The sequence below is a fragment of the Equus caballus genome, chromosome 25, assembly GCF_041296265.1.
Source record: "Equus caballus isolate H_3958 breed thoroughbred chromosome 25, TB-T2T, whole genome shotgun sequence".
NCBI lineage: Eukaryota > Metazoa > Chordata > Mammalia > Perissodactyla > Equidae > Equus > Equus caballus.
Genome location: NC_091708.1, coordinates 38152940 through 38441297, shown reverse-complemented (window position 1 = coordinate 38441297; position 288358 = coordinate 38152940). Strand labels below are relative to the sequence as shown.

At 48.9% G+C, this 288358-nt stretch overlaps 1 protein-coding gene, 1 long non-coding RNA gene and 1 other non-coding gene across 12 annotated transcripts; 1 reads left to right on the top strand and 2 right to left on the bottom strand.

The window, feature by feature from the left end:
* Positions 1 to 9630: 9630 nt before the first annotated feature.
* On the bottom strand, positions 9631 to 13564 carry LOC138920770 (uncharacterized). The gene is made up of 2 exons (XR_011432540.1): positions 13347 to 13564; positions 9631 to 10411 (listed from the first exon to the last, which is right to left on the bottom strand). It is a non-coding gene; the product is annotated as an uncharacterized lncRNA (long non-coding RNA).
* A 62843-nt stretch (positions 13565 to 76407) lies between these two features.
* On the bottom strand, positions 76408 to 265301 carry MVB12B (multivesicular body subunit 12B). 10 transcript variants are annotated; one of them, XM_023628891.2, is made up of 10 exons: positions 264940 to 265301; positions 247619 to 247741; positions 198975 to 199082; positions 193818 to 193914; positions 186581 to 186710; positions 182729 to 182851; positions 153157 to 153251; positions 100221 to 100276; positions 97527 to 97586; positions 76408 to 80322 (listed from the first exon to the last, which is right to left on the bottom strand). In XM_023628891.2, the coding sequence occupies exons 1-10, from the start codon at positions 265072 to 265074 to the stop codon at positions 80236 to 80238; spliced, it is 1014 nt and encodes a 337-aa protein (XP_023484659.1). In that variant the 5' UTR covers positions 265075 to 265301; the 3' UTR covers positions 76408 to 80235. The 10 variants fall into 10 exon arrangements, with proteins under 10 accessions (XP_023484659.1, XP_070107364.1, XP_070107358.1 ...); XM_070251263.1 differs by lacking the exon at positions 264940 to 265301 and adding an exon at positions 260813 to 261046; XM_070251257.1 differs by lacking the exon at positions 264940 to 265301 and adding an exon at positions 260249 to 260410.
* Positions 130790 to 130892, top strand: LOC111770737 (U6 spliceosomal RNA). The gene has a single exon (XR_002804143.1). It is a non-coding gene; the product is annotated as a U6 spliceosomal RNA (small nuclear RNA).
* Positions 265302 to 288358: the final 23057 nt, after the last annotated feature.

Here is a 288358-nt window from a genome sequence, read left to right as displayed (position 1 = left end):
AGAGCACCCTTGCATTTTCCTAATGAGAAGATACCTCCCAGATGTTTTTGGCCAATTCAAGTCTATAAACTCAAGGCGAGGAAACTGTCAAATGCCTACTTAAAATATTAAGTTTATGAGTCGGGTATTACCTGCAAAATTACAATCACAATTTTGATGGTAATTTTAGATGTTTATACCAGTAACGTGACAAATGGGTTAAAAGAGATAATAAATATGGCTATCAATTTTTCTTGCAGTTTCTGAGATGGTTTAATTTCAAACTCTTCACTTGCATTTCTTCCTTTTTTATTATTATGTTTAATTGTGATAAAATACACATAACATAAAATTTACCATCTTAACCACTTTTAAGTGTTCAGGTCAGTGGCATTAAGTATATTCACATTTGTTCTGCAACCATCACCATCATCTGTCTTTACAACTCTTTTCATCTTGCAAAAATGAAATTCTGTACCCCTAAACACTAACTCCCCATTCTCTCCTCGTCCCAGCTCCTGGCAACCACCATTCTACTTTCTGTCTCTAAGAATTGCACTACTCTGGGTACCTCATATAGATGGAGTCCTATATATTTGTCCATTTGTGACTGGCTTATTACTTACCATAATGTCCTCAAGGTTCATGTATGTTATAGTATGTGTCAGAAATTCCTTCTAACACTGAATAATATTCCATCGTACTTATATACCACATTTTCTTTATCCATTCATCTGTCGATAGACACTTGAGTTGCATCCACCCCTTGGTTATTGTAAATAATGCTGCTATGAGCATGAGTATAAAAATATCTCTTTAAATCCATGCTTTCTATTCTTTGGGGTATAAATCCAGGAGTGGAATTGCTGGGTCACACAGTAATTCTATTTTAATTCTTTGCAGAGCCGCCATACTGTTTTCCAAAGTGGCTGCACCATTTTACATTTCTACCAACAGTGCACAAGGGTTCCACTTTCTCCACCTCCTCTGTTTTTTTGATGGTAGCATCCTAATGGGTGTGAGATGGTATCTCACCGTGGTTTTGATTTGCATTTCCCTGGTGAATGGTGATGCTGAGCATCTTTTCACGTGCTCGTTGGCCACTTGTATATCTTCTCTGGAGAAATGTCTATTCAAGTCTTTTGCCCATGTTTGGTTTTGTTGTTAAGTTGGAGGGGTTCTTTATATATTCTTATCAGATATGTGATTGGCAAATATTTTCTCCCATACAGTAGGCTGCCTTTTCACTCTGTTGGGTGTATCCTTTGATGCACAGTTTTTAATTTTGAAGCCCAATTTGTCTATTTTTGCTTTTGTTGCCTATGCTTCACTCGCATTTTTGCATCTGTATCCTTCGTCATTACTAAGCCACTTTTTAAGGTGGCCGGCATCATTTTCCAGAGCACCCATCTCCACTTCTAAGTTGTTTGACATACAAATTCGTGCACAGGGCTATAATTAGCCCACACCACAAATACCTATTTGCCAAACATTACACCACTACATTACACTTATTCTTCCTGTAGGTATAAATTCATAATCTGCACAGCTTCTTTATTGCATTATAAAGTGGACTGTAAAAGGCTTGTTTGCAACAGTATCCAATGCCCGTGTGTGTGAGGCCACAGTCCCAGGAGAAATTCTAAAGCTACACAAAATTACTTTCTCTCTTTTAGCTCATTTGTCAGGTTACTGCGATTAACATCCAAAATGAGCATCAAATGAGGTCACTTCAGGCTAATGCATCTTCCCCAAACAGCATGCTTTTGGTTCAAATGTAATAATTGAAAAAGTGCCCTATAATACAACGTGCTCTGTAAAGAGGCAAAAATAAGAGATAATTTTGGGGAAAAAGCCCTACTTTATATTCTGGCTATATAATAATTAATATAAAATAGTGGTAATAATAATAACCACAGCAGAAATAACCACCGTTTGTTGGGTACCACTCCAGAATGGCACTGAGCTGAGTGCTTCAGGCACTTGCTTACACTGAATCCACACCACAGCCTCCCGAGGAAGTACATCTATTGTTCCCAATCTACAGATGAGGATATTGAGGCTCAGGCAGGTGAAGGCACGTGCTGGGAGAACTGGAATTTGAACCTATGTCTTCCAGAGCCCAGGCTTTTAATCACTACATGATTCTGCTTTCATCCACCTGGTTTATGCCAGGGTGTGAGCACCCAGCACTGCACAGGAGCCAGAGAGGAGCCTGCCCCGGGACAGGTGGGTTTATAATGCTCCTACCTCGCTCAGGCAAAGCGGGCTGCAGTGCTGGGTCCCAAACCCAGCTGGGTTCCCTCTGCCTGGTGGTTGGTGGTCCTTCCCAGGTGCAGGCTGACATGGGAAGGGGCATCGCCGGTGGCCCTGCCTCATCTCTGCTCAGGCAGGTTAGAACCAGCTCACCAACAGGCGCTCAAAAGAAAGGAGTATTGGGAAGAAAGTAGCCACAATTTACACCAAGAGGCGACAACCTAAAAACACCAGACGCACCAGAGATGCTGGGTGGCCTCTGCCTTTGTTAAAAGGAGCTTTTATTTTTATTTTTGGTAAGCGTTTTTTTTTGTTATGGAAAATTTCAAACATATATAAAAGTAGAGAGAATAATGGACGTGTCACTCAGCTTCAACGATTATAACTCATGTCCAATCTTGTTTCATCTACATCCCACCCCAACCCCCATCCCAACGGAGTATTTTGGGATAAATCTCCGACACTGTAACATTTCAACCGCAACTATTTTAGCGTATCTTTCTAAAAGATAAGGAAATAGTTAAAAAAAGATTATAGCCATAATGGCATTATCACACATGGGGAAATTATGATCATCGTGCGTATCTAGTCAATGTTAACATTTCCCCAACTGTCTCATAAACGTTTTTACACCTTATAAAAAAGTCCATATATGTCTCTTCTAATCTGTAGTCTCTTTCTCTCCCCTGCTCCTTCCCCACCTCTCCGCCTTTGCCATTTATTTGTTGAAGGAACCTGCTTGTTTGTCCTCTGGAGTTCCCCCCAGTCTGGAGTGTGCTGCTTGTATCCCTGTGGGTCCCTAACACGTTCCTCTGTCCTCTGTATTTCCCGTAATTAGATCTAGAGGCTTGATCACATTCAGGTTCGATTTTTGGCCACAGTACCTTGCAGGAGCTGTATCCTCCCGTCAGGAGGCCCGTTGTGTCTCGGGATCTCTCTTTTTGTGAAGTTAGCAGCCATTGATGTTCCTTGCCTAGATTCATTATTTCATTAGGGATTACAGAAATGATGACATTCGAGTTCTATCTTCCTTCTTCACTTATTAGCTGGAATACTTGTCAAGGGGAAACTTCATCAGCTCTTTAGTTACCCCACAGTACAGTACAGTGTCATTCAATATGTACAATACAGACCGTACAAAGTTGATTCTTTAACAGTTCTCCAATAATGAATTGGTTTCCTGGCATCTTTGGAGTTTTTTTTTATTGAGTTTTTTTTTTTTAGTATCACTATGAATATAGGGATTTAATGTTATTTGACGTGTTTCAATCCCTTGCAACTGTTATTCTTATTGATGCTCAAATGGTCCCGCTCAGCCTGAGAGGACCTCATCAGATTGGCGCCTGAGCTCTTTTGACCCCAGTAGACTTCGATAAGTTCTTTGCTTTCTGGAACAGCAAGACACTCCAGATTTGTCTTGGATGTTTTCTGCCCCAGACCTGGACTCAGCCACATCTCCAAGGAGCCCTGGTTTCTTTGAGTGGGGAGTGGTTTTTATTTATTTAATTAATTTTATTGAGGTCACATTGGTATATAACATTATATAAAGATTTTATTTATTTTTTTTTCCTTTTTCTCCCCAAAGCCCCCCAGTACAAAGTTGTATATTCTTCGTTGTGGGTCCTTCTAGTTGTGGCATGTGGGACGCTGCCTCAGCGTGTTTTGATGAGCAGTGCCATGTCTGCGCCCAGGATTCAAACCAGCAAAACACTGGGCCACCTGCAGCGGAATGCGTGAACTTAACCACTCGGCCACGGGGCCAGCCCCTATAACATTATATAAATTTCAGGTGTACATCATTATATTTTGACTTCTGTATAGACTGCATCGTGTTTACCACCAAAAGTCCAGTTGCAGGGCCTGGCCCGTGGCCGAGTGGTTCAGTTTGCGCACTTTGCTTCAGTGGCCTGGGGTTTCGCTGGTTCAGATCCTGGGCGCAGACCTAGCACTGCTCATCAAGCCATGTGAGGTGGCGACCCACATAGCACAACCAGAAGGACCTGCAACTAGAGTATACAACTGTGTACTCAGGGGCTTTGGGGGGAAGAAGAAGATGGGCAACAGATGTTAGCTCAGGTGCCAATCTTTAAAACACAAAAGAAAGAAAGAGAGAAAGAAAAAGTCTAGTTGCTATCTGTCACCAAACACATGAGCCCCTTTACCCCTTTTGCCCTCCCTTCACCCCCTCCCCCTCTGGTAACCACCAATCTGGTCTCTGTATCTATGTGTTTGTTTGTTTATCTTCCACGATGAGTAAGGTCATATGATAATTGTCTTTCTCTGTCTGATGTTTCACTCAGCATAATACCCTCAAAATCCATCCATGTTGTTGCAAATGGCCTGGTTTCATCTTTTTTACGGCTGCGTAGTATTCCATCATATATAAACCACATCTTCTTTATCCATTCATACATTGATGGGCACTTGGGTTGCTTCCAAGTCCTGGCCATTGTGCATAATGCTGCAGAGAACATAGGGGTGCACCAATCTTTTCAAATTAGTGTTTTCGTGTTCTTTGGATAAACACCCAGAAGTGGAATAGCTGGATCATATGGTATTTCTATTTTTTGTTTTTTGAGGACTCTCCATTCTGGTTTCCACAGTGGCTGCACCAGTTTATATTCCCAGGGAATGGCGTTTAGGGACCACAATTGAGGGTTAAGTGACACTCATTGCTATTGGTTGGTCATTGTTTCTGGGCATTTTTAGTGGACAGAGCAAGGAAATAGGTTTGTTTTTTTAAAGATGGAATACATTGTGAGTCATAATTACCAAAACTTGGAAGCAACCAAGATGTCCTTTAGTAGGTGAATGGGTAAACAAACTGTGGTACATCCACACAATGGGATGCTATTCATTGGTAAAAAGAAATGAACTGGAGCCAGCCCGGCGGTGCAGCAGTTAACTGCGCACATTCGGCTTCAGCGGCCCAGGGTTCGCCAGTTTGGATCCTGGGTGCGGACATGGCACCGCTTGGCATGCCATGCTGTGGCAGGCGTCCCACATATAAAGTAGAGGAAGATGGGCATGGATGTTAGCTCAGGGCCAGCCTTCCTCAGCAAAAAGAGGAGGATTGGCAGCAGATGTTAGCTCAGGGCTCATCTTCCTCAAAAAAAAAAAAAAACAGCTATCAAGCCATGAAAAGACATAGAGGAACCTTAGATTGCTATTTAAGGTTCACATATTGCTGGGTGAAGGAAGCCAATCTGAAAAGGCTGCATACTGTATGATTCCAACTTTATGACGTTCTGGAAAAGGCAGAACTGTGGAGGGAGTAAGATCAGTGGTTGCCAGAAGTGGGGGCGGTGGGAGGGAGGAATGAATAGTCATTTTTAGGGCAGTGAAGGTATTCTGCAATGGTGGATACATGTTATTACATGTTTGCCAAAACCCAGAAAATGCACACCAAGAGTGAACCTTCATAGGAACAAGGACTTTGGATAATAATAATGTATCAACATTGGCTCCTCAATTGTAACAAATATCCCAGGTAATACAAGATGTTGATAATGAGGGAAACTGGGGGAGGGGGCAGATGGAGAGGTATGTGGGAACTCTCTGCACTTTCTGCCCAATTTTCCTGTAAAGCTAAAACTGTTCAAAACAGAAAATCTATTAATTTATTTTAAAAATACAACGAGTTCCTATTAACATTTCTAACTTAAATTCTAGTCTACAGGGTTTTTTCTTTGCCTGATCCCTCTTATACCTGCATATCCTTTCTTCCAAGCTGTGTCCTTTTTCTCCACCTCCCAGTGAAAACAGACTCATCTGTGGAGTCCCACTTCCACAGGACACTCCCAGATAGGAATCCCAACACCACCACCAATATAATTACTGATCTTTTCCTTTTGCAGTTTATTGATTTATTTTTGCTTTCCCTTTAGGAGGCTCTAATTAGGGATGGACAGTCAAAATTACTGTGTTTGAGTCACTTGCAGTAATTTCTGTCCACGTGGTTATTTCCAACTTGCCACAAGTGAGTTTTTTGTTGGTTTTGCTTTGATATTTGGAATTTCTTTTTGAAACATTTAACATGTCTAACGTATGATTATGTAACATATTTGCCTGATTTCCACATCAGGTCTACACAACCTGGAATATTACACACAGTACAGCTTCTGTTTCTGCCCCTCAACCCCATTCCTCTCCACCCCTTTAGGGAATTTTTGCTGCTTTGGAATTTTGGTTTGTCCTTTGATTTTAAAATTTAGTGCCTCCCCTTTCCTTAGATAAACGGGAGGAGAGTCTACACACTCTTCTCCAAATTTTCAACCATATTTCTTTCTAGTCTAAATTCTTGCAGAGGCACGCCTGACCCCAGACTTTGTACAGCATCATAATCTACCTGATTTGAAATAAATTATTTCTATTCCTTGTCGAAGGCCGACTGCTATCTTCAGGCATGTTTCCACCTGCTACCTGAGCCTTCAAACAACCCCGTGAGGTAGGCATTGTCCCCCTGTTTTGCAGAAGTGGCAACTGAAACTCGATGCGTTGGATTTGAACTCATGTCTCCCTGATTTGGTCCATCTGTTCCTAAGTATTTCTGGAGCTCCTAACTCGGTTTCAGCCCCCATCCCAGATGCTGGGCTACAGAGATGAACCAGACAGAGCCTCTGTTCCCCTAAGGCTCACATCCAGCGGGGTCATCCATGTCTGAGCGTCTGTCCTTCTGTCCGTCCGCCCACTGCACAGGGAACTCCCCGAGGGAATCTGCGTCTGATCCACCCTGAGCAAGAGCCCAGCTCAGCAGAAATCTGTGGATATTTGTTGAATGAATAAATAAATAAATGAAGAAAGAAGCTTAAAAGAAAAACACAGCTTGAGGTTGTTGTGGAAGCCTTATGCCTCTTATCCTTGGAAACCTTTGTAAAAAATTTAATAACTTTTAAATTATGAATATAATACACTTCATTATAGAAAATTTGGAAAGTATAGAAAAGCACAAATGAGAAAATAAAAATAATCCATAATACTAGCTCCCAGAGTGAGTCTTTTTCTTTATTCCTTTGGTCTTTTTTTATGTATGGATATCTTCTTTTAAGAAACAAAATTTGGATCATGCTATATATACAGCTCTGTAGTTTGCGTCTTTTAAAAAAATCACTAACAATGTTTCATGAACATTTTCCTAATTGAACATCCTACGTGTCTAGTTAGAGGTTGGATTTACTTTTACCAGTGATGACATCTTTTGCCATATAAAATAACGTATAGATGCAAGATTAAGGCTGAGATCAAGGGGAATAATATTTAACAGGCTTCTAGGCTGCACACCGTGCCCCTGCCAGATTGCAGAGTCTTCCCCCGGGGAACGCCCTGAGAAATGCTGTGAGGATGTCGGTCGAGGCACTGGCCTTCCTTGGCTCCTTGACTACTTAGAGTTATGCCATCAGCACATTTGCTTTCTACGGCTCTGATCTCTGCAGGTACCACTAAAATTCTGTGTTGGCTGCAGAGGAACCTTGATACAGGCAGCAGAGCATGTGATTAAAGGCTGGCCGTGGAGTCAGACTCAGCCTAAACCTTGCTGCCTCTGAGATGGCTGTGTGATGTTGGCAAGGACCTTCACCTCTCTGAGCTTCAGTTCCTTCATCTGAAACACAAGGCAGCAACTGTTCCCACCTCCGCAGGCAGTTATGAGGAATCAATAGCACAATGCCTGGCACATGATAAACCACCAATAAATACCAGCCATTGTTATTACAACTTGTGTGTGTGTGGAGGTGCTTCTCTTTTTTCTGAGTGGCACTGGCCATTCACTGGTGTCAGGACTGCTCTTGGCAACTCGTCTTGATGGAAAAGATAAGAAGCAGCTGCATGGCCACATCTTGGAAGGAAGCCTTGGGCACAGGTGTCTCAGCCTTGCCCTGATGCCACACACCCTTTACGCAGCCAGGAACCCCAAACCCATTGATGGGGGCTTATGATTTTATTTTGTTTCTAAATTAATCAAAATACTATTCCGTAATCACAGGAGGCAGTGTCATGTAGTAAATAAGTTTATGGTCTTTGGGGTTAGACAACAGGGTTCCAATCCCAGCCCCCTTATTTAATATGTATATGACTGAACAAATTGTTTTCCATCTCTGCGCTCCAGCTTCTTCACCAGTAAGTTGGGGATGATCACTATGGAGGATGGCTTTTCTTTTTTTCCCACCCAGCATTCATTATCCTGCTTTTACTTTTGGAGAACCAGTTCTCCCCCCCTCTGAACTGTGATTTGACTCCCTGGCTCCGTGAGTGGGGCATATGACCCGAGCTTCAGCCAGTCGGTGCATCCATCACTGGACCACAGAGATTGGTTTGTGGTGGTCATGTGACTCAATCCGTCCAGGGGAGTGTCCCTTAAGGCTTTTGAGAACCACTTCTTTTCTATGGCCTTGCAGTTTTGAGGGTGCCCCAAAGCTACCTTGCTCCCAAATGGCACTGGTCATCGAGAATGGAGTTGCCCCAGAGACACCAGTGTGGTGGACAACTTCTGAGCCCCTGTGTGAGGCCGATCACGGTTTTCCATTGACACGAGCTAATGAATCCTCTTTCTTTGTTTAAGCCAGTTTGAGTTGGGTCTTCTGTCACTTTCAACTGAAATAACACTGCCTGATAAAGCAACAGTACCTGTCTCCCAGAAGCGTTACAAGGATTAGATAAAGAAACATATAGAAAGCCCTCGATACAATGCTTGGCACCCAGCAAGGGCTTACTAAATGGTAATTGTTTATGTTGTTATAAATTTATTGTAGAAAAGCAAGAAAAAGCAGATAAAACAAAAAGAAAACCTAGGAAAAAGGTGCATGCTATTTCTAATTTCACTTCTTAGGGATAATCAAGTAAATATTTTGGAATAATTTTCTCCTAGACATTTCCTGTATATGTGTTGTTCTTTTCTTTCTTTCTTTCTTTTCTTTTTTTTTTTTTTTTTTTGGTGAGGAAGATTCACCCTGAGCTAACATCTGTGCCAATCTTCCTCTATTTTTTGTATGTGGGATGCCTCCACAGCATGGCTGATGAGTGGAGTAGGTCCACACCAGATCTCAACCCACTAGCCCAGGCCACCAAAGTGGAGTGTGTGGAATTTTAACCACTCGGCCATGGGGCCGCCCCCTATATATATATATACATGTATTTATAAAAACCAAGATAGGATTGTGACCCATGGCACTCAGAAGTCAAACACATCATAAAGATATCTCTGCACAGCACACCATTTGCAATGGCTGCATAGCGTTCCATGTTTTTGGTGAATATTCACATTATCTCCAAGTTATTTTTGTATGAATGATGTGATGGCATTCTCTATTGTCTACCAATCAATTGATCTATATTTGTGCACTTCGTAATTTTCTAATCAGTTTCTAAGAGTAGGATTGCAGAGTCAACGAGTTTTACAGATTTAAAAACCTACATTGCAATTTTTATTGAAATGTTTAATTTTTGAATAGATGTCTTGGTCCATTCAGGCTGCTTTAACAGGATACCAGAGACTGAGTGGATCATAAACAAGAGAAATTTATTTCTTGCGGTTCTGGAGGCTTAGAAGTCCGAGATCAAGGTGACAGCAGCTTTGGTGTCTGGTGAAGACTCGCTTCCTGGTTCATAGATGGCTCTGTCCTCACATGGTGGAAGGGGCCATGGAACTCCCTGGGGTCTCTTTTACAAGAACACTAATCTCTTCATAGGGGCTCCATCCTCCTGACCTAGTCACCCCCCTCAAAGGCCCCGCCTCCAAATACCATCACATTATGGATTAGGATTCAACACATGAATTTGGGGGGTACACAAACATTCAGTCCACAGCCATACATTATCAAACATTTAAATGTCTTTTCCAGTGAACAGGTCTGTGACTCCAAATTCCGCTCTGTGTCAGACGCTGTTATAAATTCACATAGTCCCCCTGTAGGAGAGGGGCTGTGGTCTCCATAACTCTGACTTCATCAGTCTACAATGACAATAAGCTGGATCCTGCTAGCTCTCACATCAGCCTCTTCGCTCAGGAGAGCTAGTGCCTTGCAGAGCCCCATTCTTCCAGGTGTTTCCGGGAGACCCCACGTGGCGTGTAACATGCGCCTACAGGTAAGTTCTGGTTTTGTCATTTTATTTTGAAAGGAAAGAGTAGAATTGAATTTATTTGCAGATGACGTGATCATCTTTGTAGAAAATCCAATGTAATCTACAAAAAAGATGATAAAACTAGTGATTCTAGTAAATTTGCAAGATACAAGATCTAAAAACAAAAGTCAACGGTATTTCTATAAACTAGCAATGAATGATCATAAATTACATTTTTTAAACAGCATGATTGAGGTATAATTCACGTAAGTCTGGTTGTCATTTGTCAACTCCTCCATCGTCGCTCACCTCCTCTGCCATCGCACTCCTGAACCACGTTCACCACGGTGGCCACTGGCCACGCCGGAACTCTACCACAGCCCACTGTCTCCTTGGAGATGCTCCTCTGGTTTTTGCTTGGTCCACGCTGGTGTCAAGACTGCCACACTGCCACCCACAGCAGCCACATCCTGCCCATGCCCACCTCTGCTCCTCAGGCCCTGGGCTGAGTCTGGCTCTTTTTCTTTCTCAGGGGTCTCCTGCTTCCTCCCCGACACCCTGCTCCCATCATCCCAGCTCCCTTGTTACCCCAGGCTGTCACGTGGCTGAACCCACTGTGGGTGTGCCTCACGTCTGCCCCAGGATGCTGCCTGGTCCTCAGTGGACACAAATACTGCTGAGTGGAAGGGTGTCGCTGAGCTTGGATGTGGCTGTCCTTTGGCTGCAGTCAGATGGTCCATTCGTGGTGCAGATGCAGAGATGGAGGTTCAGAGAGGACCTGGCCTGCCCAAGGTCTCATGGCAAGTTATGATGGAGCCAGAATTTGCGCCATTTCTCTCTGACACCAAGTTCTGTGCTGGTTCTGCTGTGTCCTCCGGGACCAGCCATTTCTCGCCAGCACCTGAGACCCACGATCTGAGAGGCTCTGCAGACGGAGGCTGGTGGTTGAGGGGGTATGTGGGGGGGGGAACGGCACAGCACTCTGTGCAAGGATAACTGGGCAGCTTCCCCGCTCCATGTCCCTGGACTCTCAGGCCCCAGGGCCACCTGTGGGAATCTTCTCTTTCTCAGATCTACCACCAGACCCAGCTTTCTGCCCCTGGGGCTCCTGAGTTTGGAGGCCCTTCACCTGCCCCAGCCCCAGGTGGGGTTGGGATGGGGCTGGACGGGAGGGAGGCTAGGTTTTGATGGGCAGCTGGGCTCACCCGGCCGCAGGCCTGGCCCCCTCCCCCATCCCCATCCCAGCTGGCTCCAGAAGGGAAGCGGGGGTGGGGGCAACTTCACAGGGAAACTTTTGTTCTTGCCCAGAACAGACAGAGGCTGGGGACGGAGCTTCCCCTTGGCTGCCACGGAGACCGGGGCCACTTGAGTTCATGTTTATTTTCACAGCGTGGATTCCATGGAGATAATCGGTCCCGACAGGAGAGCCCTGGGAAGAGGGCTAGGGCCTCTGTGGAGTGCCTACTATGTGCTAAGCCCAAGATTGGCAGGAGCCAATGAAATCCATGGAAAAGCCCAGGGATTAGACACTGAACCACACTTGAGGAGGAGGCAGCCAAGGTGCAGAGAGGCAAAGCTACTTGCCCAAAGTCACACAGCAGGTTAGCGGAGAGCTGGAGGGGAGGCCACCTGCTCCCCTGGGCTCTTTCTACTTGGTGCCTGAGTTAGAGGCAGGGAACTTGGTCTCCGTGGGGCTTCCTGGAGGAGGCATCACCTAAGGTTCCACACAGGCCAGAGTACCTGGAGCAGAATGGACGAGAGTGTGGGCGTCTCTCCCAAGGGGCTCTAATCCAAGAAAGCAACATAATTCTCTGAGCCTCAATCTCCTCATCTGTGTACGGGGGCTAATAACAGTGTCCATGTCATCAGAGTGCTGTGCACATCTATGAGGAGTAAGAACTCAATAATAACCACGGCGAATGTTATTATTATTACCGCTGTTCTTCCATCTCACTCAGTCCTAAATCCTAGACCCGCAGAAGTCCACATGATGTGTCAGTGCTGTTCCCAAACGGAAGCTTTTTCTGCTGAGGTGAGAGGAAGGCTGACCTGTATCTGGGACCCTGCTGCTGGTCTTCCCTGAGGAACAGACCTGGGGTTTCATGAGGAATCGCCCCAGTCCCTCCCCGGCTGGCCCGCCACCCTCCACCCTGCTACATCCTCCTCAGGGGGCCGCCGGACCAGCCATCCCCCTGCCAGCGCTGGCCCAGGCCATCCTCCAAATCCGCCCTCCACGTTAGTTATTTGCTTTTCTATATTCACTTTCCCCATCAGTTTATTTCATTTCTGAAATGCATCTCGGAGCCCCAGATAGACCCGACTCACCAGGCCAGTTACAAGCACGCCAGTAAGACCAGCATCCGACACGTGAGGACCCGAGGAAACAGCCGAATCAAAAACCAAACATGGAACCAATAAAATCTTTAACCTGACACTACAAACTTCCCACAGACTTCAGAGAAATACCTCAAGAAGTGCACGACCTTTTAGTTTCTCCCCAAGGCCACCTCCTCCTCTGGCGGGGTCTTTCTAAAATACAGATTTGACCTTGTCACTTCCCGGCTTCAAAACCCTCCGATAGCTCCTCATTATTTATTATTCTTATTCGCTAACATTTATCGAGCTCCTCCGCACGCCGGGTCCTGGCCTGAGTGCCTTTCGTGCGTTTGCTCCCGTGGGGCCCGGGCTGCTGCTCCCCCAGTCCCAGGGCTGAGGGAACAGCGATGTGAGGGATGGCAGGGTCACGCAGCTGGTGAGTGGCGGGGCTGGGATGCCACCCCAGGTCAGGCTGCATCCACAGCCTGTGTCTGTCCACCTCTCTGCTGCACTGCTGGTTCCTCAGCCTGTCCTTGGAGAGCCCCACGGCCTGGCGCTGATGTCCTCCCGGCCTCATGTCACACTGTGGCTTCTCCCTCTGCCCTCTCCGGGTTGACCCTCCCGGCTCATCAGGGCTGTCCCGCAGTCTCAATGCAGAGGCCCCCTCCCGCCCCAACCATGGGCTCCAGATCTCAACCCTGGCACCCTCCATGGGAATCTCCCTGCCTCCAGTGACTCACCAGCTCCTGCGACTTGAACTTCTGAATCACCAGCAGCTCTTCCCGTTTTGAAATCAAACTCTCCCTTGACCTTGAGCCTCCTGCCAGCTACCATGTTGTCCAGTCCGTCTGTCAGGATTTTAGTTTTCATATTTTTCATCCTTAACATCTCTCTTCTCTGGTGCACCACCTACTCTCCGGCTGCTCCTTCTCCAGCTGCTACTTGGCATCTCTTCCTTTGCTCCACGTCCTAGGGATTGGTGTGGCCCAGCGCTCCACCCCAGGCCCACAGCTCTCCCTGCACTGCCCACCCTCGCTGGGGGCCTTCAGCCACCATGACCTCTGGGGAATGTCCAGAGCTGCATCCCAGCTCTGGCTTCTTTCCTGACCCACATAGCCAACTGCCTCCTGGTGTCTTCGCTGGGACATCCGGTAGGTCCCTCAGGCTCAGTGCATCCCCATCGAACTCCTCATCAGCTCCTCCTGGGCTGCCCATCTCACCAGGCGGCATCACCATCGGCTCCACCCAGGGGTGAAATGGGAGCATCCTGTAGACTTCTCCTGCTTCTCCTCCATCCTCCACTCCTGCTCCTCGTCGGGAGCCAAGTCCTGTCAATTCTACCTTGTGCACGTCCTGGCTGCCTCTCCTCCTCGGCGCCCCCTGGACCACTACCCTTGTTCAGGCCGCCATATTCTCTGCCTCTGCACTGGTCTCCCATCTCCAGCCTTCCGCCTCCAAACTCTTCTCCCCACTGTACACAGAGCGATCTTTCTCAAATGCAAATTCGATCTGGTTGGGTCCCTTCAACAGCTCCCTGTTGCTCTCACAATAGAACCACCACAATAAACCATCAAGACGTGGTCCCTGCCAGCTTCTCTGTCCTACTTTCTCCCTGGGGAATCTTGGATCTGTTTGCTACCCTTCTTGCCAATCTCCCATACTCGATATCGACACGAACTACGGGTGTATCCCCATCACTCGAGGCTCTCCTGCCCCCATGCTTTTATAAGAGCTGTTCCTTCTGTCTCGAACACCCTTCCTCTCTGGTCCTCCAGGCGAACTACTGTTCATTTTCAAGTCTTCACTCAATGCCACCTCCCTTTGATGGCCCTGGAAGACTCAGGTGGCCCTTCTCCTACGGTCCTCCTGGAGCTTATTCAGGCACCCATGAAAGTGAGTATTTATTATACTGTAATAGTCTTATTATATCTGTCCAACTCCCCTAACCCCCCCCCCCCCCACACACACACACCTACGCCCCGCTGGATCGGGAGTTCTTGAGGGTTGGACCCAGGCAGGATTTCACTCTGGGCATATGGTGCTCCCCAGGGTCTGGTACGGAGGAGCTCAGCAAATATTTGTTGGATTGCCTTCAATGCCGACAAGAAAAAATAACTGGATGGAAAGTTTGGAGGGTCACCTGGGTGGGGTTTGGAGGACCAGTAGCCAGGGGCCGGTCAATTGAGGCTTCAAGCTGGAGCCAAACTGGGGGCCCCTTGGGCAGTAGGACACAACGTCCCCAACACACATCCCAGGTGCAGAGGGTCCCGTGAACTCTGGGTCTAGAACTGGGCTTTCAGCTTCCTGGATGAGGCGGGCGTCATCCCTGCTGGGGCTCTTGGAGTCAGATAGACCTTGCTTTGAGTTTTAGCCCCTCTCCCCAGCTGTGTGACCTTGAGTGAGTCCCTTCATCTCTGCAAACCTGGTTCCCCTCTTGCAAGATGAGGATGATAATCTCCACAGGGCAGCATGGATTCAATAGGAGATTTCAATAGGGTTGTTAGTGGGGGACTACCTCATGGATGCTCAGGAAATATTTGTTCACACAGTCGTGCAGCCTGGGGGGCCTCCCCGGAGAGCCCACCCCCTGGCTTTCCCCCTGGCAGACCTGGCTGGGCAGAGCAATGATCAATAACAGTAGCTACTTTCATTTAGCCCTTGTGCCAGGCACGGTGCTGGGTGCCCACCTGAATTATCCCATGCCGTTTGCCAAGGAGGAAACTCAGGTTCAGAGTGGTCAGGCTGTTTGCCCAAGGTCACACAGCCAGTGAGTGATGCTAGGATTTGAAATCAGGCCCAGCTCTTCATGGTTGGTCTGTGTGTCCTTCCAGGCCAGGCTCGCCCAGATGGCCCCTGGTCCTGAAGAGGCCCAGCTCTCTCAGCCAGGCTTTTCCCACTTGCCCCGCCTCCCCTCTGCCCACCACTAGATCTGTTTAAACTAGCTGAGCAGGGTGAGGTGGGGAGGCCGCGGAGAAGGTACGGGGATGTTTGTTTTCCTTGGGGGTTTATATCAACATTGGTCTTGACATTTCGCCTGTTATTATGTGTGGTTCTTTAGAGGGTGAAATAATATTTTCTTTTGCTTGAGAAAAGGACAAAGTTCAGACAGAGCTCTTGGCCCCAAATGGATTTTCCTCCTTCTCTGCTTTCCATGTGCCAAAGCTCCTCCGAGTTCCTCGGAGCCGTGTCTCGGCAGACATCCACCCTGGCTGCGGACAGCCACAGCGCGCCCCGGATGCGCCCGGGCGCAGCAGATTCGCTCGGCGCTGCGAACACCGCCGGTTTCCCCCAGGTGCAGTCTGTGGGGCTCTCCGTGCACACGTGCGCTGCGAGCCCTGAGTCCTCCCAGCGTGCTCACCCCTCCGTAGACACACGCGGGGAGCTGTGTCAGTATACTTACCGCTCTGGGTGCTGTCGCCGCCCTGGACACACCCTGGGGGCGATGCACACAGGTAGCGCCCACGGGGTACGCCACGTACTGTCGGTAAATCCCGCAGGCTCTAGAGATCCTCCGTGAGATTCCCGGACTGCGTGCTCTAAATATAACTGGGTATGTGGAGATACAGACGTTCTCCCCGCCCCGTAGAGGAAACCCCGGAGCTCCAGACGCAGCCTGGGTATCCAGCTGCGAGCAGCACGCTGGAGAGTGAACATGTGCATATCCTCTCAGAGAACTCGGGGCCTCTGCGGGCTCTGGACGCGTCCCCTCAGTGTGCCACTGATAATTATAATAATAAGCACTGTATGGCCACAGCCTGGATTAGCTGGCTAGTAAAAAAGTACCACAAACTGGGTGGCTTAGAATGGCAGAAATTTATTCTCTCACAGTTTTGGAGGCCAGAAGCCCAAAATGAAGGTGTCAGCAGGGTTGGTTCCTTCTAAGGTCCTGGAGGAGAACTGGCCTCTCTCTTTGATTCTGGGGGTTGCTGGCAATTCTTGGGGTTCCTTGGCTTGTAGATGCCTCACTCCGGTCTCTACCTCTGTGGTTACCCGGCCTGCCCCCTGTGTGTCTCCTCTGTGTCCCTGCGTCTGAATGTCCCTCTCCTTTCTCTTATAAAGACATGGGTCATTGGGTTTATTTAGGACCCACCCTAAACCCGTATGACCTCATCTAAGCTTGACTAATTCTATCTGCAAAGATCTTATTTCCAGATAAAGTGGCAGGCTGAGATTCCATTTGGACGTGAATTTGGTGGGGACGCTATACAACCCAGAACAGCCCCACATCCCTCAAGCTCTCTTTGCAAAGAACTGAGTTAAACTCTTTTTATACATTGTCTCATTTAATCTTCCTGCAACCCAAAGGGGTGGGTGTTGCTTTCCCTATGATGTAGTCTAGGAAGCTGAAGCTCAGAGGGGGAGCTTCACTTGCCCCAGGACACACAGCCGCTCTAAGGGGGTCCAGGCTTCAAACCCAGGTCTGCTGGGGTCCCGCGGCCACACCGCCCTGTAGGGGCCTGAGGGTACGTTCCATATACACTCTGCATCCTCTAAATCTGGGTTTCTCAACCTCAGCTCTATAGACATTTGAGACTGATTAATTCTTTGTTGTGAGGGGCTGTCCTATGCATTGGAGGATTAAGAATCCCTGGCATCTCCCCACTAGATGCCAGACACACCCTCCCTCCAGTTGTGACCACCAAAAATGCCTCTGGATGTTGCCAAATGCACCCTGGGGTGTGACAGTGCCCTCGGTAGAGAACCAATGCTCTAGATCCACTCCTTTGGGGGCAGGTGTGGTCTGTGTGGGAGGACCGGGGCTTGCCTCCCAGGTTTGCAGGAAGGTTCAGGGTCAGAGGCGAGAATAATAAAGGTGATGGTGACGACACTGTATGCGTCAGGTGCTCCTGCCATGGGGTCGGTGAAGGAGATCATGAACCCCCAGCCCTGCAGTACCCGGGGAGGCCGCCGTTGCCACTTTGCAAAAGCAAGTCCCTGTCGGCAACTCCCCAGGCTGCTCTCCGGGGCCTGAGGAGACTTCCTAATATCCCAGCTGCCTTAGAAGCTCAAGGCCATCAAAGCCCCTGGGGAGGACTGTCCTGCCCAGAATTGCTCAGAATGCTCTCTGACTGGTCGATTTCAAGACTTGCTTCTTTGTTGAACTTTATCTCCTTCACCGGTAAGGTCCCTCTAGCTGGATCCAAAGGTAACATTCTATTTTTAAGAAGAGCACGGGGACCGGCTCCATGGCCGAGTGGTTAAGTTCGCGCGCTCCACTGCTGCGGCCCAGGGCTCCGCTGCGGCGGCCCAGGGTTCGGATCCTGGGTGCGGACATGGCACTGCTCGCCAGGCCACGTTGAGGCGGCGTCCCACATCCCACAACTAGAAGGATCTGCAACTAAGATATACAACTATGTACTGGGGGGTTTGGGGAGATAAAGCAGAAAAAAAAAAAAAAAGATTGGCAACAGTTGTTGGCTCAGGTGCCAATCTTAAAAAAAAAAAAAAAAAAAAGAAGAGCTCGTCTTCTCTTCCTGGAATAAAGACCCATCAGCTTACGAGATATTCTATCCCACACACTCCTGATCCCAGCTGATCAACGGAGAGGCGGGGTCTCTCAGCCTCATGTTCTGAAAGAGGGGTAGTCGAGCTGGCTCAGGGCCATTCTCTTCAGTCGACAAATATTTATTGAGCACCAATATGCGCCAGGCCCAGTTTCAGGTGTTGAGGATGGAACTCCCATGGAGCCCGCAGTCTTGTTGGGGAGAGAGGCAAATACGAGTCAACAAACAAATGAACATGATGGTCAGAAGCGTAAAAGGTGCTGCTGAGAGAGAAAGGGATGCGCAGTGATGGGGGGTCTTGGGGGCTGGGGCTGGGAGGGCCTCTGTCTTAGGCTGGGCTCCCCAGAACCAGGGCCTGAGACAAAGGCTTCAGTGCAAGTACTTTATGGGGAGCGTGGTCCCAGGGAGGAGTGAGGGACGCAGAGTGAACCAGGGAGCGGGGAGAGCCAGTGTGAGGATGTGTCATCAAGTCAGCCACTGTCATCTGGGCACAATGTCTGCTCAATCCCATAGGACAGGCGGCGATGTAGTGCGAAGCATATCTCAGGACGGTCCATCCGGGGCGAGATGGTGGAAGCGTTGTCCACCGCACCAGTTCCCCATTGGTCCAGGTGTTACCCGACTGGGAGTTAGCTCTTCCTGAATGTTTGGGTTGCAAATGCATGAGCCTGAGTGGGTTTCCACTGTGCAGTGTGCAGCGAGAAGCCCCGAGGCAGGAGGTGAGCAGAGTGTGGCCCGGCTTGAGTGAGGCACTGTCCTGTTGCCCCTGTGTGGAGATGGAAGGGGGACAGAGAGCCCGTTGGCATCCAGAGTGCTCAAGAGTATCCAAAACAGCATCTCTGAGGAGGTGACATTTGGGTTGGGACCCGAGATGAGAATGAGCCAGTCTCATGCCTGACCTTCTGAGCTGCCTGTAAGGAAATCTTCCAGAAGGAACATGTGGTTGTGGCTTTTATGGGTCATTCCTTGACCTCTGGGGAGGCCTTGCACCAACCCTCCTGAGCCTAGCTGGTTTCTGACACCCACGCAGAACCGACCCCGGGGTCTGCAGAGTTAGAGCCATAATATAACAGGCAGCGCCTCCTGGGAAGTCTGAAGAGGCGCCCAGTGACACCAACCAGGGGTGTGTTCCCATTGGATCTGACGACAGTTGTAGATACTTGGGTTACTCTGGAGCAGTGCTGTCCAATAGAAACATGGAAAATACATGTGATTTTAAATTTTCTAGGAGTTGTATTAAAAAAGAAACAGATGAAATTAATTTTAATGTAGTATATTATTTAATCCACTATATCTAAAATGTTATCATTTCAATATGCAGTCGATATATAAACTTATTGAGGGCTGGCCCAGTGGTGTAGCAGTTAAGCTCGTGCACTCCACTTCGGCGGCCTGGGGTTCTCAGGTTCAGATCCCGGGTACAGACCTACACACCACTCATCAAGCCACACTGTGGCAGCGTCCCACATACAAAATAGAGGAAGGTTGGCATAGATGTTAGCTCAGCAGTAATCCTCCTCACCAAAAAAAAGAAATAAAAATAAAATTAAAATAAGTAAATAAAGGGGCTGGCCCCGTGGCCGAGTGGTTAAGTTCGCGCGCTCCGCTGCAGGCGGCCCAGTGTTTCGTTGGTTCGAATCCTGGGCGCGGACATGGCACTGCTCATTAAACCACGCTGAGGCAGTGTCCCACATGCCACAACTAGAAGGACACACAACAAAGAATATACAACTATGTACTGGTGGGCTTTGGGGAGAAAAAGGAAAAAATAAAATCTTTAAAAAAAAAATAAGTAAATAAAAATTAAAAAAATAAAAAATTAGCGAGAGGGGCTGGCTCCGTGGTGTAGTGGTTAAGTTCAGCACCCTCTGCTTCAGCGGCCTGGGTTCATGGGTTTGGATCCTGGACACCATGCTGTGGTGGCGACCCACATGTAAAGTGGAGGAAGATTGGCACAGATATTAGCTCAGGGAAAAACAAAACAAAACAAAATTAGTGAGATAGTTTTCATTCTTTCATTCGAAATCTGGTGTGCATTTTACACTAGCAGAACATGTCAATTAGGACTGGCCATATTTCACGTGCTCAGTTGCTAGTGGTTACTGTTGGACAGCACTGCTCTAGACGTTAGAAATTTAGCTTATTTTGTGTATTCAGATAATGCATTTCTTTTTTTTTAAATTAAGATTATGGTAGTTTACAACCTTGTGAAATTTCAGTTGTACATTATTGTTAGTCATGTTGTAGGTGCACCACTTCACCCTTTGTGCTCTCAGTGCATGAAGTTAAAGGTCAAAACGGACTCCCCACCCGACCGTGGTCCTTACCCATCCCTGTAAAGGGAATTCCCTTCTGCCTCTTGCTCAGGCCAAAAACCTTGACTCCTCTTTCCCTTACCCTCACTCCAGTCCATTGGGAAACCTCAGCTCTGCCTTCTTGGACTCTGACCTCAGCTCCCACACCCTCATCACGTCACTTCTATGTGGTCCAAGGCACCATCACCTCCTCCTTGAGTGACAGCAGTGGCCTCCTCATTAGCCTCCTTGCTCTGCCCTTTGCTCACTACATGCTCTTGGCCACACATTCACTGGCGTGATCCTCCTAAAGCCCAAGTCAACTGTGTCCTGCCTCTGCCCACAACCGCCGGCATCTCCCAGCTGACTCAGGGCATCAGTCACAGCCCTGAGATGATCCCGTATGACCCTTGCTCCTGTTTGAACTTGCTCTGTTCCAGTCCCTCCTTCCTCAAATACGCCAGACTCTCCTCTCTCTTGCCTCAGGGCCTTTGCACTTGCTGTGCCTTCTGCCTGGAACTCTCTTCCCCAGATGTCCACATGGTTCCCTCCTCGCCTCCCTCAGGTATTTGCTTAAATGTCACCTCCATAGCCCTTCCTCTTGGCCGTCCTGTTTGTAACCTCTTTGTAACACCCACCCCAGCACTCCCCACCCTCCTTCCCTGCCCTATGTTTGTCTCGAGTTCTCAGAACCATCTAAACTATTGCATTCTTTGCTTATTCATTTTGTTGAGTGCCTGTCCCCGCTTACTAGAAAACGAGTGTGTGAGGACAGGGATATTGTTCTGTTGCTCTCTGCTGCTGCTTGGCAGGCCCGGCAAATGCTTGTGGAAGGGCTGGCCCCCAGCGGCACGCATGACCTAGGCTGCACTCACCGGGCGTGAGTGGTACTTGCTGCACAGACGAGACTCATGACCCACGCTGGACTCACTGGCCCAGAGTTAGGTCTTCCCCGGCCCCATGACTGGGCTCACTTCCTGCATCGTCGTCATGGTTACCAAAAGTCCAGAGGGGCCCCGGCTGTGGTCCCCCTTCAGCAGGTGCCCATTCACCCAGGGACTCAGCCCCCAATGGCTGCAAACTGGTTCCAGTGGGCAGTGGAGGCAGAATTGAGTTGGACACTTGTCCTTCAATCCAGGTCATGTGTCAGGGGCCACCCTGGGCTCCAACACCGCCCAATGCCCCTGGGCGGCACGGCACCCCCAGATCTTACCCTCTTTTGGGTCCTTCATACTCCGTTACTCCCAGTAGAGCCACGGAGATGGCAGAGTTGCGGAAAGGGCGTCATATGCTAACTCAGGGAGGCCCTACTCTGTGCTGTGCTCTCATTGGCTCCTAACGTCAACCCAGGGGATGCAGGCACCGCCATCCGCCCATCCACCCTTGAGCCACTGAGAGCCGAACAACTTGCCCAGGGGCCCCAGCAAGGATGAGGTGGAGCTGGGTGTTGACCCAGGCTGTGGGGCCCACCCCTATGGTGTGGAGGGGTGGGGTGGGGACGGGGACCTTGGGCCAATGTCTGCAGGTCAAGGGCTGCCCCAGGATCTGCATGCCCCCGTGTCCCCAGAGCCACCTGCAGGCCACCTAGGATGAGGTGTTAGCAGGAGGCTGGGGTCGGGGTGGAGGTACAGCGCCCTTCTAGCCTCTCCCTTTGGTTTCCATCTGCTGCTGAAATGTGGGGGTTGCAGGGGCTAGGGTAAGCCCCTACGCCCTGGCCCACTGAACCAGGTTGGGGCTTGGACTTCCCCTCTCATGGCACAGGGACCCTGATGCCCGGAGCGTGAGTGCCATCCCCGGGCAAGGGCAGAGCAGGCAGCGCTGTAAAGGGCGTGGGCCCTGCCACAGGGACACGGGTGGGGAGAGGGTGGGCTCACACAGCGGCTGGGGATGCTAGGCACACCCCTGAACAGTGGGCATGGGTCTCGACTGGACAGAATCATGGACCCTGTGCACTGTGGCCTGGAGGAGCAGGACAGGTCTTCAGATGCAGGGGACAGTCCTGGGGGACACAGCAGTGTGGACAGGGCTCTGGGGAACCTGGCCCGGAGCTGTCCCTAGTCTTCCTACCTCTCCCGTCCTCAGGACTCAGCCCCCTCACCCCCCGCCCCCCGAGTCCAGGTCCAGGCGCTGCTCCTTGTGCTCGCTGCTGCCACCGGCTGACGCGCCTTTGAAATCTTATCTCTCATCTTGTTCTCCGTTTCCTCCCTGTCCAGGCCTCATCTGTCTCCTGCCTCCCACCCACCCCCCACCTGCTTCCCATCTGTGGCCCCTCCTCCCCTTCCAACATGCCTGCTGGCCACTGCCTCCGTCCTGTCGTGTCCTGTCAGCCCGGCTTGGGCTCCAGCCCTTCCCTGCCCCCCAGGGGAGGTTTCAGAGACATGGCCTCCTGCCTCCTGCCTGCCCTGAGCCCCAGACCCCAGACCCATTCATCGGTCCTGCTTCCCTCCCCTGGAGATGCTGGCTAAGCCCTGGGTCAGCCCTGATCCAGCCCTCAGGACTCCCAGCTCCCTGGCGAACTGCTCCTGCTCCCCAGGGCTGGCTTCCAGGGCCCCTCCTCCAGGCAGCCTTCCAGACCCTCCCAGAAAAGGCCACCCATCCATCCTCTGAGCTCACCCAGCCCAGTCTTGGCCTGGATCACGTGGGTCACAGCTGCCTGGGGTTCAGCCTCCACTTACTTCAGTCTGTGACCTCCTCAAGGGCAGGGACAACTCCACCCTGCCTTCTTCACAGAGGGGGAAACTGAGGCTCGGTGAGCAGGAGCACGATCCCCAGCTCTTCACGAGTCTAGCTCCATTCCATCTTTCAGGACTCAGCTTCAGTGTCACCACTTCAGTGAGGCTGACATGACCACTCGACCTCCCCCCGCTGCTGCCCACCCAGCCTCCACGCCTGCACCCTGGTTTCATTTCCTTTGGGGCTTCACCTTCTTTACGGAGGAAACAGATGGGAGCGGCTTCATCTTCCCAGGGACCCAGGGCAGTTGACAGTGGGCCACACAGTGCCCAGGGTCCCCCACAGAGCTCTCCAGCCTCCCATCCCTCATCAAAGCCAGGAGCCCCTGGCTCTGCCCCTGTCCAGGGGTCCCAGCTGCCTCCAGGGGCCTCTGGCTTGTGGAATCAAACTTGGAGTGTAGACCCAGCCTGCCTGGATTCAAATCCCAGCCCTACCCCTCAGTAGCTGAGTGGTCACAGGCGTGTTCCCTCTCGCTGGGTCTCAGCTTCTACACCTGTGACTTGCCGAGGAGGATGACGACAGTGCCCATCTCAGGGTCGTTGGGAAATTTAAATGAGTTAATGTACATAAACACTTGCAGCAGGACCTGGCACTTAGTCAGTACTCAATAAATAGAACCCCCACCCCCAGGTGTTGTGGGCACAGTGGCAGCAAAAATAAAGGAGCAAATCCTGTACTCGAACGTGAAGGTCACCCTCATTGGATATCAATGACAACTCGTCAATCTCTTCCGTTGCCATGGTCCAGTACCTCCCAAGCGTTTTACAAACCGAATCTCTTTGAGTCCCCTCAACACACCCGGAGGTGTGGACTCTTACACCCATCTCACAGAGGAGCCGACCAAGATGCAGAGGCCAGAGACCCATCCAGGGCACACCAACGGCACGTGGGAGGTGGGATCCAGAGGCCAACAGTGGGGCTTTGGGCTGTTCCATCCCGGGTCTCATTCAGCTCAGGCACTTCCCACGGGGTGACCTGGGGCAAGTCATGCTCCCTCTTGGCCTTGGCTTATCTGTCTGTAAGATGGGGATGCTAACAGACCTTACCTCTCCGAGCCACAGGGAGAATTCAGTGCCTTCTAGGGCTTACCGCATGATCGCTCAAGGAACGGTGGCTGATGCCAGAAGCTCAGGGCTGGGGTCTGCCCTGGACCTGTCGACCCTGAGGCTGAGCCTTCCCACTCCACAGCCCGGCCTTCCAGAAACGCATGTGGCCCTTTCCTGCTCTGCCAGGGACCCTCAGGCATCTGAAACCATGTGCACATCAGCCACAGATCCTAGAGGGGTGAGATCCACTGCCCCATTCAGAAGCAATTGGGGCCTGAGTCTCTTGGGCCTCGAGCCCATGTTGAACTTATCTGACGCATTGGTGTCTTCAAAGTCAAAACCTAAACAAGGAAGGGAGGGTGACAGGGCATTTTGATGTTTATTCCAATTGTCCCCTGAAGTGTATCGCTGGTAGACATCTCAATGGCTATGTGGCACAGGCCTGCCTGGGTGGGCGGTGAGCTCCTGGGATCAGCCTTCCCTGCCCCAAACCTTCCATGGCTCCCACCGTCCACAGGGACCAGCCACACACCTTAGCCAGAGGACAGCTCTGGAGCCCACAGACCTGGGCCTCTTCCTGGCTGTGGGGCCTGGGGCAAGCGCCTTTCTACTCTGAGCCTCAGTTTCCTCACCTGAAGATGGAGAAAATGTTCTCTACCTTACAGGTTTGCCCAGAACTGAGGGATTTCTTGGGAGGCAGGACTTTCCTCCTTCTCCAGGGATGCCAAAACCCCGGAAGTTCCAGGCAAACCAGGGCGAGTTGGTCCCTTATAGGGTTGTTGTGAGGATGAAAAGAGAAAATTCATAAAAAGTGCTCAGTGTGGTGCTTGGTAAAGAGCAGCAATGGCTGGGCCCTGTGTGCACTGCACTTCACAGTTTACACAACCCTTTCACTCTGTTATTTCCCAGGCCTCCCAGTGACCCTGCTTAGTCTCCCTACTTTAAAGATGAGACCACTGAGGCCGGAGAGAAGAGGCGGCATATCCGGGTGGAGATTTAATGCCTTAAGTTCCGTGGTTAGAGGAGCCCGCCCCTGCGTCTGGAGGGGGAAGGGCCTGGGAGAGGGGCAGTCAACAGATAATGTCTTCCCCAGGGGTAGAGACCGAGCCCAGAATCTGCCGCCTGCCACGAGGGAAGCCCTTCCCCCTGCCGGTGCCATCTCACTTCAGAGTGGTGAAGCCTGGAGGGGCGGATGGAGGTGAGTGATGGGGGGCTGTGAGTCTGTCAGCCCTCCTGCTGACGTCCCCTCTGCTGCCACTGGACTGTGTGTCCTTGGGCAAGCCACTTTACTTCCTGGGCCTCGGTTTCCTCGTCTGTAAATAGGGAGCAATCACAGTACTTACCCAGCAAATGATAGCTGACAATAAGATTATAATGAATACAATCCACAAAATGTTTTCCCCTCCTGGATCCCATCGAATCCTCACATCAGCTCTAATTTGAGGCGTGGCTGTGATTCTCCCCATTTTCAAGATGATGAAACTGAGGCTTGGGTCAGGGGAGGAAGCTGCCGGAGGCTCCCCAGGAAGTGGGGGGCGGGGCTGGGAAGCCGGGCGATGGGAGCAGGCAGCAGCATCCTCCTCTGACAGCCTTTCGGCCTGTTGCCCTCCCGACCCTGCCTCGCAACAGACTTTGTCCTTCTGGACCAGCTCGATTCCCCACCCTCTGTGTTTTTTGTCTTTTTTCCTTTTCCTTGTAGTTACCACCAGTGGAAATCAGATCTTTGTTTTTCTTGCTTATTATCTATTTCTCCCACAAGAATGTCAGTTCCAAGAGGGCAGGGACTTTGTCTTTTACATTCCCCACAATGTCCCCAGTGCCTGGCACAAAGCAGGCCCTCAGTAAACAACTGGCAAAAAATTCGATTATCCTCTAATTATTTGAACAAATAAATGAAGCTTGGCGTCCCACGGCGCCAGCTGGGGTGCAGTGCCCTATTGCAGCCAGCAGATGGCAGCAGAGAACAAGCTACCTGATGGGTGGAGCCCAGGTGAAGTGCACAGGTTTGACCTTAGAGGGGAGCTTCTGGGTGTTGCGCGCGCGTGCGTGCGTGTGTGTGTGTGTGTGTGTGTGTGTGTGTGTGTGTGTGTGTTACCTCTAAACACTGTTCAAGCCTGCAGATCGAAACCCGACAGATGGAAGCCTTTTCCAATAATATATAATAATAGCTATCATTGATTAACTACAAAAGCAGTGTGTGACAAGAACCATATATGAATTATCTCATTGAATTCTCACAATAATCCTATTGTTAACCTCATTCTGAGACAAGGAAACAGGTGCAATAACGTGCTCCAGGTCCCACAGCCTGGGGGGCGGAGCCAGGACTAGTAGGGCAGGTTGAAACCATCCTTGGCCATCCCTTGACCGTCAAGAGATTAAATCCTCTGAGCTTCAGTGGCCCCTCAGTGGACTCAGTGAGATGCCCCATAAGGAAGTGAGTTCCTCATCGCTGGAGGTGTGCAAGCTGTGCCAGACAAGGACCCACCAGAGAGGGTGTTGGACACCAGATGCTCAAAGCCCCTCCTGGTCAGGCAGGACAGGCTACATAATTTTCAGGGCCCCGTGCAAAATGAAAATGTGGAGCCCTCTGCTCAAAAATTAAGAATTTCAAGACGGTGACAGCAGAGCATTAAGCCACACTTGGGGCCCTTGTAAATGCGAGGCTCTATGTGATTGCATAGGCTGCATGCTCAGGAAGCCACACGCTTAGGGTCTGGGAAAGGTGGGTCAAGGACAGGTCTCAGGAGCCCTGGGATGTCACCAGCCCAGCTCAGCAGGAGTCCAGGGAAAAAGTCCCCCTCAGCACATTTCTTCTCATAAGACGGCACCCTGCCTCCCTGCACCTTTTATCTTCCTTCCCTTGGCTGTGATTTATCGCCGTGTGAAGGGCTGGGGTGGCCTCGGAGGCACAAGTCCCGTTTGATGGTCCATGAATCTTTCCTTTGTGGATCCTCCGGCCACTCTCCTCGCGTCTGGGCGGACCCACCACTTCCTTTCTGCCAAGTGAGGATTAGGAAGCCATAAAACAAGGAACCCGAACCCCTGGCTGGGAGAGCACACACATGGACCTCAGATGCGCCAGCCGGCTGGAGGAGATGGATGGGGCTGCAGGACTCGAGCCCCAGAGGGGGGACCCCTTCTCTTGGGGGCCACCATTTCCAGTCCCCTGCCCCATGGGGAGGGGACTTCCTGGCTAAGCCTACCCCCAGGGGAAGAGAAGATCCTGGATGAAGCCAGAGCTAGAGGTCGTCCTGGCTGGGCAGGGAGCGAGGGAGCCCAGGCTGAGCTGAGTGTGAGGGCCCTGGGTGAGCTCAGATGGGAAGTGCTAAGCACCTGCTCTGCACCGGGGGCTTCATACGTGCTGTTCTCATGTCGCACAGGGTCGTTCCCAACCAAATAGTGTAGACGGAGAACCTGGGGCTCCAAGAGGTGAGGCCACTTGCTAGGGTCACACAGCCAGGAAGTGATGGGGTTAGGATTTGAACTCAGGTGAGTAGATAACGAACCTCTACCCGCAAAGGGAAATTCTAAAGCTGTAGCACTTGAAAAACATTTATTTCTTGGATGTTATCTATTTTTAAAAATCAGCTATAAAAGGCATGGAGAACAAAATTCAAAAGTGATATAAAATATGATGACATTGAAGATCATGCCTTCCTCTCCCCTTGCATGTTGTCCATGGCCCCCTGCTTTCAATTCTTTTGAGTATATACCCAGAGCGGAACTGCTGGATCCTGTCGTAATTCTATTTTTAATTTTTTGAGGAACCTCAATACTACTTTCCACCAGGGCTGTACCATTTCACATTCTCACCAATGGTGCACAAGGGTCCCAGCTTCTCCCTGTCCTCGCCAACACTCGTTTATTTGATAACAGCCATCTTAATGGTGTGAAGTGGCATCTCATTGCAGTTTTGATTTGTATTTCCCTAACGGTCACTGCTGTTGAGAGCGTCTTTTCATGTACTTGTTGGCCATTTTTATATCTTCTTTGGAGGAATTTCTCTTCGAGTCTTTTGCCTATTTTTGGATTGGGTTGTTTGTTTTTGTTGTTGTTGAGTTTTAAAAGTTCTCTCTCTATATTCTAGATGTTAATCCTTTATCAGATGTTTGATTTGCAAATATTTCCTCCCATTCTGTGGGTTGCATTTCCTCACCATCTCTTGATGGTGTCTTTTGATGCACAAAAAAGTTAATTTTGATGAAGTCCAATTTGTGTATTTTTTTCTTTTGTTGTCTGTGCCTTTGGTGTCATACCCAAAAAACCATTGTCAAATCCAATGTTGCGAAGCTTTTGTCCTATGTTTTCTTCTAAGAATTTTAACATTTTGAGGTTTTAGATTTAGGTTATGGATATTTTTGGGGCCAATTTTTATTTATTTATTTATTTTTAAAGATTGGCACCTGAGCTAACAACTCTTGCCAATCTTCTTTTTTCTTTCTTTCTTTTTTTTCCTTCTTCTTCTCCCCAAAGCCCCACAGTACATACTTGTATATTCTAGCTGTGAGTGCCTCTGGTTGTGGCATGTGGGATGTCACCTCATCATGCCCTGATGAGCGGTGCCATGTCTGTGCCCAGGATCTGAACCGGCGAAACCCTGGGCGGCTGAAGCAGAGCGCGCAAACTTAACCACTCGGCCACGGGGCTGGCCCCTGGGGTTAATTTTTGTATACAGTGGTAGGAAAGGGTCCAAATTCATTCTCTTGCATGTGGAGATCCAGTTTTCCTGGCACCATTTGTTGAAAAGACTGTCTTTCCCCCATTGACTAGTCTTGGCATTCTTGTTGAAAATCATTTGACCACGCATGTGAGGATTTATTTCTGGATTTTTTGTTCTATTCCATTGGTGTATGTGTCTGTCTTTATGCCAGTACCACACTGTTTTGATTAATGTAGCTTTGTAGTAAGTTTTGAAATCAGGAAGTGTGAATCCAAATTTGTTCTTTTTCAGGACCGTTTTGGCTATTTTGGGTCCCTTGAGAATCCATATGAATTTTAGGATTTTTTTTTTTATTTCTGTAAAAAAGTCATTGGGGTTTGGGTAGGGCTTGCATTAAGTATGTAGATTGTCTTGGGTAATATTGACATCTTAGAAATGTTAGTTCTTTCAATCCACGTTCTTGGGATGTCTTTCCATTTATTTGTCTTCTTAGTTTCTTTTTGGAAATGTTTTGTAGCTTTTTTGTACAAGTCTGTCACCTTCTTGGTTAAGTTAATTCCTAAGTATTTTATTCTTTTTGATGCTATTGTAAACGGAATTGTTTTCTTAATTTCCTTTTCAGATTGTTCATTGTTAGTGTATAACACAACTGATTGTTGTGTGTTGACTTTGTATCCTGCTACTTTGTTGAATTTGTTTATTAGTTCTAACCATGATATTTGTGGAATTTTAGGGTTTTCTATGTATAATATCATACTATCTGTGAGCAGATATCATTTTACTTCTTTTTTCCCATTAGATGTCTTTTTTTTCTTTTTCTTGCCTAATTGCTCTGGCTAGGAATTCCAGTAGTATGTTGAATAGAAGTGGCAAAAGCAGAATTCTTTGCCTTGTTCCTGATCTTGGAGGAAAAGCTTTCAATCTTTCACCACTGAGTATGATGTTTGCTGTGGGATTTTCATAGATGGCTTTTATTTTGTTGAGGGAGTACCTTCTATTCCTAGCTTATTGGGTGTTTTTTTTAATCATGAAAGGGTGTCGAATTTTGCCAAATGCTTTTTCTGCATCGATTGAGATGCTCATATGGTTTTTCCCCTTCATTCTGTTAATGTGGTGTATTACATCGATCAATTTTGCACTGCAGAAATAAATCACATGTGGTCATGGTGTATAGCCCTTAAACTATGTGGTGCGGCACATTTTACACTTGAGGTTCAGTAACATAGATCTGTTTGCCTATTTCATCTCCTCCCGTTATGTTAAGCTCACTGAGGGCAGGGACAGGTTGACGTTCACCACAGTTTCCCCAGCACCATGCACAACGCTTGGCACAGAGTAGGGGCTCACTAAATACTTACTCAGTGAGGGAATGAATGAATGAGCAAACAGGAAATGACAGAAAGAAATTGACCCAAATACCTAACAGTAGTGGATTACAGGCAATTTCAATCTTCTTTTTATACTCTTCTTTTATACATGTTTATCCTGACTTCATTTTATAATGAAGTAAAAATCAAATATACATTATTTTAATGATAGAATGGGAGACGGCTCTGGGTTCCCAGAGGAGAGAAGACTGAAAGGCATGAGATCAGGGTGGGAACCCTGAAAAGGAGGCTGCTGGGATGTCCAGGTGTGGGGTGATGCAAGAGCGGGTGTACAAGGCGTGGTGGGGGCCAGAGCCTCAGTTTCCTCATTTGGAAAACTGGGCTAAAGATCAAATAAAAACAGCCATCATTTATTGAGATGCATTCCATGCCCTTCACTGTCCTATTTAATGCTCCCCACTCCTAGTTGAGGGTCATTATGTTCATTTTTAAAGGAGGAGAAACTGAGGCTGTGGTTCATTCAAATCCTGGCTCAGCCGTAGTACAAGCTGTGTGACTCAAAGGTAAGTTGTTTCTGAGCCTCAGTTTCCCTATCTGTGTAATGGGGAGAATAACCGTCTCTACTTCTTGGGGGTGTTGTGTGAGGTCAACAGGGTTGCGCCCATAGATTACCCACTGGGATGGGCCAGCGTACCTGAGCTGCCCATCACCATCATGACGAAAAGAGGTGATGTGACCACCTGGGGTCACACAGCAAACAAGTGGCTGAGCCAGGATTCAGCCCCAGTTTCTCTGACCGGGGAGCCCGGCTCCTTCGGTTCCTGGTGTGAGGGGCTCCCGTGCTCAGCAGGAGTCTTGGGTGGCAGCGCCTGCCTGGAGCGTGGTCGGGCTGAGTGTGAGGGCGCCCTGTCCAGAGCTTCTCCCTGGTGGCACAGTGTGGACATGGGAGGGTCAGGGATTCTGACCCCATCGGGGATCTCACCCGGCCCATGTAGCCAGTGCAGGCAGCGGTTTCCCAGCAGCAGCAGTGCTGCTAATGGGCCTCCCTTCATAACAATACGCCGCGATAACAGACAGATTTAATTAAAAAGAACACACATCCTCCTCCGCAAGGCCGCCGCGGCCGGGATGTGGGGCCTGCAATTAAAACTTAGGTCTATAAAGTCTGCGCACAGGCATGGGTGCCCGGAGCTGCCGGGTTTTCTAAAAAGAACACCCACCCTCTCATGGCCATGTTATTTATCGAGTTAATTTTGTCCTCTGGCCGCAGCATGAACCAACTCTGAGCCCGTGAGCCCCGACCCTGACTTGCTTCCCACTCCCAGGCTGTGCCAGGCTCACACTTCCTCCTTTGGGGAGGAGCGAGGCCGTGGATGCCAGCTTCATACGGGGAAGACCCGGGCAAGACTCTACCCAGCTTTGTGGTTTCCAGCAAGTGAGCCACCCCTCCCAGATCTTCTGTCTGTGCATCAAGAAATAAGGCAGAAGAAGAACTGCCTCCTGAGCGTGGGCCAGAGCTGAATGGGGCACACAGTGAGCAGTCAGCAGACGTTGGCTATTATTATCGTCGGTGTCTGACCACTAGTGGTGGGAGCTTCTGGACGGAGCCCAGGAGGCCTTGGCGAGAGGGAGGCTGGGACAGGCCGGGAGGCCCAGGCTGGGCACTCAGAGTGGTAGATGTGGCGGTTCAGAGTGGAGACTTTGGAGTCAGATGGATCCAGGTTCAAATCCTGGTTCTGCCACTTCCTAGCTGTGTGGACCTGGGTCAGGGACTTCCCCCTCTGGGGCTCTGTTCCCTCATCTGTAAAATGGGAATGATAACAGAACTGTCCTTTTAGGGTTGAAGCCTGAGGAATCCTCAAGCCGGGCACCACAGCTGGCACCCAGTAAAAACTCAAAAGGCGTGGGCTTGGGCGCTGCGGCCCGTGAGGGTGGCTTTTGAGGCTGAGTCGGGGGTCGCAGACGCCTGGTTTTCTGGCCTGGCTCCGGGCAGTTTCCCTGGAGGACTTCAGGCCAGCACCCAGCAGGCGCCTCCCATGTGTTTACTCTCCAGGTGCCCGCCGCTGTCAGGCTGGGGACAGGGGCGGCCGCCTTGCGACCAGATAGATGGCCTGATAGCAGGGCCCGTGAGACAAAGCTATCGGGGACGTCTACGGGATGCTGAATGGGCTTCTCCGGGCGGGCGGGTGCAGAATTGCATTTGGCTCGGATTTAATTAAAAAGACTGAAATCTTTCTGATAATCCTCCCAGCAACGGCGGGAGCAGGGCCTGAAGCGGGCTCCCTGGCAACGGCGCATCCTGCCGATAAAGAACTTTGAGGGGAGGACACTGGGAGCCCCCTCGGTGGGCCCATCATCTCTGCTATCTGCCCTGCCTATCGCCCAGCCAGTGAGGGACGGTGAGGCCAGGGAGGCAGCTGCTGCCACCCTCGAGCCCCCACTCCCGCCGGCTCCCTGAAGAACCGCCCCTCCTAGCTCGGTGCCCCCCACCCTGCACCACGGCACACATTGGTGGGCTGCCCTCTGTGTGAGTCTGAGCCCTATGCCTGGCATTCACACCTGCTCCCCCAGTGCATCGACATTGAGCCTGGGGTGCCCAAATTTTGGTGTTCATGCAATGGGCAGGTCTCCAGCTCGGCTCAGAGGCGGAATCCCGAGGGGAAGGGTGAGGCGGGACACCTGCGTCCTCAGCAGTTCCGCTCCCTCCCACTTCCCAGCCTTTGCCTGTGCTGGGCCCTCTGCCCAGCCTCTGGTTCGTGGATTCTGACTTGTCCTTCAAGTTCCAGCCTGAGATGTCTCTCCCTGCCCTCCTCTGATTTACATACGGGTCCCCCACACCCAGTCTAGAGTTTGGCAGAGAGCAGGAGCTCAAGGGATATCTGATGCTTGAATGAATGAATGAATGAATGAATGAAGTAGATGAGCAAGTCTGAGCTTGGTACAGGGGCCCTATACCAGTTTTACTTCACTACCAGGCCAGGAAACTGGCAGGCAAAGGACTCCCCTTCTCTGTGCCTCAGTTTCCTCCTTGCACGTCAGGAACACCCATCAGGAAGGTGGGCTAATTTGCCTGGGGAAGGGGTGTGTCCCCTGCCTGTTTATCACCCCCTGCGCCCACCCCCCAGGTAGAGGCCTGAGGATGCTCCACGGTGCATCTGGCGCCAACAGCCCAGGGCTCCCCTAGGTCAGACAGCAGGGCTGAGCTGAGCCTTCCTCTCCGCCTCTTCTCCCTGGACCCTGCCTCCCCTGGAACTGGTTACAAAATAGTTTAGGTTTAATTGTTTGAAATATGTAACAATTCACATGGTTCAAAGTTATTTATAGAAGAACAGTAGAGTCCCCAGTCCTCACCTCCTCAGCCTCGGAGAACAACAGAACTACTGCTATCCGCTGGTCGGGGATGTTCCCCGAGCTTGTTTACGCTCATGTACATTTAGATACAATTATTAGGTGTGAACAAAACAAAAGAAAATGCTGGGCTGTGATCTCTATGTTGCTCTTTTCACTTGTCCCATCCTGAAGATCTGCCTATGTTGCTGTGGAAGGGTGCTCCCCTTTTTACAGCTGCATAGTATTCCACTGTGCAGACAGCCTTGATTTATTCAACCAGCCCTGTCTGATGGATGTTTGACTGGGGACCGTCTTCGTCTTTTGTTATGATTACAAAGCTGCATGGAAGAACCTTGTACACACATCATTGCGTTGTTTGTCTGTAGAACAATTCCCAGAATAGAGCTAGTTGGGTTGAAGGTGGAATCCATTTTAATGCAGTGACCTTATTTATCCATCCATCCTTCCACCCATCCATCCATCCATCCATCCATCCTTCCATCCATCCATCCATCCATCCTTCCTTCCATCCATCCATCCATCCTTCCATCCATCCATCCATCTATCCATCCATCCATCCATCCTTCCATCCATCCATCCATCCATCCTTCCTTCCATCCATCCATCCATCCGTCCTTCCATCCATCCATCCATCCGTCTATCCTTCCATCCATCCATCCTTCCATCCATCCGTCCGTCCATCCATCCATCCATCCATCCATCCATCCATCTATCCTTCTATCCATCCATCCTTCCATCCATCCATCCATCCATGCATGCATCCATCCATCCATCCATCCTTCCAATGTTTGCTAGGCGCTAAGTGAGGCACAGAGGGCTCAGTGGTGAATGAGCCCGGCCTGATCCTTGCCCTCTTAGTGTAAGCATCTGCCCCATGGACACGGTGCCTTCCACTCACCCTGCCCACTGCTGCCAGAGGGCCCGCCCCCCCCCCCCCCCCGACCTCAAGAACCTGCTCTGGCTCCCTGTGGCCATGGACTCTCATTCAGACTCCCAGCCTGAAGCGTGAGTTTTCCTGTCCTTTCTTGTCTAGACTGGTGTGTCCTTACTTTCCAGAAGATGCCTTCACCATCATAGGCTTCTTTACTGACTCTTGGAGCCTCCATATCTGGTCAGCCCTGGAGAGTAAGCCCCGTGCTGGGTGGGCACCCGGCACCCTTGCCACTGGAGCACCTGTGACCTGCCGGGCTGCTGTGCTGTGCTTGGGAGCACTGGCTCTGTGGTCAGGCTACTTGGGTTCAAATCCCATCCCCGTCGCTCTTGAGCCCTGTGGCCCTAGGTGAACCACCTAACCTCTCTGGCCTTGGCTTCTGCATCTGAAAAGCAAGGACAATAACCTGCCCTGCTTCCAGGCTTGTGGGGAGAGGAGACAAGCTAGGCCCCTAAAGTAAGCACCTGACAGGAGCGAGCCGGCGTCATATGCTTGCTTAATCCCCACAAACACCTTCCCAGGGGCTATCTGCTCCCCTCTGTAGATGAGGACGCAGAGGCCCAGGAGGCAGAGCAGAGTTGGAATCCAGTGTTGTCTGGCTCCACGGTGCTTACCGCCCTCAATCACCAGCCTCTCTGACCTTGTAGGGGTCCCTGTGTGCACAGTGATGCCCACTCCGCCCGCCGCGGTGGCCCTTCCTGCCCGCCCTGCCTTCTGGAGCTTCTCAGCCCCTTTCCCCTCTGCTGGCCTCTGGCTTCTCTCCATTCATTCATTCATTCACTCATTCAACTGTGCCGGGCAGCGTGCTAGGTGCCCAGGACTCAGCGAGGAACAGAATGGCTGTTGCCTGTGAAGATCAGAGAGCTGGGGGGCCCGGGGTGCAGAGGGAGAGGGAGGGCCGAGAGAGACGGAGCGACGCAAAGGAAGGCGGGAGGGAGGCGGGAGGGAGCCGCGCCTGGAGTCAGAGCTGGGACGGAGGGCTTTGCGGGAGAGGGGAGGTAGGCAGAGTGGGGGGTGCCGCAGGAGCAGGGGAGGCCAGGACCCTCCTGGGAAGTCTGTCTGTGCAGGGGAGGAGCGTGAGAGGGCACGGCTAGGAGGGAGGGAGGCAGACAACTCTCTTTTTAAATAGGGAGAGACCCGAGCAGATTTACAGGCCAAGGGAACATGGAGAGAGAGAAAGGGGGCCTCTGATGAAGGGGCTGTAGGTAGGCCCAGTGTAACAGGGCGGCCACAGGCTAGGTGGGCCCTGGGGACCCTAAGAATTCAAGAGGAGTTCCTGCCTGATGGCCCCGAACCCCTTGGGAAGGGGAGCTTGTAGGCTCAGGATGGAGGGGGCTGCGGGCAGGTGAGAGGACAAGGGGCTGGCAAGGGGCCTTGGGGGAGGACGCGAGGGCCCTGGTGAGGTCTCCTTGTCACCAGGTGAGTGGTCACTCAGAGCCGGCCCCAGGCTGAGCGTTTATGTGGACATTCTCATCAAATCCACATGACAACCCAGTAATGTAGACACGAGCATTGTGCCCATTTAACAGAGGAGGAAACTGAGGTTAGAGGGTATGAGTTTGCCTGAGGCCACACAGCTGAGGAGCCAGTCAGTGACACAGACAGGATTTGATGTCCAGAGGCCAGGCCTTGGGCGGGGCTCACTTCAGCCAGGACGGGATCAACAGCATCCCCTCCGGTAAGACCCCATACCCTCTGCGCTGGGCTCTGCGCCCATCATTCACCTGCCCTCTCCCTCAGTCTTCCATTCTCTCATAGTCAGTATTCGAGTCTCTGAGGGAATCAGGTGCCAACCCCTCCAGGGGCTCTCTGCACCCCTTGGGTGTGGGGGCGCATCAGAGGGGCAGCCAGCCGCACTCCCCTGCCTGCTCTCTGGTCCTGCCCGTTGCTGCCATCCAGCCTCTCTCACCATGAGGGCTCCAGAACCCTCCCAACTCTCACCAATGACCAGGCCGAGCCACTAGATTTGCCGAGACCCAAACCAGAGGGACAGACGGACAGCGAGAGGAGTTGGAGTCCTTGAGCCCCAGGCACGGGACCTGCCTCCCTCAGTTTACCTCACCCCGTCCTGTCCCGTGTGGGTGTGGGGAACCTGGTAAAGATGGGGAGGAGGGGGCAGATAGCAAGGCCGTGCTCCAGGGCCCTGTGGGAAACGGGGCATGCAAGGACGAGCCCACGCAGACCCCAGGGCCTTCAGGCTCCCCTCCCTGACAAATGTCACCCTTTCTTCCCGTCCTTCCTTCTCCAGGATGTCCAGGGCCTGGCCCTCACCTGCTGGGAGTGAGGTTCGATGAGGATGCTGGGAGGATACAAGGGGTCGAGAGAGATTATGAGACCCTGTGTGCAGGGGTGTCAGGTGCCGAGCCCAGCTGGAGAAGCTTGGGGTAGGGTTCGGGTCAGGTGAGGGGCGAGGGAGGGGGCCGGAGCCCCCGCAGGCCGGGACCAAGCTTGGACCCCGCTCCTGATTCCAAGATGGTTCCTGAGCCATTCGAGGTTCTGTGTGGATCGGGAAGCCGCCGCCCAGGCGCTTGTCAGAGCATTTTTCTAATGGACTGCTAGACTGTTGCTTATCAATGTGTACGAATCCTTCGTGAGCCAGCAGATGTGACGGGTAAGGGGCTGGTCAGGATAGTGCCGGCCTCCCTGGGCATCAGTGACCATATCTGTAAGAGGGGATGGTTCTAGAGCATTCCGCTTGAGCATCCTGTCTCCAGGATGGACACAGCACCCAGCAGCAGCTTCAGGGCTGCAGGCGATCTGCCCAGAATTGGGCTGGGAGGGGTGATCGGAGTCCAGGGCGGGTGGGGAGTTGTTCCCGAGACCCGGGGACTCTGGGTGCAGAGCAGCTGTGGGCTATTTCCTGACCACACTTGTTAATGGGGGTGTCTCTGAATGTACATTCAGGATTGGCTTCCACGGGCACGAGTGTGCCAGGAGGCAAAGGGGGGCATCCCAGATTGAGGGGCTGTACATGCAAAGGTGTGAAGGGGCCAGGCCTATTCCAGGAAGAGAGACAAGTTTGGTGGGGGGTGGAGGGGAATGCGGTTCAAGGGAGATGGGTTGCCGTGTGACCTTGGAGCAGTAACCTGAGGCCGGATCTTGAGAAGACTTGAACTCAGGGACATCGGTGGGGCAGTAGCGTCGCACCCTGATCTGTGGGCTGCCCCAGGCCCTGGCACCACACGGGGCTCCAGACCACAGCGCCCTTCGCCACCTTCAGCAAGCTGGCTGCTCTGAGCTGGGTCCGGGCAAAACCTGTTTTTAAGGATGCCTGGTCCCTCTGGTGCATCTTCTGCAATGTCGCCAGACCTCAACCACTTGGCCCATTTTGTAGAGAAATGATTAGCTTCTATTTTTTTAATTGAAAAAATTATGAGAGTAACAAACACAATACCTATTTATTGAAGAAACTTTAAGAAAAAATGACAGATAGAAGAAAATAAAAACCATTCATAATCCTATCACCTAGGGACGGACACCACTTAAGATATTAGCATCTATCTTCCAGAAATATGCATTTTGATTTCTCCAACAAATGTTTGTTAAGCCTTGACTTTGGCCCAGCAATGAGATGAAATGATGAATAAGCCGGATGCAGACAACACACCTCCCCCACCCCGTACACGTATATTTGGTTGTCTTTTAAAGATGGTATCATGTTATTTGTGCTATTTATAACCTGATAATTTTTGACAGCTCACCCATGTGAAAATACACACACACGTATTTAGTGTGACTTTCTTGTTTTATTTTTGTTAATAAAAAGCAAATCACAAGATGAAAAATTTTAAAGTATAAATAGCTATATACCCCTCACCATCCATTGTTAACAGTTTTTGTGCGCATCTTTTCAGGATTTTTAAAACAATTATTTTATCGAGGTCATATTGGCTTATAACATTGTGTAAATTTCAAGTGCACACTATTATATTTCAGTTTCTGTATAGACTGCGTCGTGTTCTGCAGCAATAGTCTGGTTTTTATCCATCACCGTGCATATGTGCCCCTTTCCCCCTTTTGCTCTCCCCTACCCCTTCTCCTCTGGTAACCACTAATCTGTTCTCTTTGTCCATGCGTTTATCTTCCACAGATGAGTGAAATCATACAGTGTTTCTCTTTCTCTGTCTGGCTTATTTCACTTAGCGTGATACCCTCAAGGTCCATCCATGTTGTCACACATGGCACCATTTAGTCTTTTTTATGGCTGAGTAGTATTCCATTGTATATATATACCGCATCTTCTTTGTCCATTCATCCGTTGATGGGCACTTGGGTTGCTTCCACGTCTTGGCTATTGTGAATAATGCTGCAGTGAACATAGGGGTGCATAGATCTTTTTGAATTATGGATTTCATATTCTTTGGATGAATACCCAGTAGTGGGATAGCTGGATTTTTATATGCATAAGTGTAAATATATATATTTTTTTCCACAACTGTGAACATACTATACACATCGCTTGGCCTTTGCTTTTCCTCCTTAACCAGAGTCTCGGAGATGGTTCTCTGTCAGCCCACAAAGATGTCCCTCCTTCTTTTGAATGCTGCTTAGGATGACGTGCAACAATTTATTTAGCCATTTCCCTAAACTTTTAGCTTGTATCCAATTTTTCACGTATTTATAAACAGCGCCTCATTGAGTACTCTTTTGTGTGGAACCTGTCTGACTACTTGAGTGCTGGGTAAAAGGCTAGGTGTATTTTGGCTGCTATTATTGTATGTTGCCCCCTCTAGAAGGTTGCCCCAGTTGACTCTCCCACCAGCAATGCACGGGAGTGCCATTTCCCCTGCATCTTCATCAGCACTGAGGATTATCATTTTCTTGAATCTTGCCCAATCTGATAAGCAAAACATGCTATCTCGATGTACTAAGCTGCCTTTTTTTGCAGTATTGTGTAAAGTTGGGCACCTTTTCTTATGCATATGGACCATTTTTATTTCTTCTTTTGTGAATTGTCTCTATCATATTTTTAGATTTGTAAGAGATACTATAAATAAATATATTCACTTTTTTCTGTCACCTGGCAAATACTCCTCCTCCCTCCAATTTAGAGTGTCTTTTATACTTTGCTCAATTGGAGTACTTTGACGTACCAAATATTTTATAATTTTATGTAGTTAAGTATAGCAGTTAAATTTTTTTTGGCTTTGGAGGCATATTAAGATCTTCCCCACATTCAATGTTATAAAAATACTCACCAATATTTTCTTCTGGTAATTAAAAAAAATAAATTCCCTTCTAAAAGCTTAAATCTTTGATCTATCTGGGATTTATTTTCACATAAGGTAGGAATCTAACTTTAGTTTTTTTCCATGGTTCCCCTAGTGTCTCCAGGTTGTTTATTAAAAGTTCCATTATTTCCTTATTGATTTGAATTCTACCTTTTGCTGTACTTAATTCTTATTGTCTCTGGACCTGTCTCATTGACATGCTTGTCCTTTCCTCTGCCAGTATCACTCTGATTTAATTACTATAGTTTTATAATATGTTTTGTTATCTTTTAAGCAAATCTTCCACATTAATTTTTCTTTTCAAAAATTTCTTGATAATTCTCATACATTTATATTTCCAGATGAACTTCAGAGTTATTTAATTAAAGAAGTAAAATTCCACTGACTTTTTGTTTGTACTTGTGTTAAGTTTGTCGATTACTTTGGAGATGTGGGCGTTTTTATAGATGTTCATGGTAATCATTCTTCCCATCCAGTGAAATGCTTTCTCCTCAATTATTTAAAAGTTCTTCTTGTCCCCTAGTACAGGATTTTAGTTTTATTTGCATAGGTCCTCTCCCTTTCTGGTTATGTTTGTTTCTAGGCATTTGGTACTTTTTTTTAATTTTTATTTTTTAAAGATTGGCACCTGAGCTAACATCTGTTGCCAATCTTTTTTTTTCTTCTTCTTCTCCCCAAAGCCCCCCAGAACATAGTTGTATATTCTAGGTCCCTCTGGTTGTGCCATGTGGGACGCCACCGCAGCATGGCCTGATGAGTGGTGCCGTGTCCGCACCTGGGATCCGAACCTGTGAAACCCAGGGCCACCAAAGTGGGATGTGAGAACTTAACCGCTCGGCCACAGGCCAGCCCCTATGGCTTTTATAAATGGGATTTTGTTCTATTTTATTTTCTAACTGCTTGCTACCAGAATATAGAAAAGTATTTCTTTCCTCTTATCTAACCACTGACTATTTTACCAAACTCTCTTTTTAGTTCTAGAAGTTTTTTATTTGATTGTCTTGGGTTTTATGGGCAAACGGCATCTTCATTGGAAAATGGTAATACTTTCTTTTCCAATGTTGATACTTCCTATTAGCTCACTGGTGTGTCGAGATCACTTGGAGCTGCTGGGTTACTGTCTGTGGTCTGGGGATCAAGAATAACCTCCGGCGTGGCGTAGTCAGGCTGAGCACCACTTTTAACACGTGGGGCCGGCCATGAAGGGAAGGGTATGTAAATGTGCATCCGTGTCATGAAGACACAAGGAAGAGGACTCCTGAGCCCGAAGAGCCAGCACAACTTTGCCCCAGAGCCACATCACAGGCATCCTTGTCAGCAGCCTGGGCTGGTTCATATGCCTACTGCTGGTGTGTCACTCTTACATGCAGTCTGCATAATATTTAAATTGAGAATGGGCATTGAATATAATGGACTATGTAAGTGGCTTTTCCTCATGTTGACCATGCATTCTTGGACCCGCATTCCTGGAATGGATGCTGTTTAATCATGGTGTATTATACTTCTAATGTTCCACTCGATTCTCTTTGGTAGTGTTTGATTTCATATTTCCCCATCAATATTTCAGATGTGATTGGCCTATTGGGCTTGTGGTGCTGTCTTTGTTGGGTTATGGCATTAGAATTGTATTAGCTTCATAAAATTATAAGGGAAATAGTCCATCTTTTCCTACTAAGTATTAATTGCTTGTGAATCATCTATTCTTTATGAGAGCTCATAAAACCATCTGGGTCTGGTGCCATTTCAGGGCGTCTTTCTAAAACTGAAATTAGGGGGCCGGCTCCGTGGCCAAGTGGTTAACTTCGCGCGCTCCACTGCGGCGGTCCAGGGTTCGGATCCTGGGCGCGGACATGTCACTGCTCGTCAGGCCACGTTGAGGCGGCGTCCCACATCCCACAACTAGACGGACCTGCAGCTAAGATATACAACTGTGTACGGGGGGGGGTTTGGGGAGATAAAGCAGAGGAAAAAAAGAAAAAAAAGGAAGATTGGCAACAGTTGTAAGCCCAGGTGCCAATCTTTAAAAAAATAAAATAAAACTGAAATTTGACTATGCCACATGCTTTCAACAGCTTCCCATCGATCACAGGGTAAAGTGCAAATTCATTAGCCTGACGTTCGAGGCACAGGATGATTTAACTCTGCTCCAGCTCTCCACGCCCCCCCCCCCCGACTCTCTGGCCACACCCAACTTCTGGAAGTTCCCGAAACCCTGGAGGGGCAGATGCAGGAGGGTAGGAACACGTTTGTTTTGTTGAGGGCAGCATCTCCGGCACCCTGTAGAAGCTTCCCTTTGACAGATGGCCTTCGCGTTCTTGCCAAATGGCATTCCCTCTGTTAATATCACCGTATCTTTTAGTTCATGTCAAGATGTGTTCACTAAGCATCTCCTTTGTGCCTGGTCACACGTTGGCCCTGGGGAGAAAGAATCGTGGCCCCTGTACTCAGGTAGCTGTTTGGCTGTTGGGGAAACAGGTGAGTGAGCAGACCTTGTGAACAGTGAGGGGGATATGAATGGGCATGGCGGGAGCGCCGGGAAGGGCCACCTGACTCAACCTGGGAAGAGAGATCAAAGAGGCTTCCTGGAGGAGGTGGCTGTGGATTTAGTCTTACATGATGAGAAGTGGGGACAGGTCATTCCAAGCTAAAGGGATACCATGAGCCAAAGTCCAGCGCAGCCTCCAGCATCTCTTCTCAGGATGATTGCAGTCGCCTCCTCACATGTCATATCACTCCTCTGCTGAAAATCCAATAATGGCTTCTTAGTTGACTCCAGATAAATTCCAAAGTCCTTGGCATGAACAAGGGCTGATGTGAGCTGGCTCCTGTATTTCTCTGAATTTACCTGATCACTCTGTTCCAATCACGGCTGTTCCTTGGATAGCCCAGAGTCCCAACCCAGGGCCTTTGCACTGGCTGTTCCCTTTGCCTGGAGACTCACACTGTCACTTTCTCCAGGTCTCTGTCCAAATGTCACCAATTGGTGAGGCTGCCTTCAACCCCTGTATAAAACAACATCCCCCTCAGTTACTCTCTGTCCTCTTCCTGCTTTATTTTCCTCCAAGCCAGTAAAGCCACCTGATGTTATACACACACACACGCATATATACACACACGCATATATACACACATACATATACATATGTATACATATACACACATATGTATATGTATATATGTATATTCCTAATATATGATAGAATTGGTACATATGATTTTTAACTTTCTTTTTGGCCTGCTAGTATGGGAGTTTCAGGAGAACAGGAACTTTGCCTTGGTCACTCTTGCAGCCCCTGTACCCAGAACACCATCTAGAAAACGTGCTCAGCCCATATAAGCAGTTCGGCGTTGCTGGAGCAGAGTGTACCCGAGGGAGCAGGTAGGAGGTGAGGTTGGGAACCAGTAGATAGCAGCAGCAGGCCAGGGCAGCCATAGATGGGGACAAGGAGCTTGGACCTTCTCTGGGAGGTGATCAGGAGCCAGGCAGGGGTAACAGCGTCAGATTTATGTTTGTGGATGGTCACACTGCCTGTTGGGAGGGGTGTGGACTTGAGGGAGCGAGACGGCAACCAGTGAGGGTGAGTCACCCAGTGCAGGCAAGAGATAGTGGTGAAGGGTTGGTTGTGGGGGTGGGGGACAGGGAGGAGGCGGGGCTGCTGGCCTAGCTGCTGGGGGGTGAATATTCCACTCACTGAGCTGGGGAGTCCTGGACGGGAGATTCTGTTCTGGACGTGTCAAGTCCAATGGGCTCTTGGGCATCCTAGTGGAAGTGGCCAGGAAGCTGGGGCCAGGTGGGTCTGGAGCTCAGGAGGGCAGGCCTGGGCTGGAGAGAGAGGTTTGGGGGTTGAAGCATGAGGAGCATGACATCATTGGCATTGTTGCCATCACCACCACTCATAGTCTTCATCAAAGCAATGTTTAATTGAGTGCTCAGAGCTCTAGGTAGATTTCTTCATCGACTCTTCTCTATAATCCCGCGGGGTGCTGGTACCAGTCTCACAACCAGCTCTCTGGAGAACAAACAACCAACCCTGATTCGTGGAGTTTGCCAATTTCCATGATGTAAATACTCCGACCGTGGGTGATTTCAAACTACCTTCCTGATGTCACCGAAGGTGGAGCTGGGAAGAGATGGGCAGTAGGTGGTGATGTGCAGGGGGTGGTGTCCACGCCATCCTATGGTGTTTCCCCCACACGGACACAATAGACGCAGACAACCTCGAGCGCCGATGATGGCAAAGTGAAGTGAATTGATAGGAATTGATGAGTTCGGAGTATTTGTTACTTTTAATTTTAAGGCCATTTATTGAATGGTAAGTTTGTATAACTTTATTTTTAACAGTGACTGCTTTTAACAAGCAGCTCACAAAATTAATTCCTGAAAATTTCACAAGCACCTCTTGAGAGCCAGTATGAACTGATTGCAGCACACCACTGCCCGAACCCCGTGATGTAGACGCTGTTGTCAGGGAGGTGAAGCGAGGCCACTCAGCTGGTCAATGGGACAGCTGGAGATTCTTGAGCAAGTAACTTCCTGTCTCTGAGCCTCAGTTTCCTCATCTGTAAAATGGGGACAATAAAACGGGGTGCTGCGGAGGTTTAATGAGCTAATGCTTGTAAAGCACCTGGCGTTCAGGACATGCTTGACAAGTGGGAACCAGTAGTGTGTTAAACTTCTTTTTATGATAATAATGAACATGGATCCTGCCCTCAAGGTCTTCATGGCCTAGTGGAGGGAGGGGGCCAATGATAAGACATATACACAGTCACAGGAATCTGATCCAGGCAGAAAAGGAAGGCTTCCTGGAGGAGGCTGCATTTGAACTGGGCCTGGCAGGTAAGGGAGAAGCGGGGTCCCTAGGGGTTAGGAGGAGGCATTCCTGGCTGACGGTCCACAACAAGCAGAGGAGGGACCCAGGAGGCGTGAAGATGAGAGTGAGAGATGAGGCTCGAGGCAACAGGAAGAACGTCGGAAGCCAAGACGGAGTCTGAACTCTCCTCTGAGGGCAGTGGGGAGCCACAGCAGTTGTTCAGCAGGGCCTGATGCCATCAGACTGGCCTCTTGGAACGTCAGTGACCGCAGTAGGGAGAAGGGCTGGGAGGGGGCAGGAGTGGAGGTGGCATTGGCCATGGAGCCGGGGGTATGGAAGCCCACCCATCTGGGCTCCTTCACTGTGCCTGGGTGTGGCTAGAGTGTCCAAAGACACAGGCCCCCTTGACCCCTCCTCTCCTGTAGCCACTGGGGGCGCGGCACAGTGGAGTCCCCGCCCCAGCCCTGCCCAAGCCCAGGTCCAGCTCCAGCCCCCGCAGCTAATCCTAGTGTCACTGGGTCCCGAGGCCGGGGCGGGGCAGCCTGGCAGCTGGCCTCAATTAGGTGGGGAGCCTGGTCTGGACAGTGTCATTAGGAGAAAACCAGAGCCCGGCCATAAACTCTAATGAATGCATTAATGGAAGGCTTGTGCGCCTCAAAGGGAAAAAAAAAAGCAGGTCTAAATAAAGTTATTAACACAGCCCACCTGTGTTCGGCTCTTGGCCTATATTGTTCAAATAGCCCATTAACTCCTGAAGCATCCAGTCTTGAAAGCGAGGCCTGCCTCTCTGAAGCCGACGTTTAACTGCGTTCATATAATTCAATTAGATTCCGCAGTCCTGGGCCAAAGGCATTCTCCCGGCTTTCATCTCGGTAATGGCCTGCAGGCCGGAGCGGGGAACAGGGGGTTAAAAAGAGGGGCTTGGAACCTGCCTTTTGGCCTGACTCACCCCATCACCTGGAGCGGCCTCCAAATGATTTCCTGGGGCAGAACGTGTTCATCACCCGCCCAGGCTCCCCGTGGTCTTCAGTGCCTGGAATTCGAACCCAGACCTTCCTCACGCATTCTCTGTCCAGCATCCAAGCCCCGCACCCCCTCCAGTCGGCTCCATTCCCCTTGTCCAGTGGTCCAGCCATCCAAGGACCCTGACTCCGCTCAGCCAACCCTATTAATAAAGAGTAAAGAAAATTCATTAGGAAGTGGGCCTTTTATAGATTCCGTTAAAGCGTTCTTCCTACCTCTGTCACTGAAAAAGGATAAAAATCCTTTTATCACTCTACAACTTGTTAATGTTCCACCCCGGGAGCACTTCATCTGTAATAAACATCTTCACGAAATATGCATCCCCAGGGAGGAGCCGTTAATTTCCTCAAGGCCTCACACATGTAAAGGGTTTTATTGCCTGCAGGTGCTTCACGATATTGCGTGGGCTTCTAATAAACGTCCAGTAAACCGCAGGTAGCGCCTCGGAGAGAGATGGGCCTGTGCACCTGTCCACAAAGGGCCTCCACATGCTGCAGCTCCGCCTTCCGTGGCCCAGCCCTGGCACGGTCGGCTCCGGAGACGATCCTGCCCCTCGGGACGCCTGCAGGTAAGTTCTCACAGCTCTCAACTCTAGGCGACCCACTTACAGAGAGCCAGGGGGGAGCCAGGGACTTTCTGCCATTGATGCCAGGAAAATTCCGACCCGTGAACCCACACACCTTGGCAGGAAAGGCAAGCACGCCATAGACGTCAAAGGCGTGTTCTCGGGTTTATTTCTCGGTTTCCTTTCCTTGTTCGCTGTGGGGGAGTCACCCCATTAGGATCTGCGGGCGGAAATGTGATTATCGGGAAATTTGACTTCCCATTTTCCTCCTAATGGAGATGAAGGGAAAAGAGAGCTCGCCTCTCTTAAGCGCCGTTCATGCGAAACGTGTTTTGCGTATCTTTGGGGCAATTTTTGGGATGTTACAACATATTCTTCTAGCAATTATTTTTAACTCGATCACTAGAAAAAAAAAGATTACTTAAGGAGCAGTTTTCATCGGCATTCCGCGAAGTAATTAGAAGTTTGCATTGAATAAATATCTCTTGAGTCTCGGGGATTCTTTCCCAGTTGTGACCATCAAGTTAACCGTGAGGCTTGTGCTGGGGGTCTGTCTGCAGATGCGATGACATGTGGTGGGGGGACCTGGGGATGCTGCCACTGGCTCTTTTGTAACCTCAACGTGAGCTGGAGAGCAAGCCTCAGGCGGGGGGCTTGCAGAGATCCAGGGGAGGCAGATGGGGGACCCCCACGGCTCTGCAGCCCCGTCTAGGACCAGGCCCCTCCGAGAACCAGAGGTCGGGATGGTGTGATCATGTTGAAATCAACGACAGCTTATGCAGCTTCTGGACACTAAGCACATGGCATTTCTGGGGACTTCCATGGTGGGGGGGGGGTCTCTGAGGGACGTGCCCTGACGGCTGTACTGAAGCTGGAAGCTTCTGTGAGCTTGGGTTTTGTTCCAATGTGTAAATGCTGAGCAGTGGAGTTCAGCTGCACTGGCCTTACCCACTCAGTGCCCGTGCCAGCCTGGGGCATGCACACCCCGCCCCAGGGAAGCCGCCCAGCCTAGGGAGAGAACCACTGGACTCAGCCCTCCTGTGACCCTGAGGCCTGCAGAGATGCCACACTGGGGCCACGGAGGCTTCTGGAAGGAGGAGATGCTCCAAATCTGTCTGGAAGACCCAAGGAGGAAAATCTAACCCAGCTATCTTTGCGGGCCCCCTCCTTCCCAGCCAGGGCAGCTGTGGCAGAATTCAGTAGGCCCAGGATCCAGGACCACGGGGGGAGGTGGAGCAGGGCCCATGCAGCTGGGCCTTTGGGATGTGCACGTTCCTGGTCTGGGATGATAAGTAATAACAATGGTGCTGCTACTGTGCAGGGCACCCTTGATAGTACCAGTCCTAACACTCCTGAGCTGTCGCTGTGGGTCAGGGCCGAGGACACTGAGGGGCTTGTGTCTGGAATCTCCCTACCTACCTTTCATAGGTGAGGAAAGTCAGGGTTAGGAGGTGAGGTTGCTGGCCCAAAGCCACCTCACGGAGAAAGGGGAGTTCGGGATAGCCTGGAACGGAAGCGGAGGCCTCTGCCCGTCTCACCTCCCAGCATCCCCCTACCAAATCCTCCAGGGAGGGCATCGAGTCCCCAGTTTCCAGAGGACAAGCTGAGGCTCCCCTGGCGGGGGGCGTAACCTGGCATGGCCCTGAAATCTACCGCCTTGCCCTGACACGGCGGCCCCCAGCCCTCACTTCTCTGGGCCGGGAGGAGAGAGGGGTCCTTCACCTCCTGCCCCCGCCCCCGCTGGTCAGCCTGGCCCTGCCCAGCAGAAGCCCCAGGGGGGCCAGGGAGCCTGGAGTGGCTTCAGAGGCCAGGATAGACATGATGAAAGCCCCGGAGCACGGGACCCAGCCGAAAGGTTAGAGGAAGCGGGATTATTCCGCCAGGGGAACGGAAGGCCCAGGGGGCAGGGGCCCTGGCTAATGGAGAGTGCCAGATGCTGGCCAGCTGTTCTCCATCTCCCTGGAGGCCCAGCAGGACTAGAAGCACTCCTACAGCAGGAGGGAGTTCGGGGGGATAGGAGAAGGGACTGGCTGAGAGAGTGGGGGAGCCGGCCTCTGAGGAGCTGTAATACGAATCAGGACGGCAGCTCCTAACTAGGGCCTGGGGCCAGAGAGAGAGCGAACTGGAAAGTTTGCACTGAGACACTGTCCCTCACCCACCCAGGCCCGCCTCCGGGACCAGAGGCCCCACCACCCCAGCAGGGCCGGCTGTCCGAGACCTCAAGCCTTGGACAGGAGCCTCTGAGGCCAATTCCCAAGGTGGCACCCTAGGGAGCCCCACATCTTGGAGTCCTGGGCCCACGCAGGCTGGGGACAGCCACACCCCGAAGTCAAGACCTTCAGCGCCTAAAGTCGCTGAATCGTCATGGTGCCCCTACCCGCCACAGCTCATCAAAATAAACGGTACAGAAAGTAAAGCATAAGGAAGGCCCGCAGAGTCCTACTTCCCCCACAACGAATACTGTGGCGCTTTAAGACAGGCCAGCTAAGAGGTCTAGGTGTCCACGTTCGGGGGGTGCCCTAGCCGCAGGCTCCGTCTGCTCGTTGGTCATCCAGCCTGGCGCTTCCTCCCTCAGATGGGGGTCAGGGTCACTGACCTGCGGGCCTCATGGACGGAGGACGGGGAGAGACCCTGGAAAGCCCCGCTCAGGGCTGGCACCCAGCTGGTTGGCTTCCTTCCTTCCTTCAGACCTCAGACCTCACCCCAACCCCCATCTCATGGACGGGGAAACTGGGGTTCAGATTGAGGATGGGATATAGGTCCGTGGGTCACACAGCAAGCCGATGGAGCCAAGCGTTGTTCCCAGCCCAACCCAAAGCCCTATTTTTCTTGAGGGATTCGATTCTGCTTCTGGATGGAAAAACTAGGATATCCCTGCTCAGCTTTCTCTACCCCATTTGCAACCCAGACCTAGGATTATTAGATAAAATATAGGATCCTCCATTCAATTGAAATTTCAGATAACAAGGAATAATTTTTTAGTATAAGTATGTCCAATGCAATATTTGGGACATACTTATACTAAAAAAAATTATTCCTTATTTATCTGAAATTCCAGTTGAATGGTACATCCTGTATTTTTATTTGCTAAATCTGGCCATTCCACCCAGGGTCTCTTCCACCGTTGGAGCTGTCTGTCCTCTTCAAGATAGAACCTTCCAGGGCCTTCTCTGGCTGCAGGAACCCAAGTGGAGGGATTTGCTTTCAGCATTGGGAGATGTTCGAGGCTGTAATCGCCTCCTTACTGTTGCAAAGGGCAGAAAATACATTTCTTAGTGATATTTTTCTTTCCATATGTGTTTTTGGAAGAGGCTTAGGGGCCCCCGCACGATGGGAATTATTTATCAAGGAAATGAGGCCCTTTGAGTTCCTTGTTTCTTGAGGATGCGGCAATGCCGGCGGCTGCCTCTGCGAGATCTCGTTTCTCTGGAAGAATATCGAAAACAGCCGACGTTATAAAGGAAACTTCTCCCTCAGACGCTTCTGGGAGCTCATCTCCTTGATTTAAAACTTGCTAGGACACAGGTGGATTTTTAAGGGGTGAAATGGAATGAAAGAAAAAAAAGTACCAGCAAAATTTCTTGCGTGGTATGATTGCTTGGATCAATGGCATTTCATTTTTCAAATTGTTGAGGGCTTTTTCAGAAAATTATTTCCAAAAAGGTCATTGAATTTGCATATGAAGAGGCTTAGAAAGGTCTGTATTTTTCTTTCTCCACTTCACTCTTTGTTAAGCTAAGACAAAGATGTTAAGACACAAATTATTTGAACTAAGCAATCAGGGAAAAATCGCAGGGTTGAGAAAGACTGACAGAACATGCAAAAAGGAAATAGATAAAAAAGTAAAACACATACGAGAAAAAGTCTTTATATTAGATTTCCTTTAAAATTTTTTAACATTTGACTTTATACCTTGGTGCGCTGTCCTAATCACATTTACTTTCAGAAGGACATAACTGAAACTCCAAATCTCGACAGCCTTTTCTCACTTTTTCCAAATATTTGATGGCTCACTCTTTTTTTTGACATCTTCCTGGATCAGGAGAAATATTCCAGTGTGGAAAAATAATGTATTCAGTGTATTTCCTTGGTAGAACGGTGTTCAAAAGCAGTCAGGCTCTGCTCTTAAGTTGGCAAAATTTTGCAAAGACAAAAACCCTGGTTGCAGTTCACACCAGACTGCCAGCAGAGGAGTTGACCAACGCTCGGCTGAGCCTGAGTGATGGGGAGAGTCCTGCATTGCTGAGCGAAGAACCCAGATGAAACTTAAGGACCCAAATCTCAGCCTGTACCCCTTTCCGTCTCCCAGCCATCGTCTTCCCTGCAGGAGCATAGACCCCAGATCTCAATCTTGGCCCCGAGGCTGGAGCCAGGAGGTGCAGCTCCATGTCAATTACGGCCCAGTTCCAGAGGTGCCATCAAAGAGTTAACTAGGATGTCCCAGTGTGCAAATGTGGGATAATTGGGAAACAAATTCTACAAACATCTTGAAAGGGGCAAAAGACCTTTGATCTTTCCATAGAAAGGCAGACATTACAGACGTTACTGCCTTTTGGGGCCTGCACACATCCCATACCAGGTCAGAGGATGCCATCTTTCGGAGAAATCAACCGACACCTAATTCCATCGTACCTTAATTATCCTAACTGGTTTCGTATGTCCAAAGGCATTTTCCCCAAAGATTAGAGGAGAAAGAGGGACTGACAAAATAATTAAATATGCAATTTGCCAAGCGTGGACAATATGGCTTTGAAATCACCTTTTCAGGAAGCTTTACCGCGTGCTCATGGACATGTATATTGCAGGCTTCAGACTTTTATTTAGGCTCTTTTGATTGCCTTAATGGATTAATACCTGAGTGCCATCAGTGAGGGGCTGAGACCCGAGGCTGTTTCTAATTTCGCAAATATTGCGCCTGCTTCCTCTGGTGTTATGACAAAAACAAGTATCTAGGATTTGCCTTCTCTTAAAGCAACATGCCGATCCCCTCCAATAATTGCCTCATGCCAGAATCTGCGTCTCACAAATGTTGTTGTCGGTTACAGGAAAATTCCATGGTGCCAGGGGCCTGGGCGGCGGGCGGCGGCGTTGGCAGGACTGGGCAGGCCCGTGTTGTGTGCGGGGCCTGGATCCTTTTTTGGGTGGCGTTCCCGATAGGAGTCTGCGTATCCGGACAGTGGGGCGCCTCTCAAACTCGGGCCCCGGCGGCGTCCAGGGGTGCGGAGGAATGCGTTACTGTCCCCGCTTATGACTCCTGCCGTGGGTAAGGAACATTCCACAGGGAAGGGGCGGGGGAGGCGCTCGTCGGGATTTGGGGAAGAATCTGGGCTTAGACTCCGCTGCATCCAAGGGAGGCATCCGGAAACCGGAGCCGGCAGTTTGCTCTGGGGGAATAGTTTGCATTCTGTACTTGTGACGGGAGAGCTGGAGTTCAGGAGAAGGAGCTGGCCGGAGTGACTGCACCGTTCCTGTCATTTGACCGAACTGGGTATCCAGGGGGACAGCATCTTGGGGCCTCTTCCATGGTCTTCTAGGGGAGGTTTTGCCTGGTCTGGGACAGCTGTGGGTATGCAGTGGGCAGAAGATGGATATTAGTGACATGTAGTCGCTTGGTGCCAAGGGCTGAAAGGGTAGGTGGGAAGAAGAGAACGAGAACAGAAAAAGAGCCAAAGAGAAAAAGAGGAATAAGAGACCCACCTAGTGGCTTTCACACACACGTGAGAACACGCACACACGCGCTCATGCACACGCACGCACAGACAGCGAGATTGCCTTTGAAGGCAGAGGGACGAGGCCTAATTGTCCCGGGGATGCGCACAGTGGCTGGGCTTTTTCATGGTTCCCACAACTCCCTAATGAGGCTGTGGCCTCTCCTGGCGGGAACCCTGCTCCCTGGAATTGACTTTGATAAAGTGGATGGACCGTCTGGGATGAGTTACCAGGTTTTCCTCTTTTCCTTTTGAACCCCGCGGTGGTTTGGCTCTTTCATGGCCAACAGCATGAGGCCAAAGTCTCTGGCCTCTGTCCTTGAGGGGCGCAACCTGGCTCACCTCCCAGGGGGGCAGGGAGATGGCAGGTCCTGGAAGGGGGACACCGGCCCAGGCCTCTGGCAATGGGTGAGGAGGGGCTTTGCTGGGATCAATGTTCAGACCGACTTGCCAGTCACACTGGGTCTGCCAGTGGAAGCATCACACAAAAACACATCTCAGGAAATCGCAGCAGCCACGGGGGTGACTGGCATCCTGCACACACAGGCCGATAATGACGATGACAATGCTGACTGCTCATCGAGTGCTCACTCAGTGCCAGGCACCAAGTGCAGTGTTGACAAGGAGGGTTTAGTGCAGTGGCACTATTGTGCCCCTTTTACACAAGAGCAAATGGAGGCCCACGGGTCAGAGGCAGGATGGGACCAGATCTGTCATCCCACAGCCCAGCTCTTGGCAACTGGCCTTCCTGAAGGGGCAGGAGTCTCAGCTGGTCCTCAAGCCCCCTTGACACACCAGTTTTCTAGCTGCACAGTCCCTGCCTCATTTCTCTTACCCGTGCCTGCACTTTCTGTAAGCCTGCAGCCTTAAAGTCAGCAAGAGCCCAGCTCTGGGGCCCCTGCCTCCCTGGGTGTCTAGGGGTCTCTCTGAGCCCTGGCTGCCCACAGCAGCAGCTCTGGAAGGCAGGGGCACCAAGCCATGCACCCGGGGGCAGTGGGAGAGGGAAGGGCCTGGTGCCTACAGCAGCCTGCTGGCCACCCGGGGCCCCAGGAGGACCCCAGCCCCGTGGGACTTGCCTTTGATCTCTGATGATGAAAACAATGCATGCTCAGGTGGCTCTTCCTCATCAGAGAGGGAGGGTCCCCCTTTCTGGCTGGTAGACGTCGAGCCGCCAGAGAGAGGCTGTTGCATCCCAGGGCCTCACATGGGAGGGGTCCTGGTTCCCAAGGCAGCTCCAGAGAGGCTCACCTGGACACCTGGTGCTGGCCGGGTCAGACCTGTCCCTGACCTAGGAGCCTACTCACCTCCTGCTCCCATCTTCTGGCCCCAGCTGCCTTCCTCCTGCCCAGGTCCCAGCTGCCTGCTCTCGGCTTTCCCACCTGGGGCTCCTCAGGCCCGCTGCCACCTACCCTCGGCTGCTGCTGCCCAGAAAGACTGGTGGCAGGTGTGCCCAATCCCCATCACCGCCGGCCATCCTCCCTGATCTCTGTGGTCAGCAGGGCTGTGAGGAAGGACCTTAACTGTATCCTAACCTGTGAAAAGAGAATCTCAATCGTAGGCTTTAATTCATTCCATCAAGCACCCACTTTGTGCCAGCCCCTGGCCTGGCGCCAGGGAGACAGCGATGCGGGAGGTGGATGTGGTTCCCGCCCTCATGGAGGGATTTCTGATTCTGATTAGCAACCGATTTGGCGCCACACACTTCACAGCTCATGGAGACACCCCAGAGTGTGGCCATGCCGTGAAGAGAGAGCTGGGGACAGATCCTCACACTGGGTGTCTGGTGACAGCCCTCCCCGTGGTCCTTCTGGGTCCTTGGGGACAGTGTGTGTGAGGGCAGTGGCACCCCTGCGACTTCACCCTCCCATCTGAACCGGCTCTTTGTGGGCAGACGCCTCCATTGGGAGATGCAAAGTTGAGTGTTCCTGCTCACGTACCTGGCAGACCGTTCTTTCCATGTCCCATCATTGACATGTCCCCTTGGACCTCTGGGAGCGGCATGAAGAGAACAAAGGATTTTTCCCAACTTTTTCTCACGAAAATATTCAAACACGTAGAAAAGCTGAAAGAGTACAACGAATGCCCACACACTGCCTTCTGGATTCCACACGTGAGCATTCCCCATACTTGCTGATCTGTGTGTACACATAGCTATAGCTACAATTTTTTTGCTATAAATTTGAAAGCCAGTTCCATATGTCATCCCTAAATATTTCAGCATGAGGGTTCTAAAAATAAAGATATTCTCCTCCACAACCATAACACCATTACCATTTGAAGAAAATTAACAGTAATTCGAGAGGGAGGGACTCTGATAAATCCCTCGAGAGGTGTTTGTTGTTTGAGTACAGCCCACGCCAGAGCCCACCCCTGGGTCCTGCCTCATGCTCCTGAGCACAGAGGGGCCTGTTTTCCAGTTCTGCCCCTCCCTGGGGGAGAGTGGCATGTGGGGGGAGAGGGGCTTGGCTGGCAGGCAGACTGGGGCTAGGTTAGAATTTTGGTGAGACCTGGGCCGATTGGGGTACACCCCCAAATCTCCACGCCTCTCGGGGCCATCGAAGCTGGGCTGGGATGAGACTGAGATGTGGGCGCCCCCCCGGGTGCTGTGCCAACCCTTCCTTTCCCCCTGCTGAGGGGGAGCATTTGGCTGTGTAGCCATGTATGCGACTGTGTACCTGTGTGATGTGACAGGTAGCATTTTGGTATGATGGAGCCATATTCAGCCTTAAAAAGGAAGGAAATCCTGACCTGTGCTGCAACACGGACGAACCTGGGGGACATCAGCTAAGCTGACATGAACCAGTCACAAAAAGACAACTACTGCCCGAGGTCACTTATGGGAGGTACCTAGAGAGATGAAGTTCAGACACAGGTAGAATTGCGGTTGCTGGCGGGCAGGGGGAGTGGGGAGGAAGTTGTCAATAGGTACAGAGGTTTAGTTTTGCAAGAGGAAAAGAGTTCTGGAGACAGATGGTTGTACAATGACGTGAATGGACTTAATGCCACTAACTTGCACATTTAAAATTTACCATCTTAATCATTTTTATGTGTATTTTACCACAATAAAAAATAGAGGGGCTTTGGTGCCTGTGACTGGCCGCATGGTACGGTTCCGTCTCGGAAGCACGGTGCGCGCTCCCCGGGGAACGTGCTGTTCACTCTTGCTCATTAGGAAAGCCGGCATATTGTCCATCAGAGAAAGTCTAACGGAACCAAAGACACTTGGGACTGTTGGGGGCTGATATCCCCGTTTCTGGAAATGCTGCGGCATCTGAAGCGAATCTCGCCAGCCAGGAATGAAACCGAGGCATTTTGTCAAAGGAAAGAACTTGATGAAAAATTGTTTTATGAAACCCGAATTTTGGCATGTTTTCGCATTTTAGTTTGTCAGAAGGCAGAGTCATAAATGTTAAACATGTTTATTATTATGCGCGGTTGATTTCTTTATGATGAGAATTTTATTTTAAAGTTTGTCATAGAGTCAAGGCAGGATGGGGTGGGGATTCTAGAAGAGGCGGACAGGAGAGATGGTTTACAGTGTATCCCAGCAGGACTCCTAGGACAGCAGTTTTTATTAAAACAACAACAAAGGAGGAGGCAGCTGAGGCCCAAAGCCCCCTGTCTCGGTCGGGTCAGGGTTAGTGTGGCGTGCCCCTGCCTGTTCCTGGGTCCCTGGGTCCCTGGGTAGTGAGCCCCGACGACTGGCTGCGGTGGAAGCTGTGAGCTCCTGCAGGCCCCGGCTTGCCCAGCTCCTCATCGCGGCTGCTGCTCTCGCAGTCTTTGTTCCCAGGCTGATATCTGGGTAGCTGGTGTGTGGTTGTAAATGGAGGGAGTCCAGAGCAAGAGCCCACGTGCCAGGCCTCCCTTTCTGTGGGGTATGGACGGCCCTGCAAACCCGCCATGAAAGCCGTCCGGGGGGAGAGAGCGACCAGTTGCACGAATCTCCCTTTTTCTCACCACATCCCCACTGTTGGGGGCTGGGGAAGGGGCTGGGCCCCAGCCTCTTGTGAGCTGAAGGCAATGGGACCCAGGAGGATGCCGTGAGCCCAGCTGGCCCTGCTGTGTCCAGGCTGGGCAGGGTGCCTTTTCTCCAAAGCCTATTTCCTCATCTGTAAAATAGGGTCTTCACGCCCACCCTTGGGGCTGTTGTGAGCCCCGACATCCTGAGCTCGCCCAGGGCTGGGTGCTTTGGAGGCAATATTCTGCCCAAACCCCAGGACAACCCTGTGTCCAGTTCTGGTCCCCATTTTCGGATGAGGATTCCAGGATCAGAGAGAGGGACCCCGTGACTCAAATTGCCCAGTAGCGAGGGTGGGGCGGGCCAGGGTCTTGGGTCTGTCTGCTCAGAACCCACTCAGGAAATAAGATGACTGCCCTGCCCTGGCCAGCTCAGGGTGGGCACTTAGGAACCATGAGTTGACCCGGCACCTGGCTGCAGGCTGAGGAAGGAGTAGAGGCCTCCATGGACCTGGGAGCCCGGCTCTGAGCAGCGCCCAAGGGTCCTGACCGAATGTGGACACCTTTAAGCCCCCGAGGGTCTCTCCCTCACTGGAGCTAGGAGCCCTGGGCTCCTGGGCCTCCGCTCTTGGCCCAAGTCTGGTCAGCTGGTGAAGGGGCTGCCTGGGCGCCCCCCGTGGATGTGCTGAGGGATGAAGGCCCACATCTCCTTGGGCGGTGGGGCCCTCTCTGGTGGGTTCTGGGCTGGGAAGCCAGCGTGGCGGCAGTGGGTCCAGGGAGCCCTTCCAGGAAGAGAAGCACAGGGCCGGCCGGTGTCCAGAGGAGTTTCCACGTGGGTCCTGAGACAAGGGCACAGAGACACTGCGGCCCTGATTTGGTGTCACACAGCATGCTGGCTGGAGGCCACCTCCCATCCCTTCCTAAGGCCATTGGTGGGGGCACTGAGTCTGCCACTGGGGGAAGGATCGCCCAACCCAGTTAATGCTCCCACCTTGGGCTGCCACCTCCTCTGCCTCCTTTGGCATGTTTGGCGGGGGTAGGGGGGCGGCTTGGAGAAAGGAAAGGTGCCCCCAACACCCCTCCCCGCCAAGGCCTTGTTTGTCACATTCTGCTTCAGCCCCCAGGTCTGGGCCAGTGAGTTTGAACACAGATACCGGTCAAGACAAGCCAAGGGGGGCTGGTCAGGGGCTAGTTGGGGTCCTATCCCTAAATTTGGCCTAGAAACACATGCAGCCAACCTGCCGGGGCCCTTGGTCGCTCCCCCTGCTGTAGAAAACACTTCTAAGAAAGTCGGGTGGGGTAATCGGAGGGCACTGGACGGGAGCAGAGTGTCGGGCCGGCCGCTGACTGTCGGCAGAGGGCAAGCGGCTCCTGCCCCTCTGACCCGAAGCTTCTCCAGCCTCGGGCGGGCCCTCCAGCACCGCAGCCTGATCGTCCATAAAAGGATAAGGATCACATTCTTCACGTTTTAAGTCTCACAAAAGCTGTATGCATAATTAATGAGCAATAAACGTGAGCAGCTAGAAATTAACTAAATGAAAAAAAAAAAAGGAACACACTTAATTGTAAAAATTTAATTTTGCTTTTATTCTTTTTCTTTCTTTCTCCTTCTCCCCGTTCCCCCCCCCCCCAACCTTTTACAACTTGTTATATTCTGGAAGCCCTTAGATCTTGCCGGAGATCATATTCTGACAGACTCGGCTCCTGACCTCTTGCCAGGGAGCCGTGGACAAGATTAGTTTTTAAGCCGCAGCCCAGTCGGTTACTTTCAACCGAGGGTCCGAGAGTGCCCACGAGCCGGGTGTCATTGTGTCGCACAAAGGGATGTTGTAATCTGCCCCCCAGACCGTCCTTGGGGGACCTCTGTGCCTGATTTTAACAGCTTTGGTAGATGCAATTTTGCAAGTTGCCTTTTGAAACTCGGAGAGAGAGCGAGCCCATCGTGGGATTTAAAATTCCTAAACATGAATCCGGTGGTTAAAAAGCCAAAGGAGTAAATACATTTACACATATTCAGACAAAGTATTTCAAGCAATACCATCGAAGGCTCCCTTTCCTCTAATTTTTTAAAGGACAAGACCTTTTCTAGATGATAAGATTGGGTGGCGAATTTCCTAGAGGAAAAATTTATTGACACATTCTTACTTATTGTCACCTCTCTTAATAAAACCCGAGGATTCAACTTCAAGAACAATCCATCCACTTGAAAGAGAATTTTTTTAAAAAGGAATTTGTTTTTAAGAATAAAACACTCTATTAACAGATACTTTAAAATATGATTTATTGCACACACATAACAACAACAATAACTTCAAATATCAAATCCCTGGAAATAAATCACTGCTGGTCCCATCTCCCTCACACGCCAGCTGTTTTCCTGTTTCTCCCGTCTTTCTCAGTCCTGGTCTGTATCAGCAGATCATTTTAAAAGAGGCGGAGGAATCAAGCAGCGGAACCCAGAGGCATCTAGGTTGTCTGTGCAAGAATCGTGTTTTCAGACCACCCTAGTTTGTCCCGGGCGGTTCATAGCTGACCCTTCTCCAGTCTTCTCAAATAGTAACCAGCTCAGGGTGTCTCTTTGATTAATTTGTAACATGGAAAGAGACTGTCAGTACGATCGCTCACACTCACTGCTACCTCTGCTCAGGTACCTGATCCTGTTTCTGGGGATCTGCCATCATCCCAGAGATGCCCAGTTGTCGGGGACTGTGGGCAAGCCGTAAATAACCAGGTCCGCGGCTGCAGATCACTCCTGGCCGGCCGGCCGGCAGCACCAGCTCCACCGCAGCCCGGCTGCCCAACGAGGCTGCCTTTGTGAACAGGTGGCCCTCGGGAAGCTGAGGCCAGGTGGTGGGCCGGGGCAGCGGGCTGACTCCCGCGGCAGCCTTTAAGAACCAGCCTGAGACACCCACCAGCACTCGGCAGGCCCCAGACTTTCGCATTAAACAGGTTCTGACACTAAAAATCAAGGTCTGTTGGTCGTTGTCATAGGAATGCAATATCCTCTGGAGGTCTCCTTATTAAAAAACCAAGCCTTGCTGCTGCAGCCCGCGATAGATTTCTATTCCGTTTGTATTGATCCTGGGGAAATGCCTCGTTCCCTGGCTGACGAATACAGCCAGGACGGAGGGAGTTTGTGTTTGGTGGAAAACATCTGTTTCCACAGGGATGTCGGGGACCCTGGGCTGGCACCGGGGCTATGCTCACAACGGGGGGTGGTGGGTAATCTCCATCTATGACACGGAATGGTAAATGTGGGGAATACGGCCTCGCAGGACAATAGAGCCTGTCAGCGGCTCCAGAAATTACCCAACGTAGCTGCTGCTTTTCCGAGACTGGGCCAAGGGAAGGGACTTGACTTACCCACATCACATGAGTGGCACTTCCAGGAGTCTGTCCTACAATGACAGCTGTCAGTGTGTGAGAGGACATTCCGCACAGCACTGTCTGTAGGTGAAAAAGAGGGGAAACCACCTACGTCCATCCCAGGAGATTGGGTAAAAAAAAAAAAGATTGTGCTATTAGGCAGAACCACGTGAAGTTGCCATTTTTGCTGGCCAAAACTGATTGAACCATATGAGATTGTCAATATTCAATCTACCACATCTATTGAGTGGAATGGCATATGGTCTTAAAAGGAACGAGACAGAGAACTCTCCACGATATATTATGAATTGGGAAAAGCTGCAGAACTGTGTACCTGTTATGCTCCGTGTCTGTTTTTACACAAGGAAATAGACACACATTTGCTGGTACCAGCCTTGACTCTGGAAAGACTCACCAGGAATTGTCCACGGAGGCTGCTTTGGGGAGGGGAACGGCGGCTGAGGGAGGGAGAGAGCAAAGCTGACTTTTCCCTTTACAGCCTCTGTACCTCCTGAATTTTATACTCCGTGTGTGTAGGGCAGATATAAAATAGATTCAAATTTAAAACAAAGATCGAAATGTCAGTGACGTCCTCATTACCAGGGGTTGAGAGCTCCGACTCTGTGGTCTGAGAATTCTGGGCTCCAAGTCACTTCATCTCATGGAGACTCAGTTTTCTCATCTGTCAAGTGTGGGTGACCGTGGTGTTTGCTTCATGGAGTGGAAGTGAAGATTTCCTTGACGTGAACGAGAAAGGCTCAGCACAGTGGCACAGAGAATTCAGTAAATGCGACATGTTATTATAAACGATATATAAACCATTACAAACACACACACATATAAATCCTTATCTTGACTTGCTTGGCATTTTCCTTTTCTTGGAAGAGAGATTAAAAATAGCTGTGTGTGTTCAGAGTCCAGAGTTGAGACTCTGACTCGTGTGGGGAACTCTGCGTGGGGGACCACGGTGTGGATGCAGGAATGGCCCCCACTGAATATACAGGGTGGGTTGGATGGTTTTTTTTCTGAACCAGTAAATGGTCTTCCGCATCTCTGTGTACACAGGCAGGTGAACTAATAGAATTAAGCTTATTGGTTTAATTCCTCTGGGCCCCCTTGGCGAGGCGAGAGCAGCTGGATGAATATTTTAATTAAGCTCTGACACCCAGAAGTCAAAGTCCCCAGTGGTCCCATTGGGCAAGGCCCCGAGGTTTGGGGTTTAATCAAGTTTGGTTTCAGAGTTCAAATTTCTTCCTGGACAGAAATATGTCATTAGGCGTCCAAGATTTCCACTGGAAAAAAAAAATACAACTTGACTGTATTTTCTCTGGAGAATGACACCATGATTCGATTAGCCCCTTTTCCTTGACATTTTGTTCACTTTATTAACTTCTGCTTTGCTTTTAAGCAGGCAACTACTGTTTCACTTCCCTGAAGAAGCTCATAATATTATAATTCAAGTGTCAGGACAGATTAGGTTAAACGAACTGTGTAATTCCCGAAGGAAAACAAACTTCAAAACGGACGCGGTTTGCCACGTAACATGTCATGGATTGCATTAGCGTCGCACGGGCAATTCCATCACCTAATGTGCTAAAGTTGGCTCAAATGTTCCCCACTCTGCAAGGTGAGAAATTACTTAGCTAACAAAACATTTCGTTTTCCTCTCTTTGCATTCTTTCTTTATGAGATCCTGAATGTGACATTTTCACCAAAAAATCTCTGCGCTTATTTGTGAAAAATGTATATTAAAACCAAAACCCATCAAATGGAAAGAAATCACAGATGGTTTTATTCACAAGCAGTAGAATTAATGGCCTCTCTTCTCTTTATAAATATTAGAAGCAGATGAGTTCATTACGATTTCACCCTAATAAAGAAAACCTGCTTGATTTTGACAAGACATCGACTTATCTAATCGTCTCCTAAATAACAAAGCTGCTTCCCGCCCGTAAAACACGCTCCCGAACACCGGCTTTACCTGGACTGCTTCTAAATTAATGAAAAACACTCGAATCCAAAGAGAGCAAAAGAAGAAGGGGGGGGGGGGCGGTGGAGAGATGGAATTCAAGGGATTTTTGAAAATGTGACTGATTTTGAAAAGAACGAGTTTTGAAATGTTTACTTTGTGGTGGTTTGAAATTTTTACATCTTTCAACAAAGCGCGCGGGGAAGTGAAACCATCTGAAAGGGCTTTTGAAAAGAGCGATTCAGCACCAGCCGGACGAGGCTGTGGTTCCTTTATCTCGGGCAATCTGTGCCCATCGTGCAGGAGGCAGGCCCAGCCCTTTCCCCCCTCCGCTCCGCCTGAGCTCTGAGGCTGCCTGGGCCTGGGCTTCAAAGCGCTCTTGGCCGAGTGTCCTGGGAGGGAATCAGACACCGCACTCCGGGGACGCGCTGCCGGCTCGCTCTTATCCTTGAGCACGACCGCCTGATGCGGTCATCTTGTTAGTCATGGAAAGCCCGGGGTCTTTCTGTGTGTACCGCTTTCAGCACTTATTAAGCAAAAAGTGGGAGGCTTTACGCAAAACTGCAAAAGATGTTTTTTCTCCCCAGGGCCACAGCAGTTGGGGCCACGGCTTATCCATCATTGCAAAGATCTCTCCGAGAGAAATGAAACAAGTCAGCTCTGCCCAGAGGGGGAGAAAGCTGAACGGCGCATGGGGCCGCCCGTCCCAGGACCTTCTTGGCTTGGCTCCTGTGGAAGGGCGTGGGCTCCTTCGTCTGAAAACTGCCAAGGGAATGCAGCCACACGGCTTAAGAGAAATGGCGCATCCCTGTGGTTTGGTGTCCAAGTGGACCATTCAGGACGCTCAACTCAGATTCCTTCCCAAACTTTGTCCAGCTCCAAGACCAACAGGGGGCTTCCACTGCAGAGGTCCAGACACCTGCACAGATGTGTCCCTGCTGGGGGGAGGGGGTGGTGGTGAAGGTGGAAACACCGTTTCTAAGCAGCTCCTTAGAAGTGAACAAATTCTGGTACCTCCGCGTTGTCTCGGGAACCTGCCTCTTTCCTGCCGTCTGTGCTCCCATCCTCCCAGTGGGGGGGCTGTGGATTCTCCAACAGGCCCAGGTAGAATTCTGAGGTCATCGGAGTCCCTCCTTCAAGCCTCAGTTCTATCAGTATCAAACTTCTGGGGAGACTTCAGGGGAAGCAGCAAGTTTGAGCCAAGAACGCAGAATTGGAATTCTCTGATAAATCCCTCCCAGCTGAGCCGGGAGGGTCTGTAGTTGGCTCAGCAAGCAGGGACGGCAGGAAGGGGCTGGTGCTGGGAAACTTCAAACAGACCTGGGGTGGCGGGGAGGCTGTGCTGAGGGAGGAGGCCACCGACAGAGGGCTCAGTTAATTAAAGAGATGCGTGGGCACACCTATAGGCTCAGCCCTCTTGGTGTTAAAGCGCCAGCAACTCAAGTTCTGTGCAGGGACTCCCTCCCCCAGGGGGAGGCCTGGAAGCGGGGGAAGCCTCGAGCCACATTTAGGATGGACATTTGCAGTCTTCTGGAAAGCCCCAGCCAGGGGTCCTTGGCCCTTCCACCAAGAGTTCCAAGGGAGCCGAGACTGTTTAAAAGCCTCCTTAAGCATCAAGGGGTCTCCTGTGTTGCAGGCACTGGGCTGCACATCACCTGGGAGAGGTAGGGGTCATCATATCTCCCATTTTACAGATGAGGGAAGTAAGGCTCAGAAGTCACCAGCTCAAGTGCCTATGGCTGGTGTGTGGGAGAGGCCCGGCTGGAGCTAGGATTCTCTGACTTATGCCACTGGCTGGAGCTGGGGACAGGACAGAGACCAGCAAAGGACAGGTGATGGCTGCTTCCATCCGGCCCTCACCTTGGCCCGCCCTTCACACTGTCCTTGACATTCAATCAGGTGCCTGTGATGTCTGGCCCAGAGGTTGGGGCTGGGCCTCCCCAGCTTCCCAGCGACAAATGGTTCTCATTTGAAAGGGAGGTTATAAAAACACATGCCCAGAGACACTGTCAGGGAACTGAGGATTAATCTCATTTCAGTCAAAGACCATTCCAAATATTTTGGGGGTGGAATGGGGCGGGCAGCAGCCTGGGTTGGGAAGGAAGTCAGGGATCCTGGTGTGGCCCTCGGGTCAGCCGGTTTAGAGGCACGTTGGGATGTGGGCTGGTGGGGGTCAGAGGTCACTCCGTACCTGGCCAGGCTGAGGCTGACCCTGGGCGCTGCTTTGCTCCGCAGGTCCCCGGGGCCGGCTTTGCGGGAGGCCGCGGCTCCAGGGTGGACGCGCAGGCGCTGTATCTTGGTTATGTTTCAGGGCGGTTTAAGTTGCCAGAAGGAAGGGAAGGATTAGCCGCCTGGGACGTTTTCATTTTCTGGATGGTGTCAAAAAGCTGAGTGGTTTTTGCCTGGTGACTCAACCAGAGAGGGCCCTGAAGACCAGCTGTGTAGGGGGAGGGGGGGCACTGCCTCCCAGACGCCTGTGGGCGGCACAGCGAGCCCCCCATCAGAGCCAGGGGCGAGAGGGAGCCCCAGCTGGGCTCCGAGCCAGCAGCTCCCACGCTGGGTGGCCGGGTCCCGGGTGGTGGGGATCTGGGACACAGGCGAGGGGCCGCGGACTCTGCGGAGCTTTCATTACCACCCTAACAGCCCCGCTTACGGAGAGCTCGCTGAGGGGGTGCTGGGCGGTGGCTGCGCGCTCATCTGCACAATGACCCTGTGAGGATCGTTACCCCCTTTTTTACGGCGAGGGAAACTGAGGCTCGGGGAGGTGCAGGGGCTTCCTCAGGCCTGGAGGCTGGACAACCGTGATACAGCTCCTTTAACCTCGGCAGCTTTTCAGAGTAGGGGCTACTGACCACCCCGCTGGACGGAGGTGAAAGTGGAGGTTCGCGGTTGAGGCTCCGTGATATGACCAAGGGAGGGCGGAGCTGGGGGCTTTCGGGCTGGAGCCGAGGCTCAGGCCCCTCCAGTTGATCGGGATTCCGGGACGGCGAGTGCGGCGGGGCCGGCTGGTCCCCCATCATTGGCGCGGTCCCTGCGAGCCAAGCCGGCGGGCACGGCAGGGGTGGGACCCCCGAGGGGCGAGGAGGGGGCTGGCGCTGCGGGCTGGCCTCCATCCAAACAAACGTCCACAGTGCGGGGCCGGTGGATTTATTTTCCGACGGTCGGAGGAGCTCGCGGAGCTCCGCTTTCTTCTCCGAAGGGTGGGAGACCGGCGCGGAGGGGTCCCCGCAGAGCCCAGCGAGGGTCGGCGCCAGGCGGGCGCAGCAGAGCGCCCCCGTGCGGCCAGCCGAGCGCACGGCCGCCCCGGCTGCGGGCAGAAGGGGGCCCTGGCCAGCAACCTCGAAAAGGGCCTGCTTGCACGGCCCCCAACTTACAGAGGAGAAAACAGGCAGGAGGAGAGTGCAAGAGACCTCCCGTGTTCCCCGCGCTGGGAAGTGGGACCCAAAGCAGGGGTTGCCTCCCTGCCAAGGTCTGCCTCCCTGGGAGCTGCAAGAGGCTGCCGGAGCCCCTGCAGTCAGTGGGGTGGGGTGCTGGGGGCCCAGCCCGGCAGCCAGGCCCACAGGGGCCTGTGTCCCCCAGCAGGAAGCTCTGATGGGTGCAGTGGGGCCGGTGCTTAGCCCAGAAGCAAATTCCAAGTACACAGGGCTTAGATCTAGCAAAATCCAGCCAGGGAACAGTGATGGAGCATCACCCTGTACTGGGCCAGGGGCTCCCAAACTGGGTGGACAGGTCTGGGGTGGGCCAGGGTTACCTTAGCCCCTCGGTCCTTTTCCTGCCTTCTGGGGCCTCCCTATGGTCAAATGCCTTCTGCTGGGTCCCCTGCAGCGCTGACCCACGCCCAGGGCCAAGCTTGTTATGGGTCTGACCTCACCTCCTCGTCCGGAAGGCCCTGGGTGTTATCCCAAAGCCCCGGGTCACGTTCAGAGGAGGTGGCAGAGCTGGGCCCCTCTGATCTCATGAGCGTTCCCACTGTAACCACCACACGACAGGACACTTCCTTCTGGGTGGACTGAGTCCAGGCTATAGTCGGGCACAGCACTGGAAGTGGGCATTCTTGGAATGGAAGCCCAGAGCTGCCTCTGATTGGCTCTGTGCTTCCAACCACTCTCTGGAGCCTCAGTTTCTCTGTCTGTAAATGGGGGACTCCCTGACTGCAGGACTGTGGTGATACACACATAGGGTGTACCGCTGTGTCCTCCATAAACATTCACTGGTGCTGTGTGAACAAGCGCAATACTCCCCCCGCCCCCGTTTGTTCACCCCTCACTCAGAGCATCCTCCCTCGCAGGCCAGGCCTTCCTCGAGCTCAGTGCACACCTGTCTCCTCCAGGAACCCTGCCTCTCCCTCCTTCCAGGACTCCTCTCCGAGGGAAGGGACTGGCGGGACATAAACGCCATTTTTAAAGGTTTGGGAGGATGGGCAAAGATTCCTAAAGCAGACACAGAAAGCACTGACCATACAGGAAAAGACTGATCATTGGACTATATCAATAACTTCTTTACAATTTTTAAAAATTATTTGAGGTATAATATATAACATTAGTTTCAAGTGTAAACATAATTCTATATTTGTATACGTTGTGAAATGATCCACTACAATGGGTCTAGTTAACACCCGTCACCACACGTAGTCACCATGTCGTACATTATATCCCCGTGACTTATTTATTTCATAACTGGAAGTGTGTACCTTCTGACCGCCTTCCCTCATTTCGTCCTCCACCCCCCACCTCTGGCAACCACCAATCTGTTCTCTGTATCTATGAGCTTGTTTTTTTTTAAAAAAAAATTCTATACATAAGTGAGACCATACAGTATTTGTCTTTCTCTGACTTATTTCACGTAGCATAATGCCCTCAAGGACCACCCATGTTGTTGAAAATGGCAAGATTTCATTCTTTTTTTATGGCTGAATAGTATTCCATTGAATATATACTCCACATTTTCTTTATCCATTCATTCATCGATGTCCACTTAGGCCGATTCCGTCTCTTGGCTATTGCACATAATGCTGCAGTGAACATGGGGATGCATATAACGTTTTTGAGCTACTGTTTTCATTTTCTTTGGATAAATACCCAGAAGTGGAATTACTGGATCCTAGGGTAATTCTATTTTTAATTTTTTGAGAAAAGTCCATCCTGTTTTCCATAGTGTCTGCACCAGTTGACATTCCCACCAACAGTACATGATGGTCCCTTTTCTCCACATGCCCACCATCCCTTCTTTCTCAACTTTTTGATAATAACCATTCTAACAGGAGTGAGGGGATATCTCACTGTGGTTTTGGTTTGCATTTCCCTGATGGCTAGTGATGCTGAGCACCTTTCCACGTACCTGTTGGCCATCTGGATAACTTCTTTGGAAAAATGTCTACTCAGATCTGCCCATTTTTTAGTTGGCTTGTTTTGTTTTTGAGTTGTATAACTTCTGTTCATCAAAAGGCACCATTAAGAGGGTGAAAAGGCAAGCCACCGAGTGCGAGAAGATATTCGCACATATGTATGCTAAAGGACTTACTCAGAGGATAAATAAAGAATGTAAAGAATAAAGGAAGGAGAAGACAGACAACTCAGTAGAAAAATGGGCAGGGGACTTCCCAGGTCTTCACCAAGAAGACATGCAGATGACCACTGAACATATGAACACGTGCTCAACCTCATTAGTCAACAGAGAAAGGCACATTTCCACCACAATCAGATACTGCTTCACACCTACTGAAATGACAAATTTTAGAAAGTTGGAGAATACCAAGTTTTGTAAATGACGTGGAGCAAATGGAACTTCCAAGTATTGCTAGTGTGCATGTGAACTGCTACGACCATTTTAGAAGACTACTTGGAAATATTTACGAATACTGAAGATACGCCTCCTCTTTGATGCGGCAATCCTACTCCCAACAGCGACGTAGACACGCGTCCACCAAAGACACGTGCTCGAATGTGCACAGCCGCACTCTTCACGGTCGCTCCAGACGAAGAAGAGCTCGAAAGTCCCCAGGCAGTAGGATGGATACATAAACTGCGGGATATTCGCACCAGCGAGTGCTACGTGGCGCTAAGAATAAATGGACGCGGCTGCAGGCACAACACGATGAACCTCAAGAACGTCATGCTGAGCGCCAGAGGCCAGGGACGAAAGAGTCCGTGCTCTGGGATTCCGTTAATGTCCAATTCACACCCAGAACTTGTCTCTGGAGTTGGCAGTCAGGAGCGGGTGGTCCTTTGAGGGAGTGCTGACTGGGCGGGCGCCGAGGGGGCGTCTAGGCCAGGTGAGGTTTGTTTCTTGGTCTGGGCTGGCACATGGGTGTGTTCAGTTTGTGAAAATTTATCAGGTCCTAGTCCACTTATCATTTGTGCACTGTGCTGTATGAATGTTACTTTTCAGTAAAAAAACATATTTAAAGGCAAATAAAAAGAAAGTGATAGGATGATGGTGACACAGCACCAGAGAACCCTCGGGGCTTAGTGAGTCATACGCCCCCTGGGGAGTGGAAACTGATGAAGGAAACCCTCGTGCAATCAATGTCCCGGACAGGTGGGGCTCCGTTTCTCCAGTGGCGAGGTGCTCACCGGCTCTTGAGGAGCCTGCTGCAGGCTGGACAGCTCTGGTTAAACGGGAAGTGTGCCTTCTTGCTGTGGCCACTGAAGCGTCCAACCCTGTACCCTGAGGTCACATCAAATGAGGCTTCTGCCTCTTCGTCAACATAGCCCACACCCGCACCAACTCTTGGAATTTATGCCATCAATGGGTGTACAGTGGTATCTCAATTTTTTCTAGATGCTCCTTTTTTTTTTGTTTGTTTTTTGAGGAAGACTAGCCCTGAGCTAACATCTGCTGCCAATCCCCCTCTTTTTGCTGAGGAAGACTGGTCCTGAGCTAACATCTGTGCCCATCTTCCCCTATTTTATATGTGGGATGCCTGCCACAGCATGGCTTGACAAGTGGTGGGTAGGTCTGCATCCGGGATCCGAACCAGCGAACCTTGGGCCGCTGAAGTGGAGTACACAAACTTAATCGCTGCGCCACTGGGCTGGCCCCAGATATTCTTATTTTAAAATTGACATATAATTGACATATTTTTCCAGATATTCTTAATTTTTGACATTTTATATATTTCCCAGATATTAATTTTTGACATTTTATATCTTTCCAGATATTTAATATATGGTTCCCAATAATAATCTTATTAGTTAATCTGTTGTATCTGTAGTTATTTCTTGTTTTCTTATTTTATTTGCATCGTCTCTCTCATTAGAAGTTTGTCTTTTCAAAGAACAGAATTTTGACTGTTCAAATTTCTATTTCTGTTTTCTCTGTTTTGTTGATTCTGCTTTTGCTATCATTGTTTCCTGTTTCTTTGCATTTACTTGTTGCTTTATTCCTACCTTCTTCACTTGAAAGCTTAGCGTGTATGTTTTCGATCTTTCTTGTTTTTGGATAAGTTTAGACTCGAAGTTTTATTGTATCTACTGCTTCAGCTGCGCCCTGAAAATTTTGATATGTGGTGATTTCGTTATTTTGTGCTATGATTTTAATAAGTTCTTTTATGGTTTCCTCTTATTTAGTTGTATGTTTTGTATTTTCCAATTGTATGTGATTTTAAGGAGCTAATATTTTGTTATAAATTTCTAATTTTACGGATGATGTTGACCCTTTGGGATTTATTGCGCCCTCTCCAGTGGCTTAGTGCACAGTGAATTTTGAAAGAATTTAAGATCTATGTTGGGTAGAAACTTCTGTGCTTGTTAATCAGGTTATTCAAATCTTTTCTCTCTCTGCTCGTCTTTTTAATCAGGTATAATTGACGTATTTCAAGTGCATAACTTAATGATTAGATATTTTTAGATGCTGCAAAATGATCACCACATAACTCTAGTTAACATAGGTTGCGGCACATAGTTACAAAGTTTTTTCGTTGTGATGAGGACTTCTAAGGTCTACTCTCTTAGCAACTTTCAAGCATGCAGTACGGTGTCATTAGCTATAGTCACCATGCGGTGCATGACAGCCCCATGATTTAATTATTTTATAACCGGAAGTTTCTACCTTTTGACCCCCTTCACACATTTCATCCTCTCCCCCCACCTCTGGCAACCACCAATCTGTTCTGTGATATCTATGAACTTGGTTTTTTGTTTTATGAACTTGGTTTTTTTTTTTGTTAATTCCACATATGAGGAGCTCATATAATATTTATCTTTCTTTGACTTATTTCACTTAGCACAGTGCCCTCAAGGTCCATCCGTGTTGTAAATGGCAAGATTTCATTCTTTTTTATGGCTGAATAGTATTCCATTGTATACATACACTACATCTTCTTTATCCATTCATCCATCAGTGGACATTTATTTTGTCAGAACATCTCGGCTGTTGTGAATAATGCTGTGATGAACATGGGCGTGCAGATGTCTTTTCAAATTAGTGTTTTCATTTTCTTTGGATAAATACCCAGAAGTGGAATTGCTGGATCATATGGTGTTTCTATTTTTAATTTTTTAGGACCCTCCATACTGTTTTCCACAGTAGCTGCATCAATTTACATTGCCACCAACAGTGCACAATGGTTCCCTTTTCTCCCCATCCTCACCAACATTTGTTATTTCTTATCTTTTTGATGGTAGCCATTCTTTTTCATAAGATCCATTCGAACAGGAGCGAGGTGATATCTCATGGTGGTTTTGATTTGCATTTCCCTGACGGTTACTGATATGGAGCATCTTTTCATGTACCTGTTGGCCATCCGTATGTCGTCTTTGGAAAAAAAAGTCTACTCAGATTCTCTGCCCATTTAAAAAATTGGATTGTTTGGGCTTTCTTGTTATTTATTGAGTTGTACGAGTTCTTTTTTTAGATATTAACCCCATAACAGATATATGATTTGCAAATATTTTCTCTCATTCAGTAGGTTACCTTTTCACTTTGTTGGTGGCTTCCTTTGCTGTGCAAAAGCTTTTTAGCTTGATGTCGTCCTACTTGTTTAGTTTTGCTTTTGGTCTCATTGCCTTTGGAGTCAGATCCAAAAACTTATTGCTAAGACCCATGTCAAGGAGCTCACTGCCCATGTTTTCTTGTAGGAGCTTTAGGGTTTCAGGTCTTACGTTCAAGTCTTTAATCCATTTTTTTCTTTCTTTCTTTTTTGCTGGGAAAGATTGGCCCTGAGCTAACATCTGTCACCAATCTTCCCCCGCCCGTCTTTTTCCTCCCCAAAGCCCCAGTACATAGTTGTGAGTCCTTTTAGTTCTTCCGTGTGAGCCGTCACCACAGCATGGCAACTGACAGATGAGAGGTGTGGTTCCGTACCTGGGAACTGAACCTGGCCCACCGAAGTGGTAAGAGCACCAAACTTTAACCACTAGGCTGTCAGGGCTGGCTCTCTTTAATCTACTTTGAGTTGATTTTTGTGTATGGTGTAAGATAATGGTCTACTTTCATTCTTTCGCGTGTGACTGTCCAGTTTTCCCAATACCACTTATTGAAGAGACTGTCCTTTCTCCATTCTCCACTCCTTTGTCATAAATTAATTGACCATATATGCATGGGTTTATTTCTGGGCTCTCTATTCTGTTCCATTGATCTATGTTTCTGTTCTTGTGCCAATACCGTATTGTTTTGATTACTGTAGCTTTGTAAAATAGTTTTAAATCAGCGAGTGTGACGTCTCCAGCTTTGTTCTTCTTTCTCAAGATTGCTTTGGTTATTCAGGGTCTTTTGTGGTTCCATACAAATTTCAGGATTGTTTTTTCTATTTCTGTGAAAAATGCCATTGGAATTTTGATAGGGATTGCATTGAATCTGTAGATTGCTTTGGGTAGTATGGAGTTTTTGACATATTAATTCTTCCAGTCCATGAACATGGAGTATCTTTCCATCTATTTGTGTCTTCTTCAATTTCTTTCATCAATGTCTTAGAGTTTTCAGTGTACAGGTCTTTCACCTTCTTGGTTAAATTTATTCCTAGGTATGATATATATATATATATATATATTTTTTTTTTTTTTTGCTTAGGAAGATTAGCCCTGAGCTAACATCTGTGCCAATCTTCCTCCACTTTATATGTGGGTTGCCACCACAGCATGGCTGATGAGTGGTGTGGGACTGCACCCAGGATCCAAACCTGCGAACCCTGGGCTGCCAAAGTAGAGTACACAGAACTTAACCACTATGCCATGGGGCTGGCCCTAGGTATTGTATTCTTTTCGATGCAATTTTAAATGGGATTGTTGTCTTAATTTCTCTTTCTGATAGTTTGTTATTAGTGTATAGAAATGCAACTGATTTTTGTATATTGATGATGTATCCTGCAACTTTACTGAATTCACTTATTCTAAAAGTGTTTTAGTGGAGTCTTTAGAGTGTTCTATTGGTTATATCATCTGGAAATAGTGGCAGTATTACTCCTCCCTTTCCAATTTGGATGCCTTTTATTTCCTATCTAATTTCTCTGGCTAGGACTTCCAATGCTATGTTGAATAAAAGTGGCGAATGTGGGCATCCCTTTCTTTTTCCTGATCTTAGAGGAAAAGATTTTGGCTTCTCACCATTGAGTATGACGTTGGCTGTGGGCTTGTCACATATGGCCTTTATTATGTTGAGGTACATTCCCTCTATACCCACTTTGTTGAGAGTTTTTATCATGAATGGATGTTCAATTTTGTCAAATGCTTGTTCTGCATCTATTGAGATGATCATGTGATTTTTATTCTTCACTTTGTTAACATGATGTATCACATTGATTGATTTGTGGATGTTGAACCATCCTTGCATTCCTGGAATAAATCCCACTTGATTATGGTTGTTGAAGTTGGTTTGCTAATGTTTTTTGTTGAGGATTTTTGCACCTATGTTCATCAGTGATACTGGCCTGTAATTTTCTTTTTTTTGTGGTGTCCTTGTCTAGTTTTGGTGTCAGGGTAATGCTGGCCTCATATATTTGCCCATGTTTTATCAATTTGGCTACAGTTTCTGGGAGGGGTGTATTAAAATTTTCCAGTCCAAATGCTGATTTATCTGTTTCTTTTCTCTTTGGTCTGTCAGTATTTCAAAACTGATAGGCTCTTATTCAAAGTAACTTGCTCTTGCCTAATGTTTCCAGTGCCCTCCCGTGTCTCTTGGGGGCTACTTTTTGTTTACAGTAAACTCAGGCTCTGGTCTATCAGGTCTTCTTCTGGTGTTGGTTGGTCAGCGTCTTGTCTTCCTTTTGGTGGACCAGCTCTTCTGGCATCTGTCTTTCCCGTGTGAACTCATTGTTCCTTGGGACTCTCAGCTCCACAGGCTGGTAACACACAACTGAGGAAAGTGGTGAGAGCCCAGAATTTAGCTTGGTGGTTCTTAACCTTGGCTGCATGTTGGCATCACCTGAGAAGCTTGACGCACGACTGGCCCCTGGGTACCGCCTCCAGAGATTCTGGTTTCAATGAGCCACGTGTGGTCTGGGCACAGGAAGTTTTAAAGACTCTCCAGGGGATTCTGACTTGCAGCCAAGGTTGCGAGCCCTTTGCCCCCTCACCTCAAGGTTGCGAGCCCTTTGCCCCCTCACCTCAAGGACAAGGAGGGTGGGGTGATAGATGTGCCTCGAGTGTTCCAACCCATGCCAACCTCACCCGTGTGACCTCCCCCATCAGGAGACCCAGCCCCTCAGGGAAGTGTCAAGACCTCTGTCCCAGCACCACCATTCCCAAGACCTGAGTGTCTGGCTGTATTTACCTGGTTTAAGGTGTGGAGAGAGGGGAGGAGGGAGCCCAGGGGCCAGCCCAGCTGCTGTTTTGATGGTGAAAGGATGAAAATGGTGAAGAGATAAAATGACCCACCTAGGGCAATGTGGGGGAGATGAATGAGCATAGCCAGAAAACCGCTCCCTATGCCATCTCTCACCTGTGGCATGGGCCATCTTTCCCTCTGGCCTACTGCTGTTCCCCACCCTTGAGACCCAAGGCCCTCCTAGCTTTCGTGTTGGGTCATGTGATCCAGCAGTCATCTTCTCTCTCTCTCTGGCACTCCACTGAGTTGGGCTCAAGGGAGAGGGGTAGTAGCCCATGGCAGTTCACCTTCCTGCCCTCCCCCCCACCATGGATCATGCTGGGCGATGTGGCTTCAGAGATGAGAAGGTGAAGGCCCAGCTCTCACCCTTGTCTCTGGTGTTTTTGGGGCCAGCATCAGGACTTGTCCAGGGAGGTCCGCCGCTGGCCATCACAGTCCCTGGGGTGGGCATAAGCCTCACAGTAAGTGCCACTGGGGCCCATTCTTCTTGGGCTCCTCAGCAATTGAGTCCGGTCCACCTGTCTCCCACCTGCTTTGAGGAATTCATTCAAAGAGTGTTTTCTCAGGCCTGTTATTTTTCTGGGTCTGTGCCGGGTGCTCAGTTTGAGTATACGTGTGGCTGGGGAGGAGAGTGTGATAAATGAGACATATGCCCCTTCCTCCAGGAGCAGACAATCTAATGAGAGGACCAATGGTTCTGATGTGCAAGGTATGCAGTGGCTCGAAGAGGAGGATCATTCCTTTTGCCTCCAAGGGGTCAAGAAGGACATCACGGAGGAGGTGTATGAGCAGGGTCTTGAAGGATGAACAGGAGTTTACCAGGCAGAAAGATGAGGGCAAAGCATTCTAAGCAGAGGAAATAGCATAGGCAAAGGCAAGCTAGCAGAGTTTAGGGTTTGAAGAACCACAAATAATTCAGGGAAATTAGCGGGAGGTGAGGCCGGGATGGAGGGTGAGGGGCAGACCTAGGAGGTGGTGTTCAGAAACCTGAGGGACTTGGACTTTATTCCTAGGGTGAGGGGTGAAGCTTTGTAAGTGGAGGAGTCCTATGAGATGGATCTTGGTTGTTGGAAGATGGATGCGAGGGGAGGACAGTGGAGGTGGGGGAAAGGTTTAAGGGGCTGATGCTGTAATGGAGGCGAAAAGTGTCGAGGCCAGAACTAAAAAAGGAACAGCAAGAAGAGAAAGTAGTGGCTGAGTCTAAAGACAAACTTAGATGAGAGAACTGTCACAGGTGGCTGCAGGTGGAGGCCTGGCTGACTCTGGCGGGAGTGATGGTGGAGCTGTTCCAGAGACGGGGACGTCAGGAGATGGGGAGCAATTTCGGGCTTGGAGGAAAATGGTACGTTTAGCTGGGGCTGTGCCGAGGTCTGAGTGTGACATCCAGGTGGCTGCTGGAGCTCAGGGACATTGGCCAGCGTCAGAGCTAAGGGCAGTTAAAGACACAGGTTGCACTCAGCTGCTGGGAGGATGCTGAAGCAGGGGAGAGAGGTGAGAGCAGGGCTCAGGGAGCCCAGAATTTTAGGGATGAGCCAGTGTGGCTGGGAAAAAACGGGCAGAAGGAGAAGTAGGAGTGACATGGCTGGGTGGTGTGCACGTGGGGTGGAGCGGGACCGGCAAGACCATCAGCTCTCTGAGAATAGGGGTGCCAGTGGTGTTGGTCACTGCTGAGTCCCCAGTGCTGGGCTCAGGAGGTGGACGTGGAAGGTGCTCACACAGCATGGTTTGAATGAATGGACAGATGGATGGATGGATGAGAGGACGAATGATGCTCCGCCCACCTCACCACCCTCTCCCCACCTCCCCGAGCTGCCGGTGGAGTGCTTTTCCATCTCCCCGGGATGGTCTCGCATCCCTCCGCCCTCCATCTCATCCTCCTCTGTAGCAAGTGCCTCGGGAGGGTCTAAACCGAGACCTGCTCCAGATGCTCTGTGATCACACAGAGCTGGGGGCAGATGGGGTCACCTGACCCAGGCCAGCCAATCAGAGTCTGTCCTGGGACTCTTGCCTCCGGGTCTTCTGAACTGAGAATGTGTAAACTTGGGTGGCCGTGTGTGTGCACACGAGTGTGCCATGTACACTGGTGCACAGAGCACATGAGAAGGAGGATGGAGTGTGAGAGAATGAGAAGCAAGCAGACACCCAGAGGCAGACAGGGGCAGTGTGGGCACGACAGAGGAGAAAGAGGTGCCGCCTGGCTCCGGCCCCTCTGAGGCTCGGCCACGTCTTGCTTTGGGCTCCGAGTGTCCTCTGGTTCTGGCCACTAACCCCGCCTTGGCCTTGGCTGCTGTGTGTGGACTTCAGTCTCTTGCCGCCCAAAGGCCTGTGTGTGAGGTGCCCCCCCGGGACCCCGGCATCCATCTGCCTGCCTTCCCGAGCAGCGCCCGAAGCCTCTCACAGCCAGCCTCCGTGTCCTGGATGTCAAAGGCCACCACTCATACTTTGTTGGTGACCCAGCACCGGGAGGGACTTGGCACATGCTGTGGATGGCAACACAGAACCCGGGCCCCAAAGAAAGATCCAGGGTGTCACTCAGTCTCTGCTGGTGCTAAATGCCCTGCGAACGTGGTTCCATTTTCCCAGGATAAGCCACTGAGGGAGGCGCTGTCCCCACTCTGACAGGTGTTGGGTAACGAGCTGAAGGCCACGTGGTCAGGATGTGGCAGGGCCGGAATGTGAGTCCAGATCTTCACAGGCCACGCAGAGTGTCCTGTGTGGGTTCTCATGGACTTCTCTGGGCTGCTTTTCCTCTCCTCCTCCCATGGGAAAAAGACCTGGGAGAGGCGAGAGGTGGGCTGGGCCGGAGGCGCTGACACGCTCTTGGGGACCCCGTGGTCCTAACGAGTGGGAGCTGAGCTAAGGGTGGCCCGTTCTCATCCTATTCTGGCGTGAGCAGGCTGGAGGCAGCAATGGCCCTAACTGAGGTTTAGCCCCAAATGCAAAGGTCACGTATAACGGAGGCAAAGAGCTTTGACAGTGAAACCTGCATGGACGTGTCCTCACCAGGAGCCAGGGTCGCACCCTGGGCCCTGCAGCCCCCTCCCTGCGCTTAGGGTGGCGTCTTACAGGCAGGTGAGCCATCGGGACGGGACTGGACCACTGGGGCCAAGGCCGTGTGTTGTGTGTGCCCCACCCGTGGCCAACTGGCTCTGAACCCACGAAGACAAGGCTCTGGGGTGAGCCGGAGGTATAAGGGCCCCCTGCAGTCCTCACTGGCAACCCCTTGAAATGCACACGTTCCCCACGCTTTTATGGCAACTGGGGTTTCCCCTTCCAGGAGCATTCCTGAGTGATGTTGCCAGAGAACGGCAGGGTTTTCTCCACCCCTCCTGAATTCTTCTGGCTTGTAACCAGGTTGCCTAAACTAAACAGGGGCAAACAAGCCCACCAGCTCTCTCTAGAAGGCTGGAAGGCCGGGATGGCGGCCACCCACCCCTTAAGCCTTTGGCTGGCCCGGCCAGCATCTGGGACAAGCTGGAGAGGAAGCTGGAGGCCAGAGCCTGGAGCATCCTCTGAGGGATGCTGACCTTGGGTGATTTCAGAGACAGCAGCAAGCTGGGAAAAGGTTAAAACAAACGTTTATTTAACAAATTATATTAAGAAGACAATCACACAGTGAAACTTTCCTTTGCCAAGTACAAGAGTCACCTCAAATAAATAGACGTAGCAAGGACTTTGTCCTAAGCGAGGCACGGCGGCCTGTCTGAGGCCCAGGCGGTCGCGCGGTGGCTCACCCGCCCTTGGCTGGGAGCACAGCAGTCCCGTCTCCTGGTGGTGACGGCCACAGGCGCTCTGGGCCGCCATCAGAACAGGCAAGGACAGTGGGGCTGGGGCGAGAGCAGAGTGCCTGGCCTCCTCTTCCAGGCCCCAGGGGTCCAGGAGACGGGAACCGAGTCCCAGGAGCTCAGCTGTGGCACATGGCTGCTTTGTCAGGGCCCTTCTCTGCCCTCGTCCTCAGGCTGCCCAGGTCTCCGGGGAGCTGCAGGCTGGGACCCCTTGTAAATGGGAAGGCGAGCAGCCCGGAACCTCAGGGGAGCCCTTGTTGGCTGGAGTGAGCAGGGTAGGCGGGCTCTTGCCTTGTGCTCAGCACCCATGGCGCGGTGGGGTGGTGACACCATCACGCCAGCACCAGCAGGACCAGTGGCAGCTGGGAAGTCCATTACTGGACTGGAAACAAAAAGATCAGTGTGGGGCATGTGCTTATGATGGGCCAGCTGGCAGAGGGGGCTCTGGGGCCCGACGAGACTCGGGTCCATATCCTGTCCCTGCCACTTACCAGCTTTGTGCCTGTGGGCAGGTCTCAGCGTCTTCATCTGTAATAAAGAGCAGGTAACACCCATCTCTGGGGATTTGTTTTGAGGGGGAACGACGGGAGAAAATGTGCTCCAAGTGCCAGCCTAGCGCAGGGCAAGGAGCAGGGGCTCCATCCGTTAGTCCTTCCTGCCCCTGCCGGCCCAGGGCAGATGGAAAAGCCAGTGTCAGCGGCTTCTCACCACCAAGTGCGTGTACTCAGGGATTTGCAGGAGGTGGCCCTCGCCCCCGGGAGGCTGGCCTCTGACCTGCCATCTCTCCCTGCTGCTGCCACGGCTCCCACCTTTCCGAGCAGAGGAGGGTGTGGGATGAGAGCTCTTGGACTTGGGGTGGGAAAGACGCCTCGTTACAAATCTGCAAGTGAACCTGGAGCAGACTGGCTCCTCATCACCGTTGTGCCATTTCCAGGGCCTCTGGAGAGAGACCGGAATGTTCTGGGGAAAAGGAAGGCAGCGCTGTGCTCTGCTTAGTCTTTTCGGGAGGGAGGTACGGGGGTGATGGGGGGCCAAGGGCGAGGCGGCCGCCCTGCATGTGTCCAAGGGGCCCCCACCCTCCCCTCCCCAGGTGGCCAGAGGGGTCGTGAAGAAAAGCACCTCCCAGGAAGAAAGGAAAGGTCATGACAGCTCACCACTGCCCAGCGCCCCGGTGGCTGCATGAGCCCACGAGGGCTGGGCATGAGCACACACACGCGCCCCCGGCCCCCCACACACTCGCTCACCCGCCTCTCAGAAGCCAAAGCAGGAGAGGGTTAGGAGCAGCTAACAGCAGCACTGTTTCACCGTCCCCGGCAGCCGTGTACCGCCATTCACAGTCAGCGCCAGCCGAGACCACATCTGTGATGCTGGGGTCCCTCTGGCGCACCCGGGTCCACGCAGGTCTGCCCTCTTGCTGGTGGCCCTGCAGCCCCACCTAGTTCCGTGCATCCCGGGACTGCAGGGTGGCCCCCGGGGGTGTGAATGGGGAGCTGGGTCCCCCCTCCCCCGACAGCCACTCTTACTGCCTGGCTCTGCCTTCTTGCTCCCTGACAAGGGACCCTCCAGCGTCCTCTCTGGACTTTCCAGGGCCCCTCAGAGCTGCTGAAATGCCTGGTTCTCGGTCAAGGGAGAAGGGCCCCCGTGTTAGCTGTCAGAGATGATCTCCCATCCAGGGTGTGAAGAAGAGATGGAAGGAAAAGTGCATGAACCACTGGGAACTGGACAGAAGCGAGCATGGCTCTGCCCCGAAGCCTGCCAGCTGTCACCCCTCTCTGTTGAGCTTTGACTCACATAAGTCACTTGGTTTGGGACCAGCCACCCCTCCAAAACAGCAGCAGACCCAGGTTCTCGGGACCCCGGGGGCTCCCCCGATTCCCCAGAAACACGAGCTTATTTTAGCGGGAACGTTTGAGGTCAGCTCCTCAGCTCTTTCCTGGTAAAGCACTGACCCCAGAAAGCGCTCGCAGGGACTGTGGGCTCCACGCCGCGGCCCCGGGTCCACCAGCCACCTGCCCTCTCCTGCCAGGTGGCAGGCATGGGGAGGCCAGCCCCACCAGGGACGTCCTCAGGTCTTGGGGGAGGTGGGGAGGGATGACCACTTCCCTGATGCGCAGAAATCAGGAGGTATCGAGATGAAGACCGAGGTGGGAGAGCCGAGGGCTCTGGAGCTGGGGGGGCTGACGGCAGGTGCATGAGGTATTTTGTGCCCCGCCCCACCTCCCTGCCAGCGGCCAGTCTCCTGTGTTGGTCAGTTCCTGCTGCACCTCCGCCACCAGCGAACCCTGCGCCCTCCCGGGAACGACAGTGGGGAGGGCTCTGTCCCGGGCCGGGCAGTGGCTCTCCTGTGCTGCCTTCCTGGTGGGGGGACCTCCCTGCTCTCCATGGCCCCCCACATGCCAGCCTCATGTCCAACCTCACACCCAAAGCCCCAGCCATCTGGCGACCCCCAACATGAGGTCTGTCCTAATTCCACAGAATGTTGGCATCTCCCAGACAGCCAGACAAGGTGGCCATGGGGTGAGGGCCGGAGCCTCCAGGGTCGGCTGCTGCCACCGTTCTCATGGCACATGTGTGGGGAGCTGGACTTGGCGGCTGGCAGGGTGAGGACCTCAGTGTATCCACTGGCCACCTGTGGCAGAAACATCAGTTCTGGCCCCCGTTTGGTGACTTGGGTCAGATGGGCTTTTCAAAACAACTGTCCCTGTTAGGAGAGGCCAACAGGACACCGCCTGGCTCTGAGCAGCTGGGTGGCCACGTGTCCACATCCCTGGGCACCGGCTCACAGCACCTCTTCACCTGCGGCCCCGGGAGGGCCTCGCTGTGGTCACCAGGTTGGGGCACCAGGCCGAGGCACGTGGGCGTTCCAGAGACGAGCCCTCTGGGGGAGAGGGTATGAGCACAGCGTCCTCGCATCGAGGCAAGCACCAGTCCCTCAGCTGTCTCCCCAGAAGGCAAGTCCCCTCTGTGCTGGCAGCCGGGGTGTGCAGCTCCCCGACCTCAGGACGTCCAGTGTGTGGATCGAGGGACAAGTTCCAGGGCTGTCCACAGTGCGGCAGGGAGTCAGGCTCGGGTCCGCTCGAGGACCCACCGGCTTCTTCCTCCCGTGCTCCCCCAGGGTCGCCGTGAAATGCTCAGGGCACTTGATGCTGTCGGCGTGAGGGACTTGTTCCACGGCAGCCCCGGGGCTGGGGTGACCAGGGAGCCGTGGAGGGGCCTGTGCACATCTGCCATCGCCCTCAGGGTCTTCCAGGAGGAAAGCAATGGCTTAGTGGTGAGTGACAAGAATGAAGGGAGCCGGTGGCATCACTGGGCGGCCAGAGCAACTGTCCAGGGCCCTCAGGGGTGACTCCTGCGGTGGGTAGGGTTGTTTGTAGGACGACTGGTCATCACACAGACACGTTAGGAGCCGCTGGTCACTACAGCACACACAGATTAGTGGAGATTAGGAACAACGTCCCCAGGGAGGTGGGGATGTCATGTCAGGCAAGCCGATGGCCGAGGATGCAAGCTCAGCTGCCCAGTCTGGTGAGCCCCGCGGGCGGACCGGGCGAGGGGGCACTCAGTAGTCTGGGCAAGGCTCTCCTCCCCGCAGGGCACCGGCCCCTCAGGACTGGGGGATCTGCTGACACCGGGTGGGGCTGGGCGGGAGCCTGGCGGCGGCACTCTGCTCCGTGCGGAAGCTGTACTCGTACTGCAGGGGGGGGGACAGGGGACAGAGAGCACAGTCAGTGTGTGAGGACACCACAGAAAACCACTCCACGGCCTCGGCCCAGCCCAGGCAGAGGCCAAGGTCACCCTGCTGAATATCCAGCCGCAGGAAGGGCTGCCTTCTGCGTCTGCGTGTGCACATGGACTGTGGGTGTGAGCTCTGTGTGTGCGTGTGTGTAGACATGCCTCTGGTGCTGTAGGGGCTGGCTGCTTTGTGACAACTGGTGCCTTTCACAGTCCTGGGCCTGTTCCCCACCGGGTGAGGCCTCAGCACCAGCGGTGACCGCGATGCCCGTGGCAGACATGCGTGAGCTGACCGATGGCCCTCCTGCCTCCAGGGCCCAGCAATGCTGCTCGTGCTCCTGCTGGAAGGGGAGTCACACGGCTGGGAAGGGCAGATCTGCGACTCCAGCCACAGCCACCAGGCTCAGGGGACCCCTGGACTAGCTGCTCTGCTCAGTGCTTCCTGAGCACCATGGTGACAGACACTCCAGGTGATGCGGGACATGGAATGGACACCACCCTATACCTGCTTTCCTCTCTGAGTTCCCAGACCCACTCCCTGAAGGGCGTGCGACTGTCCTCACGAACTGATGAGGACCCGAGGCTCTGTAAGGGCAGCACCCCACGGGCCACCCAGCCTGAGCCAGGACAGGGTACCAGCCGCACGCTGGAGGCCAGAGCTTCCCGGAAGCAACCTTGGGTCACAAAAATGAGGAAAGGTGGGTCCCAAGTCTGATAGAAATTCAGAGAAGGGGCAAGGATGTCTGCTGGGGAGGGGGCACCTGCGGTTCACCTTGGAGGCCAGGTAGGAATACAACGTCCCAGCGAGGGGCAGGTGTGCCAGGTGGAAGTGTGGGCACAGGTAAGGAGGGGCCAGCGGGCACCGTGGGCAGGAGCTTCTGGGGTTGTAGCATGGGGAATGGCCTGGAACACTATGCCGAGGCAGCATGTGGTCCTATGGGTTTTAGGAATGAGGAGCTTAGACTAGGTCAATGGCTGCTGTGTATTCTAGCAGTGGAATTGCCATAAAACAGGGTTCCCCTACATACAGCAGAGTGAAGTGGAGCTGCCTAGGTGAACTCAGCCACCACCCGAGGCTGTCTCCTCAGGGGACACTGGGTGGGGGGGCGGCTCTTAGGAAGATGGTATGGAACCATACCAGCAGGAGGGTGACTACGGGGTGCCCACCACAGGGAAGGCTGCAGACCCCAGCCTGGGACTCCAACTGCCCCTGCCCACCTCCTCCCGCCGGGCGCACTGGCAAAGCCTGGCTTGCCCAGCTCCCCCAACCTCCCCAAAATGAGCTGCCTGCAACAAGGCTGAGGGCTGCGCTGAGCGAGAACAGCTAAGAGGTGAAAGGTTGGAGGGAGAGTTCAAGAATGACGGGGCGGGGGGCTGAGCCAGCCAGCACTGTGTCTTCGGCCACCCCTGCCTTATGGTCCCCTAGGGCTGACCCAGGATGGACAGACACTCAGTGAACTCATCTCTATAGGGCAGGTCATGTCAAGAAGGAAGCACTGGCGAGGATGTGGAGAGAAGGGAACCCTGTGCACTGCTGGTGGAAATGCGAGCTGTGCAGCCACTATGGAAAACAGTAGGGAGGATCCCCCCCAAAATGAAACAGAACTACCATAGGATCTAGCTATTCCACTTCAGGGCTTTTACCTGAAGAAAAAGGAAAACGCTCGAAAAGACATCTGCTCCCCCATGTTCACTGCAGCATTATTTACAACAGCCCAGACGTGGAAGTGGTCTCAGTGCCATTGCTGGATGAATGGATAAAGAAGATGTGGCACGCGCACACACACACAATGAAATATTATTCAGCCATAAAAAAACGAAATCTTGCCATTTGTGACAACATGGATAGACCTTGGGGACATGCTAAGTGAAAAAAAGTCAGAGAAAGGCACATACTGTATGATCTCATATGTGGAATCTAAAAAACCAAAAAAACCCCGACCGAGCTCAGAGACACACAGAACAGACTGGCGGCTGCCAGAGGTGGGGGGGGGGGGGGGGGGGGGGGGGGGGGTGGGGTGGGGGGTGGTGGTGCGAAATGGGTGAAGGGGGTCAAAAGGTACAAACTTCCAGTTATAACATAGGTCCTGGGGCTACAATGTACAACACGGTGACTATAATAATACTGTATTGCATTTTTAAGACTTGCTAACGAAGTAAATCTTAAAAGTTCTCATAAGGAAAACAAATCTGTAACTATGTATAGTGAGCGATGTTAACTGGACTTAATGAGGGGATCCTTTCGCGATATATACAGATATAGAATCATTACATTGTATACCTGGAAGTAATACAATGATCTATGTCAATTACACCTCCATAAAAAAGGTGGAGTGGCCTCCTGTACTCCCAGGGCTGCTGTGAGGGTGGGACGAGCCTTGGCGGGTTAAGGGCCCGTCCCTGGCACCAGGAAAACAGTCACTGTGCATTTGTTGGCTATGCAGCCAACAAGACCTCGCCCTCATGCCCCCTAACGCCCAGGGCACAGCCCACCGCCAAGGGACGCCAGCTCTGGGGAGGCTGGTGGAACAGTGCAGCCCCGGAGACCTTCAGGCAAAGTTCAGGACAATATCGCCACCTGGTGGCTGCCTGGGTGCATGACAATAGGAAAGGTTCTCTCGTTGGCTCCATCAGCACCTGCCACACCCACCTGGTGCTGGGCACTGGGGCCAGGCAAGAGTCCCACAAGGGTGGCCGGGGAGGGACACTGGCAGAGCAAGGTCATCAACCCAAATTGGCAACACAGGAGGAAGAGCAGGTTAGGGGAGAGAACATGAGTGCCTTTCTGCCAGTGGCCGAGAGTGGTCCTCCGAGGAGCCCCTAGGGGAGCTGCCGGGCTGGGGAGACCTGGAGCCAGGGATGTGGGGCTGGGAACTGGAAGCACCTGAGGGGCAGGGCAGCTGCAGTTACAGGTGTGGAGATGTTGCAAGAAAAGCACCCAGCGTCAGAAGACGAGGACGGCCAGGGAGAGCAGCAGAGGCCAGGGGTGTGCTGGGGACCTCAGCAGGAGCAGCTCTGAGTGGGCGAAGGTTCGAGAGAGGGGTGCAGATGTGCACAGGTGAGTGCGGCCCCTCCTCAGGCACGCAGGGCAGGAGATGCGGGATAAAGCTATTAACGGCAGGCCGGTCAGCCTTTAACACACACCCTGGGGGGTCCTGTTGAAATGTAGATTCTGACTCAGCAGTCTCAGGTGGGGCCTGAGAGCCACGTTTTTATCCAACTACCAGGTGACTGGTGGTCTGGGGACCAACTTAGACAATTCTGTGACCCAATCAATGGGACCTGGGAGCAGATGTGATAGGAGCAGGCAGAGATGGAAGGGCCAGGGACATTAGAGCTAGGCAAGTGGGGGTGGGGGGGAGAGAAGTGGGAAACGGGTGAGGTCTAGGCAGAGGGCTTCCCTTTGGCTGCTCTGAGACCATGCCTGGCCTGGGAGACGCCTGCCTGAGGCAGGAGCAGAGGTGACGCAGCTCTCAGAGGAGGCAACCAGCCCAGTGCCAGGCCCCCAGCCGGGGCACCGTCAAGTGCTGGCGGAGACAGTCGTGGGCTGTCACTTCTTCAGGGGGTTCTGCTGTGCCCTGCTGTGTGCGGCTCTGTGCCAGCCTCCTGGGGGTGGCGGGGAGTGCCTGGGGCAGTCAGCCCTCCTTGATTTGTTGGGGCTGGTCTTCCACAGGGAGCACAGAGGGAGATGGAGGCACCAGCTCCCAGATGTCCACAGCCCCGGCCTCAGACCTGGCTGCTGACGGCGGAGGGCCCAGAAAAGGGCACTTCCAGTTTCTGGATGGCAGAGTGGGTGGGAGACGGAGGGACAGCAGGACATTTCCGAGTCCGAGGAAGTGGCTGACGAGGTGGAAGTGCCTTGGTGGGGAGTCATGCGCCAGTCTTTGTGGCCAGGAGGTGGGACATGGCCACTAGGAAGTGGCCATAGGCGGGCCTTCAAGGATGCGCTGCTAAGTTCCCTCACTGGGGCTGGGGGAAGGAGGGAGAAGTTGAAAATACACACACTGCCTTTTTCTGACTCACAGCCGCAACACAACCCTGCCCCCACCCCAGGGGCCAGGGACTCAGGCGCACAGACTGCTGTCCCCGGGCCCCCGCCCCCTGCCCTTGGGATTTTTCCCTTTTTAGGTTATCTTGGCTGGAGAAAAGCCTTACTCCCCTCATCTCTTGTTTTCTCTAACTCCCCGAATGAAATTTCAACATATGTCCCCCGCCATAATCCCCCTTAGGCTGCGGATCACCCGTCCCACAGCCGCTGTCCTCCCCGGGATGGCTGGCCCCAGAGTGTTTGCCCGAGAGACGGGGGCCGCTTCTGGAAGCCCTTTCACTCCCTTGGGCAAACAGCGAGTACCTTTGAAGGTGGATTTGGGCTCGGATCTGTTTACTCAAGACATTAGTCTCCTGCATAAGAAAAACCTGCCCTCGCGGACAAACAGCAAATCCTTTTTGAATTAAAAAAATTTCCAATTAAAAAGCATTTGGGTTCGCAGAGCCGAGCCCAGGGGAGCGGCGCCGGGCCGCGGCGCCCTCTGGTGGACACAGGCCGCCACCGCAGCACGGCAGCGGGCCCGGCGGCCTCTCCAGGAGAGACGTCGCTGTCGGGGGCTCCGACCCGTCCCGTTCCCCGGCGGCCACACCTGCCTCTGGCCGGCAGACACTGCCACTTGACGGGATCAGACCTCCTCCAGCCACGGCGTGCGAGGCCCAGCTTCCAAGAGCCTTTTGTCACGGCGAGACCAGCTGCCCCGAGGAGGCCGTCCCAGGAGCCCCAGCCTGGCTGGTACAAAGGGGGCCACCCAAGCCCCACCCCCAACTCACAGAGGTGCGGTGAGAATCGCCTAAGACGCTTCGGGAAAGCACCTTGAGAGTGGAGAAACGAGTCCTCACGTATCCAACCAGGGACTTCACCAAAGCCAGTGACGCCTGGTCTTGCCCCGGTGCGGTGGGCTGGTTCTGGTTTAACTGGCCCGGTGGGGCAGGCATCCACATTGTTTAAAAAAAAAAAAAGCACCCAGGTGATTTCAATGGTTAGGAAGGTGGCAAACCACTACCTGAAAACTTTGACCAGACACAGCAGAGGGAAAGAAGGCAAGCAGACCCCCTCCCTCCCTGGTCTAGGCACGATCAGATCAGTCCGAGGGCTCCGCACCAGGAAGGGCAGGGAGGGACTGTCCCAGCATCTGAGTCTTGCAGATGTGGACACTGAGGCCGGAGAAGGATCAGACTGCTCACAGCCCCCGAGGGAGCCCACGCACGGCTGGACTAGGCCCCCAGTGGCACCTGCACCGGGAACAGGAATAGTGCTGGCAGTTCCACTGGCGTCAGGCAAGCGCAACTCTGAATCACAAGTGGGTGCAATTCGGAGGTGGTGGGGGGGAGAGGGACAGATGTGAGCCAGCGACCCATGCAGGTTGGCACCGTGCTGGATCACGGAAGGGCCTGGCGGGGGCCCAGGCCAGGCCTCAGGGACCTGGCCAGGTGATGACAGGTGGAGGGAAGGAAAGGAGCCAGACTCAAGCCAACCATAAGTGTGGTTCAGGGCTGGGTGACACTGAAGGGTGGGCTCCGCAGTCACGGAGTGTCCCCAAGGCAGATGGATGGGCCTGGCCACGCACAGTCAGAGGCAGGTGGGTGAGGCTCTGAGCAGCAGCCCCGCGTTCCCCACAGCCCACCTCTCCCGAGCCTGCCCTGGCACCTGCTCCGGGGCCCCAGGGCCCAGGCCTGGACACCTGCTCTGCTCATCACCAGTGGTTCAACCCCCTGGGAACTTCAACTACGGAAGCTTCCTCTCCTCATGTGAGGGCTCTGAGTCCTTCCCACCTGTCTCCAGAAGCCTGGTGGCTAGAACTCAGCACCCTGTGGGAGGGAAGGAGGCAGGTGCCCCTGCGAGGAGCAGGCATGCAAGTGCCCACGTCCCAGGGTGCAGGCCTCCTCTGTGTGCTAGGCGAGGGCCCATCCAGCTGATCTTGAACCCGTCCACCCTCTCAGCTACTGAGGGCAGACGGAGGACCAGAGGGGAGCGACGAGCCCGAGGCACGTGACGCTCTGTGGTCTGAGTCCTCTCGTTTTGTCCCAGGGGAGCCTTTGTCTCATACTTGGATTGTGGTTCCACAGAGACATCCGAAAACTGGGTGATGGGGGAAGCCCGGGGTCAACATGCGTGCGGAACTGCTCTACCTGAGGAAGGCTGTCCACGTGCAGACTGGGGCACAGGGGCCGGTGGGGAAGCCAGGACTGCCCTCCCCAAACCTCCAAGAGGTTCTAGAACCCCCCGGAGCTGGGAGAATGCCTTGTTCAACCTCGTCATTTGGTGAGAACCCAGCTCAGGGCTCGTGGGTTACAGCCACGACCCCTGTGGCCACTAATAAGGCGAGAGGAGTGGCAGGAGCTGCTGGGTCCCAAGTCAGGGTGCCGGGACCGGATCCTCCTATCCTGTGAAGCTGGAACCACTGCCCTTCCCACGACAGGAGAGCAGACCGATGCCAGACCAAGGCCAGCAGGGGCAGCCGGGAGGCCCTTTAACTACCACGTCCCATATGGATGATCCGGTTGGTCCCATAACAACCCCACAGAGGGTCAGCGTGGCTCCTGCAGACCATCTGGGAAGCCGTTTCTGTGCTTCCATCCTTGCGCTCCCGCTGGGCTCATGAGCTCTAACCTGAGAGCAGCAACCGGAGTCAGGAGCCCCGAGCTCCACCCAGTCCCACTGCTGGTCTCCCCCTAAATGAGGGGCTGAAAAGGGCCCCTCCACGGCTCACCTGCTCCAGGAGCAGGAACCACGGCTGTCAGGCACTGGGCCAGGCACGGAGCTGGCCTGGGGAGGGGCTCTGTAAGCAGCGCTGAGTGACTGCATGGCCGGGCACGGACCCAGCCCCTGCATCTTTCCACTGAGGCATCGGGGTCATTTTCAGCAATCCTCATCGGACCCACCCTCCCTGCTTTCCTGTTCTAAGCCTGGGACTGCTAGAGGCTGTGGCCCAGAATAGATGAACGAATGAACGAAGGACGGATTGGTGGACAGGTGCGTGGATGGGTGACGGGATGGGTCAGGCTCTGGGCACAGCTCAGTGCACAGGAGAGAAGGCAGCTGGCGTGAGGACTCAGTCCTCGGGCAGGCAGGGGGTCACTCTGGTTTTCGGTCTTCTGTGGAAGCAGCAGTATCATTCCAGCCCTGGCCCTCTGAATTCTCACTGCCCTCTGAGGCTGATGGTGTGATGGCCCCCAGCCTGTGGTATTTAACTCATGCATGTAAGTACTGAGCCCAGGGCTGGTCCACATCACCCCTGCGGATGGCGGAATTCTGAGTCTAGGTGATTTCTGTTTGTATCTCTGTGCACAGACCCTGTGCAAGTGGGAGGTTCACACATTGTTGGCCTATGTGGTGTTTAGAAATAGAAACATGGGAAAAGTTGAGAGACTCTGCGTAAAATGCCAACATTTTCCAAGCTTTCATTAAAAAAAAAAAGGGGGATATGCCAATTCTGGACCTCCATTCTTTTTTTTTTTTTTTTTTTTAAGATTTTATTTTTTTCCTTTTTCTCCCCAAAGCCCCCCGGTACATAGTTGTATATTCTTCGTTGTGGGTCCTTCTAGTTGTGGCATGTGGGACGCTGCCTCAGCGTGGTTTGATGAGCAGTGCCATGTCCGCGCCCAGGATTCGAACCAACGAAACACTGGGTCGCTGGCAGCGGAGCGCGCGGACTAAACCACTCGGCCACGGGGCCAGCCCCTGGACCTCCATTCTTGCACAGCAACCACGAGCCTCACACAGGTGAGTGGAAGCTGTTTTCTTCAGAGAGGCATGCGCTTTCCAGTCTGCCACAGTCCTCACCACTCCCTAGAAATGGCCCAACCTGGCAGAGTGCCAAGTGCCATTTTATCACTGTGATTGTATTTTGTGTGTGAGCGTGTGGGGTGATGTGGACAAAGAAAGGAAGAAAGTAACATCTTTCTTGGACCCGTGACTATTAAAAGTAGGAAAATTAAAGACTGAGAAGGCACACATTTTAAGGAAAATGGGGAAAACACATTTTGTGGTGGAACTGAAGATTTCTGCATGACTGATAAGGACACCAAATGTGTCTTGCTCTCCTGGGCCCCTCCCTTGTCACGGGGCGGCTGGCGGGCACCTGCGTGTCCAGCCTGTGTGCCCTGCCTGTGGCTCTGGGCGGGGCTGGGGACTGACAGATGCCTTTACTGCTGAATAAATGCCATTTCTGTGTCTGCAAACAGCCATGAGGGCTTGCCCCTCATCAAGTCAACATTTCAGAGTTCACCTGAATATCACCTAAAAAATGGATATTTGTATTTTCCCTCTCCTAGGTTATTTGTAGAAAAAGATTTAAAACAATACCGCTTTCCAGCCCCGACTTCTGGGTGGAAGACGAGAAGCCATGGGGTCACTCTGGGAAGGAAGGTGCCCTCCTCATTCTTTATCTCCTCTTTATGCTCCTTTTTTACCTACATGCCAGGCAACCTTCTCAGAGTTCAATTTGGGGGGTATGACTTTAAAACTTGGGGGACGAAAGTTCCCAAAATGCTAAGAAAAGGGTAGAAAAATCTCTGAATGAAGGACTTGCAACAGACTGAATATTTATCCTGACTTCAGTTTTGCCCAAATAGGGACACAACTCACGACGGTACCCGGGCAGGAAATTCTGCCTGCCGAGCGTCACCTCTGCTTCTGCTTTATCCGCGGCTCAGCCTGGTTCTCTCATCCTTACGACGAACACCCTGGGCCACCTCAGAAGCAACCTGTGTGCTGGCTGCCGCCTGGCCAACACTGCGACCCACAGAACCAAGAAGGGTGCTGGGGGAGGGGGACCCTGAGGCTCTCCGAATTAGGAGCTCTTTTAATATAATCTACCATATTAATATGCCCGTGGAGAAAAAATATGATCATCTCAATAGATGATTAAAAGACATTTATCAAAAAGCCACCACCCATTTCTGATAAAAACATTTAGGAAAATAGAAATAGATGGCTAATTCTTTAACATGATAAAAAAAAAAAAAAAGATGTCTATATATAGCAAGCCAAAACACAGCATTATGGGTTAATATTGAAATTAGAAGCCTCCATGAAAAACACAGATAAGACAAGGGGATCTGGTGACCTGCAAGTGCCGGCCGTGGTGTCAGGGACAAGCTCCAGGAAGAGGAACGAATGCTGGAAGAAAGGAGGCTGGCACCGGTGTTTGCAGATGACACAACTCCCTGCCTGGGAAACTGAAGGAAAGCAACTGAGAAACCACCAGAAACAATAAAAGAAGCCAGTGAGAGAGCCAGCTCCAAAGGAAAATGCAAAAGTCAACAGCTTTTTGATATAGAAATGCCAGAAAATCTAATGCCAGAACAGAGCCCGTTTGCAAGAGCCACAAAAACATAAGGCACCCGGAATAACCTAGAAAGAACACCATCCACTCTGCCAAGTGACAAAAACAGACCCGGGTGGAGACTCTCCATCTAAAACGCCAGCCACTCCCCCCCCCGCCCCCCCCGGATCTGTATGCTCAGCGCAGTCACAATAAACATGGAGAAGGCAGTTACGGGAAACCCTCCTCCCAGAAAGAGTCTGAAGTTCAACTGGAAGAATAATCGTGTGAATATAAATAGGAAAATTGGGGGGGGGGGGGAACTAACCCTATCATACATTAAAGCTTATTATAAAGCTGTCAGATTCAAAACAGTGTGGTAATAACCGAAAAAGAACAGAGTAAAGAAAAATGTCCATTGATCCACTTATGTATGGAACTAGGAGAAAAAGGTAGCATTTAAACTTCATTAAGAAAACTGGCTAGCACTTTAGGGTAAAACGCAGCTGCTTCTACTTTATACCCTCTAATAAACTGCAGATGGATTAAGTTGTTGAAAAGTATTCAATATTTTAATACATTAAAATACAAAAGGGTAGGAGAAAATAGGGGTGAATATTTTTATAATCTTCTAAGTACGACATGAAACCAAAACCAAGATGAAACATTAAAACAAAGACAAAATTGTCCGTGAAAAATTTAAAAACTATTGTATAGTAGAGCACGTCCTTAAAAAGGTGAAAAGCCACTGCTTCGAGTGTGTTTGAACCGATGACAGAGAGAAGGTTGTTATAAAGAGCACAAAGAAAATTCTTAAAAATGAACAAATAGCTTAAATAAGCCAATAGAAAAAATTGGACAAAGGGTGCAAATGGAAGAGATTCACAAAAGAAAAACAAACGGCCAATGTGCATATGAGAAGCTGTGCACCTTTGAATAGCAGTGAGACTTAGCTGTAGTGAGGATGTGGGACACAGGGAGCCCCTCGTACGCCTCTGGGTCAGGGGAGTTTGAACGGGGACACCCTTTATGGAAGGCAAAATGGTAACAGATACTCTTCTAAAGACAGACCTGGGGGGGAGCAAAGACACGTACGAGGAAATATATTGCAGCAGTGTAAGAGTGAAAACCTGGAAACAACTCAGACTGCTGTCAGTCAATAGTGCTTAAATAATTGATACTGCTTAAATAAATGATAGCATAATCATAAAAGGGAACCACATGCAGTCATTAAAAAGAATGAGGGAGGTATGTGCGAAATGATACGGAAGGTTGTGCAAGATACACCGGTGACTGCGAAAGCAAGGTCCAGAATATTATGTACCGTGTGAGCCCGCGAGACGTTTGTTAGAATGCATGTGGGTGTGTGTCTCCAAGGAGTGGACTGTGGGGGATTTTCCCCTTTTACTTTGCATGTTTCTGTAATGTTTGCATTTTTAGAAACATGTACAACCTTTGAACTCAGGGGGAATACACTAAATATGAAGAAATCGATTCTGATTGGCAGGGTAGCTGCTTAAGGTGATAAACTGCCCAAGAGATCGTCCACAATTTCTGGGGAGAGAACTAAGCTTCTCTGTGGCATAAACACAGTGGTGTCCCAGCTGTGGTCAGGTCCCGAAGAGGCTATGAAGGAGTGGTCCCCCAGCGACTTCCTACATTTCAAAAGAGGCCGAACCCTTCTTTTGCGCCTTCAGAGCGGCCATCTATTTTCATTAGGTTTCTTTGTTTTTGGCTGGAATCATCTCAACTCAGCGTGAAAGCTAAGAATTTGGCGGCAGCTCTGTATCTTTGAGCAACATAAGAAAGGGGAGCAGGACAGGGTAACTTCTATTTATTTAACGGACTTTTATTTCCTAAATGAAGGAGGCAGATTTCCTTCGCAAAACATATCAGCTGCCTGACTGAAAAAGAAAGAAAAAGGATTCTGTGTGGTGAAAATGTTCAATCTCACAGGTAGAGAGAAGGTACTTCATTTCCTGTTGCAGTTTACGATCCGACCACTAGATGGTGCAAAGGGACCACAAATTTTGCCCCGTCTCCCTCCACGAAATTCTCCAGCTTAATAAGCACAATGAGAGCTTTCCAAAAGTGGGAAGAATGAACAATTGTGCTGGGATATGAACATTTTGCTTTTATAAAATTGGGACTCTGCCATTTCATTACTGATACAAAAATCTTCTGCTTCGCTTTCTTCCTGCATATGCAGGTCCCAAATCCATGCTAGTCTCATATATTTGAAGGGGCCTGCAGGAGGCGTGCTAAGTGGATGTTCAAAAGTTGAATTCAGAAATTCCTTTCACCTCGCTCTGCCAAATGTGTTTCCATTAATTTCACCTCAATGTCGTGACGTAAACGCCAGTGGAATCGGCCCCAAGCTAAATAAGCAATAAGCCCCATTTTTCAACACACAAACACATAAAGATGTCAGCTCAAACTGTTTACTAATTAACACTTAAAAAGACACAAATTAGATATGCGTGGCTAAGAGCAATTATAATCAAGACGAATTTCTCTAGTCATTTGGGAACTGAAAAAAATGCCTAATTGCTGGAACCAATGTTTTAAAAACTGAAATCACGCCAGTTAGCAAATATGTTCATTTAAAGAACATTCCACGTGACTACACTCTTGAGGATTGACTACAAACACGAGAGCAAGGAAAATATTTAGGTATAAAATTAAAATCTTAAGCTCCCTTAGATTTATAACTTCTTCATTAAATACGTCTGCGAACAGCGGCCCATAAAAACCTGCAGCAATTCAGTGGTTAAATGAACTGCCTCCCTTGTCAATTTTAAGGGAGTGATTAATATTAGGTCGTCCCTTTACTAATTAGACTCTCCCTTGTCTTTCAGCTTTAAAGTCGAGTGAAAATGGAGGCTGGCTGCTCCACCCTGAAGCGTGGGCTCAGGACGCCTCCCCGGCCGTGTTTTTGAGCGGGTTGCCCACCGAAAGGCGGGCGAGCACCGTGCCTGTCCGTGGAAGGTGGGCAGCAGGTGTGGAGATGGCTTTACGCGTGCAGCCTGAAATCTGCACTCAAGGCCACTGTCTCCTGGCCATCATTCCTTGAGACAAGGGACGGAGCGGTCAGTGAGGGAGGCGAGGCTGCGGAGGGTCGGGCCACAGGCCAGCGTGGGGCAGTGGGCAGATAAACGGCTTGATGAAAGGTAACGGGGACACGGGATGATCTCCAGAGCAGCTGCCTGGACGGCGGCGCTGGGGAGCTCCCATCGGCCACGCTGGGGAATCCGTCAGATGGAGAGATGGGGCGACTGCTTGCAAGGGAAATAAAGAGCGGCTGAGAGGGAGAATATTTACATGCCCATGTTCTCAGTCCGAGAGACGACGCTTCATCACAGGGGTCGGCTGCGAAATTACTCTCTTCCCGAGTCCCAAACAGAGAGAACCTTCGGTCTGGGCAGTGGGGAGGACAGCAAGGGCTTCACAGACAGAGCAGAGCCCCCCAGGGTCACTGGGCCACCACCCTCCTGCAGAGCCAAAGGGCTGTACCCAGCCCCATGGGGGAGGGGGCTCACCCGGGGCCAGAAAACCCTCCTGTTGCTGCTGACAGCTGCCACTGGCTGGCCCCCTGGTTGCCTCCATGGCTGAGGGGAGATAGGCAAAACCTCACGTGCGTTCACGGGCGGCAGGGGTATGGGTGCTGGCAGATCGGGCCAGGCAGAAAGGATGTGGCCGCCATCTTCCAGAGCCAGGAGAGTGACAGCATCTGAGTTGGAGTTTCTTTATTAGCCACAGCTTCATTCATTTTCAATAACCCACAGACGCCTGCTGAGTACTTCTGAGTTGTGAGAGGTTTTGCCTTTCCAATGATTTTTTTTCCTTCAACATCTGCTCGATCGCATGTACACTGATTTTAATCGTGATGTTAAAACATGGCCTTCCTCCGGTGTCTTTCCTGAAACGTAACCCAGGGGCTGCATATGCCTCAACCACGGGAAGGCCCTGTGAACAGCACAGCAGCGTGGGCTCAGCCTTGGGGGTGGTCGTCAGGCCTGCGCTCCAACTGGAGGAGGGGCTTGCCCCAGGGTCACACCCAGGTGGCAGGTCCGACATGCTACCCCAGGTATCTGGACTCGAAAACTGCATCCTTTCCCCTGCACCACGTTGCCTCCACCGTCTACACAGCCCACAAACATCCCTGCAAACACCTGATACCTATGCACCAAGGTGGCAGACACCTCTAGTCCACACTGCCAGCCACACTGCCAGCGAGCCTTGTCATCTTCCTGCTGTAGGGCCCAGAGTCACACACTCCCTTGAGCTCATCAGGATTCTGGGGGGCTCGGGGTGCCCACCCACGACTAGGGTGACACCTTGTCTCTCTCCATCTGTTACTCAGTGCCAGGCAATTCTTGGGCTGGCAGGCTGGGGTCCGCTGTGGGCCCCCACTCTGGTGGGGGGCTCCCAGGGACAGCTCTCCTGGGCTGGCTACTGGTGTGTTCCCTTTGGCCCCTGACCACCAAGCTCAAGGCTGACATGGTGATGGGGTTCAATCACGGAGTGACCTGACCCCGAGGCCAAATGGTAGCAATGGGGCACAGGGTTAAATTCAGAAGCATCCCCTGGGCGGGACAGGGTGAGTAGAGTTAAAGTTGGCAGGAAAGCACAGCTGCCCAGTTCTGGACGATGGAGCAACGTGCTGCCTCCTGGGGCACACATTGCAACTGCCTTTACAGCTGGGACCACCCGACCCAGGTTTCTACTGCAAACCGGGGTGATGCCCCCTCCCCCAAAAAGGTGCGGGGGAATAAAGGAGGAGGAAGGCTTGCCTAGCACAAAGCAGCTTCCACAGACCTCTGGAATCCCGGAGATCGGTGCGGGGGGTGGATCAGGATGGGCAAGGAAATGTGATATGGATCATGTGTCTGTGCCCCTGAACCCAAAGGCAGTCTCCTACCTTCTGTGGGGAGGGCGTTTGGCTTAACAGTGTAAAATACAACAAAATAATAGTTTACAGTGAGCAAAGCAAACTCCCCAGCCGGGATCTTCCCGCCCCCAGGCGCCCCCCCACCCCAAGGGCAGCCAGACTTGTTGGGAATGGAAAGCAGCAAAACCCTCCCCAACAAGGGGACACCCAGCGGCTCAGGGCCAACCCACAGGGCCAACCCACGGAGCGCGAGAGAAGGGCCAGGCGGGCGTGGCACGGCTTCTCCTCCACCTCCAACTCCACGAGCAATGCTGAGTTCAGCGGCGAAAAGGAGCAAGTTGAGGTTTATTTATGGAGAAAATCTGATGTTGTTGCAGAAGGAGTGCATTCACCTAAGTGTATGGATAGCAACATGCTTTTAAATGCACCGTTAAATGCACCGTTAAATGTATGCAGGTGGCTGGCGTAAATAACTTCTAAGTCCTCAGATTAAATGAAAAACTCCACGGCGTTCTTGACTGTGATGACATCTGTGGGTCTGTGGGTCTAACACACCCTCTGGTCCTAACCTCTCCTTGTTTCCCCACATTTTCTTTAACTCCACTTTCGTTTCCTTCAATGGAGAATATACCCGTGTTTCTAACCCATCACTGAAAACAGAAATAAAGCTAGGCTTGGTCAACCGGCATGTCACTCCCCAGCCATGAGCAACAGAGCAGCACGTGGTGCTGAAACGGGGACGATTTACACGGCCTCACACCCCTTCCTGTGGACAGGAGAAGTCATAACCATGATCGTGACTACGACAAGAGGAGCTGATGACTGCTGAGCAGTAACCACGGCAGGCACCGTTCTCGGCCATTGACGTGACCATCTCAGGTAAACCCCGTAAATGCTATGGGCTAAGTACTTTTATCACTGTCCTGATTTTACAGAACAGGAAACTGAGGCTCAGAAAGGTTAAGTGGGGGAGCTCAGATTCAAGCCCAGGGCGGCTGACTCCAGGACCCGTCTGCCTCGCCAGGCTGTGCTCAGAGTGCCTGACACCAAGACAAGACATTTTAATGAAGCACACGTTTTTCGACCAGATTTTAGTCCTCAGACTGGAGAAGAGAGTTAAGGTTTATGGTGGTTCTACCACATGCACTGGGCTCTACACGGGGGCCCTCACCTACGTCACCCCATCCTGGTACCTCAAAGGTCCAGCCGGGGTCAGAACCCAGGTCCACCAGCCTCCCACACCCTGTGGTCCCCACCAGCCCCTTACAGGGAGCCACAGACTTCAAGTCACAATGGAGAGGACTTGGAGTGTGACACACGGGGTCTCGATCTTGTCTTGGGTAGGTGACTTCACCTCTCGGAGTCTCAATTTCTGCCCCACAAAATGGGGAGGAATGATGCCCCCTCGGTCAGCTTGGGGTGGGACCCAGTGATGATGTCAGTCAAGCCCGGAGCCCTGAGCTGAGAACACAGCAGGTGCTTAACTAATGGGGCTATTGTTAGGGCCCAGGCAAGCCAGCTGGTGGGGGACCGGAGGGGAGAGAAGGCACGACATTTCGACGGCCACCCCATCTCCAGTAAATGCCACCCAACCCGCAGTGATGGGCACTGGTCTGCCTGGCTTTTCACATCTATTCATTTAGTATCCATGAAAACCTTATGACAGGGCCTATTGTTATTCCGGCCTTACACAGAGCGGGGCGTGACGTGTCCTGGTCAGTGTGGAGCGGGGTCAGACGTCTGTCTGTATGACCCTGTCCATCCTAAACAGGTCACAGGCCGTGCCCCTGCCTCACACCTGCAGCCAGAGCAGGCCACCCTCCAAGGCCTTCCACACACACTCACCGAGCGCCACCCTACGCGGAACCCCACGCACAGGCGGTTCGTGGGCAGGCAGACGGCGGAACCATCCGGCACCCTGCTTTGGAGAAGGGCTGACACGGAATTCTACGCACACATATATTTCTAAGGTGGGAGCCAGCCATTCTTTCTCCTAAGTTTACCCCCCAAAATTCTATAGATGACAATCAGATTGGTTTTTATGATTTACTGAAAATCAAAGGCAAAGGGGGACTTTTTTGTCTTGCTTTTGCTATGACAGGTTTAGAAATTTGTCGTACTACATTGATTCAATTTTCCTTGATTTCAGCCATCTTTCAATAATGCAACCTGCTTCTGCTAGCTGGGTATACAAGAGAAAACCCAAAGGAACTGAGAATATTGAAATGGTTCTACCATTTCCATCTTTGAGACAAATGTTCCTCTCCAAGGAGAGCTGGCTGCGAGCATGTGACTGCTTAACAACCTTCTACACAGAACAGAGGACGCGCACGCGCTAACGCCGTCTCGTGGAACAGGAAACGCGGGCGGACGAGACCTCCAGTTTGATTCCATTATCTCAACTCTCCTTCTTCCGAGTTGTCACATACACTCCCATCTTGGATTTCTTTCTTTTTTATTAGGAAAACATTCAAACTGTTTCAAACCAGGCTGCCAAGTGGGGTCTGGCTTTCAAGCACAATGGGATGTATGCTGATCCTCCCCCTAAGTTACGACAAGGCTCGGACATTTCCCCACACCCCTCCTGGGAGCAAACAATAAAACAGAAGGAGGACGACAAGTCCACTCTGTGCCTGCCCCCAACCTCCACCTTCTTCAAGCTGAGACCTTTTTAAAACAATGGAGCAGAACTGATTTTTCTGTCCGTCACTTAAAACCTTCTGACTAGGAGAAGACAGGGAGATGCTGGTCATGTTTGACTTGAAATAATGAACACGTTAAAAGTGAGTTCCTTTTTCTAAGAAATAAATTTGAGTGAAATGAAAGTGTTTTCCTCAGAGGTCCCCCCAACGTCGAGGTCCTTGCTGCTCCTGGAGCAGATCCCTAAGCGGGACGAGAAGCCCGGGGTGAGCAGTGACGGCCAGGCCCTGCCGCCCCCACCCTGGGCAGCCTGCTTACCTCTTTTTCAATTTCTGCCAGAGATTTGATGGTGATTCCCAAGAGATCGAAGGGCTGCATCTGAAAACACAGATCGAGTCATCCTTTTAATCAGCTCAAAATGCTTCTTCACATCTGCTTTTATGCACAACAACTGTGACACCTCGAACCACCCTGTGTGATCTCGAGTTTTCTCCACCCCTCTTCCAGAGAAACCCAGCGGTATGACCCTCTAGTGACTAGCGAGGGTGAATGGACCAGGAACAGGAGCGTGCTTCCAGGAAACCTCGCCGTCAGTGGGGAAGGACCCTTCTGGTGGGGTCCCTGCTTAGTCTTCTGTTTGTAGCACGGCCACGGCGCTCCTGAAAGACGCTGACTGTTACCAGTAACTCCCACCTCGCTTCTCTCCCCGCCCACCTAAAAAGCCAGTTTGCTCTTTCTGCAGCGGTGGGGATGGAGGTGCCCACGACTTCTGCAGAGGCTGTCCTGGCTGGTGTGTCTATAGTGTGGGACGGGTCTAAGGAGCTCCGGGAGGCGAGGAAGCCGATCTCCTGTCTGGGGCTCCTTGGCCGCCAGGGAAGGGGCTGGAGGGAATTCCAGGTCTTTGAAAACGCAAGGTGAATAAAACAACTGCCCATCAATTATCGTCTGAGAAATTAATGGTAGTGAAAGAGGATAACACTGCATTTTAATGGGGTTTCTAAGATTTTACAAAGATTGGGATCTTTCTCTGAAAATGCTGGCTTTTCAACAGACAGTGTGAAAAATCAAATACACAGGGGTCAGCTGGAGGTCCAGAGAAGGCTGGGCTGAGATGCACGGTGAGAGGGCAGAGGGAGCTCTGTCTCTGAGCCCCCTCTGGGCACATTAGCATTCTGGATTTCCAAGAGGGGCACCGGCCCAGCCTCCTGGAGCCCAGGCCAGCAGCTGGCAGCCAGGGATGAACAGGTGAAACGTGAGTCTCCGACAAAACCCTGGGGTCCTCATGGCTCTGAACTAGGGCCTGAGGGTGGGGGCAGAGTGAGAGCCCAGCCTGGCCAGCAGGGATTTCCTGCAAGGCATGTAGAAAGGGGAGGCTGGCTCCCGAGTCCAGGGACCCAGATTCAAAACTGGGCTCAGCGCCTCCTCGTGATGCAGCCACACGTTACATCGTTAAATCGCTTCATCATTTCCTCTCCTGTGAAAAAGCAGCGTGGGCAGCCCTCCTGGCCTGGCTGCTGGGAGGGTTAAACGAGAGAAGTGCAGGGAAGTGCTCGGCACTGGACTTGGCCCAAGTCCTCGCGCCTTGAGCGCTTGCTGAGTCGGCAGAGCGCCGGAGGTAGCACGCTTGTGAGGGCAATCTTGGGACAGGGCCACCAAACGAGGCTCTCAGCTCTCGGGCTGCTCTGCCAGGAGCCACAAACCAGTTCGGCTCTCTCCCGCTGCCAGCCCGAGTGGCAGGAGAACAGGGCCGCCTGCCCACACTGCCCGGGATCCAGCCGAGGTCCAGCTGTTGCATCATTAGGCTCTAACTGCCCCACTAAACTTTCCCAACTGGAGCCGGTGCACAGGACAGAGCAGCCTCTCGCAGGGAGCAGGCGGGAGAGGCGCCAGCGTCTCCATGGCAACGTGGCCAAGTGGAGTCGGCTGAAGTTACTCATGCTCCGCATGTCACGTCACGAGCATTTTTCAAGATTAAGCTGCTTACCAGAAGGGTTCAGAGGAGGCCTATTATATTTCATGAAAATGGAAACTACAGAGCAGGTCAAATCGCAAGCCGGGTGGTTTTAAGCTGGATCCAAGAAAAACACTGAAGGATTCGTTAGCTGGTGCCCAAACGGGGGCCTTCATGTCTATTAGCTACTCAAAGCAAAGTTCTGCAGAAAGGATAAAAAAAAAAACCCAGAAACAAGTCTATTGAGCAGGCATAGGCTAGCCCTGCACAGTTAAGGGAGGGCCACTGCCCTCCTGGGGGGCAGGCGCCATCCGAAAGAGGGCCCCAGAGTGCCAGGCGGGGTCTGCAGCCCCAGCCCACAGCCCCCCAACGCCGTGCATGTGTGTGGCAGGTGCCTCTATGGTCCAGCCTTCGGGCCCAGCCAGTCCCTCTGTCACTAAAGATAGCTCGGGGACCAGCCTGGGCCTCGGTTCGCTCACGTGTATCATGGGGTCAATGCTGGCCTGCTATTCGGGGGCCCCTGAGTTAGAACAGAGAAGGTGGTTATCACAGAATGCAGCAATTACAATGGGAAAATGGGGAGCCTTCTTTCTGCAGGACATTGTCATCATTAAAGGAAAAAGAACAAAAATTATCAAGCTGAACTTGGAAACCAAGAATATTCACAACTGGCAAATTTCAGTCCAATTTATCATCACATTTGAAATGAAAAGTCTCGGCTGCGTGTGAGTTTCTCTGCTAGTCTGTCTCGCTCCCTCCTCAACCCCTATCTGATCTTTTCTTTCACTTCTCAAGCACCTACTATGTGTACCTACTATGTGCAGCACCAGCTGAAGGGGCCCAGAGAGGAAGAGGACTCACTGCCAGCTCTCAGGCAGCCCTGTCTGTCGCTGCTGCAGGGCTGAGCTTCCAGGGTGGACAACAGGCGGGCAGAAATGATCCCAATGAGGCATGGGGCACGAGGCCGCCAGGATAGCCCGCGTGCTGTGCGGTGAAATCAAGGTGGAGGGAGCTCAGGCTGGGGGTGGAGGAAGGGAAGGGCAATCATGCATGAAACTTACACTTTCTGGAACACAAGAAAACTTCTCTGAAATCATAAAAGGCACACCATCCATTGCTGCAAAAGAAGAAAAAAAGACAGAATGGCATTTCAGACACCATGGATGTTCAGTAACTTGAGATGTCGACACGGACGGTACAAGTGAGTCAGAGGCTGGAGCCAGCTGACATGTGCAGAGGTGAGTGTCGGGGGGAGCAGGTACCACCCCTGCTCCCAGGACACACACCTGGTGATGGAGGCAGACGCCCCGCATGTCCCCTGAACACCAGGCAGATGTGCAGACAAGAGCTGTGGGAGCAGAGAAGGGTCTAGAGCCCACCCTAGGAGTCTGGTGTCCGACCTGTAAGTGATGGGAGCCACAGAGGGGCTGACGGCAGGGCAGAGGTGCACGAGGGCTGAGAGGGGACAGAGCTGTGCCCTGGGAGGAGGTGGGCAGTAAGCATGCCCGTCAGACATTCTCCCCCTGAGAGTGATATCAGGTCCCAGGCTGTCGGCCTCCTGGGAAAGGTCAAGGTTGGAGAACAGAGTAGTTTTGGAGTCAGACAGACTGGGTTGAATCCAAGCTTCTCAAGTTACGTTTAAAAAGAGGATGGCACGGCCTGCGTTAAAGGGGTGTGTGTGAGCTGGAGGTGTGTACAGTGCCCGCACACAGTAGGTCTCAGTGGGTGGGAGCTGCACGGCCACCATCGCTGACTCTTGGTCATTAGTCCCAGGCTCCGTGGGCTGACTCATGGTTTGTGTCTGCTTGGTTTTAACAGGACACACGAGAAGGGCGGAATGGGTCCCCAGCAATTGCACACATGACACGGGGTGGGGGTGAGTGGTACAGTTCCTTTTCCACACCCCTCCACCCACTGTGTCCCCAGGTCATTGGAACTGCCTCCACTAGCGCATTCTTTCCCAGGATAAGTGCTCTTGATGAATTATAACGTCAGAGGAGGACTCTGACGCCACGTCAGTGCTGGAAACCTTGGCACGCTGAGCAGGTCGCATGGACAGAGCGTCACGGGCCTCCCAGGGTAAAGGCTCGGCAGCTGAGCGGGAGAGAGGCATGGAGGCTTCTCCATCAGGTCTGAGCAGAGTCGGGAGGAGCAGAGGCCACATTTGGCCTTCCTGGTCCCGGCTGTTTGTGCCTGGACCTGTAGCCCAGCAGTCAGCATGGGGGCCTCACCCTGAGGGTCATGGTTTTCTGGTAAGTTGTGGTTGTAGGAAGGAATAGAGAGACAGAATAGAAGTTTGGTGAGTGGGTTGCCTGAGAAATGATGCTCTGTGCTTCCCCCTCGCTGTCTTCCAAAATGGGGACATCTCTGGCATACAAGCGGGAGGCAAATTTTTCAGCCCTAAGAAAGGAGAACCTCAGAAGCAGAAAGAAGTCAAGGAAATAAGAGCAAGAAATCTGGGACAAATCTTCTCTGATCAGCCAGACGAGCCAAATGGCTCATTTTAAGCTATGTTCCTAATTTATTTCAGGGGAGAACAAAATGAAGCTCCCTCTGCTAAGTCTGAAGAAAAAGAAAGAGCACAGCTGGCCGCAGCTGCCGCACGGGAGACCTGCTTTCATCACAAGGCTGCTGTCCGAAGCGGGGCCCCTGCAACCTGCCGTGGCTGCCCTGCCCGGGAGAGGGCCGGCCAGGGGTGGGGAACAGTGTGACGCTTTCCCAGAAAGGACGGAGGGGAAAAGCTGCAAATCGTCCTATACAATCCGTCACACACTCAAGCACACCAGTGAAATCTGAGTACCTATGCATGCATGCTCATTTATGGCTGGAAAAGACCCGTCCGTGACTAGAAGATCCTCCAAAGGCCACAACGCCTTCTAGAGAGGGGCAGGACCAGGTGCCCCCAAGATCTAAGAGGAGGCCACGCACCCGTCCCAGCTCCTGCGGCTGTCCACCTGACGTGGACGTACCCCGACATGGCACTCTGTCTTCCCACCCCCTACCCGATGCCACAGAGACAGGTGGGCACGTGGCACTCGCAGCATTTCCCATCATTTCACAGATCGGGGCTCAGAGGCTCAGAGAGGCTTGGGTCTGCCGAGGTCACGCGGGGAGCAAGCAGCGACTCCGACGTCTTTGGGTCTTCCGTTACGTATGGAATTTCTGAGAACAAATCTGCCTCTTCTTCCATACCATGGCCAGTCAAGGTTCTGATGACCATTATCTCGCCCTCCCTAAGTGTCCGGGTGGGCCTCTTACAAGCTCTTTGTGATCAGACCTATGAGCCAGGAAGTGGGTGTGTGCACGAGCCAACAGTCCCGGGTCAGACCCACTTCCGCCTTCTCCCCAAACCCGCTCCTTCCTTGGCCTTCCCTCTCACCGTTCCCCTGCAGCCCTCATCCGGGCCAGACCAAGCCAAGCACTAGAAGCCACAGCCTATTTCATGTCTCCTTTAAAGTCCCAAAGCCCACTGTTGTGCCTGCCAGGGCCATGTCACTCTCTCTCCTGGCTCCTCTCTGCCTGCTAGACAGACGGCAGGGTCCACAGCAGAGCGCCCCTTGCTCGCCCCTCAGGAAGCTTGCTGACTGAATGCCCGGTGGGCAGTGCTCAGCGAGCACGTCTTCAGCACACACGGCCAAGCTGAGAAGCCCCATCATCCATTCACTAGGCTTAGTGCCTTGGGTGGTTTAAAGACCTTATTAGTGCTTGGGGCTTCCCAATACAACAGGGTAGAGAACTGCCTCTCACTGGTGACAGCGGTTTCCATCTAAATGTCAAAGTTTGTTTAGAGAACTTGTGTTTTAGAAAGGTGGTGCGGAGACCTGCAGAGGCCTGACACCCCAGGAAATGAGAGGCCTGGGCAGCCCCGGGCGGGAGAGAGCGAGGGGCGGCCCCTTCCCAGTCGGAGGCTGGCAGTCAGGTCTGCGCCCCGAAAGGGAAGAGAACAGGAGGATTTCCAAGGTGGGGCCGTCACTGGCATTTAAGGCCCTGACCCCTCACTGTGCCTCTTTAGAGAACGCCCTTTCCCTTCACCCCTTATGTTTATACCCCGGCCAGCCCTCTGGGCTCTGCTCGGAGGCCCTGTCTCTCCTCCCTGGGTACCAGGGCCGTGTCTTCTCTCCTGACAGTGCATGTACAAGTCACCTCTGCATTCCCGTGTCCTGGGCACAGGGCAGGGCCCCGAGGGGCTCAGTGGCTGTGCTGGAGCAGGAAGGGAGCTTCCCTGTGGACGGGGGGTCTGGCCTGGGGCACGTCCCTAACCCCCGTGAAGGCCTGCTGTGCTGCTGCCTCCCCCCACCCTGCTGCTGCTGGGGTGAAAGCCATGGATTTCCGGAAAAAGCCTGGGCACCACTTCTAGGGCCTGGGAAGATCCAGGCAGGGAGGGGTGTCATTGTTGTTGTTTTAATTTTAGTAGTTTATTGAGATGAAATTCACATAATATAAGATGAACTGTTTTAGAGTGAACAACTCTGTAGCATCTGGTGCCTGCACCATATTGAGCAACCACGACTTCTGTCTATTTCCAGAACATTTTCCTCACTCCAGGTGACACCCCTACCACTCAGCAGTTCCCCCGCTCCCCCCAGGACTGTGTTTTTATCTCTCCTCCCAACTGACCATCATGTCTTTGAAAAGAAAGATCTGGAAACACACACTGGCTTTCTGGACCGCGGTGGCCCAGCCTCCTGGGATGCCGTGCTCCTGCCTTGTAGTTACAACAGGGGACGGGGAAGGGTGGGTTTGCCCAGGTTGGCTGACTGGACTTGGAGGGCTGCAAATAAAAATTGAGAAAGGGAGCAAGACCCAGAAAAAAGTAACTTGTAAAACTTGGGTACTAACAATAACAGCATTTTTTATGTACATATGTATATATTATATACAAAAATAAAATTTTACATAGATATATAAATGTATAATGTATCATATATAAACATCTATTTTATATCATGTATATTTATATAATATGTATTTGAATAATATATATTTTATATATGTGTATATGTATTATATGTGTATACATATATGTTTATGTACACGTGTATGCATATGTGTACACACACGTAACATTTTCAAAAGGCCCTCTCTTGGTTTCTAAGAGAGACTGAGGGAAGCAGTGGATAAGGAGGGTGCGCAGCCACTCGTCCCTTCCGGGGTTTCTGAGCGGCCCTACAGGAGACTTCCTTCGAGGACTCTGCTCACCCCCAGGCTCTTCCCCGCCCTCCCTTCCAGAGGTGAGGTCCTCCCTCCCAGACCTTCTGGAGAATGGCAGAGATTTGTTGGGGCCGAGGGCCAACCCCCCGGGTGAACAATCAAGGTGTTTGGTTAAGGCACACCTTCTGGTCCTCAGGGAGGCTCAGAGTTAATTTCTTCATAGAGAAACTTCTGGAGGAGGCTGAAGACAGAAGACCAGAAGCGACATCATTATGGGATCACGCCAAAGGCAGCCCGTTGAAAGAGAAGAAGGGGAGGAGGCATTCCCGAGACTGTTTGAGAAGCAGGAGGCAGCAGCGTGGTGGCCTTCACACCGTGGTGGCCCTGACGGGGCTTAGCGGCCGAGGAGACGGTGAGGAGAACCATGCAGCTCTAACCCGACCGTGAGGAGGAGCGGTATGGTGAAGGGAGAGAGGTGGGGACTTTGGGGTAAATTACCGCTTTATCTCAGAGTTCAAGACAGGAAGACAGGCACAGTCAGAGGCTCCTCATGTTCTCCTAGAAAAGACTTTAACAAACTCAGAGGAAAAGAAAGCCAGTCGGTAGGCTCCTATGGGCTGAAGCTCCCGAATGCAAGCTGGCTTAAGAGGAACAGGACGCTCTTGTCCAGGTGTGGAGTCCCCTTAAAAGGGGAGCCAGAGTCCCCGGAAGCCAGTGAGAGTTTGCTAAGCAGACGATCTGCTGGCCAAATTTCATTTATTCTAAAAATCTAGTATATCAAAGATTACGGTAGACTGAAAGAACGTGGATTTTAGCAAAGCATTTGACAAATCTCTCATGTTACCCATGTGGACAAGACGGATAAATACGGCTGGACAATGTTAAGGGTAGGAAAATCCATAACTGGTTGGACTAGATGCTCAAGAAGTTGATTAATAGATTGATGCTGACCTCGAGCGACCTCTCTGGAGGGTGCCCAGGGCGTTATCAATTACTTCAATGAAGACATGCATAAGTGGGCTTATCTAACACGTGGCTGATGGGGAGTCTGGGTGGACAGTCTATAAACTGGATAACGGAGAGAAATCCAATGAAGACCTCAAAAAGCTGGGATTTGGGGCTAAATTTAACAGATGGAATTTACTAAAGGTCAGTGTTAAGTCATGTACTTTAGGTCCAAGAAACCAGCTGTATTAGATGGAATGAAAGAGACGTGGGATAACAGAAGATACAAAAAAAGACTTCTTTGTAGTTGAGTAAGTCAACAATGTGATGTGACTATGCAGAGTGGGAGGGATGCTGAGTTAAGCTACAGTGCTGCGGACCTGGCGCCATCTTGGTCTGCTCTGAGCTTGAGTGTGGATCTCAGTGCTGGGACTGCATTCTCAGAGGGGCATTCCAGGTGGTCCACAAGGAGGCCCAGGATGGTGAGGGACCAGAAGCCATCAGGCCTGGTGCTCCAGGAAGGCAGGCTCCTGTCCATTTTTTGTTCATCATCGCCCCTGCCCAGCACCCCAGAGCCCAGTGCTGTGTCTAGCACATGGGAAATGCAGCAAGATGGGGCTCTGGTCCAGACACAAGGAGACTTGAAGGTAAATGTGATTGAATGTCTGCACACATTCTCAGAGCTGTCACAGGAAGAGGTATGAAAGAGATGGGGGAAACCCTGCCCTCCTCTGGGAAGACGCACTCTGCTCTGGTGTAAGGGTGGACCAGCAGAGCTGGGGGACGAGGGTCCAGGTAGATGGCCACTTGTTGGGGAGCTAGGGAGGGATTTGGTGTGTTGGGTAGAAAGCTGATCTATAGGACTGCTAAATCCTCTTTTTTTTTTTTTTGAGGAAGATTAGCCCTGAGCTAACATGTGCTGCCAATCCTCTTTTTGCTGAGGAAGACTGGCCCTGAGCTAACATCCATGCCCATCTTCCTCTGCTTTATATGTGGGATGCCTACCACAGCATGGCCTGCCAAGCAGTGCCATGTCTGCACCTGGGATCCGAACTGGCGAACCCCAGGCCACCAAAGCGGAATGTGCGCACTTAACCACTGCACCACCGGGCCAGCCCCTAAATCCCCTTCTAATTCCATACCGTCCATTTCTAGTCTCCTTATCTGGGCAGCCTTTCCATATTTTAAAATATCTAGAGGTTTGCCAAACATAATTCTTAAAATCAATGGCACACATTTTTCATGTCTTCCAGAAGAGTGCTCAGCAACCCTCTCCGTCCTGGCTTCTCGTCGGGGAGCACGTTGCCTGCCTTCCTTTTTCCCAGCTGAAGCCAGTATTTGGACTTCACTACTCTTAGTGCTGAGAGACCGCGATACTCGTTCTGGCATTCGGTCTATTGCCGAGTCCCACGCAGTGACACATGGTGGAGGAGCTGGAGAGGGAGCCAGGAGAGAGGTCCCAGCTCTCATGGAGCCACCATTCAGGGGGTAAATTTTCATCCCCCAAGATGCCTTCCCTGTCAGCCTGGAGTTCTCACATGGACACTGCCTCACCAAACCGTGGTCACAACCCAGCAGAAGGGACAGCACCTGTCCTTCCTCATTGGCGCCAAAGGTGGCATTTCCAAGGAACACGGCAGTCTCTCCTCTCCGGGCCCCTCGGCTCCCAGTGTGACATAACAAAGGTTCCCCCAAACCTCGGGGGTAACAGAGCTTCTCCCCTGGCCCAGTTCTACAAAAGAGGGAGAAGGGAAGGAAATCCACATTTTGGAACCACATTCTAGGTGGTGAACACGCACCAAATCACTTAACCCTCAAAGTGACCACTTGCAAGTTATAGTCAAGGAAACTGAGGCTGAAGGGAGTTACGCAGCTTGATCAAGGAGCGGGGATTCCAGCCCAGAGTCCAGCTGGAGGTGTCCAGCACTGCAGTGGGTGTGACAGGAGGATGGGTCTGAGAGGTCAAAGGACGGAGCACTGACCCCTGACTCTCAGCAGGTGGCAGACGTGTGGCTGCCTCACCTCTCTGAGCCTTGGTTTCCATGTCTGTAAACTGGGGATGCTGTGACAGCTCTCCCAGGAGGCTGCTGTGAGGGTGAAAGGGAAAGCAGCCAGATGAGAGAGCTGAGCGCCTGGCGGGTAGTGAGGGGCGCTCAGCAAACACCAGTTTCCGCTCTGACCAAAAGCTATGCGCTAGGCAGGTTTCCTTTCAGTGCCAGGACAGTGTTTTTTTCTTCTTCTGCCTTTTTTTTTTAAATTTTATTTTTGGTGGCAGTTTTAACAAAACGCTGATCCACGGCACGGCGCAACCCACAGCAGACGAAAGCAAGGATGAGCCACAGGCTCTGTAGCGCAATTAGCATTCTCCTAAACAAACGAGCTTCAACAGAGCTGTAATTAAGCAGGCCTGTAATTAAGTATATGCCCTTTATCATAACGATCATGCTTAAAAATGGCATGATGCATGGAACTCTGTTATTAATGCTGTAATCCCAAACTGAAGTGCGAGTACATAGAAATCAACGTGTCAGGCCTGTCACTGGAGTGTTTGTAAAATACATTAAAGAAAAAAACCAGGAAACAATGAGCTCATTCAACTGTTCTTTTTACAATCAGGCACTACAAGTCAAGAGGACTGTGAATGCTTACAGGATGTGCAAGGTTTAAACAAATAAAGCTCTGATCCGCTGCTGTATTCACACCACCCCCTATTTTAAAGAAGGAAAAAGGGGATGATTTTTTTTTCAACTGACCCGAATACCTGCCTTTGCTGTTCTTGGGGAAGTAGTCCAATTTGCATGCTGTATTTGTTTGGACATTAAACTGGATTCCTGCTTGCACAGACAGCTCTGCCATGAATCTAGGAACTCTGCCTGGCAACGGGACAGGGCTGCAGCTCCTGGGTCTCCCCTTCCTATGGCAACCATAATTTCCCTTGCTCTGGCAATCCCTCAGAGCCATCCCTTGGTTCTCCCCCTCAAACATACACCCTCAGACGTCTGCAGGCTCAACACGAACCCTCCACTGACCAACCCCCAAGGGCTCCGGACCTCGGGCCATTCCATTGCCTTGGAATACCCACAGTTGCTCGGGGCTGCCAAGCCCTTCCCTCGCGGACATCCCAACTGGGAAACACCCCAATCAACACATGTACTAATTTCAACATGCTTGATAAAGAGAGTCATAAAAGCGTGTGGTAAAAAATACAAAGACTCCATTACCAGCGTGTCAAGTGTTATCTGCTTATAGTTGTCAAGTAGTGTTAAGCGGATTCAAGTCCTAGTGCCTCAGAAGTACTCGCAGAGACGATGGTGAACGGCGCGGCTTATTGGCAGGTAGTCATTTTCAGAATGAAATTAAATGCAGTTGGAATGGTGGGAGGTCTTTAATTCTGTGTGCCTGCTTGGGGCTCGGAGCTGTAAATAATCAGTGGCTCGGCCCTCTCTTCTCCCCCTTCCCGTGGCGTTTCAGAAGTCCTCCGCCATTTGTGATGGGAAAAACGCCAGCCCCTCCAGATCTCAAGGCCATTGCTCAAACTCATTTGCAAACCGAAACGCCCAGCCCGGTCTGCTTTCTTGGCGATTTCACTTCGGGGATACTCCTCGGAAGATGTCTGCAGACGCCTCCAGAGCTGTCTGCTCGGTGACGTTCCAACTGAGTTTATGCAAGGCCAACAACTTCCTTCTGGATCCCCAAAGTGATTTGTTTTGCCACGTTATTCATAAGCCAAAAGGATTGATTCATCAGCCACGTTCAGAGCCTTGGGAGCCCCATGCGTGAGGGGCAGCTCTGCGGGGAGGGAGAGCGGACTCGGGTCAGCCCGCTGGCACCAGCCTGGCGCAGCCGCTCGCCGGCCGCGGGGCTTTGGGCAAGTCACTTAGCCGCCGAGTCAGACTGTCATCTGTCAAAGACGGATAATCACGTCCACTCGCAGCACTGCTGTTGGGATGAACGCAACTGAGAGGGAGCGAGCGCAGCCCGACCCGCAGCAGGCACTCGACACGCGGCGCCACGGCTGGGACGCACGACCAATGCAATGCGGCCTCAGAGGACTGAACGCAGGCCGGTGCCTCCGCCTGCCTCTGACTCGGGACGAGCGTTTAGTCTCTCTTTAGTCTCTGTGCATCTCTTCCCTCCACTGTAGAAGGAAGGAAATAATACGTGGACCACTGTGAAGTTCAGAGGAAATAAAAACATAACGTTCCAGGGACAAACTAACTGCTCAAAAACTGTCACCCTTGCCATCATCATCCTCACTGCCCTAGAGGAAGATGCCCTTCCGAGGGGGTAGATCTTTTTCTTTTTCTACCTACTGTTACATAAAAACAGAAATGCGGCCACAGGAAATTCTGCAACCCTGGGCTGTGAATCCCAATCCAAAGGCTTTGGAGGTGCGGAAGCAATGCCTGCCCAGGAAGACGCACGGGGTCCCCGGACCGCGGCTCTCCCCTCATCTGCTGTCTCTGGCGTTACAGGTCAAGCGCAACTGTAGGAGCAAGGCCAAGCCAGGCCCGGCTGCTCACGGCCCCTGGAAAAGGGCCCCAGAGGTAAAGTGAAGAAAAGTGCCCCTGGGTGTCAGGAGGTTAACTGGCCAGGTCACTTGGAAATGCCATACTTTCCACATGAAGGTGCCTTCACACCACAAACGAGTCTTCTCTGAGGTTCTATTTGGCGGAGGCAATGAGGAAGCCCTTCTGCCCCCACACTCATTTCTCTGCCCCCCATCTCTACCTGGAACACCTGCCAGCAGCTGTCACCTTGGTCGCGGGGCCCATTTCGCCTGTCCACATCCCAGTACCCTGGGAGGAATCTGGGGGCCTCCAGCTCGTGGGCCCCTCCTTTCAGAGCAGCCACCCACGGGGTCCAGCGTGGTTTTGTAGCAGGACGCTGCCTGCAGGTTCAGGGTGGGTGTCTGCCAGCTGTGGGAGCTGGGAGGGCAGAGGCTACGGGAGGCTGGGCCACGGGCGGCTGCCCTATGCTCTACACCCACGAGAAGCTCCAAACGCACGAACGAGAACATTCTTACCCCGCTACAGAAATGCTTTTTTAAACTTCATAAGTATTTAATGGCTTGGGGCAGAGACCAATGGCATTTTTCTCAAAGTAAAGATAAAATCCAACTAAGTGACACTTTTCCATGTGGGTAAAAAGGTACCTGGATTATTGAGGGGCTCCTAGGTAAGTCACATGTGTTCACACCTGCTGCCCACAGTGAACACACACAGAAACTCCTTGGTGAGCTCGAGACTAACAACAGGGGCTTTGTAAACGCAGAATCAAAAGCAGAGACGAGGGTCCGAGCGGCTGTGTTGCCACCAGGAGCGACGACATTCCTCTGGAAGGGAGGCATGGCCTAAGATATACGGAAGCAGTACAAGCCCAGCCACTGCTGTGTTACTGAGGGTGAAGACCCGGCACAGGGCAGGCCTGGCCGGCGACTGCCAAGCTGCCTGCTCCGGCGGCTGCTCGCAGGGCTTGGGGCCCCACGGGCACGAAGATGCACTTTCTGTTCGAGGGCTCCTTTCTACCTCCTCAGAACCAACTCCTATATATTTTTAAGTTGTAGTTTTCTTAACCCGTCAATAAATGAATACATTTTCTAAAGAAACAATTCCAACAGTACAGCTAAATTAAAGCGCCCCTTGAATCCAGAGCCCCCATCCCAGGGCCAGCCCTGGACACGGTCTGTGCACAGTCCTCGGGGTCCTCCCAGCCCGTTTCCCAGGCACTTACACGCATGTCTGCATGTATAGAAGAAATACAGAATTTTGTCTTGTACGTGTTTGTGTTTTTAATAAAAATGGTATCACGGCATAATTAGCTGTTCTGCAATGTGCTCTTTTTCACCTGTCAGAGAGTGTCCATGTCGGTAGCTGTAGATGTCTCTCACTCTTTTTAACAGTTGCACAGGAGCAAGGGTGTGGAGAGACAACCAGGGCCCAGTTCATAAGGAGCCTTGACTGCCAGTTTAAGAGGCCTGGATGGCACCGTGAGGTCCCTGGGGAGCCACTGAAAGGTTTTTGAGCTGGAGAGAGACATGGTCATGTTCATAGTCTAGGAATGTCTCCCCAGCCGTGGAGAGAAGAACGGGTTAGGGGCATGAGGCTGGAGGCAGGATCACGGGGAGGAGGCTCTGATGGGAAATCAGGTGAGGGATGCTGGTGGCCCAGACTAGGACTGTGACAGTAAGAACAGAGGACACGGGGCGGATCGAGGGATATTTAGGTGGCAGAATCAAGAGACCTGGCAACTGGCTGTGAAAGGGCGAGGGAGGAGGAGTTGGAGTCCAGGGTGACTCCGAGATTCTGGCTTCAACAGCTGGAGAATGGGGTGCCGCTGCTGACATGGGGGGTTGCGGGGTTAGCGGAGAAGCGCAGGCGTAAGGTGCTGGGTTCCATTTTGGATGTGTTGGGTTTGAGGGGCCTGTGAGACGTCCAAGGGAAGAGGTCAGTCAACACTGGTTGGCACATCATGATCGAGGAGGCAAGACTGGTTGGTGAGGACTACCCGGAGGGGAGCACAGAAGTGAGGCCTGGGGGCTAGTTTTGGAGTTACCAGCATGGTGATAATTGAGGCCAGGAGAGAAGGTGGGATATTCTGGGAAGAAAACACCGTGAGAAGACAGCCAGGTCCAGGACAGAACACTGAATGATGCTAACACGTAGTGTTCAGGTTGAGGAAGAGAAGTTGGCAAAACAATGGGAGGTATCAGTATAAACTTGGTTTTAGTAAGTAGATATAGATATATGTATGTGTATATACGCACGTACATTTATATGTACGCATATCTACTCAAACATACACACATATACATATATTTATCTGCTGTGGGCCTAGCAGCAATGAGCACACCCAGTGCCCAGATTTTGGTGTCTAGTGTTCTCTTTTAAAAGAAAAATGCTTTTTAGAAAACAGCTGATTTAGGGCTGGAAAGGGAAGGAACAAGCCCCGGACATCTTGTTGTCCGAGAAAGTAAAGACATTCTCAAAGATTCACGGTACTGTGGCAAAGGGACACAGGAGCCAGCTTGAAGGGGCTCCCACTGGCTAAATCTAGAACAATTTGAATATCAAAATAATTAATGACAATAATGAACAAGAATCCACTAGCCCACACCAATACACGTCAGTTGGGGATATAGGAAAGCTCTTCCTTCACAACAAAATGCCAACTAAAAAATACTGAAGGAATGATGGAATTATGAAAACCAACAGATGCTAACACTAGTAGGTGAAAATTTGATGAGTGAGCTATTTACCTAGTCCTAAAGTACCTCCCAAAAATTACATACTAATTACAAAAGGGAAAGTAGTAACTTTAGAGTGAAGGAACGTGGCAAAGATCACTTAACTGGGTGAGGCCAGCTAACTTCACCAACACTCGGTCATGCCAGCATCATGAGCCTCCTCCATGACGCACTGAGAAGGATACAACATCTGTTGAATAAATAACAGTGAAAAGAGAACTGGCCTTGGAGTCAGGAGGCCCACATGCAGCTCAATCAAGTCTCAGTGTCTTCACCTGTGGGTGAACGGGCTCGATCAGTGAGTCTGCTGGTGCTCATCCAGCGAGTTTAAAAAAATTACCACTGCCTGCTATTCCTCCCCAAGAGGTTCTGACTGACTCGCTCTGTGGCGTGGGCCCTGGGCATCAGCACATCTTCCAAGCTCCCAGGTGATGCTAATGTGCAAGTGGGTTTGGGCAGCCCTGGGCCAGATGGTGTCTAAAACTCCTTCCAGCTCCGACATTCTTCAGTCTCACAAATGATAAGAATCACCATAAGTATTAAATACAAATCGGTGATTCGAGCCCCTGGATTTAACCCCAGAGGATGCAGTTTACAAAATCCACCAGGGTTGGCCCATCGTAGGTAATAGCTGATTTCTCTAACCCTCATCCAGGTTCTACTTAAACAAAGGGTAATTGTAGCTTCTGGGCCAGAGGCCTCCCCTTCCTCTCCTGGAAGCAAAGGGCAAGGAGAGCCGGTGTCCCAGATGGATGGGTGTGGGAAGAATCCTGATCCACCACTCTGGAGAGCCCTGCCCAGGGCAAGAGCATGTCGGGCACTTACACACATTCCATTTAAACCTCCTGATGGCCCTGTGGGATGTCGCCATCCCCACGCTGCCAAAGGGACCTGAAGCCCAGAAGGGAAGGGACTTGTCAGGGCCACAAAACAGGAAAATGGCAGAGCTGGGGCAGAAAGGGAGAGCTTTGAAAGTCCACCGCCTTCCCACCACACGAAGGACGGGGTAGGAACGCCCTCCTAGGGGACATGAAGAGGTCACCCAAAGGTGGAAGCAGGAAAGTGCGATCAGGAAGAGAGAGTGGACGGAAGGTGTGTGGAGTCTGAAGAGGTCACGGAGTGTCCTCTGGGCACTCCCCCAGGGAACGCCGCTCACGCCCGAGACAAACACGCCACCTCAGAGACCTCCAGAGTCAGCTTCCAAATGCAGGTCTCCTCGTGCCTTTACTTAAAAACTTGAAGTGTTTCCTAAAGGTTACAGGGTGACGTCCAAATGCCTTAGTCCAGTACTCACAGGGTGACTCCAACCCAGCTCTGTGGCCTGGCTGCCCCTCCCAGCCTGCTCCCTACGCCCAGGATCCAGCTCCCCCAACCGACTCACCATTGCCTGGCTGGGTCATGCGTCTGTATGCGACGTGCTCTTCTTGCCGTTGGCTCAACCCGGAACACCCATTCCTGCCTGTGGACCCCCGAACCTGGATGAAATGTTACCCCTTTGGTGGGGGGGTGCTCCCGAGCTATGGCTCATTGGACTCAGCGGTCTGTTCTCCAGCCGCCAATGTGCTCTGATCACTGGTGCCAACACCCTTCCCCGGATTACGAGCTCCACGCCAGCCCAGGGCTGGTGAGAACGAGGTGATGGACAGGCAGATGAGCGCAGGCCCCTATCCAGCATGGGAATCCTGCAGGGCTCTGTGAAGAAGGGGCATTCCAACCCCTTTACTCTGAGTCCATGACCAACGAGGAAGCTGTGAACTGCTTGCTTCTTTGCCTGAGCACTTTAATAACAGGACAGTGGGCTGGCGGACCACACACACTGGGAAGGTAGAACCTTGATATAAATTCAGGATTTGAAAAGAGACTGCCCGCAGGTTAAAGAAGAATGGTACAAGATGTGACAATTTGGTACCACAGCACAGAGGTCTCCTGACCTTGGCTAGCGGGACCAAGTTCCCAGGATGTGGCCCCCCACGTGAACCAGACTCCAGGATGAGAGCTTTGGAGTGACGGCCCGAGCCCTGGGGTCGGGGTGAGCCCTGTGAGGACACTGCCTGAGTGGGCCCCAGCTCCATCCCCCCTAAGCTGCCAGGTGATTCCAAAGACCAGTCACAGGGATGGAGAGGTTGGGGCCAAAGAAAGTCCGACAGCAATCGACATCCAACCTATTGTGTTTGTGGAAGACACTGCTTGTGTGCATTCGAACCAGGTCACAACTGAACAATAAAACTTAATTTGAAAAGAAAAAAAGGCATTTCTTTTCTTCTTCTTTTTTATTTTTTTGAGGAAGATTGGCCCTGAGCTAACATCTGTGCCAGTCTTCCTCTGTTTTGTATGTGGGATGCCGCCACAGCATGGCTTGACAAGTGGTGTGTAGGTCTGTGCCCGGGTTCCAAACCCATGAAACATGGGCCACCAAAGTGGAGCGTGGGAACTTAACCACTACGCCACCGGGCCGGCCCCTAGAAAAAAAGGCATTTCTATGTCTCATATTTTTCTCACTTTAAAAAAGAATACTGGACTTCCCCGTTCAAAACCACAGGCCTGGCCATCCTCCCCCTCGTGAAGCTGGACTCTCAGCGTCTGGCTGGGGCGGGTTGGCTCTGACAGTCCCCACAGACGGGCGTGGAATGACAGGAGACTGTGAGATAACGCCCATGGTTGGGATGGGGCACAGGAGCACCCACACCACACACACAGAGGGGCATTTCCAATCTCAGCAGAATGTTCAAGAAACTGTCCCCTGAGAAATGGCGTCTTTTGAAAGCAGTACCTCACCTTCCCCACATTTGGCTCCAACAGACAAGCTCTCTGGACCATGGGGATTTGAGCGAAAAGGCGCAGCTTGAGACCGAACTGTCACCTGCATGGACGCCCGCTTCGATTCGGAAACACCAGGGCATGCGCTCCCTTCTACCCAGTTGCCGTGTCTATGAAGCACGATGCCACAAATTACCCAGATTTCAGATTTAATATTAACTTTTAAAGGGCATGTCACAAAAATGTATTCTCTAAATGTTGGTTGTTAGTTCACTTTGTAAGTCCATCATGGGAAACAGGAGTGAGGCTGCCACCCGTCTCTGGCTGCACCTGTCACGGACATCTCCCGCCACCTGAAAGTAATTCCGACGGAACTCAGCAGTCCCTCAGACGAACAATTTAACCATCCGCCGTCTCAGCTCAACCTTAAGATTTAATAATAGAGCCTGTGAATATAACTCTAATTTCTAGAGCTGATGAACTTTCAGAGGCAACATGAGTTGAAATAATGAGCGTAGGGATGACAAAGAATTCTAACCCAAGGTTCTTTGAACTATCGAGTATAATAAGCACTTGTTCCTTTCTACAATGGGCATATAAAAAGAGAAATCTAAATAATAATTGCTGTAATTATCTTGAAAAATATGCAGAGATTAATGGTGATTATGAAAATCTGTATAATTGTTCTCTGAAACCATCACTGATGAAGTGGTATCTCGAAATGGCCGCTGCCGGAGAACTTTGAACACCGAGCGCCATGTGGGCGCGGAGATGTGACCCTTTGGCTTTCTCCCTGTAAAATATTGCCCTGTGTTTACGAAATTGTTTTCCATCATTTCCAATACCCTGGCCTGCATTTTAACTCTTCATACCAGTGCCCTGAAAAGGTTCCAAGACGCCCTTAATGGGATGCGTATGTCATTGCGGTTCAAAGCCCCCAAGCTCAACTTGTTATTTATTCAAATAATTAATTACTCTTGTATCCATCGAGCAGTTTGTCATGACACATTAATGACTTGATAGACTTCTATGAACTGGTGAACACAGAACAGCAGAGCGTTTTTATCGTCATTTAATTTTAAAACGATCCTGTGTGAAATTATCTAGTCGTGAGTGATGGGAGCATAAAGAACAGACTCAGCAGAGCCCCTTTTGGATCATTGCTTTATTAATGGTAACGTCAGGGAAATGAAAAATGCTAACATTGTCATATTCCGCTGCTGGGTGGAGATGAATGGCTGGGGAGTGGGCGAGGGCTCCGCGCGCTCCCTTGCCAAGAGCGCGAAGCCCCTCCTGGCGCCAGGCCGGCCGGGGCTGCAAGCCTTGCACACCCACGGGCTCTGAGAAACCACCTGCACGCCCAGGCTCCCTTCTGAGTTTATGGTTCTCCACGTCTATTACTTTGTGTGTGTGGTCTTTCTTTTTAACTTGGATTTTCCACTGGTGATATAAAGCACCCTCACGAAAACATTTCGCTTTATTGCTTTGAACATTAAACGTTATTAATCCAATAGAAAAACGTTAAAGATACTGCTGTCACCTTTAAATGTGAAATGATATTAGGCCCTAAAAAAACGCTGGGTTGGTAGAAAAGATGTTCCCTTAGTTTCTTTCAAGTCTTGAGATGACTGTGCCGGGTTGATGATAAAATAATATTTCTACATGGCTCACAGCACACCATCTGCTTAAAACAGACTTCCTGTTCAGCTATTCTTTTCTTTTATATAGTGAAAATTGTTTCTCAGTTGTTTTAATTACAAACTTGGGAATCTATGCAAACTATTCCCCCTGCAGCGTGATGCAAAGACGACAGACGATGATCCTCGAAGAGCCACAGCGCCGGCCTGCGGGCGGGAATCGCGGGGGTGCTGACGGCCACACGCACCGGCGCACTGGGGACAACAATGGAAAAGGCAGCAAGGCATTGTTCCCACCCTCCTTGGCAAGAGAAGAAAGGGTGGATTTCTTTTCCCCTACAAGCTTCCTGTTTCTGTTTTCCTGATTCCAGTGAAAAGCTCTGCCACCCACTCGGATGTCCAATCCAGGGGCCTGGGGCAATATGGACCCGTCCCCTCCCCCTCACACCTCTCCTTTAAACCCCAAAGAGGGTGGCGGTGGTGGCAGCTCACACTTAATTAACTCCTCTCCTGCGCCAGGCCCTGGTCTAGGTGCTCTGTGTGCTGACTGATTTCTCATTACAATCCCATGAGGCATCTCTGTCTGTCTGTCTGTCTGTATGTGTTAGTATCATTGTTATCATCACCCCCATTTTATAGGGGACACTCAGGCAAAGAGCAGTTAAGCCACCTGCCTAGAAGCACACAGCTAACAAGAAGCTGAACTGAACCCAGGGGGCCTGAGTCTTCCCTCCGACACGACGGTGCCTCTTAATTCTATCCAGAGATCTCTCTGGAACCCGGCCCTCCTTCCCAACCTCCACCGCCCTGGGCCCCCGGGAAGGGGATACCCACTCCTCGAGCCCTGACATCAGCTGCTTGGCTACTCCTGGCTCCATATCGCTCTAACACCCTTCTCCTGCAGAAGGGGATTCGGAAAGAAATGGGCACAAGCAGAGCATTTGGGCATAACTGCAAATACATCTGATGTGAGTTGAAATGGGGGTGTTAGAATTCTGAGGATAAACACGGAAGGGCCCGGGAAGGTCCAAGAGGTGGCTTCTCTGTGGAATGGCTTCCTTTTCCAGATGGAGATGCTTGGGCCCATGTGCGCATGACTTTCACAGGGACCTCGCCAGCAAGGTGGCAGCAAGGCTGGAGCTCAAGGCCAGGGTGCCCCGTTACGCAGTGAGTGCCGGTCTCGGCACGCGAGCAGAGCCTCATTTTGCCCGTCAGGGAGGTCTGAGTAGAGCCGTGGCAGGTCAGCGTGGCTGGGTGGAATTCCGCCAAGGTTGGAGGCTGTGGGGTGTATCTCAGATTCATGTGGGCGAGAGCTAGCGGGCCCCTCAAAGAGACAAGCTGGCACCCTCCAGAGCAGCTGACACTCAGGTACAGGAGACTGTAGATGCCACAGGCAGGGAAAAAAACAGCGATTTCACATGGGAGCCCCAAATGGACAGTCCGGGCAGATAACCCAAATCACAGGGGACACTGCTTCTGAACCAGGGCAGCTCCACTCACGCAGCCAGCCCGCCCCAAATAAGCTCTGACCGCAGAAGCTCTCTCTCTGGAGAGCAGTCGCATCTCTCGAGATGACAGCCACACCGTGGGACAGGCGCTGGTCCAAGCGAGTGAGGGAGGGACGGAGGGGTGGGCACTGGCAAGCTCGGCTTTCGTTAGCGCTTTAAAGATGGCATCTTCAGAGGTGGCCTCCGGGAGGTACCTCCTTTCTCTCCAAACCACAGGTTCTCAAACTTCCAGGCGTGTGAGCATGGCCTGGGATGCTCGTTAAAAGTACAAACTCCAAGCACCCAACCTCTGGAGGCTTTGGCTCAGGAGCGCCGCGACGAGGGCACCATGGGAAACTCCGCTCCGTGCTTGGAGCCAGAGAGCGCGTGGGTGAGGGTCTCAGGGGTGCAGTCCCGCGGAGCTTTGCTGCACAAACAGGACTCTGTCACCCACAGGGACTAACCACGACAGGGCAGGCGGTGCTGTAGCACCCGCCACAGCGGTCACTTGGTGAGTGCCTGGGACTTCGCACCAGGCACTGCGCTCAACCCGTCCCCGTGTCACAGCCCCGTGAAGCAGATGGGATCACGTGTCTTATGGCCTCGAGAGGCACGGGGGCCGTGCGTCCAGTCCAAGGGAGGCCAGCACTGGTGACTATGTCTGTCTAGCTCAGGAGGCCAGGCTCTCGCCAATCCGACGTCACTTAAGACAAGATGTCAAGAAACGCTAGTGCTGAAGCACAATCAGGAAGTGCACTCAGCAAGTGATCGTTTATCACTGATTATGGAACCTCACCCTGGGCTTCTCTTTGGTCCAGACCTTTCGTGGACGGAGCCTCTAAAACTCACCAGATGGAAGGAACCCTTGTCTGTCTCCTGGTACCTGCAGTCAATCTGCTGAGAACTCAGGGTTTCCACGGCTTTTGCCCTCAGTAGTAGGAGAGCAAGAAAATAAATTCTGATAGCTTGTAACTGTCTCTTCTGGAATCCAGACAGAAGGCTCTTTTCTCTCTCTCTCTAACTCAAATTGAACTCTTCATATTTTGAAGCTAAGGAATGCATTTCCAACTTGTGCTGGAATCTTGAGTTTCCTTCTTAAACCTTCCTGTGCTTTCCTGAGTAATGACTTCCAGCCACTTGAAAATCTGCCCTGAATTTTTTAAAGGGACCCTTTGGTCAGAGTAAAGTGGAAGAACACATTTCAATGGAACCTAACAGCTTAAAAAGACACATATTCTCCACCACGAGGGTTTCGGTGCAGCTGCAGTAACTAGAGAGGACACGCTGCAGGCAAGAATTAGGGGGAACCATCGTGAAACGCAAGGCCCAATAGCTTCTTAAAAATACTTTAAAGCCCCTTGGAACAGTGCTATAGGCCAGTGTGGAGTGAGGGTGTCGGCCAGGGCAAGGAGCAGCTTAGAAATGAGAGAACTGAGACACCCAGAGTTCTAAGAACCACAGTGTGGACACCGGTGGGGCCTCATAACTCCTCCGGGGTTGCACACCCATTATCCTTTAGCCCAGTTTCCACCCTGTGCCCTGCGAGGCCTACCCTGTTCCAGTTTCACCATGACGACACTCGGGCTCAGAGAGGTTTACTGGCTTGCTCAATGCGACCCAGCAGGCCAGTAACAGAACTGGGTCTTGAATACAGGTCTCCTGACTGCTATGTCGTCATTTATTGGGTCAGTGGAAAAACCATTTGAGCAGAGGCCTTGGAAGGGACCCCAGAACCCAAAGTCAAAGGCTGCCGCTTGGCGAGAGACTATTCAGGGCTGCTGGTCTGGGGACTCCGGGGGCCCAGAGGACACAGGTCATCAACGCTCTGTCTTCATTGTGCAGCAGTTTCCAAATCGTCTTTTGACAGACACTTTCTGAGAGCACACTTTTTGGGCTCGTTGTTATTGTTCAGTTTTCCGTGGAGACGGGGCTGGGCTGCTGATCGGGGTTCTCAGCTTCACTCCCTCCGGGCTGCTGGACAAGCACCAAATCATGATTTCATTTTCGCCTAAGGTTGTGAAAGCACAGGGTGGTTTTAATGTTCTGCCTGTAAAACCCCAAATGGCCAGGCGCTAACGGCGCTGCTCCAGCACACGGCCCTTTTCCCTCCGGGTGTCCACGAAGCCGCGTCCTTCCACCTGAGACAGGCTCTCCTGCGGTACTTGAGAACGTAACATTCACGGTGTCTACCATGGGTGGAAATCCTGAAGGGCATGACATGAAACTATTTTTGCTAAAAAAGCACAAACTGGAATGCTGTGAGTGGGGTGCTTGGCTGGCGACTAAGCCCGCCAGACACTCAGCACCTGAATTTCAGCTCAGCTGGGACACTCCCCATTCTCCTCCTGCAAAAGCAGGACCTCTTCTGAAGTGACTGTTTGGTTCTTTATTTAAAAAAAATCGACCCCACCAACTGCTGGCGCTGGAAGGGAAGGGAAGAGGGAGTCAAAAAGGCCTGAGAGAAGGAGGGGGCGCAGGCGGGGCCGGGGCGCGGAGAGGAGTCTGGGATCCATGACCGAGCGGAATGTGGACTCAGGGCGCGCTGGACTTGGGTCCGCGAGGGAAGGAGCCCCCCGCACACGCTGGGCATGCAAATCAGAAAGGGGATGCGTGAGCGTGGTGTGGCCAGGGCTCTGACTGTGAAAACTGCTCTTCAACGAAGACAGAAAACTTGGGTGACAGCAAAGAGTCAGTCAACTTGTGGTGTGAGGATAGACGCAGAAAGTACAGGATCCTCGATGGTTCAGGAGAGAACAGGGAACCGGGAACACTTCCGAGAGTAAAGGTGGTTTGAGAATTTTAAGAGGGCTTTTTTTCCCTCTTTTAATTTTTTTTATTTTTTGGTTTTTTGAGGACAATTAGCCCTGAGCTAACATCTGCTGCCAATCCTCCTCTTTTTTTGCTGAGGGAGACTGGCCCTGAGCTAACATCCGTGCTCATCTTCCTCTACTTTATATGTGGGACGCCTACCACAGGATGGCATGCCAAGCAGTGCCATGTCCACACCTGGGATCTGAACCGGTGAACCCCGGGCCGCTGAAGTAGAACTATGCACTTAACCACTGCGCCACCGGGCCGGCCCCTCTTTTCTTTTTTATAAATGGAAGTTAGAGAGGGGCGCTGTTAGCAGACGCTGCTGCCGGTGAAGCCGTCTCTCACTCAGCTTCAAGAGCGGAGGAGAATGGTGACGGGACAGAACCAGTGTCCCGTGCAGATGAAGCTGGCCTCTGTTGAAGAGAATGCCTTCTCGAACCTAACCGCAGGGGAAAAGGAAGCTTCTGAGGCAACGTGGCCCGAGAATAGAGGCTCCTCTTCCTCCCAGCTCTGCAGCCGTCTTCATGACCCAGCCAGGCTCTGCCAACGTTCTCAACACCCTGGGCGGGGGGGGGAGCAGGAAGGGGCGAAAATGGGAGTTGCGGCCAAGGGCACCGACAGCCTGATTAGGAAAACCCGGGGTCTTGGCCCAATTCTTTTTTACATAAACAGAATGCACTGTTAAAATTATTATTAACAGTGATGTAATATAGGGAGGAATGTATTTTAGTGACAAAATCTATTTAAGTAACTTTATAAATGACGTCAGCTTGTATTTATAGAATCATTAGTTCTAAAGGTTCACCAAAATGTTTCACTTTTACATGACTACATTTTGTAGGAGAAATTATGTGCTAAAGAACTGTTTTTAAATTTGGGCATTTGGGGGATGTCTTGAGGAATTATCCTAGGAAAACATTTATCGTCTGATTACGGTATTAGGAAGAGATGTTCAAGATGACCTAGCAAAGCTGATCGTTCTAGAGTGACCCACAGCCGCAAAACCATCTCATGGACCATCACAGGCTCAAAAATTCACCACCCTCAATTATTCAGTCAGGTCTTCATGGGGCTAGACACACAGGGGTTCAAGTCAACCTGCCCCCGGCCTCCGCAAACTTATCCTTACTCTTAAATGGGAAATCTGTTTGCCTATGACCAGGGCCACGGCTCCATCTGTGCAGCCCCCAGCCACTGTGGCTATTCAGTTATGGAGTCGGGTTCACAGGAGCAGCTGAAGAGCTGTGAACAGTGCCCAAACAGGGAAGATTTCTGCCAGTAACAATAATAATAATAAAAAAATCTATTCTGCCCCACTAGGCTCTGGGGACAAAACTCAGCCTGGTGGATGGGTGGGGGGTGGTGAGGCTGGAGCAGCATGCCACGCGAGGTAAGCGAGCTGGTATAATATTTAAGAGAACAAAGTGGAGGCGGCCGCGGGACCTTTGTAGCTAAGGGGACTGAGGGGCAGAGCAAACACATTTTAACAGCCAAACTCCTCCTTTCACACATGTGTAAAACCTTTGGAATTTCATTGGAAAAAATTTTATTTCAAAAGTAATCTTTGAAGTTTGAAAATAAAAGCAGAAGGATATTTCCCAGTATAGAAATAAAGGGTTTAAATTGTTAAAGGAAGGTGCTAATGGGTGTAAGTCGCACCAGCTCCGAGCACGGACTCTGATGCTCATCTCTGGACGCACCCTGTGCTGCTGTGTCTGCTTCTCTCGCGGATGCTCCCCGACGGAGGTGGGACATTCGTTTCTCTCTCTCACTGCTCTTTGCCCTGTCAGGGCCGGGTGAACCCTCACCCTGGGCCTGGATGGTTACTGGGCTGGTGGTGATGATGATTCAGAGAGAAGGGGAGGCCAGGGGTGCCCGTGAGTGTGTGCGTCCGTGCATGCATGTGTGCATTTGAGAAGGTGGCACAGCAAGAAGAAAGAAACCGCCTGAGCCCTGTGGGTGAGCAGTGGCCAAGCCTGGGTGACCAACCACGTCTTCCATGTGGCACCAGGGACACAGCCAACACTGTGGGGAGCAAGGCTCCTGCACGGTCCGCGTGGGCAGAGGGGAAACCATCCCTGAAATTTCCAGCCTCACGGTGGAAAATAAAACTCCAGACTCGAGAATGCAGCAGGGGTGAATGGGGACTCGGCTTCTGGACCTGAGCACTCGCATACCCCTGCCCTCGCCAGGCCCCGGCCCCCTCCACTCAGCTGGCTCCTTCTGCCCTGCTTGTTCACCTTGTGGGCAGGGAAGCTGAGGACCAGCCATCCTTGGAGGGCACACGGGGAGGCAGCTCCTTTCCGGGGTTTGTGTACCTGACACCAGCACAGGCAAAAATAGACGCTCAATAAAAACCTGCCGTGTTGAAGAAGGCGGGATTGTACCAACCCCACGGATCTCACAGCTGACAAGGCACTTTTGTGTGTCTTTTCTTAATCAGTCTTTCCCACGTTCCCCACTTGACAGAAGCCTGACCTGAAGCTCAGAAAACGGGAGTGACTTGTCTCAGGGGTAGAGCTGAGACTCGAGTCCAGGGTTTTTCAAATGAGACCATATTGTCCTACAGCCATGCCCCTCATATTAGCAAGTCACTTGTCCCAGAGAACGAACTGGACCACAATTTGCAGAAATGGTTGGAAAACAAAGGTCCACCAAGTTGCTAAGCATTTCACAGTTGTTTTATTTTTGGCATCAGTTAGCAATCACCCTTGAATTTCCCTTCCTAAGATATTCCAATTACTATCCCAATTACTTCGGCCAGAACACTCTCCAGCGCCCCAATTCACCTCCCACACCCCACGCCCAAACACACAGGTCAGAGGGCAAAGACTGGAGGAAAGGGCTCTGACAACTCTTTCTGTCCCCCACGGGGTGAAACACCTTCCACTTACTAGCCCAGCAGAGAGAGGCTGAACAGCTGCCTTGTTATTTCCAGTAACATTCCAAATAGAACCAATTTCCAGTACAGCAAATAGCCTGCAGGCCCCGTGGAATCTGTTACGCTGGCCGCCCCCAAATCACAAACAGACTGTGCTCTGACGGGGAACACGCTTCCCGGCTCCCAGGCCAACTCTGAGGGTCCACTCGGCCTGCAGCACAGGAAGCTGAGTGCTGGCCGGGGCAGGTGCACTGGAGGGAGAGCGTCCCCAGGGCCGGGGGGCAACCCTGGCTTCTTTGCCTTTTACGGCTCAGAATCAAGCAGAGGGACCGGTGGGGAGGAGGGCCTTGGGGTTCAACAAATGACTGGCTGAAAGGGCGACACCCGAGGACCAGGAACTATGCGGGGTGCATTGTATACAATGCAAATTCTACTTAGGAGCCCTGGGTGTGCGTACATACACGAGCCTGCATGTTGTGTGTGTGGCCACGTGGGTGTGCATGCTCTGCATGTGTGTGCGCACACCTGCACGGGTGCACGCACGTGAAATGAAGATGCTCCAGGGCACTTGGTAAGATCCTTCCTTTTCCCATCTTCCAGAGGAGAAGAAAATACCTCTGCTGGTCACTGACACCTCAAGCATCTGAACGATACTTTGACAAGCTGACCCACCCCCCCCCCCCAACACACACGTACAGGAGGCTTCTGGGAATGGGGTTTTTGGTACAACTTTCGCATAACCAGTAAGAGGGGGCCGAGGGATGAAACAGTGTGACTTTCATAACTGCCAAGCCTGTGACACGCCAAGTTTCCTCAATCATCCAACCTGAGAGACACTGACACACAGGCTCAGCAAACAGCTCGGGTCCGTCAGACGGCTCATGTAATCTGCTCTTTATATTCCTCCCGGCTTGTCATTGCTTACCTGTGACCAGAGGCTGTGTGTTCTGGGGATTCTTTAAAGCTAAGTCAGAAAGATAAATAAATCCTCTCAAATGATGCGTGTTCTGGGCACCCAGCCCAGGCCCTCGAGCCTTCTCTCTTCCCACCGCTGGAAGTCAGGGGACAAGGGCAGGGCCACCTCGGAGCTCCCGGAGGGCCCCTCACTCCTCCTCCTGGCTTCTGCTCCCCTGCCCCCAGCCGTGTGTGAACCCCTGCCGCTTGCGGGCCTGGGGGCACAGGCTTGACTGAGCCCTATTCTCTTGGAGCCTTGCCATGCTCTAGTCTCCAGGGCTCTTCCTCACATCACCGAACGGCCCGAGCAGTTCTCAGCATCATTCCCTCAGCGAGTGCCTGCCGCGTGCCCCTGACCGCCGCCCAGCCCAGAGTGCACTACAGGGCCGGTCCCTTTGCACGAGCCTCTCCACGGCTCCCCCAGCCCGTTCTCCGCAGGTGTGAGCACCTGGCCACTTGCGAGCTTTACCTCACTGGATCTTCACTGGTCTCTCTGGGAAGGCTTTTCATACCTCCATTTCTGTTTCTACCACTGAGGACACCGAGGCCCAGAGGGTGAACAGCCTGGTTCCTGATCACAGATTTGGGTGAATGGCAGAGCTGGGGGGACTCGGCCTCCAGGCCTCCTGCTCCTCCTCTGGCCGCTGGCCTTCCAGTGATGCAAAGATGTCACCAGCGAGGAGCTGGCTGCACCCTGGGGGGAACGCACAGGCATTTCTGGCCAGCACTGCATCAGCCTGGCACCACGGGGCCTTGTCACTGGAAGGCCAGACAGTCCACACGCCCGTTTCCGGCTGAGGGGAGCAGCTACTCTATACCCACAGGGCCCGCAGGACGTCCCTGGGATCCCACAGCTTCCCTAGAGGCCTTAATCTCAGGTGCCACCTCTCCTGCATGGGTGCTGGCCCCGAGCAAGAGGCAAGTGCCTTTCAGCCTCTAGCACACACTGGACAGTAGAGGCTGGAGGTCAAGAATGGATGCCGGCCCAGCCTGCTCGAGCTGTGTGACTGTGGGTAAGTTAACTAGCTCTCTGTGCCTTTGTGTCTGCATCTGTAAGCTGAGACTAATGATATCTACACCTCTTAGGGTTGTTATGAGAGCAGCAGGGATGATTTGGGTAGAATATTGAGAACAAGAGCTGACACTCTATAAATGCTAGGTGGGTGTTTGTCATTGTTATTATTCCTCACTTCCCAAACAGAAAGAAAACGACCAACGTCTGTTCTGGAACCCCTCCGTCTCTGTGCCCTCCCCCCAATCCTAGGAAAAGCAGTTTCCTGTAAATAATCCTCACGCAGGGAGGGGGCAGGGCAGGGAGGGAGGGCGTCCCTGAGCCACGAGGCTGTGGCGACATGACAAATAAGCTGCAGGCTGACAATGTCTCCAAGACATATTGCCGTTTACCCTGTCGTTCCGGCTTGCCATCTGTGCCGCCCGGTGGGGCTGGCTTCCCGGGCTGCTCTGGGAGCCAGCGGGAGCGTCCACCGGTCCCGGGACAGATCTGCAGGCTCAGCCGGCCATCAGTTAGGCTCCTAACGAGAGGACACGGAATCTGCGCACTGCTCCCCGGGGTACCGGGCCTTCCTTCCCGGGGAGGCCCGGGGTCTCTGCTCTCACAACAGGGAACCAGCAGTGCTCATGACCCACTGAGCCTTCCTGCCCTGCTTCTCTGCAGCCACCACCACTGAGGCCCGGGCACAGGCTGTCAGCCAGAAGGGAGACCGGATGGTGACATGAACTTGACTGCAGAGCCCTCACAGTCAACTCTGATGCTGCATCTCAGGAGGTTGGGGGTACAAATATTGAGAAGGCCAAGCGCTTCCCTCATGGAGTGTACAGTCTAGGAAATGAGAAAGAAACTTAAAACCAAGAGCAGAAGAGTGTGAAAGGCTATGAGAGAACTCTGTAGAAGGCACCCAGGGGGCACTGTCGTGATTTACTGTGTGTCCTTGGGAAACTCACTTAACCTCTCTGAACCTCAGTTCCTCACTCATAGTACTCCATGTTTCCCAGGGTGGTCGTGAGGATTAAATAAGTTCATACATAAAGTGATTTCGCTCAATAAGCACTGACTATCATTCCTGAAACCAAAAAGACACGCGTGTCACTTGCTCCTCCACAGCAAGGCTGGTCAAGAGAGGACAGAAGCCAGTCCTTCTCATTGCAGGTAATGACACAACAGTCACCCCGGCCAGCACAGCTGCCCATGGGACTCAGGGCTTATTGGGCCCAGACCAGCCCTTCCAGGTTCAGAAATATCCCAGGTCTCTGGGCACGAAACATAGGAAGTGGCTAAATTTGCCCAAATTACAGGCTGTCCTTACTTTTAACCATGAAGAATGACTCTCTGCCTTCCTCTGGAAATGAGCCTTAGCAAGGAGGTGCTGTGGGCTTATTCACTCTCATCCAAAACCACAGTAACGACAGGAAACCAGGGAGGCTGTCGCTGTCCCCCAGACCCACAGCCTGAGAGGGAGAGGGCCCGTGGACCTCTGTGGCCCGGCCCCATCTGCCAGGATCGCCCTGTGGACGGCTGCGCTCTGTGCCCACGGCCACCGAGCCTTCTCCAGGGACCCACCTCAAGGGACTGAAGAGCACGCCTCATTTCCACAGTTGGCACCTGAGTGTTTATGGCGGCGGGTCACAGCAAACTGGTGTGTGCTCCAAGCAGCCCCCCGCTGTCCCCAGGCTCTCTGTGAGTTATCAACCAGAGTGGGCCCCTGGGCTGGGCACACAACAGTTTCTCGGGAACTGGGCACTGAACGGGTGAACAGCCTCGCTGACTTCTCACAGCCCCGGCCCCGTGTGGGATGGGTGTGGGGAGCCCTGCATAGACAGGAGGACACAGAGCCTGAAGGGCAGGGTCTGTGAGTTCCTGGACGGCGCCAGCCTGGGAGGCGGTGGTCTGCAGGGCCCCACTCCCTCTCTGCACCATGCTGCCCGTGTTCTCGTGCGCGTCCCTGGAGCATCACCGGGGAATGTGGGAAGGGTTTCAAACAGAACTTCCAACAATCACAGTTTTGGACTAAGGCTCTTGAAATAATTAAAAAAAAAATGAACTGGTTGGTGTTCCATGATGAACTCTAAGAACAGAATAGTCTAGTAGCAGCAACCAGCCCCTTTAATAACAAGGAAACTATGTGGCAAAGAAGACGGAGCAGGGCTGGACTTGGTCCCAAGTGCTGGGCTGTGGGCCTCTGAATGCAGAGCTCTGCCCACGAGGAGGAGGAAGCTGACCCAGGGCAGCTGACGTGCACGTGGAGGGGACCCGAGAGATGTGTGCTCACACTCGGGGCACAAAGGCGGCTGGAGGTGCCCATGGAAGGAACCAGGGGAGAAAGGGAGTCACTGGGCCTGGCTGCTGGGAAAAGCAGGGCTGGGGTGCAGGTGGGAGACTGGTCAGGATGTGGACGGGGAACAGGAAGGCTCCTGGGGCAGGAGGGAGACCAGAGTAAAGGCCCGAGGAGGAGGCTGACCTGCCGGAGCAGAGGGGGACACGAAGCCACTGCCCGGCCACGGCCACGGCCTTGGTAGAGGCCTGAGAGCAACGCAGGACAAGAACATTATAGAACTTAGGGCCAGAAACCCAAAACGGAACAAAAAGGGGGAATTTTATTTTAATGAAGAGTAAAATACACAGTCATAAACCTTCATGGCATGAATAACATTACATTGAAACGTACAAAATACCACCAATGCTCAAAAATGATAATGACAACAAAGAAATCTACGAAACACTAAAACACTACCGTTCTTTGATCAAGTAGGATGGATGGACGTACACATGGACGTGGACATGGATGTACCATCCATCCTATCTGATCAGAGAATGGCAGTGTGTGTGTGTGTGTGTGTGTCTATCTCAAACACAGTGCCTTATAGAAAGAAGACACATTTTCAAGTGTCATTTACTAAAACTAATCACGCAGAGGAGGACAAAGAAAGACTAAATATCTGTGAAAAAAAAAAATTAGACAGGCTACATTCTCTGACCACCTTGCAAAAAAAATTAGAAATTAATACGAAAAGGTTAAACAAAATCTGAATCACTCTGAAAAAAGTATTTTCTAACACTTGAGTCAGAGGCAATCAAAATTAAATTATATATTTATAAATATGAGTACTATACACCAGAATACCAGCAAATACACAAAAATATTACCATAGCTTTAAATACTTGTATTAAAAATCAAAAAGAAGTGAAAACAAATGAGGTGACCATTCAACCCAAGAAGCTACAAAAACCAAAATAAGCCAAAAGAAAGCAGAAAAAGGAGCTAAAGATAAAATTAAATAATGAAATATAAGGCAAAAGCCTAATGCCTTGAAAAATAAATTAAAAACTAGTTATTTAAAACAATAAATAAAACAAATAAGTCCTTAGCATGGATAACCAAGAAAAAGAGAGGAAAAAAAATAACATGAGGGATAAATATGACCACATGTATATTAATTTTAAAATCAAAATAAGCTCTTAGGCACAATTTTATACCACTAAACTTTAAAATTTATATGAAAGAGCTGATTTCTCTTTGAAAGAAAATATAAATAACAAAACTGACTCAAGAAAGAGCAGAAAGCCTGAAAAAAAAATTCACAATTGTGAAAGAAATTCAAATCATTGTCCTTGCCTCCCAAAACACCACTCACTCCCCAGATGCTTTCAGGTCCATTTATTTCTTAAGGGAACTTTCTTTCATTTTCCTTCTTCCCCCCAACAAAAAGATAGTACAGTATTTTAAAAATATTCTTATATTTGAAAGAAAAAACCTCTTGATTCTCAGATCACTCAAAAATATCTTGATAAGCATTAAGCCCAATCTCATTTATAGAAATACCAAAATCCTAACTTAAATAACAGCAGCTCAAATCTAGTACTATATGTAAAGAATAATGCCCCAAAATAAAGCAGGATTTATTTCAGAAACATAACTATAATTTTCTAAATGCTAAATCATCAAAATAAAAATTGATTAGTATCGATAAATTAAATGAGAAAAAATACGATATTGTGTTATTGATAGATTCTGAAGTTACTTTTATATGAAATTGAAATTAGTGCCCGAATTTTAAAAAAAAACAAAAAACACAACTCCCAGGAAAACAGCAATAGAAGAATGGCTCCTTTAACATGATCAAACTCTCTTCTCGATTACCAGCCTCTCTCAGACCTGAGTAGCAAGACTAGAAACAGCCCCATTGAAGTCAGGAACCAGAGAGAACTTTCGCAAGCTATTGCTACTGTCATTTGCTGCTTTGGATGTTCTGGCCAATGATACAAAGCAAGAAAAAGAAATGAGGTATAAATGTTATCAAAGAGCCAAGATCATATTTGCAAGATGATGTTGCTATCTATCGAGAAAACTCAAGGAAATCAGTTGGAAGCTACCAGGAATAAACAAGCAAGGTGGCCAGTTACAAAATGAATATTCAAAAACCAGCAGTATTCTTGTAAATATATATAAGCAATGCCCAGTTAAAACATAATGGGCAAAGCAACAACGAAAACATTTAAAACCTAGGAATTAGATAAACAGAAAGTAAACTATAATACTTTACTGAATGATATAAAGGAAGATTTCAATAAACGCAGTCATACTGCCTTTTTTCTAGAAGGAAAGATCAAGTACTTTAAAAACGACCACTCTCCCCAAATTAATTTATAACTTCAATATTTTCTCAATCAAAACTTTGAAAGGATTCTCCTTGGAACTTGAAGTGATACTAAATTTCAACTGGGTAAAAAAATTGAGCTCAGGCGCTCGTCTCGGCAGCACACATACTAAAATTGTAAAGATACAGAGGTTAGCATGACCCCGCACAAGGAGGGCACGAAAATTCATGGAGCATTCCATACTAAAAAAAAAAAATTGAGCTAGAATTACCAGGAATATTTTGAAAAACAACTACAAAGAATAATGAGACAGGATATCAAACATATACATTTACAATAATTAAAAATGTGATCCTCCCATGAGAAGACGCATTCAAATCAATGGAACAGGGCACAAGCCACAAAATATATCACAGTAGGTAATAGGAGGTTGATAGAAGATTTTTGTTATGAACTCATTTGAAAAGAAAGCTTATTTAATAAGTAATGCTGGGACAAAGATAAATAATTTGGGAAAACATAGATCCTTATGCCATACATGAAAATAAATTACAGATGAATTTTAGATTTAAATGTAAAAAAAAAAAAGGGAGATACCAGAATATACCATGAGATAGAGAAGGTCTTGCTAAAATGCAATAGCAAAGGCACAAAACTCAAAGGACAAACCACAAACTGGAAAAAAGCAGTAGTAACACAAGAGCAAGAAAGGGCCTTGTTCCGTAAGGAGCTGCTACGGCCCAATAAGCACAAGCCGAACTTGAACAGAAAAGCTGTAGTATAAACAGGAAAGCACTGGAGGGATCCAGATGGCCAGGCCACAGAGGGAAATGCGCCCCTCACTAGTAAACAGGGAAATGTAAACTAACAGTAAGATGCCGTCTCATCTTTCAAATGGATAAGGATTTCAGAAAATAGTAGCCAGTTAGTAAGGTTTCAGGGAAGAAAAATTCTTTCGCACACGTGGGAGTATAAATGGATTCAGCCGGCTTGGTGGGCAATTTGTCATCATGTATCAAAATGCTTAAAAATGCACACTTACCCTAAGGCACAAAGATATACCTAAACCAAAGCATCATTTTTAGAAGTGAAAACAGCGTAAGCACCCAGTCATAGGGACTGGGTAGAGAAAGTGCATTGTACCGAGAGGAAGGTGAAGCAGCCATTCAGTTTGCCCTGAGGAAGACTATGAACCAGGAGAAAGGAGCATGACCAGGTCTCAAAACAGGACGGGCATTCTCAGCAATAAAAAGGAGCGAGCTACTGCTATATGGAACAACGTGGACGGCTCTCAGAAACACTGTGCTGAGCGACACAGACAGCAGGTGCACGCTGTATGATTCCACGGATGATACACGAAACGCACGAGGGACTGGCAGGGACTGGGGGTGAGGGAGGAAAATGACTGGAAACAGGAACAAGAGAGCTTTTTAGGGTGATGGAAAAATTCCCTATCTCGCTTCTGGTGGTGGTTACATAACATTTAGCATGTAATTTGACATTTGTCAAAATTCATTGAAATGCACACATTAAGAGGGTGAATTTTACTGTATGTAAATAATACCTCAATAAATCTGATCAAAAAACCAGCACGGACAATTAGGTAGAAATATACTTTTATGTATAAATATGCATGGTATAGGAAAAAGTTGAAAGATATACCTTAAAATATTGTTTCTCTGGGTAATTTTATGTATTTCCCCACTTTTCTACAATGAACATGTTACTTTTATAAATTAGAAAACTTTGTGCCTGTTTTTGATAAAGAAAAACCTATCAATGAACTTTTCTGTCTAGCAACAAACTATTTTTTAGGTTCTCAGAGGAACTGCTGAGTCCCACCAGCCCTGCAAGGTGTCCGGTTCTCAACAGGTGCTCAGAAGGGGTGGTGGGAGGGCAGAGCAGCAAGAAGGACCACCTGGTCCAACGGCTTCATTTGCAGCTGGGAAAACGGAATCCTAGAGAAAGCCAACAACTTTCTCCAGTTTGGAAGTGGTCAAAATGAGCCTTAAACCTCAGAGAGCAGAGCTATTTCCACCACGCCGGAGCATCTGTGGAATCCTGAGCTCGTACCTAACCATCCCAGGAGAATTCAAGCTCCCGATGAGTTGAAGATAAGCTACAGACAATGTTTCCCAAATTTTAGGAAACAGTGTCTCGTGTCCCAGCTTCATCTATTTTTTTCCAGTATAATTACTGACTTCATATTTTTCTTTACATCTGAAAACTCACTTTTTAAAATTTTTAAAAATTAAAAAACCCTTTATTTTTTTATTATTTTTAAATTTAATTCTTTCTGAAACTCACTATTTAAAACTCACTATATCAAAACTACCATTCCTGGGTATGTGCTCCCACCTCCCACTGCCATGGGAAGGGCAGGGTCTCCTGGGGAAGAGGACGCACCCCTGCATGCTGATGTCGGCTGGGCTGAGTGCCTTCCCATGTTTGACCAGAAGCTCTAGGAGCCACTGAGTGTTTCTTCCAGGTCTTTTGCTCCTCTCCTCTACTCTAAGAACGGCATGTTGCAGATAGGGGCTGGTCCCAGAACGAGACGATGCATGGAGCGGGACCCCATCAATCTGCAGTCACCAACTCAGAACTTGAGTGCCGTACAAAATGGTGGTGGTGTTAGCCACCGTGGTTTGTCACTGCAGCATAACACAGCAAAGCCTGATTAATATACCCACTTTAATCTTATCCTAAACAATGCTATCCACTGATACACTATTATGGGTGAAATAAAAAATTAAGAAGGCCATCCACATCTCTCTTTCCCTCAGGGGTACACGCCCCACGTTTTGGGAAATGCTGCTACAGCCTGAAGGAGGGAGTGGATAGGTACCAGAGGAGAGGTAGTTTATAAAGGGGCAGCTCCGAAGAGATAGGGCCATACAGATAAAACTCAGAAAGCTCTGAATTTTCCCCCAAGAACTGTAAGCTGCACCACTGATTTCCTAATTCGCTGTGCTTGTGTGTGTATAACTGCTTGAACAGTAGACATCAATTGTAAGACATATCCAATATTCAGAAATGTTAAAACACGCAAGGAACGCCCAGCTAAGATTCAAGGGATGTTGGGAAGCATGGGGAAATCAAGGCGGTGACCCTGTGGCCAGCTATTTCCCCAGGCACTAGCTTCATTATTAACCTTCCAGCTACTAATTCTTCTTAAAACAAAAACCACTCTGACCACCCAAATAAAAACATCCTTATCTACTCTACCGCTTAATAATTTAGCTACTCGGCATAATGGATACCGTTCAGCTGTCTAGAACTTTCAGTTGGCTCTATCATGCTCGAATCATTAATGGTCCACTTGTTTCGTTCGGGTAAATTACATTTGCATATGCAAATTATGCCTAAATTCTCTGTACTATTAATGTTATTACTAATTACATAATAATAGTTACCAATTTCCACACAGATCAAACTTACAGTTTTGTAGCTATTAGGGAAATTGTGCTTTGTAATTAAGATAATCCTCATTTCCAGATGCTAATTAACTATATAATAATTAGTCTCATTCACTAATGCAAATTAAGGATTTTCATCTTTATTGATAAAGGAGTTGCTTCTTATCGGTTAAGGAAAGATAGCCCCAGAAATCTTGCAGAGAAACACTTTTCCTCCTCTAAAGGTTAAAAGGTAAATTCATTTTTATCAGTCTCATTTGAGGATGCAAATTAGGTCTTGATTAATCAAGTCAAAGATAAATGTGCTGGTCTTATTTCAGGACAGAACATATAGCTTATTGAGTTCATCTCTTTCCTCTTCCAAATAGTCAGATAAACGGAGTCCACAGAGCAGAAGTCTTCCTAGCGGGGGCAGTTCACCTGTGGTCAGAGGAAAGCACTGCCATCCACGTGTCTCTTACGCCACCTTTTGTTTCCCCTGGAAGCACTGTGGGAGCATCCCAAAATAGCTGTGTCCTCACGGTTCGGCCACAAATGGGAAGGAGCGAGAAAAGGTTTTTCGTGAGTAAACACAGAGAAAAAAGGGAAAGCCACATTTGCTTGGATTATTAAGTTTTCTGTGCTCCAAACAGAATACAAACTGGCACCTCCCATCGTGAGTAATGAGGGCTGCCTCGGCGAGAACAGAAGGGCTGACAGCCAGCGAGGCCTAGTTGGCAGCCCCGGCCCAGGCCGTGCCGCATTCATCATCCGATAAACCGATCCACCAATTCCGCACCACCATTTGTCATTAATTATGCTAATCAGCACGCCATTACTCTCTGATGACACTGTAGCTGTTATTAGCTAGTTATGGCTTTTCAAAAGCACAACTTATTGTGCATGCACGGGCTGTGCGTGCATTAGCCTACAGGGAAGAAATGTCCAATTATGAAAAGAAGAAATTTGCTATTATCTTTTTATAACAAACCAATTTAGTAATTAGAAAAGTCTCTGAACTCATACGTTCTTTTTTTTTTCTCTCCCTTAAAATAATTGAAACAAAAAAAAAATGTGCTTTTCAATATTTCTCTGAAAGCAAAGGAAATACCGACATGGAGATTTTTTGCGACATGTTTAAAAATGGGGCCTAGGGAAGGACCGTGTGATGCTCGGGGCGCACAGAGATTCCTGTTGGGCTGCACTTTTTCTTTCCCACTTTGAATGAGCAGGACCATGTTATTACGTATATCTCAGTCGCCACAAATGCCTGAAAGGTGAAAGCACACCCTTGTGACCTTTTACAGTTCACTCGTGGCAGAGCAAAGCTGTTCACGTAACGATGCCAGGCTGCGCACACCTTACCTGGCAGATGCTCGCACAAGCAGCACAGCGACAGCCTCCTTTAACCCTCTCGTGCCCCCGTGACACTGCCGAGAGCATCAGTGCCGCTCAAATGACCTTGGAGATGTACAATTTGGCCAAATTAGCACACGTGCATTGTTTCAGGGGAGAAAAAGGACTGTCTCCAGTCTTGCAGAAAAACGGAGCCTTCTGGGGTCAGCAGCCAGCCCAAGTCAGAGGAGACCCTGCTCTGAAACTCGGGGCTCGCCAGAGGGGCTCACACGAAGCCTGCAGTGTCCGCAGGGCCAGCCTGGGGGCTCTTGTGCAGACCAGGCACTGATTCCAAGCTGTTGTGCTCGGGTCGGAGTCTTTACCACTAGTTTTAGAAGCTTCGTCTGTATTAAGAGCTCATTAATATCATCAGAGTAAATGGGCCTATTAAAACATCTTTAAGCAATATCTGAACATAAATCTCCCTAAACTATATTTAATGACTATACTTAAGATACATTATATGCAAGTCTTAATGAGACATTAGATAGCATTTTGAAGATTAAAATTAGAGAATCCATATAAAGTCTGTCCACTTAATGTGGCCTTAAGCTACACTGATGAAAGCATTACCACCAAATTATTACTGCATTAGAACAAATATTTTTAATCATGTCTGATTTATGCATTCTCTTTTTCATATAATTTTAATTTTCACAAAAATACATTTTGAGTTTACAAAAGAGGGTACGTGAGAGGTTTCAAGTTTTTGAAGTCCTCTGGAGGTAAGGCGAACACAGGACGTGGTACCGCTTACTGAAAGTGCTCTGGGCTCTGAATCGCATTTCTTTATGTTTAGTTTAATTAGTCAATCTAGCACAATTGGTAACCAAATATAGTTAGCTTACTATTAAACTTCCTCCAAGACTGGGCCAGAAACAAAATAGAATTTCACCAAAAATATTCTGAAGACTAGTATATAGTAGAATGCACACAGTATAATCTCTCTAATACTGTGGGGGTAACATCCGGGCTCTAGCTGAGTCAGTCTGTCTGGGTCCTGTGGAGACCCCACACTCCGAGACAGCAGCCGCTGCCCTGCACCCTGTGCCCCACCCCCGCCCCTGAGCAGATGCAGACAGAGCCGTGCTTTGAGCTCCGAGGTCTGCGACCTTCTGTTGGTCTGTTTCCCCAGAGCCTGCCAGGGAGGTGTCGATGAAGTCCTGCTCCCACTCCAGGGCCCCCTCTGTGAAGAGCAATCAGTGCTGCCCGTCGAAGGATATTAAAAAAACGAGTTTGACTCCCCCAGGGCTAAGGGAGTTGAACCCTTTACACAGATCCAAATCTGCCTCAAGTCTGTTCAAACAAGGACGTGTTTTCGAGCCTGTGGGACGTGGACCCGGGTGGGAAGGTGCTGATGCCCAGGTCTGAACCACTTGAGTGAGTAGTCGGGACACAGAAAGATCGGTGGGAGTCTCTCTGTATACAGGATTCTACTCTGTTTAGAACAGAAACATATTATACCCTGAGTCTACAAAAACCCTGGTAAGACTTAATACACAGTGGTCCTTTTTTGAAAACCAGTCAAACTTCAGATTATATACATAGAAATATTTTTCTTTATATTTATCTGCTATATTTAAAATACTACACTCCCAGACAGGATTTTCGATGCAACAGAAAAATCTATTTTCTCCTACCTGGTCTCCCCCCAACCCCCCGCCACCTTGAAGACTGCACCTACCCCTGCATCGAGATAACAGCCCTGCAAGCCCAGTTTGGGATGAGTCTGCCGAGTCTTTCATATCCTACTACCAGCTGAACTGTGGGGAGAATGTTATCTGAGAACGTGGACAAGGATAAGCTGAGATTAATGTCAGCTGGTGGCACACACAGCCTGGACTTGGATCTGACACTAGCACAGGATGCTTTGCAAAAACCCACACTTTATCATTGAGGCTTTTTAAGACTTTTTTTTTTTTTGATACTTTACACCAAAGTGTAACTACCTTTTATAAATGCTATTCAACTATGAAAGACTTCCGGGATTACGTAAATCAAGACGAGTCGAACCCGTGACACCTCCCTTAATAGAATGAGATTATCTGGCTTTTTTTTTTTTTTTTCCCTTCAAAGAAGAAGAAAGTAGTACAATTTAAACACTCTGGTCATTAAAAGAAGACCCCTCCTTTAGCATGTAAAATCTGTAGCAACAAGCCTCTTTCCATTTGCTTCGCCCAGATATTCTCTCCCCAAAAAGAACTACATCCTAGTACAATTTTGCATTTTTAACCGTATGAATTAGGCATTCTTCATAAATAACAGCTATGTTCTATACACGGGAGCTCCTTTTTATTAGGGGCACTGTAATGAACAATGAGCAATGTGTTCTATTATTCTTTGTCAAATCACAAAATGCTACATTAGAATAACTGTGCTGGTCAATGTAATATAGTAGATTAAATTCAACTTCTGTGGAAAAACCACTGTAAAACAGCATGATAAGAAGGCTATAAAAAATTTAATTTTACTCCAAACTCCATCACAAAAAAAATGGTGTGAAAAGTAATTTTGCATAATCAGTACACGCCATCTGGAACAATTAACCGATTTCTATAGAACTATGAGGATCAGTCATATCTGCTTATTAAAGATCAGAAATTATACAAGTAATAAATCCTTGAAAAAACTAAGCGTACTCCCGCCTGTCAACGCTATTTTAACTTCAAATACTGAAGAACGCCTGATAAGGCTGAAAAGAAGAGATTAATATATGCAAATTACATCCAGCATTTAAAACCCCCACAACTGTCTCCGGTTTTCTGTCCCTTATTGCTGCCTTTATGTTTTATTCATACACCAACTCACCTGTCACTTCATAAGCTATAATATTATGGGGGTATTATTAAACAGCATAAAGCCGTGCTTTAATTGGAAAGCTTCATTGCATTTTCCAATTATTTGGAGTAAATTAAAAGCAGATGCACATAGTTTAATAAGGAGTCTAATATCAGTTCCGGGAAATCAAAATTCATTGTCATTACTATGCCGTGATAGTTTTGCAAACTGTACTCAATTTCAGAGGTTTTCAAAAGAAAATCTGTCTATGCAATCTGTTAATTGTCATTCGGTTAATAACTGTTTAAATATCCAAACTACACAGCAGCTTCCTATTAAAAAAAATTAAACTATGGGGTTTATGCAAGCAAACAAACACGGAGTGCCACTCCCGGGCTGGGCTGGACTTTTCTGACTTGCCTGTTCACCTTAAAACAATGGAGGCCGGGAGAAACTCACCCACGTGGCAGCTTAGCCCGGAGGGGAGGACAAAGAACGGCAGTTCTCCACTCCTATGAGCGCCAGAGGTTTGAGCACCGTCAGACAGCTCTCGGTGGAAAAGGGCAGAAGCCATGTTATAAATTGCGTTTTCAGAGGTCTGCGCTGCTCAGCAAAAAATTAGCTTCCGAAGTTTTAATTGGTCCACCTAAAATAAATCCTTTTAACGAGTGAATTAACCGATTCAGGACACAAACATGGAAAAATCAAAGAAAGCAAATGTCGTGAGCAGTTTGTTTTTAAAAAATTGACCCCTGAAGGGCCGTTCCCTTGTTGGTTCATGACCCGGGAGTGGAGTGTTCCCCAGCCTCTGCAGGGGCCGCCCACAGTGCCTACCAGTGGACGGAACTGCCAGACAAAGGACTGTATCCGAAGCCATTATGGATTTCAAGAACTAGATCGTAAAGGTTACTCTTCAGATGTAGTTACATCGTAGGTCTGCAGCTACAAGTTGCATACATACAAATACATGTAGCTCGAGCATTTACACATGGAAAGTCACAGGTACACTCAAACTAGTACACGTAACCTTTTCATTTTTATACTAAGTGACAGACTTTTTCAAATCCTAGGTGTGTAAATTATAATAGGACAAGCAGTAATTGACTTTTAAACTCCACCCACTGCGAGGGCTACAATTAATCTGTTTTCAGCCTAAGAACTGCTGCTCTGCAAAGTTCATAACTTGTAGGCTCTTTTCTCCAGTCCAATTAAGACCTAAGAGTCTCTCTAAAAGGGAACTGCACAGAATTTACTCCCCATCTCCCGTTTCACAGGGAGTAGTGGCCAACACCTGATCGTCCAAGGGCAAGCTGCTCCAGATCAGAGAGGACACCAAATGCTCGCACATGAGAGAGCCTTCTGGCAACACAACCAGAAACTATGCTCAGAGATGAAGATAAAAGCAATTCTTGTGCAGTGATCCAAAAAATAGCATCTCTCTTTTTTTTTTTCAAAATTACCTGTTTTAATAAAGTAGACACACTGTGCTAACTGAACCATTGAATTATCTGCAAAAATGATGAATCAAAACAATAGTTTGCAAAAATAAATGACTAACCTCTGATTAAAATGTCTGTCCTCATTAAATCCAAATAAAAGGTACAATATCTCTTTAAAAAAATGTAGCCTGAAGAAAGGAGCAATCCCTCAGCAGCGATAGAGAGCCTGGCGTCCTCCCATAAGATGGGGACATCTATGGAAGCTGTTTAATCTGCTCTCTCAGACCCTGGGAAAGGCCGCCTTCGATGGGCGGTGTGTCCCGTGGCCGCTGTGCAGGCCTTCAAGCCCGGGGGCCCTCGGCCTGGCAGCGAGCTCTGAAGCAGGGACTTCATGATGTGCTCCGTGGGTGGTATGACTTTCATGCTCCCTTAAACTAGCCCCGGCTCATAGCCATGTTAGGATTCTGGGGTAAGGAAAGGGGCCTTCTTTTTTTTTTTTTTTCCCCTTGCTAAAGGGTCCTTGGATGGGAGGGGTGGGAAGGAAAGAGCCACAAACCAAAAGGCAAAGAAGAAAGAAGTCACTTTGTTTAGACGATTGAGCACAGATATGATCCTTTCTTAATCAGAGCTGATTCGATGAGATGGGCAAAGGAAACGTGGAGGCTGATTTAAATGTTGAGAAGTTCTCTTTAAAACTGTTTTACTCAGTAGCAAACTACATCTCAAGCAATTACTTATTTCTGAACTAGGAAGGAGGTTTGCCTTGTATTATGCCAAGAGGTCCCCTGAACGGGGTAGGGGCCCTCCAGATGTGAGCTCCCTTCTGGCTCTGCCTTAGTGGACCAGCTGTCCCATCCCTGACTGCATTTTTAGGTGGGTTGGGGGGGTCAAACCATAGGGAGAATACGACGAGTGCTTCCTAGAATAATAGGAAGCACTTGGCTGGAACAGCAGTATTTGTGATAGCCATACCACCTACCATTTTGGGGGTGCCCACCCAACACTGGGCACTTCATGTACATTATCTCTAATCCTCAAAATTGCAGAAGAGAAAATGGACTGAAATGTTACATAAACTGTCCAAAGTCATGCAGCTGGAAAGGGTGGAAACAAAAGGGTGGATCTCAAGAATCTACTGAACAACAAACACCACTGAGCGCCTCCTGCGGGCCAGGTCCCGGGCCAGGTGCTAGGCACATACCTGTGAAGGAGACATCATTGTCCCAGCCTCCCAGAACGGACCCTGAACTCCAGCGGAGAACTGTGCACTGAACAAGATGTTATAACCAATCCAGACAGCCTTTCTTAGAATTGGGAAACCAATCAGATGGCCACAGTTTACAAGAAGCATAAACAGCTAAGAAGCTTACAGCCAAAGCATCTGCCCATTTGGACCTACAAAAGGCACGACCACCTCTGGCTGAACAAGGGTGAGTGAGGACTGTGTAATTCATGGACCAAAGGACCCTCTGACAGGAGTGACACTGGCGTTTTGTGAGCACAGGGCATATTTAAGGTAAACACATGAGGCAATGGAACATAAAGACGGGTGCCTTTACTGCCTGTAGGTAGCGAGCGATTAAATACTTCTAAGTGTGTCACCAGAAGCGATGCTCCAGGCCAACGAGGCAAGCTCTGCTCTCTCATTCAAAATTATGGATGTTGGCTCACCAGTGGATCATGAGATCGCTCATGCTATAAAACAAGTCAGGCGTGAGAAAGCGCTCTCTAACAAAGGATCTCAACCTTGGAGGAGAGCTCCGCATCACTCATTGTCTTAGAGACAATCGAAAGACAAATCTGAGGCATAAGGAGCCTCATTCTCTGGGACACGTGATAAATATATTCCATCCAAACTCTAAGCTGGAGCGCCGGAGGTGTTTGTTTTTTTTTGTTTCTTTTTTAACATAAACAAGTTAGGACCATCATTGGCCATTAATAAAAGGAGGTAAAAAGCACTGGGTATTCAGGACACAAGCACCAAATGCATGACAATGGATGGGTTCGGGTGTCTGTCACAAGAAAGGTGGCTTCATTGTTCTGAAACAGACCAGAGTTTCTTTTGTCCTAATGTTAGCAGTTAAGCGCATTCGTTCTGACGTTCTGACAAAAGGGAGGGTGCTCATGTTGTGTGATAGATAAAGGGTAACTTTCGATCTCCTCACCGAATCTATGTGGCTGTCCACCTGCTCCCCAGGTTCTGTCAACACCCACATCTCTACTCACTGAGCCATCAAGAGTTTCAACACGCTAACCTGGAGCCTGACCCCTGTGACTGTTGTGGTCAGGGAGCGAGGCTGGCGTCTGGGGCTCAGCCACAGGGGCAGCAGGAGGACTCGGGGAGCTGGAAGCAGGCAGGAGGGGAAGCTAAGGCGTGTGCTGATGGGAGCGCACGGGTCTGGACGGGCGCAGTAACCTCTGGCTTGGTTTCGGCAGAGGCTGGCATCTTAGGAGGCCCGATCTAGGGAAAGAAGCTACAAAGCAGGGTGACAATAAAGTGACTGTCAGTTCAAAGAGGAGCCTGGTCGTGGGCAGAGTCCAGCAGAGCTGGGGCACCGGGAGAGGAACACCTCGGGGACAGTTCCAATAAGTGAAATGGTGGGTTTGGGCCACCCACTGTCACCACAGGGCTAAGAGAAGACCATGGCAAGGGGACATCCAGGTGCCCAGAGCTGTCCCACACACGGTCTAAGCTAGACCAGTGGTGGGCCCACCTCCTGATGGGGAGGAGTGTCCTTGAGGTTCCTGGAATCATCTCTTTCCTGGCTGGAAAAGGATCTGAGAAGGGGCTGTGGAATAAGCACAATCAGAGCGAGACACCTGCAGCACTGTCTACGTACCAGGCACAACTCTAACCCTCACCACGAACACTGCCATCTCCACTTCACAGGTAAGGAAACCAAGGCACAGACAGGTTAAGCTTCTTGCCTAAGGTCACTCAGCTTTCTGCGAGGGGGCTGTGTACTCACCCCTTCACTGTTCTGCCCAACAACGGCCAACACCCACTACTGGAGACGCCCTGTGGATTAGGGGGGTTGTCATCAATCAAGCATCAAAAGCCTCACTCTGATGGGGTCCCAGAGATGACGGTCTGGGGAATTATCTGAGATTTAAAGGACGCTGAGACCTAACACACCAAGTTGGTCCTAGCAGGATTCACGCCAGGTGAGTGTGCCATGCTCAACCTCCACGTGCCCAAGGGAGGGAAATGGTCACACACAAGCCAAAGCAGCATCCTCCACACAGTGACTTGGAGCTTAGAGTCGGGACTCAGAGAGACCTGGGATCAAATCTCAGCCCTCCTGCTTACTGGAACTGTAACTTTGGGCAAGTCACAATCTCTCAAGACCTCAGTTTTTTCCACCTGCAAAATAAAAATATTTATAAAGACAGGATTTTTATAAGAGACATTTATTTTACAAGGCTTGAGCATGGGGGCTCAGAAACACTGGCAGCTGTGCTGTGTCTATAAAATAGAGATGATAATAGTCATGGCATAAACCCTAAAGGTTTTCTGTGAGGTTTTCTTGGTAAGGATTTGTTGGGATTAAATGACAAAACGCATGCAAAGTGCTTACTACAGAGTCTTATACTCAGTAAGCGCTGGAGGAAGGTTACGTATTACTAAAATAAATTAATATAATCCATTTTAATAAAAGCAAAAACAACTTCACCTCCCTGAATGTGTTTAAATTAAAGAAGTTCCCTTAATTATATCATTTTTCCCTCTCAGCTGATACTCTATTATTGCGAGAGAGATAGAGATACAGAAAGAAACAAAAGGCTAATTTGATAGAAGCTGCCCCCAGGCAGGAGTGTTTGGTAAACCAGGCTACTTTATTCACCCCAGAGAAAAACCTCTGAAGAAGTGCAAAGAGCAGACAAAGAGCTGGGATTAAGCGTGTTCCCTTTTTTGTCAGCATTTCTCCGGATAGGCCTGCAGAAAGGACCCTGCGGCTGGCCCACAATCACGCCGCCTACCAGGAAGGGAATTAGGATGGGCAAATGGGGGGCAGATTTCTGCTTACAAACTAGACAAAGAAGATGGACACACAGGGGGGAAAGGTGTCAGAAAGTTGGTTTTTCTCTAATTGTTCCTGCGTTCGGGAACTTTACAGTCAAGGCAGTGTTTGGAGGGAAAGTCTGTGAAAAGTCCAGGGGCAACAATTGTATAGTGGAGGGTAACAGGTCCCCAGTCTGCAAAGCACACAAGGCTCCCTCCCACAGAGCCTCAGGCCTGGAGGGGCATCATCACGGCTACCCTAGATGCTAGACAATGCCTGACACATAGGAAGCTTCCAATTAATATCAGCTGAATTACTGTTACGTTTAAATCACTGATGTTATTGCAATTACTGATATTGAGAGACGCGGGAATTTGCATCCAGAAAGGCTTCGTGCCTTGCCTGGGGTTACTGGGCTAGGGAGTGGGAGAACCAGGGCCTGAACCCAGCTTTTCTGGCTCCTGTGCTGGTGCCCCCACCGGCCCTCGCTCTCAGATTGTAGAGGGGGATGTGGGCCACCAAACCACGGCCGCCTCAACTCTGCCGTGCTTAAAAGCCAACGAGAGAAGGAGAGCACAGCGGGAGCGTGGCCACCCTTTTAAGAGTACTGAAGTATCTGTCACCTAATAATATTTTTATTATTCATGATGACGAAACTGGAAAAAGTCTTAACTTTCTCCTACCCGTGGAGCACAGGGAAAGCAGAAATGAATGCCTGGAGCAGAAAGCCGCACTTCTCCTCCAAAAAAACCAAAAGCACATTGGAAGATTTTATAGAAGGTGCTGGCTCGCTCTGCCAAGCGCCTCCCTCCTTCTTGCCCCCACACCATCACTCTGCCACCTTCCCGGGAAAGGGCTCGTGGGCTGCTTGCCACGGAAAGTCGCCCACTTCTGAGTGACGATGGGTGACAGCATATCCCGGCTTCCAGGGGGTGCCAAGCTGAGCCAGGCCAGAGAGCCTGGATCACAAGTTTCTTTGGACTGAGGAAGAAATTCTCGCTGAGCACTCAGAGCGCTCTGATTCTGGAGAAGTCACCTTATATATGAAATTATGTAAGGGGCACAGGGCTAAGGAGATGAAGACCATGCTGGGCACGAGCCAGTGTCCTGAGTGATAATTCTCAGCAAATCTTTGGGCTCCAACTCTGATCACAGTCCTGGAGGGGAGATGAACATGGAGAGAAGCTGACATTCCTTCACTGCTTCTTGTTTTACAGAATGTTCTTATAGACCCTGGATCCTCATGACAATCCTGGGAAGGGAGTGCATTATTTTACAGGTATGAATAACTAGCATTGAGTGACTTCCCCAAGGTAACATAATGCAGGGCCTTTGCACAGGTCTAGCAGGGGAGCTAGTCACACATTTTGTGCATTACACAACCTGTGCGGCCATTCACGGTGACTCTGTGTGATGGCCAGACTGCTTCTGACTCCAAATGCCATCAGTCACATGCTGAACCTTCTTCCACGGGCTTCCCATTGTCCTCGGGAGGGAATACGGGGCCCGGCACATGGCAGCTCTCTGTGCCTCCTGAATGAACAGAGGAGTAAACAATCCTTCTCTTCGCCTTCAATTACATCCTCCTTGATTCAAAATGATTGAAGGCAGCCTCCATCCTCTCTAAACATAGTCTCTTCTGGCTCAAGGTGCTCACAGGTGAAATCTCTCCCACACAGAGTGGTGTGGGAGTAAAGCAGGAAGGGAACAGCCCCACCTGGAAGGGAATCAGAAGAGCTTTGTGGAAGAAGCAGTTGGGGAACAGGCCTTCAAAGATGGCGAGAAGAGAGGAGGAGAAGGTGAGGCAGTTTGGGCCACTGGGCCGCAGGGACAAATGCAGAGAGAAACACAAAGGTGAGGACACAGGACTGACGCAAACTGGTGGGCACAGGTGAAGAGAAAAGACGAGAAGACACCGGACAGGTGGAGAGTGGCCACCGACAGCCTCAACGCTGGGCAGGTGAGGTATGAATTAATACAGCGGGCAGTGGGCAGCGGGCTGGGTCGGGCATGAAGGTTTGATCTGAGGAGCTGTGCTTTGGGGAGATGAGTCTGCCACCTGGGCAACTGGACGGAGGCTAGATAAGCCAGGTCCAGGAAGACAGCCAAGTAGGAGGGAAGCACCGACACCTGGTATCTGCCAGGCCGGGCCCAGCCAGCCTCATAAGAGGGGACGCAGGAGACTGAAGAGAGGACCACCCTTGACGCTCAGCTCCAGGTGACTCGCTGGGGAACTAGATGTGGCTATGGACTTAACCCGTAGTAAGATGATCCGGAGCCCAGCTGAGGGGTCTCGGGGTCTAGATCTCTCTGTGAAAGCCTAGAGGAGGCCCTCGCAGCGAGGAACACCTCCGGGAGGCGAGGCACACGTTCCCCAGGCGCCCGCCTGCACACGCTGTTCATTAACTTCGGTGACACGGCTAGCACGCGGATGTATAAAAGCACATCCAATTAGCCAGGCCTACATGAATATTTGCACTCTTAAATCTTTTGCATTTCGAAAGGGTTAAAGCTTATTATTAGCATATAATTTACAGTCCTTTCTCCCAGGAAAGGAATAATGCACAGTAAATGCCACATTCATTTTAATAATACATGTTACAGTCTGTGCCCAACATCTGCACAAAGGTAAAGGAGACAGATTTTTTTGACATGTCCCACTCTGCCATCTAAACACAGGCTTTTTGTTTCTTAAGTGACGGAAGGTTTAATCAAGAAAGCAGGCAATTCATCAATCGAAACAAGGCAGCGTGCGTGCGCCTGACAGCACACACATGGCTGTGTACAGAGCAAACCTGGCCACCTGTCAACGGTACCTTTTACATCAGGATATACAAATACACTACGCGATCAATTCCCCATCCGCTCCCATTCATTTCTTCTCTTTCTTATATTTTTCTTTGTACTCGATTTTGTTGTCAGTCAGGGCAAGAATAGATGGATAGACAAGGGGACGCAACGGCTGTTAGAGGTGATGATAAAAACGTATATGCCTTTAAAATGACTTATTTCCTCCTTGATTTGAGCACCATTATTATAAATATTTTTTCACTTCATTCAGGAATTCTCCCCATATGCTATTATCTGTGGCTGCACCAAACCGATCCTTGCTATCCTCCCACACACTCGTCCACCACCTCTCCAACCAGTCTTGGTGATTATGAAAATCCTCAGTGGAGGATAGAGGGATCCAGGAGTCTGAAATACAAGGCCGTGAACGCCACACGAACATGTCCACTGAAGACAAAGGCCACGGGGGTACCTGTGAACGAGAGGCTGACTAGCATCGTTGCTCAGAGGCTGCCACTGGAAGACAGCAGCTTTCCCTCATTCAGGGTTATCAGGAACATAATCAACCCACGCACGAGCTGACACCCCCCCCAAATATGGAGAACGGAGAACCTTGGGCACACACATGCAGAATGCGGATGCAAATTCTGCAGCATGACACCATGAACACACGAGGAGCAGCTGTTGGCTAGGACACCTGACACAGAAAAAGCACAGCATTTCTCGAGCACCCTATTGGGTGAGTCTTTTAGCCTTCGTTTTCCAACCCAATGTTTTAGGATCATTAAAGTATTAAGTTGATTTTCGCATTTTCCAGGTGAGGTTCTTTTCCTAATTAAAAGACAGAAATAACCCAATCCCTACGATTGAAAGGAAAATACGTTTATAATTGGTTGGTAGGCTGCAGATGAGTTTTTAAATGATCATACTGTAAAAATATACAGATTTTTTTTCATAATAAGACGAAGAGCTGGTGGCAGAAATTTTATCCAATTGGATGAAATAGATAAATCATGAATTTCATAATACTGATAATTAAATGTCCATCTTCCAATTTAAATGAGGACTAGATTAAAACTGCATGGAGAAGGCTGATACTCAGAAATCATTAATTATTTTTAATTGCTTTGTGCTTTCCTGGTCTGATGTCAGAGTTACACGGCTTGTACGTGGTTCTGTGTTTCAGATAAAATCGTCCTTTTCTCCATACGCGTGTCGTGCGCCAGAGTGATGAGCCGATGGACTCAGGCTTGTCCACGCTCACACATGCTTCCTGGTGTCAAACATCTTGAAAGGGAACTGGTTTTTAAGAGGGAACAGCTGTGGAGGCCAAAAAGATGGCTTTTCCAGCAATCAAAAAGAAAACTGAAAAAAAACAAAAAAGCTGAAGGCAGGGTGACCACACCCCGCAGTCTGCCGGGAGGGCTCCAGGGTACGGCTTTTGTCCTGGTACAACGGTGTGCCCCTTTCCTTCTCGAAAGTGACGGTGTGCACAGTCAATTACAGGGTCAGCCTAATGCTGATGGAGAAATGAAGATGTCAGCAAGGCAGTCCGCCTGTGTACTAAAAGGAGAAGAAACTGAGCCCTGGCTGCCTGCACCTGTGAGCTTCATGGTATTTCTGCACTGTGGCTCGTCCTGAGTTCATGGGCTGCTGGAGACTTTTGGTTTATTACATGCCGGTTTTAATATGCACCTGCTTAATTTTACTATCTTACACTACTGTGTCAATTTTTTCCAAAGGGAGAAAAATAAGTTATCTTTGGTAAAAATTCTTCACTTGGAGGTATAAATCAGTTCATAACAAGAAGAAAAACACAAGAATAGCGCAGGGTGGTTTCCCATGCCTCCTGTCACCTGTTCATTAAGTAAAACCTGCCAGAAGACGGACAAGAGCCATTCTGTGGTTAGAAACAGCAATCCTGGGCACCTCTGGGCTGAGCCGCTCCTGACAGGGAGCCTTGGGCCAGGTGAGAGCCTCAGGTTGGACCGGAGGTAGGGGAGCCACTCTTTCCTGACACCCCCCAAGCTCTCCAGCCCCTAAGGTACATGACGCCCAGCACAACATCTCATTCAACTTGCAAACATTTTAGGGATTCAGACATGAGTGAACCCCCCACCCCATACACGGGCATACAGGCTGTTCTTATCAAATTCACCGCAAAGAGGCTGTTCTGTGGTCCGCAGCATCTTATAGGGCCCTCTTTATGAGGACGAATTCAGGACCAGGAAGAGTTAGCTTCTTCCCAGGCATTCGCTTGTTTCCATCTCATCCAGAGACTGCCCCGACTCAGACGCAGACCTAGACGCCCCTTCCTGCGAGACCGCCCACAGCTGCCCTCTACGTTTCCAGCCTGGATTTCCCTTCACTCTTATTTTGTCATTTCCATTTTCATGTCATTACATGTATTTTTGGAATTACTTTAAATAGTTCTGGAATAGGTGGCGTAGAAAGGAATGAATGGTCAGACATCTAAACTTCTAAAAAAAATTCTAAGGAAAAAAATAAGGTAGGAGGCTATCATCAGGGACTAAAATAGAAGACTTTTCAAGGGGAAAGAAGATATTCTTAAAAAGAAAACTAACAGCCACGAAGATGCCTGATGAGGAAACATGGGAGCGGGGGTTGGGGGTAGACTCTAGGGAAATCAACATGGCCCTGAAGAGGCCCTCCCAGGAGGAAAGATCTGGAAGGCACACAACTAAGGGGTGGACACCAGCTAGACCATCACCAGAAAGCACGGAGCCCATAGCTGGCATTTATCAAAAGCAAGAATAACTTCAAAAGCGGTCTGCTAACCCTAGTGTGCACAGCTAACAGAGTGAGCCGAGCCGGGCACCCACCCTTTTATTTCCATCTCCTCTTTCGAGGAAAATCATCCTCAAACCCTAAAGAGTAGAATAACATGGTGATGGGGGATTTGAGGAGCAAAAATGGTGAGGAGAGGCCTCGAGCAGTCAGGGGCTTCCAGGCTCAGTCGGCGTCTGGAGGGCCCATGGACCATGAAAGGTGGGGTTGGAACTGCAGGTGGTGGTCACTAAGGAAGGTCAGTGGACAGGAGGTTCCAGGGAACCGGACAACAGAGAAAAATCATCTTCTCAAAAAGGCACACGGAGAAAATTATTGATCTGTGGCCTGGAACTGATTTCCAGTAGAATCCGAAAGCATATTATGAGTCAGGAGGCCTGTGAGCATTCAGACAAAACAAGGCGATCGCTGGGGCCAGCGAGGCTTACCAAGGACACGCCAGATTAACGTCAGGTCTACGTTTCTACTACAAAAGCGACACCCGCTATCATAGAAAACTGAGACACTGCAAAGAAGGAAGAAAGAAGAAAAGAGCAGTGGAAGCCACAGTAAAGACCTTGGCCTGGACCTTTTCAGACCTTTGGACATACTTTTTAAAATGAGATCACATTGCACATTCTGGTTGTCACTTAACAATATTCATGCACATCTTTTTTATCTAAATCGTCATTTTTGGATGCTTGAAAAATTAAGGCCATTGTATGGATGTTTCATAATTAAACCACTTGCCTTTGAGACTTTTAGGATAGCTCCCCCCCTCCTTTTTTTGTGTGAGGAAGATTGGCCCTGAGCTAACATCTGTGCCCATCTTCCTCTATTTTGTATGTGGGACACCAACACAGCATGGCTTGATGAATGGTGTGTAGGTCCAGGCCTGGGATTTGAACCTATGAACCCCAGGCCACCAAAGCAGAGCACGCAAACTTAACCACTACACCACGAGGCCACCCCCACCCCCCTTTCTGGAGCATTACTTTTAAAAAACAGCAGAGCTCATCCTTGTGGATAAATGTTTTTGCACATCTGTAAGTATTTTCTAGGAGAAATTCCTGGAGGAGGAAGGGTGAGGATCGAAGGTGTGCTTCCTGGCCGTTCTGACTCGGGTACAAGGTGACAGAGCAAGGGACACAGCTCTCAGGATGTCAGCACTGAGTCAGAAGTTCCTGACCCCACTTCTGTGTGCAAGACAGAACTCTTGGCTGGACTGTGGAGAACAGTGGGCACATTCTGACTGATGGAATAAGCACAGTATCCCAAATGGCTGGATGGGTATGAACGTACAGAGAGACAGACCCCAGGAGAACAAGGAACAGAATAGGCTGGTAGGAGGTGGTGGCCCCAGACACTGGGGGTATTCGAGCAGCAAATCAGGATGATCACCTGCCCCAGAGGTCACAGAGGGTGTTCCTGGGCAAGGTAGACACTGGGCTAAACGCTTCTCTTCCTCCCTCCCTCCCTTCCATAAACATTTCAGGAGCACCTCCGTGTGCGAGGACAGAGCTACACGCTGTCTCCACTGGGTTCTCCAGTGGCTCTGAGCAGCCTCTCTCCCCCTGCAGGCATGACAGAGACGAACTATCTGAGTGAAAGGTACCGGAGAAGGGATATATTAACAGGTATGCCCTCGGGAAAACATTTAAAAGTAAATATCACTTTAATAACCACACATACAAATTAAATGTGGGCTGCTTTTTAAATTTCTCATTCCATTGTTTGGAAATATACTCATCCTAGGAAGGGACTGCAGACTAGGGGAGCGGTAATCGAATGTTTTCAGGAACGAACCAGAGCACACCAGGAGACTGCCCCAAAAGCTTAGCCCCTGAAGCCTGCAGTGAGCGTGTGCCTGAGCCCATTCAGAAGGAGAAGAGTTTGATGATTCATTTCATTACCAGCAGAGCTCCAGCTAGCGTGGCATCCAGCACGGGGCAAGGGCTAGGGCCTGGGGCACACTCTGCCTTGACTGTTGTTGGAACGAACCATCAAAACCTTACCTTCGCAGTACCAAACTGAGATGTGCCACTCAGCGCCAAGTACTGATGGTACAGGGGAGGGGGCGGTCTCTGCGCCCTTCCAGCCAGAGCGGCTCACAGGCAGGCTGCCGGTGGGTGGGCGGGCAGGCTTCCCAGCTACACCCCGGCTGCCCAGTGCTGAGCTTGCAGGCTTCATGGAGCCGGTGGGTCCTGCGGGATATTTCTGGCAGCATCACAACAAAGCCGGCTTGGACCCTGGCAGAGCAATTTGGTGCCTGCAGCCTCGGAGGAGGCCTGAGCTGCCTGCTGCCATGGGCTGCAGCCTCAACTACCTCTGGAAGATAAAATCTAAGCAACGGGCCACTTACATAAACGTAACAGGAAGTTTCTGAATGGCCTCCCCTGTGTCTTGAGGCTGTTACCTCGGCGTTGCTAAACTAGCAGCTGAAATGAACCCAGACAACACCTCATCAAAGCTGTGGGGCAAGGAAGCAGCGGTCCAGAGGCAGACAGGAACATTCCTGCCAAACCAGAGGAGGTTTCACTCTGTGGGCCCTTTTCCGCAGAAACGCCAACAGCTGGGAAAGCCATCAGAGAACCCAGGTAAGGGGGAGGTGGACGAACCCCCGGGGCTGGAGAAAGATTTGCAAGCTGGAGGAAAGCAGTCATCTGCTCTGACTGAGCTCTCCTTACGTGCATTAGGGATGGGGTCGCCCTGCTGGGTTTCACAGGCCTGTTTTTGCACCACTCTGCCACTAAGCATCTGGGGAAATATTCAGCTTTTCTACAAAATAGGTCATCTTTCCACACTTGTTATGCTCCTTGTCGACTCTGCTGAAACAGCCGCAGCACAAAAGAAACTCTCCCAGGAGATGCTTTTCTCAGACAACGTGTTCCCTCTACCCTTCGGGAGCCTGGCTCCTGGAGTGTGGCCAAGGACGCGGGCTTTAAGAACATCCGTCTTCTGCCCTTCCCCCAACAGGAGTGCCACCCAGAAATGGAACAACTGGCTTTTGCTTATACTTCCAAACCTATTAGGGAGTGATCATAACAAGAGAAACTAATACTGACAAGAATTATACCATTGTTCTATTTCGTCTATTTAGTAACCTGAAGTTGCAATTTTTAGAAAAAAAAGATTACCTTTTAAATAACCGATTCATTATGGTACATGAATGAATGCCATGTTCCCGTGTTCAAAATGTCACTCACCATTAAGGGCGTGCACGGGTAAGTGGCACCGATTTGCCACTTCCCCCTTACGTACAAACACCCCCGACCGGAGGCCCGGTATAATCGGAGGCCAGTTTGTGGGTTTCCGTGCCTCTTAGCAAGTCACCTGCACGGCCAGGCACCTAATGAATCTCAGTTCTGTAATAAGGCTCATAAGTTCTCCCCTCCCTGGGCAAAGGTGAAAGGGAACTGGGACTGGCGAAGGTCCTGCCAAGGTAACACTGTCCATTTCCAGGCTGCGTTCAGAAATCACAGACTCACACGATGGGGGTGTGAGGGGAGAACGCCAGTGTAACTTCTGGCCACAAACCTGGCTTTGGGAAATGAGAGGTGAGGACAGACCTGGATACGGGAGGGCGAGGGGACGGGGCCTCAGTCCCCCTGGGAACCCAGCCCTGGATCTGGCAGGTGAACAACGCAGTGACTATTCTCTGGAAACCTCCCTTCAAGCTTGTGAAATCCACACATTGTTTTTCATCATTAGTTTCCAAACATGCTGAGTATTTGGCCCTTCTCTAAGCGTGGCGGTGACGCAAAGGAGAGGGAAGGCCTGGTGCCCGCAGGGAACAGGCCCCTTGCAGGGAAAGAAAGAGAGGTAAGACAGACAGGTGCCGTTAGAAGCCTGGAAGCAGGCAGAGGGAGGTGGTGCCCGGGTCGCAGACGCGGTGGCTGGTCCTTAGCAGCGGCCCCACCTACCTGAGATGGCATACAGGTTGGAGTGCTGGTACTCATAGTCGGCGCGCGTGCTGTTCCTGCCTCGGAAGGTAGCAGGCAGCGTTAGAGAGATGTGCCTGAGAAAGAGACAGGAGAAAAAGGAGGTTACAGTGTGCATGAGCGTTCCCCAAGGCGCAGAAAGCACCTGGCCCCTCGACAGCCCACGGGAGCACCGAGCAGGAGGAGTGCCCGCTAATCCTGGTGAGCAGGACTTCCCCAGCAGCTCGAGTCCCCTCAAGGAATTCAAAAGTTTCCAGAAATCAGCAGCCACCTTTTTCCATACCAGGAAGGACATCCAAGAGGAAGAAAGGGTTTCCCAAGCCTTATGGCACGTCCAAGGTGCTTTAAGGAGATGGGCAATTCAGTCCAGACTCTGCCCACTGGGCAAAATACACCAGTGGGACCAGAACACTCAAGCTCTGAAAATGAGCCTGGGTTTGTCCCACCATCTTGGTTCCATTATCCATCCAATGACTTCCATACCTGTCCCGGAGGGCCGCTGAGGACAGCAGCACAGAAAGCACTTTGTGAAGGAAGGTGTTGGGTATTATCATTGCCATGTGAGTCCAGGAAAGTGCTGACCACTGAGAATCAGAATGGCACATTCCTCTGAATTGCCATGTCTGTGTGTTCCCCTCGGGTGGGAAGCACATACTAGGTACTGAGGAAAGCGCCTCCGCTCAGTCCAGTGCTGTCTCTTACAGCGCAGGTGTCGGGCCTTAAAGTCCACAATGCACACAGCATTGAGTGAGCATTCCATCAAAAGCAAATCACCACTTGGTGTGGTCATCAGCTGCCCACAGCAAATGCAGAAAAGTAAGATTGAAATAACAGGAAAAGTATTTAAGACTCAACAGGTCTGGGAGGAAAAACAAAAATCCCTCTTCTTGGCATGACTGGGGGTGGTTTGAAACAACTCTGTAGCCTGAGCTTTGATTACACTCAGTCATTTCCAGAAGGGAAGAGACCGGGGGACGGAGCACTTATTACATAAAGAAAGCTTTAAGGTTTACACGTCACCTTTTTCACACAACAAAGGCACGACCTCCTTGAATGATTCTTGCACGTACAGACTCCTGGGAGGAAACGTTCTCCAGGCAGAGCCTCTTCCCACAGAGCCAGAGCGAGCAGGGGCCTCCGGGGATGACACGGGAGCCAAGGGCTGGGTTTGCCCTCGGTTTGCCGGCACAGAGCGAGCATGGACCGCAAACACCTGTGCACTGATGCAGTGGGCTTTCCTGAGCACCGATTGTGCGCTCAGGGCTGCGGGGGGACCAGCAGACACAGCGCATGGAGAAGTATCCATAGGGCCCTCTGACGTGCCGCAGTGACCTTGCATGGTCTGCTCATTGCTGATGCTACCTAAGGATGTGCAGGTGGGCTCCCTGAAGAAGCTCGCAGATTACAGGGAAGAAGGTGCAGGAACAAATCACTGGGCACCATGACATGTGCTCAGAGAACGAAATCAGGCGCTGAGTGAACATGAAAGGAAAGAACCACACTTTCTGATTAAGGGGACGGGGCTTCCAGTGACACTTTCTCAGAGGAGGACGTGAGTGTTAAAGGAGTAAGAGGGACTCACCAGGGAGTCAGGGCAAGCCAACGCTCTGGTGCAGGGTTAACGGTACACATGGGAAAAGATGCTGGAAAGGCAGGCGGCTGGCCTGCAAAGGACGCCAAATGCCACACCGAGAGGTCTGGGTTCTATCCCCTGGGATGAAGGTTCCCAACTCTGTTCCACACATCACAGCACAGACGGAAGAGGCAGAGCCACCCGGGAAATTGCTAACGATACAGATTCACGGCCCTGACCCTGGGGAGGCCGGTTCCATGGGCCTGGGGGCTAGCCCAGAAATCTATTTCTAATAAGCTCCAGCAGTGACTCTGAAGACTGGCCAGGGCTGGGAGGCCGGAGAGGGTGCAAGCAGCTGCAGAAGGCTTTACAGCCATTGATCAATGCTCTGACCACAGCACTCAGTCAATGGAGCCGAGCAAACAGAAGAATGAATTATCGACTGTGGTTGTGGTTGAGCAGAGCTACAATGATGACAGGTGACCCTGCAGAGAGTGCTCGCCGTGCACTGCGCCCTGGGGTATGCAGATCTCACGAATTCACTTTGGGCTCCTCACATGGCCCTGATGAGGCAGGTACAGGCCCTGGTGACACGGCACACAGGGCCCAGTGCAAAATGAAAACGTGGGGCCCTAGGTCAAATATGGTTAAGAATTTCAAGTCAATGACAGCAGAGCATTAAACCAAGCGTGGGGCCCTTCTGAGCACGGGGCTCTGTGGGACTGTACTGGTTGCACATCCAGGAAGCTGGCCGGGGCCAGGTGCCGTTACTGCACCCACCTGACCAAGGAGGGGACTGCCAGGAGCCAGGGGAAGAAGTGCGCTTCAGGCCCGCCACACCCTAAGATTTCTAAGCTTTGAAAGCCCTAAAAAGGTACAGCCAACCCAACCAAGGACACCAAACATCTGGGCTGGGTGGTAGCTCCTCTGGGGGCTGGAGGCATTCGGGAAGGTTCAGGAGGAGGCAGGGTGTTAGACGGGCAGGCACGGATGACAGCAAAGAGGCCAACCTGAGCCAGAGGAGAAAACGGGGCCAACCCAGCCATTCAGTGGTCAGAGGTCAGGCAGGGCCCCTGCTGTGGCAGAGCTCACCTTGCAGCAGGGGGACATGAAAATGTCCACAAGGTTACGGGAACCAAGAGTAGCTTACAAATGCAATCACGCACAGAAAGCAGGAAGCACTGGTGGGGGGAGTGATGCTCCTGGAGGCTTCCCTGAGGAAGTGCCGGGTGGGTGGAGAAGCGAGGATGGGCAGGCCACGGGGTGTGCCAGGGAGGAGCAGCAGTGCCTGAGGCTCTGCGGCCAGCCTCCTAGGCAGCAGGAATTCTGGGAGGGCAGGCCTGGAAGGAGGCCAGGGTGGCCAGAGCCTGAAGGCCAGAGAGAGGGCGAGGGACCAGGCTGAACAGGGGCCACAGCACTCAGCACCCTGCGTGAGTTCTGATTTTATCCTGAAGGACAGACTTCTTTTAAGAAGAGACGTGACAAGATGCAATTTGTAATTTTAAAAGAGTGCCTCCCCGTGGGAAAGTGAGATGCTATGGTAGATGGGAAGGGGGCAGCAAATGATGATGGAGATTATCATGAAACTGCAAACAGTTACTCAGCACCTACTGTGTGCAGACCCTTAACAATTCCTGTCGAATGACCTGCTGCAACCCTCGAAATGAGCAGTTTCGGGAAAATTCTATGGCACACAGGACTTAAAAAAGAAGTATATACAAACCAGAGAAATCAAGGTGCTGGCTCCCTAGCTGTCCCACACCCGCCATGGACATCCTGGGCTGAACTTTCTTGCCTCTCCCGGCGTCACAGTTTGCCTGGCCGACCACTCTGCAACTCTCCCTCCCCTGGCCTGTTCTCTTTCTTCCTCACAGATGTTCCTCTCTGGCTCCTCCTTCAACTTTTTAAAGGTTGCCGTTTGCAAGGGTTCTGGTTTAGCTCTCTCCTCACTTCACACACTTTCCCTGGACAACCTAATTCACATCCATCCGTACGGTTTTAGCCGTCCTCACACACCAGCGCACCTCTCCTGTCTCCCTCTCTTGTCACTGCTGACTTCTCCCTCCACCAGGAGGAGCGAAAGGCTTGTGAATCTCTGAACATGCCATGTTTTTTCATGCCTGATTCTTTATCCACGCTGCTCTCTCTTCCTAGAATCTCCATTTCTCCTTTACCTACTCTCCAAACTCCTATTCATCCTTCAAGACCCCACCTAAGAAATCTCTCTTTTGTTGAAACTTCCCTGGAATTGTCCCAGGCTAGACTCAGTGCCTGTATGTCCTATCTCACTCCAGTTATCACACTATGCTGTATTCATCCAAAAGAAGCCTGTCTCCCTAACATGACTGTGACCTCCTCGAGAGCTGGGTCAAATCTCATCCATTTTGTATCCCACTTTCTTGGACAATTTCCACCCTAGAACATACAATTTCCGAACACCGGCTGACCAAATCAAGTGTTGAACCTAGTCCATTATGTACGTGAACTGCGGTTGCCTCCATTGTTTCATTTCTGCATGTATTTTTTTTCCGTTACATCAAGGGGTCTCCGGGAAACTCCTTACACTATGCACCCTACTCCTCTCCGTGACAGGAAACAGGTATGACGTAAGAAATCAGTGGTGGCAGCAACCAGGAATTTACAAGGGGGGAAAAAAAGAAAGCTTCTGATCTCATGCAACAGACAATGTGTGGCTGATGCAATGAATATGAAATTAAAAGCGAATTTAAGTCACAGGCCTGCCTATGTCTTTCACAGAGTAATTGCTCAATAGGAATCTGTTGGATTGAAATCAAGTTACCAAACACGCCAGCTGATGCGAGAGCGAGTGTGCGGAGCATTCCGAGAACAGGAGTGGGAAAGACCCTGACCAGAGGGAGCCTCAGGGAGAAGAGCTCCCCACGCTGCAAACAGCCTCTTCTGCTGGACACAGGAAGGAGGGGACACGTGACAGGAGGAAGAAGAGGCACACCAAGGCCTCCTGTGAATTGAGAATGGGCAGTCTGGGCCGAGGGGAAAGATCACCTGTGGTTAAATCGAAAGATGCCACCTGCTGACGGAGAAGTGGCCCCGGGGCGCTGCCGCCTCAGATTAGGTGAAAGTGACGGGCAGGCAGGACCGCTCTGCAATCAGCTGAGTCTCAGAGCGAAATGAGATTCAGTTCCCGGCAGCTGGTGGAGACCCGCCTGCCAGGCACGGGGCTGGGTTCCTTCCCCTCCACTGCCCTGCCTAACCCTCCCGGCAGCCTTTCCAGATAGGAACCATCCATTATTTTCATTTAACAGAACAGAAAACGGAGGCCTTCAGAGATGAGGCAGCAGGACTTAACAGAAAGGTTAGTGCATGCATCCCCTGCAGGTTACCGTGACCACCTTAAGTTACCCTGACGTACCTTCTTGAGGCACACTGAATGAGACTGCTCAACCAGGAACACAGGGTCCATCCCGAAGACCCTTTCGAAACCGATGATGCCAGGGACTCAACACCTCTGCCACTTACTAGCTTGGTGACCCTGACAGGTCACGGTCCCTGTAATATGCTATAAAGGGAAAAGCAACGGACAACCGATGGCCCAACCACGTACCCAGGGAGGCAGAGCCGTTGTAGTGGTTAAGGGCACTGACCTCAGAGTCCACCCAAAATGGGTTCACATCCCAGTGCCACCTGGAGCCAGTGCCCTTCCCTGAGGGTGTGTTGCCTCGTAGTGCACAGCTCGCTACAACGCAGGCAGAGCAGACAACGCAGAACCAGGCGTGTGGTGAGCACGCACAAGGATAAAATTCCTATTACAGTTCCATGCGGAACTCCTATTCTGATTCTCCCTGTTCCTGCCATCCCTGGCATTATTTTAGAGTCCTGCTCACGAGGGCCTCCGTACAGAGCCATTACAAAACCCACTGGTGGGGCCGGCCCCGTGGCCGAGTGGTTAAGTTCCTGCACTCCGCTTCAGCGGCCCCAGGGTTTCGCCGGTTCAGATCCTGGGCGCAGACATGGCACCACTCATGAGGCCATGCTGAGGTGGGTCCCACAGAAGGATCCACAACTAAAAATACAATTATGTACTGGGGGTTTCAGGGAAAATAAGAAGGAAAAAAAAAGATTGCCAATAGATGTTAGCTCAGGTACCAATCTTTTTTTTTTTTTTTTGAGGAAGATTAGCCCTGAGCTAACATCTGCTGCCAATCCTCCTCTTTTTGCTGAGGAAGCCTGGCCCTGAGCTAACATCTGTGCCCATCTTCCTCCACTTTATATGTGGGACGCCTACCACAGCATGGCTTGCCAAGCGGTACCATGTCTGCACCTGGGATCCGAACCTGTGAAACCCGGGCCACCGAAGCAGAATGTGCACACTTAACTGCTGTGCCACCGGCCAGCCCCTCAGGTACCAATCTTAAAAAAAATTACAACAAAAAGAAATCAGACACTTAAAAAAACCCACTGGCACCCTCCCTCTGCATTAGAATGAAATCTAAACCGCCCCATGGTTGTGCAGTCCTGCCAATTCTGGCCCATCCCCCCTCTCTGACCTCATCTGGTTCATGACCTCTGCACTTACATCCTCCAACCTCACCAGCTGCTTTTTGTCCCTCCATCCCCTCACTCTCATTCCTGCCTCGGGGCCTTTGCACTTGCTGTTCTCTCTGCCTGAAACACTGTTCCCCAGCTCTCCAGAAGCTGGCTCCTCCTCCTCAGAAAGGCCACCCCTCAGATTCCTGCCCTGACCACCCACCAGAGGAAGCACCCCATCTCCAGCTGCTCTCACACGCCACACCCTCCTTTCTGCAGAGTCCTTCCCACACCACAGGACTATCTGATTAGTTTACGTGTCACAGAACACCATCTCCAGTTCACTCTCTCTTTCCACCATAGCCCCACACCCAGTGGGCACTTAAAAAACACTGGGGAGAACCACACAGGATTACCCAACACTTTCTGAGTGAATGAATGGATCTGTTTCTGACAGGTAATTAGAGATAATTCTGAGAAACTTACAGGAACGCTTCCTATTTGTCTCCTCCTCATGCCCAGGACGCGGCTGGTTAACGGTTTAGAAAATACAACTATTTCTGACTCATGGATGTTTTTACATAAGCAGTAAATACATTCATCATGGTGTTGCTTATAAAGCCAAAAACTGGAATCAAATTAAATATCAACTAATAGGGGACTGGTTAAAAAATTATGGTATAACTCTGATAAGAGACTTCACAGTCACTTAAAATATTTTAAAAGACTACAGTGGCCAGAGCCCATGTCGATTACCATAGCATCTAGTGAGAAAAGATATCAAATCCTTAGTTTTACACTTGGAATTGTGATCGGTTAACCCAAACTCTTTGGCTTCTTTCCCATAAGCTGATCATCTGATGAGATTAAAGAAACGCCCCAACGTGATCCCAGGCGTTACTAGAGGAGGAAGGAAGGAAGAAGCCAGGAGCTTCAGTAGACCGTGGACACTAGACGCTCAGCGCTTCTGGAGCACCCAAGCCAAGGGAGTTACAGAATGAGTAAGTGCTTGAAAGCATCCACCAAACTGAGACGTCCAAGAGCACGATGGCCACTGGTACCCCCGAGGACAGCAATTCCAAGTGGCGCCATTTCAATGGGCCCCAACTTGTTGATCACTCTGTGGGCAGAGAAGTGTGTTTTAGATTTTAAGAGAGTTCATGAAGCTCACCAGCAGATCAAGGAGAAGTAAACCCAAGGATTCAGGAAACCGGCTCCACCTAGGGCGGCCCTAGATGGAGACCTTCTGGTACCATCCCCCGTAGGCCTTGGGCCACTGGAATAAGGGACTGACAATCAGAAGCCAACAATTCCTGACACTTGATGCAAATGATGGATTATGATTCCAAAATCTGTTGGGTAACTGGGGAATTCCAACCAGAACAGCCCCTAAGTCCTAGGGGAACTTGACCAAACGTTTCCTCTCCGTCCCCCCTCCACAGAAGCAGAGAGAGGAGACAGGGCACATGCTGCCAAGCGATCACGTCGCGTCTCTTTGCAGGAGGGACTGGCTGTTCTGTAACAAATAGGTCAGCACCACACATGCTGCCGACATCAGCCCCGGCTGAACAGATGCTGAGGGAAATTTCATTTTTTTCCCCCAAGTCAGTTGCAGGCACCTTATTCAATTAACATGGCCACTAAGCTGCAGACAGCTCCATATAAAAGCCCTTCAGTTATAGAATACATTTTATTATGTGACAATAGTTGCCAGCACGATTTATTTCCTTTGATGGGATTCTGCTTTTTTCTTGTTAATTTAAATCTGTATTTTCTAGTGCTGATTCCAGGTCTGTGTGAATTTTTAAAATGTTACCATTAATCTTCCGGACCCAGTGGCCACATATAATGAAGACAGCTCTGCCCAGGCGGCGGCGATGCCTCTGTCCTCTCCAACTGTCAGAGAGCAGCATCGAGGGGACTGAGGCTGGGGTGGCAGAGGCAGACGCATGGTTAGAGACAGCTGTCACTTCATCTCCCACCCCCCAGACACACACACACAACACACATGTACAACACACATGCAACCAAGGCAAACTCTGGTGCGTGAAATTGCAACTCGCATTCTGTTTCTTGGACCTGACGGTTGTATTAAAACCACATTTCTGAGCCAGCCATTTTCAGTGTGCTCCAGGGACCTCTGGAGGTTCCCAAGTCTTCCAGGGACCCCATAAGGTCAAACTATTTTCACAATAACACTAAGACATCACTTGCCTTTTTCCTTTCATCCTCTCACAAGCAGACAGAAGAATTTTCCAGAAGCTCTGTGACTTATGATGATGTCACTGCTCTGATGTCTGCTTGCGTATTCTTGTGTCTTACATTTTTTTTCAGTTTTAATTTCTAATAAGGGAAATACAGATAAACATAACCCACATAAACAAAAGCTCTTTGGAATCCTCAATTTTTAAGAATAGAAAAGTCCTAGACCAAAACATTGGACAACCACTGTTCTAGGACAATGTGTAAAACGTAACTCTGCAAAGACTGAGTTGTAAAGTTCACGGGATTGGGCTAAGAGTAGTAAGAAAAGAGAATAAAAGGGTTGGTCTCAATTACATTCTTAATTAAAGAAAAAGGTGCCTTATTAAAAAAGTTAATAAACTTTTACAAGTGGAAGAAAGATGAAGCATGAGATTCACGTGCTGAGGCCAGGAAAGCAACTATTTTTAAAAATTTCGTTCGAGAATAAGGTGAGCTAAGACGTCAGAAGGTTTTGCTTTCACCTGCTGCTCATTTGCCCAGACCATCCCAGGGCGAAAGGCAGAGCTATGAAATGTCCGTCCATCCATAAAGGAAAAAAGACTGGGAAGGAATCAAAGTAGGAAACGACCCAAGAGATCGACAGGACTGTAGAGAAGAAAGGGAAGGGGTAAGTTAGGAAGTCCAGGAGGCCTAGGGTTCGATCCTTTTGGTTTAAATGCATCTTGATTTAACAGGCACAGCATGGCAGGCAGTGCCCACTGCCTAGAGAGCTTGCCAGTGAACAGGAGTCAGACACTGGGGTGCACCGACTCTGGATTGTGACGTTCCGCATACACAAGCCACCTAAAGGTCCCCGACGAGCCTGTGGGTCCCCTTTCTTAATGGCAGTGACGAAACCCTTAGAGAATATAGACTTGTTTGTGAGACAAAGTAAGCAAGAATGACAGATGACGCTAGATATTTAAACAAAATAATGAGGAATTACATTTGTTTATTCACCCTTTCACTGGTATAAAAAATCGACAGTTGAAAATATTCAAAAGACTCAAAAAAGTCAAGTTAGGAGAATGAAATGATACATGTCTTACAAAGAAACCGGGACTGTATGATTTGTACGGCCAGTGACAGCTCTAGCCAGCCTCCTGCCACCAAGATTCTACAAAAACTAACGAGAACAGAGAAAGGTAAGGAAGATTCAGAAGATCATCTACCAAATGATGAGCACCCGAGTGAGGACAGGGGACGGATGGGAAGGGTCATTCACAAATCCTGCCTTTTGGCCAACCCCCAGTCTAGAAATATATATCTTCATGAGGGCCTACAAAAAAATGTCACATGGCAAGATTAAAAAAACATTACCTTTGGGGAAAAAACTTACTGTAGGATGCAGAAAAAGTTATCTGAATTACAAATAACGCAGAAATAAAATTCTAAAAAACTGAATTAGTAATATCGTGGATAAGCCCCCCAAGACTTTCCAGAATGCAGAGAAGGAACACAGAGATGACAATCATGAGGAAAAATATAAATATGGAGAACAAAGACCAACCTAGATATTCTAGATGTTAGAAAGAAATCAGAACAATTAAAAGAGAAATAACAATCAAGAAAAGTTTAAAGCTTGCCTAACTAAAAAAAAAACCAACTAAATATAGAAGCCAACGGGGCTTCCAACATTCCAAGCAAAATCAATAAAGAGACTCACAGCTAAATAAAGCCTGATTGCAAGACAACCTAATTTCAAGACCACCTAATTTCAAGACTTAGTCTAAAGCTACAGTAATCAAGACAGTGTGTGGTATTGGCATAAAGATAGACATATAGATCAATGGAGTAGAATGGAGAGTCCAAAAACAGGCCTGCACATATATGATCAATTGATTTTCAACAAAGGTGCCAAGATAATTCAATGAGGAAAGGGCCATCTTTTCAACAAATGGTGCTGGAACAACTAGATAGCCACGTGAAGAAGAACGAACCTTAATGCTTACCTCTCACCATATCTGTATATAAAATGACCCAATAGTTTCATGGAACTATTCTAGAAAAGAGCAAAGGGAAGGGGTAAACTATTAAGTCTAGAAAGCCAAGGGTTTGAGACCTTTTAATTAAATGCATCTGGATTTAACAGGCATAGCATGGCCTCTTCCAGAAGAAAACACAGGAAGAAATCTTTATGACCTTAGGTTTAGCAAAGATATCTTAAACAGGACACAAAAAAGCACAAACTGTATAAGAAAAAAAATCAATAAATTAGACTTCACCAACATCGAAAACTCTTGATCTTCAAAAGATCCTGTTGCAAAAATGAAAAGGCCAGCCACAGACGTGAAGAAAATATCTGCAAAACACATATCCAACTTATAGCTACAACATACACGGAACTCTTATGACTTGAGAAGACAAATAACCCAATTTAAAAATGGCCAAAGGATTTGAATAGACGTTTCATTAAAGAAAATATACAAATGGCAAATCACACAGGAAAAGAGGTTTAACATCACCAGTCATTAGGGAAATGCAAATTAAATCCCCAATGAGATATTACTACACATCTTCCAGAATGGCGAAAATTAAATAGACCGACAATATCAACTGCTGGCGAGGATGAGGAGCAAGTGGGACTCTTACGCACTGTTGATATGAATGCAAAATCCTACCAGCACTTCAGAAAACAGTTTGCAGTTTCTCAAAAAGATAAATAGACCCTATCATACAAGCCAGCCATTATAGTTCTGGATTTTTACCCAAGAGAAGTGAAAGCATATATCTATACAAAGATTTGTATGGAAATGTATTGAGCAGCTTTATTTGTAATAGTAAAAAACTAAAAACAAGCCAAATGTCCAATAACAGGTGATTGGATAAAAATATTGTGGCTATATCTACACAATGGATACTACCCAGCAATAAAGGAGGAATTATTGATACCAGCTAGATGGTAAACCTCAAGATAATCATGCTAAGTAAAACAGGCAAGATGGAAAGAATACCTATGTTATGACTCCATTTATACAAAATTCTAGAAAATGCAAATTAATCTATAGGGATAGAAAGCAGATCCGTGGGTGCCAGAGAGAGGATATATTACAAAGGAGCACAGAGAAACTTTTGGGGGTTCTGGATATATTCATGATCTTGATTTTGGTGATGGTGTCACAGTATGTGAATATGTTAAAGCTCATCAAATTATACTTTAAATATGGACAATTTATATCATACATTCAGTATACTTTAGTAAAGCTGAAAAGACTTTTCCGATCTAAAAAAAAAAAAAGAGACCTAGATAAAGAAGCCAATAGGGTTCACAGTATTCCAGAAGAGGCCAGGAAAAGAGACCCATGGCTACATGAATCCTGGCAAATCCTGATGGTGACTTCAGACTTGTCCTCTGTCACACTAAATGCATGAAGACAGTGAAGCCACAGAGTCAGGAAAGGAAAGAAAGCTGGGATTCAGAAATGTCTTACTCATTCAAGCTGTCTTTTATATGTGAAGTCAACAGCAACAAAAAGATCATTCATGTCCCTTTCTCTGAAAGAAATACATGAAAACATCCTCCCGATGATTCAAAGTGAAGATTCAAGAACGGGGAAGTAATGGAACAAAAGGGTCAGCAGTTATTCTTTCCCTCTGGAAATCCAGCCTGAGGAAATAACCTGAAATGCGAGAAACGACTTATTTAAGATAAAAACAATAAAATAACATCAGCTGACTTTTCACAGGGCCCACCCTTCACGTGTATCCTGTGACCACGCCCCTCATCTGGATCCCACAACTCGGTGCTGAGACTGCCTCTGTTTCAGACGGTCTCAGAAAGGGTCAGCAGCTTGCTTGAGGGGGCACAGCTTGGATTTGAACCCTGATGGGGCAAATTACAAAATTCAGCTCTGAATCACAACGCTGTGCTCGAACACTGGAAATGACATTATAAAATGTCTGATTCGTAATGTGTTGCAGGCGTAAGATGGTTTTCAGGTTTTCTGGGTGGAAGTCGGGGGAGGGTGCTCACGAGGTGATGCTGACTGAGGAATGCAGGGTGAGACCGTGTGGGCAGCGTGATCCCGGCTGCAGAGGAGGCGGGACGGATCCTCCGGGAGGCGGTCATAAGAGTCACGAATTGGGACAATGTTCATCTAATACTAAACTTGGACAGAGCAAGAAGGAGGAATGAGGCAGACATTTCTATAATCGACATGGCCAAATCTCAAAGACACAGCTACTATGTCAAAACAAAACAGAAACCAAGTTGTGGAATGACATATATGTCAACAACCATGCAAGCAATATATTTCTATGGGTACACATATACACACATGTCACTGTACAAACGGGACCTGAGGGACATGCCAACTCACGGCAGTGACGGCCCTGTGCCGACGGCAGGACTGGGGTTAGGGACGGTGCTCATGGTGTGGACAACACAAGTCTGAGGTGAGGGTGTGGATTTTTTCTCCCCTGCTTTTTCATATATTTTTATGTGTTAATTTTTTTTTAATGAGAAATTATTTTTCTTTTTATCAGTAAGAAGAGGATGGCAAAAAGTAGGAGAAGAATAGTTTTCTGGATAACGTGTCCGCTGGTGGACAACTGACCAGAGGTGATATGCAGAGGAAAGTAACGGCCCTGGGGTGGGTGGAGGAGGGATATGCAAAAGCCGCAATGATTGAGTTAAGGTGGTCGGGGGAGAAAGAACACAGCAAATGGCTAAATGAAATTCCACTTTATTCTGCAAAACACCATTGGGAAGAAGTCATCTGTGACACACAGCTTCTGTGCCAGGTGTAAGGACGTGCTTAATGAATGCCATTTAATGAAGAAAAAGGCTCTTATAAAACACCTGGCACAGGCAGGGTGAGGGAGTCGCAGGAAAGGGGACCCTTGGTGCACCTGCTGGCATTTTAATAAGCACCTTCTAGAGCGTCCGCTCTCCAAGGCTGGTCAGCGGTGTCAGAACGAGGTCCCTGACCATTGCCCACACTCACTGACAGTCTGGGGAAGCTTCTTTCTTAAGGACCATATGCTCCGGTATTGGATTGGCCTGGAAGGTAATTAAAACGAATCATTTTCAGCTGGAAGGCCGGCCCCGCACTAGCACACTCCTCAAAGACTTCACAGCCAGGATTCCTGCTTCAGGCCCCCTGGGTTTCCAGACTGAGGCTCTGAGTTACGATTCAGATCTGTGAAGACCCAGAGACGCGAGATCATGTTGCAATTTTTTCTTGTTACTTGGTTCTACTAAAACAGAAAGTCCGTTATTTTAATGACTCAAGGCCCTAGAATATTTTTAGATGTGGCGATTTTTCTTGTCTCATTGATTTTGGAGCCAACCTCAGAGAGAAATCACCGTGTGTGGAGTTTACTACCATTGCTCACGGTCTGATGAGACAGTTTTGTTTTGTAATTGACACCGGCAAAGTCAAGTGAGGTTTTGTAAAACCCAAAACAGACCTGTTCCTTCTCAACGACAGTCACTATCTCACAAACTTTTTATGCCCAGACCTGAAACTTAATTCTAAATAGACCCAATGAATTGATGCCATCCAAGAGGAGACGCACGGTGGCATCCATGGCCATACAAAGCTGCTATAATCAGTGTGTTGTGACCAACACAGCCCACCAGTTCTTAACTGAGGTCCTACCACAGGCCAAGTACGTGTCTGGCACTGACATAATTTAAAAAAATCAAATGATAAATGCATATTACTAAGTGAAAGAAGCCCATCTGAAAAGGCTACATACTATATGATTCCAACTCTATGACACTCTGGAAAATGCAGAACTATGGAGACAGTAAAAGGTCAGTGGTTGCCAGAGGGGGTGAGGGGAGGATGGACAGGCAGAACACAGAGGATTTTTAGGGCAGTGAAGATCTCTGTGTGATACTATAACGATGGACGTACGTCGCTATGCATTTGTCCGAACCCACAGACTGGGCAGCACCAAGAGGGAACCCGGCTGAAGGGAAACAGTGGACTTTGGGTGACTATGATGGGTCAGCGTAGGTTCAGCCTTGGTAAACCCTCATGTCTTTTGCCCTTCAGGAACTGATCTACAAATAAACTGAAACACACATAAATCCCCTATATCAGAAAGTAAAAAGCTCTAAATATTATAAGATATGCAAATAGAAGACTGCAAGTTTATAGGCTTCAATTTCAAAAGTGGCATCAAACAAGGGAAAACAACAGACACCTGTGGCGTGCCGCCATGTGCAGACGCGCCATGAAGCACTGTGGAGTGTCCAGCAACATGGCGGCTGTGGCCCCACCTGCCACGAGCAAAGAAAGCGCTGGAGGTCGAGAAAAGGCCGGAGCAACAGAACAGTAATTCACAAGACAAGGACCTAAGAGATGTCACGAAGTAAGACACGGGCGATGAGGCTTCTGGAGTAGAGAAGTGGGAGATCGCTTCTGACTCAGACGGTCGGGGGTGGCTTTGTTCCTGTAACCATCTGTGCCTATGACGGTCACCACTTCCTGAGCACTTGCGCTCTTCTTCATGCTTCACACTCATCTCTAATCATCACAACCCAGCAAGGTAAGTATTATTCTATAGATGGGGGGAGAGGGAGTTCAGAGAGGTTAAGGAACTTGCCCAAGGTCACACAGCTGAAGAACCTGGCTGAGCTAGGATTTGAGTTTATGCTTTTTCTTCTACGCCATGTGGCTTTACTGAGACAATGCAAAGCAAAAAGTAAGTATAAATGCAGACTTGTTCATTTTCCATTCAAGCAACCCATTTGCCATGATCAATATAACTTCATCCTACCAACTGGACTATATAATGAGTTTTCCTCATGGGCAACACAGACACATACAGACAGACAGATACAGACGCGCACACGCCCCCAACCACATCACTCTGCATTGGATAAGGAAAAAAAGCTGCCGCTGGAAGACTAAGGAAATCACAATTCCAAACTCCCCAGGTTCCTGAGCGCAAAGCTTTAAAAGTATGTGCAGCTCGACAGCATATGGCAAATCAATTACTAGTTTAAATCTTAAAACAAAAACATGGCAAGTGTGGTGCAGAAATAATCAAGAACAACGGTTCGGTTTAGATTACAGCGGGCCACTGGAGTTTTGAATACAATTAATCCTCATTCCAGGCAATGGGAAGCCATATTGACACTTATTCCTAATTTGAATATTTAATTAGGGTGAAGTTCTTCATCAAATTATCGCAGAACTGGGAGAAAGCCTGGACGACTTACACAATTACTATCTTAACCCCTTACCAGCTGCTCACCTGTGCGCACAGCGAGTCTGGTCCCAGCTCTGCGGGGGGAGGATGCCTGCGCCCCCCAGGCTGGTTCCGGGAGAGCTCGGAGGGGAGTGGGGCTGACTGGAGCTACAGCCAGGGCGGAAAGGAGCCAAACCTTGGCAAGAGAAAGGCCTAAGGGAATGAACTGCTGGTGCTCAGCTAAATTCTGAAACGCACCCTGCACAGACACAGAAAGCCACACGCGCACAAGTGCCCGCTGTGTGCCTGGCGTGGCACGTCCACGTGTTCCCTGCTGTAGTGCTCACAACAGTTCTGCAAAGAAGGTATTCTCATGCCCATTTTACAGAACAGGAAACCGAGGGTCAGAGGAGTGCTAGGACTCATTCGAGCTAACACTGCTTGTGAGTGGTGTAAGGAGGTCAAATTACTACACACACACACACACACACACACACACACCTTCTACTCACCACAAATAATGACAAAGAGAACACTTAAAGGTCAAAAAAATGTATTCAAAGCTGTATTGTGGATTATTCCATATTATGCAAACAATTTGGGGGGTGGGGAGGGTGCAACCAAAACTCAGGCCTCCTCAACCAGCATTCTAAAATTTCGCTCCTGGATTCAAAATGCACCACTGAGCTCCCCAAATCGGGGAGTCACCACGCTGCTGTGGCCAGCTGCTTGGGACAACGGGGCAAGGGGAAGGGCCAGCAAAACTCCGGGAAATGGCCTTGTACGGCCCACCTGAGACACGGGGTGGCCATCCAGGCCTGGAGAGGGGAGCCTTGCCCGGGCAGGCCCTGCAGAGCACTGGCACTGCTGGTGTCCCAGGGGTGGGAAGGGTCAGTAACAGGAGGGGGAATGTGCATTTGGTTTTGTCCTTCAAAATGTCAACGGCTCTCAACAACAGCATTCATAAGTACGTATCAGTTTAGGTAAGAGAGAACACCTCCTTAAAATAAAAGACTTTTATTCGCACTTCACAGACGCCCGTGTGATCCTGCATGACCAAAAAGAACAAATTTTCCCATGAAATCTCCCCCACGGGCCCTGGGACAGGACCCACGGCCGGCTTCGCGCAATGCGCTTGGCCATGATGGATCTTTCTGGCTCCAGACTCCACTGAGGTGCTGAGCATGAGGGACATGCTGATACTTTCAGATTAGCGATTTTCTCTTAAAAGCTTGAGATGGGCTCAATTACCCTCTTGTGGAAATCGTCAAAGCTGCGCTCACAAGGGCCACTTTGAGCAGGAAGCTGATTACCGGTGGCTGGTGGGGAGAGCCACCCCCCTGCAGCCCCGGCTCGGCCCCGGCCGGGCAGCGGGAGACCCAGGATCCACTTGCCCTGCTCCGAGCTTGCTCGTTGTGGCAGCAAATGGCGTCGGGAACTTCGAAACTTTCCTTTGTATATTACATTAATCCATATAAGAAAATCTCTTTTAATGAGGAGTGATGTAGTTACAAACTCTCCAGAGCCATAATTAGAGCAAACTAATTGAAGTTGTGTTTTGACACACTTTCCAAATTCACGGGTGCTGCGTGACATATTCACAACACTGCCGCCGCACAGCCATGGCGACGGCAAAATCATTAGGCTAATAACACTTATTTGCATTCTTATCATGCCGGCAGCTCTCCCTTAAACACTGTTCTTACTATTGCTCGTGTACTGTAAGTTTCCACTGAAAGATATTAACAGTAATTATTAGTACTTCAGTGGAATTTTAATGTTAAAGAATAACAACGTGCATTAACAGACGTTGAATGCCAATTCCCTTTCTTAACCACCGTCGGAAGGTTTGGGGGTTCTTCCTGGGTCCCCATCCCACAACCCGAGAGTGACGAGTCACCGATTCAGCTTCATTTGACTGTGGGATCCGAGTTAGGGTTTCTGAACTATTCTGTTTCAAACGTTTGATGAGAAAAATCTTCCTTTTTTTTTAAGTACGTTAAAATGAAGTAGTTGAGAAATTTTTTCCAAGCAGTTAAAAAAAAAAAATCAACAATTTACAACAGGGCCTTTGGAAATAATACTAATGAATCCCAGGAGGACGTGCTTTCCCTGCTCTGTCGCCACCCTCCCGGTGATTAAAGACAGACCTGGAAGAACCAGAATGTGAGAAAGGCCAGTGGGGGTGGGGCGGGCCTGGTCTGTCAAGATGGGGGCCCTGTTTGCCACCAACGAGGCCAATTTTTTGGATGCTTAACTCAGACACTCACACACAGAGAGGAAGTCTCGACAGTTCTAAATAATGGTTATTAATGACTCCTTCCTCTGAAGTGACAAATTACTCCTGAAATTTAGAGTCGGAGAGGTATGAAGAGTGAATGGAACATGACAGGCAATGCCAGTGAACACAGAGCTCCTCTATGGTGGGAGACGGGCGGGGCCCCGGAAACCAGGTCAAGGGCCCTCCTCTCTGGGCATTCGGAGCCCTCTCTCCTCCAAGGGTCTCCCAGCAGCTCACGTCAGGGACCAAGGGCAGTAAAAACGATTCTTGTCCCACCTCCCGTGGAAAGTGGAAGATGCTAGGCACACTGTGACGGGAGGCAGACCAACTCCGGGCCCTCCCTCTCCCCAGGTATGTCACCAACGGGGCCCTACCAAGGGCTCCTCAGTGGAAACCTGGGGTTAGGCTAGACCGTCACTCAGATTCTGAGCTTCTATAAATATCTTGGGATCAAGAAAACAACGACCATATCATTTTCCATTCATAATCCTAGAGAAAAATGAGGGCAAAGGACGGCACTGCCTTCACTAAAGATGTGCGCTTGTGTTGAATTTCAAACTATTCAGACGTCCATTTCAGGATGGATGTCTGGTTTCAGCCCAGGAGGACTTAAGTGAGAGAAGAAAATGCTTCCTTAGAAAAACACCAAAGACTACACTCCTTTCAAGCTGGGGGGTTTTCGGGTTCTTAAGTCATCCTCCTTGTACTAATGTGCTATTTTTCAAGTCCCTGATTACTTAAGAAAAGAAAAAAACAGGAAACTAACTTTCATAGCTGCAGCAACACTCCAAATCGCAGTATTTATTCACTACATTTAAGTTTTATTACACTTGAACTCAGCGATGCCAAAACGCCTCACGCCCGTATAAAAGAAATGAAGAAAAAACCCAAGTCTGGGACCGAGGGCACCAGGCTTCCATTCCAGATGATCTAGTCTAATCTTATAAACTGAAATATTTAAAGAGTCTCTAAACCTCGCTGACCTTGCTTTTAAAAACAAGGAACATATGGGCACGGCTAGCTTTTCATCTTCTTCCAGCCTACTAAAATATCCGCTTCTCCAAAATTCAAGAGTCCTGAGGCTGCCAAACTCAGATTCATAAAAGGATCCGTGCGTGACACAGGCGGGCGGGGAAGGGTCTGGACCAGGAACAACCAACCCTGACAAAGAACCCAAGGCCACATTCTTCTCCTTCTTGCCCGACCAATCTCCAAGGCTGTGGAAAACAATTTGTTTAGCAAAATAAAGCCAGGACTAATAAGGAGGTGGAATGTCGGCTGGGATCTGGAATAGCTCACGGCTGTGTGGGGTCCCCTGAGAGGCCATGGCTACGTGGGCTGCAGGAGACACTGAGGTAGAGGGTCCTAGAATTCACGAAGCCCTGAGGCTCCTCGAAGGCAGCGAGGACTCGATGGCAGGAGCTAGCCTCCAATCCTGGCTCCTCTAAAGCCTGCCTTTAAGTCCATCGTCATCCCTCCAAGCTCAGTTTCCTCATTTCTTTTTTGTTTTTTTTTTTTTGAGGAAGATTAGCCCTGAGCTAACTGCTGCCATTCCTCCTCTTTTTTTTGCTGAGGAAGACTGGCCCTGAGCTAACATCCATGCCTGTCTTCCTCTACTTTATATGTGGGATGCCTGCCACAGCAGGGCTTGCCAAGCGGTGCCACGTCTGCACCCCAGATCTGGACCAGAGAACCCCGGGCCGCCGAAATGGAACGTGGGCACTTAACCACTGCGCCACCAGGCCGGCCCCAAGTTTCCTCATTTCTTAAATCGAGGACACTGTTATTCACCTCACCATATGGTTATAAAGATGAAAACAATAGAGAGTGTTTACACACTGCCTGGCACAGATGCTTAAAAAATTGTAGCTGAAATAATAATGATGATGATGAAAATTGTATTTATTCTAATAATTATTATTACTAATATTACTATTCAACTGGAAACAAAACATCTGCTGCTCAAGAAGGGTATTCGAGTTGAATGCTCCCCTACCTATGGGCAAAAACCCCATCCAAAGAATTCGAAAGGCCTTTTAAAAGTTACTGCAAGCAAAGGATTTCATTAAATATCCAAATTAATAATTGAAACCTTGCTTTGAAATAGAACAGGGTGGGGGTGGGGTGCAGTGAAATACCGGGAAATTTCGCTTGTTCAACACCCATTTTCACTTTGTTTGGCAGCTGGATTTACACCAAGAGACCCAGGTGAAATATTCTGTGGAGCTCCCTGCAAATAGACTGTCAGCCTCCACTCTGATAAAAGGTAAAATATCCTCCTCTAAATGGTCTGGTTCACAAAACCGACCCTAAAGTGAACTGATAAATCTGTTCTGACACACGGAAAACTATTTTCATAATCCTGAAAAAGGCCTTTCTCCAAACCCCGGAGCTTAAACCAGCCTCACAAAGAGGCTTGTACCCTTGAGAGCCTGGCGGAGGAGGAAATCACTTCACATTTATAACCCTGCTTTCCGGGACAACGGCATGAGGAGCGCACGGCACCATTGCAACCACCGAGAAAAATCAGACAGTCATGGAATCATGAAAATTACAGAGATAACACATTCACAAGCAGCAAATGCCTTGGCAAAACCTCACGCGGGAGAGGGAAAGCCAAGGAGGCCGGCTCAGAGGTGGACGCTCATTGACTAACCGTCAATTCTTCATTAAATGGAAGCTCTGACTTCCCAAGAAGCCGTATTAAAAATTAATACCAAAAAGTGTGTTGCCAGCCTACACTCATCATTCATGTATAACAACACCAAACTGCATTCCAGTGGAATTTTGCCTTCGAAGTTACTCTGACACCAAAACTAAGTTTGATGCTGTGACAGAAGCAGTCACAGCTCTGGGGCATGAGGATTTTAAAGACCCCTTACTCTGTAGGTCTCCATCACACCGCTCTCTTAATCACCAGAATAAATCAAGCTGCTGGTAACCCTACCTAATCGCAGGCTTTGAAGCCATTGAGGGGAGCTGTGACGCTGGGACCCTCTTGGGTATGGCCTCCACATGTTTCCCTCAGTCATTACCTACAACTCAAGTGGCCTGGACCCCAGCCAACATTCGCACGTCTCCCCAGAAGAGTGGGAATGCAGCCTGCTCCAGCGGCTTCCGACCGGAGGGGCCTGTGGACGACAATGAGCTCCCGACCCACACGTGCACGCTCTGCGAAGTCCTGATCTCCCAGCTGCTGGTCAGGAGCCTGGAGAAGCTGCATGTGAAGAGAGCTAGAACAGCTGGGGGGCTGCACCCCAACCAGCAACCCCTCGGGGCCCAGGCTCAGCACCCCAGTGAAATGCTGCACAACCAGTGATCCTGTGACCACAAGCATCAGGGCACAGGGATAGTGTGCACGCCAAAGGTGACTCACCTGCTTGGGGTCAAATCCTAGCTCTGACACTTAGGAGCTGTGTGAACTTGGGGAAGGAATTTAGCTTCCTTGATCTCAGTTTCCTCATCATAAGACGGAGGTGAAAACAGCACCCAACTCACAGAGCTGTTATCAGGATTAAAGGAGTTGTTATTTGTTAAGCACTTGGAACAGGGCCTGACACCTAGTAAATGCAATACGTGTCTCGGATAGATGGATGGAAGAAGAGATGGATAAATATATGCTACCTGGTTCGATGGATCTAAACCAGCTCATTTTACACATTCAAAAAATATTTTTTTAGTGCCTACCATATGCCCGGCCCCTGGAGTTCAAAGGTCCCTACCATTCCGAGGCCACATATTTTTCACTGAACACTTACTGTGAGTATCGAACGAGATGACATAGTTGAAAGTACTTGCTAAATTTCCATACATAGTGATGTGATATTATCATCCTTATTTCTGTGTGACTAGCCTTTTCTGAGGCTTTAAAGGAGAAAAAAAAGAAACATGAGCATCCCGGTCATCAATAAGTGGCAAATGTAGTCATAAGACCAAACATAAACACAGGCAGCAACGAGAGGGAAACGTGAAATGCCAAAGCGTACAGGGCAGGCACCTGGAGGTGAGGATCGGGGAAGACGACACGGGCCCGGCTTTCTAGAAGAGGCGAGGGCTACACCAGGTCTGGAGGGTGGACAGGACCAAGCCTCGGCGTTCTAGAGTCCAGTCTGCCTCTTTCAGGAGGGCAGCTGGCATGAGGTAAGGCACACAGCAATGGCCACAGCGGAGATGCTTCTGGAATGAGGACCATGTGCTCAGGAGCCAAGAGGAGACTCGTCTGATTAACGGGAGAGGATGGGGGAGACATGTCAGATAACAGGAAGCCAGTGAAAGTTCCAGACAGGAAGAAAGAACACGTGCCTGTCTGAAAACCCCAATGGGATGGCAGGCAGCCTAGGACTTGAAAGTTCCAGGCAAAGAATGTAAACGTGGGCTATTTAAACGAAATAATGAGCCCCCTGAAGCCCCACCTCTAATCTAACTTCGAATTGGTGTTCAGGTCCTACCCCTCCAGGGGGTTCTTCTCTGAGACACCCCTGGCTGTCGGTACTTTCGGCTGGAGTGGGTGGACGGTACCGCTAGCAGAGCGAGGCTAATTCAAATGCACAGTGCCAACGCTTGTGCTCCTTGGGCAAAACCCCCACAAATCTGCATTACAGTTTTCATCTTACAAGGAGTGTGTCACATCAAGGAAGGTTATGAAAACGTGTGTCCCATCTTCAGATGGATGCAGTTTTCGTGTGAAGGAAAAAGAAGTCTAATTATTCCTAATAAAGCCACAGTTACGCCCGGACACTCTGCAGAGGCATGGGATCTGAAGGCCCACTGGAACGGCAAGACCCAAGCCCTCCTCTAATGGGGCCAGGGCCGAGGGCTCCCCTGGGGTCGGGTACCCCAAAACGTCTCTTGCTGCTATGGAAGCGGAGCTCAAAATCCCAGTTATAAGCTGTTTACTATTAGGGGAAAGATATGATTGGACTCAGCCGTCGGCCCTGTCTGCTAGCCTTACCTTGGTGCAGGACACACATGACCCTTCTCACAAATGATGACCTTAGAGTAAACAACAGCTTTCAACTCAAATAAATCCCCTCCAATCCTCTGGGCTGAGCCTTCTCCAACTAACCCTGTAATCGAGGAGAAGCAGCCGGGCCTCCGCACATGCAGTCCCTCCACTCCAAGCCTTCCGCCGCTCAGACAAACACCTCGAAGGGAGAAGGAAGACTCGGCCTCCCCAGTCTGGGCCATTCTGGCCTCTCCTTCAAGTCCTGCAACAACAGGCAGGTGACAGCTGTCACCTGTGGTGCAGAGACCGTCTTACAATTGAACACGGACAGAAGGCAGCCGCCAGCTTAGTCAACAGGATCCAGCCGGCGAGCAAAGCTTCTGTTTCCGATGCTGGCTTCTTCTGCGGTTGATCAAGCAGCAGAGTTGATCCCACCCACGTCCACGGGAAGGCGGGGTCAGGGAGGCCAGGACGGAGCGCAGCGGCTCATGGGCTGTTGACAATGGATGTGATGGTGGATGAGCCCGGGCCGCGTGGCAGGAATTCTAGATCACCGCGGCGTGATTTTTTCTCTCCTTTGGGACGAGCCATTAACCTTTGAGATGACAGCCCTGGGATCGGAGCGACGGAACGATTTTTGAGGTCAACCACGATCTATGTTCTCAAAACCTGACATCGACATGCAAAAGTTGTGACTGAATCCTGGTGTCCCTAAGAGGAAGACTAAATGCGTGTGACAGATCTTCTGCAATCAAAATGCCCCATTTCCCAGAGTATCTGTCACAGATTGATAACATCCACGCAAAAAGTTAAGTACAATTATGTCTGTCACTAAGAAACATACTTCGGAACCTGTGACTGACAACTTGCTGGAAGCTGACAAATCCCCGGAAGATTCTAGAACAACTCAGGGCAGCACCACACACCTTATAAGGGAAGCTCGGCCACCTGACTCCAGGGAGAGGCTCGGCGGGGGGCTGCCCCTCGTGGGCAGAGGCTGTGGGGCAGGACTCGGCAGCTGGGAAAGGAGCCATGCGCTCTGTGGCTCTGGGAGGGAAGGTGACGCTCCCTCCCAGGGGAGGGGCAGTGTCGGTGACGGGCCACAGGACGCGCCCATGGCCGGAGGCCTGTGGGGAGCAGAGTTCAGGCAGCGGCGTCTCCTTCAGGACCACAGCACACTGGACTCAGCACCCCAGGCTGCCGGGAAGGGCAGCGTCGAGCTCCTGGAACCACAGGTTCTGCATTTTCTAGGACAGCCCTAGACCAACGTGCACAAAGACACAAAACGTCCTGGAAATTCCAGCACTCCGGACCACTTACTTCAGATGGGCTCTGAAAGGGAAACAAAACGCTTGCCACTCAGCTCTGGCATGCCAAGGCTGGGACGGAGTCACGGTGTCAGCACAGCCGAGCGCCCTCTGCGCCCTCCACCCCAGGGAGGGGGCCACAGCAGGCGCCCCGCAGTCATCCTCCTTCCCTCACACTGGCACTGCTGGGCCGTAATTCGGAGGACACTGAGGAAGCACTGAAAGCTGTGTGAGGCCCTCGGTGACAAACGTCACTGCTCTGCACCCTCCCCACCCACTGGCGCTTCCCAGAGGCGCCCTTGGCAAGATCTAATACGCAGGTCTGCTGACTCTGAATTTCTGAGGGCGGGCGCCAGGAACACGATGCATTTCTTCAGTCAGGACTGAGACGAAACGCTGAAGGTGTGAAGACTCCAAATGATGTTTGCTTTCCGCCAGCAGCTGGGGGCACACGACCTCTCCTGTCAGCTTCTTCAATGCAACAAGATTTTTACCTTCGAGAAGTTTCCTTTATTAACTTTTTAAGTGTGAAGCCCAAATCTACCCCTTGTCACTTCAGTCCACCTGACGCAATCGTGCCTTCTGGGGCTTCCAACAACCCATCCCAGCTGGAAACAATGCGATTCTCCCTTCTACATACTGACCGTCTAAACACCTGAAGCAGCTGCCGTGTCTCGACCCAGGTGAAAACGGGGCGATTCCTCATACTCAAATTCAATGCTTGATTTGGGTAACTTTTACAAGGTGGCACGAGGCAGTGGAGGTGAACTCTCGATGTACCTGACAGGTGTGGGACACCATCCCGTGGGATGTGCCCCGCTGTGCACGCCAGGCTGCATTCCACACAACCCAGGCTCCTTCGTGCCCAGCCGAGTCATTTCACACAAACCACTGCTAAGCCAGGGCCCCTCAATCTGGCTCTTGTGCAATTGATTTTTTGACTCTTGGCGGGCCCTGTCCATTTTCGCCCATCACCTTTCGTCTCCTGGTTCCAGCAGGGTGTTCTGGCTGTGGAGATGCAGAGTATTGATTCTGTCATTCAGCACATCAGCTCTCCCTAATGGCTCTGTGTCATCTGCAAATTTGATAAGCATGCCTCTGATGTCTTCATTAAGCCACTAGTTTTACTGCTCGGCAAGCCGGGGGGCAGCAGTCCGCCAAGGGCCCCTCCCCGGCCGACACAAGCATTCATTCATCCACACTCTGGGGCGACTGGTGCTGCATCAGCTGTGAACCCGCCTGCCTTCCAGAGCTTCTCTGAACCTTGGTCCAGGCAGCAGCAGAACCCCTTCTTCCAGTAGAGTCATATGTGAGACCCGGGCTGTGAGAGAGGAGTGGGGCTGCTCTGGTCCACGGGGGAAGTGCTTCCTCCACCTGCACCCTGCCCAGGCAGCAGCACGGAAGAGTCAGAAAAGCCTGGATCCATGGCCTCTGTCGTCTGCTTAGATGCACCGGGCTGACCCGCAGAGCCGAGGCCAGCCCAGAAGGGAGATGTGGAGCTGGAACCCGACCGCAACCCCATCCTGCTGATCAACCTGCGTGAAGTGGGTGGGCAGAGGAGGGAGCAGCACGAGCGCCCAGGCAAAACAGAGGCTCCCAGCCCCCGGCCGAAGCGGCCCTTTGCTCAGAAAATGTGGAGGACCGTGTCCAGAGCTGTACGTGTGGGAGGGAAAGACTCAGGGAACCAGGAGGAGGGGCTCTGCCAAGACGTCCTGCCTTTTGCCATGAACTTCACTGAACACTGTGTCCAGTTCACTGGATCCAGCCAAGGGGCATCCTTGTCTCTCTGGGACCCACCCATCCTGAAATGACAACCCCACATCTGGCCCCAAGAGGAGCACTATCTGAAACGACAGAAGGAAACAGGCAGGAAGTGTTGTGTCTGGGGCGGTCCCTGCCCCTGGAAAGAGAAAGCTGTTCAGCTGGGACCATGAGGTCCACGGGTGCTGACCCATCGTCTCTGAAAAGGTCCACCGGCCGCCCCTTTTGTCTGAGACATGCTGGGGATAACAGCTCTCCAAAGACGGCAGGGAATTCTTGGAAAGATGAGTGATGACATAAGAAAAGGAGGCAGAGCACCTGTTCTCAGCTTTTGAGACGAGAGCTCAAGAAGGCAACAAGGTCTGCTGCGGCCCCTGCCTCCTTCCCTTCCGGCGCCCCCAGGGCGGCGCTGGGAGCCCGGCCGCCGCCCACTCTCGGGAGCCGCCGCCGTCCTCCCGCCGCCGCCCAGAGCGGTCAGTAGAGGGCGCTGCGTCACCGCCCTGACTCCGGCCGGGCTCAGCGAGCGGTCCCCGCGTCCACACAAAGGCCGGCTGGGAGGAGGAATTCTTGCGCTTGCGGTTTAATATTACATGAGAAGGAGGCAGCCGAACACAAACTTGCTCTTACATGATATGATACCACCTATGTAAAAAGTACACGGAAAAATGACGTGAAGGAACTATAACCAGAGGTTCTGAGCCTTTGCTCACCGGAAATGGGATTTCTGCTTTTTCATTATTTTCTATACTGTCAATTTTCCACCACCTTGTATTACTCTCAGAGTCAGAAAAAGACCCGAGGAGCGCTCAGGGACTGAGGAGCTGTCTGAAGGAGGTGTGAGGGGGCTGCAGCACGGGGTCCTCGTCTGTTGGAGAAGCGTCTCTTGTAAAAGTCAATACCTGCCTGGGTCTGCGCTGAGCGCTGGGAGGCAACAGGCTCTGGACACGGCCCTGCCCTCAGGGAGTTCACGACATGACCACAACACAAAGTGAAGGCATGACTGCCGAGAAGCGCTCAGGCCCAGGCACAGGGCGGTCAGGGAAGGCTTCCTGGGAGAGGCGGCATCTAAGGCAGGGGATGCGAGACACACCCGGCGCACAGGTGCCAACACGAGCAAAGGCACAGAGGCACAAAACAGGAAGGGAAGAAGAGGCTACCACTTCAGCTTACAGTCTGAGGCTTGGGGACGGGAGAGAGAAGAGCAGAAGTCACGGGAGCGGAGCTGGAGGCCTCACCCTGCAGACCCCACAGCGGGCACTCCCAGGGCTCACCACCGGAGAGAAAGCTGTCAGCCTCCTCTGCTGGACAGAGTACAGAGCCTCGAGGGATAAAGTGACGTGCTCGTCATTTCATATGGCGAATTTGAATCCGCATTTCATTTTTTTTTTAAATCAAAGATATTGGATAGGAAAATAATACAAAAACCAAAGACACAATAAGCCCCTGATGAATTAGCAGGTTCCCACTGGGGGGCGTGCCACCTGTAAGTTACCGCACAGTGACAGAGGACTGGGGACAGACAGGTGGTTTTTACTCGGAAAAGTCTTCATGTAACATTCAATTATCCAACAGCATGGTGGCGGACTTAACTCAGCCAAATTAGAATACATTTTATATTGACTATTTTGACATTTGTTTTATTTGGCAAGTAAAACAAAACTGATCCAATTTCCTTGCAGCCATTGTAAACTATAAACTGTACAACAAGAGGCAATAAAATATATAAGCCTGATAAACACGCTGTTCTGATGACTACCTCCAGGGCTGCCTGGCTCCCCACAGCCTGTGCTTGGGTCCTCTCACTTCAGCTGCTAGTGACGCTGCTCTCATGCTGACCAGCAAGCTTCTGGGGAGACCACCCTTCCTATTTACCTAGGAGAATCAGTGCTCTTCCTTTATCCAACAGAAAGTTAAAACCTGCCCTGAGGTGGTGCCCATTTCTAGGTCCTTCCAGAGCGAATGATGCCAACAGGGAGCAGGTGTATGTACTGCAGAGGCGATGGGCCTGAAACGACCCCCAGTGCAGGGGATGGGCCTGAAACAACCCCCAGTGCAGGGGATGGGCCTGAGAGGACCCCCAGCTCAGGGGATGGGCCTGAGAGGACCCCCAGCCCAGGGGATGGGCCTGAGATGACCCCCAGCGCAGGGGATGGGCCTGAGATGACCCCCAGCTCAGGGGATGGGCCTGAGATGACCCCCAGCATAGGGGATGGGCCTGAGATGACCCCCAGCGCAGGGGATGGGCCTGAGATGACCCCCAGCGCAGGGGATGGGCCTGAGATGACCCCCAGCTCAGGGGATGGGCCTGAGATGACCCCTAGCACAGATGATGGGCCTGAGATAACCTCCAGCACAGGGAATGGACCTGAGACAACCCCCAGCACAGGGGATGTGCCTGAGAGGACCCCACACACAGGGGATGGACCTGAGATGACCCCTAGCACAGGGGATGGGCTTGAGATGACCCAAGCACAGTGACAGTGAGGGCAGCTGTGACAGGGCCCTGGGTAGTGAGAAAGGAATGAGAAGTGCTGCCTGGAGCCGTGCTCGCCTCGCGCTTCTAACCCCCTGACACTCACCCGCTGGCTCACCCTGCACCTCTGGGCAGCCATTAGCTCTTCCTATTTTTTCCTACCAAAGTGGAACTGAAAACTGCTCCTAAGGTTTCAGGCAACTCCAAGGATGGTTAAGTGACAGTTTCACAGGAGAAAGACCAGACTGTCTTTGGGGGGGATGTCCCGAAGGACAGAGTCCTCTGAGCTGCTGGCTCTCGACAGCTGCATTCTTCAGAAGGAGGCAGACGCTCAGCCCGATGAACAGAGCGAGAGCCACGGCTATATGGCCATCTCCTTGCCCCTCCCGAGGGCAGGGCGGGGCTGTGAGGTCAGCAGGACAAGCCCACCACTGACTGCTGGCCGCCTTGTCCTGCTCCTGACAGGTTTTGTTCACCTCTGTTCGCCCACATGGAAGCTTTTGCATCCGTTCTCATGTACATTACATCAATCCCCAAATGACGCTGCCTCACCAGTTCTCAGCTGTTTTATTTACTTTGGTAATCCTTTTCTCAAACTTCATCCATCATCGCTGTTTGTTCCTTGTCCTCCAATAATTTACTACTAGTGATGCAGAGGTTTCTTATCCGACAGAATTCTCTTACCATCTGCTTCTTGCAGAACATGCAGAAGACCACGGCCACCTCTATTAGGACTGAAACCGGCTGCTGAGTGGCCAGTTTGCTCTCCCAAGTTTCTTTGTGGAAACGATTATTAAAACTAACAGCCCCTGAAGAACACCTCGCTGTTCTCCCACCCAAACTACTCAATTCTTAGTGTGTAGCTCATCGGGAAGAGAAACAATATGAAAATGAGCATAATTAATTACCAGCCCTCCTGGGTTTCAAACGGGTGGCTGGCCAAGGCGGAGAAGGACTCCCACCTTCTTACGGCCCCTGTTCCCAACCACATGGCTGCAAAGCTTGTGTCTGTGTGCAGCTATCAGCTCTTTAGGAGAGCAAGCCCATTTAAAGTCGCATATTCTGCTATTTTAGGAGCCTGCAGAATATGTACAAAATAGAACAGAGAATGGCCTTTACATTCATGTAATGCACAGATTTCTAACTGGATTTTAAACATCTCCTCTAAAGGTATATTTCTTCTGCAATTTTTCAGCTATCTTCTGTGCTATTTCAGCAGAAACGAAGTGGAGGTGTTCTCAAACGTTCTGCAGGGGGACCCCAGACCACATGACTGTGACGTGCAGAGCGGCATGAGCCGCCACTGACAAGGCCTCACCTGGGAAGGTTGGGGGCCGGGGTGGATGCTGCTGATGACTGGGAAGGCGTCGTGGGTTGAGATGAGTCATGATTTCTTGGTACTCTGCCCATTCGATACCAGATCCCCATGCTGTTCAGTTCCCTTGGGGAGAAAAGAGAAATCTTCATGGCGCTGTTCGGCACAAAGCGTTTACCTGAGCAACAAAGCAACAGTTCATTCAAAAGAATCATGGCCTCCAGCGCCAGGGAGTCACGGCTCGCCCTCGAGGATGGCTTCCGTCGCCTCCCTGTGCGCTCTGGGTGTCACAGAGCAGAGCCTACCGTGAGGGCAGCTGTCCCCCCGAGGCAGGCCTTTACGACACGGCCATCGTCCTCACCACCCCAGAGCTCGCTCCCTTAGTTCTCAGTCTTCAAAATGCTTCTTAGTGGCCGCTTCATTGTAGGTGTTTACGTGACAACCCACTTCGAGTCCTATGTATGGTTAGGGTGAGACAGATGGAGCAATGGGCTGACACAGAGGCCTGGTTTTTTGGGTTTTTTTTAAAGATTGGCACCTAAACTAACATCTGTTGCCAATCTTCCTCTTTTTTTTTTTATTCTTCTCCCCAAAGCCTCCAGGTACACAGTTGTATATTCTAGTTGTGAGTGCCTCTGGTTGTGCTACGTGGGATGTCGCCTCAGAATGGCCTGATGAGCGGTGCCATGTCCGTGCCCAGGACCCAAACCGGCGAAACCCTGGGCTGCTGAAGTGCAGTGTGAGAACTTAACCACTTGGCCACAGGGCCGGCCCCCAAGCCTGGTTTGTAACGCCCACGAGAATCAGCCCCACCCAGCTCTATGACACGCCCCCACTTCTGGACAAAGCTCCTTACTGCCGGATGTCACCTGCAGTTGGCCTCATGCTCAGGGTCAGTTTGGGAGATATCTTCAAACGACAAGGCATGTGCCCCACAAACCACCGTGACTCAGAGGGATCACAGAAGGGCCTGACAGATGCCACATGGGGTTTCCTGTTACTGGATGTGCACGCCCATCGCAGCCCGGCCGCACCCCCACGGCCACGAGTGCTCATGAGACAGGTCTGTTCTCAGGAATTGTAAGGGCATGAGTTTAGCCATATCTCAACTGCCCTACAGAACTGCATCTTGGGATGCGGAGGAACATCATCTCTTCAAAAACGGAGACCAGATTTACTCAGTGGACACTTCTAGCAGCTTCCCAGTACATTCAGGAACTATTCTAACCCACAATCGCGTCTTCTTAGATGCCTGCTTCCAATCGGCCGCACTGATTTCCCCACATCTCAGTCACGGTCCCGCAGCCAGGCCTGGGCAGAGCTGTTCCCAATCAGGAGGCTTCTCTCCCCGGCTCACAACCCCGACCCTTGCAAAGTAACGTGTGGAATTGTGCCTGATTTTAAGAAAAAGTGACTTAGAGTTCTGAACACTGAATTTTCTTTCCTTCCTTAAAAATGACACGGAAATTGTCTTCCTCTAGAAAAGAACTGTTGCCCCAAGATGAAACAAAAGTGTACTTCAGCAATCTTTTAAAATGATACAAAAGAAAGAAGATTCTCGTTTTGATTATCAAAACATATACGGTAAGAATCTATGCTTTAGAACTGTTTAAATTGGTTAAAAATTAAATCTTTTAAAGTAGTATAGTTTGTAATTAAAAATACACATAGTAACTGAAATTAGACTTTAAAAGCTCATTATTAAATTGTTGGCTTCTACTATTTGTATGTAAATGGCTGTTTCTAAGGCACCTGAAGTATGGTTATTCTCTTAACTATCTCCTACTCCTATAATCCTGTTTATGCAATTAGTTTAAACCATGTTGCAAAACAGGATTTTTGAGCGTTTAGGAAGGGAATGATAACAGAGTCCTTCTTAAGGACCACAAAATCTTGAGACAGCTTTCAGATTCCACAGCTGAAGACTCCGCACAGACCATGTGCACCAAGAGGAGCATCACCTCTATTTTTGTGACACCTGCCCCATGCATGGTTGGAGCAAACACCGCAGCTCTTGTCTGTTGCCCAGACTGCGTCTAGTATACGGGGAAAGGCCCTGGATTTCAAAGTCAGGAGGAGGTCTGGGCGCAAATGAACGAGAACCATAACAGCACAACCCAGATCCAGGAGGAAGAACTCACCTGTGGGGACCCACGGGGACGGGCGAGATGCCTGCACAGCCGGCCAGAGAGAGGCACATAGCCAAGGGGGCCAAAAACCAGCGACCACATTGATTCACTGGAAAGACTCGAATTTCAGGAGACTGAGCACAACGAACATCTATTATCATTTGGACATCGGCATCTATTCACCCCTGCCTTCCAACTTTTTACCACCTCTTCATATTTGGGGGGCAGCTACCCCCTCATTCTTAGTCCCTGAGTTCCAATGGAGCTGACTCCACTTCCGGCTCAGGCCTGAGAGAGAGAATGACATTTTCCAGGTAGCAGTGATGGGTTCAGGGTGCATATGACCCCAGTGAGATCAGTCAAGACCAACGAGACTGAATTCTAGAACTTCTGTTTGAATTATCAAGAACGTGGAGTTGCTCTTCGCCTCAGGTCTTGAACCTGGAGGAAAAGGAGGCGAACCCACTGCACCACCACTCCTCCACTCTAGGGAAGAACACGTCTAAGAATGGGGTCCACCCCAAGGAATCAGAGCAAAGAGGAGAGAGGGAGAAACTAGACCCTAGTGACGTCCTCCGAACGCCTACTTCCAGCCACACCTGAAGCCAACCTGCCCCCTGAACTCTGCTGTTATGTCAGTCAACAAATTCCTCCTTTTGCTTAAACCAGTCTGGGTTGGGTTTTGCATCACTTACAATCAAAAGAATCTGGAGTGAAATCCTGAGATTCCTTGTACTTAGCGTTTACGAAACAGCTACAGAGCCAGACCCATGCCCTGTAGTGAGGCTACTGGGCGAACAGGACACAACAGGCCCAGCCCTCAGCTTCTCAGGGAAGACAACATCAGCCCAAAGAACTGGACACGGAATTATCACGTGGTCATGCAACATTCACATTTCTCCCCTACTCAGAACCCTCCAACAGCTTTCCAGAGCACCCGGATTAAAATCCAAACCACCACCATGTCCCACAAGGTCCTGCCAACCGCTGGCCTCATCCCCGACTCCTCGCTCGCCCGCTCTAGCCACCCGGGGCTGCTTTCTGCCCCAGCGTGCCTCGCCCATCCCCGCGTTACACCTGCTCTTCTGCCTAGAAGGTTCTGCCTTCGCATCTCTGCATGGCTGGCTTCTTCCAGACATTCAGGTCTCTGCTCACACGTCGCCTTCTGGACCCCCCAACTCATCATCGTGTGTCATTTCCGTCACCAGCTGAAATGGCCTCCCTCACTCGTTTGTTTGCTGCTCGTCTCCCCCTTTCAGAACACCAAGTCCGTGAGAGCAGACTCTCTGCCGCATCCATCACCATATCCAGGGTCTTTGGCCCAGTGGTGCAAAATGGGTGCCCCTAAAACTTTAGTGGGGTGAATAAACAGGACAGAGAGTTGAGGCCTGGTGGTCACAAAGGGGAGAACACCTTTGCTTTCAGGCACCTGGAAAGGCCCCAGAGGAGGCTGAGGGTGAATACTGAGGAGGATGAGGGGAAAGAAAGGCCCCTGGATGGAGCAAGCGGCATGAACAAAGGCCTGGAGGTCAACAGCTTGGCGTTTTGGACTGGCTGTAGCATAAGCAGGAAGGGGAGCAATGAGAGCCAAGGCTAGAGAGGCTGACGAGAGGCAGGTGGCCAGAGCCTGGTGGGTCACACAGGAGGTCCCTGGGCTTCATCCCCGGGGGCGACCTGAGCACTCTCTGCAGAGAGAAGAGATGAGATCTGTGTTGTTAAGACTTACCCGATAAACGTGTACTGAGGTGGGGCCTGCTTGGTCCGGCCCATGATCCGAATGTCACAAATTGCAGCTTCGGTTGAATCCCGTGGAATAAATTTAATGCACAGCCTCTTCTTTCTAAAAGCCACTTCCTCTGAAGGAAAGGACAAGAAAAGGTATGAGTCTTCCAGAGATGCCAGCATCTCTATTCTGAACACCGCGTCTCCTGTCACGTTCCCTTCCTGGCAGCAGAAGTGACCGGTCATCCAAGTCACCCAACAGAAGGACAGGGCTCTGCCCCTCCTGCCCTCCACAGGGCTGCAGTGGACAGGCTGTGACTGCAGAGTGGACGCCAGTCACCCTGCTCAGCATTCAGGACCTGACCCCAGACACCCCCTGCCGAGAAGGGGCTCCCAAGGTACACACACCTCTGCAAGGAGAAGCAGCTTGGAATTCACACATGGGGCCGGGCTTCTAAAAGCCACAACCACATCTGCTCACCACTGAAGCCAGCAGGTACATACACACGGACACCCTGAGGATTAAGACATTTTACCACATGGACTTTTTTCTTTCTTACTTTTTATTATAGAAACTTCAAAGATTCCCCAAAGCAGGGAGAACAGTAAAATGAATCCCCGTGTTCCCATCATCCAGTTTCAACACTGTCAACAGTGGACAAGCTGGTTTCATGTCTTCCCCACCCCAGCCCCCTTTAGTTTTGCAGGAGAATCTAAAACGAATCCCTATCACCATGTCATGTCACCCATTAATATCTCAGTGGGCATCCACGGCAAATAATTTTTTTTTTAATATGAGCATCATGCCATTATCATTCCTAACAAAATGAACGATTCCTTAATATCATCCAATAGATAGTCTAAATGCAAGTTTTCTCCATTATCTCAAAAATGTCATTTAACTGTTGGTTTGTCTGGATCAAGATGCAAACAATTCTATGCACTCAACTTGGCTGGGTAGGTCTCTCGAGCCTCTTTTGTTCTGTAACAACCTCTCCACCCTCCCTTTTTCTTTTGGGCACCGGCAGGTTGGAGAAAGTGGGTCACTCCCTGTACTTCCTGTAAACGGCTCGATAAGATTCAGGTTAGATTCTCTAGGCAAGAACACGTCACAGGTGGTGCACGTACGTCCTACGGCGTCACATCACAGAGTCGAGCTGTGCCAGCCTCGGTGGGTTCCGGTGGTGTCGGCCTGGTGCCTCGGTTATAAAGTCCACGAAACTGTTTTTGGAGCAGAGTCCTCATCTCCTGAGGACGGTTGCCTAGATCCATAATTTCATTAAAATGGTGGTTTTCTGAATCTGTCATTCCTTCTGCATGTATTGGCTGGAATTCTTCTGTATAAAAAGCAACTTTTCTTCTTCGTCTACTTAGTCTCCTTGAAATACACTTTGTAGAGGAAAGGAAAGATAAACACGTGATTCACTTATTTATCAAGTCTTAGAGTAATAAGTCGGTGCCCTAGCAGCCGCCAGTGGTGACCGACCAGGTGTTTTTTGGTTTCTTCATTTGTCGTTTTTAAACACGAATTTCAATCAACTGCAGCCACTCAGTACATGAGTCGGGTGGGTCTGTGTTGAAGTCTCAATTCTGCCATTTTCCGGCACTACGACCTTAGGCAAGTGACTTGATTTCTCTGAGCCGCAGTTTATTATCTGTAAAAGCGGGTTAATGAAACCCCACCCCATAGGGACATTGGGTGCATGAAAGGTGGTAACACGGATGCTTCACTCAGCCCAGCGCCTGGCACACAGTAAATGCTCAATAAAGAACAGCCACGAATGTTCTTATCACCGTTATCACAAGTAAGCCTCCAGCACACAATTTATGTCCGTGTTTGGCCATGATTTTCAAGACCTTTCAGTTCTTTGGCAGGAAATAAGCACATCCGAATCAGGGAGCAGAATGAGGAGGGAAGGGCATTCCTGGTGCTAGTATCGATTTTACCAGGGGGCGGGGGGAGAGGTTAGAATCAGCGGTGGTGTTTTGTTGCCGTGATTTGGGGGAGGCTGGCTGTCTTGTAAAGAGCCAGATGGAAACTTTGGGGGTTCCTTTCCCAGGCGAGGAAACTGAGGGTTAGATCAGATCTATAAGCTGTGAGCAACAATGTCCTCAATCCACACCCCAAACATTGTACCCAACAAGGCAGGGATGGCGTCCTGGGAGAAAACAGCCACTGCAACCCTGCGCCTTCAAAAGCTATTAGGTGATAAGACCCGGCCTTTGAAAGTGCGAAGTGAGACCTTGCCTCAAAGCAAACGCAAGTGCAGGTCTTTTCCGTGCGTCTGCCAGGCTGCTCTTTGCTCCATTCCTCCATCTACAGCAAACTCGGGGTAAGAGATGGAGCCACTAATTACACACGCTTAAACAGGCCTAATTTTAAGTAAACATATTACACAGAGTCAACAGAAATGTGTTCAGTCATGCAAATGAACACGGAGAAAGGACACAGCACGTTACTAAAATGGTCTTCCAGTTTTTAAGTACTATATGGATTGCAACAAACTACATTTCCCATTAATTACAGGAGTCTCATCTTTTTGGCTGACTTGATAAAATCAGGGCTTTAAATGCACTCAAAGTGCATAGAGCTGACTATGGGTTTGTCTGGTCAGCTCAGGCTCACCTGTCCCTGGTGTAAGGGCTCCAGGAAATGACAGTAGGACCTGAAATGAACAGGCTACCCTAATCCACCCTCCTTGTGTGATAAGATGTTGGAGATGCCAGGACCCAACCTCAGAATGTCCCCAGGGCAACAACCCCCAGTCACGGGAGAGGATCACCGTGGCCCCACAGCAGCCAGACCACGGACCCAGACAGACTCCTGTCTTAACTGCTTCAACAAATTGAGAGGAAAACGCAGAATGGGCAATCCCTTGGGGCTCTAGAGTCTATCAATATAAAGACATTATAAGTCAATTAGTCGTCAAAAACAAACACCAAGGCAAACTGTGAAACTAAGAAAAACATGGGGGAAAGTGGGAAATTAATATAAGTCTACAAGGCAATTTTAGTGCTTAGCAGAGAAGTCACACAAGAATAAGCAAAAGTAGCAAACACCTGTGAAGATGTTCAGTCTTGCTAGTAAACGATGAAGTGAAAATTAAACAAAATTGAATAGTAAAACAAAATAAAAATTTTAAACCCTATGTTGGCAGGGCTGTGGAACTCAGGGACAAGTGTACATCATGAGTGGCACTGTGGGCTGGTATTTCTGGAAGTTCATTTGGCAACAGAGAGTTATCTTTATTGATCCCATCCTCTGAGCAAGCTACCTTAGGTGAATCAAAGATGAATTAAACACAGGCTTTGTCCTCAAAGAAAGAGAGAAAGACATGAGGAAAACATATCAAAGGCTACAATACAAGCTAAAAGCAACATGATGAGGTGGGTTATATTCCCCCCATTTTACAGATGAGGGAACTGAGGCCCAGGAGGGTGAAGTCATTTGCCCCAAGTCCCACAGTTTCAGGTGGCAGAACCAGACTCAATATTAGGCGAGTTTGACTCCAGAGCCCACGTTCTTCCCACTATGCCGAACCATAGTTTGTCCTAATGGAGGAAAGATGGGAACTCAGAGGCAGAACTGATCACTCCCTTTGGCTTGCCACCGCTGTAACTTGCAGGTGCTTACTTCCCTTCTTCCCTTCCATAGATGTGTGCTGGGCCAGGGGTGATGAAAAGCAGTAAAGAATGCAGACAGGGCCCCTGACCTCCAACTGATTACAGCCCTATCTAATTATGTAGTAAGGCAATTCCTTGTTTGTAGGTCCAAGTCCTCCACTAGACTGAGCTTCTTGAGGAAAAGGCCAGTATCTTATTCATCTTTCCATCTCAAAGCCTGCAGTGCCTACACTAGGCATTCATCAATCTTAGCTGACTGTGGAGAATGGAGAGAGCCGGCTTCAAACTGGTATCTAGGGATCAGGGACTGTTTCATGTGCGTGGAAGAACTGAAGCTCACCCTTGAAAGATACGGGGTGTAGACATTCAGAGTTGAGGGAAAGGGTATCTCAGGGAGGAAAACAAGAAAGCAAGTTCGTAGAGGCAGAAAAGACAGGAGCGTGAAGGGGGCGCAGTCGTAGCTTGGTTTGGGTAAAGTATCGGGTGCATGAAGATGAGGAATACATTTGCAGACGAAGGTTGTGGGCAGCCCACAGAGGAGCTATGACCCAGGAGCCTCAAGTACTTGGACCTTATCACAAGGAAACCACTCACAATCTACACACACTCAAACTGACCTACAGATTCAATGCTATTCCTATCAAAATCCCAGCTGGCTTCTTGGCACGAGCTGACTCATCCTCAAATTCACATGGAAATTCAAGGAACTCGGAAAAGCCAAAATAACCTTTAAAAAGAAGAATAAAGTTGGAGGACTCATACTTTCTGGTTTTAAAACTTGCTACAAAGCTAGACTGTGTCAAGACTGTGTAGTACTGGCATAAGGAAGGACATACAGATCAACGCAAGAGAGCTCAGGGTCCAGAAGAAACCCTCACATCACAGTCAGATGATTTTCAACAAGGATGCTGAGACAATTCAGTGGGGGACAGAAGAATCTTTTCAACAAACGTTGCTGAGAAAACTGGATATTCACATGCAAAAGAATAAAGTTGGACCCGTCTCACACCACATACAAAAAATTAACTCAAAATGGATCAAAGACATAAATGTAAGGAGCTAAAACTATAAAACTCTTAGAGGAAAACACAGGCATAAATTTCCGTGACCCTGGATTAGGCAATGGTTTCTTAGGTATGACACCAAAAGCACAAGCAACAATAGTAGAACAGATGAATAAAATTCCATCAAAATAAAAAACTTCTGTGTTTCAAAGGACATTACCAAGAAAATGAAATTTCTCACAGAATGGGAGAAAATGTTTGCAAATCATATAAATGATAAAGGATTTACATGTATTCTAGATGCATAATATATCTACAATATATTAAAACATTCTCACAACTCAATAATAAAAAGATAACCCAATTTACAATGGGCAAAGGACCGATTTATCATTGGTCCTTTAGACATTTCTCCAGAGAAGAAATACAAGTGAACAATAAGCAGAGGAAAAGATATTCAGCATCATTAGCCATCAGGGAAATGCAAATCCAAACCACAATGAAACACCACTTCACACCCACCAACACGGCTAGAATGAAAAAAGAATGACAATAACAACTGTTGGTGAAGATGTGGAGAAACTAGAACCTTCAGACGCTGCTGGTGGGGATGTAAAATGGTGCTGCTCCTTTGAAAAGGGGTTTGGCAGCTCCTCAACATGTTAAATACAGAGTTACCATATGACCCAGCAATTCCACGCCTAGGTATATACCCAAGAGCAGTGACAACATATGTCCACACAAAAACTTGTACATGAATGTCCACAACAGCATTATTCATAATAGCCCAAAGAAGAAACAACCCAAACATCCACCAATTGAATGGATATGCAAAATGTGGTATATCCATATAATGGAATATTATTTGGTAACAAAAAGGAAATGAAGTACTGATATCAGCTGCAACATGGACCTGCTATGAAATTGTTATACGAAGTGAAAGAAGGCAGTCACAAAGGACCATATACTGTATGACTTGACTTATATGAAATGTCCAGAATAGGCAGATCTATACAGAAAGTAGATTAGCGGTTACCTAGGGCTGGCAGGGGGTGGGGAGGCGAGGGTTGGGGAGAAATGGAGAGTGATTGCTAATGGGTATGGGGTTTTTCTTTTGGTGGTGATAAAATGCTCTAAAATTGATTGTGGTAATGGTTGCACAACTCTGGGAATAGACTAAAAACCATTCAACTGTACGCTTTAAATGGATAAATTGTATGGTATGTGAATTATATCTCAATAAAGCTGTCACCAAAAAAACCCTATACATAAATATATAAAATCTGTCTATAAAAGGTGCTTAAACATATGCTCTTACAGAGTGGCACCGTGGTTAAAAGTGTGGCTGGAGTCAGACTGGCATGTGGACTCCAGTTGCCCCCCCACTTCTTTATGTGCGACCCCGGATAAGTTCTTTAATCCCCAAGTACCTACTGTGCCTCATTTCTCTCATATGTGAAATGGGTATAACGATACCCATTTCCAAATAGGGGTCTTCTGAAGATTAAATGAGATCAAGCACATAAAGCGTTTATCACCAGGGGTGGCATACAGTAAATACAGGCTAAATATCAGCTATTACAATTAGAAGCTAACACATATAATAACCAGGAAGTTAAAGCAGCCCCACGTCCAAAAGTGAGAAGACTATTAAGAAAATAAAAGTATGCTACACAATGGACTCCACTGTTTCATTAAAATAACAGCTATGTGGGGTCTCTGTAGCTACGGAAAGTCTGGTCTACATGAAATGCTAGAAGGAAAACAGCAAAAAATAGCGAGTTCAAAAGGGGGCTAACTATGGAAAAACAATGTAGGACAAAGAATGTATGATAAAGAATGAGATACAGAATTTCATAAATGAATCGTGTGTCATAAAGACAGGATTCCCAGTATTTGTTTTTTATTTACAGCGTCATTGTTGTAGATATCCTAAAGTTGGTAACAAGTCATTAAAAATGAAAACAAGTTAGAGTACATCAAAATGAGAAGGCTCAAATATCCAGGGGTTTTCCAGCACTATTTAATAGCTGCCGTGCATGACAGGAACCTCAAAGCCCTCCGGGATCCCAAAGAAGCTTCCAACTCTTCAGCCATTCGCTTCCACTCGGTATCGCTCAGCGGGCAGAGCAGTCGCTCCCGTTTGAATCCTGGGCACCCAGCTTGCAGGCTGTCTGGTTCTGGCGTTTCTTGTTCACTCCGAGAGCCAGAAATGGGACAACATTGCACTTGTACTGCCTGGGCGTCTTCTGATTGTTTTCCTTTTGCTTCTGGGTCTTGTCCAAGCTTGGCTTCAGCAACACCAGAGGACGGACTCAGGATGGACTATAACCAGTGTCACTCGTTCCATTCCCTCGTGAGTCGATTCAGCAGGGAGCATCCTGCTAGGAGAAAAGGACATTCTGCCCATTTACATGTCGCTGCCCAGAACGCTGCAAACTCCTTGGAGAACCAAGTCAGGCATATGTCTCAAAAGCAGCAGGGTTTATTCATGGGCACGCGGTAAGGCCTCCTAAAATGTTTCCAAAGAAAAATGCACATAAAAAATATCTACAAATGTACCTGGAGGAAGAAAACGCTCGCTGCGATGAGTGGTACTAAAAGGTGACTCACGTGTGTCCACCGTCTCCTGAATGGGGATGAAGCCTACAGGCAGAGTGTCCTTGGTGTCAATGAGCTTCATATCCACTAACACGTTCCCTAAATGACTCTTGGGAAGAAAGAAAAGAGATACAGACTATTAATCTGAACACGCCTGTGGTGGGTTTGCCATTTTGGCTTCAAGATGCATATTTAACACAATGACTCTCACAGCTTTACGACAGCAGGTTAATTAGAGTAGGTGCCACTTAATGTTCCCCAGCGGTTACAAAGAGACTCCGGTGGCCCCCGGGAAGGAGTTTCATCTGCGGAACCTCAAAACCTATTCACTCAGACGTGGGCCTTGGTTAGCCAGACAAGCAAGTGAGGAGATGCGTGAGACATACAGAGCCCAGCAGAGGGCAGCTGTGCACACGCGTCCCGGGACCAGCTGCCACTCAGCCCTGATGGAGCATCAGCTCTGGGGTCAGTAGGTTTTAGGAAGAGCAAATTCCTAGAGCAGTCGCTGGAGGGGAGAGAGCTGCATCTACCCCTAACCGAGAAGCAATCGTAATCGCCAGTCTGCACAGACGCACAGTTCACTTTAGATACATTCTGTAAAATCCCAAGGATCATAAACCAGTACAGAGCAGAAAGACTTGCTGCCTCAATGTTACACATCTTCTAACATGACATGCACCAGGGCCTCTTAAGGCCTCTATTTAGTGGTAGTATATGGGGTCCACAGTGCACAGTTTCTGTAACCAGGGCAAAAACATCTTCCAAAGACAGCACACCCCGTTCTATAATTGCGAAAAGGGATGCTCTGCGAACACACTGGCACCTGCAGCTCGCATTTCAGGCTGGAAACGAGCTAGAAAGATAGCCGCCCTGCAACTTAGACATGTGGGGCCACCCTGGAGATTTCACTAAACTCGTCAGTCATTTGCAGCCTGGCTCCCCCTCTAGTGAGAGTCGGTTATGGAAAGAATTGCGGCTTCCGATCTCAAATCTCTCCCGTTAGGATGCTGGCAATGCACTTTGCACGCCCATTTTCCAGAAGCAACTCAGCCCCAGCAGCCCTGCACTAGCACACTCTCAGCTTACTGGGTCTACGTCCCTGGACAAGCATCGGGTTGGCCAGCCCGTCACTCTGCCCTCCGCAACAGCTTCCCAGGCCGTTGTTTCTGTCTTGCTCAGAGAAGGGCTTGCACCTCCATCTCTGCACAGGGCCCCAGCCCCCTCACCCCTCTGGCTCAGGGCCAACACTCTCTGGAAGCCAGCCAGGGATTGTTACCATCTAAACTCTCTGCTCCATTCTCTCTTGGCACTCTCTGTTTTCCTCCATATCAATTTACAATGGCATATTTGTGAGGCTACTTGTTTAATATCTGCCTCCCCACTAGAGCTGAAGGACCATGAGAACCATGAGACTCAAAACTATTTCTATTACTACAGTAAATTCAAGCCTAGCACAGTTCTTGGCACACAGTAGGTGCTCAATAATTATTTGCTGAATAAGTTGATGTTTTTTTGGTACATTTTTAACAGGGTGGGCCACTCAGAATCAGCAATCAAACTGGATTTGCTTGGATGACAAATCTAAACTATATCAATAAAAATACTTAAAATATATTTAATAACTGCATGATAAACCAAGAGTACACAAATGAAATACATTCTTCAAATTTAAGTATGAAGGTCAATGTGTCAAGCGTAAACTATGACAGGTGTCTTTATGGCACTGTTGTCACAAAACTGTTTCTTTCTCTCAGAACCACTGTGTTTGCCAACAATTTGATAGTATGACATTTCAGGTAGCTGGGCCTCAGGAAGACAATGCACGGCGCAGCGCAGCAAAGCACAAGCGGCACCCTTGCTAATGCGGAATAAATCTCTGACCGCGTGGGCAGGGTTTGAACCGTTAACCTAGCTGGCAAACATCAGCTGCTTTCAGAATCGCCTGATCTAATCTATCATAATTTTTTCTCCTGGCAGTTGCTTTTCCGTGTCATCACTGCTTTCTGCATTGAGAAATTAACAACTGGGTATGTTTTCCTGCCCCGTAGATGGATGGGCATTCATCAATATCCTTCTCAAATGTCTTCGACTTGACAAGTTGGGTTTTCCAGAAGTCAACTGCAAACCACTTAGCGACCTCACCCTCCACACTCTACAAATGTCCCTGATCATAAAACCAGAACATCAGTGGTGCAGCCATTAAAAAAAAAAAGCATCGAAAAACCCTCCCATGCATACAAAACGGGAGGCTGCACTGTCAAAGCTTCCCGCAGTCCAAGTGTGGTCCCTCTGGCACGGGGCTGCCGCTGTTCGGGGTTTAATACCGTAGGTCTGCGACACCATTAATTTTGCTTGTTCCTCTCCCCTCCCCCATCCCATGCTCTCTTTCATTTCCTCCTCATAAATATGAAGAACGTATTCCCAATCCTTGTTGAGCAAATGATTCATGCCAAAGGCCCAATATGCACTGACTCAGGGTATTTATATTGTCTCTGGTAGCCAGTATTTGCTAGTATACTGTAATTATTTTTGACAACCTTGCATTTAAGGTAGCCACAGATAACCAACTTAATATTCAAATGTTCATAAATCCTTCTGTTTAATATCCTCCCTACCTAATCTATGTACATTATTATTACAGGTAATGCAGAAAGTACAGGGCATGAAAAGTGCAATTAATCTCGATCCTTCCCCAGGAAGCAATGTCACTCCAAAGCCAGGTTTCTGTATTAATAGCATTATTGGGGGAAAGGAATTTAGGTTCCAAAGGAGTCTCCCAAAACTCCTACATTGGGAGTCTCAAGTCACCTAATTAAGAATCTGTCCAGTCTTGAGATCCCACGTCCCTCCTTTATGTTGTAAAAAATTATGCTATGCAGAGGCTTGGCTCTGACAGCAGGGCCAGGACAGACTGGCTGTAATAGCTTAAAATATGTCTCATTCCTACTCTACTCCCAGGCAGCAAGTTGGCTCCTGTGGCCCTCTTGAACTGGATCCCCATGGATCTCACTTTAGGACCCATTCATTCTTTTTCTGAAAACAAAATACGCCTATTTCCTACACTGCTTCAAAAGAGAGGCCAAGGATTCTCCCACTGTCCTTGTCCTCATCTTACATCCCTTCATCACAACCCACGCCGCCACGCCCAGCCCTCACAGAGTACGACACAGAGTAGGCACTCAGTAAACATCTCTTTAATACGTTCAACAAATGCTAAGTCAATACATTTTCTAGAATACACTTACCATGACCCCCAAAACTAACAAGCCCTGTGACTTCTCTCCGTCATGTTTAGACTGGACACTGTCCCCACTCCAAGGGATCGGGGACTCTTCTGGCCTAGAGTATCAATATCCCACAGCTTTCATGGGAAATGTCACAAAAACAGAAATCACTAACAATCAAAGAGATCGTGGCTGTCCTCTGAAGCCACAGTTTTGAATGGAAGCCTCTTCAGTCAGGAGACGCAAAGGCTGATCAGGGAGCAGTAGGAACACCTGAAACCACTGAGCAGTGCGAGGTGTGAAGAGGAGTTGTTCGAATCCTCAGGAGTTCGTCCTTACAGCCCTGAGTGGCAGTGACCACGCTGACCTTCTGCAGAAAACAGCAGCCAGCGGACAGAACAGAGGTGACCAAAGCTAAAAATATAAATAGTCTCAAAAAAGGGCTTCGGTTCACCCCAGGGACAAGGGTTGGGAGAGCGCAGGGTGTGTCTGGCTGTGGGTACAAGAGGGAAGGATGGGGCGATGGGGGCACCAGCCCGACAGCATGCGCCTGACGTTTGGACAGGCAACCCGGCCTTCAGACCTGCTCCTCGGAGGCTCCTCGGGCAGCACGCAAGCCCGAGGGACCTGCTCAGACTCATCGGAGGCTCAGCAGCCGCCTCCCCGCCTGGATGAAAAAGATTTCCAGGGTTCCGCGCCAGCACTGGCCCTACTCCATTAGAAACAAGCATATATTACTCTCGTAGTTAGGGGGAAAAAGTTAAAGCAACGTCTTCTTCCCCAGTCCTGAGCACGTTAAGAGTAATTTTCCTAACAAAGATTTACCAACAAACAAGAGGGACAGCTGGTGGAAGAGAATGCAGGCCGGAGAACCCTGGGACTGTCCACAGCCAGAAAACGCTGAGGGGACGCGCAAGGACCCCCAAGACGGGACCACGGGCCTGGGGGAGTATGTGACAGGGAGACAGACCATTACTTTTCCCTTTTCAAGCTCTGAATGAGGATGTTGGAAGTTATTTTTTTTTTCTTTTTAAACCATGAATATATATTTTTGTTATAATAACATTTATAAAATTAAAATATTTCTAAAAATAAATATTTGCTTCAGAAAGAGACAAATAACATTTAGGCCAAAAAATCAAAATGGTATCCCTGAAAATGAAAATCTGACTGCTCCCTACCTGGGGCTAGGGAAGACCCGTGACCTCGGACAAGCACGAAAACTCTGACCTCAGGAAAGGAGCCAATGCTTCAACAGACTGCCCTGAGGATGGAAGAGGGGTATTTGTAGCGTGCCCAGGACAGGCCTCATCCAGAGCGGAGAGTCATGAAAGCTACTTTCCTCTTTTCGAAGCCACCTATTAAAACACTTCATCGGAAAAGCCTTAGTAGATATCTTTGAAATTTCCTCACTTATGGGCCCAAGTATTAAAACCAGCATGCTAGAAGAAACCGGCACATGTGGCTACTATCCGCAGACACACGACACGTCACATGTCACCTAGAGACTTAGGGAGAAAGTCAGTCATTTTGGAACAAGGCCTTGTGTGTGAAAATGGGAGGCCATGGCGCATCCTTCCAGCTACGCTTCCATGCGTCGGTCGGCTTTAAATCCAGCTCTGCTGGAGAACTCTCATGTCCACACTACCCTGTGATTTGTTACTTGGAGGAAAGGCAGGCAAATGAGAGCTGTGAGAGAAATTTCCCGGTTTCCTTTTGAGAACACGTTTTAATGGAATTCACTGTATACTTGGGTATGTGGCTAATAATACTGTTAATAAATGAAACACAGCGCTGGCTGCTGATTCTACCCAGTTCACTAAAACCACAGATAAATTAATATGGCAATGAAGATAAACCACAACAAAAAAGAATGGGGAAGTTTTAAACAGGGATGTAAATATCATGTGCTCACTCGGCAAACAGAAACCGCCACGAGACTTACATTTTCTTTGGAAAATGATCTTGTAAAGCACAGGTATCTGGTAACCTTCGATTTAAATAGGCCGTCTTTCCAGAGGTCAGCGTCCACACCATCTGCTGTCTGTGCGACCTGGGGCAGAGAACAGAGCAGAGGGCGGCAGGTGAGGCGGGATGGAGGAAGGGGTGCTCGAGCAGCTTCTTCATACCTGTGCCAATTAACACCGGCCCGAACTCTCACGGCATCTCATTAGTCCATTTCACCAGGCACTGGGAAGAGATTTTCCAAGAGGGGAAAACGGAGAGTGTGAAAAATACAACTTCTAAAAATATAGTCCCCAGGGAAGCCATTGATTAAAGACACCCTGACAAAAATGGTTCTAATGAGAAAAGAGCAACTTTGGTTATAATGGACCAAGAAGGGATTGGGGAAGTCAGCACATTAAGTTGCTCATTACCACTTACTCGGGGGACGGTACAGGGCGCAGACAAAAGTCCAATGGGGTGTGAAATGCCACCTGAGAGGGGCACCGCCTGTAGAGAGACTGACGCGGCCTCCTGCTCCAGGACTCCCGGGGCCAGCCAGGGCGCTTCGGTCAATGGGACTCTCTACTGGGGCGTGAGGGGTAGGGGGTCAGGAAAATTCGCTCCTCACTGTATCTTCTTGGTACAAACTCTGTGAGTGGTATTCAAGGTCGGAAACTGTACCATGATAGAAAAATAAAAAGAGATTCAGGTCCTTTTTAATAGTCTCACTAAGAAGCCATGTTCCCATAGACAGCTGCAGAAATCTTCTCTAGGAAGCGTTTGAGGATAAAGCCAGCCTGGATCTGAGTCTCGAAGGACCTTGCGCCGGACTGCAGGGTGTGACGGTCCATGCTTTGTGGGAAAGGGTTTACATGACACTGGAGACGACAGGGCAGGCTGGACGAGGACGGTCTCCTTCTCACATCTTTCCAGACTGCTCTCTTAATGGACTGTCAGGGCTGGGTCTGCTTTCTCACTCAGCAGCCTCACATGACACTGCCAGCATGGCACAGAGGAATAATCAACACTCCACACCGCGGCTGGCACCCGAGGGGACATCTGGGAAGACTGAGGGCGCAGCCGGTTTGGGGATGGACCCTGAAGCAGCCTCCCAGCCGTGTGCTCTCGGACGCCTCCCTGCTTGTCCTGAGCGTTAGACTCTGGGACACAGGCTGTGATCTGACAAGCTCCCGGCCATCTGACAAACTGCGGATAGCGCCTCCATTCTTTACACAGAAACCGCCTCGCTTCAGCCCCATCCCACGTCCACACTGAGTAGCTTTATGCAGAGCCAGGGGCCCCACAGCACTGCCCCATCCACAGGGCGGGGGCGGGCGGGCCACTCCACTGGGACATTCCCAGAGCCCCCACACAGCCATGTTCTCTGAGGCTGTCTCAGAAAAGCCCGAAGGCCAACTGGCAAAAGAAAAATGTTTTTTCTTTTTTTTTCAAATTGAGCAATTGTAAATGAGCAAACGCAACAAAGGGAAAAGAAAGGTCCTTGTGTTAAATATGCAAATACATGTGACCTGCAGTCTGAAGGAGGAATGGTCTGGAGATCATTTTAAGGACTGTTTGCTCCAAGCATGTCACCCCCGCAGAAAGAAACCTGATGGATTGGGATCGGGCCTCATCAGCATTTTCTCCCACAACGGTCACACATAAAGTTTCTTGGAAAACATGAGATTTAACTCTTCACCACCAAGGATCCTTTTGTTTGTTTTCTCCCATGGATTCCATGTTTTAAAAGATTTTGGGGGTTTCTTGTCCAAACGGTACTTTTACTGTATTTCCTCAATTCTAGGATGTACTCATTTGGGAATCACCCACAGGATTTAAAGAACATCCCTTCAGGAAAAAAAAAGAAATAGTATCTTATCAAAATGTACAAACCTATTTTAAAATGCATCGGAATTTCAGAACCATTAAAATGTGAAAATAAAAGATGCTATAGGAACTAGGAAATAAGGGAATCTATATGGTTTCTCTATAATAAATGCATTATTTTTGATAAACTTAAAAAAATAGTCTGCAGAACACTAAAGGCCGTGGAACCACAGGCTGGGACCTCGAAAGAGAGCCAGCTGTGTCTTTAACCTTCCACAGAGAAGGAAGGGGGCCGAGAAGGGCTCCCCGGGATATTTGGAAATCCCATCGAGGGGAGGTATGCACCCTGCGTCAAGGCTATGTTTCCAGGGTTTGAAATGATGATTCCCTCCTCTCGCCCCACTGCTGGAATTTCCCGTTTCTGAGTGAGAAGACACCTTGATATGATAAAGAGGCCAGCGCAGGGATGAAAGGGAAAAAGCAGGCAATGGGCTGGCCTTCCTCGGAGGCCCCTTCTCTGTCCTGGCAGTTAGTCCTCCAACTCGTGCCTGAGAAGCATTAAAAATGGACAACCAAAGGCCTGGCTCATTTGCAATAAAGTAAAAATGCGTAATGCCCTCTAACCCAAGGAGGGAATGGGGAAAGAGAGCCAGCGAGAGAGTGTGTGTGTGAGTGTGTATGTGTGTGTGTGCATATGTGTGTGTGTGCATCTGGGCAGAATGCAGAGGCACCGAAGCCTGGCCACGCAGGCTGCATCCACACACGGGCTGCGGCTCCATGAACTGGAGCAGGGAGGGAGAAGGCCCCGGGTCCTGGCTCGTCCGGAGCACCAGGGAAGCAGCCCTGGTGTGACAAGGCCAGCATGCCCAGCCTTGTCTCCCCTGTAGCAATAAGATGTACCCAGAAGCTTCTTTCCAATTCAGCCACATAAACGTGCTGGCTAACCTAAGCTCTTCCCACCTCGAGTTAGACGAGCTAAGGACCTACAAGATGAATTATGTGTGAGGCAGGTGGCTGCGTGGAGCGTCCGCATCTAAACTCTGAGCATCCAAACTCAGCAGCCAGCCTCTGAGTCCTGGGATGGGAAATGCCCGGGTGGGGGGCGAGATTCTGGGGTTAGAGCAGTGAGCCTGCCTCAGTGCTCACCCGGGAGCATCCATAAAGCCAGTGCTCACATGTCGAAAAATGAGGACATCTGGTCCAACATGGAACCAAATATTTAAAGTGACACCACGCTACATCAGCATCCTTAAAGTCCTAAATTGCTGCATCTGGGCTCAGCTCCAACCTCTAGTCCTCTGGGATTCCTTCCCCATCTCTGGGACTAGATCTTGTCTTCAAACACACATTACGTACTTGTGTGATCAACATTTACCTGCCCCTACTATCCCACCATAGAATAAGCTTCACAAGGACAAGGACGATGCCCACTCTGATCGCCATTGAGCCCCTGCACTATGCACAATGCCTGCCTGTGGACTCAGTCAAAACTCGCTGAAGGAATGAACGAACGAATCAGCCATTCAGTCAGGAGCAAAGAGTGAAAAGCCACATACCCTGACAGCTACCCAAGTAAGGTCATAAGAATTTTTTAAAATGAAATTTCCAGGATTTAATTCCTTGAGCTGAGTGCGCCCCCTTTAAAATCACCGCTCTGTGAGGCCACGCACTCATGTCAACAAGGAGGCCACTTATTCTTCTGGTTCCTTGTCTGTATCTGCCTTGCTCCCAAAGCGACTGGAGTTTGTCCAATGCTACTGCTGACTGCAGTGCCTCCAGAGTGTCTGTCACACATACACGCTCACACTCCGCAGTCTCACACACACTCGTACACATTTACACACATACACACTCGTCTTTCACACACACACTCTCTCACACGGATGCACACGCTCACACTCTCATACCCTCCCTCTCTCCAGCAGTCCCCGCGTACAGGAGCTGCCTCTGAGGAGGAGGAGGTGGGCAGCGACAGATCGAACACATGGGGCTTCTCTGCCAATATTCTCCTAAAATGGCAATCAAGTGGAGAAAGTGTGAACTCACTGAAATAAAGAGCAAGGGAGGAGCACGACTCAAGAGAGGCGCCAGCAAATGTGTGGAGACAGGACAGTGGAAGCTACGGGATTCAGCAGGGCTGAGGGGGCTCATGATTCGCCCTCAGAGTCGTGGAGCCGCCAGGTACCCCTGGGGATGGGGGCGGAGGGTGCGAGTCGAGGGCCGAAACAGGCAGACCAGAACAGGTCTACAAACAGCGCGGTTACACACCCAGGTCCCCACCCCCATTTCGGAAGTATTTTCTGCAGAACCAGAAGCAGGAGGGCTCAGGACTCCAGACCACCAGCCCCTGGGGGAAGGAGGAGGAGGAGGAAGTAAGGCTCCAGAGTGAAAACAGCAGGTGAACCATGCACACTGAAGGGTGGGCTGCTCCCCTGCCACCACCGGGCTCATCCTCCTTCTGCTGCTGGCATCTTGGCAGCCAGGCAATTGAATCCCCTAAATATCTCCCTAAATGCTGGATACTGAAGGACTTGTCTCTGGAGAAACTACAGCGCCAGGGAGCAGACAAGCACACTGATTGGGGGTTGGGGGGTGGGGGGATCTCCTGTGAGAAAGTCGGCTCCCCCTTGCGTCACCTTCCTGCGCAGCCCACCAGCCCACAGGCCCCACCCCACCGCCGACAGGCCCCACCCCCACGCTCCAACCCCAGGAGCCAGTGCCCGGCCCTTAAAGATAAACTGACCACAAGGGACCACCAGGCATTGGGGGAAGTCTCAGCTATGAAGACAGGATCCAAACTAGAAGAAGGGCAGCTTGAAGACAGCACAGATAACATGAGGAGACAATGAAAGCTAAGGAACAAAGAGCCAAGCCTATAATCAGCATCCTCAGAGGGATGAGTGAATATAATTACAACCACCAAACAGAAATGGAATATTGCGGGGAAAAAACTTTTTTTAAAAAAAACAATATAAAGAGCCTAGAAATAAAAAAGTTATAGCTAAATAAAAAATTGAAAAAAATACTGGACGAGAAAAATCGAGGAAATCTTGCAGAAAATAAAACACAAAGATGAGATAAACTGGTAAGAAAGAAAACCTAAGAAAACTGAAGATCAATACATCCAACTAATGAAATTTCCAGAAAGAGAAATAAGAAATGGAAGAGACGGTGAGCCCCCCTATTCACGAGGTCCTGAAGGTGGCGGCACAGTGAATGAAAAGGACTCAGCTTAAAGCCAAATAACAGAGAAACCACCAAATCTGGGATAAAAAAAAACCACCTTTAAAACTTCCAGAGAGAACTCGCACGTCCCGGACAAAGAGATGGGGATCAGACTGCGTCAGACTTCCCAACAGCAACACTGGAAACTAGAAGACACAAGAACAACGTCTTCGAAATTCTGAGGAATTCTGGAATTCTCCATCTAAACCAATGATCAATTAAGCGTGAGGGTAAAGACTTCTGCAGATGTGCAAGCACTGAAAAAGTTTATCTTTCGCGGGCCCTTTCCTAGGAACCGGCCAGTGTGTGCATCAACAAAACTGGAGATTAAAGCCGTAAAGAGGAAACTACGAGCACCGGGAACAGAGCCCACCCAAGACAGTGGTGAGACGGCAGCGGGAGGAAAAGAAGAGACGGTGGTGGGGGCCACCTGTGAGCGGGGAGGGGAACATGGAACTGAGAGCGTTTGGAGCCGGGAAGAAATGTGTAAATGGGCACGGGACAGGCGTATTGGAGCATTTAGAAAAATAAAGACATAAGACATGAAGCTGTTTGAAAACATAATTCGTTAACTTAAAAGTTAAAAAGAAAACTTTAAAATCCTAATGTGAAAACCAGTAGGCACCCAGACAAGCAAATGAAAGGAACGAGTCAGTGACTAATTCCAAGGAAAAGAGAAGGTTGTACAACAAAGAAAATCTCCTCCTGGTACAGTACTTAATTTAGTGGTGCCCGATGTGTGCACCGTCATAATATGAAAACACGGATTTACCAAAAATTGTGACACCCCCTGATGGGGGGTGATGATAAGAGAATTAAATGTGTAGGATAGATAAATCAAGAAATAAGCAGTTTAATCAAATTATTTAGAAATACGGAGATAAAGATCCGAAGTGAAAAAAATCTAAGAGTTGAAAGTAACTGCCTCCTGGGAGTGTATAAGGGAGAGACGGGGCCCCAGGGAGCTATATTTTCTAACAAGCTTTTTAGTAATCTTTATTTTTTAAATTGTGTACGTATAACTTTCTTGTAAGAAAAGCAAATTTTAATTTTAAAAAATCAGGGGGCTGGGAAAATGTCTCACAGAAGACAGTATGGGAATGTATTATTATTCCTTCTAGACACACCACTACCGTCAGCCCCATCAGGGAGGCTCCTGGAGGAGCAACCCGACCTCAGTCCCACATACATCCTCAGTGTGTTCCCAAGTGTGTGACAACGTCCAAAAGGGGCATGTGCAGCTGACTCCGGCCTTCTCCACTGCTGGAGTCCACCAAGAGCTAACGTGAGGATGCCGGAGGGGGAGTCCCTGTGAGCGGCAGCCCCTGGTCCTGCAGGAGCAACGCAAAGACCTGTACAAGCCTTTCAAGCAGCTGCCTGCTCACGACCCGGGCTAGGCCTCAGTCTTGCACAGCCCAGGCTTCTGACTTCCTTCTCTGGCTCAAGTTCAGGCCTCATATTCTGGACCACGTGCAGCAGCCACGAAAGAAAATGTGTGTTCCAGAAGCCCTGAACAGCCCACTGTGCAGCGGGACTGGCTACCTATAGCTGGCCTACGGGGCATGTAAGAGAACCCCTGAGGTTAAATGTAAGAAATCCTCGCGGTTTAAGGACAGGTAGTAGGGCTGGAATCTTTGCTGAGTACTTACTGTTCGCCGGGCACTGCTCTAAGCACATTATGTGCATTTTCCCACTGAATTCTCCCAACAACCCAATGACATAGGTACTGTTTCTCTCCTCAGGTTACAGATGAGAAGATGAGGCTTGGAGAACTTACGTAAACGTACTCAGTGGTGAGAGGAGAGGTGGATCTTCTGGTCTCAAGCCCAGACTGCGCTCCTACCTCCACCACCTCAACACTCAGGAAGCAGAGTTGCCCCGCTCAGCCCAAGAAAGGTCAGTCAACCTCCTGGGTCAAAGCCAGGACACCTGTGGGCCCTGCCTTTGGGACAGTGGACAAGCTACGTGCAGGCCTATCTGGAAAGCATCAGAAGGACTCCACCCAAACAGAGAGAACCACTCGGGGCCCGTTTAGAGATCCACCAGTATCTCCGCAGTGAAAGGAAGCTGAGAACACACAGCATCCATCCTGCTGAGTGCTGCAGAGACGAGAACGCTTGCAACACTTTCGGAAGCGTGAAGGTTTAGAGAGCTTCGCTTTGATGACAGAAGCAAAGAAGAAACTGGCAAAACTAATTTTAACGCTGAAATGACTTATTTTGTGAGACTTAAGTCTAAGCTCATAGTCCTAATGGTTTTAAAAGGTCCTATACGTTCAGGTAAAGCCCAGTGTTTTAACCACACTCTTTTGCTTGCAGGACCCAGAAGTACTTGAGGTCACCATGTGAGAGGGAGGGGTGGAGGAAGTGGTATTGCAAGGATGCAACCACACAGAGACCAAGAAAAGTCCAAGCGAGCAGACCTTGGAAAGAGAAAGCACTTTCGGTTCATTTGAGGCCCACCCACGCGGCTCGGGACCTCACTGGGAGGGACACGTCGACTTCTACTCGATGCCATCAGCACAGACGACTCCGCTCTCCAGCCTCCTCCAGTGCGCTCTCCCTCCACGTGGATAACAGCAGCAGCTACCACTCACTGTGCATCTTCCACATGCCAGGACCTGCTCTAAGTGTTTTATTGTCCGTAAGCCATTAGTGTTAGTAACTCACTTAACACAACAACCCTACAAGTAACTATGAGTAATAATCAGTTACTATCTGATCTTATAGGTGGGGAACCTGAGGAACAAAAGGGTCTTGGTTAAATAAATTATGGCATACCTATGCAACAGAATATCTATTTAGTTTTTAGAAAGGATGAAGTATGTACATATATAGAATTATGTCCATGATACACCAAGTGGGGAAAAAATTCTTACCAGAAAGCATATGAGAGAATACATATAAACAGCTCGTATAAGGCAACAACAGGGAAAAGACAAACACGCCAGTCAAAACATGGGCTGTGGCCATCAACCAGCAGTTGATGGAGTAATACGAATGGCCAATGAGCATGAAAAACATGTTAGTATTAAAAATTTTTTTTTAATTAAAATTAATTTAATTTAAAATTTTTAAATTTAATTTAAAAAATAAAATAAAATGTAATTATTAAATTCAAATGACAAGATGCCACTTATCTTTATCAAACTAACAAAGACACTTTAAAAAGCGTGAGATGGTGACACTCAGTGCTGGAGAGACTAGGGGGAAATGAGCACGCCAGTTGCTGCTGGAGTGAGTATAAATGGTACAACGTCAATATTAATTTGGCGCCGCACATCAAAAGCCTGAAGATTATATATGCCCTGGGACCAAAGAATTCCACTTCCGGGCAGAGTCTAAGGAAACAATCAGTTTTGTTCACAGAGTGCGGTCATTGTTTGTTCATTCATAGTGAGCTTCTGGGTGCCAGACACCGATCAAGGTGCAGAGAACAGAGAGGGGAACAAGGCAGACCTGGCCACTGACCCCACAGGGGTTACATTCTCGATGTGGGAAGGCGCACGAGAAACACATAAACAAACAAATATATAAGGTAATTTTAGAGCGGAGTAAGCGCTCTGTACAAAATAAAATGGGGGAATGGGGACAGTGACTGAAGGAAGAGGCTACCGGGTGGGGTGACCGGGAGGTCCTCTCTTGAGAAGGTGCCTCAGTGCTGACACCTGGATGACAAGCACAAACTGTCATTAGCGAGTCTCGAGGAAGGGCCACGTGGGGCTCAGGCGAAGACAGGACGATGGGAACAAGGCTGACGGGTTAAAGGGACAGAAAGCAGGGCTCTGTGACTGGAGCCTGGTGAGATGGGAAGTTCGCCCCACATGGTCCCTGAGGCACAGTCTGTAAGGGCAAAAGTGGGGAATGATCAATGTCGAAGGATTAGAGAACATCCTTGCGATGGAAGACTCAGCAGCCTTTTTAAACAACTCTGGGGACACAGACCGACCACCAGGGAAACTTCAGGGGAAAGAGTAAGTTACAAAATGGTTTATATAGGACAACCTCATATTTTGTTTCTTAAAAATTATATACATAGAAAAGGACCTAGACAAATAGAAAGCAAAGCATTACCACTGTTTGGTTCTACACATTCGAGATTATGGGTATTTTTTCCACTGTTCTTTTAATTAATTAATTAATTTTTAATTGAGGTTTAATTGACATACATTATGTCAGTTTCAGTTGTACAACATAGTTATTCAATATTTGTATACATTGTGAAATGATCACCACGCTAAGTCTAGTTAAGAGCCAGCATCACACAGTTACAGAATTTTGCTTTCTTGTGATGAGAACTTTTCAAATTTACTCTCTTAGCAACTTTCAAATATACAATACAGTATTATTACCTATAGTCGCCATGCTGTACATTACATCCCCATGACTTACTTATTTTAAACTGGAAGTTTGTGCCTTTTGACTCTACATAGCTTTCATAATAAGAAAAACAACAATTTAAAAGACTGCATGGGATGGGGTGAGAAATAAAGATCTTCTGGATTTAAACTTGACAAACACTTTGTAAATCAGCTACCCAACTAAGCCGCCTGGAGTGGAGCTGGGCAGTAAATCCTTGAAACTGTCAGAGGTTCTTCAACGTCAGAATCGAGTACTCCTTGCGCAAAGGGAAGCTCTCGAAAGACATGGCACGGCTAACCGCTGGTTTCATCAACCCGTTCACACCCTGGTGTTTTAAAAGAGCCCACCCACAATCCAAAGATGTATTTGGCAGACAGAAAGCAATCAAAGGGGCCAGGAAATTCTGCAGACATTCCAAAGGAAATATCTGGCTGACACCACGAATGAGAATGAAGTTCAAAGGGCTCATGATGTGTGAGATCATCCGCTGTGGAAACACAGACACTTGGCCCAGGTCAGACAGTGGCCAACCGTGCTGCCACTTCAGCTCTTCCTGAAAGCAGGGTGGGCACAGCACGGAGGGAAGGCAGCCAGAGGAACCATCCTCCTGGGTCCCTAACAGGAGGTGAGCCCAGGATGCTTTCTGAAAACTATGGAGCAAAAGAGCCTTCTTGCTTATCTGGTGATGAGGCCAGGGACTCTCTGGCTGGTTTTTCATTCTGATTTGATTGTATTTTCTTGTTTTGTATCCCGAATGGAGAGCTCAAGTCTGCCACAGATCTTCAGCTGAAACGTCTAATATTTTTAGCACAAGAGATGAATGCACATCCCTGTCCCCAGACTGGTGCATCTCACTCAGTTTCTGGGCTGCTCTCTCTCCTCACGTCCCAGAGCACAGGGACACGGACCACCTACTCCTCTCTGGGCCTCTGTGACGCGGGACCACCCTGGCTCTCCTCTAGCTCTCCCTCCTCAAGGTTATCTTTCCTCACGTGCCCAGCAACGTCCTGCCTCCCTAGTCCTGCTCCTTTTCTCCTCTCTCACATCTCAACATGTGGGAAGTTCTCATCATTTAGGGCCTGGCTGAAAGAAGCCGGCCCTGCAAACCCTCCCTGATGATACCAGCCAGAAGCGCACTGTCTTCTTCCAGGATCTTCCCCGCCTGATAGCTTCTTGCATCAAACCTTCTTGATGTGAAGAAAAGCATAAGACAGAGGGAAAAAGTGGGGTTTTCGGAATCAGGTAGACTGGAGGTCAAGTCGTGGCTCTGCCACTTACATACTGCGGCTTCCCAAAGTCACACTTTCCTCTCTGAGCCTCATCAAAAATGAAAATAATAGTAACATCCACCTCATAGGATTATTGGTGAAGATCAAAGGAGAAAAACACCAAAAGTACGTGGCCATGCGATACCACTTCATATCCGCTCGGATGACTATAAGCAAAAAGACAGACAATAGCCACTGTTGGCAAGGATGTGGAGAAACCTGAACCCTTGTGCACTGCTGGAGGGGCTGTGACACGGTGTGGCCGCTGCAGAAACAGTTGGGCAGTTCCTCAAAACTTTAAACACAGAGTTACCATATGACCCAACAATTCCACTTTTAGGTATATACCCAAGGGAACTGAAGATACACATCCGCACAAAAAGTTTTCATGATGCTCACAGCAGGGTTTTTCACAATCACCAGAAAGTGGAAACAACCCAAATGTCCATCAGCTGGTGAACAGATAAACAGAATGTGGTGTATCCATACAATGGAATATTATTCGGCCATAAAAAGGGAACGAAGTACTGACACATGTAACAATGTGGATGAACCTTGACAACATTGTGCTAAGTGAAAGAAGACAGCCACAAAAGGCCACATATTGTATACCATTTATACGAGATGTCAAGAAAAGGCAAATCGACGGACACACAAAGTAGATTGGTGGTTGCCAGGGGCTGGGGCAAGTGGGAAATGGGGAGTGAATGCCAACGGGTTTGCAGTTTCCTTTGGGGTGATGAAAATGTTCTGGAACTAGATTAGTGGTGAAGGTTGCACAACTCTGTGAATATACTAAAAACTACTGAATTATATACTTTTAAAGGGTAAAGTTTATGGTATGGGAATTATACTTAAATAAAGCTATTTTTTTTAAGCTCTTAGCATAAGACCTGGCATGCAGTAGACACTCAAAATATGTTAGCTCTTTATTATTGTTTCTATTCCTTAAGGTAAGGATCCTATTTTACTCAGCGGGCATTTTTCAGGGTCCCTAGCCCCAGGCCCCGCTGGTGGCACACAATCAGGCTTTTGCTCAACGGCTGAACGAACAAGTAAAAGAATGGACAGTGTGACAGATGCACAAAGCGTGAGGCTGGCACACCAGGGGCTGAGGAGAACAGCCGTCTCTTCGGTCTACCTGCCGCACAGCTGCCGTGGCTCCAGCAAGCACAGAGATGACCAATTCCTGGGGCTGGGCAGGGCAGAAGAAAGCAAAGGCCCCTGAAGGCACCCCCAGAAACCAGGAGCCCTGCTTCTGCACCTGCCGACGAGGACAAGCAGACACACAAGGAGATCAGCTCCTGGGGACGGCGAGGCCCATGAGAGGGAAACAGGAAGTAAACGGGAGCAGGGCACTGTGCTGCATCAGAGCGGGAACTTCCTCTCCATTCCTGGTTGTCAGGAACGAGGGCCTTGGCCACAGGTGCTCCTGCCTCTGCCACACCCAGAGGGCCAGGCCGGGACACAGCCCTGGACCTCCACAGCCCCACCGGAGAGCAGCATCTGTGGCCTAGAGCTTCCCTCGTGGCTGGCTGGCTGGCACCTAAGTGGACAGCGGGTTCCTCTTAGCCACAGACACTCTGCCGCCATGCCACACCATGGCCGAAGCACGAACTATTCAACCAATGGCACGTCTGATAATCACTGTGGAGCAAAAAATTAAACTATAGCTCTACCACACCTGAAAACAACTCGAGGTAGACTACAGGTTAAATGTGAAAAGCAAAACTAAACCTTTTTGAAGAAAATGTAAAGCATCTTCATTATTTTAAGAGAGGGAATTACTAAAGAGATAGACATGTGTCTAAAAGAAATCCCGTAAATGAGAAAACTGATGAATTTGACTACCCTAAAATTGAAACCTTTGATACTACAAAGGACGCTAAAAATGGTGAAAAGACAAGCCTCGGACTGTGAGAAATGCATAACTGACGATGGATTAATGTCCAAAATAAATAAAGAACTCCTACAAGTCAATGAGAAAAAGAAATAATCCAAAAGAAAAATGATATGCAATACGTAGAAGCCGTCTGAGAAAACGTTCGACCTTTCCAGGAAAGGCAAATTAAAAATGACAAGGCTGTGCCATTCATGGCAAATCACTGACTAAACTGTAAAATATCTGATGAAAATGAGCGGGGCACAAATTGGCACGACCACTTTGGAGAACACATTTACTATATTCAGTAAGACGAAAATGACCCGGCAATTCCACTCGTCAACTGTTCCCTGGAGAAATCCTTAGCACATAGATATGCGGATATTATTTGCAATGCTGTTTATAATAGCAAATTATTGGAAACAACTCAAATCCTCATCAAAAGAAGGATGAATAAACATGTCATAGTATATTCATGCAATAGCATTCTCTACAGCCTTGAAAATGCTTGAACTAGAGCCACGCGTATCAGCAAGGATAAATCTCAAAAACAATGCTCAGGAAAAAGGCAAGCTGAAAAATATGCACAGTATGATATATAGTCCGTATGCTATCATCTATATAAAGTTTGAAAATAGGAATGAATACACAGGAATGATAAACACCAAACTCAGTGGTTCCTCTGGGTAAGGAAGGATGTGTGGGCCCGGAGGGTGCATAGGCACCGATAATGTTCTATTTCTTTTATTAAAAAAACAAACTCACATAAACTTGGTGAAACACTAAGACTTGGAAAAGTTGCAAGGCGGTTGCATGGATATTTGTTACATGATTCTCTATATCTTTCTACATATACGAAATGTTTTGTAATACAATTTTTTAATTTAAAAAATCAGATAGTAGAGACCTTAAAAAAAAAAAAAGAGTGGGGCTTTCAAATACTCGCAAATGTGCACCAGAAGGAGAGTTGCCATAGAAAACACAGGACATCCAGTTCAATTAGAATTTCAGATAAACAATGAGTAATTTTTTCAAATTAAAAGAAAAATTACAAAATTTTCAGATTTAACGGGCATCCTGCATTTTTATTTGCCAAATCTGGCAACCCTAACAAGGAGGCATGTACTAAGGCTTTGTTTAGTGAAAAACTGGAACAAAACTAAAAGTTGGGCAGCAGGAGAACGCTGTGTGGAGTGTCCCGCCTCCATGGACAGCCCACACCAAAGAATGAGATGTGTACACAACCGTCTAGAAAGATCTAAATGACACTGCCTCACTCAGTCAAAATAAAGCCAGAGTTTGCTGTGCTAAGTTATGTGAAATTCACAAGTTGCAACCATTTACTTCTGTAAGTCACTTATACATGCAAATACAGAGAAAAAAGAAGAAAACACAGCAATGGGATGACAGCAGCTAGAAGAAATTAGGGGTGTGGTCAAAAGGTACTTGAGCTTTAGCTGTATTATTTGATTTTTTTTTTTTACCATAATAAGATTTTTGTATTCCTTATTTAATTAAAAATAAACACAATTTTTTGCAAAAAGAAATAAGTCTAGAAGGATATTTCTAAACTTTTAATAATATGCATAGGATTAGAGGAAAGGTGATATTTTCACTCTTTAGTTTATATAATCCTGTATAATTTGGATTTTCTGGAATGAGCTTTTGTAATTTGTTAAATGTCATGAAGATATTTTTAATTAAAAAACAGGCAGGGTTCACTGGCCCTGTCTCGACCACAGGCTCCTGGGAGCAAGAGAGAGTTCCACCACAGAGGATGCGTCTGCTGGGCAGAGAGGGAAAGGAGCGAGAAGCTGCTGTGCAAGGCCAGGTCCTGCCCTCTGTCCCTGCTACCCACGGCACAGGGCTCCAAAGCCCTTTTCTGGCTGGACTTGGGCTAACGACCTGTGCCTCATACTGCCCGATACCCATTCCCCTGGGCCAGGGAAGCAGAGGAACTCAGCAGTTTAAAACTTGGGCTCTGGGGCCGGCCAGATGGCGCAGCGGTTAAGTTTGCACATTCCGCTTCTCGGCAGCCCAGGGTTCGCCAGTTCGGATCACGAGTGCGGACATGGCACCACCTGTCAAGCCATGCTGTGGTAGGCGTCCCACATATAAAGTAGAGGAAGATGGCCACGGATGTTAGCTCAGGGCCAGTCTTCCTTAGCAAAAAGAGGAGGATTAGCAGTAGTTAGCTCAAGGCTAATCTTCCTTAAAAAAAAAAAAAAGAAAACGTGGGCTCTGGTTTTGGACAGATGTGAATTCAAATTCTGGCTTCACCACTTATAGCTGTGTGACCGTGGCTGAGTTCCTCAACCTCTCTCAGCACTGCCTCTGTACGTGGAGACAACAGATTCTCATACAATCATTAAACAAGAGTAATCATTAAACGAGACAATGCAACTGAAGTGCTTTGCCCAACACCTAGAACACAGTACTCAGTCAGTGGTAAATACTGGAGTTGATGTTTTGGCGCACAGCTCCACTCCCACGCCCAGGTATGCAGGCTGGCCCGGCTCTATGCACAGACCTCTCTACTTGCACGGGCAGCCACCATGAGGCTGCGATCGTCTCTTAGGGGCACAGGTCTTCACTTTCCTCTCGGCAGATAGTTACTAAGCACTGATGATACGCAAGGCTTTGCACCATGCACTTTGGCACATGCAAAGACGAGTAAGACACGGCCCCCCTCAGAGGAAGACCGACGGGCGGGTGAGCTGAAGCAGCAGTGAGGGCACAGCACACAGCAGGAGCCCCAGGACTGCTCTCAGCTCATCCACACCTGCTGTGCATCTCAGGAAGAGCCCTTGAGCTCCCTGAGGCTTCGTTTTCTTATTTTTAAAGTGAGATTATAATAGTAACTTCAAAGGGTCATTGTGTGAAGTAAACACTGTGGAAGCAACTAGCACAGGGACAGGCACAGCACGGACACTTGGAGTTACTGGAAGCACAAGGTCGCTTTACCTTAATACTATAATGGAGCACAGTGCTCAGCAGAATAAGAAAGCACGTCAGGGTTTGGGGAGGGGCGGGGACAGGGGGAAGGAAGAGGAGAATCAAAGGCAGCTTCAGGTAGGACGCATCATAAAGCATCGACACGCAGAAAGGAAGCAGGGGAAGACGGGTAGGCACGCCCCTAGAAGAGACGGGGTCAGAAAGGCACCTGTGGGAAGAGCTGGGCTGGTGGACCGCGGCCTACACAGGCTGAGAGAGGAGAGGAAGGCAGCCGTGGGCGGGGCCTGGGGAGCAGGGCAGGTGCGGGAGGAAGGACTGGCCTTTGTGGCAGAAGGAGAATCTCTGGAGAACTCGGGGCAGGAAGGAGGAATTCTAAGAGCTATGCTCTAAGGAGAAAACCTAGAGCTGAGAAGGGAGGGACCAGAGTCCTCTGGAAAGAGGCCATCCGGGACAAGAATGGTGAGGAGCCGACCAGGGTGGTCGCGGCGACAGAAAAGGAGGATGCAAAAGGGGAAACTGGGGTAGAAGCCAAGAAACTGCCTGACGTGGTGTGGGATTGGGGTGGGCGAGGAGCCCCAGGGGGAGCCTGGCCTCAGTCCGGTAGGAACGGTTCAGAGCAGGGCACTGGGTGAGGGGTCGGAAGGAAAGGGAAGACAGATCAGGTTTGGGAGTATTCACGCTGAGCGTCAGCCAGCCATGATACGTGGGCGTGTCCACCAGGCAGGTGGAAACAAGGGCCTGGCTAAGCAGAGGGGCCTGAGCACAGGTTGTCCACAGATCGCGGGATGGCAGCTCAGCTCCGGCGTAGCTTGGACCCGGGCTGGAGGAGAGCACACAGTGAAACAGGGCCAATCAGAAGCTGGGCGTGTGCTCAGTGTGGGAGAGACGACCACAAGAAAGGGGAATCAGAGAAGAACAGGTAGAAAATAGGTGAAATCACATTAAAGGGATCAGAGTGTTTGCAGAAAGAAGGGCTACAGAATATTGGATGACCTAAGAAAATACTGCAGTAATATAATAAGAACATACCATGCCATAATAAGCATGTTACGAAACAGTATAAACAGTAGAATCCCGTTATTGCCAAAACGCACACACAGGGAGGAAAAAAACTAAAAGGATATATGTCAAAATGTTAACGGCACTTTCCCTCTGAGTGGTAGGCTTATGAGCCCCTTTTTTTTTCTTCCTTGTACTTTTTTATATCTTCCAAATTGTCTACAATGAGCACGTGTTAGTTCTGTATTCGGAGAATGAATGTATTGAGGAAGGAAGAAATTGGTCAGCAGCGTTCAACGTTGAAATGAGATCAAGAAGAACAAGAATAAGGGAAAAGATAGTGAGTTAGCCAATTAGGAAGTAAGAGGTGAGTGGAGATGAAGAAGAGGCGATGGCACGTGGGAGCAAGCTGGGGGAGAAGGGCTCATAAAGACAGTAGCTGGAGGGGCTGGCGCCGTGGAGAGGAGGGGGGAGGGGCGGTGGCTGTTCTGTTTTCAGGAACAGAGGGGCGGTGGCATGTTTGTGTGGAGAGGAAAGGAGAGGAGGAGAGGGATTCACCAGCAAGAACCACGGCAGGAAGAAGGGGAAATGAGATCTCCCTGGGGGCATTAATCTCAGGAAGGAGAGAGCTACCCAAAGCTGCTCCATCTCTTTTCTCCTTTTCTCCCTTTGGTCTGGGTCTGTGAATTGCGTGCCGGCAGGGACTACATCTGACAGTCACAGTTCCCAGTGCCTGGCACAGGACCTACATGTGGTGGGGGCTACTAAATGAATGCTTCCCTCCTCCTTCTGCTCCGTCTGCAAAGTCTAAGGAACTCTCCTCTGAACCCAGGAGAGTGGGCTTACATAAAGGAGCCGGCCAGTCGACTCAGGAGCTATGGAAATGCTCGTTAACAAGCAACTGCACAGGTCTGAAATATTCTAGAGAGCCCCACGCTGACACTCCAAGACATCTAAGTGCCTTCTTAAGAACAGGAAGAAAGCTCTTCTATCAAGCCAAACCGCTGACCTTGAGGTAGGTCCACATGTAAGACGCCATTCCTGAATATAATTCAGTGAGGCTATGAAAAACAAAATGGGCCTAAGATAAGGAGGCAACCTTTTTGACAAATGGCACTGTTTTTGTCTTAGCTAGGACGCTAGCAGGATATAATTAAGAAAATAGTGAAAACTAGCAATCCTGGGATCAGCAGAAAATCCAGGGACCCTGCCTGCCTTCCCCGGGGCCTTGAGGAAGGACGCCAGCCTGCACACTGGCCCAGCGCCCCCTGCCCAGTGTTGCTGGCCCCACCTCTGACCAAGCTCTCCGCAGAGACCGCCTGGAGTGGGTGGTACAGCCTCCTGCTGAAGCCAACCAACTCAGACCACAAGGCCTGGCTCTGGGCTTCCGGCTGGGATTCACAAAGGGGCCCCTGGAAGAGACCCAACAAGACTAGAAGAATAGGAAGAGTTAAAGTAATGGGATTTAAGAGAAGACAGTGAACTCGCGCTACCCGTGAGTCATGCTCAATGACAGGAGGCAAGAAAGCAAAGGAGATGAACTGGCACTTGTGACTAAGTCACCCTTCTTATTTACTCTATTACTCAGCTCTCAAACCACATTGCCGGCTGTAATTGCATTTCAATTCATGTTTAACACAAACATAACTTAGCTGGATGTTGGCATCCAATATCCCAGACACAGAAAGGCAAAACAGAAAGGAGCCAGCTAATTCAATTCAATAAATGTCCTCTGCCTGCCTGGTGGAGTGTGTACGCACCCAGGCACTGTGCCGGGTACGGGGGCACAGCTGTGGGAAAGACAGACGCTGGTTCCCAGGCTTCAGGGCCCTTAGTGCGCAGGGAGGGCACACCCTGACCGACCTCTGTGATTAGAGGTAAGAGCTGCAGTCGAGGAAAGTGAAGGCACTATCCAAACGCAAAGAGCTCCAACATCATTCCACAGGGAGAGCAGTCAGGGTTGCATACAGGCACAGACGCAAGAATGAGGCCAGCACAGTTGGAGAACTACAGACAGTTCAAGGGGGCAGGATGAGGGCTAGAAAGGGAGGGGAGGGGCAAATTAATGACTGTCTCCAATGCCAGTGAAGTCCATCCAGTTGATAAACACCTACCAAGTGCTAGATGCTAGGCATTCAGCGCTAAGTAAAACAATGAATTTGTCTCTAAGTCTGAAAACAGAGAGCTGGAGACAATTCCGGGCAGGTGAGTAGTCTGATCGTTTAGAAGCCTGCCACTGGCAATCACTCAGGACAGACGGGAGGTTGGAGTGGAGTTAGGGAGATGCACAGGGAGACAATCCAACGGGCCTTCACAAAGGAGAGTGGAGAAAAGAGTCAATGGATATTTGCTTTGTCAACAGGTCAATCCCTTCTGAAACTTTCCCTTCTCATGTGCCCCTCTCCACAAACACAGTGGAATTTTTAATCACTTAACTTCCTATCGCATAAACCTTACAAGCTTCTCAGCCTGAACCATGATCCAAAGGGTCGTGGAACAGCCAAGAAATAGGAGGGGAAATTAGAAACAAAAAAAGAACTCAGCGAGGTTGTTGGACATAAGATAGATACATATTTTTACAAGTCAGTTTTCCTCTGTACAAAATATGCACACCATAACCAATAATCACTGAACGAATATACAGGGGAAACAGCAGCATTCCCAACAGCAATATCAATTGTAAAACAAACAGTAAAACAAACTGAGAAGCCTCCCCTCTTTTTTCAAAGCTTTAAGATAGTTTGCAGGATGCGAGAATTACCTGTTCCTTGACGATTTTAGGGAATGCTACCTTAACAAAATTGAGACCTAGTGCTTTTGTTAGAAATAATTCTCTAATGACTTTTCCAATTTCTTCTTCCAATACAGGTTTGTTATAGGATTTCTTCCTCTTAAATAGCAGTAGAAATGATCAAACTCATCAACATTTTCAATTTTAGTTGCCTAGGGCTGCACACAACAGCTATACATCATATTCTTTTATAATTTTCAAATCTTATACTCCTACTTTCCTTTTCTCAATCTTCATTCTGCTTATCTTTATTTCCTTTTACTATTACATTTGATGGAAGTTTATCTATTATGCTTTTTACAAAGAACTGATTCTCAATTAACAACTCTCCCTCCTTTTCTCTTCCTTCTAATTTCTGATTTTATTTTTGTTATTTCCTTCCATGTGTTTGTCTAGCTACTTGAGCTGTGGGATAATATCGAGTGACCTGATATACATGTGATTAGAGCCCCAGAAAAGGGAGAGGCAAAGAACTATTTTAATAATGACCGGAAACCAACTGCAACAATGCAATAATGGCAGAATATACATTCTTTTCAGGTTACATGGAACATTCACCAAGACAGATCATGGTCTAGGCATGGGTTGATGAACTACAGCCCACAAGCCAGATCCAGCCTGTAGCCTGTTTGTGTACAGCTGACAAATTACAAATTGTTTTTATATTTTGTAAGGGTTAACAAAAATCAATATGCAATAGAGATCATATGTGGCCCATAAAGCTTAAAATATTTACTCTCTGGACCTTTATAGAAAAATTTTGCTGACTCCTGTTCTAGGCCATAAAACTAAGTTCTTTCTCTGGTGACAGAGAATTAAAGATGTCAATAACAGAAATATATCTGGAAAATTCACAAAGATATGGAAGTGAGACAACACATATCTAAATAACCTATGGATCAAAGGAGAAATCAAAAGGGAAATCAGACAGAATTGTGACTGGAATTAAAACTAAAACATATTAAAATATGAGGGATGCAGCTAATGCAGAGTTTAGAGGGAAATTCATAGCATTAAATGCTTATGTTAGAAATGAAGAAAAGTCTCAAATCAATGACCAAAACTTCCACCTTAAAAAACTAGAATGTTAAATCCAAAGTAAGCAGAAAAAAAGAAATAAAGAGAAAACAATAAAATAGAAAACAGAAAAATAATAGAGAAAAATCAGTAAAAGCAAAAGATGGTTCTTTGAGAAAACTGATAAAACTCTAGGCAGCCTGAGCAAGAAAAAACAGAGATGACACCAATTACCATTATTGGGAATGAAAGAGAAGATATCCTACATATCCTAAAGATAATAAGAAATATCATAAACAACTTTATGCCCAGGCATCGGAAAACTTAAATGGAAAAATTCCTTGACACAAATTACCAAAGCTCATTCAAGAATAGACAATTTGGGGCTGGCCCAGTGGTGTAGTGGTTAAGTTCAGCATGCTCTGCTTCAGTGGCCTGGGTTCAGATCCCAGGCATAGACCTACGGCACTCATCAAGCCACGCTGTGGAGGCATCCCACGTACAAAACAGAGGAAGACTGGCATAGATGTTAGCTCAGGGTCACTCTTCCTCAAACAAAAAGCAGAAGATTGGCAACAGGTATTAGCTCAGGGCCAATCTTCCTCATCAAAAAAAAAAAAAAAAGGAATAGATAACTTAACTAGCACTATATTTATTTAAAAACTTGAACTGTTGAAAACTTTCTCACATCCAGGCCAAGATAGCTTCAGTGGTACATTCTACAAACATTTAAAGAAGAAAGAATACCGATTCTACATTAAATATTCCAGAAAACAGATGAGGAAGGAACACTTCCAAACTCATTATATGAGGCCAGCACTGCCCTAATAACAAAACTAGATAAAGACATTATAAGAAAAAAACCCACAGACCAACCAATATTTCTCATGAACATATACATACAATGTCCTAACAAAATTTTAGGAAATTGAATCTAACAATATACTAAAAGGACAATATATTACGTCTATGTGGGGTTTAGCCCAGAAATGCAAGTTTGGTTTAACATACAAAAATCGATCAGTTTATTTCATCTGCTGATGTTCTGTATCCTAAAAGATCAAAAAGGAAAGAAAAACCACATGATCATCTCAATAGATGTAGATAAAGTATTTGACAAAATTCAACATCCATGTATGATAAAAAAACTTTCTGGAGGCGTACTTCCTAAGTCTATTAAACAGCATCTACAAAACATCTACAGTTAACACTATATTTAAGTGGTGAAATACGCATATGTTTCCCTAAGATCTGGAACAAGGCAAAGACATCTGCTGTCACCACTTCAATTCTATAGTGTACTGGATGTTCTCGCCAGGGCAGTAAGGCAAGAAAAATAAATCAAAGGGAATACAGACTGAACAGAAAGAAGTAAAAGTGTTCTTATTCCTAGACAACATGATTGTGTACGTAGAAAATTGTAAGGAATGTTCAAAAAAGTTACAAGAACTACTCAAGGTTGCAGAATACCAGCTTCAGATACAAAAATCAATTGTATTTCCATAAACTAGAATGGAATTAAAGTGAAAATAAACACCGTTTACAAAGCATCAGAAACGTGAAATGCTTAAGGATAAATCTGGCAAAATAGTTACATAACTTGTACATCGAAAACTAAAAAAGATTGATGAGAGAAATTAAAGCGTACTTCCATAAATGAAGAGATAGACCATTTTAATGGATCTGAGGGCCTAATATTGTTAAGATGTCGATTCTCTGAAAATTGGTCCATACATTTAATACAACCCCAATCAAAACCCCAGCAGGCCTTTTCTGCAGAAATCGACATGCTGATTCTAAAGTTTATATTAAAATTCAAAGGACCTAGAATAACCAAAATAACTTTGAAAAAGAATAAAGTTAGAGGACTGCCTGATTTGAAGGATCATTATGAAGCTACAACAATCAAAGGGTGTGGTTCTAGCCTATGGACAGATTTATAGATCAACATTAACTAGAAATAAGTCATTGACCAAATGTAAAAGCTAAAACCATAAAACTTCTAGAAGGGATTATAGAGAAAAATCTTGACCTTTGGTTTGGCAAAGATTTCTTAAATGTAACACTAAAAGCACTAACTATAAAAGAAAAAACTTGACAAAGTGGACACCATCAAACTTTAAAACTTTTGCTTTTCAAAAAAAGTTTTAAGATAATGAAAAGGCAAGCTAAGGACTGGGAGAAAATATTTGCAAAATGTACATCCAACAAAGGACTTATATTTTAAAACATACAAAGAATTCTTCAAACCGAATACTAAGACAAACAACCCAATAAAAAAAAGGCAAACAACTTGAACAGACACTTCACCAAAGATATACTCATCGCAAAAAAGCACAAAGGTAAGATACTCAAAATCATTAGTTACTAGAGAAATGAAAACTAAAACCATAATCAAATGCCACTACACACCCACCAGCAAAGCTAAAATTACAAAGAATGAACATATCAAGTGTAGACAAGAATATTGAACAGCTAGAATGCTAATATCCTGCTGGTAGGAATGGAAAAGGATATAAACACTTGGAAAGCGGTTTGACACTTTCCTAAAACGTTAAACATACATCTAGCATTCAATCCAGCATCCATCCTAGCTATTTACCCAAGAGAAAGGAACGCATGTGTCCACACAAAGACTTGTACCTGAATGTTCATAGAAGCTTTATTTTTATTTTTAATAGCCCAAACTGGAAACAACTCAAATAATCATCAAGTAAACTGTCACATAAGTATTCAATGAAGTACTTACTACTCATTAAACAAGCCAACAAAAACTACTGCTATACTCGCATTATTTACAATAGCCAAAACGTGGAACCAACCTACATGCCCGGAAACTGATGATTGGATAAAGAAGATGTGGTATATATACACAATGGAATACTTCTCAGCCATAAAAAAAGACAAAATTGGCCCATTCACAGCAACGTGGATGGACCTCGAGGGTATTATGTTAAGCAAAATAAGCCAGTCAGAGAAAGACGAACTCTATATGACTCCACTCATAGGTGGAAGTTAGTATATTGATAAGGAGATCTGATCAGTGGTTACCAGGGAAAAGGGGGGGTGGGGGGAGGGCACAAAGGGGGAAGTGGTGTACCCACAACATGACTAACAATAATGTACAACTGAAATCTCACAAGGTTGTAATCTATCATAACATTAAAAAAAAAAAATACTGCTATACTCAACAATATGAATGAATCAAAATAATTATTCTGGGAGAAAAAAGTCAGTCAAAAAAAAAGAATTTACATAAAATTCTGAAAAAATGCAACCTAGCCTACAGTGACAAAAAGTAGTCCAGTGGTTTCCTGGGGATGGGACTGGGGGCATGAGGGATACATTACAAAAGGACATGAGGAAACTTTTGGGGGTGATGGGCAAGCTCATCATCTTGACTGCAATGATGATTTCACAGGTGTAGACATACGTATGTCAAAACTCATCAAATTTAACACTTTAAATATAGGCAGTACAATGTAGGTCAATTATAGCTCAATAAAGCTATATAAAAAATGAACCCATACACAACAGACACAAAGCACACAGAGAAATGACAAGACATATGAAGAAGACTCTCAAACTTTACTGTTTACTTGTTTATAAAACAAGACCTAAATAAATAGAAACGCAAACCATGCTGCTGGATGGGAAAACTCAATCTCGTAAATATGTGGCTTCCCCTCAAATCAACTTGTTAACTCAGTGCAAGTGTGCTGAGAATCAAACGACGATATTTTATGGAATTTGACAAATTCATTCTCAAGTTCTTTTAGAGGAGATAATATGCAGTAAGAACCAAAAATTTCTGAAAAACAGAAAGGAAGGAAATGTTTCTATCAGACATCAAAACACACTATGAAAACCTTGAAAATATTATGCTGAGTGAAAGCAGCCAAACAGAAAAGGTCGTATATTATATGATCCCATTTATACAAAATACCCAGACAGATAAATCCATAGAGACAGCACCCAGATAGGTGGTTGCCAGGGCCGGGGAGAGGCGACAACAGCCAGCAACTGCTTGATGGGCACAGGTTTCCTTTTGGGGGGATGAAAACGTTTTGCAACTAGATAGAGGTGTTGGTTGCACAACAACGTGAAAGTACTAAATGCCACTGAATTGTTCACTTTAAAACGGTTCGTTTCATGTTATGGGAATTTCACCTCAAGTTTTAGAAAATTAAGGAACTGCTAACTTCAAAAAAACCCACATGCCATAAAGTTTCAATCACTGAAACAGTGTGTGTGTTATCGCAGAAGAACAGATTAACCAGATTAATGAAATGAACAGAGCCTAGAAACAGTCTGGAACATTCCTCTCTTTGGGGCTCAAGCAGAGCCACCCTGCAACAAGATTTCTCCCGCGGTCACCAGGCTGCCTCCTCAATCAGCAAGCCTGCAGGCCTCAAGGTATAAGCAGGATGCTGCAACACCGTCACCAGGCAGGACAAAAGCCAGGGTTGAACGTTAAGGGCGTGACTTGCTGTTAGCGGTCTAATTCGACCTAACCGGGGTGTCTTAACACCCTGGCCCCGGGCTCGCTGCGGTGGAGCTCCGTTCTGTCTGCTGGCAACGCACGTGGGCCTCACATCCCAGCCCTGAAGGAAAGGCCTACCCAGCATTCCTTGCAGACCCCTAGCATCAGCCCCACCACCGCCCGCCCACCCCCCAGCGGCTCTGACTCGGGGTCAGCAGGGGTCAGAGGAGGCGGCAGTACAGCTTATTGGGGTCTGCCTCTCACATCCTGTACTCTCTGCCTACGAGCCCGGCCCCTAAGGGGACAGAAGGCACTGTGAGTTCCACCTTCCGGACAGGAAAGGAGCTTTCAGCCAAACGAAAGCACAAACCTCACATCTGCAAGGGTCTAGTTTCAGACAATGGCACCACGTCGCACCGACAGGTAGGAGACGGAGCTCGGAGAGTGGCTCCTTCTGGAAAAAGGACAAGTCAGACACCACCCTAGACTCCACAATAAAAATCTGGATGCGTAAACAGCCAAACCCATGAAAAGATGAAGTAAGTACTAGCTAAAAATAGAGAACAACAGTTCTGTAATCCTGGGGTAGGCAGGCTTTTTTTCTTCTCTTTAATTTTTTTTAAATTTTTATTTTGAAATAATTTAAGATTTAGAGATAAGTTACAAAAATAATACAAAGAACTCTTGTACACCCTTCACTCAGATTCCCTAAAGTGTTAACATTTTACCACATTTGCTTTTCCTCGCTCTTCCCCTCTCTGACATGTGATGCGTGTAATATATATTCATGTCTTCATCTATATGCTGTGTCCCTCATGGTGTACCCTATCAAGAGGCACATGATATCTCTTTATCTCATTACTGGGAACGTTAACTACTTTTATTCTTTTGTAATTAATCAGTATTTTGTGAGAAATACTATGAGACTAGGTAAATATACTGTGTCTCAAACTTTCACCTACTAGTTTTAGCATCGAGACAGTCTTTTAAAGCATTCAGACCGAAAAAAAATAGATTGACAGATGTGAATACACCAAAACTAAAAACTTTGATAAGATGAACAAACTTATAACAAAGTTTGATAAAATGAACAAAGCGGCAAGACAATGACGGTCTGAGAGAAAAATAATTGTAACACATATAATAGGTAAAGAATTAATAAGTAGAATATGTGAGGGAGTCCTACAAATCAATAAGAAAAAGCCAACCAAATGAGTCCACTACAAAAACAGGAAACTAATAGAAAAAATACAAATGGCCGATAAACATGAAAAGATGCTCAACCCCATTACTAATAACAGAACTGCAAATTCACACAGTGAGATTCTAGGTGGAAAAGATAAAAATAGGAAGATTGATAATAAAAAGTGATGGTAACGATGAGGGTAAATAGAAACTTTTGCATACCATTTACTGGGAGTATATATAAATTTGTAAAGCATTTTTGAAAGCCATTGGCAGTCACTGCTAAAATTTGAAACGCACTTATCCTCTGATCCATTAGCAAACACCCAGAGCTGTATGTACAGGGATACTTATCACAGCTTTGCTTTTCAAAGACTTAAAAAAAAAAAATTTAAATTTTCATTGGCAGAGCAGTATAAGTTACTATGCAGTGGAAAAGCAGCCATTAACAAGAATGAGGTTGATCTGTATGTCACGACATGGAAAGACTTCCTACTCATGTTGTTAAGGAAAAGAAGAAAGTCAAGAACATTATATATAGCAGGTGTATTAATGATAATAATAAGATACTAACAGCTGCATAGCTCAAGTGAATGCCAGTCACTCTTTTAGGCACTTTATGCACATTAACTCATTTAATCCTCACCACAACTCTATGAGGAAAGTGCTGTTATTAATCTTCATTTGGAGACAAGGAAACTGAGGCACTAAGAGTAAAGTACCTTCACCAAGGTCACACAGCTAATAAGTGGCACAGCCAAGAGTTGAACCCAGGTAGGGTTGCCAGAGTCTATGCTTTTGACTACCAAACAGCCCCTCTCTCTATATATAGGTATTTGCAAATTCGTAGAAAAAGAATTGGAAGCATATAGACCAAACTGTTAACAATAGTTACCCGCTATTAAAACTAGAACACTTTTTAACCAAACTGGCTAATGGAACTGGTGCTCGACCCTCTGGATGTCTACCTACTTCAAGAAGCAGAACAGATGGTCTCATCTCCCTTCCTTGGAGACATCTCATGGACTCCTTCTCTCCTTCAGTCATCTCGAACTTTCAATAATATAGCTCACCACTCACAATTCTCAACTCCAGCCACATCTCCTCTTCCCAATACACACCACCCCTCACGCAAGCAGCCTCTTAATACTGTAAATGTGGACTGCAAAAACTGAGGAAGGTGGCCCTGAAGTATTTTGAGTCTTGTAGACATTGAGGAGTGACTGGTAAGTATTTTCTAAGCACGCAGTAGCACATTTCTTGCCTGTATACATAATAAGGTTGAAACATAAATGTTTTGGATAGATTTCTGACAGGCTTAGAAATAAACAGGTTCTCTGGTTAACCCTGAATTAACATAAAATTAAAGCAAGCCAAGACTTCCACTTCCAGGAATATGGGGTAGATATACTTTTCCCTATTCCTCCCACTAAGTACAACTAAAACCCCTGGACGTTATAAGTGGACATTGAAAGGTGAGAGAAGAAGGGAGATAGCTAGGGACCTTGGGACCCAAGGAACAACGTGATGGTGAGTTCTGTGGGTTTCTTTTTGCCCCACGTATCCCGGAATGGAGCTAAAGACAGCAACACAGAAACAGCAACAGAGAGAGACAAACAACAACAAAAGCCTGCTTTCTCTAGCCAAAAGAGCATCCTAGCAAGACAGAAACTTTTAGATAATAACAGATCTGCTTCAGCCAAACACCATAGAAAATACCGTGGCCCCATCTCTACTCATGCCAGCAAAGCCAGAGTAGGGAGCCTAGACGTCCAGCCCCACCAGGCTGTAATGAGGCATCTCAACACCTCTGCCAAGACGGGGTCAGGGAAGGCCAAGCAGGGAGCCAGGACTTTCATCCCCGCCAGGCATTCCTCTCCCTGCTCTTCCCTCTCCCCACTGGGGTGATGCTGAAGAGGCCTGGTGGAAAGTCACCATGGTATCTAACAAAGCCACCTCCCCAACCCTGTGATGTCAGTGGAGGCCATAAGGGAAGCTGTAATGAGGCACTTCTACCAGGGAGGTATAAGTGGAGGCCAAGTGGGGAGTTAGAAGTCCCACCTCCACCCAGCAGTAATAAGGAGCCCCACCTTGTTGGGGGTCAATGGAGGCCAAGTGTGGAAAGTGGACTTGTACCCCTACCTAGCAGTAAAGAGGTGGTTCTCCCCCCTTTTCCTACTAGACTAATGTCCAAAAAAGCCAGCTAAAATACAAGGTTTAAATGAGATCCAGAGTCTCATAACATAATATCCAGAATTTCCAGGTTTCAATCAAAACTCACTCATCAAAGAAAACCACGAAGAAACAGAAAGATCTCAAACTGATTTAAAAAAAAAAATAATAGATGCCAAACTGAGGATAACAGAGATGTTAGAATTGTCTGGAAAAAATTTCAGATCAGCCATCATGCATCATTGCATTATCACTGAGCAATTACAAACATGCTTGAAGCAGATGAAAAAACAGAAAGTCTTGGCAAAGAAATGGAAAGTTTCAGCCCATAAAGACAAAATATAAAGAGGAGCCAAATTGAAATTTTAGACCTGAAAAAAATACAATAACTGAAATAAACTTAATGGATGGGCTCAACAGCCCAATGGAAGAGAAAGAAGAAAGAACCAGTGAACTGGGAGCTAGAATAGAAATTAACCAAGATGAACAATACAGAGAAAGTGGACTGAACAAAAAGTGAACAGAGCCTCAGGAACCTGTGGAACTGTAATAAAAGATCTAACATTCCTGTCATCAGAGTTCCAGGAGAGGAGAAAGAGGGTAGGGCTGAAAAAGTACCTGAAGAAACAATGGCTAAAACCTTCCTAAATTTAGCAACAAGCATAAATCATAAATCGAGAAGGTAGACAGGGGCCAGCCCAGTGGTGCAGCAGTTAAGTTTGCACATTCCGCTTCTCAGCGGCCTGGGGTTCACTGGTTCAGATCTCAGGTGTGGACATGGCACCGCTTGGCAAGCCATGCTGTGGTAGGTGTCCGACATATAAAGTAAAGGAGGATGGGCACGGACGTTAGCTCAGGGCCAGTCTTCCTCAGCAAAAAAAGAGGAGGACTGGCAGTAGTTAGCTTAGGGCTAATCTTCCTCAAAAAAAAAAAAAAAAAAAAAAAAGCAGCAGAAGGTAGGCAAACTCCAAACAGGATAAATCCAAATAAACCAACATCAAGACACATCACAGCTAAACTTCTGAAAAATTAGGATGAAGAAAAATATTTGAAGAATTGAGAAATAAATGACACTTACAGGGAAGAACAATTAGAATGACGGTAGATTTCTCATTAGAAATCACAGTGGCCAGAAAGAAATGGCGCATCATTGTTCAAGTGCTAAAAGAACTGTTAGCCCAGAATCCTACAACCAGTGAAATATCCCTCAGGAATGAACAGGAAATAAAGGCATTCTCAGATAAACTAAGAGAATTTGTTGCCAGCAGACAAACTCTAAAAGAATGGCTAAAGGATGTTCTCCAAACGGAAAAGACATGAGAAAAGAACAAACTTTGAATCAGGGAGGAAGAAAAAAACATGGTAAGCAAAAATATGCATAAAATAAAACAGACTTTCCTACTCCTCTTAAATTTTCTACATCATATTTGATGGAAGAAGCAAAAATTATAACACTGATATGGTTCTAAATTTTCACAGAGGAACTATTTAATGTTATAAATGAGGGAGGGTAAAAGGATATAAAAGAGAGTAAGGGTTCTACACTTCAATTGAACTAGTAAAATGATGCTACCAGTAGATTGTTAACATACACACACACACACACAAAATGTGATGCCTAGAGCAGCCACTAAAAAAGCTGTACAAAGAAATACACTTCTGGGGGCCAGCCCTGTGGCCGAGTGGTTAAATTCATGCTCTCCCCTTCGGTGGACGAGGGTTTCACTGGTTCGGATCCTGGGCGTGGACATGGCACTGCTTATCAGGCCATGTTGAGATGGTGTCCCACATGTCACAACTAGAAGAACCCACAACTAAAATATACAACTATGTAATGGGGAGATTTGGGGAGAAAAAGCAAAAAAAAAACAACAAAAAAAAGATTAGCAACAGTTGTTAGCTCAGGTGCCAATCTTTAGAGGAAAAAAGAAAAAGAAATACACTAAAAAACAAATAAACTAAAATGGAATTCTAACAAATGTTCAAGTAATCCATAGGAAGGGAGGAAAAAGAATAAAGAAATGAGAACAAACAGAAAATAAACAATAAAATGGCAGGTTTAAGCTCTGACATATCAATAATTACATTAAATATACATGGTCTAAACATACGAATTAAAAGACAGAGATTGACAGAGTAGATAATTTTTTTAACTTTTTCTTTTTGGTGAGGACGATCAGCCCAGGGCTAACATCTATTACGAATCTTCCTGTTTTTTTTTTTCTCCCCAAAGCCCCAGTACATAGTTGTATATCCTAGTTGTAGGTCATTCTAGTTCTTCTATGTGAGATGCCACCACAACATGGCTTGATTCGTGGTGTGTAGGTCTGCACCCAGGATCTGAACTGGCAAACCATGCGCCACCAAAGAGGAGAACACAAACTTAACCCCTCAGCCACAGGGCCAGCCCCTGGTAGAGTAGATTTAAAAACATGATCTAACTATACACTATCTATAAAAAATTTATTTCAAATATAATGCTATAGGCTGGTTGAAAGTAAAAGTATGGAAAAAGATTTATCATGAAAACGTTAATTAAAAGGAAGCAGGAGTAGCTATATCGTTATCAGATAAAATAGACTCAGAGCTAAGAAAATTACCCGACACAAAGGGATAATATATAATGATAAAATGGTCAATACACCAAAAAGACATAGCAGTCCTAAATGAGTATGCAGCAGACAACAGCAATGCAAAATATATGTGAAGAAAAAACTGATACAACTGAAGAGAAAAAAAGACAATTTCAAAATTATAGCTGGAGACTTCAACACTCCTCTCTCAAAAATTGATAGAATGACTGGAAAGAAAACTAGCAAGGATACAGAAGAACACACAACACCAAGAGGATCTAATTGATATCAACCAAGAGAATCTAATCAACATTGAAAGAAAATATAGTCAATAACAGCAGAATACAACAGTCTTGTCAAGTGACTTTGGAATATATGCCAAAATAGACCATTTCATGGGCTATAAAACAAACCTCAACAATTTTAAAAGAAGTGAAATCATACAGAGTGTGTAGTCCAATCACAATGGAATCAGACTAGAAATCAGCCCAAGAAAGACTACAGAAAAATCTCTAAATGCTTGGAAACTAAACAGCATAATTCTAAATAATCCATGGGTCAAAGAAGTCTAAAAGGACATTAAAAAATAGAGTGAACAGAAGGAAAACATATGACAATTTGTGGGACATAGCTAAAGCTGTGCTGCGAGGGAAATTTACAGCACTAAATGTATACATTGGAAATGAGGAAAAATCTCAAATCAATAATCTAAGCTCCTACCTCAAGAATCTAGAAAAAGAGCAAAATAAACCCAAACCAAGCAGAAGGAAGGAAATAAAGATAAAAGCAGAAATCAATGAAGCTGAAAACAGAAAAATCAATTTAAAAAGAGGTGGTTTTTTGAAAAGGTTAACAAAACTGACAAACTTCTGGGAAGACTGACAAAGAAAAAAGAGAGAAGATACAAATTGTCAATATCAGAAACAGAGAAAATATTATTAGGGACTCTGCAGACATCAAAAGGATAATAAAGGAATGCTACAAACAATCGTGCACACATAAATTTAACAACTAAGATGAAATGGATCAAATCCTCGAAAATCACACAGTACCACAACTTAACCAAAATGAAAAAGATTATTTTAGTAGCCCTATTACTAGTAAGGAAATTGAATTAGTAACTTTAAAACTTCCAAAAAATAAATCTCCATGTCCGGATGATCTCATTGGAGAATTCTACCTAATATTTCAATCCTACCCAACATTTAATTAACACCAATTCTACACAATCTCTTCCAGAAAACAGAGGAGAGAACACTTTCCAATTCATTTTATGAATCTGGGATTACCAAACCAGACTAAAACAACAGAAAAAAAGCAAACTACAGATCAATATCCTTCATGGATATAGACACAAATATTCTTAACAAAATATTAGCAAAGAGAATTCAGCAATAAATAAAAAGAATTATACACCATGACCAAGTGGGATTTATTCAAGGAATGCAAGGAATGGTTCATTATTCAAAAATCAATCAATGAAATATACCATGTTAACAAGCTAAAGAAAAAACATTACACAAGCATATCAAAGGAGAAAAGGCATTTAACAAAATTCAGCACCCATCCATGATAAAAATTCTCAGAAAAACAGGAAAAGAACTTCCTCAACTTGATAAAGAGCATCTACAAAGAAACCTACAGCTAATATTATACTTAATGGTCAAAGACTAAATGTTTTCCCCCTCTGATCAGGAATAAGGCAAGGATATCCACTCTCACCACTCTTACACAAGAACTAAGTCAAAATGTATCACAGACTTAGATGTTAAATGCAAAACTATAACCTTGAAGGAAAAAAACAGGAGAAAATCTTCAGGATCTAGGGCGAGGCTAAGAATTCTTAGATTTCACACCAAAAACATGATGGATAAATGGAAAAATTGATAAATTAGTCTTAGTCAAGTTTTAAAACTTTTGCTCTGTAAAAGCCCCTAGTAAGATAAAAACACAAGCACAGACTAGGGAAAAATATTTGCAAACCACCTAACCAACAAAAGACTCATACCTAGAATATACAAAGAACTCTTCAGACTCAACGGCAAAAAACCAAACCACCCAATTAGACAATGAGTAAGACATGAAGACATAGTTCACTGAAGATACAGAGATGGCAAATACGCACGTGAAAAGATGTCCAACATCATTAGCCCCTAGAGTAATACAAATTAAAAGCAAATGAGTTACCACGACACACCTATGAGAATGGCTAAAGCAAAAAAAATATTGAAAATAACAAATGCTGGACCATTCAGACATTACCGGTGGAATGTAAAATGTTACAGCCACACAGGAAAGCAGTTCGACATTTTCTTTAAAAACTAAACATGTAACTACTGTATAAGCAGCAATCGCACTCCTAGACATTCATCCCAGAGGAACGAAAACTCAGGTTAACATAAAAACCTGTACACGGGGATTTATAGCAGCTTTATTCCTAACAGCCCCAAACTGGAAACAACCAAGATGTCCTTCAATGGGTAAATGCTTAGACAAATCCTGGTGGGGCCATATCAATGAATACTATTCAGCGATAAAAAGGAACAAACTACTGACACATGCAATGGAGTCTCCAGACGAATCTCCAGAGAAAGATGCTAAATTTTTGTTTGTTTGTTTTTGGGGTTTTTTTTTTTAAAGATTGGCACCTGAGCTAACAACTGTTGTTCAATCTTCTTTTTTTTTGTCTTTTTCTTCTCAAAGCTCCCCAGTACACAGGTGTATATTCTAGTTGTGAGTGCCTCTGGTTGTGCTATGTGGGATGCTGCCTCAGCATGGCCTGAAGAGCAGCGCCATGTCCGTGCCCAGGATCCGAACCAGTGAAACCCCGGGCCGCCAAAGCGGAGTGCGCGAACTTAAGCACTCGGCCACGGGGCAGGCCCCTGCTAAGTTTTTGAAAAACAAAAAAAGCCAATCCCAAAAGGTTATATGCTGTAAGATGCCATCTATGTAACATTCCTGAAATGACAAAATTGTAGTCATGGAGAACAAACTAGTGGTCGTCAGTGGTTAAGGGGGTTAGCTAATTCCTAGAGATAGTAAACAACTTGCCTGGGAGCACACTTTTGACATGCAAACCAACCAATTCTGAGTCCGTATCCCCATCTGCCCCCTTTCAGCAGGCTCCTTCAGTCTGGACACTATCCTCCATCCAAAATCACCCCAGGGCCAGGTATCTGACTAGAGACCACCCCTAAGGCCCAGAGCCCGCTGAACTTATTTGAACTAGACAGTCCAGAGTCTGCTGACCTTGCCTTGCCTTGCCTTTCCCACAGGAACCATAGTAAGGGCCTTGCCCACACTGTCCACTCGCTGCCTCTGCCTCCTGACCAAGGCTGGCGCTTCCCCAGGTGGCCCTGCATGGCATGACAGCTCCCTCCTCTTGAGAACTGTGGGAACAAACTATCTTTCCAAAGCCAGCTGTCTCCTGATCTGTTGACCTCACCATCCCTGAATAAAAATTAAATCCCATGTACATTTTAAAACCAGAATGACTGCATCAGTGTCAATATCCAGGTCGTGATCCTGCACTAGAGCTTGCAAGATGCTACACTGGGGGAAAAAAATGGCTAAAAACAAGATCTCCCCGATTACATCTTACAACCGAATCTACGATTATCTCAAAATAAAAAGTTTAACTGAAAAAAGTGAAAGAAAAATTAAAGCAAGTCCCTCATCTTTGAAATTAATCCAAGCAATCGAGGTTTCTTTGTCAGGAGCCATTCTAAATAGCGGATAGGACGTTTTAGTGAACGGGAGGAAGTCCCAGAATACTGCACTGTTCCCACCGGCCCTCTCCACTTTCCAAATGAACCAGCTACAGAATAAGCCAGCAGTGAGAATAAACCCTTTGGGCCAAAACCAAAGTTCATAATTTAAGCCACTGTTTCTGACAGAATCTTCCTAACAGCGCCGGTGTGTGCTCTCACACGGCTCCTGGAAGCCAGGCACTGTGCACGTGCATCCTCCCCTCCGGGGCATGGCTCTGCCCCCCGGGGCCCGGGCTCTGCAGGGCACACGGGAATGTGCAGGGAAGATGCAAGAGTTACCTGAAGTTTGCTAATCCAGGCCACAGGAAACAAGGGCCCCAGGGCTGGTCATAAAACCATTTTCCATGTTTTCAGTAAATCTCAGTTTAATGTATTTTCTAACAAAACAAAAGGGAGAACACCTGGTGCCTTTTATCAAAACAAGCTGCGGTTCTGAAAACAAACCAATGTGGGGGCGGGTCTCCTTCTGTGGTCACTTCCGCCGTTGGGAGTAGGCCCCGGACAGCAGAGCCGGGATGGGGGGGGACTGGAGGCAGCAGGAGGAAGCTGCGGCCTCTCGCTTCTGCGTTTGCTTCTGCACTCGCTTCAAGGAGGCAGGGCTTCAGAAGGCTGCGGTCTCTCACTGTCCTCTGGCCATGAGGAACAAGTGCGGCCTCTTCCTGCCCTGCTCGGGGGCCCCCCCGACGACTTCAGCTTTCTGGAGGGGAGATCCACGTGACAGGTGTGATCAGACTGGACACATGATTATGTCCCACAGTTTCCACTTGGTATCTACCATCTGTTTTTAATAAGATATCGTTACCATCTTCACGTGCTTCTCACGTGATTTTTTTTACATTCCTTGCACACTATATAAAAATACCAGCGTGTTTGGAACCTGCATCAGCTCTTAGGAGGTTATTTTTTTCTTTTACCACTTTGGTAAGTAAAAAACAGGACTCCGTTTGCAGGTTTAGGATTTTAAACTGACCCCTCTCTATGCTCCCTAGACATGGCTCACTGGTCCAGAGAGGGGCCAATCTCTCCGGTACCCGCAAAGCCCCTCACATTTGACAGTTCAAGCATTTGAAACCCCCGATTATTTAGAAAATTCAAACACATTTAGGGCATATATGAATTATACAGGTCCAACGTTTTTAAGAAATGTTTTGTTGTCCAGCTAGTTTCTGAAATAAACAGCAGTATTGAGAGAAGAGGGAGAGCAGAAAGAAAGGGGTAATGGAGACCTATGGGACTGGTCTATGTGCTGCCCAAGGAGGCCCACTTGGGGGTGAGAGGCCATGACCAAGGCCGGCTTCCCGGCACGCAGCGGCTGGCAGGAGCAGCGGCTACACAGACATAACTTCCAGGGCCTCTCTCTGACCAGCTTTGGATGCCAAGTCTGCTGCCCGCTCCTGGGCCTCGCTTCATCAGCCCCTCTCTCTCCTGTATCGCCAGCCCTCCCTCACGGCTGGTTCCTTCCCACAGCAACTGAACATGCGCAACACTTGCCGGCCTTTAAACAAAGAAAAAAAGACTCCTGACCCCATGTCATCCCATGTCATCGTCCTCTAGGTCCCACCCTCCCTCTGTCCTCTCTTCTTTTAAGCCCATCTGCACTCTTGGCCTCTCTGGTCACCTCCCACTTCAGGTGGGCCCCTCAAGTCCGCCCCAAGCTTGCTTCTGAGCCTGCCCCCAAGTTCACAACCCCCTCCTGGTCATTAAACCCAGCAGAAACCTTTCAGCCTCATTTCACTTACCCATTAGGCAATTTTGAACATTTCTGAGCACCCCTTCTTCTAGAAAGACTCTTTTCCTTCAGTTTCTTACTAGTTTTCCCTACCTCTCTGGATACTCAGCCCCATTTCCCTTTTCAGTGCCTCCTCCAGGTCTGTCCCTAATCAGTGATACTCCAGGGGCCTCTGACATGCAGTCTAAGATGACAGGACCATTTCAGTTATGCCACGGTCTCTGCTCTGTGACGGTGACACCCAGGACTCGCTCCAGACCTAGGCTGCTCGACACCTCCTCCTAGATGTCACACCGCACTTCAAACGCAGCTCATCCAAAACTAAACCGACCGTCTTCCTCCCACCCAGGCCCCCTGGTTGTCTACGTTCCCATCTCAACAGAGAGCATCAACATCCCCCCAGCTACCCAGCAAGATACCCCCGTGTCATTCTGGTCCTTCCCTTTCCTCACCTCGGCACCCGTCTCGCAACATTTAACCCATTTTTTCTGCAAAAGAATAAGTACTTAGGTCCCCATGTCTAATTCCCCTGTCCCTCGGATCCATCCACTTCTTTCCATCTCCACTGTCAATACTCTGGGTTAGGCTACTGCCCTCTCACCCTACACTAAACTCACCCACTTGCCTCAGTACCTACACCCTCATGTATTTTCCTTGCTGTACGCACCAAGAGAACTTTTCAAAACACAAATCTGAGCACTTCTTTTCCTTAAAGTCCTTTAATGACCCCCACCACCCTCAGAATAATAGCCAAACTCCTCCCTGTGGCTACGATCCTCTGTTGGATCTGGTCCCATCCACGGCCCATCCATCTCTCACCTTCCACCTGTTGGAACCCGACATTCCCAGAATACTGGGACTCCCAGTGCCTTGCACAATAGGAGGTGGTCAATGAACACTTTTGAAACCAACGCGTGAATAAATAAATGAGGAGGAACGTCAGGGAAAGTTTCACCAAGGAGCCATTCAAATGGATTTTGAAGGAGGAATGAAATTTCACCCAGAAAAGGGGATGGGAGTACAGCAATCTCAGAAATATGGAAAGAGTGAGTTCAAAGGTATGATGGTACAAAGTTCCTGCTTATTCTGAAGATGCAAAAGTGAGAGGTTCCATGAGGCTGGAGGAGAAGTGAGTAGAAGGAGGTGAGACTGGAAAATACACTGAAATCACGTGTGCCAAATTAAAGAATTCGGAGTTTTGTCTTATATCTGGTTATCGGAGATGAGACACTTCTTGGGGAGAAGACCCATGACTACCACAGAAACAAGGGTGCATATTATCATTCAGGCCCTCGCTCTCATAGATGTGCCCATCTGAGAGGTACCAGTGTGACAGTAAGTCAGGCACAAAGCCTGGAGGGAGGGGAGACTCAGTCAAGTCATCACCCCCCCTAAAAATTCATTTTACTCGCACCCACTTGAGTGAGAATAGAAACTGACAAAATGTCACAACCTTTCTGGAACGCAATGAGCAATTTTTATCAAATTTAAAATACGACTACCCTGGCCCAGTAATTTCAACCCACGATATTATTCTACAGAGCTAATAAGACAACCATGCCAAGATACGTATCGAAGGATGTGGTTTATCTTATTAAAAACAAAAAATGGGGCCGGCTTCGTGGCCTAGTGGTTAAGTTCGGCGCGCTCTGCTTCGGCAGCCCAGGTTTTGTTCTCTAAAACGGACCTACACTAATCGTCAGCAGCCATGCTATGCCAGCAACCCACATACAAAATAGAGGAAAACTGCCTGAAACAACTGAGTGCCTCCATGCCAAGGGCTAGCCCCACTCAGCTGCACTCCTAAGAGAACTGACATCAGCCTTGTTGGCCTCAGGCCTATCACAACTGTACGCCCCTGAGCCTAGCAACCAGCCACACTGGGTACCAACCCAATTAAGAGGACACTTGCAATAAGAATGTGCTAATAGACTTTGTAGCCAACAGTGCTGAGGCCCCTCCAAACCGGATTTACAAACAGCTGGCCAGGGAAGGAAAGATCAGACTCCCTGGGTACCTGCAGTGGGAGCAACCCCGCCACAGCAGAAGGACACAAGTAGCCCACAAAGGGGTCACTCCTGGTTCTTATGGTCTGGTGACGAGAGGGAAGCACACTGCTGGGCCTCATAAGGCATCTCATACATAGGGCCACTTCTCCAAGATCAGGAGACATAGCCAACTCACCTAGTACAAAGAAAATAGCACAGAGAAAGAGGCATAATGAGGAGGCAAAGGAATACTTTCCAAGCAAGGGAACACTACAAAACACCAGAAAAAGAACTAAGTGAAACAGAAACTAGCGACCTCCTTGACAAGGAATTCAAACAAAATATAATGAGGATGCTCACAGATACGCAGAGAAGAATGAATGAACACAGTGAGCACATCAGCAAAGAATTGGAAGATATAAAAAAGAACCAATCAGAAATGAAGAATACAATACTGGAAATGAGAAATTCACTAGAGGGACTCAATAGCAGAGCAGAGGAAGCAGAAGAACGGATCAGCAAGCTAGACGAAAGATTAGAGGAAATCACCGAAGCAGAACAGAAAAGAGAAAAAAGAATTAGACAGAATGAGAACAGTGTAAGGGAACTCTGGGACAATATCAAGCGTGCTAACGTTCAGATTATAGGGATCCCAGAAGGAGAAGAGAGAGACAAAGAGGCAGAAAATTTATTTCTCGAAATAATAGAGGAAAATTTTCCTCACCTGAGGAAGGAAACAGACATCCAAGTTCAGGAACCACAGAGAGCTCCAAATAAGAGAAGCCCAAAGAGGCCAACACCAAGACATATTATAATCAAAATGTCTAAAATTAAAGACAAAGAGAGAATCCTAAAAGCAGCAAGAGAAAGGCCACAAGTGACATATAAAGGGAAGCCCATCAAGCTGTCAACAGACTTCTCAGCCAAGACCCTACAGGCAAGAAGAGAATGGGACAACATATTTGAAGTGCTGAAAGGAAGAAACCTACAACCAAGAATACTCTATCCATCAAGGCTGTCATTCAGAATGGAAAGAGAGATAAAGAGCTTCCCAGACAAGCAAAAATTAAAGGAGTTTATCACTAAGAAACCCGTTCTGCAAGAAATGCTGAAGGGACTTTTATAAGTGGGAAAGTAATGACCACAAATAGAGATAAAAGAAAAAAAATAATCAAAAAAACCTAAAACAACAACAAGAAAAAACAGGAAATAAAATCACTTGTAAGGTAAAAGTATAGTAAAGACAGCAGATCAACTACCTGTGAAGGTAATATGAAGGTTAAAAGACAAATGTACTAAAATTACCTATTTCAATGATAAGAGGGTAATGGATATACACACCAAACAAAAGACTATATAATGATGTGAAAAACATATAATGTGGGAGGAGGGGAGTGAAAAAGTAGAGCTTTCAGAAAGAGGTCAAGCTAAAGAGTCTATCTACTCAATATAGACTGTTATATGCATAATATATTAAATAGGATCCTCATGGTAACCACAAACCAGAAACCTATAACAAGCAGGAAAAAAAGTAAGACAAAAGAAATCAAACATATTACTAAAGATAGCCATCCAACCACAAGTGAAGAGAGCAAAAGAAACGAACTGAGAAGAACTACTAAAACACTCAAAAAAAAGAAAAAGTGACAAAATGGCAATAAATACATATTTATCAATAGCTACTTTAAATGTCAATGGATTAAATGCTCCAATCAAATGCCATAGGGTAGCCAACTGGATAAAAAAACAAGACCCATGTATATGCTGCATACAAGAGACACACTTCAGACCTACAGACACTCACAAACTGAAAGTGAAAGGATGGAAAAAGATATTCCACGCAAATGGCAAAGAAAAGAAAGTGGGGGTAGCAATACTTATATCAGACAAAATAGACTTTAAATCAAAAACTGTAATAAGAGACAAAGACGGGCACTACATAATGATAAAGGGAACAATCCAACAAGAAAATATAACACTTGTAAATATCTATGCACCCAACATAGGAGCACCTAAATATATAAAGCAATTATTAACAGACATAAGAGGAGAAATAGTCAGTAACACAATAATAGGAGGGGACTTCAACACTCCACTTACACCAATGGATAGATCATCCAAACAGAAGATCAATAAGGAAACACTCGCCTTAAAGGACACATTAGACCAGATGGACTTAGTAGATATATACAGAACATTCCATCCAAAAACCACAGAATACACATTCTTTTCAAATGCCCATGGAACATTCTCCAGGATTGATCACATATTAGGCCACAAAACAAGTCTCAATAAATTTAAGAAGATCGAAATAATACCATGCATCTTTTCTGACCACACAGGTATGAAACTGGAAATCAACTACAGAAAGAAAACCAGAAAAGCCACAAAAATGTGCAGATTGAACAAAATGCTACTGAACAATGACTGTGTCAATGAAGAAATCAAAGAAGAAATAAAAAAATTCCTGGAGACAAATGAAAATGAAAACACGACATACCAAAATCTGTGGGATACAGCAAAAGCGGTTCTACAAGGGAAGTTTATAGCAATTCAGGCCTACCTCAACAAAGAAGAAAAGTCCCAAATAGACAATCTAAAAGTGCACCTAAAGGTACTGGAAAAAGAACAACAAACAAAGCCCAAAATCAGCAGAAGGAAGGAAATAAAAAAAATCAGAGCAGAAATTAACGAAATAGAGACTAAAAAAAATAGAAAAAATTAATGAAACCAAGAGCTGGTTCTTCGAAAAGATAAACAAAATTGACAAACCCTTAGCTAAACTCACCAAGAAAAAAAGAGAGAAGGCTCAAATAAATAAAATCAGAAACGAAAGAAGAGAGATTACAACGGACACCTCAGAAATACAAAAGATAATAAGAGAATACTATGAAAAGCTATATGCCAACAAATTGGATAATCTAGAAGAAATGGATAAATTCTTAGAAACATACAACCTTCCAAAACTGGACCAAGAAGATGTAGAAAATTTGAATAGACCGATCACCAGTAAGGAGATCAAAACAGCAATTAAAAACCTCCCAAAAAATAAAAGTCCAGGACCAGATGGCTTCCCTGGTGAATTCTACCAAACATTCAAAGAAGACTTAATACCTATTCTTGTCAAAATCTTCCAAAAAATTGAAGAGGAGGGGAGGCTTCCTAACTCATTCTACGAAGCCAACATTATCCTGATACCAAAACCAGACAAGGACAACACAAAAAAAGAAAATTACAGGCCATTATCACTGATGAACATCGATGCAAAAATCCTCAACAAAATACTAGCAAATCGAATACAACAATACGTTAAAAAGATCATACATCATGATCAAGTGGGTTTCAATCCGGGGATGCACGGATGGTTCAACATCCGCAAATCTATCAACATGATACACCACATTAACAAAATGAAGAATAAAAATCACATGATCATCTCAATAGATGCAGAGAAAGCATTTGACAAGATACAACATCCATTTATGATAAAAACTCTAAATAAATTGGGTATAGAAGGAAAATACCTCAACATAATAAAGGCCATATATGACAAACCCACAGCAAATATCATTCTCAATGGAGAAAAACTGAAAGCTATCCCTCTAAGAACAGGAACCAGGCAAGGATGCCCACTGTCACCACTCTTATTTAACATAGTATTGGAAGTCCTAGCCAGAGCAATCAGGCAAGAAAAAGAAATAAAAGGGATCCACACTGGAAAAGAAGAAGTGAAACTGCCACTCTTTGCAGATGACATGATTTTATATCTAGAAAACCCTAAAGAGTCCACTAAAAAACTTTTAGAAATAATAAAGGAATACAGTCAAGTTGCAGGATACAAAATCAATGTACAAAAATCCGTTGCGTTTCTATACACTAACAACGAAGTAGCAGAAAGAGAAATTAAGAATACAACCCCATTTACAATTGCAACAAAAAGAATAAAATACCTAGGAATAAACTTAACGAAAGAGGTGAAAGATCTGTACACCGAAAACTATAAAACATTGTTGAAAGAAATCGAAGAAGACACAAAGAAATGGAAAGATATTCTGTGCTCTTGGACTGGAAGAATTAACATTATTAAAATGTCCATACTTCCTAAAGGAATCTATAGATTCAATGCAATCCCTATTAAAGTTCCAACAACATTTTTTACAGAAATAGAACAAAGAATCCTAAAATTTATATAGAACAACAAAAGACCCCAAATAGCCAAAGGATTCCTGAGAAAAAAGAACAAAGCTGGAGGTATCACACTCCCCGATTTCAAATTATACTACAAAGCCATAGTAACCAAAACAGCATGGTACTGGCACAAAAACAGACACACAGATCAATGGAACAAAATTGAGAGCCCAGAAGTAAACCCACACGTTTATGGACAGCTAATATTCGACAAGGGAGCCAAGAGCATACGATGGAGAAAGGAGAGTCTCTTCAATAAATGGTGTTGGGAAAACTGGACAGCCACATGCAAAAGAATGAAAGTAGACCATTCCCTTACACCATGCACAAAAATCAACTCAAAATGGATTAAAGACTTGAATGTAAGACCCGAAACCATGAGACTTCTAGAAGAAAACATAGGCAGTACGCTCTATGACATTGGTCTGAGCAGCATATTTTCAAGTCCCATGTCTGACCGGGCAAGGGAAACAAAAGAAAAAATGAACAAATGGGACTACATCAAACTAAAAAGTTTCTGCACAGCAAAGGAAACCATCAACAAAACGAAAAGACAACCTAACAATTGGGAAAAGATATTTGCAAACCACATATCAGATAAGGGGTTAATATCTAAAATATACAAAGAACTCATACAGCTCAACAACAAAAAAACCAACAATCCAATTAGGAAATGGGCAAAAGATCTGAACAGAGATTTCTCCAAAGAAGAAATACAGATGGCCAACGAGCATATGAAAAGATGCTCAACATCATTAGCTATCAGGGAAATGCAAATCAAAACTACAATGAGGTATCACCTCACTCGGGTCAGCATGGCTATAATTAACAAGACAGGAAACAACAAGTGTTGGAGAGGATGTGGAGAGAAGGGAACCCTTGTTCACTGCTGGTGGCAGTGCAAACTGGTGCAGCCACTATGGAAAGCAGTTTGGAGTATCCTCAGAAAATTAAGGATAGATCTACCATATGATCCAGCTATTCCACTGCTGGGTATTTATCCAAAGAACTTGAAAACAGGAAGGCATAAGGATACTTGCACCCCTATGTTCATTGCAGCATTATACACAAGACTTGGAAGCAACCTAGGTGCCCATCAAGGGATGAATGGATAAAGAAGATGTGGTATTTATACACGATGGACTACTACTCAGCCATAAGAAATGACGAAATCCGGACATTTGTGACAACGTGGATGGACCTTGAGGGTATTATGCTGCGTGAAAAAAGTCAGAGGGAGAAAGTCAAATACCATATGATCTCATTCATAAGTAGAAGATAAAAATGACAAAAAAAAAAACAAAACACATAGCATTGGAGATTGGACTGGTGGTTACCATTGGGGAAGGGGGGAAGGGGAGGGCAAAAGGGGTGATTAGGCTCACATGTGAGGGGATGCACTATAATTAGTGTTCGGGTGGTGAACATGATGTAATGTATCCAGAATTTGAAATATGATGTACATCCGGAAAAAATTAAAATTAAAATTAAAAAAAATAGAGGAAAACTGACACAGGTATTAGCTCAGGGCAAATATTCCTCAGCAAAAAAAAAAAAAAAGGAAACAAAATGTCCTTCAATATGAGATCATTAGCCAAATTTTGGTGTAACCAGATAATAAAATATTATGCATTATTTAAAGGATGAGATATATCTTTATGGATTGATATAGAGTTACGCCCTCAATATATTATTTTTTTCATCCTATTTGTATGTGTATGTAAAATATGGTTTTTAAAAAACCCACAAACATACACACACATTCTCAAAGGCTTTCTGAACTCTAAGTCAGGAGAGGCTGGAAAACAACAAGGAAAGCTGGCAGCGCCCTCCCTAGACAGACATGTGGCCACACGCAGAGATTATCTAAGACGATTTAACCTAGACCAGGAGTTCTCAAAGTGTGGCCCCTGGACCAGCAGCGTCAACATCACCTGGGAACTGGTCAGAAATGCAAATTCTCAGGTCCATCCCAGACCTGCTGCAGCAGGAACTGGAGGGATGGGGTCCTCCAGAGGATTGAGGCCCACAAAAGCTGGAAAATGCCCCACCTGGACGTCTGGAAACAGTCATGGAACTATAGGATAAGCTGTCACTTCAGGGTCACTGTGTCAGAAAGACTCCTGTGTGTAGGACGGGGTTTCTCAGGAAGGGAATGGAGGAGTCTTACCTTGGAGTGAGGAAAAAGAAAAATATCTCCTGATGTCTCTGAGACCTGGACTCAAGATGGCCGGGACGCCAGGTACAGCAGCTCCACCCGCTGCCGGGGTTTGGTGGAATGAAGGCAGCCAAAGGCGAGGCTGGGCAGGCGGGGTGGAGGAAGGACCTGGGCCTCAGCAGCAGGCGTCAAGATGCTCTGAGTTGTATGCTCTCGTTCCCATTATCCTCAAAGCTCCAGAAAGGTCTCATTAAAGTAACTCTGGTCTCAGCTGTTCCATGGGAAACCACAGAAGGCCACAGAAGAAGGGAGTAGAGGGGAAAGCAGTGTCCATCCCCACTCAGGCCAGAAAGGGGGGAGTAGCCGCTGCCAGGTTGGCCAGGGAGCTGGACTCCACCAAGGGCGACCTCACAGACGTCATCAACACAAAAGTGACAGTGTGGTGGCAGGGGAGAAAGCCAGAGCTGAAGAACCCTAAGCACTCATGGGGCAGTGCCCTGGGAAAGGCCCAGAGAAGCTGGAGGACCAACACCTGGCAGGTCTCGGGGGACGGAAGAAAGGAAGCGATCTCTAGAGTGAGCCGGAGGGGCTTCATGCTGTCATAATCTGGGATTTAGCAAGAGAAATGGATAGATCTGGAAAGCTAGATCTGAAAGATAAAACAGTCTGTCAGGACTTCCCTTCAAAGCATCTACCGCAATTTTATTTTCCACTTATTCGTGTAATCATTTAATTGTCTCTCTCCCCCCCTAGACTGTAAGGTTCATGAAGGCAGGAACAGTGCATGCTTTTGCTCACCACCATATCCCCCGCTCCTAGCTGGCACATAGTAGGTACTCAAAAAAAGGTTGGATGAATAAATAATTTAAGATTAAAATACTCTGGAGTGTTTGATTATTCTTTCTCTGTATTGTTGGCTTCTTGTTTTATTTGTTTTTGCAAAAAACACTGTGTAATCATGTGAAAGTATATTACCAAAAAGTATATTATCAAAGGAAGACATTTCCTTTTTGGAAGGAATGAGTCATCTCATAAATACGGTGCTGTGGCTTTAGCTTCTGAGTTGTAAACACTCATTTAGAAAGGCAAAATAATGTAGGTAAAAGGTAGGATGTATTTCACTGGAAATACACAGAAATACACCCAACACTGGTGATGAGAAGCGTCCAACTTGACGGTCCTAGACTCTGCACCATCCCAGGGTAACTTGGAAATCAAAAGTTAACTCTGTGCAGAGGAGCTTTAGCACGAAGTGCTTCTATGGAATTACAATTCGTTGAAAACTGACCATCCACATATGATAAGACAGCACGTACTACCTTCGGCAAACGCCACATCTGGAACACAGAGTCATTACACCAGGTACCGTGGCGTCACAAGGACACACGAGACCCACCCACCTGCCCTCTGACAGCAGAGACGAGCACCAGTCACTCTAAGATCTGAGAGTCTGGCTGCAGAACAGAAAGGCGAGGCTACTTCAGAGAGGACTGAAAAAACAGGGAGGATAAATTGGGCAGTTCAACAAATAATCCCCAGCCCCCTAGCCTGAGAAGCTTCCCCTGACCTGGGGAGAAGTTGTGAGATTAAATTTTTAGAAACATACATTTGGCATCTTTTACTTCAAGCAGCAACAGGACTGTGCTCATTTGAAAGCGGCTGTGCTACCCAGGGTCGGCAGTCCATCTGGTCCCTAACTCTCGGGGCTGCGTGGTCACAGTACTTAACGTATTCTCCTCCCAGGAAGGATTCATCCTACCACAGATGTGACAGGCGGAGCAAGGGCTCCCCACAGTCCTCAGCAGGGCTTCCTCGGCCACTGCAGTTCTGTCTCAGCATCTCTGCAGCCACCATAAAAGGCCTTACATCTCGGTTTGGATGCTGACTTCATACGAAACTCCGGATACAAGGAGTGGGGAGCGCCTCTCCTCCCCCTGGCCTCCCTCTGTTCCCCTTGAACTCGGGGTCAGACCTCTGGGGAACCGGACGCTTATCTGAGAACAGTCCAGCGGCCAGAACAAAGAGAGGACCCCCACCTCTCTCCCTGAAAGGGCTAGGAGAGGGAGCTCGGACACTCTCCATCTCGGCGTGCCGAGGCTGGGTAATTGCCAGGCTGACCCCTGGAGCCTCTTGCCCTGCTCACCTTTCACTGTAATGCACGGGACGGTATAATCATGAAATGTGCTTATTAATTTTACTCATTTGACACCGCGCTCTTCTGCCCTGAGCTAGATGTTAGGAGAAAATGATAGGGATAGATTCTGCTCCTGTCACACTCACCAAGACTTTCAGAAAACCAGACTAGCAGAGGCCACGTGCCGCCCACTAGCCACGCATCCAAGATGACCCCCAAGGTACCAGCAGAACGTTAAAGACGCAGACCGGCCGAAGAGAACAGCAAGAAGACGGGGAGGCCCATGGGCGGGTGTGAGCCCCCACGCGAGCCCTCCGGGGAGAGCAACCCTGAGCCGGTCCTCCAGGGACGGCAGCACTGAGTCCCTGCCCTGATTCATGGCTAGCTGCTTCATATCTAATTCATCAAAAGACACTTTGGCTTCTCAAATCAGGAACATTTTTACTAGCTTCCCCAAGAGTTTTATGGCACAGAGCCATATCTAATGATTCTGTTTTATGGCAAGTTATACATTCAAACAGGGCTTTGAAGTCAGGCAGCAGGTAAGACTCAAATCTTTGTCAAAAAAGATCCCCTCGTTCTTTCACTTTTAAAATGTTTATAAATGTTCAAACAGTTGGGGAAGTGATGTGGAGCATTTTAACCGGCTTCTCTTCCCTCAGCCAGGACCCAGCGCGGGCTGACCCGACATGCAGCTGCCTTTACGGCGGCGTTCTCAATGGGGGCTGACTTTGCCCGCCCACCCCCTCTGCCTGCGGACATCCGGCAATGTCTGCACACATTTTTGGTTGTCACAACTGGAGGGTTGGTGCTACTGGCATCTAGTAGATGGAGGCCAGGGATGCGGTTGAATATCCTACCATGCGCAGGATAACCCCACAACACAAAATTATCTGATTATCTGGCCCAAAATGTCAATAGTGCCAAGGTGAAGAAACCCTGCCCTAGGGCTGCTTCTGGACCAGGCACTGCATCCCTTCCACGCCTGCGACATCAGATACACCAATCTAATCACTGTGGCAGGCTTTCAATGCTATTAATGAGACGCATGTTCTTTAATTCTTATGTATTCTTGGTACGCATTTTCCATGAAAAAGAGTAAAACAATAAACAAAATGAGGAAAGGAAAATCAGACCACGTTAGAATCTTGGAATACAGGACGCAGCCTCTGTTAACTAAACCCTCCTGATGTTACCGTGCACTCTTTAAGCTCCACCCAAATAGGAATTTATCTATTGAAACAACACAATAACCCATCCCAGCCATCAGCACTGTTGAACCCCGCCACGGAAGTCTGCTGAAAAGCACGGCGAGTTCTGTGCTACACTGTGGGGTGCGTCCGGTCAGAGAACTGAACTTGGGAGGGCTCTGGCCCTGATTCACCACTCCCAAGGACTGGGAACCCGGCACTGGCCTTCTCGGAGCTCGGGGGCTGCTAATCAGCTGAGTGGAGATAAAGCTACTTGCCCTCTCAGCCTTCCAGGGGCCTGTGAGAGCGAAATGAGTCCACGGGCTGGAGACCGCTCTGTGAACTGTAAAGAGCTATACAAACGTATGGCAATACCTTTATGACATTTATACGTGTAGGACAGTCTGTGACAACCACCGAGGGTCTTTCAGACTCTTGGATCCTTTTCATGAAACATCACAACTAGAAGTGCCTTTGGAAATCAACTGATCCAACTTAATTTTACAGAAGGTGAAAATGGGCATCACAGAGGTCAAGTGACTCGGCCACGGCCAAGGCCAGGAAGCAGCCCAGATGGGGTCAGGTCTTCTGACTCCCAAACCAGGACACTCCCCACACCTTCCCATCGGTGATACTTTCCCTCCCTTTTTAAGCTCCCGGAGGGAAGAAGCACATCTTACAGACAAGGCTCAGAGAGTCTTGAACACAGGAGGTAAGTATTTGTTGAGTCAGTGAATCTTGACTTACTACATCGTAGCCCGTCGGGGCTCGGTTCCGAGAAGCCACCACCCCCACTCCCGTGATGGGATCCATCGACGTCTCTGGCAAGGATTCTGAAAGGTCCTTGACTTCAGGCATGGTGGATTGGTCCTGGTTCCGAAAAGGAAGAAGAAAGCACAAAATTCAAACTGAGGGTTTAAAGTGAATAACATAAAGTTTCAAACAGATAGAACCAGAATCCTGGGGCAAACATCCTGAGCTAAGTCCGCATACCTGAACTGGCTAAGGGAGCCCCGGCCTTACCTGACTCTTTCCTCAGGTCAAGAACTCGGATCATCTCTGGCCCCTGCTCTTCGCAAGTTAGCTTTGAAACACTGAGCTAACGTAGTGAATGAGGGCTTGCCCCGGCTTGGAGGAGGTGATTTTGACTCAAACCCAAAAGCAAACCATTCTCGACTCTCCTGTCCTGCTGCCTGACTTCTTAACACACACCAGTAGCTTCACTGAGGATAAATCAGACACGGCGTCTAACGACACTTTTCATCTCTCTCTTACAATATCCCCTTATGGAAGAGCAGACTTCCAAATCCACAGCCTCTGTTACAACCAAGGGTGGACTACTCATTAGGCAGAGCTTCGAAAACACAAAAGTGTTCTGGGCACGGAGGCAAAAGAAGGGTGTGTAGTCCAGGATCCATGACTTTGAGCAAGAAGAGGTCATGATACTGACTTGCAGAGCTGCACTGAGAAATAGCAGTCGCATAAACGGAGGCCCCGGAGAGGCCCCTGGCGCACAGTAGGCACTCCGCAAAAGCAGATTAGCCTGGCGGGCAGAGGACTGGCAGATCCCTTTGTTGTGTTTAATCCCGCAGGTCATATGGGCACTTACTCAAAGCTCAACACTAACAATGACCATAATTCTTGCTGGGCACTTGGAGAGAAAGGGAGGGGAACTGGAATTATTATTCTGCTGTTGACTGCCTCTTGATGTGACCAGAGGAGACAAGCAGAATATGGAGAGCACCGGGTCCCCGCAGCTCGAGTGGCAGTGCACCAGAAAGCAAATGAAAAAGGTAACACCTTATGTAAATGACTTTTAGTACTTTTAAAAGGACAAGCAGTGAAAAAGAGCAAGTTAAATTCCACCTCCTTCTGCAGCAATTAAATTCCACTGGCTGCAGATCTGCCAGATTTCTCAAGGCTGGTTCCCACTTCTAAAGCAAACCAAACACCCTGCCTAACTAAGCAGGCAGGAAGAGCATTCTTAATTCTCAGCCCAGAATCAGAAAAGGCAGAGGCTATTAAAAATGACTGCAGCCTCCTAAACGGAACCATCAGAATGCTGTGTGCAAGTTACCCCCGTAATCAGCATCCTCGGAACCTACAGAAGGCTCCGGAAACAGACTCATCAATGCAAGGGAGCCAAGTCCTCAATCCAGGCTGGGAAGTGCCTGGCAGCAGCCGCAGGCTTAGCTTCTGTTTAACACAAAAGCCAAACTAAGTTACGCTTTACTTGATTATACTGAAAATAAGGTTCTAGAAGCCCAGGGCAGGGGGTAGGGTACCAGGCCAGACCACTGCATCAACTTCTGTTTTCAAATTTCATTTGCCAGGCAGGTTTATCTGCATAAAGCACAGTGCTTCACGCTTCCTGCCCACAGTAGGCATTAAATAAATACTTATTGAATAAATACACAGGTAGGCCCCCAAGAAAGAATGTTTAGCAATAAATATGTGCACCAGCCTAATCCAAAACAAAAACGGACCAAAAAGTATCTTCACGCTGGAGAATCCCATATTATTGGTAACATGAAAACAACACTGCTGCAGTTTGCAAAATAGCGATACCTGCTGTTGGTTACCAAAACGCTTTGCAATTAACAACTCATTAACAGAATGCACGAATTCTGCCAGTGCTAAAATATCACGCTGTGAATTTAATAAAGAACATGCGAGGTAAGGTTTTTTTTTTATTAAGATAGTACTGCCTCTACTATCTAAGAGAGGGAGAGGAGGCAAGCATGGGAATAAACAAGAAATATTTTATTTCTTGATGGATTCATGTCTCGGGTCACCGTATCCTCCACGAGGAACTGATGACAACGGCTCTCTTTTGCTCTGAAGCACGCTATCCAGTGCAGTGGGGTAAATTTGCTCTTAAAGAAACGGCGCTGCTCCCAGAATGCACCAGAGAGACAGCCCTGCAGCAGGTTCCAAGATGGCTGCAGGCTGCCTCCTGCTGAGGCAGACAAAGGAGCCTGCGGCCTGTGCCCCTGCGTGCATGGTCACAGCCCAGCCTGCAGGATGGGAGGATGCGCGGAGCAGAGCAACGGGCACGGAGCATCTCGGATGCACGCCTTCTTCTTGCCTTCCCCCCCAGCTGCAGTACCCTGGGGATCCAGGCAGCCTTTGTGAAATACAGACAAATGACTCCTCGCTGCGCAGGGGCCTGGGCCGGCTCTGCGGTGGAGGAAGCACCACCACCAGCAAAGGAAGCTTTTAATGAGAAACGCCCAAGATATCCATGGCAGAGGCAATCACTCAAAGCAGCTTGCCCTGAATTACATATTTTCTGACTGCAAATTACTTTTAACAGCGTCTCGACCGTCACTTCAATTGACCTTCCTAACAAAAGGCCATTTATTAACTAGCACTCCACGTTTCCCGGGCTGCATGGAGCCTCGAGCCAGAAGGGATGGCACCACCGGGTACTCAGGCGCCCAGGGTCACAGGCCAGGCCTCTGTGAGGGGGAGAAGAGGCCATTAATGTGGGCCTGCAGAGCAAATCTGCCCGGGGAGGGGAGGGTGAGAGCAGGGTGTGGAAGACCAACATCAACCTGTCTGGCAAGAGGCAAGGCAAGACTAAAACAGAAAACACCAAGGCCTGCTTGTAACAACTCTGGGTTTCATCCCCCGCAGCTCCTCAGCCAGCATCCTCCTCTATCTCAAAATCCTAACTGTACGCAAAACACACTAACACACCTCCGGGGCGTTCGTACAGCGCTTTGCAATTCTCAAAATGCTCCTCAGGCTCCGTCTCCACTGATGCTCACACCAAACCTGGGAGGTGGCTGGGTCCTATTATCCCCATTTTGCAGGAGAAAACACATTTTGCCCGGAGTTCTCAGACATCATGCAGCTGGCAGACGGCAGAGACGAACAAGACCTCCAGCCTCCCTCTCCAGTCCGGTCTGCTTTCCACGACACCGCGCAGAGAGAGACCAACACCCCATTGGATGCCCGATCGAGAAAGTGGCTTCGACACTAATTATATTTTAAAATGTCAGAGCTCTTCTTTCTCTAGCCATGGCCCAATAAGCGAAGCAAGGGGGAAAAAGTACAGAAAGATAAAAGTAACGTGGGATTAATTTCCCTCACACCTCAGTTTCAAGATTCAACATTTTCCTCATAAATAATTTACTACAATAAAAATGAGCTAAGGCCATGTTTGTGTAGGACGGAGGTAAATTTAGGCCTAATGAGGGAGATCCGATCACTGCACGGGAGGGAACGGTTGATGTATAGCTCGGTGCAAGCGCCACCGACAGCACACAGGGGCTCCATTACCAACTGCAAGTCACCGGGAGGAGGAGGGGGGCAATTTGGGGAAACTTCTACCATCCCAGCTATAGCCCGAAGGAGGGTCTCTACAGGGAAGCCAAAAGTTGACCCAGTACTTTAGATGACAAGATAACAGATGTTGCGATCTCTCAGAATTAGAGGATTGAGCCAGCCTGAAACTCTGTCCGTTCTCAGTAAACGCCCAGGTAAGGAAGGAGGTGGTGGAGGCTGGGAGTCACGTCTGCTCCTGGGGTGGAGGCAGTGCAGTGGCAACACTGACCTTGAGCTAGTCCTCCTAATTCAACCTTGCAGGTCATCTGGTCCCAATCCCCATCCCCATCTCTACCCGGAGTGTGCAGCCTCTGCCAGATCATTTCCAAGGCTGGGGACTGCAGAGCCACACTCCCGGCAGCTGTCCCTCTGTCTGCCCCGAGAGGATTTCTCGGCAAGGCGGGACAGCGTGTGTGAGCATGAGTGAGAGTGTGTGTGCTGCATGGACATACTGGGGCTAGCTGAAGTCAGCTAGGGCGAGGTGCGTTGTCCACACCAGGAGGGTTTTTTTCCATGCCATGCGCAATACATACTATGCACCAGGCAAACACCTCTGGGTGGGAGAAAGCCTGCAATGCTGCAAACAGTGCCTGGGGGGCAGGGTAGGGGGGCCCAGCTCCCAGCACTCCAGCACCTCACCAACGCTGTCATCCCAGGTTCACGGAGACATGAACTTGAACTAGAAAGCCCCTTTGTACAGACAGCACACTGCTCCCTGGTAGCTGATCAAAGAATTACTACAACAGCGAGCTTAATCCCTAAAAGTCAGCAGTGCTGGGCTTAACTGATGCTGAACATTGTTTCAGAATCAAAGGCGTGCCTCCCGGCCCCAGTCTGGGAGAAAACTAAGCTACTGTATCACAGCTGAAAACTCAGGGGAACTTTGATATCATCTCTGTTTAATTTCCCGGCCCTCTGAGCCTGGGGTTTACCTCGTTTTATCAACTCCTGCACCGAAATCAAAACCCAGCTAACAGACCTCTCTCCACGGAGGCCCTTCCAGCAGCTGGCTGGGGTGTGGGCTGAGCAGTTTAAAGTGCTTTTGGGGGGCAACCACTGCAGGGGGCAGGGGACACTCCCTTCAAAGGAGGTGTAGTGGGATCCCAGACTCCACCTCCCCTGCCGGGGCAGGAATGCCCGGCTCAGAAGCAGGGCCAGCGCCACCCACCAGGGCTGAAGGCGAGACTTGCACACAACTTGCGAGGAGAGTAATTTCAAGGGGGGAGTGGGGATTTAAATTGGGCTACTGTAATTGAAATGACAAAACCAGTGGGTTGATTAAGTCCCCACAGAAGGATGAACTGGCAATCAGCTTGTTTGAAATCCAAAGTCAAGGGCACAAAAGGCAATGACTGTCTGGCCACATCTACCAGCTTGCAGGGCTGGGGAAGCAAGTGGGTAAATATTTCACTCGCCCCGGGAAACGGCACCAGAGCAGGGCCACCCCTGAGAACCGGCTGTCCCCCAGTAAAAGATGCTGCGGTGGCAGTCCGGGGCAGTTCTCTGCCCGCCTCCCAGTGGCAGTGGAGATCTGCACGAATCCATGCCCTGCTCGGTTGCCCCATGATTACCAGCACCTTTCTGCTGACAAATCTCAAGCAGGGGACAGGACACTGCCCGTCCCCACAGGAGGGAGCCCCTGGCCAGGCTTCAGCAAGGCACACCACGACACACAAACACACAAACCGGGCCACTTCCAAGCAGCAAGGTGCAGAGACCTACCTCCTCCGGAGGCTGCGAGCTAAGGCCAGGGTCCATGCAGCACCCAGGAGAGCGGCCAGCCGGCTCTCAAGGCCACCCGTGGGAGACAGCGCACAAGCTCTGTCCCCTGTGGAACCTCAGGACAGCATCCTAGCGCCTCCTGATCTTTGGTCTAGTCAGTTTACCTGGTGACCAGTCAGAAGTCAACTCACTCGGACAAATGCTGTTGAGTCCGGTCAGGTGGCCGCAGGCCACAGGCTGCCGGGAAGGCTGCTAAGACAGTGGGGAGCTAAAGCAAATATTTTTCTAAGCTCTCCTAGATCACAAAGAATTTTCCAGCTAGGGAACTAACAATGGTGAGCATTTCCTTTTCCCCAGTAAAGGTCTGTTACTTCTACAAGAAGAATCTGGTGTATAAACGCATCCAGTCAATCTGACCTACGCTTCGATTTATATTAACCATTTGATGACCAAACCTTTTCCATCAACCACGTGAGGCAGGCCTGGGGTCAGGTTGCAGCCTGTACAGTACAGGGCTAGATCCCGGAATTCGCTCTCCAAAAATAAAGCCGGGATCAAGTTCTGCAGCACTGCTGGGGCCCAAGCCCTGCCCTTAACAGGCCCGACTGCAAAAGCAGGGAAGCTGGTGCCGGGGGAGGGGCGTTCTCCTGCACACGAGTCCCATCCAGACTTGCCCACGGTCACCGCAAATGAGCGTCATCCCTGCCCATTCCCGTCAGGTCTTGGGGCCATATTGTCCCCCCGGAGAGCAGGAAGAAGGAAGATCCCAACAGAAGGCAGAGGCCTACAAATGAAACCCCCCCAGGAGGCTCCAAGAGCAACAGCCTCTTGAAGTGCAGGGACATAAGATGAGTCACGCCCTTGACCTGATGGCCACAGCGTCTGCAGAATAAAAATGTCCACATGTCTCCTCAACACTGGGCAAATGCGCTGCCAGGCCAGGATCACTAGAACACCTGGCCTCAGGTCAGCCAGGCAGGCCCCATTACCGTCACTCCCCTCCCTGACTTTCAACAGATCCTGAGAGTTTCTTTTCATACATTTGGTCACCTAAGCATTGCACCTGTCGGCTGACAATTTCCGAAGTACCTCCAAAGACTTTTCTCCTGAGACTCAGAAGTGTGTATCTAGTGTCCTGCTAGCTATTGTCACTGGCGCGTCCTAATAATACCTCAAACCCAGCAGACCTTGCCATCCTCCCACATTCCCAGCACCTAACAGGATCTGGCACGCAACAGTCAGTCCACAAACATTTATAGAGAGCCTTTGTGCTAAGCATTGAGGGAGCGTATGCAGTGATGAAGATGGAGAATCCTACATTCTGGAGCGGAGTTCTCCAAGTCTACCACAGGAGTCACCTGGAGAATTTTAAAACAGAGATTCTTGAGCCCAGCAACACTGATTCAGTAGGTCTAGGATGGGGACCAAGAAGCTGCATTTCTAAGAAGCTGCATTTCTAACAAGCTCCAGGAGAGGGTGAAGCAGCTGGTCCCTAGTCTGAACTTTGAGTACAAGATAGTAGGTACTCACTGGGAGTTTGACGAATGAGTGACTGAATGAACGGAATGAACCTGAAGGTAATCATCCATGGAGAACAGCCTCGAAGGAGTCCTCTAGGCTCTCCCTCCCCATCACACGTCAGCCGAGAGCACCCAGTTCCTCTCCTACGACACCCTCCCCACTATTCAACACCTAGGTCACATTTCCCATTCTACCCAAACCTTCCTCAATTGCCCAGCCAACAGGTGCTGTCACTAGAATTCTAACATCCAAAGACATGGTCTCAGCACATACATTTGCATATATGCACGCGTGCACACACACGTGCATGCAGCCTTGCCTCTCAGGTTATAACACACTGTCCCTAGCAGAAAATAAGTTCTTCAAAGGTGTTATGTCCACCTCAGTGCCTAGCTCACAGTAGGTACTCAATAAATGGACTATGGGTAGATGGATGGAAGGGTGGAAGGAAGGAAGGAAGGAAGGAAGGAAGAAAGGAAGGACGAACGAATGAAGTTCTTTCCATCCTCTCAAAATTTCCTGTGTTTCATTGGTTTAAGGAGGGCATATAAAGCAGCAGAGGCAATGGTGACAGTGCACCTACCAGGCCCCCTCCAGTGAGAGCCCCACACTGGGATCACTCATGCCCCACGCAGGACAAACACCACCACTCCAGGCATGAGCCATCTGCAGAGGAAGTGTGGGGGGGGGGGGGGGGCTGCAGCTCTCCCAGCAGTTTCTGAAGCGAGTCTGACTCAGTCCAAGCAGGTTGACTGAGGGCCTGGCGGGGTCCATGGGTCCCCAGGCTGGCTGCACAGCCGACGCCCCTGAGGAGCTGTTAAAAACCACAGCTGCCCATTCCAACCCGGGGTTCCGATTTCCTGGGTCTGGGCTGGGGCTGAGACTGATAACACACAACCCAGGGGAAGTGCCACTGTGCTGGGTGATACGGGGACGAATAAGACACGGCCACCACCCATGGAGCCTGCAGGCTGGAGGAGATATCCCAAAAGAAAGGCACTGCAAGTGAGGGGACACTTCCTTCTGCCTGGTGAGTCAGGGAGATTGCCACTTGAGCTGGCCTCCCTGATGATGGAGGGAGCAGAGTGGGGAGGGTATTGCAGGCAGAGGACATGGCACCACCAAAGACACAGGGGTATGAACACACACGGACGGCTGGAGGAACGGCGAGAAAGCAGATGGTCTCAGAAACGGGCTTACGAAATGCTTAGACAAACAAACAAACGAGACAGTTAAAAACCTGTCTGCACTCCTCTGCTATTTCTGGGGTCTCAGCAACAAAGCAGATCTCCAGGAAGGAACACCCCAGTGGTCCGAAAGAAGAGATTCCCAAGTCTTCTGCTCATATTTCGTCTCCTGCAACTGAGCGCCTCTCAAACCAACGCCACTTCCTGCACACCCCCACGGGGCCCCCTTATGCTAGTACCTTAGCAGGGGGAATGGAAGGCAAAGCAGAGGAATGGAAGGGGTGCAAGCTTTGGGGTCAGAGGGAGCCGAGCTTGAATCCCAGCTCTGACAGTAACTTCCAGCTGTGTGACCCCAGGCAAGTTAACTAAACTGGGCCTAAATTTCCATGCCCATAATGTTGGAATAATAGATACTATTGTCTCTACAGGGTTATAATGTGTATAAAGAACATGTAGAACTTGCATCAAAAGACACAATCAACAGAGTAAAAAAGGCAGTCTACGGCATGGGAGAAAATGTTTGCAAATCATGCATCTGATAAGGGCTTAAAATACAAATCTATAAATAAATCAAACTCAACAATAAAAAAATAAATAACTGGATGAAAAAACAGGCAAAGGACTTGAATAAACATTTCTCCAAAGACGATAAACCACTGGTCAAGAAGCATATGAAAAGATGCTCAACATCACTAATCATCAGGGAAATGCAAACCAAAACCACGGTGAGATATCACCTCATACCCATTAGGATGGCTACTACCGAAAAAAAAAACAAACCCAGAAAATTAGTGTTAGTGAGAATGTGGAAAAAATGGAAGCCTGGTCCACGGTTGGTGGAAATGGAAATGCAGCTGCTATGGAAAACGGTATGGTGATTCCTCAAAAAATTAAAAATAGAATTGCCATATGACCTGGCAATTCCACTTCTGGGTATAGACCCGAAAGAACTGAAAACGGGGTCTCAAAGAGATATCCGTACATTCATGTGCATAGCAGTGTTATTTGTAACAGCCAAAAGGTGGAAGCAACCCAAGTGTCTGAAGACAGAAGAATGGCTAAAGCAAAATGTGGTCGATACATACAATGGGGTATTATTCAGCCTTAAAAAGGAAGCAAGGTCTGACACATGCTACAATGTGGACGGACCTTGAAGACATTAGGCTAAGTGAAATAAGCCAGTCACAAAAAGACAAAAAAGATACGATTCCACTTATATGACGTACCTGGAGTGGTCAAATTCACAGAAACAGAAAAAAGAACGGTGGTTGCCAGAGGCTGGGGGAGGGGGAATGGGAGCTGTCTAATGAACACAGTTGCAGTTTTGCAAGATGAAAAAGTCCCAGAGATTAGCTGCACAACAATATGAATGCACTTAACATCACCAATCTATACACTTAAAAATGATTATTTAGGATGGTAAATTTTATGTTATGTGTATTTTACAATGTAAAAAAAAAGCGTCTGCCATTGTGGTTCTCAAGTTGAGTACAACCCAAGACTCCTGCTAAACATGTAGATCCTGGGTCTTCTTCCCCAGATAGTCTGATCCAAGGTCGGAGTTTGAGGCCCTGGAATCTGCATTTTCATAAACATCCTAGGGTTACTTAGCTCCTTAAGAATTTGTTTGTTTTTCTCTTCTAAAGGACCGACGAATATTCTTTTGAACATTTTGCTTTGCTGATCAGTATCTGTTTAAAAAAAAAAAAAGCCTGTGTGTGTATATGTGCGTGTAGGACAATCTCATGTTGATGCTAGCCACAGGCCCAACAAGATGGCCCTCCGGTCCTCAGGGGAGTGTGAGCTACAGAGCTGAGTGTGCAAGCCCAGGGCTCCAGGCCCACGGGCCTCTCACATTTCAGCCTGGACAAGCTCTGCATCACGCCAGAAGCGTGTCAAGTAAACCAAACCCATGCCCACAGGATGTCCCCAACAAGGGAGGTAATGTCAAGCACACGCCGCAGTGGTTCTGCCTCCCGGGCAGCTGGGGAGAGGAGATCTGAGGCCTCACTGCAAACAGTGCAGACAACTCAGGGAAACCACAATTCCCAGGGGCAGCCCAGCGAGCGGAAGGCCAAGGAGAGCCTGTGGGGCCAGTGAAAGGTTGGCCAGGGAGGGCCTCAGAGAGAGTGAGAACAGCCTGGGGAGCGGCAGCTCATTCAACGAACCCAGGCCTCCCCTCCCGCAACCCAACCAGCAAAGGACACTTTGCTCACTCAACCGCAGCCACCTAAATACAGAGTTCTCAGCCCACCACATCCAGCCACGTAGTCATTTGTTATCTTCACCATCATAATAGCACCTTTCACATTTCCCATGTTTGACTCCAACACCATCATTACTTTCTAGTGTGGCAAGGATGTCACTCTTTGAGCATGAAGGATGGAGCGCTTCCAACCTGCTCAGGCAGAGGGCCTAGGCCACCGGGATTCTGAAGCAGGCCCCCAGAAGCAGATCTGCCATGAAACTCATGGAGATTAAGCTTGGACCTCCCCCAAGCCGTTCCAAGGCCCTGAGAGGGGAGCCAGCAATGTGTTCACATGGTCCTGAGGTTTTGCAAAAAAAAAAAAAAAAAAACCACAAGATATTTTTGTATTCTTTTTCTTACAGCCCCTGCCACACACACCAATTGTCTAAACCACGGAGGCACAAAACCAGGATCTGCCACTGTATCCCACTTAAATTTAGTGAGAACCCTCACCTTTTGCAGTGCCACGCACGTTCACACACACGAGCTCACACGAGCTGGGCAGGTTTTATTGTTAAGCCACTTTTACAAATAAGGAAATGGGGATTCAGGAAGGTTCCAACAGGTTCTGTGACTTGCCTAGGGTCACCTGGGTTCCAAGGGGTAGACTGAGATTCAAATCTAGGCCCCAAGCCCAGTGTTCTCTCTACTCCACCATCCCTTCCCAGTTGCCCTGAGAAGAGCTAAATATTAACCACAAACAGAAAGGCACTCTAAAAAAAAAAAAAAGCAGCAGCTACCCTTCTGATTAATCAGTTAACAAGCCCTTAATAATAGCCACTAACTTTTACTGACCACTTGCCCTGCGGCAGGCACAGAGCTAAGCACTTCTCTTGTATTTCATTGACTTCTCATCATAATCCTATGCAGTAGATGCTAGCACTAGCTTCACTCTACAGATGAGGGAACCGAGGCTCAGAAAAGTTCATTCATTGGCCCAAGAACACACAGTAAGTAGGAAAGCCAAGGCTGACGCTGAGGTCTAATTCTCAAGCCCTGGCACCTCGGCGCACTATTCCAGCCAGAGGTGGGGAAAGCCCACCAGCCAAAGGGAGGCATACATCAGGAACGTGGCCTAAAAGCCAGAAGGAAGGAGTGACAAATGCGGACTCCAGAAGATGATTCCAGGCTCAAATGAACCAGGAACTGCCATGTCAACTGCTACGCACAGGTCTTGGTAGCTAGGTCCCAGCAAAGGCTCCATCTCTCAGAGGTCCCATTTAAATATCCTGAGCATGGCACATTATCTCCAAGTCCCCAAACAATTTCCCATGAGCAAGAAAGGTGTTGCCCATCTCCTGTAACTAACCTGAGTACACTGAGTTTTTCAGTGGGTCTAGGCTTCCACAGAGCTTATTTCCTAACTTTTCTAAGGCTTTTCTGGTGCAGCTGATAAGATTTTCTAGCCCTGTTAAAACCAGATGAGATCCGGCCAGCTGTCGAGAAATGGACAATGAGATTATACTAAGGAGGAACCACCAGACACAAAGGCCCCCATGAGGCGCTGGCCTGCTGTCTGCTTTCCAGGCAGACATCTGAGGGGGCACTGGCTCCTGGGTGGGGGTGGGGAGCAGAGAAGGGGCAACAGCCATTTTGCCCTCCTGTGCCCTTCCTCTGTGCCCTGCTGAAGAGGCTGCTGAGCGGCAGGAACAGAAGGGTCACATCCTTAAGGGTGAGAAAGGCTGATAATTTAGGAAGAGTTATGCGTTGGTAACAACGAGGACAAAGATGCTCAGGGGTCTGTCTCTGAGGATCTGACATCCCCTGGCCCTGAGCCATGGCTCTTGTCCCAGCCCCTGCCCCTGAGCCTCACTTGTGCTGGGTCCCTTGGGGTGCTCCTTAACACACCCAACATCCTTCCAGGATGGGGACTCTGGGTCTTGGGTGCCCAGGTGGGGCACCTCACCTTGCAGACAGGTGTCTCTGCTGTCTGTCCCCAGGTCACAGCGGAGGCCGCACCCCAGATGATGCCCGAGGTTCAGGTGCACGCTCGTCTGCACCCATGTGACCACAGCGAGCTGGACCCCAGGCCGGGGGAGTCAAATAACTGTTCCCCGTATGTGCAGGTGGCCGCGGCGGCCGCACCTCTCGCTCCGACGGAGGCGGCTCTCGGGGCCCTCGTCCGCCCCGGCCCTGGGGGCGCTGCTGGCACTCGGTCCCGGAGCTCCCGCCCGCCGCAAGGCCACGCCAGGGCTGGGCCGAGGCCGCCGGGCCTGTCCCTGCGGCGGGCCGGGCACCGAGCCCGCAGGCCGCGGCGCGCCCGGCTCCGCCCGCCCGCCCGCCCCTCGGCCCGGGGCCCGCGCCAGCCCGCAGCCGGGGCAGCAGGGCCGAGCCTCCGCGGCGCCCGGCCCGCCGGCCTCACTTAACTGTTCCCCGCTGGGGCGGCGGCGGCGGCGGGTCCCGGCTCCGTCTCACGCAGAAGCAGCTTCTCATCGCCCGGGCGGCGCGGGAGGGGCCGGGCCCGGGGCCCAGGCGGCGGGGCGGGCGCCGCAGCTCGAGCGCGAGCCTCCCCGGGAGCGCGGGGCGGCGGCAGGGGCGGGGCGCGGCCTGGCGCGGCGGCGGCGACAGCGGCGGCGGCGGTCCCTGCGCGGCCGCGGCGGCGGGCCGGCTCCGGGCCTCCCGGCTCTGGCGCTGGCTCCTGGGGAGGCGCCCGGCGCCCGGGGCTGGCTCGGGCGGGAGGAGGGAGCGGGCGCCCTGGCGTCCCGAGCCCGCGCCGCCGGCCCGGCCGGCCCCCCGCCTCCCCGCCGGCCTCCCCCGCGGCCCAGCCGGGTCCCCCGGGCAGGGCCCTGGCGCCGCTGACCCGGCCTCCGCGAGCCCGCGGGCGGCCCCCAGCCCGGCCTCGGAGCTCCCCGGGAGCCCCACGCCTCTGGAGCCAGGGGCACCAGTTGTCCCCTCCCCCAGGTTGGTCTCTGCCAGGGACCCGCAGCTCACTCAGCTCTCCTGGGCCTCACTGTATCCCAAACCAGTCCTTCGGCACAGCTCACATCTCTGGAAGCCCCCAGGCCTCTAGGAGCCTTGGATAACCATCTCACACACACACACACACACACACACACACACGAATGTTGGCCTCTTGCAGAAACACCCAGGCCACCTCAGGAGACCCCACCGCCCCCGCTGACCCGATACAAGCTTAGCCAGGCCCCAGACTCCACTGCTAATCCCAGGCCTCTCAAACTGACCCCAATCTCCTAGCAATTCTCCGCCTCCCTTTATGCTAGGCAAATGATCTACCCACAGAGGCCTAGAGCCAGGGTGATGGGGCATGCCTCAGGGAAGCATCTTGAGGGAGAGGTTTAAGCAGAAGTGCTGTCCTACAGTCCTTGGGGAAAGGCACAAGCCAAAGGATAAAATGGAGCTGGTTGAGAGGTGGGGTCCAAAGCTCGACCCTCAGCTGGAGTAGCTGGTAGGAAAGGCATGAGCAGACTGCACCCTTAACCACACGTGTCCTACACAGCCCCAGTGAGGCACCTCCAGGCAGAGGCCAGCATGCTGTTTGAAAGGATGTTTGATTTTCACACATTCTAGGCTTTTGCAAAATAGCTGTTTGATCCTGAAGAAAAGAATGCCAAGAAGAATTGGCCGTTGGGGAAAAGGTCCTGGGGCGAAGCCACAGCAAGGGTGTGCGTTCCAAGCATCTCTATCACTCAGAAATGCCACTGGTTCAGATGGCTTTACAGGCAAGTTCTGTCAAATCATTAAGGGACAGATAATCCCTATGTTATTTAAACAGTTACTCAGAAAAAAAAAAAAGGCAAAAGTTTTCCTTTTCATCTCCCAAGTTTAGCGTGACTCTGATACCAAAATCCAACAGAGATAACACCAGAGGAGACCTACAGATCAGCATAGAACACTAGTCCCTGGAGAATTTAACATGTGTTCTTTGAAAAAGAGGTTCTGCAATCAAATAACTGAGAAATAGCCATTTATAGTCTACCTTTTGGAGAATTACAGGAAGTATTAGTATATTAGGGTCACTGTGAAGTCCAGGAGTAAGGAAGCCTAATTAACTTGACATTTCCCAAACTCATCTGAGCCAGGATCACTTTTTCAAAGTTCATCAATTAATCTCTAATATGTAAATCAATGCTATAGACCAACCCACTTAAGTATATAGTAGTTGTAAAACTACTAAATAAAATTTTAGCAATTTGAATCCAACTTGATGTAAAACACATCCAAATCCACTATGATTAAGCAAGATTCATCCCAAGAGCGCAAGGATAATTCAACCTTAGGGAGTGTGTAAATTCATTGCATTGTTAAAGAAAAATAAATCACAGGATATTATCAACAGGATACACGCTTTAAAAGTATTTGGTAGGGGCTGGCCCCATGGCCTAGTGGTTAAGTTCGTGCGCTCCGCTGCAGGCGGCCCAGTGTTTCGTTGGTTCGGATCCTGGGCGCGGACATGGCACTGCTCATCAGATCACGCTGAGGCAGCATCCCACATGCCACAGCTAGGTGGACCCACAACGAAGAATATACAACTATGTAACGGCGGGGGGCTTTGGGGAGAAAAAGGAAAAAAATAAAATCTTTAAAAAAAAAAGTATTTGGTAAACTTCAACACCAATTACTTACAAATTTTTAAAAACCTCAGTAAATTGGAAAGAAAATGTCAACTTCTTAACATGACAAAGTTTACTCATCAGAAGCCATCAACGAGCATATTTAATGGTGGAACACTAAAGGTATTCTCCTTTCAGTCAGAAACAAAACAAAGATGCCTGCTATAATGGCTACAAACTAAAGCCAATGCAATAAGATAAGAAAAGTATATAAGAAATACAAATATTGCAAAGGAAGAGACGAAATTGTCATTATTTGTTCATGATTTAAGTGCATCCCTAAAAATAAAAATTGAAGAGAATCAACTAAAAATCTTAGAGACTAGTTAGTGGTAAAATGGCTACTTATAAGCTAAACACCAAAATCAATGACTTTCTTAAATGTTAAGGGAGAAGCCTTCTTTTCTATACAGAGGGAGTTCTGTTAGAATAACACTCACGGCCTCTCTCCATCCTAGGGGAGAATGAGTGACTTTCCTATGCTCTCCGCCACATGGTAAGTGGACCTGTTTCTGGGGCAGAGAGATACTATTGTCCAGCACTGCCTGCTACTAGAGAGGTAAGTCTATGCAATTCAGGGGGAAATATGGCAAGCCTACTTGGCTACAGATCAACAGCTACATTTTCCAGCCAACTTTATCAGCAATAAAGGTAGTATTTGTATCTCCTATCTCTCTCTTCTGTGTCTATGCCTTGATTTCTTCCAAATTCAGAAGAAAGAGAGAGGTATTACTTATAGGATCCCCTAAATACAACACTAAATACTAGTGATTTCCACTTAGAAAGTATAAATTTTAAAAAAAGGAGAGATTATATGCACATTAGCAATGAATACTATAAAATATCTAGGCATAACCTTAACAAGAAGTGGCAAGGACCATAGAAAAAAACTATAAAACCTTGCTGAAGGACACAAAGGAAAAATTTAACAAATCCCTGGGCAGAAAGTCTCAATATTGCAAAGATGTCATATCCCCCCAACTCAATTGATAAATTGAGTGGAATCCAAATCAAAGAACCAATATGATTTGAGCGGTGGAGTGCTATGGAACATGACAAAGTTATTTTAAAACTTATCTTGATAAATAAATATGGGGAAATATCCAGGAAATTTTTGAAACTGAATATTTTATTATTATTATAAGAATATTACTAATAATAATGAATATAAAATACAATGCAATGTATATAAAATATAATGTAATATGATATATTGCTCTAACATAATGTAATACTTCAGGAAATAAAATTGTGGGCCACTAGTGTAAGGATATACACTTTTATCATTTGTTAAGTTCCATGTTTATAAATGCTATGTTTTTATCCACTGATCTACTTGTATATTCCTAACCCCCCACTCTAAGCCATATTATTTTGCCTAGACCACTTCAGTAACTTCCTTACTGGTCTCCTGGCTTTGCCTCCAACCAAACAATGGAAAATAGCAACCAGAGTGATCATTAAAAAGTAATAATAATAAAATGCAACAAATCGCTCTCTTGCTTAAAGCCCTCCAAATGATTTTCCATAAAATAAAATAAAATTCAAATGGCCCAGCATGACCTACAAGATCTCGTGTTGTCTGGACCTGGCCTGCCCCTCCGCAGCTGATTTCCTGTTGGATTCTTAAATATCAAAGCTGTTTCTTCCCTGAGGGATTTCACCTAGAGCACCCCTCCTCTCCATCTTTACAGGGCCTGGCCCTTCTCATCCTTAAACTGGCAGCTTACATGCTACCTCCTTGGAGGCCTTCGCTGGTCATCCATCTGAGAAGGTCCCTATTGTTTTCATACCGCATCAGTTCATTTCCTGCTTATCACTCCTCACAATTTGTAACTATTTACTATTTGTTTACCTGTTCAAGTGTCAGTCTCCCCACCGGACTAAAAGCTCCACAAGGTATCTGTTCATCAAGCATAAATGTGCCACACATACTAGCCCCTCAATAAGCATTTGCTTAGTAGATAGATGTGTCAACATTTAATATGTGCATACCCTCTGTCCATGTTTAATAATTATCCAAAGTAAACAATCAGGCAAGTGCACACAGATGCATGTTCAAGAATAATTATTTCAGTATTGCTTATAATGAGAAAATATTGGCTATATCCTAAACGTCTAGCAATAGAAGATTGAGTTGTTAAAAAAGCTGTAGTGACGTAGAAATATATCATGGTATTTTGTTAAATAAAAAAACACAGGTAATAGAACAGAATGCATTTATTCTATGAGCCCATTGATGTTATATGTATTTGTGATTATTTATATGATATGCATAAAATACTTGGAAAAATGTATGCCAAACGATAACAGTTTAGTCGTGGCTATATCCGGGGTGGGGGGATATGTCTGGGGGGCTATTTTCTGCTCTAGCATATCTAAACATATATTTTAGCATATCTTAGGAATATGGATGCAAATAACAGAACACTCACCCACAGTAGCTTGAACAAGAGGCATTTATTTTACTGGCTAGGCATCACCTACCTTCAGTCTCCGATTATGTGAGAATGAAGAGGTTAAGGACACATGTCCTTCTCTGACATCCTCAGATGGTTGTCGTTTATGTTCATGCTTGCTGCTCCATGGGCACAGGATGGCTCCTCCCGCTTCAGATGTCATGGCCTCCTCTTTCACAGCAGGGAGGGGAGTAGGGAGGAAAATCTTTCCCCAAAACTCTCCAGCAGACCTATTAAGATCCCCTGGGCCAGAAATGGGTCACATGGCCACTCCTAACTACAAGAGAGCCTACGAAATTGGCTTTGTCAATCACGGTCACCTCCTGAGGCTGGCCATATTGCCAGGCCAATAAAAATCACTGTTCCCTGGGAAAACAGTGTGGAGCTTCCTCAAAAAATTAAAAATAGAACTACCATCTGATCCAGCAATCCTACTTCTGGGTGTACATCTGAAAGAAATGAAAACAGGATCTCAAAGAGATGGCTGCACTCTCACGTTCATTGCAGCATTATTGACAATAGGCAAGACCCAGAAATAACCTAAGTGGCTATCAGTGGATGAGTGAATAAAGAAATGTGGGGTACGTATACAACGGAATATTATTCAGTCACAAAAATGAAGGAAATCCTGCCATTTGTGACAACATGGATGAACCTCTAGGGCATTATGCTAAGTGAGATAAGTCAGACAGAGAAAGACATATGCTGTATAATCTCATTTATATGTGGAATCTAAAAAGCCTGAACTCAGGGCTGGCCTGGTGGCGCAGCGGTTAAGTGCGCACATCCTGCTTCGGTGGCCTGGAGTTCACTGGTTCGGATCCTGGGTGTGGACATGGCACTGCTTGGCAAGAGCCATGCTGTGGTAGGCATCCCACAGATAAAGTAGAGGAAGATGGGCACGGATGTTAGCTCAGGGCCAGTCTTCCTCAGCGAAAAGAGGAGGACTGGCAGTAGTTAGCTCAGGGCTAATCTTCCTCAAAAAAAATAAATAAATAAAAATAAAAAAATAAAAAACCTGAACTCATAGAAACAGAGAGTAGATTGGTGGCTGCCAGGGACATGGTGTGGGGGAAATGGGTGAAGGTGGTCACAGGGTACAAACTTCCAGCTATAAGATGAGTAAGTTCTGTGGACCTAATGTACGGCATGGTGACTATAGTTAACAATATTGTATTGTCCACCTGAAAGTTGCTAAGAGAGGAGATCTTAGAAGTTCTCACCACACACACAAGAAAAGGTAACTATGTGAGATAATGGATGTGTTAACTAACCTTATTGTGGTAATCATTTCTCATACATACGTGAATCAATCATCACACTGTACACCTTAAATTTACACAACGTTATATGTCAATTATATCTCAATAAAGCTGGGGAAAAAATGAAAAACAAAAAATAAAAATAAATCGCTGTTTCCTTACCAGGAAACAAGGCAATTCAGATTTTAAAAATTTTAATAATGAAGCTGTATGACTTGTATAATCAGGAAAAATATGTCGGTGTATTTCAGATATGATGAAATCCCAGAGGGTGGTCAATGCCACAAACGGTAGTTATTCTGAGAGAGGTGGGTAAAGTGCAGCGAACAGCCTGGAGAGCAGGTCCTCACAGCTTACCGGGCCTCGCCCGTGCAGGACAAGGACCAACTCGGGCAACCTCCTGAATCCGAGATCTCCACGGCTCACTTTTGTTCTCTTCAGCCTTCCTTAAGGGCTCTCTCAATTAATAAATACATCTTTCCTCCTCAGGCTGTTTTCTGGTATTGATCTGTGGGAACTAGAACAGATTGATTCTGCCTTGAGCGAGCGAGGCTAAAATCTCAGCAGTTATCAGTCTTGCTGGCTGAAGAGAACCTTTCCCTGAGTGGCCCCGTTTCTGATCTGATCTGTGCTCTCAGATTGAACACAGACGCTCGTAGGAGCAGAAGGCAGGCAGGTGGGATTAACATGTTTGTGAGACACGTGTGTAAGTGTGGCTGGCTCTCTTTCAGAAGATCTTGACTGAAAGGATGTGAAAAATAAACACAGAATAACCACAAACAGTGCTGTGGAAACTAAGAAACCATAACCATGTGCAGATCTGCTTTTATTACACAGAGGCACCACGTAATGACAGACCCCAATTGTGATTCTTTCTGTACTCTCCTTAATCAAGAGGAGCTTGCCTGGAGAGCTGGCACAGAGAAGGCACTCAAGAAAACCTCCTTCCTTTTCTTTAGATTGTAAGCTTCATGCGGGCAGGCACCTGGGGATTCTTATCTGTCTTTTCACCATTCCTGGACACAGTAGGTACTCAACAAATATTTATTGAATGAATAATGTCAGTTCTCAAAGGCAGTTGTTAGAAAGCACGATAATTTCCATTTACAGGGCATTTCCTCTGTGCCAGGCCCTTCCGCATAAAATATTTCACTCCATACCTACATGGGTCCTATGTAGTGGGATTGTGATCCCTTAATACAACTAGGGAAACTGAGCCTTCCTAAGTCACACTGTGTAAGTGGGAGTCAAAGGTGTGAAACTCCAAAGCAAATGCTTATAACTTTGCTCTACAAAACTCCTGAAGAGGATTCCCAGAGTCCTGGAGAACGTTCTGATGGAGGGAGCTCTGCTATTCTATGGATAATAGTTGTTTCTTCCGTCCCTCACTAGGAATCTTGGCCAGGTTTCTGGATTTAGAGAGATGAGCAGAGTTAGTTTCACCCTCAAGATGCTCAGTCTGAAGAGGATTCAGATATTGTTGGTCAACAATCATTTGGGTGTCAGTAACAAAAATGCACTCAAGCTAGCTTGGGAAAAAAATAATTAGTGGAACACACAGGGATTCTCATGGAAGCAGTCACAAGGCAGGAAAATTCCAGGGATTTCCCAGGGTTGCACGTCCTCCTGTTACTCCTTCTCCTTGGGTGTCTGCGTCTGTTCTTCATCTTTTCTAGCAGACCACTTTTCTCTTCTTCTCCCTGTTCACAAGCTAATGTGGCTGCCATGATGGGACCCTCAGCCTGTCTATTTCACACCAGTTCCAGTGACGCACAGACACTGACAAGCGTCCCTAAGCCCAATTCCAGACTTAGGGAGAGAATCTGATAGGCCCAGTAATAGTCAGGTCTACCCTGGACCAAATAAACTGGGTCACAAGGCAGCTCACATCTCTTTACCCACTCTCACGTGCCAGGCACTGTTGTTTGCAAATATTTCCTCCCAATCTGTGGCTTGTCTTCTTATTCTCTGGATAACGTGGATTTTTAACAGTGAAATTTGACAACTCAAAGCCATGAAGTTAACTCTTTGTTTTTGCTATCTGTTTACTTTTTGGTTTTGCTTTGTATCATTTCTTCTCTGAAGTATTAGACCTCAGAAGGGATTTTAAAGAGGGAAAAGGTTCAGGTTGAGGTGCTCAAAAGAACTGCCAAGGAGAAAACACCTGGGTAATCTTTCAAAATATTTATCAATGACACAGGTATTATAACACGGTGTGGAGTAATTTGCCCCAGGGTATCAGTACATATAGTCAAAGTGCTGTTGTAATGGTGAGAATAGAAATACTCATTCTTCTAGGAAGAAGCTGCAGAGAAAAAAGATGTATATGCTGGTCCTTGAAGAATGGGGAGCAGTCAACAGTCAAGCAAAGGAGAAAAGTTGCGCAAATATGCAGAGTGTAGAAGAAAGATGAAAGGTTTGCTGGAGCTGAGGCGGGGTCGGTGAGCCGAGGAGTCTAAAGAAAGATTTCTTGGACTCTCAAGGTCTGGCAGTGGTGCTCTTTTATTTAGAGAATAGTACGGAATAGCATGGGGACAGGACCCATGGGCAGTAAAGAGCTGCTGCCTGGGGACAGGACCCATGGGCAGTGAAGAGCTGCAGGCATGGGGACAGGACCCATGGGCAGTCAGAGCTCCTGCTGCTGCCCCGAGTTGAGGGTTAGGGCTAAATTTATAAGGCACAGGTACGTGACTTATTTTTTACTTGAAAAAGAAAAGATGATGTAAAAAGTCGTTAAATGATTTCAGTGCAGATGGGGTCTGGTTATTGTGCGGTCGTATAACTTTAGACACGAATCTGGTCATATAGATTGGCATGTAGGTGAGGATGCCCTGGGCTTCTCTCCCTGGGGCAGCCCTAATTCATACCATAAAAATCCACCGGGTCATATAGTTTGGCATGTAGGCCAGGTCACCTTGGGCTTCTCTACCTGGGGCAGCCTTAATCCACATCAGAGCTGCTGGGAGGGGTACGTGGCTGGGAGAGGACAGAGTGAGGTTATGTGGTGGGCCAAGGCCAGCTGGAAGGATCTGGTGTCCCGGGCTGAGGGTCTTTGGGAGCCCCCTCCCACATAATCTCATCCACAACGTGATTTTAAATACCAGCCTTATGCTGGTGACTCTGAAATTTACATCTCTAGCCTGGTCCTCTTGCCCAGACTCCAAACATGCCCATCCATCAGCCCACCTGACCTGCTCATTTGCATGTCCGTGGGCGTCTCGCATGTAACACATCTAGAGCTCAGCTCCTGCTCGTTCCTTCCAAACCCCCTCCTCTCTCAGTCCCCCATCTGATCTATCAGAAACTCCATCTTTCTAGTTGCTCAGCCAAAGACCTGGGAGCTGTCCTCACCTCCTCTTTTTCTCTTCTACCTCACATCCGACATGTCAGCCTCGAGGCTCAGGGCAGTAAAGGAGGTGCCTCTACTCAGCTTATTTTCATCTGTGTGGAAGAAGGCAGAGCATGTTCCATTGGAAGGATACATACAAGTTGGCCAGGCAGAAAGTGATGGAATGGGGGCACAGTCCAGGCGGAAAGGACGTGGGCAAAGGGCACAAAAATGGGAGAAGGAGGTCTTGTGTGGAGATGACAGGGAGGTCGGCCTGACTGGAGGGGCCGGGTGAGGTGAGACTGGAGAAGCAGATGGAGTCCGCCAGCTCCTGCAGGTCTTGAAAAGCATTCTCTTGGTCTCCCTACTCACCCTACAGGCCCCTCTGTGGCCTGACACAATCCCCAAGGCCTGTGTCTGCTCCTCCTCCATTCACCCCGACTTCCTCCCATGGCCTATGTGGTCACACTTGGCTCTCAGCATCCTGTTTCCTAAACCTCCGTGTTTGGCTCTGGACCTCGGCTGCTGTTACTCACCCAGCCCTGTAGCTTCCAAGTATCAGTTCGTGGACCAGTGCTTATCAATGAGAGAGGACATGAGAGTAGGGAAATGAGAAAAAGAAGGACAATGTGGCCTGATGTAAGCAGAATTGCATTTCCATCTGTACGTTACGACATCACAGGAAAATGGCTGGACTTATGGAATGTGAGTGCAATGTTTGGAATGCTCAGGCTTAAAATTTAAGCTACATGGTGAGCACAAGGTCCACTTTAGGGGCCTGAAGGGGAAACATACCTCCAACAGGTAAGCAGTTATTACAGTAAGAGGCCTGAATGGCCACCTGTTTGAGAGGGACATGATGGGAACGTTAAGATATCACAGTCAAGGAAGACAAACCGTCACTTCAAACATGACTCCCAGATTGAAAGTTTGGAGGGTGATTCTTTGAATGAAAAGCGATAGTTCGCCTCAAGCAACTTCTCACTCGGGCAACTCCAAACAGCCCCATAGTGGGTCATGGCACGAGTCACTTATTTAATGACGATAAAAGATTCTCGTAGGCAATTCCAGGAAGGCAACTAACATATAATGTCTGTGCGTCTCAGGCTAGTGTGACTATACATGTGCGTGGGGCCCGCGTGAGTGTGTACAATTTGTGTAAAGTTCTCAAATGTCTTTTCTATGAAAGGAATGTTCCTTATTATGCTATTATTTCCTTCCAACTTATAAATATTAAGATGCCCTTTATTCTATGAAATGATGTTGATCATATGTACTTATGAGACAAAATCACTCTTGGTTGGTTTCTAGATTATTTTTGGAATTTACCAGGCCATGATCCCAAAGTCTGGGGCTCAGGGCCTGCTTGATTAAATGTTTGGTTTTGAACTCTTGACTCCAGCTTTGACCTGAGCATCCCTTCAGGACACAGCTTTCAGCGTTTTTTCATTTCAGGAGGTAAAATTTGCCCAGCATTTAAGGCCACAAGTGACATATCCAAAGGGGAAGGAGTTGGGCTACAATTTCAGAACCTGATCACAGCTGGACTCCCACTGCTCACGATTCACAGTTTTCATGCAGTAGCCAGAGTGCCAATTTGAAATATAAGTCAGATCCTGTTACCATCTGTGGTAGACACTGTTGAGGATCTCCGATATATGTGTGCTCCTTGACATTTCCCAGCCTCCCTTGTGGCTAGCTTGGCCATGTGACTAGTTCTCGCCAACGGGATGTGAGCAGAGTGATTTGAATTCCTTTCAGGCTAAGGCGGATGAGTGTCTGGGGTGCCTTCCCCATTCTCTCTTCTCCTTCTACCTGTCCCTAGGCAGATGACCTTGAAGCTGCAAGATGATGGAGCTACAAGATGGAGGCAGCCTGGCTCCTGAGTTGCCAGTTAGAGCAAATCCTCCAGACACACAGTAGACTGTGACATAAGAGAAAAATAAGCTCCCGTTGTGGAAAGCTGCTGAGATTTTAGGGTTTATTTGTTACCACAGCATAGCCTATCTTATTCTGACTGATACACCACCTTGCTAAAATACCCACCACTGCCTTCTCATTGCATTCAGAAAAAATACAAAATCTTTTCCTCAGGCTGCAGAGCCCCCCGTGCTGTGCCCCTGCCTACCTCTTGGCATTCTTCTCCCACATTTGCTACGCTGTTGCTGCACCGGCCTTGAAGGATGCCCAAACACACCAAACTCACTCCCACCATAGGACGTCTCCTCTAGCAATTCTTTCTGCCTGGAATACTCTGCTGCCAGCCCTTCCTCCCTCCTGACCATCATCTCACCCTAAATGCTCAGAGAAACCGTCCCTCGTCACGTAAGACGAAAAGCCTCCAATAGTCACTCTGTCTCATCCAGTTTTATTTTCGTCCTGGCATTTGTCACTATCTGGTATTTTCTTTTTTATTTAATTGCTTGTTTCTTGTCTTTCTTATCTTGCCTGTCTTGGTTACCACTGAATCCCCAGTGCCTGGCAAAGAGCCTGGGGCACAATCGGGGCTCAATATATGTTTGTTGAGTGAATGGACGAATGAACAAATGATGCAGCTCTGTTTTCTCATGTCTGCCCAAGGAGTTGACTGTGCCTAGTAAGCAATAGGACAGTGCACCTGTTGTCTATTGCTGTGTGACAAACCTTCCCCAAACAGTGGCTTGCAAAAACAGCAATTGTTTACTTTGCTTACAAACCTAGGGGTTGACTTGCTTCTGCTAGGCTGTCCTCACTTGGGGTCCCTCATGAGGGTGTATTCAGACAGTGACTAGGGGCCCAGGTTAGTCTAAAGACCTCTTCACTCACATGTCTGGCTTCTGGGCCGGGAAGACTCAAACATCTGGGGTTTATTTTACTGACAAGCTGTGTGACTTTAGGCAAGTTACTTAATCTCTCTGAGCCCCAGATCTTTATATGTAAAACAGGAGTAGAAATGATAACACTTACCATTTATCGCACACCTACTATGTTCCAGGCACCATATACACTAAACTCTTTGTGCGCCTGTCTCACATAATCCTTATAACAACCTATTTTGTACACATTCCTATTATAGGACCTACTCGTTTTGTAGATGAAGACACTGAGGTTCTGAGAAGTGTCTTGCTCAAAGGCACAGAGGCTAATCGTGCCAGAAACTTCTCGTTAACGTGGTGCATTGAGTCAATATGAGAAATCTCCCTTCCTGCTCTGCATGCGTTAAAATGCTAGATAAACTATGACCAAAAGATGTAAATGCATAGCCAAGTTCAAAGGCGAGAAAGAGGAAACCCCAGGAAGCAGACAAAGAGGGAACTCGGAGCCAGGATGGTGAGCAGGATCTGAGGTGGAGGCGTTCTCTGGAGAAGAGGGTGGGACGTGAGCCTTGGGCCCTGTGAACGCAATAGGCTGGAACTGAGCTACCAGCATAAAGCCCCAGGGAGGTGCTTGCTAAGAGAAGGAGGCACCGAGACAACTCGGCCCAGGGCTCTTGCACCCACCATGTTCCCATGGAGCAGCCAGAGGCCCAGAGACCTTCAGCGGAGCTGCGGCATCCAAGTCATGTGGCCATATCAGGCCTGGAGCAGGGGTTCAACCTGGACACCTGATTCCTGGCCTGTGTGCACATCATCAGGCACTGTCGATTTATTTCAGCTTTCAACTTAAATGAACCATCTCCAGACACCTCTCTAGTTGTCCTTTCTAGTTAGGATCTACTCTAAAAGTCTGTTAGAACTGACGAAAGATAAAGAAGGAAAAGGAAACCTTGGAGAGTAAACAAAGCAGTTGTAAATCAACGAAGGGTCAAAGACGAAACGGCACTGGCCACCAAGATGCTGGAGTTGGAAAATGCTCTGCGAAAGAAGCCAGAAGTTTGCCATCCACCTGGGCCAGGAGTGGGAATAAAACGGGGGTCCGAGGTTTCACCGTGCTCCAGTATAAAGCCTGGAGCCGCGGGAACTTACTCTGGGAAATTCATAAGCAACTTCATTGGGACCAGAGAAAATGCCGGGATCCCCCGTGGAGGCGAGCCTGAAATTACTCTATAGACACAACCCAGGGCACGTGGGACCCCCGGGGCAAACAAGCCTTGCTTTGTGCGAGTTTATAGGCAACAATCACAAAACACACAAGGAAGCAAGCCACCAAGAGAAAGATCCAGTGTGTACATCCAAGGGCGCCATTGGTACCCCAAGACCTAGAAATGAAAGAGCAACCTGAAAGAGCGGTGCATTTAGGCCTGTTCAGTGAAATAAAGAGAGCGATGAATGAAAACAGAAGACCAGAACAGGAGAGGAAGGAAGACGAACAGGCTCGTGTGTGGCGGAGCTGATGTTCAAACCCAGGTCCACAGCCAAGCCAAACCAACGCTGGCACTTAGTCAGGAGCTCCGTCCTGGCCATCTCCTTCCTGTTTGTTCCCAGGAAAAAGTCTGCTCCCTGGGTTAGAAACCACCAGTGTCCACCGTCTCTTCACTACTACTGATTTTCCAAAAAGAATAGGTCAGCGTGCTCAAGCTCATTTATTACAGGACCAATGGGTGTGGTGGAGAAAGCAAAAGTAAGCTACCGCCCTTCAGGTGGTTAACTACCTGGACATAGATTCCACCTCAAAGCACAGGGAATATTTTATTTCATTCATTCATTGTTTCTTAACCAAGCACCATCTGGAATCCTGAGAGCAATCAGACAGACCTCAGTTGCTACAGCCTTGACCACAGCCCTGTGTCTCGCTGGGTTTCACTTTCCTCCACTCTTAGGTGGAGGTAATAATTACCCGCCTTGCGGGCTTTTAGGGAGGAGTAGAAAAAATGCACGTAGAGCACAGAGCACAGCCTGCGTGGGGCTCTGCACGTGAAGGTCATGCCCGCCCACAGCTCCAGGGCTCAGGGTGCAGATTTGTCTCGGCTGGAAAGAAGTGGGTGGAGAGTGAGAAAGACTTCAGCACTGGGGGCCCCCCCGGCTGGGTGCTGGAAGGTGCTGAGACAAAGCGGCCTTCACGGTGACTCCACCCCCTGACCCCGCGGCTGCCTCCTCTCCCTGCCCCCACCGCGGATGCTGCTCAGTCCCATTGTGTTGCTTCTGTATCTGGTTTTGTCACAGTTTTAAAGACACCAACACGCCATGGAATGCACACTGGAGCCAGCCCGGCCTCAGTGGCCGTCCTCTCACCGTCGTCGCCAACATGTGTTTAAGCTGCTGTTCTTATGCTTTTCTGAACATAAGAACATGCTGTCTCCTTTCAAATCTCAAATTAACAGGATCCCTTTCCTCTCCTTTCAAATCCTGCCTTCCAGCCACATGCCTGGTCAGATTTCAGATTTACAGACACACACACACACCCCCACACACACTAGGACCTATGTGCACAGAGACCCACAGATGAGCTGATCCTGTTCCCACAGGCCCTCAGGCTCCTAGACTTAGGACATCACGGACTGTAGACTGACTGACAGACACACAGCACAGTCAGGTCGACACAGAACACTGTCAAGGTCTCACGAACACAGGCACGCTGAGACCCAGGAGCCCCAGCAACACAGATTCACAAGGACAGAGGCCCCAGAGGTCAGACACTCAGACGGACAGACACAGAGACACAAACACAGGTGTGCAGTCATGCGGTCACAGGGACCCACAGAACAGCCCTCCCTTCACAGACATTATTATGGGCTGAATTGTGTGTCCCCAAAATTTGTATGTTGAAGCCCTAAGCCACAGTGCCTCAGAATGTGACTATGTTTGGAGACAGGACCTTTAAGGGGGTGATTAAGGTGGAATGAGGTCATATGGGGGGCCCTAATGCAACACAACAGGTGTCCTTAGAGGAGGAGGTTAGGACACAGACACACAGACGAGAGACCGTGTGAAGACACGGGAGAAGGTGGCCTCTGCAAGCCGAGGAGAGAGGCCTCGGAAGAAACCCACCCTGAGACCCCTGGATTGCAGACTTTTAGCCTCAGAACTGAGAAACTAAGTTTCTGCTGTTTGAGCCACCTAGTGTGTGGCACTTTGTTTTGGCAGCCCAGCCAACCAATACAGACATGGAGACCAGGAGCCCCCCACCCCATGTCCCCCCAGCACAACCTGAGGCCCACTGCTGCCTTCATAGACTTGCACAGAGCCCCAGGGCCAACACATTCCACACGCACTGACCTGCTGGTGAGCCCCACTCCCCACGGCCCTCTTACTCCGCACAGGGACTGAGTAAGGTCCAGTCTCCCAGCATTGTCAAGATGCAAGAGGAGAGGGCACCCAGGGACTTCCTCCACCGGACAGTGAAATTGTGGAAAATGCTATCGGGAGAATAGCTCACACATATGGAGTCCCACTTCTAGGTTCCGAGGGCTGTTCCGGACACTGTGCAGGCATTAAACCATCTAACCTTCCCAACAACACTTTGAGGTAGGTACTGTTATCAAAATCCTCAATCGAGAGATGGCAAAACTGCGACACAGAGAGGTCAAATAACTTGCTTGAGATCACACAGCCAGCAAAATCAGAACTAATACTTGAATCAAGGCAGCCCGGCTCAAGCCTGGCTCTGAAGCATGGGGCAATGTGCCACCCGGACCACAGACAGGGCCAAATTACAGAAGAGCCCAAATGCTTGGTCAAGAAGCAAGTCAGCCAAAATGCCTTCCCCAGAGCATAGACTTTCCTTGGTTCTTGATGTCCTAGGTGAAACCCTGCACTTAGGGCTGGCAACATAATTTGCAACGCCCAGTGCAAAATGAAAACATGGACCCCTTGTTCAAAAAGCAGGGAAAAAGCGCAATGAAAAATATTAAAATATAAAGTTTTTCTTTTCTTCAGTGGTCTGTCTCTTGACTTAACATAATATTTTTTCTTTGCTATTTAATGCTACTCTAAGTAAAGTAATAATACAATTTTAAATTATTAGCATGAATTTTACTTTATATTTTGCAATGCAAACAGAAGAACACTTAACCCATATGCAGAATCACCAAAATTACATACATATTTTGTAGCTCATATAGACATATGTATTTCATTCTTTTTTTTTTTTTCCTTTGAGGAAGATTAGCCCTGAGCTAACATCTGCCTCCAGTTCTCCTCTTTTTGCTGAGGAAGACTGGCCCTGAGCTAACATCCGTGCCCATCTTCCTCTACTTTATATGTAGGACACCTGCCACAGCATGGCTTGCCAAGTGGTGTATAGGTCTGCACCTGGGATCCGAACTGGTGAACCCTGGGCTGCTGAAGCAGAATGTGTGAACCTAACCACTAAGCCACTGGGCCAGCCCTGTATTTCATTCTTACCAGAACAGTAGGAACACTACACAAAATGAATCCAACTGTTTTTATTTCACTTCTTGATCTATGCACATTCTCCTATGAGTGTCTACCTTTAACTTACTGATGGTCAAGAAGCACTGGGAGGAAAAGGAACTGTGGTTGCTCTCTCTTTTCCTTTCCTTCTGAGTCACAGTTTTCAACTTAAGTGGTTGGCTAACACATAAAGGAACATGAATATGAAAGGATCTGATGGGCTTGCCTGGTAGTTGATGTTTCTTAGAACACCACTGCCTTCTTTCTACGTTCCAAGCACATTCTTATTTGAAGAGAAAACATGGCCACTCGGGGCTGTGGCACCCCACTTAGTCGTAAGTAACACGTTTAGCTTCTCAGTTATGCTTTGAGTCTCCCTGGGCTCCCAGGTATTGTGGGTCCACCAGAATTCTGTGCTGGTGGAGCACAGCAAATGCTGTCCACCAACGGGGAGGCAAGGAGCAGTGGACACACATGCCGTGCTTGTCTCCTCTGATCACTTGCACGCTCCATCGTCCCACTGGAGTTCACTTACAAAACACATGTCCAAAGATACAATTATTAAGAATTTCAAAATGATAGCAGCAGCACATTAAACCAAGCATGGGGCTCTCCTGAGCACAGGTGTGACTGCACAGGTCATCTACACCTGAATGCAGCCCTGCCACCCCTGGCCGTGTTCCTGCCCTCACGGCAGCCTTGGCTCACAGCTGCTCCTCCCTCGGGCCCAGCTGCTCCATCTCAGAAAGACTATGGCCCACCCAGGGCTCCCTCCCCTGCCAGGTGTGTCCCTGACCTGGTCCAGCTCCTCTGGCCTGTGGCAGAGATCACTCGGTGTCTGGAAGGCCATCTCATTTCAGGGTGCTGGAATTACAAGGACCCACTCTTTACTTGTTTTGAGGAGAGCCGAGCGTTACCTCTGGGTAACAGGTGAACTTTCCCCCCAGGAAAATAATGCTCCGGGTATTAAAACTAAGGTGGGCATTTGGACACGGGTGGGCAGAGAGGAATCTCCTGTGCTCTCCAGGGCCAGGACACTGAGGTGGGGGCAGACGATGGGTCTAGGCTCAGAGGATGCTTGAAGGTGGAAACCCCTCCTGACCTGATAGTGCGAGGGTGCCTCGAAGAAGAGGGCATGGTGCAGGGAGGTGGGGAGAGGTGCTGGAGAAGGTGAGCCAGGGTGTGTCCTAAAACAACTGTGTAAACAGGAGCTGGAGCCACCACGCTGAGCGAAGCAGAGACGCCATGTGATCGCCAAGCCAGTTTCCTCTTCCTGAGCACACAGCTGGACTGCATTTCCCAGCCTCCCCTGCAGTTAGGTGGGGCCATAGGACTGAGTTCTGGCCAATAGCATGTGAGGTATGGTTGCTTCCAGGCCTGGCCCCTAGAAGTCTCTAAGCAATCCTCCATGCTGTCTCTATGTCCTACTGACCAGCCAAATGCAGAGGAAGACAAGGCGCTACGAGATGACAGAACCACAACATGGAAGGGGCCTGGGCCCCCGGGTCACTGTGTGGATCAGAGCTCCCCACTGCCACCATGCACCCTGAATTGTGACATAAGTGCGAAATCAACTTCTGTTGTGTTAAGGCACTGAGATGTTGGTGGTGTTAGTTACAGCAGTTACCTTATCCTGACTCGTTCCCAGTTTCTGCCCCCTCCCGCATCGCTGATTGCACATCCATGGCGTGTGTGTGTTCCCGGCCCCATGGTGTCCATCACTGGGGAGGGGACTCACAAGCCAGACAGCCTGTTTTTCTCTTTATAAATAATTCATTTTTAATTGCACAAGCAGTCCATCAATACCTTCTCCTTTTTCTCTTCTGTAAAAAAATACAGGAAGATTAACAATAAAGCTCAAGTCCCAATTTCGCCTCCTTCCCACCATCCCTCCTTATTTACCACCTTCCTCCTTATCTACCCCCACCACACAAGGCCCTTTCCCACAGTCTCTGAGCTTCCTACTCTTACTCCCCTTTGAACCATCCTTTCAAACATTTTTTATACATCTATGTCTATAAAAAATTTTAAAATTATTGTGTTCCTATTTCTGTCTCTGCTTAAAAGGTGTCCTGCTTTGTGTACTTTTTGTCACTTTCTTTATTCTCCCAACAGCATCTCTTCCTGTCCTGTCGTAGATTTACGTCTTCTTTTGAATGGCTGCATAGTACTTCATAGCACGGCCATGCTAAGGTCTGTTTAGCTAAGCCCCTGTTGACGGACATTTAGGTTTTCTCCAGTTTTTTACTCGTCTGAGCAATACTGCAGGAAACATTCTGATTCAGGCCTCCTCGTGCACACGTGCAAACATTTTCCCCAGCCGAGATGCTAGCTGGTGGCCTTGTCCTTCAAAACGGTTGTGCCAATTTGCATCGTCACCAGCAGTATTCAAGAGTCCCTATTCCCACACACCCTAATATTTAATATCAAACTTGAATTTTTTTTGGCCAATGTGATGTGAAATACAGTTCATGGTACTTTAATGTTTTATTTCCTTGATTACTAGTGAAATTGAACATTCTTCAAGTTTATTGGTCATTTGAATTTCCTTTTCCATAAATCGACTGTTTTTTATCATTTGCTGAGTATTCTATTGGGCCATTTGTCTTTTTCTTATTGATTTGTTAGAATTCTTTATATATTCTGGATGCCAATCCCTTATCTGTTATATAAATTGCAAATATTTTCCCCTGGGCTATCGCTTGTTTTGAGCTTGTTTATGGCATCTGTTGTCCTTTAGAAGTTTTACACTTTAGTATCTTGAGGTCTAGCAATTGTTTCTTTTATGCTGCTTGCTTCTGGCCAGTCTGTTTTCAGCTGTGACACAGTGAGGCGGCAGGGAAACCAGCCGCCAGGACCAGAGGCCCTCCCTCTGGTGGACAGATTAGGTTGTCTGATCCTCTCTGTGACAACAGGAACTCCCGCAGACTCCAGACTGAATTTGGAGAGAGGGGGAAAGACTTAGGGGGCGGGTGGTGAAGAGAGAAGAAAGACACTCTTTCTTCTGTCGGGAGACGGATCTTAGAGTCATTGGAATGCTAAAAGTGACTTTATTTCGTACTGTCTGTGCTGCTTAAACCAGACGTATGGCTTCCGTTCCAGTTCCTTACGACCTGGCCCCCCTTTTCCACTTGCATTGTGAACGACTCCCCTTCGTGTAGCCTTCACTCCGGTTACCTTGAATTCTTTACCAAACCCAAATCATACTTTCTGCTTCCAGGCCTTTTATATGACTCTTTGGCTTCTAAGAGACGGGAAAAAAAATAGTGATGACACTTATTCTGAGGCAGACTCTGTGATAAGTTATTTTCATATCTTTTCATTGGTCCGGATAAGGCAGGCTACGCTGTAGTAACAAACAAGTCCAAATTCTGGGGTCTTACAATTGCCACAATCTACCCCTCCCTCAGGCTACCTGTCCACGGCATGTTGGCTGTGGGTTGGCAACATATTTTCTTTCTTCCAGGACCCAGGCTTCTGGAACATCTTCTGCTGGAACATTGCTGGTTGTGGTGATCATTTCAGCGGTAAACAGTGCAGCAAAGCACAAATTAGCTCCTAGTGTGTCTGCCTAGAGCGAAATATCACTTGCATGCACATTTCCTTGGCCAAAGCAAGTTGCACAACCAAGACGGACTTCAACGGGCTGGGACGTTTGTGACCAATAAAATAATCTTCCACAGTCTGCCCTTCTGGTCACTGCATATTCAATTCCCTCTGTATCCTACGTGTAGAAACTGTTCACCTTGGGCAAACAAACCAAAGTCCCATCCAGACACTGGTTCAAGCTCAAAGTCCAAGATTTCTTCACGATGCCTGGAATTCTCTTCGGCAGAGAGGAGAGAGAACCAGCTCATTTTGGTTCAGAGATCTATGAACCAATGAGAGCAGCTGCCTCCCACCCTCAGGCTCAGTATACTCTGGTGAGCTGGGCAATCACAGTTAAACACTTCCATTCCGACAGGACGAGGATAGGAGACGCATGGCAGCTGCAGCTCTGTGTGGATTCTGAAATCACTCTGGGCATCTTTTCCAGGGGTCTGTTCCCTAGGATGGGGACTGTTCCATGATTAGGCCCCGCTTTCCTCTCCTGGGAGGAATGCTCTAGTCCAGTGTTCTCTGTGGCACTTGGCTCTTGGAGGAGCCTTCCTTTTTAAGGTTGAACCATAAGGAAATCCACTTTTATGGGCCAAAATGTCCATAAAACATTGAATTGCACATTGGCAATTTCATACAGCCCAACCTATGCTCTTCCACATATGATGACAGCCCTAGAGAACATCCCTGGTCTGGGGGTTGAGCAGATTGCTCAGCCTTTCTTCTGTCCGCAAAAGACTGGAAGCCTGAGAGTGGGGTTAAGTCTTAAGCAGCCACAACCTCTTTTAGATTGGGCTGGTTGTTCCCAGTGAGGAAGATATCAGCGAACAGTAATATAATCTACTACGTCATTTCATTGAATTCACACAACGACCTTCTGAGATGAATGCTTTTATGATCTCCATTTTATAGTCAAGGAAATTGAAGCTCAGAGAGGTTAGTATTCTGTCCAAGCTCACACAGCTAATATGTCTTTGAGAGAGAAGTCAAATTTAGTTGCACTACTATACTGCCTCCTCAAAAAGAAAAAAAATAGGGGCCGACCTGGTGGCACAGTGGTTTAGTTGGCGCACTCCACTTCAGTGGCCTGGGGTTTGCCGGTTCAGACCCTAGGCATGAGCCATACCACTTATCAAGCCATGCTGTGGCAGGCATTCTGCATATAGAGGAAGATGGGCACGGATTTTAGCTCAGGGCCAATCTTCCTCAGCAACAACAACAACAGAAAGGAAGATCGGCAGCAGATGTCAGCTCAGAGCTAATCTTCCTCAAAAGGAAAAAAAAGAAAAAAGTAAAAGACTTCTATCATAAGGCTCCAGATAGCCTGGGAGCTGAGGCCTCCGAGGCATTTCTCCGATTCCTTGTACTTAGTTATAATTTCTACTTTGTGGTGCAACGATATTTCTATCATGGAACTTCCAGCTTCAGCTCTCCTGCCAGTTCTTCTCATGTCCTTCAATCAAACACCCAAGAGAGGAAATCTGACTCGCCCGGCCATAGGTTGTAGGTCATAGGTCATAGGTCACTGGCCAGCCTATGATGGGCTCTTATTGGGTCAGACATTCTCTCCTGGTCAGTAGCTCAGGCTGAGGTTATGAGACAGAAAACCCGGCTTCCCAGGCGGCAGGGCATCGAGAGGAATGGTTTTTATCCTTCATTAAAGACCTTCACAGGGGCTGGCCCGGTGGAGTGGTAAAGTTTGTGCGCTCCGCTGCAGGCGGCCCAGGGTTTCATTGGTTCGAATCCTGGGCGCGGACATGACACTGCTCATCAAACCACGCTGAGGCAGCGTCCCACATGCCACAACTAGAAGGACCCACAGCTAAGAAGATATAACTATGTACCGGGGGGCTTTGGGGAGAAAAAGGAAAAAAATAAAATATTGAAAAAAAAAAAAAAGGACCTTCACAAACGCTGCTCCCTTTGCCTGGAATGGCCGAGTTCTGGCTCCCTTCGTAGGGCCGTAGCTCAGGGAACTCTTATCGCATGCGCTGTGCTGTATACGTTTAACCATCACACAAGCGCGTGATGTAGGCGCCACCCTTAAGCAGTCCCATTGTAAAGACGGCAAAGCTGAGGCTCAGTGAGACTCAGGCACGAGCCCTCTGACGCCCATCTTAAGCATCACAGCTGAGAGTTCTGAACGAAAGCCCTTTACTACACCAGGAGGTCCCATGGCGCCTCCTCCTGGAAGCCCTTCCTGTTTCCTCCTTGAAGTGGCTTCTCTTCCCTGCACACCCGCGAACCTTTCTCCTGCTCTGGGAGCGGAGCGCGTTTTGCCTTGTGCTGCGGCTGAGGGCTGTGTGAGATGCAGCTCTGCATCTTGTTTCCTCCGTTCACTCGCTCATTGGATGTTTATTGAGCCCCAGGCCCCGCGCGGGGCACCCGGGATACATGCAAATAGAGTCCCCGCTTTCACAGAGTTTATAGTCCAGTGGGAAAGACAGACATTAAACAGATAATGACGCCAATAATTATTTAATTACAATTGTTATAAATGTTATGAAGAAGTCCAGGGGGGATACGAGTATTTATGACAGGGGACCCAACTCTGGAGGGTGGGGACGACACCTCGGAGAAAGCAATAGTTCTGCTGAGTTCTGGAAGGGTAGGTAAGAACTGGCCAGGGCACGAAAAGGTAGGGGGAAGGGAGAACCTTCAAGACAGAGACAACAGCTGGAGCACGGCCCTGAGGCTCGGAGAACTTGGGGAGCAGAGCTGGGCACAGCCGGCCAGGAGGGCAGGGGAGAAGAGACCAGTGCGCGCCTGGCACTGCCGTCTGGAGGAGTCTCGCTGTGTCCCTGCTGCCAGCCCGGCCAGAGGCTCCTGGACCAGGTTGCAGGGGCTGGAGCAACGGGTGGCAGGCATTTTGTCCCTGGCGAGCCGGCAACCCCACGCTCCTGGGTCAGGAGGCGGGAGGGAGCAGAGGACGTGCACAGCACACTTTTTATATATGTGGGGCCATAATATTTAAGTGTCTTGGCTGTAAGCCTGCGACTAGGTCCCCCGACAGCCGAGCATTGCTCCGCACGCTCTAACAGCTGTCTGTAAAACCCGTTTATGGAGCCGCCATAAATTTCCCAGCTGCTGCAAACACAGGGCTGGGGACAAAGAGTCGGTGGGAGGGAGGCGTGGGATAGCCGCGGCTGCGGCGTCTCTCCTGGCTCGTCCTCTGGGCCCCGGCTTGCCCCCTGCCCACCCGGGGCTGCCTTACCCTAAATTCTTTTATTGAAGCTGATCTTAACATCGACCCCGTGGGGCCTGGCTGGGCAATCCAGCTCAGCACGGACGCAGGCACTTTCAAGATTGCAGCAAAAGGTACAGTAAATCAGAATTAAGTGTCATGATAGTGATTTGAACTGACACTGTTTTCACCTTGTCCATTTACTGGGAAATATATAACAGGAATAGATTGAGCCTGTCATATTGTACCTGAAAAATACAGCTGTTAGAGTAGGAAAGGCAGCTGGCACCGAGGCAGGGTCCCAGCAGACAGCTGGGTATACAGCCTGGGGGGCGGGGGGTTGGTGTTAGCATCCTGTTGGGGTGAAAGCTTGTCCTGGGAATGCTGAGAACCCAACTTGTGCTTTTCCAAGGGTCTGTTTAAGGCAGAACCAGCCTGACCAGCCTCTCAGGCTGTGCCCCAGCTGCTCCAGGGACCCTGCAGCCAGCTCCATGGCCCTGAGGGCCCGAATTGCCCGGACCACAGGGCATTTAAAAGAATTTTCTACTGAAGTATAACAGATACAGAAAAGTGCACAAGTCGTAAGTATATCGCTTGATCGATCGGCACCAACTGAATGCACCTGTGTCCCTAACACTCAGGTCAAGAAACAGAACAGAAACCCCGAGATGGCCCCCTGTGCCCTGCCTCCGTTCTCTCCCCGCCCACCAAGGGGAACCACTCTTCTGACGCCTGAAGCTATGGATTGATTTTGTACCTGACATTTCAATGAAGGCATTTTGAAATTCCCACCTGTTTTTTTGGCCCCCAAAGAAATTATTTCAGTTTTGAAATAATTTATAAGGAATATGAGAAGCAGATACCCTCATCTCTCCCCCCAGAACTTCGAGCGGGATCTTGACTCCAACACAGAGGCAAGATGGAGGGAAGGATGGGGAAGCGTCTGGGATGGGTGTGAGGTGGCCCGGGCCTGGCGCAGAGACGGGGTAGCCGAATGGGGGAGGGGGGCGGCTTAGGACTGGGGTGGGATGAGGAGGGGGTGGGGGGTCAGGGAGGGGCTGAGGCTCCGAGATGGAAGCAATTTCAGGACTGGGATGAGGCTCAGGAAGAGGGGTCAGGGGCAGGGCAAGGGTCAAGGTTGAATTGAGGGGCAGGCTCAAGGCAGGTTCAGAAACTGGGTGGAGCCATGAGTAGGAGGGACTCAGGGAGGGAGGGGGCGAGAGGGTTTAATGGGCCCACACTTTGCGATGCAAGAAGCTGAACATGACGTCCTGGAGCCAAACCACTAGCAAAATGCAGAGGGAGGGCAAGTTCTTTGCAGCCAGGACTGGCTGTTCCCGTCCCCATCCCCTCAGCCCTGGCAGCCCCAGGCAGGGGGTGGCTCCGCCTAACCTGAGCGCCCGGCCCATCCTGACCCGTGGGGAGCAGGGCGGCGGCTACAGCGCCACCAGCAGGTGGCCTCCGGTATTCCTCTTATTGCCCCGAGTTCTGGCTCTGGCTCTGGCTCAGCTCTGCTTTGCCCACCATCCTCCGCCTCCTCTTTCCTGCTGGAGCTTGAGCTCTGCCCTGAACCCACCCTCCTTGGCTGAGGCTTGAACCCCCTGCATAACCCATGCCAGCTCCTAACCCCCAAAGCCACAACGCTCCCTGATCTCCCGGCTGGGGACCTCCCGTCAACCTACCATGCGGGCGTTGCTGTGTACCTGCCTCTAAGTATCTTCTGCTGTTGAAGGGCACCCTCAGGAGGGGTCCCCTCTGAGGTGTGGATAGCTATCGTTCTCCACTTCCACCTTTAAGCCAGTCCAACCTGCCACACCGCCACGCAGCTCAGCTCATGAGGGCTGCCTCCTTGCACAGGAGACCCCTTGCTTGCTTCCGGTCATTTCCTTTCCACCCACGTCCCCATCCTGACCCCCTCTCCTGCTCATGCTGCACAGGAGAGCCACTCTCTCTGCCCTGGCTTTGGCTTCAATGCTTTGACCCTCAGCCCTGGACTCTTTCCACCTTTGGCCACCTCAAGGAGGCCTTGTCCTCAGGACCCCCACTGGGGAGCTGGACTGGTTTCTCCCTGTGTAAGGGCAAGACAGGGTACTCCCCCTCCTCTTGGCAACACCTTCCTTGAGCACCGTGTCCTCATCCCCATTCTCACCGAGGCCCCACGGTCATCTTGTGTAATGTCAGTTCCCCTGAGGAAGCTACGAGCTCCACGAGGGCGGGGATGGCGTCTGTCCTGCGTGTTCCCAGAACCCGGCTTGATGCTTGGCGCAAAGATGCCATTTTACAAACATCCGTGGAATGGCTGGAGAATGAATGGCTAAAAGCACAGATCTGAAGGGAGGGAAACCGAGAGTCGAACCCTGACAGCTCGACTCAGAGTATCATTGAACTGCTTGAGGCCTCCCTTTTCTCATCTGTGAAATGGGATAGTCCCCCCTTACTGCATGCGGCTCTGTGAGGATTGAATGCCATAATGCACATCACTGTTTGGTGCCGTGCCTGGCAAGTGAAAAGCACTCAGTAAACAGGACTGGTTAATATTTCTATTTTCTCTTACTGAGGCAACAACCACAGGTGTTTCTATTCCTAGATTCACTTGGTTCAGCACCTTCCACTCAGCTTTTGAGGTCCTGCACTGTCTTAAGCGGGCATTTGCTCCTTGGGCTATATGCTTAGGCCCTCCTTGGGCTCGCTAGAGCTTCAGAGTCAAGGTGAAATGTGAGCAGACCCTGCCTCTTCCCGCTGACCCCCAAGGATGCTGACTTCTGTGGCAGGGCTGGAGAAGGCCTGCCCCTCGCTCATGGGGCCCTCCCTGCTCATCCGCTGCCGTTGACCTTGCCTCCTCGTCTGTGATGGGCAGTCCAGGGCCAGCCCCGGGGAGCAGTGCAGCGAGGGGAGCCAGGGCCGGCTGGCCGGCAGGAGAGGCTGCGGTTCTGCTGATGAAGGGCCTTTATCGACCTCCCTCTGCAGACCCGGCCGCATCATTCACAGGCCTCGGAACGGGAGCCCATTCATCTGGGGCATGGAACTTGAGGGGGCTGGGATTTCTCATTCTAGGGCGACACGGAGTTCACATCAGGAAATATTAGTCTGATGAGTTCGCTATGAGTGGAAGGACTGTCAGACATTAATCACGGGCTGAGGGGGAGGCAGCGCTGGGCCCTCGGTCCAATCCCCCAGGGTCTCATCCTTTCTGGGAACTTCAGAACCTTGCCGGGCCTGAAGACAAGGATGGAAATTACCCTTGAAGTGCCTCCGGCTGCTCTCTATCACTCTCTGAAGCCTGTCTGCCTGGGGCTGGAGCCCTTTGTGAGGACGTGGGCAGGTGGCTTGACTCCCTAAGTCTCAGTTTTCCTGTCTGTGAAATGGGATGGGAAGTACCTCCCTCACCAGGTGATTGAGAAGCCAAAAGGAGATCATGCATGTCCACTTCCCAACTTGGTATCCTAAATACAGTAGCCCCATAAATGCTATCCCAGCCCCTTCCCTTTCCTCTTCTTCTACTGGACTGAACACCCCCAGATGGCAGGACCCCGTTTATTTCTCATCTCCATAAGGTGTATACTATGAGGGATACGTGAATCAATGAATGAATGAGTGAGTGAATGGGAGAAACCCAGCCTCTTGGTTGAATGCTGGTTGCAAGCAGTGTACTTGTGGCAAAAAATGGGGCTGGTGCACAGTCCCTGACACTCTGTAAAATGTCATCTCTCCCTTTTCCAGTCCTGGTCCACCTCTGCACTTCTGTAATGCAATGATAGCCGCGAGCCACATGAGATGGCAAGGGACATTGTGTCAAATCAGATCACATCATTCATCTGCTGTAGAGCCATTCGTGGCTCCCCAGTGCCTTTAGGTTCAAGCCCCAACTCCTCGCCTCGGGCTGCAGGGTTTGGGCACCACGGGCTCTTTGGTCTCCCACCCGACCATGCACGTCCTCACTCTCTCCTCCAGCTGGACTGGGTTTCTCTCAAGCCCTGAGCACACCCTGTCCTCTCCCACCTCGGCCCTCCATGGTGCTGGCCCTTGTTCACAGCTATGTCGTGGACTCACCGAACAAACTGTGTCCTCTCCAGCTTCTAGCCTTTTGAACATATCGTCAGGACCCTTCAGGAACCTGCCTTTCCACTCCCTGAGCCCAGCATGAAGGCCCCACATGAACAGGAGGCTGCCGAGAGGCTGGCCAGGGAGGGTTCCTCAGGGTCTCCCACCTGGTGTCTGGGGTACCGGAGACGTCCAGCCCCCTGAAGACTTCGTGACCTCAGACTGGAGTGCTCTGCAGGCTGGGCAGGCAGCCATGGGCGGCCTGGGCTGCACCAGCTACTGGGTTCTGGGGCTGGTTTGCTACCGGGTCTGGCATTGAGTGCACCTGGGGAGTCCCAGGAAACAGCTGAGCCCCCCTGGGGGGCCAGGTGGCCTCTCAGCCCCTCCTCTGGTGGCCAGAGCCCCCTCCTGACCCCCAGCCCTTGCTGCTCTAGCTGTGTGTGGGTGGGTACGCCATTTGCCTTGAAACACTGAGGAATACTACCCTCTGCCTGCCCCCACCCCACAGGGTCACCCCCGGCCCAGCCAGGTGGGCAGAGCCCTCAGGAACCCTGAGGCCTTTCTCTGCTGCCCTTGTCTCCTTAGAGTGTGGCTGTGAGAGACCACTGCCTTTGGTATTCAGGCACTGTCCCGGCGGGCAGGGTGACCGCAGAGGCGAGTGGGGCCGGAGCTGAGGGTGCTGAGCCAGGCGTGTTTTACAGCTCTGCCCAGACATCTAATGGCCTCTCTGACATTGCCGCTCCAAACGGCGGCCTTGGAGCAGT

Excerpts from the sequence above, each read along its gene's own strand:
- MVB12B (XM_023628891.2), bottom strand. The coding sequence starts at position 265,074 with ATGACATCTGAAGCGGGAGGAGCCATCCTGTGCCCATGGAGCAGCAAG. Across the intron at positions 247,742-264,939 it reads CACATAATCGGAGACTGAAG|GACCAATCCACCATGCCTGA; the intron begins GTAGGTGATGCC and ends TTTCGGAACCAG. Across the intron at positions 100,277-153,156 it reads CAACCTGTATGCCATCTCAG|CAATGGATGGTGTGCCTTTT; the intron begins GTAGGTGGGGCC and ends CTTCTTTTGCAG.